At 40.7% G+C, this 226,836-nt stretch overlaps 2 protein-coding genes across 3 annotated transcripts; both read left to right on the top strand.

Moving 5' to 3' along the window:
- The first annotated feature begins 35,364 nt into the window (after positions 1-35,364).
- On the top strand, positions 35,365-147,671 carry mapk1 (mitogen-activated protein kinase 1). The gene is made up of 9 exons (XM_060843780.1): positions 35,365-35,526; positions 110,350-110,532; positions 114,958-115,147; positions 134,615-134,731; positions 138,134-138,248; positions 139,546-139,677; positions 141,407-141,516; positions 144,932-145,074; positions 146,839-147,671. Exons 1-8 carry the CDS (start codon positions 35,399-35,401, stop codon positions 145,049-145,051), a joined length of 1,095 nt encoding a protein of 364 aa, XP_060699763.1. The 5' UTR covers positions 35,365-35,398; the 3' UTR covers positions 145,052-145,074; positions 146,839-147,671.
- Positions 147,672-180,133: 32,462 nt separating this feature from the next.
- On the top strand, positions 180,134-224,654 carry ypel1 (yippee-like 1). Of its 2 annotated transcripts, none has more exons than XM_060843778.1 (5): positions 180,134-181,214; positions 201,945-202,230; positions 210,011-210,054; positions 220,450-220,558; positions 222,271-224,654. In XM_060843778.1, the coding sequence occupies exons 2-5, from the start codon at positions 202,114-202,116 to the stop codon at positions 222,358-222,360; spliced, it is 360 nt and encodes a 119-aa protein (XP_060699761.1). In that variant the 5' UTR covers positions 180,134-181,214; positions 201,945-202,113; the 3' UTR covers positions 222,361-224,654. The 2 variants fall into 2 exon arrangements, with proteins under 2 accessions (XP_060699761.1, XP_060699762.1); XM_060843779.1 differs by lacking the exon at positions 180,134-181,214 and adding an exon at positions 182,361-183,062.
- Positions 224,655-226,836: the final 2,182 nt, after the last annotated feature.

Genomic DNA, 226,836 nt, shown 5'->3' with positions numbered 1-226,836 from the left:
GGATTATTGACAGAAAAGGTGGTAATATGTGGAATTCATGATGAGAAGAGTAATGTTCCATTATATAAGGTGAGATTGGAGAGTTCAGTGAAATGTGGTGGTGAGAGTAATAGAGAAATGCTCTGTTCTGGAGTCACAGTCTATCCTCAGGAATGATATAACTGGATTACAAGTAGGAGTGATGCCTACTGTGATAGAAAAGCCAGGGAAAAAGCAAACAATTGAGATGTTACTGGAAGTATATTCTGGGATTTTTCTTAACTGTGTGGTAATACAGTCTCAAAGCCAAAGATTAAAACAGGAGGAGAAATCAAAGAATAAAGATAAGAAAGTTTAAGTTCAATTATCATAAACTATGTTTGATCAAATGATTTAGTCAATATTGAACAGATAGAGGACAAAGTGAATATTTTTAGCTCAGAGACATTAGCTGAATTACAACAGAAAGATGGAAGATAAGGCAGTTGTATCAAAAAGGATGCATGGAGGACAAATCTGAGTGCATCCCAGAAAGTTACTTTCATAAAAATTACATCTTGATGAGGAAATGGAGACCATCACATATTCTGGCAGATGAGAAATGGGCCAAGGTTCATCAAGTTATATTACCTGTGGATTATAAAAAGAAGGTATTGTGGGTAGCAATGAATTACTAGTTGGAAATCATTTGTGAATACGGAAAGTTCAAACCAAAATACAAAAACATTTTTATTGGCCTGGACTGCGTAAAGATGTGGTTGACTTTTGCCAGGCATGTCACATATGTCAGGTAATAGAAAAACCTCAGGCAGTGATAATACCCACTTCAGCATTTGAGGAACCTTTTACAAGAGTCTTAATCGATTGCAAAGAACCCACTCTAAAACAAAAAGTAGGAATCAATATTTGGTGACCATAATAGATTTGTCTACTAGATTTCCAAAGGCCATTCCATTATGCAGTATCACAGCTAAAAGGATTGTAGAAGAGCTACTCAAATTTTTACCAGATACGAGTTATCTACAGATATACAATCCATTCAGGATAAAATATTACATCAAAGTTATTTAAGTAAGTTATGGATAGTTTGGGAATAAAACAATTTAAATCAACTGTGTATCATCCAAAGTGGGCCAGCACTTATTGCCCATCCCGAGTTGCTCCTGAAAAGGTGGTAATGAACTCTCTTCTTGAACTGTTACAGTCCTGTAGTGCACACTACCGCTACTGTGCATTGTGGTGAACGGTCTGATTATTTAATGGAATGGAATGGGGTGCCAATCCAATGAGCTATCTTGTCTTGGGTGAATAGACATTGAGAGTCTGGGAGGTGAGTTAGTCACTGGAAAATTCCAAACTTCTGATCTGCTCTTGTAGCCACTGTGTTTATATGGTGGGATCAGTTCAATTTATGGATGTTGATGTGGGGGCTTTAGCAATGGTATTACCATTGCCAAGAGGTGATCATTAGATTCTCTTCTGGTTAGAGATGGCTGTTGCCTGTCACTTGAGTGGTGCAAATGGTACTCGTCAGCTCAGGCCTCACAGCGCCAGGAACCCGGGTTCAATTCCAGCCTTGGGTGACAGTCTGTATGGAAGACAGTCTACATAGTCACTTTGCATGTTCTCCCTGGGTCTGTGTGGGTTTCCTCTGGGTGCTCTGCTTTCCTCCCATAGTCCAAAGATGTAAAGGTTAGATGGTTTGTCCATGCTAATACAAAATATTGTCATGTAACGTGCAAATGTGTTTTGGTTTATGTCGAGTAGTCTGACCAGTCAAATTGTATCTGGAAAACAGTACTTTACTTTGCCTTTTAGATGAGAAAAAATCAAAGTCTAGGCTACCTTCTTAAAATATTTTGAGGAAGTCAGAAGTATTATGGGGCAGCACGGTGGCAGAGTGGTTGGCACTGTTGCCTCACAGTTCCAGGGACCCGGGTTCAATTCCCGCCTCAGGCAACTCTCTGTGTGGAGTTTACACATTCTCCCCGTGTCTGCTTGGGTTTCTTCCGGGTGCTCCAGTTTCCTCCCACAGTCCAAAGATATGCAGGTTAGGTGAATTGGCCATGCTAAATTGCCCGTAGTGTTAGGTGAAGGGGTACATGTAGGGGAATGAGTCTGGGTGGGTTGCTCTTCGGAGGGTTGGTGTGGACTTGTTAGGACGAAAGGCTTGTTTCCACACTGTAAGTAATTTAAATCTAAAAAAAATGTCTGCTCCAGACAAATTTGGAGCTCATCCAGGATCAAAATCTCTAACTCCAGGTTAGGTTAAGGATTACAGAGGAACCTCAATTATCCGAATATTGATCATCCAAATTTCGGATTATCCAAAGTAGATTTCAAGATCCCGCAAAAATGTTACATCAAAGAGTGTATTTGATTTACCTGTACTGAAGAACATGTGAAAACGCTGGCAAAAACAAAGAAACACAAGCAGCTCAAGCATCAGCGACTAGATATTTTTTAGGTAAGGGTTGTTACACAGGCCTTTACAAAAGTAAGTGTTTTAGAGAACTGTATTCCCCTCACTTTGCCGGGCTGTTCATTAAAAAAAAGGCCGAGAACGTGAACGCATGTGCAAGGCAGCCCTTCTGTCTTTCGATCATGAGACTGAGTCCCCAGAAACTGACAAATGCTCTTGCGATCATAGAAGCTGTTCGGGACCTTGTTTAAAGTTGGGATTTGATATAATTTGGTGGTAAGTCTTTCTCATTTTAACCTGTAATTTGCAGACTGCAAGGAATAATTTGTTTAAATGGCAGATTCATTAAAATTATAGATTAAAATAAATTCTCTGGTAGAACATATGACTTTCATTGTTTAAGGTAAAATCGATTATCTGAACAATTGATTATCCGAACAAAATAGTGCCCGCCCATCTTGTTCGGATAATGGAGGGTCCTCTGTACTAGGGAGAGACAACTGGGGAGATCCAAGATGGCAGTGTTCTGAGAGGACTGCTGTTCTGGGCTCTGCCATACCCTGGGCCAGATGGACCTTTAACACCACCCCCACCCCTCCCCACCCCCCCCAACCTCGCCAACCACCCCAGGAGAAAATTAATAATATAGAATTGTTGAATATCTAGAGCTTCTAAAACCATAAGATCTGAACGAAGTTGAATAAAGGAGCACAGCATGGCAGGGCACTCCCCTATAGTGTTTGGGGTTCCCACAGCCATTGCTCAACCTCTTGTGGCAGCCCCTTTGGATTCAATGGAGTAGCAGCATTTACTCTTGGAGTTTGCTAAACTCCTAGAAAAAAACTGAGGCAGTGCTGAAGCTGATCTCTGCCATGCTGAAGAAGCACGAGCAGGAGATCCAAACACTGGACTGACAAGTGAAAGTGGTCGAGCTGAGGACCGCAGCACGAAGACCGCAGTGGAGGATGGATCCGAACGTTGGAAGGCCACATTTGGGTCCTTCAAGAAAAAGTGGATGACTTTGAAAATAAAAGCAGAAGAAAAATCTTATGGCTCATTGGTCTCCTGGAGCGCAAGAAAGGTGAAGATCTCGTTTGGATACCTGGAGGAGTGGCTCCCGTGGTTCCTGGGACTGGATGTAGAGCTGAGGCTGGTGAGTGTAGAGTGGCCCATGGGATCACAATGCGCAGGTCAGGTTTGGATCTGTGTCCCCGCCCGGTCCGAGTGTGACTCCAACACGAAAAGAAAAACATTTAGTCATTGAAACAGCAAGAAGAATGGGAAGAGATTCACAGGCTTTACTATACAAAGGCTCAATAATAATGTTCTTTCAAGACTTGTCTGGAGCCATAATTAAGAAGAGAAAGTCATTTGATGAAGTCAAGAGGAAATTAAGGGCCTAAACATTTAATATTCCTTGAAGTAGCTAGCGGTGTGGTGTTTCTCTCATGGAGGGACGGTCTATAATTTCGATTCATCAGAAAAGGCAAAGGACTTTGTGAACTCTTTAAAATGAAGGATTCAGGTTCGGGTCGGGGGATGCAGGGGAGGGGTGAAAAGGGCAATGTTATGGACAATGGTATAGATTTTCTTTATTTTCTCTGTCCCTTTTTCTCCCACTCTCTGTTTTTATGGTTATCAGTCTTATAGATTCTGTACTGCCTTGGTGTAAAACCTGATTCATTTATCATTTCAGTCGGTTGGTTTTAATTGGGGGTTTATTTTGCTGTTCTATTCTGGATTGGGGGGGGGGTGCTATATCTGTGGTTAAGATGTATGGAGAAGAGGTGTGGAGGGAGGAGGGGGTTTACTGTCAGGAATGTAAATAACATGTTTTCTTTATCTGTGTATTGGCTGGGACTGGGGCGTGGCCTCTGCGAGAAGGAGCCAGAATGGTGGCAAGGATTGGGAGGATTGCCCCCAGTGGGCAAGGGGAATGATCTCTAGTGAATTGGGGTTTATTTGGGTGTTTATTTAAGTTAAATATAGTGGTTAATTTTTTTAGTTATAGCAGTTTTCATAGGAGCAGTTTTTAGATTTTATAGAGTTAATGTCCTTTTTGCTCTCTGCACCTCAGATAAGCTTCCTCCTCTTGGGAAACCATGGGCTGTCCTGGATGACCATGGCTAGAATCTATTTAGATGGTGCATCTGGAATGGAAAAAGGAGCCATTCCCCCATTAAAAGAAAGAAGGTGCTGTCAAGCCTTTGGAAGGAAAGGGTGGACATCACCCTATTGCAGGAGATGCATCCAACTGATAAAGAACATCTGAAACTGCAGCGGGAGGGATTATGTGGAGGGGAGTATTCTTCCCCTCCTTTAGCTCTAAGATAGAGGAGTGGCTATACTGGTAAGAAGGAACCTCCCATTCCAGGTAACTGAGCAAATTAAGAACGAACATGGACAGTTCATCATTCTTAAAGCTCTAACAGACAGAGAAGAGTATGACATCCTGAATGTTTATTGTCCCCCGGTGTACCCTCTTAAATTTGTAATTGATGCAGTTGCTAAATTAATGAAACTTGGAGTGTGCCATACGATCATAGGAGGGGATTTTAATCGCCTAATGGATCCCGGGGTAGACAGGATGCCAAGGGACCCAGCAGGTAGAATGGCCATACCTGTTTGGGGTCCTAGATCAATTTGGTCTTGGGGGAGCCTTTGCTAGGAGGATAGCAGTGTTGTATAATGATCCTAAGGCGGCAGTCATCATGAGCAGTATTATGTTGGATAACTTTAATATTGGGAGAGGCAGCTGACGGGGATGTCCTCTCTCACTGCTGTTCTTCACCTTGGTAATTAAGCTGTTAGCTGGGGCTATCAGGAAGGACCCTGAAATAGTGGCACCAAAGGTGAGACTGGGTGAGCATAAGATCACTCTATATGCTGATGATGTCCTTTTGGTTTTGGCCAATTCGGAGAAATCCATACCCCGAGTGAGACAAAATAATTAATTTATTTGGCAGGTTTTCGGGACACAGGAATAACTTCACAAAATCGGAAGCCACGCCAGTGGGGGAATTAGTGGAGGTGCCTGATCTGAAAGATGGAATGCAGTTTCTGTTCAGATGGTCGTCAAAAGTTTTTGTATTTTATTACCCTGCCTTTCATCAGCTGTGCAAGGCTAGCTATGTACAACTAATGGAGAGGATAAAACAGAATCTGCAGAGGTGGGAGGGGTTACTGTTATCATGGTTAGGCTGAGTAGCCCTGATTAAAATGGATGTTCTTCCTCACCTGTTGTACCCCATGAGAATGCTCCCGTTGCTGCTAACCCAGATGAGTGTTGTGGAAACTCAAAGTTGGCTTGGGTCCTTCATTTGGTGTTGCAGGCGGCCCCTAGTTACATTTACTAAATTGCAACTCCCGCAGGGTGAGGTTAGGGGTCGGAGTGGTTGGGGGGGAGGTGGTTGAACCTTCTGGCCTTGAAGAGATATCAAATAAGTGCCCTGTTAGTGTATGTCGGTGACTGGTTAAGGAGGGGGAGGGGAAGGAAGGATGTTGAAGCATTGGAGTCGAAATGTCCCCTAGTTAATCTATTGTTTATGGATAAGATGAAATCCGTGACCAAGCAGTGTAAGAGCCCAATCATTTTAAATACGATGAAAGCTTGGAAGACAATGAGGCAAGACGAGGGCAATTGGCTTAAGGCCTCGCCATTTTCCCCATTGGTGGGAGCCCCGGGATTAAAACCTAAGGCAATGGACTCCGTCTTTAAGGCATGGGAGAATAAGTGAATCACTTGTTTGGGAGATTTATTCGAGAGGGCGGTCTTGATGTCATTTAGCCAACTTAGTCAGAAATATGGATTGTCTAAGTGGGATCTTTTCTGGTATTTTCAGATAAGGGATTATATACAGAGGAGCTTTACAAGTCAGACAGGGAGAAAAGAGTGCTCTGGTGCTCAGGAGCTTTTTCAGTTAGTCCTTTGAATCATTTACAGTAAGGGCATGCCTTGAGAGATATGGAGAGACTCTGCGGGACCTGGAATCAGGAACTAAGAGAGGATATTTCATTAGAAACATGGGAAGTTATATGGGAAAATATAAAGAAAATTTCAATATGTAACAAAGCGCAGGCCATGCAATTGAAGGTTTTACACAGGGCTCATATGGTGCCAGAGAGGCTAGCTATGTTCAAGAGAGGAACGTCTCCAGGGTGTCCCAAATGTAAAATTAGTACGGGCACTCTCACACACTGCTACTGTTACAAGATCTGGAAATACCGGAGTGCCATAGTAAGGGAGCTGAAGAAATCCTGGGAATTGAAGTCAAGGTGGATCCAGTATTTCTTCTCCTGGGGTTGCCAAACTTGCCCCCTCTGGGGGAACACAGGAAGAGACTGTATAACATTCTTACGCACTGTGCGAGGAGGAACATTGCAATGAACTGGACTTCTTATGGGATGGTGCAGGGTGGTAATGGAGCATCTCCCCCAAGACTACCTCACAAATATGGTGCACCAAATAAGGAGAAGTTTTATAAGACGTGGTGGTCTTTTCTAAATTATATAGATGCAGACTTAGCAGCAATATTAACCAGGGCCGTGGTATAGCTGTGGGAGACGGATTGGGCTGCCCATGGGGCCCTGAGAGGGGGAGGCTGGGAAAATACGGGTGCAATAACTAGTGCTCCCAAGGATGGGAGCTTCAATGGAGTTGTGATGAGTGAAACAGAGTCAAGTAATGTGACGTAATTTAATTTAACTTGAATTCAACTTAATTTAGCTTTTATTTGATTGTATTCTGTTTTTTTTCATGTATATAGATGTTTTTATAAAAGAATTGAAGAAGATTTTAATAAAAATTATTTATAAAAGGATTATTGGACTCAAAGTTAGCGAGTGGTAAGTGTTAAGTCTATCTTGTTTTGGTTGTTGAATTCAGTTGGTTTAAACAGGGTGTGCTTTTCAGTAATGGCTCTTTCAGCCGCTAAGAGTTTCCTGGGGGTGGAAGAAGTCACCGGGAGTTTTACAAAACCTGATCAGGGCAAAGCTTTTGGACTTAGAAAAACAACTGAAGTTGGGGTTGCCTGTTTCTGTGAGAAAGTGGACAATAGTTGTGGCAATTGTGCAGCATTTACAATTATCAGGAATGCCTTCAGAACTTTTGGAAATGGCTAAAATCCAATTGCAAATGAAGCAGCTTGAATTAATGGCAGCGGTAGAGTTGTAAGGTAGGCTTAAGTGAGGAGGATCATGATGATGAGCAAACCCATTGTAGCCAAAGGTCAGGTGGGGATCTGTTTAAATATGTCTAAGCATTGCCTAAGTTCAACAAGAAGGATGTAGGGGTTTTTTTTTCATTTAATTTGAGGAAGTAGCTAAACAAACAAACTGACCACTAACCATGTGAGTATTGTTGATCCAAACAAAATTGGTTGGTAGAGCTGGTGAGGTAGTTGCATCACTATCAGAGGAGGTATCTGGGAAGTATAATGAGGTGAAAAATGCCATTTTATGCGCATATGAACTCATATCAGGAGCCTACAGAAGTTGTAGGAATCTAAGGAGGGTCACTGGTCAAATGTACATTGTGCTTGAAAGAATCAAACAAAATACTTCTGACAGGTGGATATGGGCTTTGGATAAAAAATATGACATTCTTAGATGGACAATTATTATGGAGGAATTTAAAAATTCATTTTCTGAAGTAGTGAGAACTCGTGGAAGAGCAGAGAGTTAAAACTGCAAGATTAGCAGTGTAAATGGCAGACTTAATAAAACAAAATAAATCAAATTTTGACTTCCGACATCAATTTTAGTCTGTGAGGAACAGAAATCGGGAAAAAAGAGTAATTCTCAGGTGGGAAGGGAAAAGGAGATCTTCACTGAAGCCAGTAAAGATAGTTTACCACATGGTTAAAAAAAAACCCATGCGGAGAAAGAGAAGTAAAAATGCTGAGATGCTTTTACTGCAATAAAGTAGGCCACATGATGTCGCAGTGTTAGAGAAAGTACTGGGAAGACAGATGTGGGAAATCAGGATGAGCTTGTGGGGTTTGTTAAAGTGGTAAAGGAAAGCACAGGTGAAGTTACAGAGCTGAAAAACAATGTACAGCCTGGTTGGGGATTGGTTGATAAGGAAGTGCCAGATTTACTTAAAGAGGTTACTTGTATCAATATGCTTTACTCATGTGTACCAGGAGAAGTAGGTTAAAAACGTTAAGATGTTAAGAGATATAGGAACGTTAATCTTTGATGGTTCGAGAGGATGAGCGATGTAATTCAGAAAGAGTACTGAGAAAAGGTGGCAGTATGTGGAATTCATGGTGAGAAGAGTAGTGTTCCATTATATGAAGCGAGATTGAAGAGTCCAGTGAAAAGTAGTGAAGAGGTGATGCGAGCAGTAGAGAAATTCTCTGTTCTGGAGAAACAGTTTATCCTCAGGAATAGTGTAGCTGGATCACAGATGGCAGTGATGCCCACAGAGATTGAAAAGTGGAAAATCAGGCATTGTAGGAAGTATATCCTGGGATTTTTCCTGACTGTGTGGTAACAAGGTCACAAAGGCACAGGTTGAAGCAGGAGGAGAAATCAATGAATAAAGTTAAGGAAGTTGAACTTCATTTGTCAGAGACTGTATTTGATCAGATAGTTGAGAAAAAAACAAGAACCTGTGGAGGACAAAGTGAATATCTTTAGTTCAGAGAAATTTATTGAATTACAACAGAAAAGAAGAATAACTAAAACAAACATCTCAAAACAGAATCTGAGTGTATTCCAGAATGTTGCTATCTTCCTTTCCCATCTTAAATATTATGTCTTGATGAGGAAATGGAGACCATCACACATTCAGGTAGATGAGAAATGGGCAGAAGTTCATCAAGTTATATTACCGGTTGGTTACAGAAAAATGGTAACACATGAATTACCAGTAGAAAGTCATTTTGGAACTAAGGAAAACTCAAGACAAAATACAAAAACATTTTAACTGGCCTGGACTGCATGATGATGTGAATTTTGCTGAATGTGTCATACTTGTCTAGTAATTGAAAAACCTCAGGCAGTGATAAAATCAGCACCCTTACTACCCATTCTTACATTTGAGAAATCTTTTACAATGGCCTTAATAGAATCTGTAGGCCCCTACCTAAAACAAAGTGGGAATCAGTATTTGCTGACCATAATGGATCTGTCTATTAGATTTCCAGAGACCATTCTATTGTGCAGTCATCACGGCTAAAAGGATTCTAGAAGAGTTACTCAAAGAGTTACTTTTACTAGATATGGACTACCCACAGTGATACAATCAGATCAATGGGCAAATTTTACATCAAAGTTATTCAAGGAAGTTATGGATAGCTGGTGAATAAAACAAATCAAATTCACTGTGTACCATCCAAAATCGCAGGAACCATTAGAGTGGCAGCATCAAACTTTAAAGACCATGTTGAGGGCTTATAATGAAGACTGCCTAGAGGATTGGGGCAAAATAATTCCATTTGTACGTTTTGCAATTAAGGATGCACCAAATGAATCTACTATATTCAGTCCATTTGGGCATGAGTTGAGAGGGCCACTGAAATTAATTAAGGAGAAATTGGTGAGTCAGAGGTCAGACACAATTTTGGACTATGGGTCAAATTTTAGGGAAAGCTTAAATAGAGCGGATAAATTGACTAAATAGCATTTAAAGGTAGCACAGCGTATGATGAATCAGGAGGCAGACAAGAAAGCAAACATTTGCAATTTTGTTACTGGAGATAAAGTGTTAATGTTATTTTCAGTGGTAGGTGAACCTTTAAAGGCAAGGTTTAATGGGCAATATCAAATCAAAAGGAAATTGAGTGAGGTGAATTATTTGATAAGAATGCCAGATAAAAAGAAGTCTCACAGAATGTGTCATGTGCATATGCCAAAAGGTATTTTGATAGGGAAGAAAAGAAAAAGGACAATGTGTTACTGTTACAACAGAAGGAAGAACCATGAGAAAGTTCTGAAAAATGGGATAAATTATTAAATTACCTTCCAGAGGAAAATTAAAATGACCTGAAAGAGTTATTACAATCACATGGGGAGATAGGTGGGAATAAGCTGGGAAATACAAATCTAATTGTATATGATGTAGATATAGGAAATGCTACTCAAATTATGGCACATGTTGAAAAGTAGATTGACCACATGCTCAAAGACAACACAATCAAAGTGAGTTGCAGCAACTCATCCTCACCCATAGTAATGGTGCCAAAACCAGATGGTACCCAACAGTTATGTGTGGATTATCACAAAATCAATGCAATTACAAAGTCTAATTCAAATTCTGTTCCATGTTTGGAAGATTGTATTGAGAAGGTGGGAAATGCAAGTTATATTTCGTAGTTGGATTTACAGAGAATACTGGAAGGTACCTTTATTCAAAAGAACGAAGACAATTTTGGCTTTTGTGACACTGAGTCGACTATACTAGGTTAAAGTCATGCCATTTGGTAGGAAAAATGTGCCAGCCACATTACAAAGACTAACTAATAAAGTCATTTCTGGATTATCCAATTATGCAGTGTACATCAACGACCTGGTGATTTTTAGTCACACATCGAAGGAACACTTCTGCATTTATCAGAATTGTTTGATTGAACTCAAAAGGCAGGCTTGGTGATATACCTGGCTAAGAATGAGTTTGCAAAGGCGTAAGTCATGTTCCTGGGCCATTTTATTTGACATGGATAGGTGGCCCCACAGGATATAAAAGCAAAGCTTATTGGGGACTTTCCCATACCATCAACAAAGAGAGAACTACAATTCCTGGGACTGAGTGGTTTTTATCATAAGTTTATACCGAGTTTTTTCAGTGTGGTTGCTCCACTGACTGACTTAGAGAAGAAATGCAGAAAATTTCAGTGAATGGAGAACTGTCAGAAGGCATTTGACAGCCTGAAAGCTGTTTTAATCATTACCTCAGCATTAGCCACATAAAGCCATTCAAGATGTCTATGGATGCAACTGATGTGGCTGTCGATGCTGTACTCTTGCAAAAAAATTACAAGAAGATAGAAAGGCCATTTGATTTTGATTTTATTGACATGTATATTTTGCAATGAGAATACAGTAAAACACAGTGAAAAGCTTTCATTTGTTGCCTTGATATAGCGCCATTTTGAATAATTTAAGAATAAGAAGAAACAAAAACTTGAATAGAATCCATCAGTATTGGGTATTTGTCCAGATAATTGAATATTATCAATGGAAATATTTCACAACTGAGATGCAAACCTTGAGCTTGGTGTTGGCATTACAACATTTCAACATTTATATTGTCAGTAATGTATCTGAGACAGTTGTATACACTGATCATGACTTATCAAAGTTTTTGGAGAGATTTGAGGACAATAATTCCAGACTGTTTAGATGGAGCTTATTATTGCAGCCATTCAATTTGAAAATTATTGGCAGGTTGAGAGAACTTCATTGCCAATGCGTTGTCGTGACTTTGATAAAGAAAGGTGGAGGCGTTCGGTGGCAGGAACAAAATAGACTGTAGTAGTGAATATTTACATGCTTAGAATTAATGTAATGTATATGTATTGTAGTGTACTAATAGCATAAGACTAACAGTTTTTAAACATTATATCATCTTTGTATACTGATGGCTTTTTTTTAAAAGGGTAGGTGGTGTGATGATGCTGTGGCTTTAAGAGGTGTGTTTATCCTGGTTTCTTTTAAAGAGAGATTGGGCACAGGCGCTGAGTAGTCTGTGAGAAGATAAACAACTTGTGAGGCCTTGTGGTTTTTTCCCTTTAGAATAGAAGCAGATGTGGCCCCTCCTCACAGATCAGGATTTCTAGTTTTAGCTTTAAGGTTCATCAGAAGCTGCTGGAGTCTTGAAGAAGTAGAAGCTTTTTCTCCCCTCTCTTGGCTACAGCTTGAAGCTGGAATTTCTGTTCCCATTGCAGTTGTTGCATGTGAGAAAATGTGTTTTCTGAATTTGCTTTTTTTTGCCGAGAGATGTGTTTAAGAGATGTTACTATATTGGAACAGTTAATTAGTAATAGTTACTGTATCTACTATTCTGTTAAGGTTTCCAATAGAGTTCAGTTATTCTAAGTTCTTCTTTCTTTTGTTGTATTTTAACTACAGTCTTTGAATAAATTGTGTTTTGCTTAAGGTTGAGTAATTTAACCAGTCCAATCGCATCTGGAACATAGCACTTTACATTTGGCTTTGAGATAAGAACGTATTAGGGGCTAGCCTATCTTCTTAAAATATTTTTTGAGGGGGTCTGGTCTGATCCATAACAGAGTTTACGGGAATGAGGTGGGATCCTCTTCGGAGGGTTGGTGCAGACTCAATTAGCCAAATGGCCTCTTCCTGCAGAGGGATTCTATGATTCTACATTGTCTAGGTCTTTCTGCATATCAGCGTGGACTGCTTCAGTTTTTGAGGTGTCGCGAATGTTGCTGAACATTGTTGCGATCACCAGCAAACATCCCCACTTTTGACCTTCTAATAGACTCGGGTCATTATGAGGCAATTAAAGATGATTGAATGAAAGAGATTATCCTGAAAACACTTGCAGTGATGTCCTGGGATGGGGATGATTGACCTCCAATAATGATTAACCATTTTCCTTTGTATGACTGTAACTGGTGGACAGTTTTCCCCTTGATTCCCATTTCGCTAGGGGTCCTTGATGCCATACCCAGATAAATACTTCATGTTAAGGGTTGTGACTCTCACCTCATCACTGGACTTCACTTCTTTTATCTGTGTATGTACCAAGGCTGCAATGAGGTCAGACGCTGAAGGATTCTGATGAATACAAACTAAGTGTCAGTGAGCAGGTCACTTCTATGTGAGTGCCACTGGATGGCACTGCCAACCGTCCCTTTCATCATTTTACTGATGATCAAGGGTAGACAAATTAGGCAGGTTGCTTTTGTCCTGATTTGTGTACAGACAATTTTCTACTTGCGTTTGTAGTTGTACTGAAACAGCTTGGCTAAGGATAAAGCAGGTTCTGGAATCAAGTACTATTGTCAGAACATTGTCAGGCCCCTTAATTTTTTTTAAAGTTTAAGCCATTTTTCTAATCAACCTGTTCAGAGATATTATCACACATCTCTGGAACAGGTGAGACTTAAACCCAGGCCTCTCAATTCAGGGGTAGGGATTCAACCATTGCACCAAGAGGAGGCCTTAATGCCTAATGCTCCTGGTATTCCCCTGCAGTCTCCCAAACGAGTGCTAACCAGATCTGAGTCTGCTTGGCTTCTGAGATTGGGCATTTTCAGACTAGTATGGCCATAGCCTCAGGGCCCTTAACCTTAGTCTAGTGCCTTCAGTTGTTTCGTGATATCATGTTGAGTGAACCAAATTGGCTGAAGACTGGCACCTGTGATGTTGGGGACCACTACAGGAGGCTGAGATGGATCATCCACATAGCACTTCTGCTGAACATGGATGTAAATATTTCAGTTTGGTCTTTTGCACTGATGTGCTGGGCTCATCCATCATTAAGTAAGGAGATATTTGTTGAGCCTCCTTATCCTGTTCCTTGTATTCTGTTATCATAGAATGGTGCTGAAAATGTGTTGCTGGTTAAAGCGCAGCAGGTCAGGCAGCATCCAAGGAACAGGAAATTCGACATTTCGGGCATAAGCCCTTCATCAGGCCTTCTTCAACTGTCAGAATGAGGATGTCAAGGCAACAATTTCACCTGTGAGGTCAAGGAGCCTCAGTAAGATACCATCTCAAGACCCACTCATAGACATTTACCCTCAATAATGATTGCTCAAGGGACTTTGATATGAGGATTCTGGCACTCCTGACCACAAAAATAGTTCAGCAACATTATTTCATCCTGTAGTGACTAGCTCTCTTGAAAAGAGTCACAAATTGAAATCACTAGCCACAGTTTTCTCATTTCCCTATTCATCCTGCACTCAGTAACTGCTTCTTTTGTGGGGACTACTTTGTAGAGTGAAACAGTTCCATTTCTGTTTTGATAAAGTCATGTAAAGGCTTCAACTAGTCAGCAATCCAATGATGTTATGATGATTATTGTGTTTCTGCATAAACATGCTTTGCAGATTTTTGGTCTTGAGACATGTAAACTTAAGGAAATAAAATTGAGCTAAAAACAACACCCCCGCTAACAAATACTGTAAAAGTAATAAAAATGCATCCTTTGCTTCCACTCAGAACCTAACATTTCAAACAATTACACATATGACTGTTACTACTACTTTCTTTTACAGATTTTGAGAATTTCCTTCTAATTGCCATGCATTCCTCAGCTTGAAACTGTCTATCTTTGATACTTCCTTCTCTTCAGTGCATCATAGAATCCCTACAGTGTGGATGTAGGCCATTCAGCCCATCGAGTCCATACTGACCCTCCAAAGACCTACCACCCCATCCTATCCCTGTATCCCTGCATTTCTTGTGGACACTATTGGCAATTTAGCATGGCCAATCCATCTAACCTGCACACCTGTAGACTGTGGGAGGAAACTGGAGCACCCGGAGGAAACCCATGCAGGAGCGGGAGAACTCGAAAATCCACATAGCCCAAGAGTAGAGTCAAACCTGGGTCCCTGGTGTTGTGGGGCACCAGTGCTAAGCACTGTGCCACCATGCCGCCCATTAGTTGACCTCATGGACTTGCCTTATCATTCACTATAAGCTCACTGCTTTCCAGAATGCTTCTCTTCAATGCATATCTCTCAGTTTCTTTGATCTTCCCTTCCTGGAGGTGGTGAGGAGGGAACAGTCAATAATTGGACCTACTTCTACCATGGATCTGGACTCTAATTAATCTTGAACATTTGTTTGGAATCTACACGAATATCATATCTTGTCACATCATTGCAAAGTTACAGAGGCACAATGTTTAAAAACTCAGGACAAGATTTTAAAAAGGAAGTTTGCCCCATGCAATTTGTTACTGTGGTTTCCAAACACCACACAATTTATTGCCCAACATCCTGTCCTTAAAAACAGCTTGGTGCTTGTACAGTGATGCAATCCACATACACTTCATTGCTGAGGTCTGGATGGGGAAGCCATTCCTTGCAATGCTGCAGAGAAAATAATATGTTTTTCTGTTCCTGCACCTGAAGTTATTGGATTGCCTGGGTACTGTATATAGAGGAACATCAGATGGGGAGCAATAAGCACCTCCAAAGGAACCTTCTATTTAAATAGGTGGGAAATTGTGGTTATGTTATTCAGTCAATGATGGGCTAGATAAGCTCAGTCTTCTTTCTTTGGAGCATAGGAGGTTGAAGGGTGATCTTATAGAAGTTTATAAAATCATGGCGCATTGATAAGGTCTTTTTCTTAGGGTAGGGGACTTCAAAACTATAGGGCATAGTTTTAAGGTGATGGGGAAAGATTTAAAAGATGCCTGAGGGGCAACCTTTTCACCCAGAGGGTGGTGCATATATGAAATGAACTGCCCAAGGAAGTGGTAGCAGGTACAACATTTAAAAGACATTTGGACAGGTACATGAATAGGAAATGTTTAGAGTGTTGTGGGCCAATTGCAGGCCAGCAAAGACAAGATGCCTTCTGCAAGGAAATGGGGGGAGAAAAAGCACTTCACATTGCTTTCACCTGTACTCTGTCAGTTGCCTCCTGTTCTCCCTTTCACTATTGGGATGTTGGTCCACAGTCAGTGAGAATATGATAAAAATCAGTCAAAATTATCAATGCTTACCTAAAAAAAACACTTTCATAATGATAGTAATGCACATTAAATATTAAACAACTATATGTATCAATTAAGCAGCATTTTCCCAAAGAGACAATGATTATAAGAAGGATTGATTGCTTAAATTGCACTCTTCCATGTGCTACAGCGAATTTCTACATGTTAACAAATTGCCTCTCCACTCTCCCACCCATAAGTAATCTACTCTCAACTCATTCTAAACAATAGAATTTACATTTCGGTGTGAAGACGACTTTGTAGCTGGGAAATCTTTCAAATTTCAACAATTAAAAAAAAATAACTTAGTAATGATTCAAAATAGAAAAACATAAAAGCTAAGTTTGTTTCACACTGTTATGGGAAGAAATACAAAGCACTAACTTCAAGGATAACTCAAAGACTTGGAGCAAAGTTAAGGGGTAGGGATCGAAGTCCTGGACCCTTGGTGTTGCTCCTAGCCCCAGCCCTGACTCAAGCACAGTGGTTCTTCTAGAGCCTGGGTTATTAAGCTTTCATGTACTCCACTGTCCCAGGCCCTGGTTACTTATAGTGCAGACAACAGTGGAAAAATTCAGTAGAAGATCTTAAGATATGTGGACAGCCAAATTCAGTCCATCAGAAGGAACCCAGAATATTTCTACTAAAACATTCAAAAGGATTCCAAGGTTTTTGTTTTCGTTACCACGTATGGAGATTGTTTCAATGTGTTAATTTCCCAGCTATTAAGCCTGAATTTTAATATTGTTTCTCCTACCCCTCTCCCCATAAATGTCATAGTATTCCGGAGGGGTTTTTTTTATACATTTACTCTCTTATATTCCCATTGAGGCCCCAGCTTTGTTTTAAGAATTTATTATTTTGCAATAAAAATAAAATAAGAATTTTGACATTTTGTAAAATTTACTTGCTTGGACATGTAATGACACACTTCCATAGCCATCACATCTTGAAGTGGCACTCAAACAAAGGAAGGGACACACAAAACTGCACCACAAAACACCAAGAGAACATCTCTATTACATACCAGCTTCTTTTTTTCGCAAGGTGTAGCTTACCAATCTTATGAGGTTCTTTTTGTAATGGTCTGCTGCACTTGTTCAATAAAGGTCTGGCTTTGTTTATCCGTGTTGGGAAAGTGGGGAATGTGTGAAGTTAATAATAATTCTTATGCATTCCTATTTTTGTCAATTGCCTGTAGGAATTCCCTATTAAAGCAAAGTAGTTTGATGAAGTTATCATTTTGTACCAAACCTTGTCAAAGAGAAACAACAAGTCTATTTAGTTGTTAGAAATAATTAATATTAATTACCAGGATGTAATACTACCAATTTTTGACTTATCACTAACCTAGTGGGGTGCTGAGACTGCAGTTTTGCAGAAGGACATAAGTTAATAATAAAATGGTTCATTGTTGACACAAAAGCTCATTCTCTTAAATACTTACTGAAATAAAAGGCTATAGTGTAACAGCTGTCTCTTTATCACCTGATTCAAGGAGGGATGGTCTAAGTTATCCAAGGCCTCCCTCATAATGCGTCCTAGGAATTGGTTTTGTTCAGTCATCTTTCAGAACTTTTGACCTTTCATGCAAGACTGTGTCAAAACCCTTCGAGATGGCATAGTAAACTATCTCAAGGGGCTAATGCTTGCAATAAATGCAATCCTTTTACCTTACATCACCTTGGAAGCTTTATGTATTTTTGTCCTTTTTTTCTAATAACCAGTGTTAAATATAATGCCTATACTAACCTTCAAGTTAGAAAATGGAAGTTGGTTTGGGAAAGCAAGCCAAATTAATTAATCTGGTAATTTGATAGATAATGCAGATTTTCTCCAGCAATTCAATATGTTTCAGGCATTGACAGGTTGAGACACAGATGGTATGTGTCAAATACCTCATCAGCATGCAATACAGTAGCTTTAGTTTTGTGTTTTGATCTCAGCTGATGGAGACAGTCGTTGGAAACCAGAAATTGTTCTGTGTTCAGCTCATTGTATTTTCTGAAACTGAGACATGGGCGCAATTTCAAATTGCAAGTGACTGGAGTTGAGGGTGTTAAAATCTTGTCTCTGAACTCTGTGGTCAGTGTGTCAGAGATAGTTCACAGAAAAGGATATTTAACCCTATGTGGACTAACTCTGGCTATTGTTTGACAACTTGTACTTAGGAGATAAAGCACAGCAAGTCAGGCAGCACCTGAGGAGCAAGACAGTTCATGTTGCAGACATAACTCTTCATCAGGACTAGGGAGGGAGAAGGGGGCTGAGAAATAAATAGGAAGGTACTGGGGCTTGAGGAAAGGTAGGTGAGATGGCAATAGGTGGGCAAAGGTAGGAGGTGATTGTGATAGGTTGGTGGGAAGTGTGGAGTGGATAGGTGGGAAGGAAAGCAGACAAGTAGGTAGTCACAAGGGCAGAATTGAGTCAGAGGGTTGGATCTGGGATGGTGTGGGGAGTGGGGGATATTTGGAAACTGGTGAATTCAATGTTGAGGCCTATCCATCTTCCTTCCCACCGATCTACGCCACACTTGCCACCAACCTATCACAATTACCTCCTACCTTCACCCACCTATTGCCATTCCACCTACCTTCCCCTGAGGCCCAGCCCCACCATTTATTTCTCAGCCACCATCCCTTTACCCAGTACTGATGAAGGGTTATGCTTGAAACGTCGATTCTCTTGCTCCTCAGATACTTCCTGACCTGCTGTGCTTTTTGCAGCACTGCACCTTATCGACATCAACGTACACTTACATAGGGAATTTAGCAAAAAAAAATAAGGTATTTCATGGGAGAATTTTAAAACGATATCTGATGCCTCACTGAATAAGGAGCTGTTACGGATGAACAAAAGCTTGGTGAAAGCTGTCGGTCTTAAGAAGCGTTTTATAGAAGGTGAAGAAGCTTAGAGAAGGAATTTCAGGTTTAAGGCCCTAGGTAGCTGTAGGCATATCTGCCAGTGATGAAGCCATTTAAAGTGATCAAAGTACATGTTCAACTTGCTGCATGAGATGAACATTGCCATTATGGAATGGGTCTTAATATAGAAATGAGTGGGTTGTCTGGAATAATAGAACTATACAGCACAAAACGGCAGCCATTTGACCCATTGGAAATGCACCAGCTCTTTCCCTGGCCTTTTCGAACAGTAAATTATGTTGATTTTAATCTTATTGGTCACATTTTCCTCAATAATCACTGCTGCCTTATAAATCTGCTCTTTAATCCTGTTCAGTTTCTAAGGAAAATAGAATCTATTCTTTGGAAATTTATATGGCTGGAGATCAGTTTGCCATCCCACATATGAAGACAATTAGGTGAATGGCAAAGCAAATAGTGCCGGGTATAAAGTTTACACTTATGTAGTTTTCTGTCTTGCACATTTAATGTTACAGTTGCTACTCAGCAGCACTGAGACCAAATTTTTGGTAGCTCCTTCCTCTGTCTTCACAAACAACTTGCATATATTCGCTATCAAGACTACTGGAAACATCTATTCAAATGAGATAGGTAACTTTTTCTTTGACAGACCAGAGGAAATTGTTGAAGCAGGTAGAATTACAACAGTTGAAAGACATTTGTATGGGCACATGAATAGGAAAGCTTTAAAGGGATATGGTCCAAAAGCTGGCAAATGAGACTAGTCAGTTTAGGATAGCTGGTCGGCATGGGCCATAGGGTCTGTTTCCATGCTGTATGACTCAATAATCTACTGATGTTTAATTTCTGGAAATCAGATCCCTCTATTTTGATCCTAGCTGCTGTCAATTACAAAATGACCTCAAATCTGAGCGCACTTTAGTTGCTTGATCTGAAAGGTCAATACCATTATAGATGCCATCCTCACTGTAGACTGGGTGCCTGTTTTTTGTTTGCCATCAGTTTGCACACCCACATTAATCATTCCTACTGATTCTAAGGTGGAATTTCTATGCAGCCAGCAAGTCTATGAAAGTAGCTACATAATCCATGCAACTAATTGCTGACTTCATAAGCGCATACAGGTCATAAGGCTGATGTAGACAGATTTTGAATCAATAAAGAAAACAGCGATTAAAGCAGGAAAGTGGAGGTGAGTATTTAGACAAGTTGTGATCTTATTGAATGGCAGAGCCGACTTGATGGACTGAATGGCCTTCTTCTGTGCCCACGTCTTATTATCTATCCTGTATAAAATTGAATTCTGCAAACTTTTGTTTTAACCCGCATGTTATCAACCAGGACTCGTGATAAGCCAACAAAAATTATATACCTCAAATACCGTGATGTCTGAGTATTTACACAAGTATAATAGTGATGCATATACCTCCTGCAATACATTCCTATTACTTACTGTGTTTTTACATTGATTTTAGGAGATATGTTGATTTTTTGAGGGATGTTAATGTCTTGAAGCTTTACCTGGTCAGGGTTTACTGCAGTTATATGTACCTCTTGATTATCCAGAATATTTGAACAACTGGCAAACTCCTGGTTCTATAGGTATCGGTTACTAAAAAGTTTGCTGTACTATATTACAGCTGAGGCAATTTATAATGGTTTTGGCATAAGCTCCTTGGTTTTGTATGTTGTGCCTCTTGCTATAAAGCCAAGCACCCCACCGCTCTTTTTTGCAATAACAGTTCTATCAACTAGTTGCGAATAGGAATGGTTGAGGAAATTGGCAAAGAACGTTAATAAAACCAGAAGAAACAGAAATAGGAATAGGCTGTTTAGCCCCTTGAACCAGCTCCACTTTTCAATAGCTGACCCAACATTTCTCACATCCAATTTCCTGCATTTTTCCCATAACCCCTGAATCTCCCACTGATCAAATATCTATCTATCTCAGCCTTAAATATACACAAGGATGTTGCCCATACAGCTCACTGAGGCAAGGAGTTCCAAAGATGCTCAACCTTTGGAAGAAGAAATTTCTCCTTATTTCAGCCTTAAGCTGATGTGTCTTTATTCTGAGACTGCACCCTCTGGTCTTAGACTCCCCCATGACGAGAAAAATTCTCTCAGCTTTTACCCTATCAAGTCCCTTAATAATCCTACATGTTTCAATGAAACTACCTCTCATTCTTCTAAAATCCAGAGTCCCAACCTGTTTATCTTTGCTCAAGAGACATTACTAGTCTTTTAGTTTTTAATCTTTAACATATTTCTATTTATCTTTAATATGAAAAGAACTTAGAAATAGGTAGTCAAATTGGCAGCTATTACCAACCAATAAAAGTATGGTTTTCCTGTGATGTTACTCTTTGCTTTGTACTGAACCCTTCATTCTGGGCTTCAATTTAGCCTGGTAAAAAAAATTACCAAATTATGAATTAAAAAAGCTAGCAAAAAGCACATCTTCCACTCTACACAAACTCCCACGTTGCTCCAAAATCTTAGAAATATAAATTTACTCAAGACACTGACCCATTCTGTATGTGATTTCTCCTTCCTGATTGTGCAAACATTACTGATCACAGAAGTGAATATTTCAGGAGCAGCTACATAAACACAGGAGAGGGGAAAAAAAAGAATTTTTTTGAAGGTTAGATGAAGAAAGATATGAGGAGGTTCACGTGGAACATAAACCCGTTCAGCTAAATGACTAAATACTGTAAATGTTTTCCAAATATTATGTGTAAATAGCTGCAATTAGGTTCTGAAAAGTTTTCTGAGGAGGTAAAGCCAAACTTTAATAGATTCCTTTCTGGACCATACACTTTGATCTCAATTTTACAGATAAGGAATATTGAATATTGACCAAGTGGAGAAAGTTGCATTTTTGTCACCAGAATTGAGAGAATGAAACTATCAGGAAAATAGAGAAGAGTACAACAATCTGCTTAAAGATGACACCCTATAGCACCCTTTAAATTTTTGAAGGGAACAAGATCATAAACATGTTGACATTGGTTATGTTCATGAGTGATTGCAGAGCACTGGGGTACTGGAATTCAATAACCACGAAATTTAGGAGGAACCATTATCTTCAGGGAGCATTAAGGATGTGGAACTCTGCCACATGGAGTGGCTAAACTAGATAACTGATGCATTTAACCACAATTGCTTGCAAAAGGTAATATTGGGCACGTGAAGGATCATTAGAGTGAGAGGAAGCTCATGTGGAGTATAAACTTCTGCATGACCAGTTAAATGAATGACCTCTTTTAGTCTGGAAATTCTTTTCATTTGAGCCACTCAAATTATATGTCAAATCTTGCATCGATGGTCACCTCTTGCCTCTTAGAAGGTTGACAATTCAATTCCTGCCCCAGAGACTAGAACATGTAATCTAGAGTGACACTTCTGTATAAATAACACTGTGGATTCTGCATTGGAGAGGGTATCTTTCACTCAAGACATTAAACTTTATCTGTCCTCTCAGGTGGACATGAAAAAAATACCATAGCCCTATTCAGAGAGAAGCAATAAGTTCTCCAGTATCCAATCATTATTTTTTTCTCCCAAACAACATTAGTAAAATGTATTTCAGAAGAATATGTCTTAAACTCAATTTTACTTCCTGTATTCTGTAATCATTTACATCCTTGCCTAACAGGAATATATTAATCTTAGCTTTAACACTTTTAATTTCTCTCCCACCTCAATTTTTTTTTGGGGGACAGGATTCCAGATTTCTTCTACCCTTCACATGAATAACTGCTTACTCACATCTCTGCTAATCCTGAGTCTAAATTGGGGGACAAAAAAAAGGAAGCATAGAGGATGGCTGATGTGCTGGATGAGTATTTTGAATCTATCTTTACCAAGATGAAACTACCAAAGTCACAAGAAAAGTAGTAGTCGTTGGGAAACTGGAAATCTGGCTATACATAATATATATGAATCTCTAGATGGGATGCAGATCTGAAATTAATCAGAAATACTGGAAATACTCAGCAGGTTTTGCAACTGTGGACAGAGAAACAGAATTAACATTTCAGTTGACAGACTTGTAAGGTTAATCCTGGATGAGGTGCATCCTAGGTTGTGAGGGAAGTAAGGATGAGGTTCTGGCTTTGAGCTTCTAATCCTTCTTAGACACAGGTGATGCACGAGGACTGGAGAACTGCAAATGTTACACCCTTATTTACAATCCAGCAACAATAGATTAATCAGTTTAACCTTGATGGTGAGCAAACGTTTGATAATGATAATCTGAAACAAAATTAATGGTTATTCAATGAAAGTCAGAACAGCATTGATGAGGGCAAACTAACTATGTTTAACTAACTTGCTTAAGTTTTTGATAAGATAACAGAGAGGTGGGGGTGTGGTGTAGCATAAATTATGTTTAATCAACCTATTTGATAATGTTTTAATATACCTTGGAGGCAAGTGGAACTTGAAACCAGACATTCTAGCCCAGAGGTAGAGGCACAGCATGCATAAAACGATTGAATGGTGTGGCATACATAGATATCCAAAAATTGAAAAAGTGTCTCATAACAGGCTTGTCAGCAAAAGTGAAGCCAATGGAGCCAAAATTGGTTGAGTAATAGAAAACAGAGAATAGTGTGGACAATTGTATAATGAATGAGGAACAATGAGGTTCCCCAGGGTTCGTACAAGGCCAAATTTTTTTTGTGATATATATGTGTTAGTAGTTAAGATTTCGGTGCAGAGGCCACTATTTTAAAATATGCAGATAATTCAGAAATTGAAAGAGAGGGCAACAGTGAGGAGGCTAGTGACAAAATTTAAAGGATAAAGACAGTCTTCCAGAAATGGCAATATGGTAGATGAAATTTTACAGTGAAAAGTGCAAAATTATTAATTTTGATGGGCAAGGGAGGCAATACTGTAATATACGTTACAATACTAGCTGGGCAGCAAAAACAGAGTGACCTGGAAATTTTGGCACATAAATAGTTGCAGCTTGAGAAATGATTAAAAAGCATAGGGGATTCTGAACTTTAATGATAGCATCTAACCTTCTTGTTCCCAGCCTGAAGACAGTTTCAACCCAATGCACCATCTTCACCATTGGTAGGGGAAGTAAGCAGGTTAAAAACCATGTAAGCTGGAATAGAAATTGAACACGAGATGAATCTGACCCATGCTAGCCCGCAGTTTACTGAGCCAACCAGCTCCCAAAGAAGTCTGAGTTGCTGTGGCAACATTGACTTTTATGTGCCTTTGGTATTCCCAAACTATGCATAGTGATGCTGAGGTTTCAATTTTTTTTGACCAGGTATTTTTCCAAATCTTACTGCCTGCCATTTCTGTATGTTGGAAGGATTTGTTGATTGTCTTTTGAACACAACTTCCTCTGCAACCAAGTCCTGAAATAGGACTTGAACCTAGAACTACTGCACGTATCTACTGCTCCACAAGATCTCCTTCAAGGCCAATATAAAAGTAAAATACAGCAGATTCTGGAAATATAATAAAAGGATAAAGTTCTTCAAGCCTGACTTCAAGTATCTGTGGAGAGACAAATGTGTCACCAAAGCCTTCTTAACCCCTTACCCGCAAAGACGAGTTAACTTGTCTCCACCCAATATGTCTTTTTCAGAGTGCGACGAGTAAACGCATCCAAAACATAAAATTTCAAAAACAGCCACAGATGAGTTGATACGTCAATTCTCGGCATTTCTGGGCCCTTCTCAGCTAGAAACAAGTGTACTTGGTAACTCATACATCTGTGTCTCTTCCACCTCAGGCATTGCAAGAAGCGTCGACGCACCGCTTTTGGGCACACACTGTCATTCGGTTTTTTCTGTTTATTTTACAAATTATGCCCAGACGTCAAGCTCAGAAAATGACAATGAGTATGAACCTTCTATTAGAAGCTTGGATACATCAGATGAGAGTACAAGCATTAAAAATACTATAAAATAAAGCAAAACAAAAATTCATCTGAAGATGAAACATTTTCTCCAAAAAACGTCGCCGGGGAAGGGGTTAATTTCCATTGGCAATCCAGATGCATTTCTTCTGGGGACCTGTGACTTATTACATTGCATACAACCAGCCTGAGAGAAGCAGATCTGCTTTCAATTTGCTTCTCCCTATACAGCCCAGAAATTTCCACTTTATCAAAGGAAATATAAAGGACGTTCTGATGAGTCTTTATAAAAAACTGATTATACCATAGCTGGTGTACAGTTTCCAATTCTAGGCACAACATTTTTAGAACGTTATGAGATCTTAGCGATGATGCAGAAAAGATTTATTAAATTGTCTCTCATCACATGGATAGACTGGAAAAGCCGGGGTTATTCTCAGAAGAGAGAAGATAGAGAGGAGTTTTTTTTTGTAGATATTTTTATTGAAATTTAACATTTTTGCAAATTTACAAAAATAAACAAAACTCTCAAATACAAACATTGATGTACAATTAAATCATATATACAATAGTCATAATTTAACAAAGAAAAGAGAAAGAAAGAAAACAAAAAAAGAAAAAAAAGAAACGAAAAAAGAAAGAAAAAAAAAACTCAACTTTCTACTAATCTAACCTATAACTAACCAGAGTGTATACCTAGGTCTCTTACATGCTCGGAATGTATAAACATCAAATATAATAAAACCCATATTCGCGCAGGATTCCTCTCCCAAGGGGCCCCGGAGCAGCCCGGTCTGAATTCTTCACTAAATAAAAGCCCTTGTTAGGATAGCCGAAATATCTGCATTTATATAATTCAAAAAGGGCTGCCATATTTTATAAAATAATTCAGTCTTTCGGTGCACCATATTTGTGAGGAAGTCAAGGGGGATATATTCCATAATTAATCTGTGCCAATTTGAAAGTCCAGGGGGGCCCTCAGCCACCCAGTTCACCAAAATATTTTTCCTTGCACAGAAAGAGAGAATAGAAAATAGTCTCTTCCCATGCATATCCAGAGATGAGAGGTTCGAAAAGCCCAAAAGTATACCTAGGTCTCTTACATGCTCGGAATGTATAAACATCAAATATAATAAAACCCGTATTCGCGCAGGATTCCTCTCCCAAGGGGCCCCGGAGCAGCCCGGTCTGAATTCTTCACTAAATAAAAGCCCTTGTTAGGATAGCCGAAATATCTGCATTTATATAATTCAAAAAGGGCTGCCATATTTTATAAAATAATGCAGTCTTTCGGTGCACCATATTTGTGAGGAAGTCAAGGGGGATATATTCCATAATTAATCTGTGCCAATTTGAAAGTCCAGGGGGGCCCTCAGCCACCCAGTTCACCAAAATATTTTTCCTTGCACAGAAAGAGAGAATAGAAAATAGTCTCTCCCCATGCATATCCAGAGATGAGAGGTTCGAAAAGCCCAAAAGGAGAGATACAGGGTCCACCCTAATTTCCGTTCCTAAAATTTCTGTCAGGGTATTTGCCACTTTAGTCCAGTATCTGCGGATTTTCTGACAAGTCCACAGACAATGTACAAGAGTACCCACCTCTATTTTGCATTTAGGACACATTGGAGATGCTCCTGCCTTAAATTTTGCCAGTCGAGCCGGAGCTATATGGGCCCTATGAAGTATCTTTAGTTGGATAGCCTGAGTTCTGTTACAGATAGCGATTCTTCTAGCATTTTCCCAAATGTCATTCCACATATCCTCAGAGATTTCTAGCCCCAAGTCCTGCTCCCATGTTTTAAGCAGGTCATCCATGTCTCCTGAGACTCCATCATGTAGCAAATGGTATATAGTACTAACGGAGGATGCCCCCGCTGGTCGTAAGACATTACGTTCTCTGTCTGATTTATAAAGACTATCTATTAATGTAGTCTTCCTCTGTATATAATCTCGAACTTGGAAGTATCGAAAGAGATCCCCATTAGGTATTCCGAATTTCAGACGCAGCTGCTCAAAGGACATCAGGATCCCATCTTTAAATAGGTCCCCTAAGCATGAGATGCCCCTGGATCTCCAGAGTTTAAAGGTGGCATCTGTAATCCCCGGTTGGAATCCCCATGCGCCTACTATTGGTGCATGGGGGGATGTTTTATGTGAGTTACCCTCATTTTGCCGCATTATATTCCAGGCCTTAATTGTGTTTAATATTATGGGATTTTTACAGTGGTCTGTAATGATTTTCCTCTTATCTGAAAATAAAAGGTTAATAAGTGGGTATTTTACTTGGGAGGCTTCGACATCCAGCCAAATTGATTGTGGATCAGATGAAATCCAATCAGCTATGTAACTTAGTAGGGAGCTTAACTGATATTTCCTAAAGTCTGGGAAGTCCAGTCCTCCCCTTGCCTGTGGAAGCTGTAGCTTCTTCAGCTTAATAAGGGGCCGTCTATGGTTCCAAATAAAGGAGCCCAACCAGCCATATAATTTACGTAGGGCTAGCCTTGGCAGCATCAGCGGGAGCATTCTCATAGGATATAAGAGACGGGGCAGAACATTCATTTTAATTAATGCTATTCTCCCTAGCCAGGAAATCGGAAGGTCTCTCCATTGCTGGAGGTCCTGCCTTATCCTTTCCATTAATTGTACAAAATTAGCCCTATACAGCTGATCAAATACTGGCGTGATAAAAATACCTAAATATAAGAAGCCCTCCAGGGACCAATGGAAGGGAAAAGGGGATCCGTCCATTAAGTGGGGTATCATAGCCAGACCACCCATTGGCATGGCTTCCGATTTTGAAAAATTAATTTTATAGCCTGAGAATGCACTAAATGTATTAATAACTTGAATTAGACGAGGCACTGACATTAAAGGATTACTGAGGAATAAGAGAACGTCATCTGCAAAGAGGGTAATTTTGTGTTTACCTGTACCAATCCTCGGGGCCGTTATATTAGGATCAGTCCGGATGGCTTCTGCTAATGGTTCGATTATCAGTGTAAACAACAATGGTGAGAGAGGACATCCTTGACGGCAGCCCCTACCCACACTGAAGCCATCCGATCTTAACCCATTAGTAATAACAGCTGCTTTGGGGTCATTATACAATGTTGAAACCCATTTGGTAAACACTTGTCCAACGCCAAACCTTTCCAATGTGTAAAATAAATATGACCATTCAACCCTATCAAATGCCTTTTCCGCATCCAATGAAATTACTACTCCTGGTATCTTTCCCTGATGACAGGCTTGGATCATATTCAAGACCCTTCTGATATTATTGGATGATCTGCGGCCCTTAATAAATCCCGTCTGGTCCTCCTTTATAATATATGGCAGTACCCTTTCTAGTCTTAGTGCTAACATTTTTGAGAGAATTTTAAAGTCTACATTTAGTAAGGATATTGGTCTGTAAGATGCACAATCTTCTGGGTCTTTTCCTTTTTTGAGGATAAGAGAAATATTTGCTTCTTTCAGCGTGGGCGGGAGACAGACCTGACTATGCGCAAAATTATACATATCCATAAGTGGGTCAACCAATATTCCTGTAAATTCTTTATAGAATTCAGCTTGAAAACCATCTGGGCCCGGTGCTTTTCCGCTCTGAAGTTGCCTAATTGCCTCAAGTATTTCTTGGACTGTTAAAGGGGTATTTAGGGCCGACACCTGTTCCGGAGTCAGGCCCGGGAAGGTCAAATTTTTTAAAAATGACTGCATCCTCCTAATCCTATCTTCACAATCCTGCGATCTATATAGTTCAGAATAAAATTCTTTAAAGGTCGCATTGATCTTTTTATGATCATGAGTCAGGGTACCTGTACTTTCCTTGATGGTCGGAATAGTTTGAGGGGCTTTCTTTTTCTTTGCAAGAAATGCTAAGTATCTACCCGGTTTGTCGCCATATTCATATAATCTTTGTTTCGCAAATAATATTTCCCTTTTAGCCGTTTGAGTAAGCGCGGTGTTTAAAGCTGTCCTAAGAGCTGTAATCCTCTGCAATTTTGTGATAGAAGGTCTATCAGCGTATGCTGTTTCGGCTGCTTTTAAGCGAGCTTCGAGCAGACGCTGTTGCTCTCCCTTCATTTTCCTCTGGGTCGCTGAATAGGAGATGATCAAACCTCGTGCATAAGCTTTGATGGTCTCCCACATCATTGACGGATTGCTAGCCGTACCAGTATTAATTTCTAAAAAGGTTTTAAGTTCTTGGGAGAAGTACTTTAAAAATTTGCTATCTTTTATCAGGAAGGGGTCCATACGCCAATGCAGAGCAGATGTCCCATTGTTCTTTACCTTAGTTTCCATGTATACAGCGGCATGGTCAGAGATTGCTATAGTACCTATTTTACAGGTTGCTATTGAGTTTAGAAAAATCGATGGGGCAAAAAACATATCAATTCTTGTATGACATTTATGTGGATTAGAGTAAAAAGAAAAATCTCTACCCTGTGGATGGAGACATCTCCATACATCTACCAATCCTAATTCTTTATTCAGGTCCGCCAGTTGTCTAGATCTGGGAGATACTCCAGCGGCACTCTTGGGAATCCTGTCTATTTCCGGATCCATAATACAATTAAAGTCTCCCCCTATAATTGTATGACGGGCACCAAAGGCCATCAGTTTTGAAAAAGCTTCCGTTATGAATTTAAAGGGGTGTGCCGGGGGGCAGTATACATTTAAGATCCCATATTCCTCTCCATTTATGAGGGCTTTAATCAAAATATATCGTCCAGATTCGTCTTTTATCTGATTTAGAATTTTCAAAGGGAAGTTCTTCCGGACAAGGATAACGACTCCCCTGCTTTTTGAATTAAAAGAGGAAAAAAAGGCCTGATCAAATCCGCCCTGTCGTAATTTTAAGTGTTCTTTATCCGACAGGTGTGTCTCCTGTAGGAGCTGCAAATGTGTTGCTGGTCAAAGCACAGCAGGCCAGGCAGCATCTCAGGAATAGAGAATTCGACGTTTCGAGCATAAGCCCTTCATCAGCCCTTCATTCCTGATGAAGGGCTTATGCTCGAAACGTCGAATTCTCTATTCCTGAGATGCTGCCTGGCCTGCTGTGCTTTGACCAGCAACACATTTGCAGCTGTGATCTCCAGCATCTGCAGACCTCATTTTTTACTCCTGTAGGAGAGCTATATCAACTCTCTCCTTCTTAAGATTTGATAATATTTTCTTCCTTTTAACTGGTGAATTACTCCCCCTGACATTCCAGGTGCACCACTTAACCGACTGTTCAGCCATAATCATCTGGACAGATCCGAGACCCCTCGGGAGGGGAAACCCTATCTAGAACATCCCGAGCATGGAGCATACAAGATTTACAAAAGTAAAGATTCTCTGATACACTCAAAACAATATAACAAAAAACTCTTTCTAAGTATAAAAAATATAAAACATTCCGAATTGGAGATTTTCTCCCTTGTTCCCAGGGAGCGTCACTTCCTCTCCCACAGTCCATCTTACCCTCTTCCAACCAGTGCCCCACCCTTGACCCAGGTGTTCCTCAATAAAATGAGGAGAATTCAAATATAATATAAAGCTAGAGTTAACAGTGAACACCCCATCCCCACCCACACCCACATCTAAATATATTTGGGAATATTAATACCATATATAACTATAAGATTACAATCTCAACATGTAATACTTAAATATAATACCACAAAATAACAGGGGAAAGAAAAACAACCCCGCTCCTAAAAACAGAAGTAAAATAGAATAAGGTAACCACCTCTCCCCATCAACATTAACCAAACGCCCCAACATATATATATATATATATACATACACACATAGGGGGAAAGATAAGAAAAGATGAAGGGATGTAAACCAAAATAATGGGAAAGGCAGACCAGCGTCCACAATCTCTTACAGTTTATTTAAGAGAGTCCAAGAATTCCTTAGCCTTCTCCGGTGATCCGAAGTTATATATGGATCCTTCGTGGCTAAGGCGTAGCGTCGCTGGATATCGTAAGGAGTACTGGATATTTAAGTCCCTTAAACGCTTCTTCGCCTCATCGAATGCCTTCCTCTTTCGGACCAAAGCTGGGGAGAAGTCCTGGAACAGCATGATCCTGGATCCTTTGTGGGTCATAGCTTGGGGATCTTTTCCCAGATTTCTTGAGGCTTCCAGGAGCATCTGCCTCTCCCTATAGCTCTGCAGCTGGAACAGGACCGGGCGTGGGCGCTGGGTTGAGCCGGGCCCACGTACTGTGACCTGGTAGGCCCATTCTACCCTTACCCGGCCTGATCCATTATGCAGATTTAAAAGTTGTGGCAGCCAATGCTCTAAGAATGCTGTTAGCTGACCTCCCTCTTCCTGTTCGGGCAGGCCCAACAACCGAATATTTTTTCTACGACATCGATTTTCGAGGTCATCAATGTGGTTTTCTAGGTTCTGGACTCGATTCTCGAGAAAACGGATGTGGTCAGCTGTTGATTTTATCCCAGTCTCTGAGGCTGCGGCCTTCGACTCCACCTCTCTGACTCGGCACTCCAATTCCTGAATGTCTCTGCCCTGCTTCTGCAGCTCGGCTGATAGTGCTTCTCTGCTCTGCCGAGACTCATCGATAAAAGCATCAATCTTCGCCTCCTACCTGGCAAACATCTCCTCAAAGCTCATCTTCATTGGTAAATCTCCTGAAGTAGCTGAAGACACCTTTGTTGCAGATGAAGAGGGAGAGGGTGGGGGAGGGGTCCCTGCTTTCTTAGAGCCGCCTGTTCCCTTCCCTTTACTCATTTTCCAGCTAGTATTAGACTATTTAAATGTACTAATAGGTAACTATTTAAGGTTAACAACTATTATAAATGGTTTAGTGAGTGTGGTGGGGGTGGATAGCCCACTTTTCCCAAGTTTTGGGTAGAGCACTGTGGACTCAGTCTTGCTGGGTCGCCGCCATCTTGGATCCCCAGAGAGGAGTTTTGATAGCTATTGAAAATCATGAGTGGCTTAGAAATAATAGATAGTGTTACAAAACGAGACAGACAGCCAAATCAAATCAGCCTCCCTATCCTCCTATTCACAACACAGTAAAATTAGAATACTCAATGACCATTAAAATTGCCCCAAAGATTCAATAACTAGAATAACTAATACCAGACTTTGTGAATAATCAGTAGAAGAGACCTAGTTCATAACTAAAACAAGAGAATTAAAAATTTATTAATAATACAATAACTTTAGCAGAGCAAAGCTATTCAAGGTAAAAGAATTATGATGTAAAATCAGTCTTCTTTGATTCTAGCCCCTACTCGCACAAAGGCAGACAGACATGGTTAAGGGATAAATTAAAAGAAAAACATAAATGAAACGTAACTGGCCAATTCACTTAAGCTGTTTTCACACTGAATCACAGGTACATTGGATTGTATATTGCTTTGTTTCTGAAGACATCAATCATCCACAAACTCCATCAACAGACACATCGACCTGGACCCAATATACCAATCACTAAAGTGGACAGCTGAAACTGACACCCGGAAGCGGCAAGGACAGACCACTATAAATGCCGGAAGAAACATCAAAGAAGCGCTTCTCAGGAGGCTCCAGAGCACTGATGATGTCTCCTAGCCAGGAGACGAAACGTTTGCAACAAAAACTTCCAGCTCGGCGAACAGAACCACTACAACAAGCACCCGAGCTACAAATCTTCGCACAAACTTTGAAGACATCAATCAATTGTAAACAGCTTCCTGTAGGCACCAAGGGATAGTCACTTAATTCTTATGACTGAAATTCTATTCTTTGAATAAGTTGATAACGGGAAAATCAAATAGCGATCAAACCTCCTTCTTGTAGTTTTGGGAGTCATAATCCTTCTGCCAAAAACACAGTTCAAAATCAGGGTTTCCCTTTCTGATTTTCTTAACATTATCTCTGTTAGCTTAATTGTCACATAACTCCATGAGGCCCCATTTTACACACAAACATCTACCATCTGTTTGAGAATAATGCATCTCCGGGACCAAAACGCCTCTACAGCACTTTGAACAAGAATCCAACTGCAATTATTTTCCAGGCCTAGCCTCAAACAAATATTTTTGTTCGAGCAAACGTTCAAATGTTTGTTATCTTTCTAATAAGAGCAGCTCAAAAGTCACCTTCGGCTCCGAATCAAAAATAATGAAGGTCTCAATAAGAAAGAGAAAATATTCCCTTTGGTGCAAGGATCTAGAACTGGAGATCACAGATTGTAGGCAATGGGCATAATAATTGAAGGCAACCTGAAGAGAAATCCTTTTCAGCAGTGAGTGGTTAGGGTCAGGACTAAACTGCGCGCAAAATTGGTATGGTAAAGTTGCCAAAGGACCATAGGGCTGCTCTTTCATTATAGAGAGATGACTGATGATGATTTAACTTGAGGGTCACCATACATAAGGTGAAAAGAAAGGTTGAGAAGGCAGGACCTTCATGGTAACCTCAACTGGTATGGGAATTGAACCTGCCCTGTTGGTTTCAATCCGCTTCACAATCCAACCAACTGAAATAGGGAGGCAATGGCTTAGTGGTATCACTGTCCTTCGTGGAGAAGTTTGCAAAGAAGAACAATTTTGACCACAAGTCTATCAGGAAGTGGTCAGCATATAGCATCCTCAAGACCCCGAAGGAAAAGGAAAGGGTGGGTCTTGTTGCATGGTTCTGTGAGCAGATTGTCAACATCATTTGGCAGAATGCCTTATCACCAGAACTTTTCAACCAGCACAAAGTCATCTCTTGGCTGCTGGTGAGAAAGGCTACCTATGAGATCCTTCATGTATCCCTGGTTAGTCTGACCACAGCACACTTACCTCAAAGCAGCTGCAGGGTGATTGAGACTGTCACACATCTCCTGCTGGAATGTGCAGTTGTAAGGAAGTCTGGAGAAAGATGCAGTGGTCAAGGTTTGCCTTAAGCAGCTTTGTGATGCAGGACACCATACTCTATGGTCCATTTCCTAGGACACACAAGACAATATCAACTGTATCTGGAGGATCATTAATTTGATGAAAGACGCTCCTTGGTCTGCCTGAAACTTGTTGGTCTTCCAGAACAAGAAGTTGACCTTGACCAAATGGTACAGATGGCACATTCCAAGGTCCAGAGCTACTTACTGGGATGCAAATTAAAGTTTGGGGATAAGTGTCGCTCGGGTAGTGAGAAAAGACCACAGTCTCAGGTCTTTCTGAAGTTAAATAGGGGCCCATTCTGTAATCAGACCCTCCTAGCACCTCAAATGCACGTAAATATAGTCTTATGTGTTATGATGTCTTTGGTTTACTTGGATAGAGCCAAACTCCAATATTTGTTTGTTTCCATGATATGCTACCGTACAGAACCAAACTGCTTTTAGGACTAAGTATATATAATTTTTTTTTGAATAAAGTATATTTTCAAAGTAAAGAAAAGGTGTTATCACTGGACTGTTAATCCAGAGAGGAGAAAGTGAGGACTGCAGATGCTGGAGATCAGGGCTGAAAATGTGTTGCTGGAAAAGCGCCGCAGGTCAGGCAGCATCCAGGGAGCAGGAGAATCGACGTTTCGGGCATGAGCCCTTCTTCAAGAATCTGAAGAAGGACTCTTCATTCCTGAAGAAGGGTTCATGCCCGAAACGTCGATTCTCCTGCTCCCTGGATGCTGCCTGACCTGCGGCGCTTTTCCAGCAACACATTTTCAGCTGTTAATCCAGAGACCCAGGTAATGTTTTGGGGACCTGGGTTGAAATTCTGCCGTAGCATGTGGTGGAAGTAAGAGTCCAATGATGATCACTGCTGATTACTGGAAACACCCATCTAGTTCAGTGGTGCTTTTTTAATGACGGAAACTGCCAATCTTTATCTGGTCTGGTCTACCTATAACTCCAGATTCACAAAAATGGAGTTGACTCTTAACTGCCCTCTGACAATTAGAAATAGGAAACAAATGCTGGTCTAACCAGCGACTCCCTCATCCTGTGAATGAAGTAAGAATGGACCTCTCTTGGTCAATATCCCAAAGATTTTTTATAGAATCGTGCTGTACATGAAAATCGCTGTTCTATTCAACATCACAATATTAAATTTACATCAAAAGTATTTCATTGGCTGCAAGATTTAGGGACTGTTTGAGGAGAGTTCCACAAACAGATGCTTTATTTCCAACCTTTAATTCTTCGAGTAAAAAGCTGGAAATTTGTTGCTGGTTAAAGCACAGCAGGTTAGGCAGCATCTCAGGAATAGGGAATTCGACGTTTCGAGCAATAAGCCCTTCATCAATAAACCCTTAAGTCTTCACCTGTAAATCCATCTGGCCGCCCTAACCGTCGTCCAGCTGCTTTGGATCACATGATCCACCACTGTCCAATCAATTCACATCAGGGCCGTTTAGTATCACGTGGCCACCTGTCGTCCGTTATGGGCACGTGGTTCACAACTGTCCAATCGAATCACTCCACACCGCCGTGCATCACGGGGTCCGGCACAGTCCAATCGAGTCGTGAGCTGCGTGTTCTGGATCAGGTGGTTCAGTGTGGTCCAATCATGCTCCTCCCTGTCACATGTGTCTGCCTGTCCAATAGGCACGATCCTTGGTCATTCCGGATGATCTGAGTAAGATGGCGGCTGCGCCTACTTTGCCTCAGTGCGCAAGCGGGCCTGAAGTGATTCGTGGGCAGGTGTTCGACACCGGGCCGCGATACACTAACCTCAGTTACATCGGGGAGGGAGCTTATGGCATGGTTTGGTGAGTGTGATATTTCAGAGTAGTGGTGACAGGAAAGTGTCCGAGTGCGCAGAGGGAGGGAGTGGGAGAGGAAGCAGAGATTTAGGGGCCGCTGGTGTGGACAGAGGGATAACGGGAGAAGGGAGTAACAGGAAAGGCGGCTGGGGATCCTCAGGGAAAAGGAGGGCGTGCTGATCGGGATAGGCGAGATGCTTCAGGGCCACTGGGCGAAAATTGGGAGATGAGGGTGGAGATTTGGAGGGAAAGAGAAAACGGTAGGAATTGGAGATGTCCAGACGAGAGGGAATGAGGACAAAATAGTCAAATATATGCGATGGTTTGAAAGAAATGCGTAAAGGTGGAGGCGTTCAGGGAAAGTGGGTTGTGGCTCCTGAAGGGAACGAAGTTCCAGTATTTTAGTGAACTGTAGAAGGACAGACTGGGCGAGGATAAAGGTAGGAGTCTCTGCATTGAGTGCAGCTGGAACTAGATGTATACGATAACGAATGAGGCAAGAGGCTGTGAATTTATTGAAAATTGGGAAAGTGGCGATCAAATAGATGACAATGTAGGGTTTAAGGCAACAAATACAATATTGAAATTTGGAACGGACCTAAAGCCTGTTCGTTGTACTTTCGATTAGATAATTGTAGTTTGTGTTCCTCATTGATTACTGGTATGCTTAAGTACAAATGACCTATAGAAAGGACTGGGCGCAAAACTGAGATCGAAATCTGGCGATACCAATTGTTCTTTCTCTTCGTTTAAACATAACTAATGCTTTTATAATTGTAATGGACTCTTTGAGGTCCTTTGCAGTACACGTTTGATGGCCACCGGGAGTGCTGTGCAGTGAATAAGTAGCATTGCTTCGAAAGTATAGAAAACAATCTGGAAATATGCTTTTTTCTGTATAGTTTTGGAACGTTCTGCCTGCTACAACAGGCCAGACTCATTGCCTGTACTTGCAAAATTGTTCCTGCAGCTGTGTAATATGCCCTAAAATGTAAAGGCAGGTACAGCAGCATTAGCTTTTGCAGCACTCAGGTGGGAAAAAAATTACTGAAAATATATGGAATAGGGGTAACCCTAATAAGTTTATTTTATATATAATTTTTTATCTCTTGAAAAACTGGGGCATTTTTTCAATGGCTATAGACAGACAATAGTTTTACATTAGCAATGCTTTACTCTCCACAGGCAGTTTTTGTTTTCAAGCCTAGTTGTAATTCCACAGCATTTGGCAGATGTCCATTCTTTTGCCAGAGTGGCTGTTTTTCATGCAAGTCTAGACATTGAGTCTTTTCAATCTGTTTGACTGTTGTGATCAATTTCAACCTGGCACAAACGATCAGTCCTCAGCAAAGGACTCACCTTCATCCCCCTCTGTCCACGCATCAATGAATTTAATACACGTCGTGACGTCGGACACTACTTCCGTTGTCGCCGCCTCCGAGCTTACTTTCACAATCAGGACTCCCGCCCGCCATCTGAGGACCCCTTTGCTCGCCTCCAACACTGCATCCACCTGGACACCCTGCGCTGACCTATTACCTGCCCTCGACCTCTTCATTTCCAACTGCCGCTGGGACATTAACTGCCTCAACCTGTCTACCCCCACTCCAACCTCTCACCCTCACAACGTGCAGCCCTTCAATCCCTCTGCTCCAATCCTGACCTCACCCTCAAGCCAGCAGATAAAGGGGGCGCAGTGGTAGTCTGGCGCACTGACATCTACACCGCTGAAGCCAAACGCCAACTTGAGGACGCCTCTTCCTGCTGCCCCCTCGACCATGACCCCACCCCCCATCACCAAACCATCATCTCCCAGACCATACAGAACCTCATGAGATCTCCCACCCACAGCTTTCAACCTCATAGTCCGGGAACCCCGCACTGCCCGGTTCTACCTCCTTCCCAAGATCCACAAGCCTGACCACCCTGGCCGACTCATTGTCTCAGCATGATCCTGCCCCACTGAACTCATCTCTACCTACCTCGACGCTGTCCTATCCTCCCTAGTCCAGGAATTCCCCACATACGTTCGAGAAACCACCCACGCCGTCCACCTCCTCCAAGACTTCCGTTTCCCTGGCTCCCAACGCCTCATCTTCACCATGGATATCCATTTCCTCTACACCTCCATCCGCCATGACCAGGGCCTCCAAGCCCTCCGTTTTTTCCTCTCCTGGCGTCCCCAACAATACCCTTCCACCGACATTTGTTTGGCCGAATTGGTCCTCACCTTTTAACAATTTCTCCTTCAAATCCTCCCACTTCCTCCAGACCAAAGGGGTAGCCGTGGGCACATGTGTGGGCCCCAGCTATGCCTGTCTCTTTGGCTACATAGAACAGTCGATCTTCCGTAATTACACCGGCACCACTCCCCACCTCTTCCTCCGTTACATTGATGACTGCATTGGCACCACTTCGTGCTCCCGAGAAGAGGTTGAGCAGTTCATCAACTTCACCAACACATTCCACCCTGACCTTAAATATACCTGGACCATCTCTGATACCTCCCTCCCCTTCCTGGACCTCTCCATCTCCATTAATGAGGACCGATTTGACACTGACATTTTTTACAAACCCACGACTCCCACAGCTACCTGGGTTACACTTCTTCCTACCTTACCTCTTGCAAAAATGCCATCCCGTATTCCCAATTCCTTCGCCTCTGCCGTTTCTGCTCCCAGGAGGACCAGTTCCACCACAGAACACACCAGATGGCCTCCTTCTTGAGAGACCACAATTTTCCTTCCCATGTGGTTAAAGATGCCCTCCAACGCATCTCGTCCACATCCTGCACCTCAGACCCCTACCCTCCAACCGTAACAAGGACAGAACGCCCCTGGTGCTTACCTTCCACCCTACCAACCTTCGCATAAACCAAATGATCTGCCGACATTTATGCCACCTCCAAAAAAGACCCCACCACCAAGGATATATTTCCCTCCCCACCCCTTTCCACCTTCCGCAAAGACCATGACTACCTGGTCAGGTCCATGCCCCCCCCCCCCCACAACCCACCCTCCCATCCTGGCACCTTCCCCTGCCACCCGCATGAACTGCAAAACCTGTGCCCACACCACCTCCCTCACCTCCATCCAAGGCCCTAAAGGAGCCTTCCACATCCATTAAAGTTTTACCTGCACATCCACTAATATCATTTATTGTATCCATTGCTCCCGATGCAGTCTCCTGTACATTGGGGAGACTGGACGCCTCCTAGCAGAGCGCTTTAGGGAATACCTCAGGGACACCCGTAACAACCAACCACACTGCCAACATTTTAACTCCCCCTCCCACTCTGCCGAGGACATGGAGGTCCTGGGCCTCCTTCACAGCCGCTCCCTCACCACCAGACGCCTGGAGCAAAAACTCCTCATCTTCTGCCTCGGAACACTTCAACCCCAGGGCATCAACGTGGGCTTCAACAGTTTCCTCATTTCCCCTTCCCCCACCTCACCCTAGTTCCAAACTTCCAGCACAGCACTGCCTCCATGACTTGTCCTACCTACCTATCATCTTTTCCACCTATCCACTCCACTCCCTGACCTATCACCTTCATCCCCTCCCCCACTCACCTATTGTACTCCATGCTACTTTCTCAGATGACTGCAGATGCTGGAAACCAGATTCTGGATCAGTGGTGCTGAAAGAGCACAGCAGTTCAGGCAGCATCCAACGAGCAGCTGCTCGTTGGATGTTGCCTGAACTGCTGTGCTCTTCCAGCACCACTGATCCAGAATACTTTCTCCCCACCCCCACCCTCCTGTAGCTTATCTCTCCACGCTTCAGACTCTCTGCCTTTATTCCTGATGAAGGGCTTTTGCCCGAAATGTCGGTTTTGCTGCTCCTCGGATGCTGCCTGAACTGCTGTGCTCTTCCAGTACCACTAATCCAAAATCTGGTTTCCAGCATCTGCAGTCATTGTTTTTACCTGGCTCAAACTGTTGCCTAGTAGCTGTTGTGTATTTTACAATAAGGCTTGTTGGGTGAAAATCAGGAGAAAATTACCTTCCTCAGTCTACAGATATTGAAATCAACTGTATCAAGGTAAAACGGGCTGATTTCTTAATTTAACAGGCTTTTGCCTCAGTAACAAATCCCACCTACTCTGGAGGTGTGTAATCATATCTTTAGAATAACTGGTTAGAAGGCATCTACAAGTACTATTTGCAATTTGCAGAAATACTCATACAAAGCATTCTATTTACTTTGTCTTCCATTGAAGGAGTCTCTTTTTACAAAAAAAAGTCATTTAATATGATGGTGTAAAGTGTGCATCTATTATCTCGGCAAACATTCCCACAAAAATCTTAAATGCTGGTTGTGGCTAGCTTCTAAATCCTAGAAATTGCATCTCATTTCCTGTAGTAGTCTTGCTACTAATAATGGTTAGATGTTAGCCTAAGTGAACATTACATCAGTTCTGTTTAAAAATTCACACAAGTAATAGCTTTTGTTTCACACATCATTATTTAAATTGCTTTCCAATTCTGCTGATAAGTTTGTTTTTCTGTTGACATACCAACTAATTATAGTTTTGTAATGAATTTTGACTAAAGATGAACAGGAAAGGCCCTCAACTGAAGTGCCTCTGCCAAGGCAAAAGTGCTTTGTAGAAAAATTTCTAGTTTATTTTGCTAAAACAGTACATGGTCAGGTAGAAGTTTTGACAATACCATATTTTTCTTTAAAAATTGTTTCCTTGTCATGGCTTGCTGTTGTTCTGAGGACCTGATTACTTGGGCAATTAGACCATTGTTCTAATAACCTAAGAAGCATTAGGTCATTGTGTGGTTAAATATGTGGCATAAGCCAATTCAAAATAATACTGTCCCACCAGTGTTCTTAGAAAGTACAGTTTGGAAAAGTGTTATTGTCTTTATACACTAACTGGCAAGATATGCCTCAATACAGTAAAACATCCTGACTGGTTTTTGTTTGGTTGTAAATTAAGGTGAAGATATACCAGCATAAATAATACTTATGCAATAGTGAAGCCTATGTAAAAAATGTTTGACCCACCCACTGACAGAGCTAGAATGCGCTTGTTGATAGTAAGTACTGGTGTGTAGTTTATTCAACAATTAATAGCTTCCTTTTTATTGAAGTACAGTATTTTGAATTGGTGTCACAGGTTCATACATTTTGGTATCTGTGGCATCACCTTGCATTTGTAAGGAAACATCCAGCAGTTAGGTTCCAGCACTTGCTCTCACCCTGAAGTGTGTTTATAAAAATATCAAATGCAGGCCATTTCTTTTCCTCTGGGGCGCAACCTTCTCCCACATGGTGCCTTTTAACTTAATGGATGCTATAGATTATTTGAATGGTTTTAGGCAGAGAAGTGTTTTGACATCTGATGAAATATATACAAACACATCCTCTAATTCCATGATGTTTGAATATGCTTGTTATCTTGTGATGCTTGCTTTTGAAACGTAAAATTCTCCGTAACAGCATGGTTTAATTTTCCTCTGGCTCCGTGTGACTCTGCAGCAGCGCTTTTGTAGTTTTCAATTATGTAAATACTGATATTCCTACGGTAGATGTGCTTTCTACTATTGCAGAACCCAGGTCCTACTCCACAGCCCTTTCTGCTTAAACATGGAGTCCAAACAACTTGTCATGTAGCTTTTTGTTTGGAAGCGTAGTTCATCTTATGTTTTTTTTGTCTGTGCTCCAATAAGTTTCGTATACTGAGGTAGTTCTGGATCTGGCTTTTAAATGTCCAAGTAGTTAGATTTGGCTTTTTCTTCAAAGTGTTGCAGATCATGACAACTGAGAATAAAGTTTCTTATCTCCGCAATCGCTGTTCCACCAGTGATTTTTAAATCTATGGCTTGTGGTAATTGACCCAATCGCCACAGGGAATAGTGTTTCTCTTCCTATTCGATCAAAGCCTCTCATCATCTTGAAAATCTTTATTGGTCACTTTTCACTAATATCCTGTCCAAAGGGAATTGTCCTAACAACATTTCTAAGATCTTAAAATTGCTGGAGCCCCTTGGTTCTATAAACTACTTTTGACTTTCTTTTATAAGGCTTTTGATGCATTCCTGAAATGTTGTGCTTAGCATCTTCTACAATACTCTAGCTGTGGTGATAATTGAATTGTTGTAGCATGGTGTTCATCCTTTTCTATTCTATTTCTCTATTTACAAACATGAGGTACCCATGCACTTTCATTACTGGCTTGTCAACTTGTCCTGCTTTTGTGGATTTCATTACATGCCCATGGCTTCGTCATGTTGATATTTTGAAATTGTGTAAAATGGTTTTAGGATTATTGCAACAGGCAAGAGGAGTTGAAGCTAATTTATTTTTTGAGAATTTTTTTTCTGAATTGGCATGCATTGTGGTTGAAATAAATGTCTTTAATACAAGTTAATGCCACTGTCCACTCAGGCAACATTACTGTATTAATAATGCTGCAATATTTCACTGATATGGAATATCATACTGTTCACTTAAATTTCGCTGATCCCTGTTTTAATTTCCTGCTTGTTGCTCTGGTACCTATTGTCTTGACCTTTCGTTATTTCTGTTAATCTGTAGAATTGGGTTTATTTTGGTTTGCTAACAACAATCTGTTTCCATTTTATGCCACACAGTTTCCTCGCAAGAATGCAAACATAATTGTTCTTTTGAAGATCTTTATTTTATGACACATCTGGCTCTTGAGGTTCAAAGACTGGAAACATAGTGCAGTGTCAGTGCTACCTTGCTGGTTTGTTTTTCTGACTTCATCTTATGATTTGTGATGGAATGAATTTCTGACTATTGCTAATTCTGAAATAATGATTTGGAGATACCGGTATTGGACTGGGATGTACAAAGTTTAAAAAAAATCGCAACACCAGATTATAGTTCAACAGGCTTGGACCTGTTGGACTGTAACCTAGTGTTGTGATTTTTAATTCTGAAAGAGCTTGCAATAACCAAAACCTTTCAACTTGGTAAAGTTCAGTGATATTTTCTATTGAATTATATGAACAGAACAATGAGTCCATTCAGCTTATCATGCTGTTGTAGGCTCTTTTGAGGTGTTATTAGTCCCACTTCCTTGCTCCTCTCCCATTGTGCTCACTTTTTTTTTTCTTGTGCAATATATCTAATTCACTTTTGAAAATGATCAGAGTCAACTTCCACTGACCTTTCAGACAGTATGTTAGTGATAATTGTGACTTCAGAAAAATTTGTATTTATTTTCTTTTTCTTTGTGTTAGTTATCCTAAATCTCTATAATCTGGTAACCAATCCTCCAAACAGCGAAGATTGAGTAAATAAGGAGAAACTCAGATCAGTATCTTTCATAATTAAGTCTATTCAAGGCTAGCACAGATAAAATTTATCTTATTTTGAACTTGACCAATGTGATTAATTAACTCACCTTCCATATTATTAGTTTTACACTTTGTGAAGTGGTGTCTGATAATTGGGGTTGAGGAGAGGACAAGAGCATAAAATTGGAATTGAATGTGTTGCCTTTGCTGTTAGTGTAAAATGTCTCCAATGCTGTGGTATGGAATGTGCATTCTCTTCTGTCATCGGGCAGAAGCTTATGGTTAAAGACTTTTTGCTTGCTAGAACAATTACAGTAGTTGCTCAAAATATTTTTGCAGTTTTTTTTCTAATCTCCCTGAAGAATAAAATCTCTTGTACCAACAATCATTTTCAGAGATTGTTATTCTAGATTTCTAAGTTATAAAACACCTTAGATTAGACTTACAGTGTGGAAACAGGCCCTTCGGCCCAACAAGTCCACACCGACCCGCCGAAGCGAAACCCATCCATACCCCTACATATACCCCTTACCTAACACTATGGGCAATTTAGCATGGCCAATTCACCTGACCCGCACATCTTTGGACTGTGGGAGGAAACCGGAGCACCCGGAGGAAACCCACGCTGACACGGGGAGAACATGCAAACTCCACACAGTCAGTCGCCTGAGTCGGGAATTGAACCCGGGTCTTCAGGCGCTGTGAGGCAGCAGTGCTAACCACTGTGCCACCGTGCCGCCCTTAAAACTTAATTTTTAAATAACCTTAGTGGTTTATCTAAACTGTATTTGTTGCTATTGTTTACATATGCCAGGTATTGCAAGCTGTTGTAATTAAAATATTGTGGGATATGGGCCACGTGCTGTCAAGTGGGACTAGATTAGGTTGGGATATCTGGTCGGCATGGACGAGTTGGACTGATGTTTCTGTGCTGGACATCTCTATGATTCTATTTTTTCAATCACTTCGAGTAAACTTACATAGGGAAATTCAGCTTTGTCCAGATATCCAAATTTTGGACATTGTTCAGATGATTGCATTAAATGTAGTTGTGATGTACATTTGTGTAATATTCGACACTCCACTCTTGCTTTGTCTTATTGCTGCTCCTGGCATGTGGGACCCTATGATCAATCTTAATGTGGAGCATAATATGTTTGCTACAGAATAGACACTGCAGGAAGTATGATTATATGATGCTATTTAGTTTTTAGTTTACTCACCTCTGACTTGTGATTTTTCTCCAAACTTAATTTTAAGACTGCTATCTTTTTGGCACCATTGTTGCTGCTATTTATGTTCAGGTCCTACTTCAATATAAAAATCATGACTTGCCAAATATGGCTCAAAAGTAGAAGACAAAGGATGGCGGTGGAGGGTGATTGTTCAGACTGGAGGCCAGTGACCAGTGGAGTGCTATAAGAATTGGTGCTGGGTCCACTACCTCTTGCCATTTATGTAAAGATTTGCATATGAATATAGGAGGTATAGTTAGTAAGTTTGCGGATGACACCAAAATTGGAGGCGTGGTGGACAGCAAAGAAGGTTACCTCTGATTACAACAGGGATCTTGATCAGATGGGCTAATGGGCTGAGGAGTGGTAGATAGAGTTTAATTTAGATAAATGCAAGGTGCTGCAATTTGGAAAAGTCAATCTTAGCAGGACTTGGACACTTAATGGTAAGGGCCTGGGCAATGTTGCTGAACAGAGACCTTGGAGTGCAGGTTCATAGCTCCCTGGAAGTAGTTGCAGGTAGATAGGATAATGAAGGCATTTGGTATGTTTAGTTGCTGTTGGTTGGTGAAAGTAGGATGCCTTTCCAACAGGAACAATATCAGGTTGGGAACACAGCTTAATAGGATACTTAAGTTGCAAATGATTTGGTTTAATCTCTGATAATGGCTGTAAGAGGAATGGAATTAGTGAAATAACATAGCTTGTGGGCAGAGGTGAAAGATAAGGCTTTGGTCTTTCCATTCTTTAGCTGCTCAATTTTGGGTCAAGCGCTTGATATTATATCTGTAAGCCAGTAGAGGAATATTGGAGTGTTATAAACATACATGGAATTTAATTTTGACAAATATTTTACATGGTGTTCTGCTTTTCTCTAATGCAGTTAAAGATTGTTTTTAATGCATGCTGCATTTTCATTGTGCAGTAATTCATTTTTAATGCAGAGGCCAGATCTTCATGCAGGCATTTTGATAGTTTTGAATTGAAACTTAGGATGTTCAAGTGTGATATGCTATGTCCTGCTATTGTGTCATTTCAATTAGCAGACATGGAATGTTAAGCAGTATGAAGGAAAGAAAATCTTGCTGCAGTGGAGTCTTATCAAAGCTCTCGAGTGTTTTCAAGCACTTAACTAGTGAGTTCATTGAATTGCAGTGATCTGAGTAGTGTCAGCCAACAACCATTTTGTGCAAAGATATTGTAGCAGCATTGAGATGAATAATTGGTTAGGGTTTAAACTTAATTTCAAAAGAATAGGAGCAAGCGATAGAATTAGTGGGACAAAAAAGCGAGGTAACAAAAAACTGGGAGAGACAGACAGCATGAGCATAATAAATAGTAAGATTTTCAGTGGAGTCAGACCGAAGGGGAATGCATAAAGGCCCAAATGAAGGCATGTATGTGAATGCACAGTTTGGTAAATCAAGTTGAATTGTAGGCATCCGATATGACTCCAATCGGTGGAGAGCTTTCCTCCTGATCCCCATTCTCCCTTGGCTGAGATATGGACAAGACGTGACAGCTCAATGTTCTGGGTTTTAGTTCCTATAGGAAGGATAGAAAAGGAGGCAAGAAAGGAGAGGGGATGGCATTTTTGATTTTTGTAATGCATTACTACTGTAACTAGAAGATATTTCTGAAATATCAATGAAAACATATGGGTGTATATTACAGAAAAAGGAAACTTCTCTTTGATAGGATTGTACTGTAGATCTCCGACAGAGCGAAATTCATAAACAAGTACCAGGAGATCTGATATATGTAAGCATAATGTTATAATAATGGGGATTTTAATTTTCCAATCCTGATGAAGGGCTTTTGCCTGAAACGTCGATTTTGCTGCTCCTTGGATGCTGCCTGAACTGCTGTGCTCTTCCAGCACCACTAATCCAAAATCTGGTTTCCAGCATCTGCAGTCATTGTTTTTACCTTAACATAGTGTTAAATTTGGGTAGTGAAGAATTTAAATGTTCAAGAAAGCTTTATCAATATGTAGGTGCTTTGACTAGAGAAGGAGCAAAATTAGACCACCTACCTTATGGGCAATAAGGCAGGGCAGGTGACAGAAGTAAAAGTTGGGGAACACTTCGGGTCTCACTACCATAATTCTATTACTTTCAGAATGGTTATGGAATATGATAAGCATTCCTGAAAGTTGAACTTTAGTTGGAGTAAGGCAAATTTTAATGGTATGAGACAATAACTTTCAAAAGTTGATTGGAGTAGACTTAGACGAGAAAGTGAGGTCTGCAGATGCTGGAGATCAGAGCTGAAAATGTGTTGCTGGAAAAGGGCAGCAGGTCAGGTAGCATCCAAGGAACAGGAGATTCGATGTTTCGGGCATAAGCCCTTCTTCACGAATGAGGAAAGTGTGTCCAGCAGGCTAAGATAAAAGGTAGGGAGGAGGGACTTGGAGGAGGAGCGATGGAGTAGACTTCGCAGGTAAAAGGACATCTGACAAGTGGAAGGTGTTCAAGATGTGATAGGTCAGATGCATTTTGTTCCTGTTAGAGTGAAGGTTAAGGCTAGTAGGACTAAGAAACAATGGATAAGTAAAACTATTGAGCTCTAGTCAAGGAAAGAGAATCTTATTTTAGATATTGACAGCTTGGTTCATTTGAATCTCTTAGGAATACCCCAACACTTTTATATTGATTAAGTGAAATTAGGACAAAGAGGGGATATGAGATGACATTGGCAGATAAGGTTAAGGATACTCTCCTAAGAGCAAGAGGGAAACTAGAGAGGGTAGGACCTCTTAAAGATCAAGGAGGTAATCGTTGTGTTGAACCCTAGGAGATGGTAGTGATACAAAATGATTTTTTTTACTGTGAAGAAAGAAATGGAGTCTCGAGAATGTAGAGAACTTTGTTTTAAAAATAGTTCACATCAGAAAGAGAAAGTTCAGGAGGCCTTGAATATAAACGTGGATAAATCTCCAGGGCCTGATCTAATATATCACAGAATGTTGTGGGAAGTAAGAGGAAATTGAGATACCCCTTGCAGAAATATTTGCATCATCCATAACTGCGGGTGAGGTGCTTGATGACTGGAGGGTGGCTAATGTTTTCTTTGAGAAGCTGCAAGGAGAAACTGGGGTGACGATAGACCTGAGCTCGTTGTGAGTAAGTTGTTGGAGATAAGAATTGCGAGTGTTTAGAGGGGCAAAAATTAAGGATTGTCAGTGTCATTTTGTGTGAGGAAAATAGTGTCTGTCAAACTCTATTGAGTTTTTGAGCAAGTTATCAAAAGATTGATGGCAGAGCAGTTGACATTTATTTAGATTTTAGTAAAGCCTTTGACAAGATTCTGCACGGTAGACTAATTAGTAAAGTTGTCACATGGGATTCAGGGTGAGCTCACCAATTGGACAGAATTGGCTGAAAAGCAGAAGACAAAGCAATGGTGATGGGTTGCTTTTTGGACTGGAGGTAATGTTCTATAGGGATTGGTTCTGGGTCCTCTTTAGTTTGTCATTTTTATAACTGATTTGGATGAGAATATGGAAGGCATGGTTTGTGGATGACACCAAAATTGGTGACATTGGAGGCAGTGAAAAGGGTTTTCTAAGACTACAAAGGGAGCTTGGTCAAAGAGTTCAGTTGGCTGAATAGTGGCAGATGAAGTTCAATTTGGATAAATGTGAGGTATTGCATTTTGATACATCAAACAAGAGTCGGGCTTCTACGATTAATGGTAGGGCTTTGGGTAGTGGTATAGAATACAGGGAGCTGGGGTGCAGGTACATACTACTTTTGAAGTTTGTATCACATGTAGGATGGTTAAAAAGGTGTTCGTTACGTATGCCTTCATTGCTTGACCTTTTGAGTGTGAATTGCGCAATTTTGAAGTTGTACAGACACTAGTGACGTCTCATCTGGAATGCTGTGTCCAATTCTGGTTGACCAGTTATAACTGGAAGAATATTATAAAGTTGGAGAATTTAGAAGAGATTTACCAGGATGTTGCTAAGGTATGAAAGGTTTGAATTATAAAGAAAGGCTGGAACTTTTTTTTCATTGGTGCATGGGAGGTTGAGGGCTGATCTTGTAAATTTTGTAAAATAAAGAAAGGTATAAATAGTTAATGGTGGTCTTTTCTCTAGGATGGGCAATTTCAAGACTAAAGGGCATGTTTTTTAAGGTGACGAGAGATATAAAAGGCAAGGCAAATGTTTTACACACAGGGTGGTTCACATGTGGAATGAATTTTCTGCAAAAATAGTAGATGTGGGTATAGTACAAGTTTAAAAGACATTTTGGATAGATACATGAATAGGAAAGGTTTGGAGCGATATGGGCCAGGAGCAGGCATGGTGGGACTAGTTTAGTTTAGGATTCTGTTCGACATGGACTGGTTGGATTAAAGAGCCTGTTTCCATGCGATAACACTGTATCACTCTGACTCCAGTTTTACTATGTCTGCTTGATATTGTAGATGTGAGCTTGAAGTGAACGACAGTCATGCTCTCCTCACCTCTACTGTTCTGTTTGAGAATGTGTATAGGGTATAAGTAGGCAGAGAAAGAGTTAAGTTCTGAATTGTGAAGGCAGGGAAACCGTTGATTTCAGTTTTGTAAAACAAGAGGCGTAGCTGAGCATGACTCGGGTCAGATAAAACTTAGTTAACAATGGGGTGTTGGCGGCAAGGATAATGAGTTAACAAGGTGGAAAAACAGTCATTATGTAGAGCCATTTAACAATATTGGAAGAATTCAGTATGTAACGTTAGTTAAGGTGAAAAGTATTCATTGTGAAGTCAGTTGTAAAGATGGTTTAATCTTTACAATCAGCGAGCATCAACAGTAACAGTCACCCAGTCAATATGTATGTTGCCATATCTGGATGCTCCTTCCTGTAAAATGGCTATAATTCATTGAAAAGCTGTTTGAGAGAAGACAGTGAGTTCCTATCTCTGTGCACATGGACAACAACTCTCTAGCCTGGAATAAAAGAAGGTAAAACACCTGTGTTTCAGGGTTTTGCTTTTACTGAAAGGGAAATGGGACAACAATGTTGGCAAATGGCAGGCTACCATTTTCATCTGGAAGGAGAAGGCCAGCAGATACATGGGAACAATACCAATTGCAAGTTTGCCTCCAGACCACTCACCATCCTTACTTGGAACTATATTGTCATTCCTTCAGTATCACTGGGTTGAAATATCCCTCTAATTCCCTCTCTAAAGATATGTGGACCAACCTACTGTGTGTGGACTGCAACAATTCAAGTCAGCAGCTCACCACCACCTTTCAAGGACAGCTAGAGATGTGCAATAAATGCTGGCCAGCCAGTGACGCCTACAGTGAGTGAAAAATAACAGCCGACATTGTATTTGCCTTCCTCATTATTGATGAATCTCAGATGCTAGCTTTGTGATTCATAGACCGGAATTCCCCAAATCCCTCTTCTGTGGCTTTTTCCAGACTTTTTTCCAATTAGATGATTGGTTACTTTATTTTTGCCAAAGCCCACAATTTGTCATTCCCACATTATATTTCATGTACCAAGTTTTGCTCCCTCAATCTACCTAAATCCCTCTGTAAATTGTCATCTTTACTTGCCTTAGCCCTTTTATTCATTAATTGTAATTGGTAAATCTTTTTCATGTTTGACAGATATGTGCAAAAAATTTGTTATGGGACCTTGCAAAATGTGTGCAGTCAGAAAAAGTGCAGTGAAGTTTTACGTTAACTTTGTAATTGTGAAGCTGTATTAAGACAAAGGCTCAAAGCACTGCTACTCTTGAGTTAACCTGTACTCAGTATTGTCTTTTAGCGGCCACAACCCACCAATAATGCTATCTCCAGGGAGTCCAACTTGTGTAAAAACAATCACTGCCCAAAGAATAAGTGCTTTCAGTGTAGAATTTGCCATTTTTAGTTCAAAATAACAAATTTAAGATTCTAGCAAACTTAAAAGCCTAGGTGCTCTGCTTAATGAAAGAAATCTGCAAAGTAATTGAAGAGAAATTCGCTAAATGTGCAAACTCTATCTTCCAATGTTTATATCTTTTTGTGTCCTAAGACAATAACACCTGTATTATCTTGGCTTAGAAAGAGTTGCAAAGATGATGTCACTCTGAAATCCAGCATTCTTTCTATTATTTGGGGAGTATCACTTAATCTCTAAATTGTCTTTTAACATTGGCTTTGGCTGGAAAAATAATAAATCAGATGAAGACTTCTAAATGTGGGCATCCAATAGATGTTTCAGTTGTGTGAACGGGAGGTGATGGTGTTGTGGCATCGTTGCTGGATTAGTAACAACACAAGTCCAGCACTGACCAGGAAACAACTCTGTTTAGGGAAAGAAAACTGCTTCTCTTCCTTAGTCTTGTCCAGTGTAACTCCAAACTGACAGCAAAGTGGTTGAGGAGGGATATGGGCCAGGTGCTGGCAGTGGGACTAGATTGGGTTGGGATATCTGGCCGCCATGGGCGGGTTGGACCGAAGAGTCTGTTTCCGTGCTCTACGTCTCTGAAACTATAAGTGCCCTCCTGATATGGCTGAGCAAGGCATTCAGTCGCATCAACTGCTTACAAAGTCTCAAAAGGAATGGAGCCAGATAGACCACCTGGCATCAACTTGGCAATCTGAAGGTGGCATTGCAAATGCATTACCATTTCTGCTCAACACTGTAATCATTTTGAAATTATGATTACATTATAATGCGTGTTGGGCTGGGTACAAAAGTAATGTCGGACTCCAGCCCAGTCTGTTTCATTCTCCACTATGCTCATGTTTGTTTGTTTGTTTGTTTGTTTGTTTGTACTCTTCAAATGAATTGCATGGTGATTTGAACATAGCCATGATGATCTTTAGTGTCATCCAATTGGCCTACTTCAATATTAGGGTATTGAATATTTATGTAAACAACTAATCATAAGCAGTACTGTTAGTGCAATAATTGGTGCATTAGTAACCCTGCAACCGAGATGTTTGAAGTACAAAACTAGGGGGTGTAGGTTTAAGGTGATTCTATTTTAATTGTATTTGACTGCCATCAGTGATCTGGACCCATCGCTTCTATTCACCTATGGAGTTTGCTGAGCTAGGCAAGTTGTCCACTCTGCTTGATTTGATGGGAGTATTCTGACACTTCAGGCTAACTCAGTGTTATGTGATCCATTGTTTCAAAGTGTTAGATTTCACTGATAATGCACAGTGACTGAAAACACAAGGGTTGACTAATCTTTTATTTGGCTCATTCTCTGTACCTGAATTACAAGTAAATCTTTGTGGACTGAATTGATGTGAAACTGAGACTCTCACCTTGAATTAGAATGAAAGCTACATAGAGCATTCAGTATCCTGGCTCAGAATTGGTGGGTGGGTTCAAGTGTATTTCTCAATCAGCGTGTAAATTTTTTCAGTTTGAATTTTAGAAGCTCAAATGTTTTCAGGGCTGCTCAGTAGGGAGTTACTGTAGGAGTTGGGAACACAAGTGCTGTCACTTTCTATGCAAACAGTAAGTAGATGTTTCACAATTTGCTTTGAGCTAAATATATCTTGAAATCCAGGATAGCAAAAGCTGTAACCAGTACTCAGCCTCCATACACCATTGGGACTCTGTTTTAGAAGTAATAATTCTGCTTAACATTCTTTTGTTTTCTACATGTTTAAGAAGTTATAGTCTATTGGAGAATTAGGTGGGAGATGTTAAGAATCTGACAGCTGAATTGACAAGGCCATGGAAGCACCCTGAGTTAATGACTGTGTTTTCTCAACTCTGCTCTATCACAGTTTGGCTCTGTAATGCCTCCTAACGCAGTTCTCCTGATGTCACTGGTACTTGCTGTTCAAACAAAAATATTCAATTAATTGCATAGCTACGTTTTTACTTTCTCAAACGAGACACATGACTGATTTCAAGCTCTATCATTAAAATACAACTCAAGAAATCTGGAGGGTTGGCTGTTAGTTCCTATTCCATTTCTGCTTACCAGCCTCCGTGTCAGTAATAAGTTTTACTCCAGTATGATTTTCTAATTATTGTAATGGCAGCCATGGCATTACTACACTGACTGCTTTGCCAAAAAATACTTAATTGGCTGCATTTTGTGATGTTCTCTTATTGTGAAAGGCAATAAATGAAGTATTTTAAGTGGCACCCTCGGTTGTGTTTGAAGATTTTTGCCTTACCAGCTATTCAGAATAACTGGACTGCATTCGATTCACCATTGTAACAAATAGTTGATGTGCCACTGATGGTGCTTTCTCAATGTAAGGATTGTAGGAGGTGTGGAGTTCTAGTTTGAGAGAAACTTTTTTTTTCTGGTTTTATGCTTTAAGAACTATGGAAAAGTAAATGTAACGGATTTTTAAGTAAATGGGAAGGACAACAAAAGGGAACTCTTACAATATTTAAGAAGTATCTGGATGATCTGCCAGGACATATCCGCCATGGACCATGTACAGTGTAGTTTGGTTTTTATTGGTCAGCATAGAAACGGGCTCTTTGACTTACCATACCTATGTTGTATGACTATGGAAGATGGTAATATGGTGAAAGGAAGGAGGGACTAAATTTGTGAAAGGACTTTTGATATAAAGGTCAAAAGAATGGGTTTAGCAATAGTTGCGTGGGTGTGGTGCTGGAAAAGCAAGGCAGGTCAGGCAGCATCCAAAGAGCAGGAGAATCGATATTTTGGCCATAAGCCCTTCATCGGGAATTCGTCTTGTTGAAGGAGGGATAGCTGAGAATGTAATAGGTAGCTGAAAGTGGGGGAGAAGGTGATAAGTCAGAGGAGGGTGGAGTGGATAGATGGGAAAGACAGTGTGACAGATGGCAGTGCTGACTTGGAGGCTTGGGATTGGGATAAGGTGGGGGGAGGGGAATGAGGAAACTGGTGAGATCCACGTTAATCCAGTGTGGTTGCAGGGTCCCAAGGTGGAAGGTGAGGTGTTCGGCTGGTTAGAGTTTGAAGATGGAGGAGGCCTAGGACCTGAATGTCCATGGTGGAGTGGGAGGGGGTGTTTGAAGTGTTCAGCCATGGTGGTGGTGGGGGAAGTAAACCAGACTAAAGATATGGAACAAAGTGAAGGCAACAAACAAATTGCTGGAAAAACTCAGCAGGTCTGGGAACATCTGTGGAGAGGAATAAAGAGTTTACATTTAGATTGCAGTGACCCTTCCATGGAACTTTATCTTTGTATTTACCTTGGGCTCTTTGTATGAACTCTTAGCTAAAGTCTGGCACCTCCAACAGTGCTGCGTTGACCCCTCAGATTGAAGAGACTGAGAGTCCATTGAGCTGTATCTGGGCATTTCTTTGGGCATACTGTGAATACAGGCATCATTTGCTGTCCAAGGCAAAACAAAATATGTTCCCAGCTTTAAATGACATGAAGTGGGGTGATGCACAAATAGCCATTCTAAATGGATAAATACACTTTCAATGAATAAGTACTTTCAAGCAGTGCTGTGTAACGGATGCTTTTGTAATTGTTTTTTTCATTGAAAAAGTTGAAACTTTGATATAGGAATACGTGAAAATTGGATTTCATTTCAATTTGCCCCTCCAAGAATGGATTGAGTTGAAATGGTGGTTTCAGTAGTGGGCCTGCCCACTGTGTTCCATTAGCACTATATGGTTTCTTAGTCAGCAAACAATGACTGTCAATAAGTGCTGCACATTAATTAAAGTAGCCAAGGCTGGGATCTGCAATATCCAAGCCAAAAATATCTTTGATCGGATACCTGAATGGTATGTATCTTAGAGCTGATTTGGTTTTTAATGCACAAATTATCAAAATTCTAACTATTTCTACAGGATCAGTTATGGAATGTGAAAAATAGCTGCTTAAGCCTACAAAAATAAGTTGATTTTAATAGTGTGCATACTTGGACAAAAGTCATCTGCAACTGAACTGATCAATCCTAAAGTTGCTGGAAGGTGTGGTGCTCTTGTGTTGCATCCTTATAAACTTTTGTGCAGAAGATGAATAAGCTATGCTTTTTCCATTCCTATCTTGCCCATTAATGTGGGTAGAGATGCTCCAGATTGCCCACATAGTTGGTAGGCATAAAAAAGTATGTGCAAATATGCTAGATGTGTAAAGTTTACATGTTTGCACATGCCTAACTGCATACTTTGTGATGTTTAAAGGCAATGTATTAATGTCATTTAAAAATATGAACTTTTTAAAAAAAAAATTCTTGAAAGTGAGCAGCTGTGTTCTTCAGTTTTTTTTTACTTGATTTTTCAGTTATTGAACCTTTTTTTACTTTTGGTATGAGAAAACTATCAAAAAAATGAGGGGAAGGGTTTTCCACTTTTTCCCATGACCCTTCAAAGGCAAGAATAGCTTGAATAAAGCATCCCTGCCTGTCATTGTGAATAGCCAGAATAGAGAGTGGGGTACTGGAAAAGCACAGCCCAAAATGTCAGTTCTCCTGCTCAGATGCTGCCTGACTTGCTGTGCTTTTCCAGCACTCTACTCTGATCTCCAGCATCTGCAGTCCTCACTTTCTCCATTGTGTATAGCCAGCCATTCATTTGATCTTGAATCAAAAGAGAATGTAGTAGTGCAGAGTTTCATTGGAGGAACATTTTGACATTCAGTATTATTGCTTTAGGTAAAATTTTAGGTTCATTCTATTTGACTTGATCCAACACCCCTACCATAGCTGGTCCAGTCCACCAACTTGTGATTGAGTAGTTTCTGGCGCACGAGGCTATTCAGCTAGTCAAGTGCATATAACTCTGTAGAGTAGTTTAGTTATTCCCATTCACTATTCTGTCTATAGCAGTGCAGATTTATTTCCTTTTGAAATAGTTAACTTTTTCCTACCTGCTTTGGAGATTCTCTTCCAGGTCATTAACACTTAAACACAGTGTGTTTAAAACAACTTCCTCCTCTTCTCTCATTTCTTCTGAAACCTCAACATATGCTTGAGGCCGTACACCATGAGCTAATAGAAACAGATATTCTTTGTCTAGCTTATTCAAACCTGCCCTTGTTCCCTTCTACCTCAAATAGAACGATGCTAGCTTCTCCAACCGAACGTTGTAGCAAAAATCCCATATTCCTGGAACCAGTCTCAAATCTCTGCACTCTGTGCCTCTTATCCTTGTCTAAAGTGTGACCAGAATTAAAATTACTATTCTAGTGGCTAAAACAGAGCTATATAAACGATCAGCTTTGTTTTTTCTCTTTGTCACTATGAAGTGCAAGATAGTGTATGCAAACTTGTCCTAGTACCTTCAAGAGTGCGTACGTATATGCAGTTCATTCCCTCCATCCCTACATAATTATAATGTGTTGCCATTCATCTGACTGTGGAGTTTGCACATTCTCCCCATGTCTGAGAGTTTAAAGATGTGTAGATTAGGTTGATTGGTCATGCTCAAAATTGCCTCATAGTATCCAGGATTGTGCAGGTTAGGTGGGTTAGCCATAGTAAAAACCCCATGCGGGGTGATGAGTTGGAGTGGGTGGGTCTGGGTTGGATGCTGCTTGGTGCAGTCTCAATGGGCTGAATAGACTCTTACAGCTCTGTAAGAATCCTATGATTCTCAGTCTTTATTGCCACTCCCAGCTCATTCTGTTAAAACTACTTGTAACAAAATTTTGTCTTAAATTCCATCCTGGTATTTGTCTGCCTATTCTGCTAACCTGTTGTTCTGGTGTGGCTGATTTGAATCATCCTCAATATTTGCCACTCTTCCTCCAAATTTCGTATCATTGGCAGATTTTGAAATTTTACATTGTTTTCCAATATCCAAGTAATTCACTTGTATCAAAGAAGCACAGGTCCTATTGATGAATATTCACACGATCACAGGTTAATATCCTCTGATCTAAAAAATAACTACCCGGGGTATTTCTGATTGTGCTTTTATCCACTAAACTCATACTGACTTTTCAGTTCTCCAAACCAGAATTTTATTAGCCAGCTTTTTGTCATAGTTCTGTTACTTCATCAAGAAATCCAGTTAAATTCATTAAACACTGTTTACAAATTTGTGTTGCATTTGAGCAACTCATCTGCTTCAAGTGCCAATTGATTCATTTCCCTATTTGTCTCAAAAACTGTTCGTGATTGTTAAATTGGTCTAGAGATTGTCCTTACCTGTCTTCAGTAAGGAAGATATGAAATAGAGGATTTCAAATTAAACTGCTGAAGCTCAATAAATCGACTAGGATTTCCAAAATTATCTAATTTCAATTTTCACTAGTTTGTTCGTCCTATGAGCATGCTATTTCAGTTTATGCACTGAAGCCTTTGCGTTTATAGGATTACTTCCTTTCAGAAGTTGATATTTTTGTAATTGGCCAGGCGTTTCTGCATTTGTAATGGTTTCCAGGGCTTCCGAGAATAGCTGCAGGAATTTCCAAGCAGCACCGCAGCATTATGGAAATGCTGCAATGGGAAATTAAGATCAGTCATTAACTGTATTTGTGCTTAATGTACGATGGAAAACAGTGTACTTCGTGATGTACTATTCACCATGAAGATTTTCCGGTTTTCAAATGTCACTGGTGTATCAATGTTGGGGGAGGGGAATTTTGAACACTTAAGGTCTGGAGGACTGCATTGCAGGTTATTTACTTTGCTCTCATTGCGAGAGCCTTGTTCCAAATGAGATCATGTGTCATATTACCTGGGGCAATGTTTTTTATATAAGCTTTGATTTTAACAGAGTCACACCCAGCAGGAGCTGGGATTGCTTTTAATGGGTATTTAAAATTTGGTAGTTTCTGATTTTAATATTATTGAAAAGATAAGTTTCTAGCTACTTAACGGTTTAAATTTGCTTGCTGAGATGGTAGATTTGTTCTCAGATGTTTCGTCACTATGATAGTTAACTTCATCAGTGAGCCTCCCACGAAGCGCTGGTGTTCTGTGCCGCTCACTATTTGTGTGTTGGTCTCTTGGTCACTTTGTTCTCTTTTCTGAGGTTGTTAAATGGAGTCCAAATCGAAATTTGTTAATGCAATTCCAGTTTGTATGCCAGGTGTCTAGGAGTTCCTAGGAGTGTCTTTTGTTCAGCCCGTCCCAGAATGGGTGTATTGTCTGTTGAACTGATGTCTGTTTTCCGTCTGTGTATCGATACTAGTGATAGTTGGTCATGTCTTCTGGTGGCTAGTTTCTTGGCCATCATTACAATGTAATATGCAGTCCTTGCAGGGTATTTTGCATGTTGCATTTGTTCTGCTGGTTGTTACAACAAATTTGTTACAACATGTATTGACAGAAGGAGCTGGGAGAGGCAATGAAGACTGAAAATCATAGAATCCTTACCGAGCCCCCCCCCCCCCCAATAACAACATGTTACTGCAAGTACAATGATAAGATGAGGTCATTCTGAGATGATGTAAATACACTAATCTTGGGAACTCGTTATGCAAACTATTTCCTGATTCCCCAAGACAATGCAGGTGTGATATGTCCTAGCTTTGGGGCATGACCATGAAAGCATTTCTGAATGGGCAGGACTGAATAAGAGTTTTAATTTGATAGCAGGGGAGAAGTGGTAAATGGCTGTCCTAATGAAGTGAGAGTCATCCACATTCCTGCATGAATGCCACCACCCCACACACACCCAAAGGCAGGGAGAAAGTGAGGACTGCAAACGCTTGAGATCAGTTGAGTGTGGAAAAGCACAGCAGGTCGGGCAGCATCCTAGGAGCAGGAGAAGTGACATTTCTGGCATAAACCCTTCATCCAGAATCATGAATTTCTTCCTGATGAAGGTCTTATGCCTGAAACGTTGATTTTTTTTTTCTCTCTAGGATGCTGCTTGACTTGTTTTTCTAGCACCACACGCTCAACCCCCCACCCAAAGACAGTACAGTTTAACCCTTAAATTTTACATTAATGTCCAGGGAGTACAATTTGATCCTAACATTTCAGTGGATGCTGCAGTGTGTTGAGACTTGTTTAAATCTGATGCAGCAATGTTTGTGAGATGTCTTGTCTCTCTCTCTCCCCTACTCCTCTCTCCTGTCCTCTTCTTTCTATCCCCCCCGTTGAAGCAAAATGCTCAGGCACAGGATAGTTTTACGTCTTTCATCTTTATTCTGGGCCCTGGAGGCAGAGAACGATCACCCATGTGCACAGACTCATGAGTTCAGTTTTCTCTGGAATACCAGTTTCTAAATGAATTATAGTCATTTTACATGGACAAGCATCCAGGTAAGGCAACATACATATTGCTTGCTGATTTGTAACGGTTACCCAATCATCAACAGTAAAGATTAAACATCTGCTGTTACACAGTTAATGTTCTTAACCTTGTTAACTGGCTTTACATAATGAATACTTTTCACCTTGTTAACTGACATTACATACTGAATGCTACCTCGTGTTAAATGGCTCTATATAATGAATACTTTTCCATCTTTGTAAACCCATTACCCCCTTGTTAACTGCAAGTTCTTATCTCAATCATGCTCAGCTGAACCTCCTGTTTCACAACACTCAACTTACATCTTTCCCTACCTGCTTATATCTTTATAAAGTTAAAAATCATATAACACCAGGTTATAGTCCAACAGGTTTAATTGGAAGCACACTAGCTTTCGGAGTGACGCTCCTTCATCAGGTGATTGTGGAGGGCTCGATTATAACACAGAATTTATAGCAAATTTGCAGTGTGATGTAACTGAAATTATACATTGAAAAATTGATTCTGTTAAGCCTTTCATCTGTTAGAATACAGTGATAGTTTCACTTCTTTCATTTGTAAATCACAAAACCCTTTTTTTAAAGTTGCATTCTCAGGTTAACTGCTAACAATTAGATTACTTAGTGTGGAAACAGGCCCTTCAGCCCAACAAGTCCACACTGACCCGCCGAAGTGCAACACACCCATTCCCCTACACTTGACCCTTTACCTAACACTACAGGCAATTTAGCATGGCCAATTCACCTGACCTGCACATCTTTGGACTGTGGGAGGAAACCGGAGGAAACCCACGCGCACACAGGGAGAATGTGCAAACTCCACACAGTAAGTCGCCTGAGTCGGGAACTGAACCCGGATCTCTGGCACTGTGAGGCAGCAGTGCTAACCACTGTGTCACCATGCCGCCCACAATGGTGATAGCTAGACAATATGTTGAAGGTGTTAGCCTTCTCTGTCTATGACCTGATGTTTAGATTGATTCTAATCTAAAAAGTGAGTTTTACATAAATTCGTGCAGTTTTTGACCTCCGAGTTCCAAATGAATGTATGCAGTTTTTGAGCAAAGTGCAATGTAACTCTGCAAGTACAAATTCACCCCACAGTCTGTGTGTCTGTATTCACACATGCACCCCCTCACAGACTTAAGACACTGCACTCGCCACACACGCGCACAGTGCTACATCAGAACATTATTAATGGATATTATCAACAGAACTCCATTAACAAACATAGATTTGGACCCCATTTACCAACCTCTCAAAAAGAACTGAAAGTGAGATCACCCACCACAAAAGACCGAGACACACGTATAGTAAGCAGGACAGAGCACCAGCACTTCATTGGAGGCTCACTGATGTTGCATAGCATGGTGATAATGTTTGACAACAAATCTGAGCTCATGAGCGAATTTACAACTTGATGCATAACCTGAGTTTCAAAATACCTCTAAGAAATTAGACGAGCTTGCAGGAGTTGATTGACTAGTTTGTTTGCAAGCAAAGGGACCTTTACATAGAACATAGCAAAATACAGTGCAGTACAGGCCCTTTGGCCCTCGATGTTGCGCCGACCCAAGCTCACCTAATCTACAGCTGCAAATGTGTTGCTGGTCAAAGCACAGCAGGTTAGGCAGCATCTCAGGAATAGAGAATTCGACGTTTTGAGCATAAGCCCTTCATCAGGAATAAGAGAGAGAGCCAAGCAGGCTGAGATAAAAGGTAGGGAGGAGGGACTAGGGGGAGGGGCGATGGAGGTGGGATAGGTGGAAGGAGGTCAAGGTGAGGGTGATAGGCCGGAGTGGGGTGGGGGCGGAGAGGTCAGGAAGAGGATTGCAGGTTAGGAGGGCGGTGCTGAGTTGAGGGAACCGACTGAGACAAGGTGGGGGGAGGGGAAATGAGCAAGCTGGAGAAATCTGAATTCATACCTTGTGGTTGGAGGGTTCCCAGGCGGAAGATGAGGCGCTCCTCCTCCAGCCGTCGTGTAGTTGTGTTCTGCCGGTGGAGGAGTCCAAGGACCTGCATGTCCTCGGTGGAGTGGGAGGGGGAGTTAAAGTGTTGAGCCACGGGGTGATTGGGTTGGTTGGTTCGGGCGGCCCAGAGGTGTTCTCTGAAGCGTTCCGCAAGTAAGCGGCCTGTCTCACCAATATAGAGGAGGCCACATCGGGTGCAGCGGATGCAATAGATGATGTGTGTGGAGGTACAGGTGAACTTGTGGCGGATATGGAAGGATCCCTTGGGGCCTTGGAGGGAAGTGAGTGTGGAGGTGTGGGCGCAAGTTTTACATTTCCTGCGGTTGCAGGGGAAGGTGCCGGGGGTGGAGGTTGGGTTGGTGGGGGGTGTGGATCTGACAAGGGAGTCACGAAGGGAGTGGTCCTTGCGGAACGCTGATAGGGGAGGGGAGGGAAATATATCCTTGGTGGTGGGGTCCGTTTGGAGGGGGCGGAAATGGCGGCGGATAATACGTTGTATGCGCAGGTTGGTGGGGTGGTAGGTGAGAACCAGTGGGGTTCTGTCTTGGTGGCGGTTGGAGGAGCGGGGCTCAAGGGCGGAGGAGCGGGAAGTGGAGGAGATGCGGTGGAGGGCATCGTCAATCACGTCTGGGGGGAATCTGCGGTCCTTGAAGAAGGAGGCCATCTGGGCTGTGCGGTGTTGGAATTGGTCCTCCTGGGAGCAGATGCGGCGGAGACGAAGGAATTGGGAATATGGGATGGCGTTTTTACAGGGGGCAGGGTGGGAGGAGGTGTAGTCCAGGTAGCTGTGGGAGTCAGTCGGTTTATAATAGACGTCTGTGTTGAGTCGGTCGCCCGAGATAGAAATGGAAAGGTCTAGGAAGGGGAGGGAGGAGTCTGAGACAGTCCAGGTGAATTTCAGGTCGGGATGGAAGGTGTTAGTAAAGTTGATGAACTGTTCAACCTCCTCGTGGGAGCACGAGGCAGCGCCGATACAGTCATCGATGTAGCGGAGGAAAAGGTGGGGGGTGGTGCCAGTGTAGTTGCGGAAGATGGACTGTTCCACATATCCTACGAAGAGGCAGGCATAGCTGGGGCCCATGCGGGTGCCCATGGCAACTCCTTTAGTTTGGAGGAAGTGGGAGGATTGAAAAGAGAAGTTATTAAGGGTGAGGACCAGTTCAGTCAGTCGAAGGAGGGTGTCAGTGGAAGGGTACTGGTTGGTGCGGCGGGAAAGGAAGAAGCGGAGGGCTTTGAGTCCTTCGTGATGGGGGATGGAGGTGTACAGGGACTGGATGTCCATAGTGAAAATAAGGCGTTGGGGACCGGGGAAGCGAAAATCCTGGAGGAGGTGGAGGGCGTGGGTGGTGTCCCGAACGTAGGTGGGGAGTTCTGGGACTAAAGGGGACAGGACCGTGTCGAGGTATTGGGAGATGAGTTCGGTGGGGCAGGAGCAGGCTGAGACAATGGGTCGGCCGGGGCAGGCAGGTTTGTGGATTTTGGGCAGGAGGTAGAAACGGGCGGTGCGGGGTTGTGGGACTATGAGGTTGGAGGCGGTGGATGGGAGATCCCCTGAGGTGATGAGGTCCTGGCCCACTATCCTCCATATGCCTATCCAATGCCCGTTTAAATGCCCATAAAGAGGGAGAGTCCATCATTGCTACTGACAGGGCATTCCATGGACTCACGACTTGCTGAGTAAAGAATCTACCCCTAACATCTGTCCTATACCTGCCTCCCCTTAATTTAAAGCTATGCCCCCTCGTAATAGCTGACTCCATATGTGGATAAAGGTTCTCATTGTCAAGGGCAAGGTTGGCAGGAATAGGAAACCCTCTCTGTTCGATATTAAGGCTTTGACCAGAAGAAAGGAGGTGGTATGGCTCAGGTATAGGCAGCTAGGATCAAGGGAATCCCTGGATAGGGGGTACAGGAGTTTACTGAAGGAAATCAGGAGGGCAATAAGGGGGCACAAGATAGCTTTGGCTGATAAGATTTAGGATAAGTTCAAATCCTTCAAGAATCTTAAAGGAAAAATGAATAACCAAAGAGAATAGGATGTGTTTGTGTAACTGCAGGAGATGGAAGAGATCATTATTGAGTATTTCTCATATTTACTATGGAGAAAAAAAGACAGACTTGGGAACTTGGGTAAGTTAGTGATATCTTAGACTGTCCATGTCACAGTAAAGGAGGTGTTGGCTCTACTAGAATGTATGAAGGTGGATAAATCTCCTGGTCCTGAACAGAGATATCCAAGAATGCTGCAGGAGGCTAGAGAAGAAACTGTATGGGCCCTGGCTGATATATTTGCATCATTGTTAGCCATGGTGTTAGCTTCCTTTTCTTGAGATTCTTAAACACTTGACGCAACTGCAATACACCAACTTCTGTGAATAGCCAAACTTAATTAAGCAAGTACAATCTTTGGAGCTTAACATGGTTTCAATGCTTGTGAAGCTTTATTAAGAGATGCTCTCTGAGCAAAGGAACAGTCCTTCCTTTGTACACCATTTTTAGTTAGTAATGCCCACAAGACAACCCCCAGCCACTCCCCCATAGACGCATGCCACTCAAAACAATGCAGTGACTTAACCATTTCCAAAAACAATGTAATTTAGATCATTCCTTAATGACAAGATCTGGTGTAAATTGTTTTGTAACTGCAGGGAGTAGTCAGAATTTTAATTGCAATGTTCTTACTGATTCTGAATAGGGGTGATGTAAATTTACTGAATAAGAAAAGACTTAAATTTTTTTACATTCTACCTGCAAAACAGAAACATGCCACTGTACCCCCGGGGCATCCAACTTCTTACAGGCCAGCAGAACAAATTAACCATTTAACATTTCAATGAGTGGGGTCCCAGAAGACTGGAGGGTAGTGAATGCTGTGCCCTGATTCAAGAACATTAGATTGCATTGAATCCAGAGAGAGCTGGAAATTTGAATATACAATTGGCTTGATGCCAGGAAGCAGAGGGTAGTAGTGGAAGGATGCTTGTTGGACTGGACGCTTGTGACTAGCATTGTGCCTTCGATCAATGCTGAGGCCCATTGCTGTTTGTTATCTATATCAGTGATTTTGGATGAGAATGTAGAACACATGATTAGTCAGTTTTCAGATGACACTAAAATAGGTGGCATCATGGACAGTGAGAAGAGTTATCGGAAATTGCAGCAGGATCTTGATCAGCGAAAGAAATGGACCAAGAAATGACAAACTGAGTTTAATATGGGTAAGTGTGAGATGTTGTATTTTGGATAGTCATATCAAGGGAGGAATTCCATCGTTAGGTAGTTAGGTTTCCTGATGAAGGGCTTTTGCCTGAAACGTCGATTTTACTGCTCCTCAGATGCTGCCTGAACTGCTGTGTTCTTCCAGCACCACTAATCAAGAAAGGAGTTCCATAGTGAATGGTAGGCCCTTGGGGAGTGTAGTGGAACAAGAGGACTTTGGAGTTGGTGCACTGTTCTCTGAAAGTGGAGTCACAAGTAGACAGGGCAGTGAAAAAGGCTTTGGCACACTATATTCAATGCACTGATTGAAGGCCAGAAGTTATGTTGCAGTTGTACATGGCATAGGTAAGGCTGCACTTGGGGTATTGTGTTCAGTTTTAGTCACCTTCCTTGAGGAAGGATGTTATTAAATTGGTTAGGGTGCAAAACAATTCACAAGGATGTTGTCAAGGGTATGAGTTATCGGGAGAGGTTAGACAAGCTAGGATTTTTTTCTTTAGAGCTTAGGAGATTGAGGGGGATCTTATCAAAGTATATAAGATCATATGGTATCAATAGGGTGAAAGCACTGTCTTTTTTTTTCCCCCAGGTTAGGGACAAGTGCTAAGAGGGGAAAGAATAAATGGGAACCTGAGAGGCAGCGTTTTTACATGGTACACATACGGAATGAGTCGCCAGAGGATGTGGCTGAGGCAGATACATTAACAACATTTTAAAAGGCATTTGGACAAATACATAGGAAAGGTTTAGAAGGATGTAGACCAAGTGCAGAGAAATGGGGTTAGTGTGGGGGCATTTTGGTCTGCATGGACCAGTTTGCGCCAAAGGGCCTGTATCTGCTGAGAGAGGAGTTTTGTTAGACTCAGTTCTCTGAGCAAAAAATGAGGTCTGCAGATGCTGGAGATCACAGCTGCAAATGTGTTGCTGGTCAAAGCACAGCAGGTTAGGCAGCATCTCAGGAATAGAGAATTCGACGTTTCGAGCATAAGCCCTTCATCAGGAATCTGAGCCCCAGTTACAAGAACAGGGCAGAGGCTTGTGAATGTGGTAACTAGCTTCCTGTCCACCATCTGCAGGCATAGGCCATTACTGCTGGAATATTCTCCACTTGTCTTGATCGGTGTCTCTCGAATAGCACTGAAGAATATCAACACTGCTCAGGCCAAAGCACCCTGCTAGATTGGCACTGCATATGCAAATACCGCCTCCATGGCCACTCAACAGCAGTGTGTACCATCCACAAGGTGCACTGCAATAACTCGCCACACTTCCCTGACAGCACTTTCTAAATCTGTGACCCCTCCCTCATTTAGTTTCAAAGGGAGCAGTTTCACATGAACACTTCCCTCTTTGCTGGGCTAAAATCCTTGAACTCCCTCCCACAGCATATGCCAATGAATGCAGCCAAGGAAATTGCAGGCAACATCAAATTTATGGCAATTTGGCCTGGACAATAAGTATTGACCTGACCAGCAACGCCAGCTTTCTGTGAATCAATTAACAAAAGTTCTGGGATAAGCTGATAGTATGCTAATCCACTTGCGTTGCCAATTTCCTTTCCTACAACCAGACACTAATTTTTCCATTTGGAAATTATGCAGACTTCATGTTTCCATTTCATAAACACTCTTTGCAGTGGTTTGATTATGCAGCTTTGAGGTAAAGTAAATAAATTGAAAATGGGAGGTGAAATTGACGTTCAAAGAATGAATGCACTTTTAAAAGAAAAATTGGCCACAAATCATGAGTAAGTCTTGCATTAAAGTGCTGCTATTTATTAGTACCAGTTTTCAGTAACATTGCCACTTTTGAGTAGTTCATAACCTATTCTAATAAAGTCATGATTTGGAGATGCTGGTGTTGGACTGGGGTGTACAAAGTTAAAAATCACAAACATCAGGTTTAATTGGAAGCACACTAGCTTTCGGAACGTCACTCCATCAGATAGTCACCTGATGAAGGAGCGATCACCTGATGAAGGAGCAACGTTCTGAAAGCTAATGTGCTTCCAATTAAACCTGTTGGACTATAACCTGGTATTGTTTGATTTTTAATTTTATTCTAATATAGGAAAGTGTGCTGCAGTCCCAAATGGCAGACTAACTGAGCTGCTTGATTTTTTTGCTTTACTTAGTATTAGGAGATTTTTGAAAGTTCACTTGACAATTTAGATTGACCATAAAATAGTTATATTTTGGGTGGCTTTTTAATATTTATTGGCCTGTTCATTTTGCAAGTATAATTAATTAAGATATCCAACTCCTATTGTGACCACTAGTGTGGGCTGCTGTTTTTCTATGTAAGTTTGAACCTCCAGTGTTATTGGCTTTTTCACTTTGCAATGGGAAACGTGATTCCCTGCTACATTATTGCAACACTCCTTAATTTGGCAAAGCTTTAGATAAGCTGTATTTGGAACATCTTAAAGTACGTTTTCAAAAGGATTTAGGACTTTTTTTGGAGGGTGATTGAGACTCATTGGGGTTGTTTTGACTGTTTTGCTGTAGTTACGATTTAGTCAGGATGTGATGTGAAACATGTTGAGTAATATGGTAACTTGCAATTCTATAGCACCATTGACATTGTAAAGATGTCCCATTGTAAAATATGTATTCCTTCAATATATAGAAACTCAAATTGTTACCTTAGCTCATGTCACAAAGGAAAAAAAATTGGGTCCTCTGTCCCACAGTGGCTCGGTTGTTTAAGGAATCAAGTTATACAGATCATAATGTTCCAAGCTCACTCACTGCTATGTTTGATTTAACAGCTAAGGTTGTTGGAGTGGCACAGTTGATCTTGATGCTTTGAGCTAAAGAATCAGTGATCGTTACTAAGATGTTTGCTTGAAATTGCAATGATCCCTAGTTGATTAGGTCCTGAGAATGCAGCTCTTTACGAATGTTTGGACAGGTTTTAGAAGAGAATGTTACTGAAGTTAAGGGGACCCCTCATTAAGTAACTTGACAAGCAAGGGAAGGTGAAGGTCTGGGAGAATGTGAAGTTGAGGCTGCATTCACCAGATTTCATGTTGCTGAATTACATCAGGCTCAAGGGGCTGAATGGCCTATGTTTGTATATAGGGGAAGGAAGAAATGGATAAATATGCTGGTTGAGTCCCCATAGAAAATTATCACTCTTTTGAAAGCAAAATTGAATTTCTAGTGACTGAAAAGGGTCACATGACATGGAATTTTGTCACGACTTTTGTGACAAAACAAGCACTGGATAACTTGCATCTAAGTTACAGATAGGTTACTGTGATTTTTAAGATCATCCCTTGAAACACATTTGCTTTACTCTGTCCCCTAAGGACACACCTTTTTTTTTGAGTCTGATTGAACCTATTCTTTCCTCTTGATTTGCTTGTTTTCTTTCCCAGCCAAGTATTTTCTAAACCCAGATCTGACTTTTACTAAGAGGGTCTTGTACTCAATTTATTTCTGTAGGTAAAAACAACGACTGCAGATGCTGGAAACCAGATTCTGGATTAGTGGTGCTGGAAGAGCACAGCAGTTCAGGCAGCATCCGAGGAGCAGTAAAATCGACGTTTTGGGCAAAAGCCCTTCAGGAATAAAGGCAGTGAGCCTGAAGCATGGCGAGATAAGCTAGAGAAGGGTGGGGATGGGGAGAAAGTAGCATGGAGTACAATAAGTGAGTGGGGGAGGGGATGAAGGTGATAGGTCAGGGAGGAGGGTGGAGTAGATAGGAGGAAAAGATAGGCAGGTAGGACAAGTCATGGAGGCAGTGTTGTACTGGAAGTTTGGAACTAGGATGAGGTGGGGGAAGGGGAAATGAGGAAACCGTTGAAGTCCACATTGATGCCCTGGGGTTGAAATGTTCCAAGGCAGAAGATGAGGCGTTCTTCCTCCAGGCGTGCGGTGGTGAGAGAGGCCCAGGACCTCCATGTCCTCGGCAGAGTGGGAGGGGGGAGTTGAAATGTTGGGCCACAGGTCGGTGTGGTTGACTGGTGTGGTGTCCTGGAGATTTTCCATAAAGCGCTCTGCTAGGAGGTGTCCAGTCTCCCCAATGTATAGGAGACCACATTGGGAGCAATGGATATTGGTGGATATGCAGGTAAAACTTTGGATATGGAAAGCTCCTTTAGGGCCTTAGATGGAGGTGAGGGAGGTGGTGTGGGCGCAAGCCAGGCAAATGTTCCAACCTCGTTTTATATCTGTGAACTCAGTTTTTCCCCAGACTGAGCATGAACTGTCAATTTGTACTGGACATGATTGACAATTGATTCAAATGTCAACACTGATTAAGGTGCAGAACTTCCTGCCTCTTTCCTGCTGTATGTCAGATTCTTCTCACTGGGGTCTGAAGTTTAGGTTTATTTTCAGAAACCCTGTAGCCAGATCTACAATGGCCTGCTATGGACTTGGCAGTTTGAATCACATGGACCTTTTATTCAGGTATAAATGCTAGTTGATACTTAGATCTTACTCTATTCTGTTTTGGAGTTAAATAGGTTACATTTAAACTATCATATTTCTGTTAGCCATGGCAAATAATGTACACAGTCAGAAAGGATTGTCTTGAAATTGTCAATATTGGAAGTGAACATTGGCACCTTCTTAACAACACTCATGCTTTAAGAGTATTTGTGTTCTCATACCACCCACTCAGGCACTGCCAAGCAAATTCAGAGCAGCTCACATAATCGAACAAGGCCAATAACAGCTTCATTTTGATCAGTATTTATATGGCAATCTTGCACAAAAAAATGCACAGCATGAATGGGATATGACTGATACCTCATGTCTTCAGCTGTGGCTGACACATCGTTCTTTTTAAAACATTTTTTATGTGTGAACCTTGTGTTTATAAAGCTGAGGATGTTGATGTGGAGAAACTAAATATTTATTTGGAGTGCAAAATGAGAACATTCAACAGTTTCTGGTTTTACCCATGACCCATTCCAACAGTTTGTACTCTTAGCCGGAAATGAAAGATCAGTCACAGGAGGATAATCCTTCAGCACCTGGCTTTCAAAATGTGAATGAGATGCAACACCGATCTGAACCTAATCACTGAGATTCCTGGTTGTTTAAAATCTCCTTTTTTTAATAAGATGCTGTTCCAACTGCCATCATTGCAAATTCATTTTGCTGCCTTTCTCCCTGCTGCTCCTTTCCTGAAACAATTAGGGAGAAATTACCAACACTCTCAACCTTTTTCTAAGGTCTTAAGGTTCTCTTTGGGCTGTGTTGCCACTACACCTGCAGCGGCCACACTTGCTATCCATGCAATTGTAATGGCAGTAATATGACCGCCAGAAGTAGCATCAAGGTGTGATTTACCTGTACTTTCACACATCATTTACTGTGACCGTTGTTCTCAATGTGATCTCCTCTACGTTGGGGAGACAGGACGCTGACTTGCAGAACTCTTCAAAGAACATTTCTGGGTCAGATGTACGAAACAAACTTGCTGTCCTGTGGCCGAACACTTTAACATCCCCCTCACTCCGCCAAAGGCATGCAAGCCCTGGACTGCCTCCACTGCCAAACTCTAGCCATCCAGCGCCTGGAGGAAGAGCCCTCATCTTCTGCCTTGGAACCCTCCAACCACATGGAATTAACACGGATTTCACTGGTTTCCTCAATTCTTACCCCCCCCCCTCCCATTCCCAATCTTATCTCAGATCCAACCTTCCAACTTGGCACTGTCCTACCTGCCCATCTTCCTTCCCACCTGTCCGGTCCATCTTCATCAACATATCGCATTCCCAGCCCCACCCCCTTCCCCTCCCCAGCCCCACTTGCCACTTTGCAAGGTAGCACTTCCTGATGAAGAGTTTGTGCTTGAGATGTCTACTTTCCTGCTCCTCCGTTACTGCCTGACTGGCTGTGCTTTTCCAACACCACGCTCTTTGACTTCGATCAAGGTGCGAGTGTCAAAAAGTAGGAGCAATAAAATTAGTGCTTTGCAAGCATGAGAATTAAATTCAAGTTCTGTGATCGTGGGCTTTCTGCCCAATCTGAATACTTGATAGCCCTTCTCCTCACCCCTCACTGGCCCCCTCCGGCTCATCCCTGTGCTACCTTGCAAAGTGGTAAGTGGGAGAGAGATGTTGAAGGATCAAGGAATTAGTAAGAAAGATGGTGTGTGGAGCGGAATGTGATGGTCACCCACTCAAGGCAAGAGTGGGGGAGGCAGATGAAGCAGGAAAGTGAGCAAAGGTTCCTTGGGTACTGGCTTCCAGTTCTAGGTGCAGATTGTTGACATCAGCTACGGCAGCATCTTCAAGTGTAAGTCAGAGATTACAGATTTTTAAATCAAACTAGTGAGAATTATAGTTGGCTTGATTGTTCTGAAGCAACATATTTATAAAAATATTAGTAAACCAAAGAGAGGGATGAGGAACAGAAGTCAGCCTATTGATCCCATCCCTCTGGTGTTCCATCACTTAGTACAGCTTTCAACTGCTTCATAAATGATTTGGATTCTTCTGCCTTACCTCTTGGTAATTTTGAATGTTTAGTACTCTGAGCATTTTTTTAAATGACTTGGTATTATAAGTACGTTTCCAATGGTGAGGGACTTCAATGGATTCCAGAGGAGTCTATAGACAAAGTCGATGGAGAGTAACTGTTCTTATTGGCAGATGGCTCAAGAGTCAGAGGATATGTTTCTTTTGCCAGTCACTTTAAATCAAAGCTAACATAAAAGAAACTTTTCAATGCACTAGATGTTTTGAGAGTCTGGATGCATACTCTACTTTTCTCCACTGCATCTCAGGCAAACTTTCAAAAGGGAATTGCATAAGCACCTGGAGAGAGTGAATATACTGGTTTATGGGAGAGAGGCAACAAAAAATAGCTAACATGCTCTTTTTTTCTAGGACAGAAACAGCAAACCAAATAACTGCCTTGTGTGCTACAGCAATTCTGTGATTCTGTAGGAAATCACTAATTTTGTTCCTTTGTCATGATTGACCTTGTAATAGAGTTCAGGATTTGTTGCTTTCATTCTGATAGAAGAAAGAGTTTTTGCTCAAGTGATGGCATTGAGATGGATTGTAGAGGCAATATTTAGAGGTGTATTAATTGCATTGCAGTAGAAGATACAAGTTGGCAACAAAGTACTCTTTTATCATAAACCATGTTTTCAAAATTGGAGTAATTGGCCACCAGAGATCAAGGGTGTGAGGTTGGAAAATGGAAATGCAAATTCGGAGTGAAATGTTAGGTAGTGGATAGAAGTGCAGACAGAAACTGGCTATTCAACCAAATTAGTCTGTGCTGGCCTCCTTTACACCACATAAATCTCACTGTTTACCTCACCTCTGCCTTCCGCAAATCTCTGCATTGCCTTTTCTCTAACACACTTGTCTAGTTTCCTTTTGGAATCAGCTAAGCTATTTATTTCAGTTGTTTCTCATGAGTGAGTTTCATGTTCTAAGCAATTCCTGAGGAAGCACATTTTTCCTAACTGGGTTTTAGCAATGTTGCCAGTTTTGCGTCTGTGTGTCTCTGTCTGTTTGTGTGTCTCTCCCGTCTCAACATTCCCATCTATCCTACCAATGCTTGCAACGTTTTAAAGGACTCTGGTTTCTCACAGCTATCAAGCTGGTTTAAAAAATAAATTGATACACTTCGTCTTAGAGAAGATGTGAGCTCTGTATCGGGCTCTTAATGTACTTTAGCATTTACATTGCTTACTGTGAGACTAGCTCAGCATGAATTTTTATCTTGTGTTCAGAAAACGCTATTTAAACATTTTAAATTTCATCCTGTCATGGGCAATCTGATCAATTTAGTGATGTTTTTGAAAAAAAAAATTGCTTAAGTACTCAGCAGGTTTGACAACATCTTTGGAAAATGAAAGATTTCCAAATGATCTTTCACTATCAACCTGAAGCAATAACTCTGTTTCTCCCTCCAGAGGTACTCTGACCAGGATATTTCAAGCATTTTGTTTTGAGATAGTTTCTTGCATTTGTTGCTCTGCAATCAATAAGACGTGCCCAATATTTTAGGACAAAACAGAATAAAGTAGGACTGATAAATTAAACAGCATTTATTTCAATGCAAGAGTCCTAACAGGGAAGGTAGATCAACTCTGGCCATGGTTACGAACATATTACAGTGATTACAGAAACGTGGCTCAGGTATGGACAGAACTGGCAGCTTAATGTTCCACAATATAAGTGCAACAGGAAGGACAAAGAGAGGTAGGAGATGAGGGGCAGTGGCCTTTTTGATAAGGGATAGCATTATAGCTGTACTGAAGAAGGATATTCCAGGAAATAAATCCAGAGAAGTTATTTGGGTGGAACTGAGAAATAAGAAAGGGATGATCACCTTATTGGGATTGTATTATAGAGACCTCCCCCCAATAGTCAGGAAATTTAGAAACAAATTTGTAAGGAGATCTGTTATCTGTAAGAATGATAGGGGAATTTTAACTTTGCAAATGTAGACTGGGACTGCCACCGTGTTAAGGGTTTAAATGGAGAGGAATTTAACTCTGTACATGAACATACTCTGATTAATTATGTGGATGTACTGAGAGTGTGTCCAAAATTTGACCTCCTCTTAGGAAGTAAGGTAGGGCAAAAGTGGTGTCAATGGGGCAGCACTTTGGGGCCAGTGACCATAATTCTATTCGTTTTAAAATGGTGATGGAAAAGATTAAAACGTTGAAGTTCTAAATTGGAGAAAGGCCAATTTCACAGTGTTAGGCATGAACTTTCAAAAGCTGATTGGGGGCAGATGTTCGCAGGCAAAGGGGCAGTTGGAATATGGGAACCATTCAGAAATGAGATAGAGAGTCCAGTGATAGTGTATATATTCCTGTTAGTGTGAAAGAAAAGGCTGGTAAGTATAGAGAATGCTGGATGACTAAAGAAGTTGAGGGTTAGGTTAAGAAAAAAAAACATGACAAGTATAGACAGGATAGATAAAGTGAATCCTTAAGCGTATAAAGGCAGTAGGAGTATACTTAAAAGGGAAATCAGGAGGCCAAAAAGGGGACATGAGATAGTGTTGGCAAACAGTTAAGGAGAATCCAAAAAGCTTTTACAAATACATTAAGGACAAGAAGGTAACTAGGCAAAGAATAGGGTCCCTCCAAAGATCTGCACGGCAGCCTTTGTGTGGTGCTGCAGGAGATAGGGGATACTAAACGAGTATTTTGTATCAGTGTTTACTGTGGAAAAGGACATGGAGGATATAGAATGTGGGGAAATAGATGGTGACATCTTGAAAAATCTCCATATTATAGAGGAAGGACTGGATGTCTTGAAATGCATAAAAGTGGATAAATCCCCAGGACCTGATCAGGTGTACCCTAAACTCCGTGGGAAGCTAGGGAAGTGATTGCTGGGCCTCTTACTGAGATGTTTGTATTGTCAATAATCACAGGTGAGGTGCCGGAAGACTTGGAGGTTGGCTAACGTGGTGCCACTGTTTAAGAATGGTGGTAAGGACAAGCCCGGGGACTATAGACCAGTGAGTCTGATGTCAGTTGTTGGAGGGAATCCTGAGGGACAGGATTAATGTGTATTTGGAAAGGCAAGGACTGATTAGGGATAATCAACATGGCTTTGTGCATGGGAAATCATGCCTACCAAACTTGATTGAGTTGTTTTGAGGAAGTAACAAAGAGGATTGATGAGGGCAGAGCGGTAGAAGTGATCTATATGGATTTCAGTAAGGTGTTTGACAAGGTTCCCCATGGGAGAGTGATTAGCAAGGTTAGATCTCATGGAATACAAGGGGAACTAGACATTTGGATACAGAACTAGCTCAAAGTAGAAAATGTGGTGGTGGAGGGTTGTCTTTCAGACTGGAGGCCTGTGACCAGTGGAGTGCCACACAAATCTTTGGGTCCACTACTTTTCTTCATTTATATAAATGATTTGGATGTGAGCATAAGAGGTATTTAGTAAGTTTGCAGCTGACACCAAAATTGGAGGTGTAATGGACAGCGAAGAAGGTTCTCCGATTGCAACAGGATCTTGATCAACTGGGCCAATGGGCTGAAAAGTGACAGATGGAGTTTAGTTCAGATAAATATGAGGTGCTGCATTCTTGGAAAGCAAATCTTAGCAGGACTTAATGGTAATGTCCTAGTGAGTGATGCTGAACAGAGAACTTGGAGTACAGATTCATAGCTCCTTGAAAGTAGAGTTGCAGCTACATTGGATAGTGGAGGTGGTGTTTAGTATGCTTTCCTTTATTGGTCAGAGTATTGAGTACAGGAGTTGAGGTCATGTTGTGGCTGTACAGCACATTGGTTACGTCACTGTTGGAATGTTGTGTACAGTTCTGGTCTCCTTCCTATTGGAAAGCTGTTGTGAAACTTGAAAGGGTTCAGAAAAGATTTGCAAGGATGTTGCGAGGGTTGGAGGATTTGCGATACAGAGAGGTTGAATAGGCTGGGGCTGTTTTCCCTGGTGCGTTGTAGGCTGAGGGGTGACCTTATAGAGGTTTATAAAATCATGAGGGGCATGGATAGGGTAAATAGACAAAGTCTTTTCCCTATGGTAAGGGAGTCCAGAACCTGAAGGCGTAGGTATAGGGTGAGAAGAGAAAGATATGAAAAGTAGACCGAAGGGCAACTTTTTCAGAGGGTGGTATGTATGGAATGAGCTGCCAGAAGTGGTGGAGGATGGTACAATTGCAATATTTGAGGTATCTGGATGGGTATATGAATAGGAAGGGTTTGGAGGGATATGGGCTGGGTGCTGGCAGGTGGGGCTAAATTGGGTTGGGATATCTGATTGGCATGGATGAGTTGAACCAAAGGGTCTGTTTCCATGCTGTACATCTGACTCATAAAATGGAATGTTGTTTGAGCATGACAGGACATTTCCAGAAGAAATCTTTTATTCAGTAGACCATCGTTTGATTCCACCTTCAAGATGAGACTGAGCAAGCAGAAGCATGTGAAACATCTGATGGTATGTTTCAGAACTGCTTTAATATTCACCTCAGGAGTCCTGTTGCTGTGGTTTTGCAGAATTGATCCTACTGCATCTGTTTGTTTTGCACAGTAAAGTTGACTGTTATAGTTTAGAACTATATTTGTAATTACTTATTGAGTTGAACCTCTCAGTCTGATTTCAATCATGAAACATTGTGGCACTTGGAGCTTCTGGAACTTGTTCACTTAGTTGTTCAGAAACTGCAGGTGGAGTAATGCGTAGTATGCTGCACTTTGTTTTGGGTAAATGCAAAGTATTTAATGAACTGAGCTTTTTACATGCAACTTAATTTCTGTTGGAAATTGCTTGGTGAAATGGGGTAAACATGGAGTATCATGTTAAGAAATGGGATAGAGTTTGAATGGAGATCCATCAGCTCTAAAATACGAAAGAAATTCTGGTAATTAAATTGCAAAACTCCAACTAGCTGCCTCCAATAGGTTGCAGAATAGGATGAGCCAAGGGCTGTGAAGTCTTAATTTGATAAATGAGCAAACCAGCTGTTGCTGTAACATTCGGCATGCAATTCTCTTTAATCCATGTCTGTTTTAAGCACATGGATTGTCACTGGCCTTTGAGAGTGAGGCAACTGAATTTTGTTGTGATGCACCCTTCATTGCAGTTCTGTTAATAGTAGGTAGAGGATTCAATGGGCACTTGGAAGGGCCTTGAAATGTTAACAATTGATCACAGTAATGATGTTACATAGTACCTCCCCACCTTGCACGATATAATGCCTCATTATGAATTTCATGTTGCTTCCTATCACATCTGTCCTACTGCATGAAATTCTTGACTAAGTCACAGCATGTTCTCTGTACGGTTGCCAGCAAAATTAGGAACACTGCTTTTGAAATGTTTTCTGTTCTGATTAATTCATTTATTAGTTTAGTGAAATAGATATGCCTGATATTGCAGATTATCACAGTGCAAGGTTTATCATATTGTACTTCTGCCCTCTTGTCTGCATCGTTTAGTGCAGGCACCATCCTCCGTCTTAAGGAAAAAATGTTACCTAGGAGATTTGCTCATTTGCACTTAACAGTGCTGTTTTGTAATTAACTACTCTGTGAAACAACATCTAATCACTGAGATCACGGAAAGAACCTGAAGTTATGCTTCATTCTTGAGTGCTTCCTAACAGTTTGGAAAATGGTTTTTTGAATTCATTAGAAAATGAAAATAGATTTTATCATTAAATGTTTGAAAATTTGACACTGTCCTTGGCTTCTAATTAAGTATTGTTATGGTTTTGATTAAGAAAGATTACACTACAGTGAGAGACTCATTGGAGTGTGTAAGGGTGGAGGGAGGCTGTTCACAGTACCAAGTTATAACACTTATTTAAAAAGCATTTGATAGATTAAGATTTTGGCTTTCGACTGTGGTGCTTAAGAGAACATTTTAAATGTTGTATTGTTTCAAGTGGAGTGTTTAGATTTTTCTTCCATCCTTGCACTTTCCTGTTCATTGCTGCCTTGGAATAATGGTGATGGATAAAGTTATGTTGTGAATGGAAAGAAACCTCCTCAGCTTCTGCATAACTGAAACTGCCAGTTAGCTGTAGTATGTCTGTGCAAGCAATTAGAAATTTTCTTTTGGAATGATTTATCAGTTGTTTGTGGTGCTATTTGATCTACAGTTGAAAGTAGCAGTTAGTCTGTTTCCTAATTGATATTCTAGCTAGAAACAAAAGGGTTTGCTAGTTGTAATGGGGACAAGAGTGTCACTGAGATAAGGGTTTAGGACATGGGATTGGTTCTCCAACAGTGGAATCTGTAATTAAAGTTTTTGATTTTCTCGGTGAAATCTTGTATTTTTGCCAGTGTTTCTGGAAGTGCACTTGCTTTAACAACTTTTATTATAATTAAGTGGCTGGAGTTGAATTTTTGAAATTGCTGGATTATGGCTGTTGCTGGCAGGAGTCACTGGCTGAGCTGGGTGCCCTGAGTAGAATGCAGTGTTCACCTTTAGATATTTACAAACCATCCTGTTCAGATACACTTCTGAAGCAGATGGGAATTGAACCTGGGCATCCTGACTGAGGTTAGGGACAGTGTTTGCCTTTTAGATAATTTCAAATCAGCCAGTTCAGAGTTTTGACACACCCATGGGACAGGTGGAACTTGAATCCAGGGCTTCTAGCTTAGAAGTAGGGACAGGTGTTGCTTTTTACTGTTGGAATTGTAATTTGTAAGAACTGAGTATCTTTAGACCAATTCAGAGGACAATTAAGGGTCCATTATGTTAGTGTTTAACTAAATTCATACACAGGCAGACACATTGAATTCAGGTTCCCTGTTCTAAAATTTGGTGGTTTTGAGTGACAGATTTTGAATCTCCTTTTCGTTTCAATTTAAAACTGAAATTTCCATGGAAGGGACAGACTTTGCAAATTTCTGCATCTTTATTAGGCGGGAATGTTAATGGTTGAAATTTTTACACTGAGTAAATGTTTTCCCATTTGTTTAATCCACTCTTGGATCCTGGCATCCAGTCTGCTTCAGTAACAGGGAGGTGATGGCCTGGTGGTATTGTCACTGGAGTGGTAATCAATAGACCCACGTTAATCCTATGGTGTGATGGGTTCAAATCTCACCATAGTAGATTTAAATAAAATGTTGTAGTAAATGTCAATTAAAATCTGGAGTTGGTCTAATCATGACCATGTAACCACAATTTTTTTAATTGTAAAAACCCACGTGTTTTGTTAGTGTCCTTCAAGGAAGGAAATCTGTCCATTTATGACCATATGACTCTGGAGCTATCAGACTGTGTAGCTGATTTTTTTTTAAACTGCCTTCAAGGTAATTCTATATGGCTGTAATAGACAATAAGTATCAAATTCCTTGTATGATATTGTAAAAATTCTATGCTTCGTGTCCTGTGATTGTTATGCCTGATAGGAAATTTGGGGCGGATGTGGTTGGTGGTTATATGTTCTGTCGAATTCAGCCTTCCAGCCCCAGTTAGATTATGGCACTGAAATTATAGGTGTACCTACAATTAGCCATAAGCTAAGCAGACTTCGGTCTGGTTTTTCACTTGGGTGATCATCAAGGAATATAAGGTTCAATAGTTTAGAGACAAAGATAATGCCCTATCTCTAGGCAAGAAGTCTGCTTTAAGACCCACCTGCCATGGCAGCTTTGGCCCATATCCCTCTAAACCGTTCTGATGTATGTACCTATCCAGATGCATTTTAAATGACATAATTCTACCTGCCTCCACTACTTGCTCTGGCAGTCCACTCTCGTACTCCACTCACTGTGTGAAAGTTGTCTATTCGATCCCTTTTTAAAATCTTTCCCCCTGCACCTTAAACACATGTCCTGTAGTTTTGGATTTCTTTCACCCCAGGGGAAAGAACATATTTATTTACCCTATCCATGTCCCTCTATATAAAGTCACCCCTCAGCCTACCATGCTCCAGGGAAAATATCCCCAGCCTCTTTGCATAGCTCAAATCCTCCAATCCTGGCAATATCCTTGTAAATCTTTTCTGAACCCTCTTTCTATGGCAGGAAAACTAGAATTGAACACTGTATTCAAAATGTTACCTCACCAATGTCCTGTCCATCCCAACTCTTATATTCAATGCACTGGCCAACAAAGGCAAGTGTGCCAAACAGTTTATCCACTTGTGACTCCATTTTCAAGTAAGAATGCACCTGCACCCCAAAGTCTCTTTGGCACCACTTCGCAGACCCTACCATTGTGTACAAGTCCTGCTCTGATTTGCCTTACCAAAATGTAACACGTCCCATTTATCTAAATTAAATTCCATCTGCCAGTCCTTGACTCATTGGGCAATCTAATCGAGTCCCATTGTACTGAGATAATTGTCTTTACTGTCCACTCCACCAATTTTGGTGTCCTCTACAAACTTCCTAACCATAACTCCTATATTCCTATCCAAATAACTTTTTAAAAAAAAAATGACAAAAAGCAGTGATCCTCGTGGCATGCTGCTGGTCACAGGCCTCCAGTCTGCAAAACAACTCTCCCACCACCAGCCTTCAAGTTGATTTTATATCCAAGTGGCTAACACCCCCGGGTTTCAACCTTGCTAAACTATCTATGTTGAACACCTTGAAGTCCACGTAGACAACATCTACTGCTCTGCCTTCATCCATAGTCTTTGTCACTATCTTTTGGCAGAGCTCATTTAGGTTTTCTGGAAATAGTTGTCTATAAAGTCTACACTTCATTGAATGTACTGTGAAAATTGTAAAGAGGGCAGTGAGGCAAATGCACAATGGGATCACTCACCAGCTGGGATCAGATACTTTGTCAAGAAGTACTAGCCATCATAGGTCTGATCCCAGCAACATCTTTGAGCAAACAACAGATTTTGACCTGAGTTGCTTTTGTTTGTGCTTGTTATGCCAATGATTTTAGACACCATTGCAAATAGGAAACAGTACAAGGGAAATAGAATACATCAAAAACATTTGCTTTTTTATATAGATTTTAAAAAGAAATTATACTACGGGAGGATGCATTTTTGAGATGTTCTGTGATGTCCTTGCTTGGCTTGAAAGGACAAATAGACTAGCAAGTTATTGCATTTTAAAGTAAATCATTGTGTGCAGAGTGCTTTGGGACATTTGAAGAGCTGTGATCAAAGAAATGCTGGTTCTTCTGTTAAGTAAGCTTTTAGCTGTTATGGGAGATGATGGAACTATTTATAGCAGATGAAGGTACGCTATTTATTCGAAGAAAACTGTCATTGAATTTGGTTAGTGCAGGGTATACATGCAGGGACCAGACATGGAGATTGGGTTTTTTTTTGAAAGGCACTTATTCTGACAATTCAGTGATGGTTAGTGAGCAAGCACTTAACCTCCTGAATGGTGAGGCCTGCTCTTTGCTTGAGCAAATTGTTGCCATTACCGAAACAAGGTATTAAAGTGAACGTTTTTTGGCATCTGGATCCATTTGGAAGGGAAAAAGCTGGAAAGAGTACAGTAATAAGATCTTGAAATGAATATTCATTTAAAGTGAAGTCTTGTACTAGCTTGCGCATGGAACTGTTGTATAGGAATGTGTTTATGGTTCAAATTGAGTGTTTACTTACAAACTGTATTTCAAAAGGGTTTAGGGTAATTTGGTTTGTATACAACACGAATTATCCGAGAGAATATGCATTAGCAGTATATAAAATGCTTTAAATATTTCACTAACTTGAGCTCCATTTCCGTTTTTCTATTTGAATGTGCGCTGTTATTCAGTGTCGTCCTTCAAACTGGCATCCCCTGGTTTAACTGTTCACCTTGTGGTGAGGAGCTGTATAAAGGTGAAGCTTTTTACATACCAAAATCAAAAAGGTCCAAACATTTGAAGCAGAAAATAAGAGATTTTTCAGTTATGTAATTTACACAAACACTACTACCCAAGATTAAGTATTTGCTCCCACCTTTTGAGCAGCCTTAATAGACACACTAATAACATTATGCAATGCAGTTCTTTACATTGATATTCTGCACTGACTAAATGTACAACTCAGTCTTTGAATGCATTGCATAACATCTAGCTTGATTGGCAATATTTTTGGCAATGCCTTCACTATTAAGTTTTATTCCTGAGGCAATCACTTACCCTTGCAGGTTCAACTCACTCACTTGTAGTGACACTTAGAATGCAAGGTCTAGCATTGTCATATTCTTGTTTGTTAATCCACATCTGGAAATTAGGGTGAAACCTCCAATCGTGACATGTACATAATCTTCAAAACAAATATGCTTATAAATGGATTCATCAAATGAGACCTTTGCTGTTGTTTTGGTACAAATAAAGATGGTCTTCTGTTTAAAGATCATTTAAACCCTGTTATCTTACAAAATCATCCATTAAACTCCCTTTTGCTCTAAGTGAAAGGTTTTACCCGCAGCATGCATTTATATAATACTTCGCAATTAATCAGGCACTTAAGCTTCATGGAGTATCTTTAAGGATGAAATTCTAGAGCTTAGGCCTAGAACTTAATGATTTGGTTATGTGACAGCCGTGACACTCAGTGGGCCAGAATTGGGAGAATATGAAGTTTGAAGGAGACTTAAGGCTTGAAAGAAGCAAGACCATGCTGGCATTTGAGAGCAGGCTTAAAAATTTTAAAACAGACCAAACTAGAGTATTTAGAGTCCCAAAATGACTATGCAGCCACAGAGTGATAAGGTTAATGGACTGTTATCCTTTATGGGCAGAATTGCACATAAAAATAAGGAACTGAAGCTTCAGTTATACAAGTCATTGGTTATGCTGCATCTCAAATTCTCAAAGTTTTGGACTCCTTTTATTAAAAGGTTGTAAACGTACTGGATGCAGTTGAGGAGGTGACTGACTCACTGGAATGAGTGAGTTGCTGTATGCGGATAGGTTGGACAGGCTGGACTTTTTCCACTGGAGTTTATAAGAGGGGTGACTTGAAGTCAATTGAATCCTAAACAGTTTGGACATGTTTTGTGTTGTGGATGTGTCCACAGCTAGGGGATATGCTATTAAAATGAGATTCCTCATTTAGGACAGTTGAAGAGAATTTTTTCTTTCTGAATGTTGTACAACTTCGTGCCTCAGGCAGTGGATGTTAAATGGAGATGTTCTCGTATGGCAAGAGAAGAAAATGTGGGTAGATGGGAAAGTTGAATGGGAATCTGAATCTTAAATCCATGATCTCAGAATTATGGTGATGCCCTACTTCTAATTTTGTATTTAGTTCCATCAATTGTTCCTTGAGGTTTGTTTCAAAGACTTTAGTACTTTCTAAGGAATGAAATTGTTTTCTTTTACGGGTTTCTATGGATTTAGTATAGACCAGCTGATACAAAGATTCCAGATACTGAGACCAAATGAAGGGAGAAAGTGTGTCCAGGACAAATTATCTCCACTCTGAGACTGAGGGGTGATGTTATAAAGATTTACAAAATCATGAGGAGAGGCATGGATAGGGTGACAGCTAAAGTCTCTTTCTCTGGGTGCGGGAGTCCAAAACCGGCAGAAGGGCCTGTTTCCCCACTGTAGGGAATCTAATTTAGAAGGCATAGGTTTAAGAGGAGGGGAAAGATTTAAAAGGGACCAATGGGCAACTTTTTCAAGCAGAAGTTGGTGTATGCATGGAATGAGCTGAGAGGGGTGGTGATGGTGGAGTTGTTGTACTATTACAACATTTAAAAGGCATCTGGAAGGGAACATGAATAGGAAGGGTTTGGAGGGATACTGGTCAAATCCTGGCAAATAGGACTAGATTAATTTAGGATATCTGGTTGGCATGGATGAGTTGGACTAAAGGGTCTGTTTCCATGCTGTGTAGCTCTGACTCCTAATTAACTGTATTGCCTGAGGGGACTAGATAGCAAAATAGTGTAACCATGCACGGATTTACTGCAGTGGTTACATGCACTCTGCTATATGCTGCCTGTATGATTTAAGTACATATTCTGGCTACATCAATATCTAGAGTACACTTACTTAATCAGGTGTGAGGAGTGTCTTATGACGTCATTGTGTTTTCTTTAGATTCTTACACACTTGATGCAACTGCAATATACTAACTTCTGTGAACAGCCAAAATTTATTATGTACAAGCTTTTGGAGGAACCCTTAACACTTTTCCCAATAGTTGCAAAGCCGTATCAAGAGATCTCTAAAGAAAGGAACAGTCCTTCCTTTCATACAGAATTTTATATCATCAGTAATACTCCTAAGACACCCCCAGCCTCGCTCCATAGCCACATGCCACTCGACATAATGTAGTGATTTGATTATTTCTGGAAGAAATGTGGTGTAGATTATTCCTTAGTGGCAAGATCTGGTGTAAATGTTTGTTTTTTTAAACTGCAGGGTGTGGTCAGAATTTTAACTAGTGTTCTTAATTCTGAATAGGTAATGCATGTTTACTGTGCATAGCAGATGACAATGTAAATTTTTTTACATTCTACCTGCAAGACATACCTGCCACTCTACTCGGGACATTCAATTTCTTACAAGTCAGCAGAACAAATTAACCCTTTAACATATCAATGATAAAAGAAACTATCCAACATAACTTGCAAAATACTTTAGCCTAACTAACTCCATTGGCGAGGAACTGGATTTGCCACATAAACACAGTATCAAGAAGTGCAGGCTAGAGGTTAGGAATTCTGAGGTGAGAACGCACCTCCTGACTCCCCAAACTTTCGATTTGAAGACTAGAAAGCGCCAGTTGTATAAATTGGAGAATGAATCTGATCATTGCAGATAGAGCCTTACATCCAGATAAAATTTCTGAATGTTTGAAAGATGCTTTTGCCTTTTCTTCTTCCATTGTGTCCTAACCTACAGTTGTCATAATTACTTTTCCTGTTGTTTGCTGTAAGCACCAAATTGTGTTTGTGTTCAAGTCATGATGCAAACTAACACTAAGGGTGCAAGAACCTAAAGTGTAGAAGCAGCTCAGTTACTATGGGCAAAAGCATCATGTTGAAGTGTTTCCAGACTTGCTCATGATCTAGTATTATAAAGAGCAAGCTGGTATAGGATATTTATGTGCATTTGAGATGAATTTTATTTGTGTGCAAAGCTAGTATTTATAGCTGCACAGTGTCTCTTGTAAACCCAATGTTAATGTTACTAATCTGATTTTGGAGGTGACTTTGCCACATCCTTGCATTTGCAATTGCTAAACAAGAGGTTTGAGATAGCAGTCAGAAAGTGCTTGTGTCAGACAGGATTGTTGAAATCCTTATTGTGGAATAAGTTCTTACAAATCTGAAGAGGTTGTGCGCTAAGTATATTCTAGAAATTGAGGTGCCCTTTGTTTTAATTGGGGGTGATCAGTACTGAGAGAAATAAATATGCAAATAGGACTTTGAGCAAACCAAACTGCTTCTGTTGTTTGGCTGATTTCATATGGATAGTGCAGGGGTTATTAGAAATTTTGTACTGCCATCTAAACATAATCCCAGTATAGTGTTAAATGCAAATTATCTAAAATTGGAATGATATACCAAAGATTCAAATGGCCCCTACGCACAATTGTGAAGTGTTTTAATCCGATCTTGTGGTTCGGCGGTAGCATTCCTACATCTTGGCCTAAAAATCCAGGTTCAATTCCATCTGCCACAGAACTACCCTAAAATGTCCCAACCAGTTGATTGAGAAATACTGCTCAGAGAAGTGGGAACTTGAGCATCTATTGGTAGAATGATAGTGTCCCTATCTGTGACCAAGAAAATAAAGGTTTACGTCACACCTGCCCTGTGCCACGTCCCAGCTATGTGCAAACAGATTGGTTAAAAATGATATAAAAGTGGAAGATTTCATTTTGAGCTGCTTCTATTAATTGCTCTTGCTCTGTTCGGGTGATACTGGGAGACTGGGCAGTTTGAACTGTCGTTGGCTGAGTGCCTTTTCAAGGACTGAATGTTCCCTGTTTAGCATCATCTATCTGTGCTGATATTGGCTGTCTACACTCCATATGTTCCACTCCAAATGTGGGGAGCAGAAAGCTACGCGATTTTGCCCTTCTCTTAAATGTCCTGATTTTCTTTTGATAGATTTGTTCTCCGATACAATACTCAAGTGATCATTGTTCATACATGATCCTTAGAATGTGTTCTTGGAATAAATTTAAAGTCTTTCCTGTGTTCAGTGGCATGTGGAAGCAGTCGGTCTTAGCGATGATTAAATTCTTTGAGAAGATTACTAGGTTGAATTACTTCAGAAGGGAGTAGACTTTAGGATTGCTTGATTAACATAAGATAAAATAGAACTAAGCTATCTATTTTTTGATTTTGATAGGAGACTAAGGAATTGTGAATCAATGTTATGTAAATATTATGCTGAAGTGGAGTAGCTTGGTTCAGTGAATAAAGAAAAAGTAAAAATGGCGAAGCAGGAATTGGTCATGTTTCTGAAGGAAGTTAATAATCCCATGGAGAAAAGGATAGGTGAGATGCTGTATAATGTACCCTGTCATTTCATCTCCTGGAATTGCTGATTTCTTTCAAAGGACCAGAAGATAATCATGGAATTAGCATTGCCAGTTTTTATAAATGTTTTATGCTCCTAGGATATTTCATTGCTAGTGTTTGGGAAGCTCAGTCATGATCAGAAATATTTTTTCTCTCATTCGTGGGAAGTGGGCATCATTGGCTTCTGGAATTGTTGCATTCCACATGATGTAGGTTGACCCACAATGCTCTTAGGAAGAGAATTCCAGCATTTGGACCCAACCGTAGTAACATTTGTAAGTTAGGATGATGAGTGACTTAAGGGCGAACTTGCAGGTAGTGGTGTTCCGATTTATCTGCTCCTTTTGTCCTTCTAAATTGAATGGGTTGTGAGTTTGAAAGGTGCTGTCTGAGGATCTTTGAATTCCTTCAATGCATCTTGTAGATAGTGTGCTCTGCTGCTACTGAGTGTCAGTAGAATCAGATGTACAGCATGGGAACAGACTCTTGGGTCCAACTTGTCTGTGCCGACCAGATACCCCAACTCGATCTAGTCCCACCTGCCAGCACCTGGCCCATATCCCTCCAAACCCTTCCTATTCAGAAACCCAGCCTTTTAAATGTTGCAATTGTACCAGCCTCCACTTCCTCTGGCAACTCATTCCATACATGTACCACTGTCTGAGTGAAAAAGTTGCCCCGTAGGTCTTTATTTTTTAATATATCTTAATTAGATTCCCTACAGTGTGGAAACAGGCCCTTCGGCCCACCAAGTCCACTCCAACCCTCCGAAGAGTAACCCAACCAGACCCATTTCTTTCCCTTGCCCTAAACCTATGCCCTCTAGTTCTGGACTTCCCCCACCCCAGGGAAAAGACTTTGTCTACTTAACCTGTCCATGCCCCTCGCGATTTTATAAGCCTCTAAGCTCGCCCCTCAGCCTCCGACGTTCCAGGCAAAACAGCCCTGGCCTATTCAACCTCTCCCTATAGCTCAAATCCTCCAACCCAGGCAACATGCTTGTAAATCATCTCTGAACCCTTTCAACATTCTTCTGATAGGAAGGAGACCAGAATTGCATGAAATATCCCAATGTCCTGTACAGCCACAACATGACCTCCCAACTCCTGTACTCTGACCTGTAAAGGAAAGCATATCAAACACCTTCACTATCATATTTACCTGCGACCCCATTTTCAAGGATCTTTGTTCAGCAGCACTCTCGAGGACCTTGCCATTAAGTGTATAAGCCCTCCTAAGATTTGCTTTCCCAAAATGTAGCACCTCATTTATCTAAACTTCAGTCCATTGGCCCATTTAATCAAGATCCTGTTGTAATCTGAAGTAACCTTCTTTGCTGAACACTACACCTCCAATTTTGGTGTCATCTGCAAACTTGCTAACTATACTTATGCTCACATCCAAAACATTTTATATAAATGATGAAAAGTAGTGGGTGTGGCACTGCACTGGTCACAGGCATCCAGTCTGAAAAACAACCCTCCACAACCATCCTCTATAGTGGAGGGATTGGAAGCTTGTGGGTGTGGTGCCAGTTGAGTGCTATGACTTGGATGGTGTTGAGCTGCAGGCATGTGGTGAACCTGTTCTATCACGTTACTGACTTTGCATTGTAGGTTGTAGACAAACTTTGGGGAGTAAGGACGTGAGTTATTTGCTGTGGTATTCCTAGCCTTTGACTTGCTCTTGTAGCCATTGTGTTTTGTGGTGAGTCCAGTTGAATTTTTGGTAATGGTAATGCTCAATGTTGATGGGGGATTTGGTGATGGTGCAACCACTGAATATCTATCAAAGGACTGTGGTTAGATTGTCTCTTATTGGTGATGGTCATTACTTGGCATTTGTGTAGTGCAAATGTTACTTCCCACATTTCAGCCTGAGCCTGTATATTGCCCAGATCTTGAACATTGCATTTGTACATCAATTAAGCATCTGAGGAGTTGCCAGTGGTGCTGAACATTGGCAAAATCCTCTCATTTGGCCTTATGATGGAAGGAAGATCATTGAAGCAGCTGAAGATAGTTGGGCTAAGGACACTCCCCTGAGGACCACTGAGAGCTGAGATGGCTGACCACCAACTACAACCGTCTTCCAACCAGAGAAGTGTTTTCCCTGATACCCATGATTCCAGTTTTGCTTGGGCTCCTCGATGCAGCACTCCGTCAAATGTGGTCTTGATGTCAAGGGCTGTCATCTGTCCTCAACTGTGGAATTCGGTTCTTTTTATTCAGGTTTCAATGAAGGCTGTCATGTCAGGAAATGAGAGGCCCAGCACAGCTTAAGCTGGGCGTCACTGAGCAGGTGCTGTTTGATAACCCTTCCATCACTTATGATCTGAGCCTAGACTGATGGGGTAGTAATTGGCTGGATTGGATTTGTCCTACTTTTTGTGTCCAGGACATACCTGGACAATTTTCCACTTTGTCAGTTAGATGCCAGTGTTGTAACTGTATTGGAAGTGCGTTGTTAGAGGATCTGCAAGGTCTGGAGGACAAGTCTTCAATACTTTTACCTGAATGTTGTCAGGACCCATAGCCTTGACAGTGGCATCCACACTTATGAATGGATATTTAAGAAATTGGTCAGTGCTAAGTTCATTTGTTTAAGCTTTGCTTTAAATTCCCACCAGCTAACTCAAAGAAAAAACATTTTTGTCTATTTCCCTTTGCTAACCTTATAGGTTTACAGTATGTATTTTTCAAAACTGTAAAGTATCTACAATGTAGTACGAAGAGGCAGGTTTAATTTCATTTTTAATCTTTTCAAAACATATATCTACTTTCATAGAACCCCTACAGTGTGGAAGCTGGCCAGTTGGCCCATCGAGTCCACACCAACCCTCTGAAGAGCATTCTATCCAGACCCATCTCCCTCTCTTGTGCTCACCCCTCATTTCCCATGGCTAGTGCACCTAATCTGCATAGCCCTGGACACTGGGCAATTTGGCATAGCCAATCCACCTAACTTGCATATCCTTGGGCTGTAGGAGGAAACTGGAACACCCAAAGGAAACCCATGCAGACACAGGAGACTGTGTGGAATTGAACCCTGGCACTCAGGCAGCAGTGCTAACCACTGTGGTTGTATAGTGTGAAATTTTCTGTAATGAATGGGCAGTCTTATCAAATGTTTGAGACCACTTTTTGCAAAGATATTTAGCTGACTGGAAATGCCATATGAATCTGGTTTTGGACTGCTGTGTTTAGAAATGCTGAATGAGGTTTGGGATCAGTGCCCTGAATAATGCTGGCTGAGATGTTTAGAGTTCTGCTGACTTGCAAGAAATTGGATACCCCAGAGGATAGCGTGATACGTTTCTCTGTCTTACAGGTAGAATGTAAAATAAATTTACATTACCATCTACTATTGAGTAAGTTTACATTATCATATTCAGAATCAATGAGAGCATTGCAGTTAAAATTCTGACCACTCCCTGCAGTTAAAACCAATTTACACCAGACCATGCCATTAAGGAATGGATCTAAATTACATTGTTTCTGGAAATGGTCAAGTTGCTGCATTGTCGAGTGGCATGTGACTAAGAGGGAGTGGCTGGGGGTTGTCTTGTATTACTGACTGTAAACATTTGTACAAAGGAAGAACTGGTCCCTCTGTTCAGAGCTTCTCTTGAGCAAACACAGCGGAGTGTTAAGCAGTCCTCCAAAGCTTTACTTAATAAATATTTTGGCTGTTCACAGAAGTTGCCATATTGCAGTTGCATCGTGTGTCAGAATCTCAAGGAAAAGAACATAACTCTGGTCTTTGGGAGAGATTCCAGAAGTTTATCTAAACTTAAACTATTAAGGTTTTGGTTTCTTTGAGATATGGGATATGATGGCAGATTGAAACCAAACCCATTAAGAGACCTGAATAATTTACCAAGATCTTAGATTCTGGTCAGAAGATTGTACAGAGCTAAAATTACATTTAAGCAATAATTGACAGATCTAACCAGTTAGCAGTATCAGAAAGCCAATGACGTGCCAAAAGCAAATATTTAATATTAGTCTTCGCAATACTGGGGAGTGATTCAACTTGGGTCTGTAGTTCAGTTCCGATTCCATACTCAATAAAATTAATGTTTGGATTGAGTTGTGCACAGCGGTGGTTTTGTGTGTAAAATAAGCAATGAAAATGTTTTGTCATCCCTGCCTGCCTTTTAAATAATGTAGATATGGATATGCAATGAACTCCAACTTCAACTTCTAGAGTCAGGAATGCTTGGGACAGGTGTGTGAACCAAAAAGTGCAGTAGACATAAACATTCAATTGATACATAAAATTATGGTAAAGCATCATAAAATAGTAATTGTTTTACATGTCCAAATACTGTGACTTCAGTGTTTCACTTCCAATGCCTGTACTGAAATGCTGATTGAGGAAAACAGGTGATTGTGTACATTTTTGTTTTATCAGTTCGTGGAAGAGGTGACAGTGGGATAATATCAACACGAAAACAGCACATTCTGAATTTTCTGTTTTGTGCAGCGTGCTGGTAGGTGACAGAGACCAAAAGAGACAGGTGAAGACATTGTTGGTGAGAGAGATCTACAGGGGCAGGGTTAGAGAAATGCAGAAATAGACTGACAGAAACTGAGGTTCTGTAAACTTGCACGGTTTTTTCAGCACAGCACAATCGGGGAGCCCCTTCCAGTATTGCCCTGCCCTTTTCTACCCTCTGTTCAACGATCAGATGAATTCTTGCCTTCATTTATTGCAGCAAATGAATAGTTGAGCAAGTTAGAGTTGCTTGGGTTAGCTTAAATGATTCCAGGCAGGTGTTGTTTCTGGACTTTGGATTTCTGGACTGGGTGGACTGGTGAGGTTAGTGAATAGCATTTGCATATTATTTACATGCTGATGATCTTTGGGATCATGAGAGATAAATCTGCCAAACTAAATTTGATGAGATTTTGAACTTTTTTGTTTGGGCTGCTTCTGTGTTAGCAATATTTTTAGGTATTTTCTAATCTTTTGTATTCAGTGGTGTTATTACACACTATTGAATTAAGTGGTATTTGAACCAGGATTTCTTGGCTTAACTTACCACAGCACCACAACCCAAACCACAATTTTTATTCTGTTTTCAATGCTCCGTCTTATTTTGTCTGTAAAGTAGGGCATTTTGTAAAGTTGCTGACACCTCAAATATGGAAGATATGAATGGACCTTGGTGTGCAAGTACAGAGGAACCTTGATTATCCAAACGAGATGGGTAGGACTATATCGTTCAGAATTATTCGATGATCAATTTTACCTTAAACAAAGGAAGCCATGCTTACCTAACGCTGTGTGCTTTACCAGAGAATTTATTTAAATCTATACAACTTTAATGCATTGAGCGCAATGGGACACAGATTTCATATGATGAACAAAATAAAGCAATGATAACACGAAAACCTTTTAAAACTGCAGCAGTAGGTGAAGACAGCATTAAACAAAGTCCTCAACAGCTTCTATGATTGCAACAGCATTTGTCAGTTTCTGGGAACCTGGTCTTTTGGAAACACCGCCTCACGCATGCGTTTACGTTCTTGGCCATTTTTAAATGAACAGCCCAGTAATGTACAGTACTGTAAAAACTTTTTTGCAAAGGGCTGTGTAACAACCTTACATTTTTTTTAAAAATCCAGTCGCTGATGCTTGAGCTGCTTGCTTGTTTTTGCCAGCGTTTTCGCATGTTCTTACGAGAATGAGTATAAGGTATGGGCAGGTAGGTAAAGTTAAGTTTTGGGTTGTGTAACAAAGGCTCGGCTAGCATGACTTTTTACCAGATAAGAACTTGCAGTAATCAGAGGTGTTGCAGGCAAGGGTAGTGGGTTAACGAGGTGAAAAAGCATTCCTTATGTAAAGCCATTTGACAAGATGAAAAAATACTCCTTGTGAAGTCAGTTAACAAGGTTAAGAACATTCTCTGTATAATGCCAGATGGCTTAATCTTTAATGTTGATGCTCACTGGGTAACTGTTACGATCAGTATAGATGTCGCCTTATTTGGAGGCTGCTCCCTGTAAGTGACTATATAATTCATTTAAGAATCTGCTTTTCAAGAGAAGACTGAGAACTCGTGTCTCTGTGCACATGGGCGATCGTTCCCTCTCCCTCCAGGAATAAAGATGAGGTAAAGCCATACTGTGTCTGAGTGTTTGCTTCGACTGATACGGGGATAGGGAAATGGGGCAACACTTAAGCACAGTTAAGTCGAATACACTTACCTCTTTGTAACGTTTTTATAGGACCTTGAAATAATCTTTGGAGAATCTGAAATGTGGAAATCGATATTCGGATAATCATGGTCCCTTAAGGTACAGGTTGATGAAGTGGTTAAGAAAGCATTTGGGATACTTTTTTTTTAGTCACAGCATAGAGTTTGAGAGGAGGGAGGTTGTGCTGGAATTTATATGATTAGCTGGGGTAATATGTGCAGCCCTGGACTCCACATTATGGGAAGGATGCGATAATACTGGAGAGGATGCAGAGGAGGTTTACCAGGATGTTGCCTGCGCTGGAGAGTTTATGAAGAGGTTTTGTATAGACTGGAGATTGAGGGGAGCATGATTGAGATGTATAAAATTGGCTACAGACAGGTAGTTAGAAACTTTTCCCTTGATGGAAGGAGCAGTATTTGGAGCCATTGTTTTAAAGTAAGGGCAGAAGATGTCAGGATTTTGAAAATCTTCTCAGTCTGTTTTAGAGACAGAAATCTTCATAACATCTAACAAGTATTTAGATGTGCACTTGCAATGCAAAGTGTTGGAAGTTGGAATAGTTTGTTCTTGACTGGCACAGCTTCGATGGACAAAAGGGCCTGATTCTGTGCTGTAGATCATTGACCTTACAAATGTAATTGTGCCTCATGACCATTGTCAATGAATATGGCAAATCCATTGCTGAGGTAGCTATCTCCTTAGATCTAGTCAGGTCATCCATGGAAACTTTCTGGATTTCTGTCAAGGACTGATTTTGTTTAACATACCTGTGCCTGTAAAGTTTGAGCTTGCATTCAGCTGGTCGACTGTTTGATGTACCTTGTGGGGATCCAGGTTTGTAAGTGGGGGAGGACAGTAAGACACTTAATGCAGAGGGAAAACCTTCAGCTTCCCTAATCTCTGTAATTTCAAGAGAATTAAACTGAGTTTTTGACTTGATGTTATCCTGATCCATGAACAGTATTGATGGCTGAACTCTGCAACCTTGATTTATAGGGTAGTATTTTTGTTTTTTATACTTCTGATGTAAGCTGTTTGATGCACTTCATCTTGATATAAAAATGGAGTAGGAAATCCTTAGAACTCTTTTATTCTCCCCCCATGCCACATCAAAAGTCTGTTTGTAGCTACTACAGCTTTGAGAGTTTGGCTGATGTTTGAAGTTCAGAGAGAGTTCAGTTTCTGAGCCTATTGCAGAATTGTCCTCTTTAAAAGTTCAGAAGGCATTTCAAATAATGGGATTGTAAGATTTGCCAATTTGTAGTATAATCCATAACACAATTTCAGTTGAAATTCAGAATTATCTTGCACCCCAAATATTAACTTTCGTCCTTTGTAACATTTGTTCCTTCGTGACTCTCTCAATGTGGGCTGCAATCCAAGCTGTGGTGTGGGTCTGGTGTCCATGGCAACCTGCACATAACTAGCAATATAATAACACACAAAAGTAAACTGTTAATTCTAAAAATAGTCTGTTGAAAATTCAGTGAATAAATCTTAAGGTTAAAATGGGTCTCTCTTTAACAACTCTGACCCTGGCTTGGTATATATTTCCCTGTTCTGTTGCTGATGTGCACAGCATTTTAATCATGTGGAAAATGTTTTGAATAAACAAACCACTATGACTGACATTTATTTGCACAGAAATTAATGCTGGCATGTGTAAAATCTGGTGTGTTCCCAGTAATGATCGAAAGAGACTGGTGGCAGTAGGTGGTACGGCTTTGACCCTGGATCCAAGGGGATGCGATTCAGCAACTTTTCTAGCTATTCTGTGCTATACTTTTGCAGCAGCATGTGAATGAAAGGAAACCCGGGCTGTCCTGTTTGTTCCTGCATTGGGGTTAGTGAATGCAGGTTTACTTCACTGTTCCACTTGTAAGAGCTCTTTTTCTACTGAGACCTGATGTTATAATTTGTTACTCAGTATTTACATACACTGGTAAACTGTTCCCAGGTGTCCTTTCATCATGTCAAATACATACATGTAATTTAGTCCCATAGTAGCAAAGAGAAGATGAGTAGAATGGAGAATGTGGTCACCTCAAGGTATGATGTGAAATCACGTTGTCTTTAATACGCATGCTTTATGATGACTTCAGAATATTTCATATCTCAGAAGGCATTGGAGTCACTGTAAAGCTAAGATTAATAGTCCTCCTCAACTTAACAGGAATCTGGTTTCTGCATTTGGCCAAGGAGGGAACGTGTCAGCCTTGTTGGCAAGATCATTAGTGTGGACATTAGATATGAGCAGACGCAGTTGCCATGTCCCAACTATTGAAAATCAGCTTACACTTATGAAAACACCATGCTGGATCAAATCCCTGATGACAAGTAGCTGTCCCTCAAGTCTACAAATATCTGAACTTCTATTATGATAGTGTATACACTGAGCATGGTAACTTGGACAGCAGTTTAACTGTTCATGTGTGGATTAGATTTATCACTTAAATACAGTGGCTATCAGACCAGATCAGAGTATTGGGTTCTTTTCCATATGTTAGGTTCTTTTCCTGAGAATTCACACACCAACTTCTGCAAACAGAAAATTTAATCAAGCTTGTACAAGCTAGGTGACACCTCTGACAAGGTGTGCGAAGTCGAGTCAGAAGAGAGACTCTGAACAAAGAAAAAACATCCCCTTTATACAGGTCAGTTGGTAATGCTTGCAGATATTCTGACCAACCCCCCCAATAATCATGTTGCCCCAGGTACAATCATTTTGATAATGCGAATGTAAATTTCCTAATTCTGGAGAATCGTTATGCAGACTATTTCCTGATTGGGTGATTTCCCCAAGACCATGTAGGTGTGATAGGTCTTCGCTTCGGGGTGGCCCTGCAAATGAGTTCTGGCTCCGCTAATTTCCTAGACAATGGAGGTGTGATAGGTTCGCTTGCAGGATCATTCCAGATGTTGAAACCTGATTGGCTGGGGGATGGCTATGAGAAGTATTTCTGAATGGAAGAGGCTAGATAGTTTAATTAGATCATAGTAAGGGGAGTAGTAGCAAATGATTGTCTAAATGGAGTGAGAGTATCTGTATTCCTGTATGAATGTCCCCACCCACTTCCAGAAAGTTCAGTCAGTGCAGTTTAACCATTTAATATTATGTTAATGTCCAGAGAGATTCCAATTTAATCTTTTTAACATTACAAGAGGCTAGGAATGTGAGTAACTCGCCACCTGTCTTCCCAAGTCTGTCCACCATCTAAAGGCACATGTCAAGAGTGTGATGGGATCTTCCATGCTTGCCTGGATGAATGCATATCCAAAAATTCTCAAGAAGCTTGACACCATCTAGGACAGCCCACTTGATAAGCACCACATTCAGTCCCTCCACTACTGAAACTCAGCTGCAGTGTTTACTGTCTATAACGTACACTGCAGAAATTCACCAGAGATCCTTGGACAGCTATCAACCACATCCACTTGAAGAATAAAAGCAGTAAATACATGAGACCAGCGTCACTGCTGGTTGAAAATCCTGAAAAAAATGGTGTGGGCCTCCCTACAACAAGTAGACTGCAGTGGTTCAAGAAGACAGCTTACTTCAAGGCCACTTCATGGGCAACTAGGAATGAGGCAATAAATACTGGCCAGCTAACAATATCCACATCTCTCCAGTGAATCAAAATCTTGAAGTTCCATAATAGGGGTGAGTCCTGGCTTCACTATTGTTCAGTGCAAAATCCCGGTGGTTATTTCACTTGGTATACTTTTCTAGCCACGTTTTTGCCTCTTTGTTCCTACGTTTGCTTTTTCTTTTGGCAACCATTTATGCTGCTTTTCCACTGATCACTCCTTTGCATGTGGCTGGAGTTATTGACATTCTGGAAGAAGTTAACTTTTTGAAAGTTTAAGCTCGGCTGTTTAACCGTTGCACCTGAATTGCTTTCGGGTCAGGAATTTCAACCTTGTGTTTGAAGGCTGTGAAGAGCATCTCAACATTGCAAATCCACGCAGATAATATGCAGCAGGAATGATGGATATCAACCTGTAAAAGTGTCATAGACGTAGTACACAGACCCAAGTCGAAGAGGATCAGATTTGCTGCTTGAGCTGATCTCAGCAGGACAGCAGTCAAAGAAACATTGCACGCTTCAGTGCTACGGTTCTGCAAGCACAATTCAGCCAGCGTTCCTGATCCCATTTGCCATCGAAGGATTGTGGATAATGTGTGCCTTTTGAGTTTGAGTTTAGTTTTGAGTTACTTGCTGCTTAGGTAGCCTTCTGACACGAACTAGCTATTAAAGCAACAATATCCATTTATGTGGTGTCAAATTTAAAATCCTTTTGAGCTCTAGATTGAGCATGTGGAAGCATCCAGAAGAAATTTAAAATCTTGTTCAAAAGCTTGAGCCTCTGGGTAGTTGTGCTCTAAAGCTGAGGTAATTTTCAGCTTGTGAAACCCACAGACTAAAAGTCTTGCCATCAGTAGTGAAGGCAGAGTGTACAGGAGCCATAAGGACTGAAATATTAAGGAGTCGGTCATTAGTCTAAAACAGGTTAGTGCTTGTGTTGAGCAAGGCATCAAAAAGTTTTAAAACCTGGAGTGAGGATTTTAATATTGTGTACTTTTTTGAATTATTGTGATAACCTTTGGTAGTGTCATTTTTTCCAGTAATGTTTAGGTTCTGTCCTAACAAATGAATATTTTTAATGTCATTTCTGTTATAACATGTGTTTCTTCAATGTGAATTAGCAGTAACATGACTGAAGGGCTTAAACATTATTTGTGTACTTGTATTGGTTATAACGCGATTCCATCCCCATTAGTTTGAATGGTAAAGCTATTACACTATTTTTGCACGTGAATGGAACTATCGCATTATAGAGAACCAACTACGTTGTGGTTAGTGTTGATTATGTTCAGATCAGGGTGGATCTCGTGTTAATTTTGACAAATTGGGAGTTTGAGCGTGGAAGATGGAATAACGGGGAAAAACATTCAAAGCAGTTGAAGTCAGCGTTTACAGTAATGTGATTCAACTGGATGACTGTGGATGCTACTGTAGTGTTTGTGACCAAGACCAAAGTAATTGTTGTTTCCATTGTTCATTCAGAGTTGCAGGTTTAAATGACGAAATGCCATACTGTGTAACAATAGGCAGCTGGTGCCTGCGGGTTGGTACCCCAGGGTGAATCAGCAATTTATGCAGAGCTCTTTAGTAATGTTCTTAAATGTTGGATTTGACGTCAGCAGTGTTGACTAATTCAACCTGGAATTATGAGATCTACATCTTTTGAGCAATTGCATGTAATATAGTTCTGTCCTGGACACACACATTGATGTAAATGAGTAGTCTGCACATATACTCATCTCAAATCTTTGTTGAATTAATGTTTGTGGTGAAGCTGTAAGGTCATTGAGGTTTGAGTTTGACTTTGTTACAAAGATATAAAGAGCTTTACAAAAAGTGTGATACCAGATCGATGTACTAATGTGATATGGCTGAGATCAGCATGCAAAATCTGCAGCAAACTGCTTTTTTTTTGTGTGATGGTCTCGTATTTCAGAGCTTGCATGTTGTGCACCATTTTCTAGCCATAGCTCTTTGTAATTGCATGCATCATGAATGAATGATTAGTGGCCTCTAACATTTGGATCTCTGCATACAACAGTCACAAGCTATGGTTAATCTTCCTATTCCAGGAAGAGGTTCTGACATTTGCTCAATACTTTACATTGAGAATTCAGCAAATGTCAAACTTATAGAATAACAGGGTTTATCACAGATCAGTTTTAAATATTAATATGCAGTTGCAGAGAACACCTGATTTAACGATCAAATAAAATCAACACTTTGCATATCCGTGGTGACATTAAATTCCTGACATGCATGGTACTTTTTTTTAGATTAGATTACTTAGTGTGGAAACAGGCCCTTCGGCCCAACAAGTCCACACCGACCCGCCGAAGCGCAACCCACCCATACCCCTACATTTACCCCTTACCTAACACTACGGGCAATTTAGCATGGCCAATTCACCTAGCCTGCACATCTTTGGACTGTGGGAGGAAACCGGAGCACCCGGAGGAAACCCACACAGACACGGGGAGAACGTGCAAACTCCACACAGTCAGTCGCCTGAGTCGGGAATTAAACCCGGGTCTCGGGCGCTGTGTGGTAGCAGTGCTAACCACTGTGCCACCGTGCTTTTGAATGATTTAATACGCTATCACTGTTTTTTCTAATATAGTGAAGGAAATATGTAATGCAGACTGTGGTAACGTCCTGTGACAAACCTTGATAGTAATATTCGTACACTTGCAGGTACTGTAGTACCTGTAAAGTCCAAGACACAGTCAGAATTGAGGCAGTTTATTGGACTGATGTCAAATCACAGTTGGAGCTGCAGAATGTGCAGTTTCAACCTGACTGAGGAGAGTGTCTGAGTGCCACTTGTGCTGTGTTCTGATGTAGAAAGTTGAATGCTAATTTTAGGAGTACTGCAAGCAAGGATCTGGCTAGGGACAGGTAAACTACACAATTGAGTCTAACTGTAGAGTTTGCCTAAAATTGTTCTGCATCTACAGATAAATTTATGATTTGACATTTTTAATGTATTCTTTTCAATTTTAATCTGTATGTGCCCTTTGTGGCAAATAACTCTTTGGCAGTTTTTTGTGTTGGGCGATTTGACAGTTTGCTTATTTCTTGACTGGTTAAATGAGTAGATTCTTCATTAATTATCAGTGCTGTTTCTCCTTGACTACAATTGAATGCAGGACTTCTGCTCTCCTTATGTAACTCATTAAATTCTGTCAAACCTCATGTCTCCCTCAATTTTTATTTTCAAACAAGCATTTAAAATCTAAACTTACTGTCATCTAATGATTTGTTGATTTTAACCATGTACCATGTTTTGTTCAGCCTTGATTTGTATGAGTTTTTGGGTGGATGTAAATTTTCATTCAACTTGATTTGTAGGTTTCTTAATATTTGCTTTTGGACATTGGTTATATTGCTGTCTAAAAGCTTGAAACTGCATAACATTTTTTGCTCACTACTCAGAGATTTAATTTTCAGCCTTATTTTCTAAATAATGGTAATTTAATGTATTTATCAACTGGTAATGGCGCTCAAAGAAGTTCGAGATTGCTTATCTCCCAAAGAAGGGAGATGATTGCAGAGATCTGTTTACAAATATGCAAGTATCCTGTCACTACTTGAGTAGATTGTGTATATATTAGGAATTCTTTCCTTGCTGCAGTGCGATCCTTCTGTACCAGATTATTGAATTGTGGATACAACTGAAACCATCCTGCAGCAATAAGCTGGTGCATTGCAGAGAGTGTACATTTAAAGGAATGAGATCTCTGCTTCAGTGGCTCATCTTGTCAGCAGTTGAATGGTGATCCTAGATTTGGTCTGATTTTATTTTGAGTTGATAGCTGGAGGCAGAATGAACAATGAATTGGGAGGGTAGGATATCATAGTTAAATTTGTTGACCCTGGGTTGAAAGGAAAATCATGGTTATCCATATTTCATTGTTACTCACCAATAGTGAAAGTGCAATGTGTGGATGCATGGTGAGGAGAGGATTTGGTACTTCTGTGACTCATTTTCTGGCTTGCTCATTCTTTTCAAGAGCTCAGTTCTTTCATGACAGCATTTTCACTGAGTAGCATACGAAATTTAAGAATCTGGATGCTATAAATTTGTAAATGCTGTTATCCAAGTGCAACATAATATTGCTTGATCAGGGATGAGAGAGAGCCTGTTGTTCCTGTGTTTAGTTGATGTATATGTTTAAAATGTCTCAATGAAACCTAACCAATGAAGATGGTACAACACTATTAGCAGACAATGGCTTCGAATGCAAGCTATTGAGTGGGCTTATTCAAAAGCAGATGCTTATTATAGCTAGTACAGCAAAATTAAGATTGTAGAATTGAAGACAAAATGTCTGCAAATATCAAAAAGTGAAGTGCTAATAGATTCCATCTGCAGCAGTTTATATTAAATCTTTAATATCAAAGCCCCAAGATGCTTTACAGCAAATTGACGTTGTCATAGGTTTTATGCAGAATCTGAAAGGAAGGTGGGTAAACAGCTTTACCGAGGAAGTTTGAGGTTATGGTCTAGATAGCTGATGTCATAGTGTTGAGTTTTTTTTTCCCCTGAGAATCTTATACATTTGGTGCAACTGCAATACACCAACTTCTGTGAATAACAACCAAATTTTATTAAGCGAATCCAGTACAAACATTTTAGAGGAACCTTTAACACTTTGCAGGGATTGTGGAGCCTTGTCAAAGATCTCTCCCTGAACAAAGGAAACAGTCCTTCCTTTATACATAATTTTTACATCAGCCAGTGATACCCACAAGCCAACCCCACAGTCACATTCCCCTCAAGACAATGCAGTGACCACATCATTTCCAGAAACAGTATAATGTCAATCATTCCTTAGTGGTCAAATCTGTTGAGAATTGCTGTTTTAACAGGGAGTAGTCAAAATTCCAACTTGAGTGGTGTTATTGACTTTGTCACGATCTCCCCTATTCAATGTTAATTATCTCTGAATAATAGGAGATGGCTATGTAAATGACTCTGGCAAGGGGTGACCATGTAAATTCCTTAAGTCTACTGTAAGTCAGAAGCATTCCACTCTAGCCTTGGGGCATCAAATTTCCTGCAGGTCAATAGAGCAAATTAACCGTTTAATATCACAATAGCCGCGAATGAAAAGGAGTGGGGGCACACAGAGCTGGACAAGTATAGAAGTTTTTAATAGTTACATGGGTAGAAAAGGGAACAAACAGGGTTATTTCATTTAAGGCAATGACTGTTTATTGGAGTGGCCAACCCCTAACTTGAGTGCTGTATGTTCTGTTTGTTCTGAACTGCCGATCTTGGCATCAGATGTTGAATTGTGCTACTGCAGCCTTGCATAGTTGTCAGAACAATAAGATATAAACTCCAGTGATCTATGCTGAACGAATTTGTCCATTTTTTAATTTGATAAATTTAATTTAAACACTTTTTTTGACAGGAATAATGTAAATTTTATTACATAAAAGTTCAAATGTAGAAGAGCAAAGGAATCTCCAAATACAAATAGACAAGTTACTGAAAGTGATGCAGGTTAATAAAGCCATAAAAGCACGCAATGCTAAAATTGCATTGATCTTGGTCAAATTGTGCTTGAAGTATTGTGCAGTTTAAGTTTCGTTACTTTAAAAAAAAATTATGGAGGCACTGCAGTGGGTGCAAAATACAATTTGCAAGAATGATACCAGAAATAGAAAGTTTTATATCGGTATGCAGAGGCTGAATAAGCTGGTTCTCCTATCTTCTGAAAGGAGCAGAGGGTTAACCTAGGGCAGCAAGGTGGCTGTAGTTAGCACTGCTGCCTCACCGAACCACGGACCTGGGTTCGATTCCTGCCTGTCTGTGTGGAGTTTGTACATTCTCCCAGTGTCTGCTTGGGTTTCCTCCCACAAGCCAAAGTTGTTCAGGCCAGGCGAATTGACCATGCTAAATTGTCCACTGTTAGGTGCGTTAGTTGGGGTAAATATAGAATTGGGGAATGGGTTTGGGTGGGTTACTCTTTGGAGGGGCAGTGTGGACTTGGGCTGAAGGACCTGTTTCCACACTGTAGAGAATCTAACCTAATCTAAGAGGTCTTCAAAGCTCAAAGGCTTGGATAAAGCAGACAGTATTTCCACTTGTGGGTAAGAACAAAATCTGCAGTATAAAGATTGTCCCCAAGAAATTGAGGAATTCTGAAGTTACCTACCCAGAGAGTGGATGCCATGAATACTATAGATTTATGGGAAGGTTAGCTCGAGATTTCAGAGGGATAGAGGGTTCTGCTGAGAGCAAAGTTAGGAGTTGATTTCAGTCGAACAGTGCAGGCAGGGACTTACTGAACTGACTTTCTATGCTGCATGTTTTAATTGACTAAGTGCAAATGCTTGTAGCTAGCATTTTTTTTCATCGATGTAATTCAAATGCAGAACAGTTTATGACTTTAATTTATATAGCTCCTTTAATGTAGTAAGCATTTCAAGAAGCTTTGCAACAAACGGAAGAAAATTTTTCACCAAGTCTTATGAAATATCAGAACAGATGATCAAAAGCTTAGAGGTTGGTCTCGAGAAAATGAGCATTTTTATATCTTATAGGAGACTTTGGCGTCTCCTGCCAGGAAATGAGATCTTGGTTAAAATAGCACCACTTTGCGGTGGGATAATGGAAAATTATACATAACAAGCATGATAAAAGGTCAGCACAACATCGAGGGCTGAAGGGCATGTACTGTGCTGTACTGTTGTATGTTCTAATCAGTAACTGAGCAATTGTGACTGCAAATGTTACCTTGAAAGTGAGACAAAAGGATTTCTAAAAGTTTCTCCAGAGAGAGAGTATTGTCCTTAGTCACAGGAATGAGAGCAGGATATTCAGGCTCTGGAGCTCTGTCCCACGTGCCTAATCCATTTTAATCATCTGGTTTCTGTATTGCTTGGCACTCTTACCTTTTTAAAAAAAAAGCCAGTCGCAGTTTTGACACTTTGTCACCAATACTGATTTTTATGGGGGAATCAAGTTCAAATTTCTACTAGTCTTCTAAAAATATGCTGCCTTACCTCACATCCCTGAATATCCTAGCTCTACTTTTAAAGGTTTTTTTTTCTTTCCATGGTAAACTCTCAACATCCTGTCCTTCCATGCCGATTTGATGCCTTGCGTGAAAAGGAGTTTAGTAGCAGGTTGACATTAAAGGAATACTTGTGCTGATCCCTCAAATTTGATTTTTTTAATAAAATTCATAAGATTTCCGTGTTGATCATTTGGTCTCCTATGTTGTTAGCTGCAGTTACTCTGGCAAAATGTCTTGATCACAGCACGGGGTGGCATGGCTCAGTGATTAGCACTGCTGCCTCATAGTGCCAGGGACCTGGGTTCGATTCCAGCCTCAGGTGCCTGTGAAGTTTGCACATTCTGTGCGTGGGTTTCCTCCGAGTGCTCCGGTTTCCTCCCACAATCCAAAGATATGCAGGTTAGGTGAATTGGCCATGCTAAATGGCCCACAGTGTTAGGCAAGTTAGTCAGGGGTAAATATAGGATAGGGGGATGGGTCTTCGGAGGGTTGGTGTGGACTTGTTGGGCTGAAGGACCTGTTTCCATACTATAGGGAATCTAATCGAAAATGTTGCTGATCTGAAGAAGTCATAATAGAGTTGAAATGCTAACACTGTTTCTGTCCACAGACGCTGTTGAGCTTTACCAGTGCTTTTGTTTTACTAATGGCTGATCTGAATGTATCCAATGTTACGATTTGATTGGAGAACTCTTTGGAATCCTGTCCCTCCCTCAGATGTGCATTAAATATTTTTATTAAAAATTAAATTATATGCAGCAGCTATAATTAAATGCTATATGAATGTGCATGTCAGGCCTTTTAATTGCTGACCAGAACTTTAGCAATGTGGTGTTCCAGTGATGAATCACTGTGCTTCTCTTTCTGTCTAATAATGAAATGAATGTATTATTACAAACTATCTTGCGCTCATTGAAGGTGTCCTTTTTTTTCATCTTGAAGCCACATAGGTATGAATGGACAAAGCAGTTCCAATAGACTTGGATAATCTCAGCATCACTAGCCTGGCACAGACTGGTTTCTGTTTTGTTGCTGCTTGAGTGATCTGTGAAAAGAATGGAGATGGACAGACAAGTTAAAATGTTTTTAAGGCTATGGATAGAGTTAAAGTATTTTTTCAATCCCATCATAAGCTGTATGTCTTAAATAGCATGAAGGTGGATAAATTCCCAAAAGCTGATCAGGTGTACCCTAGAACTCAGTGGGAAGCTAGGGAAGTGATTACCGAATCCCTTGCTGAGATATTTGTATAATCAACAGTCATAGGTGAGGTGCCAGAAAACTGGAGGTTGGCTAACATCTTGCCACTATTTAAGAAAGGTGGTAAAGAAAAGCCTGGGTATTATAGACTGATAAGCCTGTCATTGGTGGACAAGTTGTTGGAGAGAATCCTGAGGGACAAGGTTTACGTGTATTTGGAAAAGCAAGAACTGATTAGGGATAGTCAAATGGCTTTGTGTGGGGAAAATCTGGTCTCACTAACTTGATTGAGTTGTTCGAAGAAATAAGAGGATAGATGGAGGGTAGAGTGCTGGATGTGATCTTTCTGGATGTGATCTTTTAGGCATTCAACAAGGTTCCTCATGGTAGACTGGTTAGCAAGGTTAGATCACAAAATACAGTGAGAACTAGTCATATGGATCCAGAACTGTGTCTCAGGTGGAAGGCAGAGCGTGGTGGAGGGTTGTTTTTCAGACTGGAGGCCTGTGACCAGTGGTGTGCCATAAGGATCGTTGCTGTGTCTGTTGTTTTTTGTCATTTATGCAAATGATTTGGACTTGAACATAGGTGGTATAGTTAATAAGTTTTCAAGTGACACCAAAATTGAAGTTGTAGTGGACAGTGAAGGTTATTTGCAGAGTGCAACAGATCTTGATGAGATGGGCCAATGGGCTGAGGAGTGGCAAATGCAGTTTAATTTAGATAAATGTGAGGTGCTACATTTTGGAAAGGCAAATCAGGGCAGAAGTTATACACTTAATGGGAAGGCTGGGGAGTAGTGCTGAACATAAGAGATCTTGGGAGTGCAGGTTCTTGTTCCTTGAAGGTAGAGTTGCAGGCAGATAGGATAGTTAAGGCATTTGGAATGCTTTCCTTTATTGGTCAGAGCATTGAGTATAATAGTTGGGAGATCATTCTGCAGATGAACAGGACTGGTGTGGGCAAAGTTTAAAAAATCACAGCACCAGGTTATAGTCAAACAGGCTACTTGGATGTGCTAGCTTTCAGCCCGCTGCTATTTCACGTAGCTAGTGGGGTAGAATCATAAGACCGTATTTATAGCACAAGATCAGTGTAATGCAACTGATGTTGTATTGAACATCTAACAGGTCAGTTCTAAGTACAGTAGTAATTTCACATCTTTCAGTTCTGCATTTGAGCTGAAACAAGGTTTTGCCAAGTATAACTGACCTGTCAACATGGTGCATTTTGTGAAGAGTTCTTTTCTAAAACCCTTCCATGCTTGCTGCTGAGCCTGAGATTAAATAGTTCAACACCAGCTATAAATTTGCCCACTAGCTCTTTGGCGAAGCTTTTTAATTTTCTTGAGTGCTTCAACTAGATTTCTGTGCACTGCTCTACGCATTGATCTCCCTTGGTGAAGCCAACCTCTCTGGTAACTTCTTTAAGAACTTTGGTATCTGTCCAGAGTGATTATGTAATTAGTGCCTGCTTAAAAGGTATGCACAACTTAAGAATTAAGTGGCTTGTTGGTTAATCTTCACATTTTTATAACATCCTGATGTGTAGCTAATACCAGTTGGACACCGCCACTTTAGAGAAGCCCACCTACCGACTTCAAATGTAAGCCTGATTTAAGAATAGACTTGATAATGTGACAGTGAATTTGCTATTTTTTGTATTCATTCATGTGATGTGGGCTTCATTTGCTGAGTCAGAATTTAAGATATTAGTGAGCCACTAAGCTGAACTGCAGTCCATTTGATATTGATAGCCCTACAATGCTGTTCAGGAGTGTTTACACAATAGACTGACACAGTAGCCACATGTTCCGATCTGACAACTGATGCTTGGTTGTCAATCTTAACTATACCAGAGCAGTGGGAAGGAACAAGGGAGAGCACAGTGACAACGTAGTCCAATAATGACAAAAGGTGGGACCAACCTATCCAGTGAACTCTGGATATCAAGGGATACAAAGGATTTGATTTGTCTCTTTTAAAAAAGCTCATGAGAGATCCCGAGGAGTCAAAATCCTGTCAGCCTTGGAACAGTACAGAAAGTGCCACAGGAATTTCTTCGGACATAGAGTGATTAATATGTAGAACCCATTGCAGAAGGGTTTGGAAGCCAAGTCATTGAGTTTATTTAAGACAGGTTCTTGATTAGTAAGGGGATAAAGATTTTTGGGAAGAAGGCAGGAGAATGAGATTGAGAAATATAACAGCTGTGATTAAATGGCAGAGCAGAGTCGATGGGCCAACTGGCCTAATTCTGCTCCTACATGTTATGGTCTTCTGAAAAAATTATAAATTAGAGCAAAAAGCTGACTTCAAAGAATAATGGCAGTTAAGATAAAGGTAAACTAAGTTATTTTGAGTACATTATGAATTAAAGGGTAACATGACTTCTAGGCTTTTGATAAGGTCCTGTGTGGGTGGGTGGGTGGGTGATGGCGAATTTAGCAAATGGGGTCCAGAATAGTCTGAGTGGTAGGAAGCAGAGCATGACCATCGAGAGCTGTTTTCATAACTGGCAGCCTGTCACCAGTGGATTTCCGCACGGATCAGTGGGCCCCTTTGCGGCATATATAAACTCTTTTAGACTTGAACTTAGGAGAATTGATCAGTTGATAGTATAACAACTGGTTGAGTGGTAAATGGTGAGGAGGATATAGACTGGCTGGTCAAATGGGTTGATTTGTGGCGAATGAATTCAGTCCTGATAAGGGATCATGCACTTGGGCAGAATAAACAAAGCAAAGACATAAGTGAATGGTCGGACCCCGGGAAACACCAAAGGTCAGCTGGATTGTGATGTTCATGTCCACCTAAGCTTGTGGCGCAAGTAGATGAAGTGGTCAAAAAGACCCCATGGGATACTTGCCGTTATTAGTCGAGGCACAGTTAACTAAAGAAGTGATGGTACCATATAAAACATTGGCTAGGCTACAGCTAGAGTGTTATGTGCAGTTCTGGAATCCATGTTATTGGAGGAATGTGATTGCACTTGAGAAGGAAGTTTTACCAGGATGTTTCCTGGACTGGAGAGTTTTGAGAGTATGTTGGAAAGACTGGGGTTATTTTCATTGGAGCAGAGGAGGCTGTGGGGGTTAAGGAGCATAAAATTGAGGGGCAGAAGGCAAATGAGACAAACATTTCCCCTTGGACTGATCAACGATGGGGGGGGGGGGGGGGGAAGGGGAAGCAAGGGCATAGATTTAAGTTATGGCACGAGGTTTAGAGGGGATAAGAAGAATATTTTTCACCAAGTGGATGGTGGGAATCTGGAATGCCCTTCCTGAATGGTAAAGGCACCTAACATTGTACAAGAATTTAGATGTACACTTGCGAAGGCAAGGCAATGGACTAAATGCTGGAAAATGGGATTAAAACAGTTCATTGATTGTTCATGATCAACGCAGCCTCGGCTGGCCTCTCTTGTGCTGTAGAACACTGACTTGGCTTAGGTTATCTTCCAGATTAACTTGGGCAGTTAATTTCTCACTCGTCTACTCAATAAAACCATAGTGTGTTGCTGAGGTCTACCATTACCAGACATGTGCAGTCTACCAGATGGCAGTGTGATCTTTGCATTGATAACATTGTCCAGGGCAAAAATCTAATTGTACTTGTGATTTTCATAAGGGTTTGAAGCAATTTTTTTTACCCTAAACTAATGAAATTGTTAAAGCATGATTTAATTTTTCAATTACTTAGTTGGGGGGGGGAGGGGAAGCATTCAATGCTTTCCTCAATGTGGATAATTTTAATGGATCATTATAATCCCACTTGTTCATGAAGTTAAATAATTTTATTCTTAGAAATTGTTCTCTCTGCCCTACTTATCATGTAACTTTAAAATGACTACTTTGGTAAGGGGTAATTGCACTTGGAATGTGAAGCAACTGTGCCAGGGTAATAGAAATCCACTGAGTATGACATGCCTTTTAGGCTATAAATTAGCCTTTGGCAATCTGTACATGAGTCTGGATTTTGTGCAAGTGATCACCATCTTGTATATTATTTAAGACTCCAAAGACCTTTTAATAGACAAGGTTGTAGTTGCCTTTGCCTTTCAATCTGCAGTTGGATATCGACACTCCAAGGCACAAGTATATATTCAATTTCCACAATTGGTTTATGCAAGTGATAAAATTTAAAAATATAGACCTAACATTGAAAGTCTGTATAGCTGCAAGTCTTTATCTTCAATTTTATGAAGATAAAGGAGCAGGCTGAATACTTGAGCAAATGGCCTGTTTTAAATAGTGTTTGTGTACAGAATCTTATAGTTGGCTTCATAGTAAACATATAGCTAAGGACACTTTTCCTCTGTCTCAGACTCTGAGCACTTTACGTGTGAACTGGTTTTTATCTGAAAGGCCATGTTTAATTCAAACACGTTATCATTCTGTGAGCAAAATAGTTAATTTTGGGGTTAAGTTTTGTAGGAAATCTGAATTTGAACTGAATGAGTGCAGAGGTTGTGTTGTAACTGCACAAGAATGAAATTTAATATTTTAAGTGATGTTCTTCAGAATTGGTAAAATCAGTAAGGGCTTTTTTCCAGATGTTGTTTGACCTGTTAAATAGTTCCAATGTTTTGTGTCCAACACAATCAATGGCTGATATTTTGCAGAAGGCACAACTGATGCTATCATCACTCCCATTATTAGGGAGTAGCTGCGCTACCACTTACGGAGTTTGACCATATAAATTTAACAAGTGAAGTTATCCAATTTGCCCTGCTACCCAATGAGCTACGATGCATTCATTCCTTATTGAGCCTCGGCCTTAATGTAAGGGTTGAATACCTACCCACTTAAGCCTGCCACATTTAGATGTAAGTCAATGTTTTATGCCTTAAGCCTTCATTACTGCAGCACAATTCCAGCATACCACATTTGATTTAGAGTATGGAGTCTGATTCCAGCAGAATTTAATTATTGGAAATACTTTAAAGCTTTTTTTCTTGTCTCATCTCTCCAAATGCAATCTATCTTTGCCTTCCTCAGTGGATAATTTTATGATGAATTGAATATTCTAATTTGTTACTTGGTTAGACTGCATATCTAAATGGATTCTGCCGTCTGGTTGAAGAAACATATTATGGTCCTGCTCTTATGTCATAGCCCTATTATAAAGGGCACCTTACTTGGAATGATCTCTAGAATCTGTAAACTGCCTCTGTCTCAAAATATCTGTTGGCAATTATAAGGGTAATGAACACCAGCTGTTTTTCTTCACTCCCAGCATTTTTGGTCCCTTGAACCATTCGTTCTTGCTGGGCTGCCTAGAGCTTTTGAACTCTTCAGTAATCTTAGTACTGTGACCAAAGGCCACTCAGACTATTGAATGATGGGAAGGCAGCTGAGTGACCAGGCATATTTAATCTGTTAATACCTGTGCACTTTCATTTTGGTCATAACAGTACTTAAAATTAATATTCCTTTTGATTCTAATTTGTTGCTTTGGATTGGTATTGCTGCTGTCAACATAACTTTGCAAGTCAGAATTACTAGTACTGTGGCCTGGTTACACAATGCAAAATGCTCCCTCCAGATTCAGCTCAATTTCTGGCTAATCTACAGTTGTAGTGTACTAGATTTATTGCAATTCAGTTGAGTGCAAGAACATTATCCACTGTGCTTTCTTTACTACTGTGTTTTAACACTGTCTAAGTAAAAGCTACACCAAAAGATATGCCTTAAGGTGGATGTATGCACTTCCTCCTTGCATCATGACTGGATTACCACCTAAAAGGTTTTAATTAATTCGGATGTTGGACTTTAATTGCGAACCTGCAAATTATGCGGAGAAATTTAATATTGGCTTGTGCAGTGGCATTCCAAATAGTATGACTTCCCGACAAACGAGGTTACTCATCTACCCATCTCTTGTTTGCCATTCGTGATCAATGAAATTAGACCAGTACCCAAGTCAATTTCTTCCACCGGTATTAGTGGCCATGTGCCATTTAGTCCAATGAGTTTAAAGCTGAAGTCCAATTGTATCATTTATTGCATGTGCAGTGGCACTTAGCTCACAAGGCATTCCTGGATTTCTCTTGCTTGAAAGTGCAAATTAATTAGAACATGACCACTCTAAAATACTGTGGCATGCATTCAGACTCAACCCTCTCTGAGAAGCTGGGACATCAGAGGAATGTCCATGGAGTGTTTGGTCATTCAGGGTGTTGCATGCGGGTATGATCTAAAGATGTATGCGCACGTGTACACATGGAGAGAAACACAAAGTTATTGTAAGTACAGTAAATCTATCTGCAAAATTAGGAATCGCATATTCATCTATCTGCACCAAAAAAATCTCAAATCAACATCTGCAGGCAAAAATTGCATACCTGTGACTTGTAACCTTTTTTTAAATGAGCTTTGCACTCATGAATTTCATTTGTTTGGGGGGGGGGGGGGGTCTCAGGAACAGGTACACAAAAACAGAGGAATGACTGTAAAAAGCTGAAATGCACAGCAGGTAATCAGCTATTCAGAAAATATTCTCACGGGGTTTAATTTTCTGGTGTGAAATGATTTAAAGGTGCTGTTTTAAATTGTATGCCTAGCACAAACTAGTTGATATTGATATTTTTGAAAATGACATTTTAATTTTAGGCAATTTAAACTCAGTTGCCCCAGAGGGCTGTGGATGCTTGGTCTTTAAGTATATTTAGGATGGAGATTGAAAAAGTGGAAGGCGTTTGAAGTGTTTGGCCATGATCTTGTTGAATAGTTGGGCAGGTGTGTAAGGCTGATTTTGCCTACTCCAGTTCCCGTGATTCTAAATGCAAAGATAAGACGACAGTGAACTAAAGCATGCTGGGTTGGGGGGGGGGGGGGGGGGAGAAAACATTTAAAAGACCAGCCATTAGAAAAGCAATGATATATTTATGTAACTCTTAAAGATTATTCCATTGAGCAGGAAAGACTCCTTTTTTGGAAGAGGCGCAGTCCTACAGTTAACTAAGAAATTTGAGGTTGCCGTTATATTGAAATAAAAGGCATACAGTGCTGCAAAGGTTACTGGTAGGTCAGAAACTGGGAAAATATTTTAAAACTGACAAAAATGAAAGGGTAAAATTAGACCAAATAACAAATGAAGAAATGGCAAACATTGAACAAGCAATTTGTATCTGTCAACATAGATGCAAAAAGTATTCCATGAGTGGTATAAAATTAAGTAGGAAAAGGGAAAGAAACTTTTTTAAAAAAACTGATAAATCTTTGGGAAGAAAACCCATCAATTCTCTTGGATCTGATGGCTTGCATTCTCCGTTTTAAAGAAGTTGCTGCAAAGATACTGGATGCTGTAGATATTCTCAACCAATCTATTGGGCCATTTTATGACACCTTTCTGGGGCAGATGGATCCTGAACCTGGACCTCCTGGCCCAGAAGTAGGGGTGCTACAATAATGCCACAGGACCTTCCCCTGCTGAAGGTTGTAATCTTCCAAAATTATTTAGATTCTGGAAAGAACTCAGCAGTTTGGAAAACCATAAATGTAACACCCCTATTTAAGAAAAGAGGGAACGACCAGTCATAAATTTCTGTTAGAAAAATGCTGGAATTTTTTCTTGAAAATAGCAAGTGGACATTTTAAAAATGATAGTACAATTAGGCAGAGCCAACATTTTATGAAAAGAACATTTTGTCTAAATATAGACAACTTTGACAAATCACACGCGTTCTTCATACATTTTCTGAGTAAACATTAGCTTTGTTCATTTGTTTTATATTGCCTTTTTTTGCTGCAGTTCCCATTCTAACCCTCCCATTTTTGTCTGAAAGATCTGTTAAAACAACTTGAAGGTGCAATTAATTTGTGATATATCTTACACAACGCATCATTTTTGGGGTACCTGATTAGTTAAACTGTCACTCAGCTGCTATATTTTGTCCTGGTATTTTATTTGAAGATTTAATCATTGATCTTCTCTTGTATATTGTCTATTTAAAAGCAAGTATTTTTGTTTCTATTCTAATCCTGTGAATTTATGCTGATATATTGCTGAGTGGTATTAGTTTTGGATTCTATGAATTTGTCCTATGCAGTGAAATATTGTTTTTACAGCTCTGCCCATGACAATGTGAATAAAGTTCGAGTGGCCATCAAAAAGATCAGCCCTTTTGAACACCAGACATACTGCCAGCGAACTCTGCGTGAGATTAAAATCCTGCTGCGCTTCAAACATGAGAATATCATCGGCATCAATGACATCATCAGAGCCCCCACCATTGACCAGATGAAAGATGTGTATCCTGCTTAAAAAGCATTTGTAAAAAAAAAAAGTCTTATTGATGTTCAGGGTTAGTATATTGCCCTTTCACCCCTTGAGCATGATTTTGAATCCATCCTAAGCTAATTGTGTAAACTCATTTTTGTGTTAGGGAAAGGAAGTGAGCTGTATCAAGTCTCTTCCTGGTATTTGGCTGAAAAACAGTCGCATGAATATATAATAGAATAGTCATTTTCAACATTGTTGAAAGCCTGTAATGGTGTGGGATTTGGAAGAACTGTGCCAAGCATATACTCTGTAGTTGTCAAGGTATTTTGTGAGGCCGAATGGATGAAGCTTTACTGAGTAAATGCTCATGCCAAATCTAATCCTAGAACACAATTGTTCAGACATAATGCTCAATTTCCCTTCCCTTGAATGTGTATTACACGAGTTTGTGGAACGTTTTTGCAATAATCTCTAAAAGAGCACCTGCTGAATTCAACCACAGCAAGGGCTACATGAGAGAGAATTAGTTGCCAGCCTCATAATTGAAGGTACTCCAATGTAGCAGGGATCATTTGATTAAACTTCAGGCTCAATTTGAGGGAGGGTTCAAATTTTAAACCTAAGGGCAATTATGAGGGCATGAAAGCAGACCTAACTAAAGTGAACTGGCTAATTAAGGGATAAGTCAATAGAGAATGAAGTTGCTGACATTCAAAGGGATATTTCAGATACACTCTGACAAAGAAAAATCTAAGCCAGGACCTATCGACTACGGTTAACAAAAAGTTTTTAAAAATGCTATCAAACTTTAAAATCATGTGATTGTGCAGAGACAAGTGGCAGGTCAAAAGATTAGACTTTTTTTTAGAAATGCAAAGAATGACAAAACTAAAGAAAAGTTGAGTCCAAAAACTAGAAATAGAAAAGCAATAAGAGATTCTGTAGTTTTTTTGAGTTAGTGAATGTTGAACCAATAAATAGAAAATGAGTTTGGGAAATCAATAATAGGAAATAACCAGTTAATTGAACAGGTATTTTGCCTAGGTTTTTAGCTCGAGAGGCCAGACGTAAATCCCAAAAAGGCTATAAATCAGAAAATGGAATGGAGGAAAGGAACGCAAAAGAGAAAAAATTCAATTATCATGGAAGTGATATTGAGCAAATCTTTGAAGCTTGGAATGACAAGCCATAATTTAGACTTTATCTAGATAGAATCTTAAATGAAGTGGTTAGTTAAGCAGTTGATGCATTCATTAAGTTTCCAAACTTGCTGAAAGTTAGGAAGGTTCCATTAGATTGTGAACTAGTCAATCCAAAAAGGGAGGGAGACTAAAGTTAAAGCCTGTTGACTTAGCTTTGACATTCACTATGAAAATTAACTGTGCAGAGTCAACATGGTTTTTTTGTGCAAGGGAAAGTGTATAACCAATTTATTAGAATTCCTAAAAGTAAGTGGATAACGGGGAAATGGAGGTATATTGTATTTTGATTTGATTTCCAGAAGACATTTCATAAAGTGCTATACCAAACACTTTTGTGAAAAACGTAAGCTTAACATGTAGGCGGTAAATATTTGGGATGATTTGAAGATTGGCTGGTTTTGCTTTGTTTGGTCACAAATAGGTCACTTTGTGGTTGGCACAGATGTAACCAGATGCCACAGGAATCCGTGCAGGAGCCTCTATTTTTTACAATGTATATAAACTTAGTTGAATCAAAAATTTGCTGAGGACAAGCAGAAAAATAAATTATGAAGAGACTGCAAAGAGATAGGTTAAGTGAGTGGGCATTGATCTGGCAGATGGAGTGTAATGTGGGAAAATGCCCATTTTGGAAGGAATAATAAAGCATATTAGATAAATGGTACAGCTGAGATTTTGAGGAATCTTGATTTCAGTGTTTGGATTGAGGAAGGTTAATAGGTAAATGTAGTAATTAGGAAAGCTCATAGAATGTATCGTATGGGAGTAATTCAATACAAAAACTGAGGTAATGTTTCAGTTCGGATGTTGGTAATACTACATCTGGCATATTTTGTACAGTCCAGGTTTCCTGATGTAAAGAAGGAACTAAATGCATTAGAAGCAACTCTGAGAAGGATTACTAGATTAATACCAGAAATGGCCAGATTGTTTTATGAGGGAAAGTTGGTCAGATTAAATTTCTATGTACTGGAGTTGAGAAGAATTAAGGGGTAATTTGAACTGAAAAATGTAAGATCCTGAGGGGTCTTAACAGAGTTGGTTTGAAAAGCATATTTCATGTTTGGGGAGTTTTAGAATGAGGAGTGACCACTGAAATATAATGAGTCACTCAGTTGAGAGATGAATAGAATTTCTTTTGTACACTTCATGAAAATGTAATGCAGGAATAAGAGTCTTTTAAACGTTTTTACTTTGGAAGTAGATAGACTTTTTATTTTAAATTAGGGATAAAGGTGAAGCAGGAATGTGGAGTTATGAGCTTAACTACGATTTTGTTGAACTGTAGAGAAGACTCAGGTTGGAGGTCAAGTGATATACTCCCATTAATTTGTATACTGGTTTATACACCCTCAAAAGATTAAATAAAATCAGTCCTGCAAGTCATCTGACTATAAATCACTACAATATCTGGATGCAGTTGCAGAGGACTGTGTATATTTGTGACCCACTTAAGGGAAAGACAACCTGAGAAATAGGATTTACATATGTTTGGAAAAATCAAGGACTGATTGGGTAGTGTGGGGACTGATTTTGTGTGGAAAATTGTGTCCCACATTTCCTGCTTGAGCCAACTGTCTGTGTGGTGTTTGCACATTCTCCCTGTGTCTGCGTGGGTTTCCTCCAGGTGCTCAAGTTTCCTCCCACTGTCCAAAGATGCGCAGATCAGGTGAATTGGTCATGCTAAATTGCCCATGGTGTTGCGCATTAGTTGGAGGGAGATGGGTCTGGCTGGGTTGCACTTCAGAGGGTCGGTGTGGACTTGTTGGGCCGAAGGGCCTGTTTCCACACTGTAGGGAATCTAATCTAACTTGAGTTTTTTTAAGCAATGCAGAGGATTGAGGGCAGAGTGGTGGATGTGATCTATATGGATTTCAGTAAGGATTTGACAAAGTTCCACACGGTAAACTGGTTAGCAAGGTAAGTTCACATTGAATACAGAGAGAACTAGATATGTGGATATGGAACTGGCGTGAAGGTAGAAGGCAGATGGCAGTGGAGGGTTGTTTTTCAGTCTGCAGGCTTGTGACTACTGGTGTGCATCAAGGATTGATGCTGGGTCCACTGCTTTTCATCATTTATATAAATGATGTGAATTTGAACATAAGTATGGTTAGTAGGTTTGCAGATAACACTAAAATTGGTGTAGTGGACGGTGAAGGTTATCTCAGTACAAGGGGACCTTGATTAAATGGGTCAAGGAGTGGCAGATGGAGTTTAACGTAGATAAATGTGAGGGGCTGCACTTTGGAATGGCAAATCAGGGCAGGGCTTAAACACTTAATGGCAAGGTCCTGGGGAATGTTGCTGAACAAAGAGGCCTTGGAGGGAAAGTTCATAGCTCCTTGACAGTGGAGTCTCAGGTAGATAGGATAGTGAAGAAGGTGTTTGATAGGATTGCTGTTATTGGTTAGTGCATTGAGTGTAGGAGTTAGGTCATGTTATGGCTATATAGGATGTTGGTTAGGTTACTTTTGGTATACTGCATTTGGTTCTGGTTGCCCTGCTACAGAAAGAATATTGTGAAACTTGAAAGGGTTCAGAAAAGATTTAAAAGGATATTGCCAGAGTTAGAGCTATAAAGAGAGGCTGAATAGACTGGGTCCATTTTTCTCTGGAGCATCGGAAGATGAGGGTGACCTTAGATTTAGAAAATTGAGGTCCATTTACCCTATTCATATGCAAGTTATTTTCCCTGAGGTGGGGGAGGTCGTATGCTTAGGGTGAGAAGGGAAAGATTTAAAAGGGACCTAAGGGGCAACTTTTTCAAGCAGAGGGTGGTGCATATATGGAATGAGCTGCTGGGGAGGTGGGTGGAGGCTGCTACATTTACAGCATTTTAAAAGGCATCTGGATGGGTATATGAATAGGAAGGGTTTAGAGGGATATGGACCAAACGCTGGCAAATGGAACTAGATTAATTTGGGATATCTGATCAGCATGGGTAAATTGGGCTGAAGGCTCCGTTTCCATGCTGTACAGCTCTGACATCTGAGGGATTGAGGTTTCATTCTGTGGTTTCAATACTGTAGATTTGCAGTCTGATTTTCAAAAAGAGGTTGATTGAAGTAAATGGGAAGAGTTTTCCATTTGACATGTTTTACCAAGTCACATTGAAAAGATCAATAGTGTCACTGCAAACAGTTTTACAGAAAAATAATCAATTTTATAGTTAAAACCATTTTAGTTTTCTTCAAAAGACTGCATAGGCTGTGTTGGAATACTTGTGGTTTCCTTGACTTTTGTTCTCAGATACATTGTACAGGACCTGATGGAAACAGACCTGTATAAATTGCTGAAGACTCAGAATCTTAGCAATGATCATATCTGTTACTTCCTGTATCAGATCCTGCGAGGGTTAAAGTACATCCACTCTGCCAATGTCCTTCATCGGGATCTCAAACCATCCAACCTACTGCTGAATACCACCTGTGACCTGAAGGTTAGTGACTTGCATATCCTTTTTTGCACTGAGATTGACAAATGTAGAAAGAAGATTGGACAAACAATGGCTGTTCTGAAAGTACTGCAGGCATGAGCAGTTATCTTCTCAGACTTTTAGACAGTGTACTTAGCCCATGGTTGGGGAAATGTAGAAAAAGTCAGATATTTGCAGCAAAAGCAATTTAAAAAAAAAATTCATTCATAGGATGTGTGAAAGTCACTGTCAAGGCTGCATATATTTCTCATTCCTAATTGCTCTATGCCTGGCAATCTTTGTAATGAAGATGCACTTTTATTGCGTTATGAAGGTTCTGGGATTTGACCTACTGACACTGAAGGAACAGTGTGTCTGATGGATTGCAATAAAAATGGACCTTACCTCAACAATTTCATGTCAGTGCTGTGGCAGGGAGATTAATGAGGTGGTTCAACTAATTTAGCAGAATGAGAGCATCTGATGAACTGTTGAGTGATACAAGGTGCAGATGGGGCTAGGGAGATGGAAAACACTAGAGTAATGGGACCACAAATGGGACGAGTCAGATGGAGAAATGAGGCAGCTGATGAGTTTGAGTGCATGTAATAAAAATAAGGTTAATGAACTGCAGGCATTAGTAGACATGTAATTTAAATATAGGGGTAGGGGTAGGGTCCTGGCTCCCAAGGTAATAGAATGTTCTTGTCAACTATGTATTCAATGAAAATGGGGAAGGCAGCAAAGGAGTTGATTGTATTGATCAATGATACTGTTATGCACTAGAAAGAGCTGATGCTTTTGCAGGTTCAAAGATCACAATCTATTTAGCTAAAATCTAGGAACAAACGGGAACCTATGTTACTGGGTGTGTATGGTAGAGCACCAAATTATGGCAGGAAGTTGTAAGAGGTTTATAGGTACTTCTACATTTGTAGAAAGTGTCGTGGTGGTAGCGACTTAGGTATCCTAATATTGACTGAAAGGAAGAGGGAAATGTAGTAATTTGTGATGTGTCCAAATCAGTGCAGAAGAAATGAACAAAGAAATCTAGTCCTGGGCTATGAAGAAAATGTTTCAGCAGGAAACAATGCAAAGATCACACTGCCATCTGGTAGACTGCACATGTCTGGTAATGGTAGACCTCAGCAACACACTATGGTTTTATTGAGTAGACGAGTGAGAAATTAACTGCCCAAGTTAATCTGGAAGATAACCTAAGCCAATTCAGTGATCTACAGCACAAGAGGCGCCAGCCGAGGCTGCGTTGATCATGAACAATCAATGAACTGTTTTAATCCCATTTTCCAGCATTTAGTCCATTGCCTTGCCTTCGCAAGTGTACATCTAAATTCTTGTACAATGTTAGGTGCCTTTACCATTCAGGAAGGGCATTCCAGATTCCCACCATCCACTTGGTGAAAAATATTCTTCTTATCCCCTCTAAACCTCGTGCCCATAACTTAAATCTATGCCCTTGCTTCCCCTTCCACATACAAATCACTGCAGCTGAAGCTGACACCCGGAAGCGGCAAGAACAAACCAATATAAATACCGGAAGAAACATCAAAGCAGCGTTTCACACGAGGCTCCAACAGCACTGATGTTCCCTAGCCAGGGAACGAAACGTTTGCAGCAAAAACTTCCAGCTCGGCGAGCAGAACCACAACAAAGGCTGAGGGCCTTGAGGCTGCTCTCGTTCAAGAGAAGGAGGTTGAGAGGTGACTTAATAGAGACATACAAGATAATCAGAGGGTTAGATAGGGTGGACAGGGAGAGCCTTTTTCCAAGTATGGGGACGGCAAACACGAGAGGACACAACTTTAAAGTGAGTGGAGATAGGTATAGACAGATGTCAGAGGTAGTTTCTTGACTCAGAGTAGTAAGGGTATGGAATGTTTTGCCTGCAACAGTAGTAGGTTCGCCAAGTTTAAGTGCATTTAAGTCGTCATTGGACAGACATATGGACGTACATGGGATAGTGTAATGTAAGTGGGATGGGCTTCAGATTGTTATGACAGGGCGGCGCAACATCGAGGGCTGAAGGGCCTGTACTGCGCTGTTATGTTCTATAATACTCCAAATGTGGCTGATTAAAGTTTTATAAAGCTGCAACATGACTTACCAACTTCTGTACTCAATACCCTGACCAATGAGGGCAAACATATGGTTTGTCGCCTTTTATCTGATGATCCACTTGCAGCTTTCAGACTTCCACCCTAAATCCGTCTGTTTCAATGCTCCCAAAGGTCGTGCCATTTACAATATACTTTCCTCTTGCATTCTTTGTATGCCTGTATTAAACTCCATATGCTATTTCTCCACCCAGCGTTTCAACTGATCTATATCTTGCTGTATCCTTTGACAACCTTCCCCACTATTTGCAATTCCACCAATGTTTGTCCTCTGCAAATATAATCAGACTACTTACATTTTCAACCATACATATTAACAAATAACCGGTCCTGACAGTGATCCTTGTGGCCACAGGCCTCCAGTTGGAAACACATTTCTCCCCACGCTCTTCACCTCTCTTTCTCTACCACCACCCCCCCCCCCCCCCCCTCAAAAAAAACTATCCTCTTGACTTCTATGATCATGGCAATTGAGTCCACCTTGCCAACTTTCCTTGGTCTCCTGCAACTTAATCTTCTAGACTGGCCTACCATATAGAACCTTGTCAATATTTTAGTAAAGTTCATGTAGACTTCATTTACTGTGCTACCCTCATCAATCATAGAACAGGACATCATAAAGACAGGTCTAAGCTGACAATGTTGTTATGAACTAATCTCATCGGCCTAGAAATGGTCTGTATCCCTCTATTCCCTGCCTGTTCATGTCTGTTAAATTTTGCAATTGTATCTGCATCCACCTCCCCTGGTGGTGCATTTCAAGGACCTACAGCCCTATGCTTTTTTTGAAAAAAAAAGCTTTTATCATGTTCATTACTTAAAATTCAAATCAGATTTGAAACCAGACAAAGCCATGCTGCCTATCTTTCAAGTCCACTCTTTTCCAAATGCAAGTAAATCCTGTCTCCACTAAGTTCCCTACTACTGATATCGGGCTTACCAGCCTATAATTTCCTGGATTATCTCATATGCCCTCCTTTTAAATGAAATAATAACTTTGGCTACTTAGTCTTCTGGGACCTCAGCTATGCTAAAGATTTTGCAAACATTTCTATCAAGGCCCCAGCAAGCTCCTCCTTTTCCTCTCAGTATCCTGGGTTAGATCCCATCAGGCCCTGGGGTCTTAACTACCATAATGTTTTTAAAGACACCTAACACCACCACCACCTTTAATGTCAACATGCCCTAGAATTTCAACATATCGATGTCCTTGATAATGAGTACTTTGCATTGATAATTAAGAACTTCCTCCACTTCCTCTGCCTCCATACACACCATTTCTTTTTTGTCCTTGAGTGGACCTACCCTTTCCCAAGCTACCCTATTGCTCCTAAGATACACAGACTGTGTCTTGGGAATCTCCTTATCCTGATTTCCACGGATGTTTTATGGCCCCTTTTAGCCCTCCTGATGTCCTAAGTTCTTTGCTTCCTTTGTTCCTCAAGGGCCTTGTCTGATTTCAGTTCCAAATCTGACATTCTTCTTTTCTTTTTCACTAAACTTTCACTATCTCTTATCTCCCAATGTTCTCTAATCTTGCCATCCTTATCTATCTTCACAGAAGCATGCAAGTCCTAAACTCTGATAACTGGCCTATAAAAGACTGTTTGTTTATGTCAGATGTGGGTTTACCCTCAAATAGTCAACCTCGATCTAATTTCTCCAATTCCTACCTAATACTGTTGTAATTAGCCTTCAATTTAGCACCTTTTACGCGAGGTCCAGCCTTTCCTTAACCGTAACTGTTTTAAAAATTTAAAATTGTGATGACTGTTGTATGTCATGATGATCAATGTCCTTGACAAGTAGGTTAAAGGAGAATCCCAAGGCATTCTATACACTCATTGAGCAAGAGGGTAGCTAGGAAATGGGTACATCCACTCAAGGACAAGGGGAATTTATGCAAGGAACCAGAGAAAATGGTTGAGGTCCTCATGAGTACTCTGCATTGGTATTCGCCAAGGGCTGATATTATAAGTAGAGATTTGAACTAAAAGTGGAGGTCGGGTGGTGGTGGATGGATGAGTAGAAGAAATCTCGAAAGGGAGCATTTATAACTGAGTGGGAAGGAAGCTATCAACCAAAATCAGAATGATTATCAGTAAATCTGCATTCCGTTGAAAATTTTTTTTAAAAGCCCCTCACAGATTGTTTCTCAATTCTTTTGTGAAACGCCTTAGTATGTTGCATGAACTTAAGTGCTAACAAATAGTTGCTTCAAAAGGCATTGACCATGAGCAATTGTTATTTAGAGGTCATGGATAATAGCATAAATGAGGATTGGTTAACAGTTGGGAGGAATGGGCTTTTATTAATGGCATGCTGCAAGAATTTGAGTGCCTGGGCCTCAGTTGTGGCACATTTTTAGCAACCAGTACAAACAGATTTAATGTTTGCTCATAATGCAAAACAAGGTAGTCAAGTAAGCTTTGAGGAAGATGCATGCAAATGGATTTAGACAAGTGAATGGCAGCTGTAGTATTACATGGAGAAGTTTGAGGATTTTCACTTTGATAGGAAATTTAGAAAGGAGAATCTTTTTAAATGGTGCAAAACTCCTAAATGTGTGTCCGAGGTTTTGGGTATCATTGTTCAAGTAACATATTTCCGATGATTGCAAGCTAACTGTTTGGAATGTAAATACCATTTTAACCTTTTTATTGCCATGTGTTCAGAGTACAATAATTTCTGGGGCAGTTGTACAGGCCTTTTGGAGCCAAACCTAAAGTAGTGCATGCAATTTTGTCTCTATATGTAATGAAAAATACAGCTTGCCTTGGGAGATGGGTGCAGAAAAAAAAATCACTGTACTGATTCCTGGTATTAGATGCTCCTAATGAGGAAGGACTGCATAGAAAGGACTTGTATTTTGGGGATTTTAGAATACTGAGAGGTGAAATCATTGAAACAAATGAGATTCTGAAGAGTTTTGATAGGAGATGCTGAGGTGAGCTATTTTGCCCTTGCTGGATTCTCGAGAGATGGAGCAAGGGAATGCATTTTTCAGCGTCGTAACTGATCAAATGGCTTCCGTCTGTGTGTTACCATTATTATTGTGGTTGCATGGCACTAAAATGTGTACACATCATGCTGACTTTATGAAATTTGATCTTGAAGTAGTAACAAAGCTTAGTGTGCCCAACAGAAAAGGTTTCCTGCCATTTTGGGCCAGAGTTTGGTCAATTCTGACCCATTTTAACCAAGGCACTTAAAATTCTTTTATTATCTCATGGTAATTTGGTTTGCAATTTCAGGCCACAAGGTTCAGTTTTCAGTTCATCAGTTTTGAACAGATTGAGACTAATTCACACCTTAACACAAACAAATCATTAATATTCTGATTTAACCCTAACCCTTAGCGTAAAACCATTTTCTAGCTCCCACTTGGAGTTGTTATTTATCTTAAAGAAGTTTAATACACAAATTAATATCTTAGATAGAAGGAACTTTTAATTAGATGCAATCATTAGAGAATGATCCAATCTGATTAAGAGGGATTTATTTTATTAAACTGGTTTTGCATCCAGTTAAGATTTCCAATTAAGTATGCAATCAATTTTTCCCTGATTTGTCAAAGGTAAGCTTCACATATGTGCAATTTCAAAGGACTTGCAGTTGAACAGGGTAAGTACTATAGATAGCTGTTTTTCCAATTACAAATGCTACATTAGCCCAGACACTCTTCAGAATGCACCTTCAGCTCAGGCATTCTCATTGTATTTGCATTCAGATTTCATTAACTGTGTGCATTCTGTTTGTTCCTATGAATTTGAGACAGAGTCACTAAGAGGTTTAGCTGTTTTACTAAGAAATGTTTAATGAAAAACTTCAATCTCTGGTGCCAGTAATTGAGGTGGGATAGATGGGATGTTTCAAATGTTACTGGCTTCCTTTGTCTGATCTGTCAGTGGTTTCTGCAGTGCTTTATCTGCTTCGTTAGAGCTAAACACCAAATGCAAATCTGTTTCTATAAACATTACTAGTTTAAAAACCACCAAAATATTTTTGCTTCTGAGTTTCTCCCTTTTTAACATGCTTAAGCTTCACTTTTTAATAAAATGCAATAAAATCCAAAATAGACTGAAGATCAGAATATTATTCCATGGATCAGAGCTTATTTTCTAAACCTTGAATTTGATTACACCCTCTTTCAAGCTTCAAGTACTTTCTTAATCATTAGGAGAGCATTACAAATAGCTATAAAGAATATATAGCATCAGCAAGAGGGTTTTTCAAAAAATCAGATTTTTGATACGTATAATTTTGGAGATACTTTCGATTTTTTTGAATTCACTCATCAGAAGCTACCTATTCTGCATATTTAATGAAAGCTAGTCTGTTCCTGCTTCCTGTTTAATGCTATATTCTGCATGATTAACCACATGAGCTCTGCTCTTGGTATCATCAAGTGGCAGAGTGTAGTGGTATCAAGCAGTTGTGAATGCTACATAATACTTGTATAAGTAGAGAAGTTGTTGGCCCTAGGGCTGTAATTTGAGGCCATCTGTCATTGTTGAAGGTGAACTTGACTGCTTTTGGCTGGACTTACCTTAATTAAGATGATTCATTTGTTGACTTTGAAAAATGCAAATTCTTTACAAGCATTCCTTCCCTCCTTTAATTTAATGAAAAAAGTATGCAGGTGTACAGTCGTATTATTGCAGTGCAGCTTTCAGTTTGACATTGGACTTCTCAGCATTACTGTACTGTTGTCAAGTTGTTTTCCTTGACTGGAGAGTCCAGAACTATAGTCTAAGATTAGGAGCAAGCCATTTAGACCGGACAAAGTATGGTCAAGGCCAAGTTGAATTGAATTTTGGGAAAGTCAAAGGATGCAAGTTAGGTGGAGAGGAAAATGAAGTTGAGGGGGACAATTGATCATAGTTTTGTGACCAAGCATGATTGTGCACTTAACGTGGCCTTATCTTGTATATTCTTGTATATGATCCAGTTAGAACAAGTGCAGAAGGATTTCTTAAGCTATGATTCAAACTTGCAACATTATAATTGGATAATTTGCTTTACATAAAATCTCCTTTGACAGAAAGAGAGCATTTTTATTGAATTGTTTAATTCCATTTTAATGGTTCTTGGTGCACTTGTACTATAACAAATTTCTAATATTTTCTAGCTTCAGTGACAAAATATTATGGTATGCTCAAGCCGTTGGAATGCATCTGCTGTTGAACAAAGGGGAGTTCAGTACTTACGTCTAACTGTAGAGTCATTCATTCATTCCCTCCCTGTTTCTATTAACTAATTTTGCAAATTATTAATTTCTCATTTGAATTGGGCAAGCACCCTATGTAGTTGACATACTGTTAAATTGCAAAAGCAATGGGTTTATTTGGCTTTTATGAATTGGAGAATACAGTTTTTAATATTTTATTCCTTTGAAGATAAGTCTTTGGCACTGGACAAAATTCAAGGAGCAATGGAGAAGTTGAACTTGGTCTTGGAATAACAGCTTGCTATTTACCTCTTTCAAGAATCATTTTGCTTGTTGTTCAACATTTGTTACTTTGACATTGGTAAAAATATTCCTTACTGCAGATGTACTGTCCACTTAGCTATTTAAGTTGATTAGTTTTTAATGTGAGCCACAATTAAACTTTTTATTAATGCTATCGTCTCTAAGACTGTAGGGGGCATATTGAAGCACCTATCTTTACAATATATTAATGACTTATATTAATGGAGGAAGGAAGTAATTATACTGTGTAACCATAATTACAGATGACCCAAATAGTTGGAAAGGCAAGTTGAGAGGGGGATGCAAACAGTTTAGAGCGATACTGATAAGTGAGTGGGGGGGAGAAAGTTGGCATAATCAAAATGTGAAGTAGTTCATTTTGAAACTGAAAAATTTGTAGAAAATTAAAGCACAGACTTGAGGTGGGGGGAGGTGTGTGGTACCTGTGCACAATTCAAAGCTGGCATACAGGTGCAGAAGGCAATCAGAAAAGCTCATGGAATGTTGATCTTTATTTCAAGGGGGTTGAAGTAAGAATAAAAGTCTTCATGTGAAGTGCTGGTGAAGCCACATCTGCAATACTGAGTTTTGATCCCATTGTTTTAAGGCAAATATATAGTTCCATTGGAGATAGTTCAGGAAAGGTTCACCAGGATGATCCTTGGTATGGAGAGATTTCTTATGAGCAAATGTTAAACAGTGGGACTCTACCTTTTTTCTTTCTTTTTAAACTTCAGTGAGTAATCTCACTGGATCATATGGGCTTTACCTCATGGCAGAATCTAAAGCCAAAGGACATACAATAAAGATGTCTCAGAATTAAGAGATGCCAATTTAAGACTGAGATGAGGAATTTCTTCTCTGAAGATTGTGTTTGGAGGTCTGTGCTACAGAGCTGTAGGGATAGAGTCCATGTGTATGTTTAAGACTGAGAGATTCCTGACCAGTAAAGGTAATGAGTAAGCAAGTGGCTATGAGGAATATCTGATCAGCCATGATTCTATTAAATAGCACAGCAGACTCAAGAAGTTGAACAGCCTACTCCTTTTCCTATAATTATGGCCTTCTGGATCTACCATGGAGCTGGAGCATAGAAGGAAGAATGTTCCTTGAGTTGTCTTAGAGGGTGATGGTGGGCTGCCTTTTTGAAATACTGCAGACTACTCAGTGTAGGTAGAATCCAAAATGCTATTAGGAAGAAGTTCCTGAATTTTGATTCTGCAATACTGGAGGAACAGTGATCTACTTCTAACTCCGATGTGTGGCTTTGAGGGAAACTTGCATCGGGCTCCCATTGTATCATCCTTCCAGATGGTAGATAAGGGTCTGGAAGTTCTCTCTTTAGGAGCCTTGCTGAATTTTTGTGATTCATCTTGTAAATAGTATTTAGTGCTGATACTGAGTGTTGATGGAGGGTGTGATTGGCACCACACTCCCAATCCATCAATTGGCCTGCTTTGTTTTGGGTTGTATCATGCTACACTCACCCAGGCAAGTGGACAATATCCCCTCATGGTCCTGACTTGTGCCTTGTGGATGGTGGACAGACTTTGGGCAGAGGGTAGGTAAGTTACTCATGCAGAATGTGTCGCCTTTGATTTGCCCCTGCAGTCACAGTATTGATATTTTTCAGCCAGCTCAGTTTATGGTCAATGGTAACTCCCAAGGGAATTCAGCCATGGTGGTAATACCATCAACTGTCATGGGTGATAGTTAGAATCGGTCTTGTTGGAAATAGTCATTACCTGGAAATGTAGTGCAAACGTTACTTGCCACTTGTCAGCTCAAACATGGGTTTTGTTCAGATCTTGCCTATTTGGACACTGCTTCAGAATCTGAATTGTTGTGAATGGTGCTGAACATGGTGTGATTATTAGTGAATGTCCCCACTTTTGACCTGATCGTGGAGGGTAGGTTGAAGTAGCTGACGATGGTTAGGCCAGGGGCAAGACTCAACGGATTTCTCATTAAAGGCATTCTAACGAGCATACAAATGCGATATGCAAATGTTATGGTCTGTGATATGCCACATACATGGGTCAAACCTCCCAATGATTGGTGCACTATATTCACATGGCATATCTCTTTCTGTTTCCAACAAGAGCATACTGACTAAAGTTAATTAGTATGTGCTTGCAGAATTCGTGTCCAACATTAATGATCTGAGATTGGACAGCATTTAGTCATCAATCCAGAATGTATCAAGAATATGCTAGCAACCAGTTTTAAGCTTGTACTGTGCCTCATTTAAAGGCTGCATATACTTACGTAGAGCCCAGTCCTCTGCAGGAGAAAGGAATTTGTTGAAGCAATGCACTTTTTTTTTCAATTAAATAAAAGGTTGGGGTCACTGTTCCTCTTCAGTATGCAATGTTTCAACCAGACGACTTGCCTTTTTAAAATTTAAACAAAAGATTGTGGGTACATATTCCCAGATGCATTCTCCATGACAGTACCTGGACCAATCAGTAATGTGCTTTTCATGCAGTATGAATCATACCTTTTATAAAGTTGGTCTTCTGTCTTAAGTGCAAGATGAAATCTTCAGTAGCATGTCTCCTTTTCGGCAGTTTCCAAGATTTTGACTACCAAATGAGTAGAAGATGTTTAATAACAAGTGAAAGAGGCAGAACCAGCAAAAGTTAAACCATTGGGGAACAAACAGCACAGAAGAGTTTTAGGAAGCAAGCTGAAGCAGGGCAAAAAGGCAATATTACAGATTAGTACAGACATAATAACAATCAACTGAGTCTGCTTCACCACCGATGAGATGATGGATGTTTTGATAATCTTCACCTCTACTTTCTTGCCTGTTCTCAAAATCCTTGATATCTTCATTGGTTAAAAATCTGTCTCAGCTTTGAATATGCTTAATGACTCTGCCTCAATAGTCTTCTGCAATAAAGAATTCCACAGATTCACCATCCTCAGAAAATTCTGACTTAAAACCTCTTGTTCTGAGATAAAGCCCTCTTGGCCCTAGATTCTCTAAGGGAAAATAACCTTTCTGTATGTATTGTATAAAGTCCCCTAAGAATCTTGTTTGTCTCAATAAAGCTGCCCCTCATTTTTTTTTGTAATTCTAATAGGCCTGACCTATTGAATCTCTGTATAGGAGAGTCCATCTTTATCTGGTATCAACCTCTTTCTCCAATGTCCGTATATCTTTCTAGTAACTACTAGAGTGCCTCTGGGCCTATTACTGTTTGTTATCTATATCCAATGATTTGGATGAGAATGTACAGATGATGAGTAAGTTTGCTGATGACAGGCAGTATCATGGACAGTGAGGAAGGTTATCAGAAATTGTCGCAGGACCTTGATCAGCTGGGGGAGTGGGTTGACAAATGGAGTTTAAAACCGAGGAGCCTCAATTATCTGGCATCGATTATCCGAATTTTGGATTACCCGTACAAGATCACAAGGTCCCACTGCTTGGCTAATGGGTATCTGGCATTCGGTTATTTTAATGAAATACTCCCTGACCATATCTTGCGGATAATTGAGGTTCCTCTGGGCAAGAATGAGGTCTTGCATTTTGGAAAGTCAAATCAAGGTAGGAGTTTCATGGTGAATGGTAGGGCCTTAAGGAGTGTAGTAGAAAAGAGGCACCTTGCAGTTCAGGTTCACAGTTCTCTGAAAGTGGAGTTACAGGTAGACAGGCCAGTGAAGAAGGCTTTTGGCGCGGTAAGATTTTTATTTCACCGTTAAATTATCACTTATTCTGAAATCTGAAAAACTCCAAAAATCAGCTGGCCCTGAGTTTCAGGCAAAGGATTGTGTACCTGTTTGTTTATTAATGCTAATTAACTGTTGTAATATAATAACCTCCCATAAGTACACCCTTGGCAAAGGCAAATTTGGCAAACTAGATTGTCTCACGCCATTCTAGCAGTAGGAAGAGAACCCTAGATTTTTGCTGTAACAGAGGAATAAAAGTTTCCACATCCAGTTTCAAGATTCCAGCAACTGAAGAAAGCTAAAGATAAAAATCCTGGTTCTGTGGTTTGATCCAACCCATTTAGGCTTTCTATTATTCCAACCTTTTTTTTAAAAAGAGCCCCGTCTTCTCGAGCTGTTTTTTGGCTTTGAGCCGACTGTTTGACCCCTCATCTTGATCTTTTCTTAATTTTAAAAAAAAATAAAATGCACGTCTTAAAGCCATAGTATTGTCACACCTTCCTCCCTTTTTTTAAAAAAAAACCATGAATCTACAAAGATGGCTTCGTTTTTCAAACCTTTAATTTTACGCTGTTCATTCACTACAGTACCTATACATTACATTGACTCTAAGTATGCAAACATTTACTACTACAGGCCATTTGTCTGTTCTTTTTTCCCCCACTACTGTCTTCCTCTTCCAAAGTTGAGTTGCGTTTTGGCAATTGTTTTCTCACCCTACCACGTGTATAATTTTCAAATTTAATGTTTGTAGTAATCTCCATCTAAACAGTCTGGAATTTTTATCCTTAAATTTTTCCATAAAGTTAATGGGTCATGATCAGAATTTACTGTTGTCTGTCACTTTAATGGCAATATAAATATTGCAACAATACCAAACTCCAGGTCACCTCAATTGTGGAATATTTATGTTGATGACTACTCAGTTTTCTGGGGGAAAAAACCTAATAGGTCTTTGTCTTTTTGTTGTCGTCTTGCAAGAGTACAGCACCAATACCCACATCACTTGCATAGATAGTCACCTTGAATGGCTTTGTGTAATTAGGTATGTCTGACACTGGGACAGTGGTTAACAGTTTTCAGCCTTCTGACAATCCTCTACACTGAAATATTCTGCACTTGGAGTATTAGAGATGTACAGCATTGAAACAGACCCTTTAATTTGTCTGTGCCAACCAGATATCCTAACCTAATCTACTCCCATTTGCCAGCACTAGGCCCTTTCCTTCTAAATCCTTGCTATTCATGTACCCATTCAGATGCCTTTTAAATGTTGTAATTGTAACAGCCTCTCCACTTTCTCTGGTAGCTCATTCCATACATGCACAAGCCTCTGTGTGAAAATGTTGCCTCCAGTTTGCTTTAAATTTTTCCCCTCTCACCCTAAGTCTATGCCTTCTATTGTTCTGGACCAATGGCATGACTTTGACCTGATATCGTCCACTGAATGTAATGAAAACAGGAATTTCCTTTTCTCTTTGGGATAAAGGTACCTTCCAGTATCCTTTGGGAAAGACCAACTGTGAAATAGAGTTGCTTGTCCCACCACCTCAGTACAGTCTTCCAAACGTGGAATAGAATATGAATCAGATTTTGTAACTGCATTCACTTTGCACTAGTCCACACGCAGTTATTGGCATCATTACTATGGGTGAGCTGTATTTGCTGCAACTCATTTTGATTAAATTACCTTTTAAGCATGCAATCACTCCTAGTGAATCTGTGCCAACTTGAGGGTTAAGTTAATTAGGATGTTGCTTAGTTGGACCATATATCTGCAACATATGTAATTAGATGACTTCCCAGCTTTTTCCTGTATATCTCCCCATGTGATTGTAATAATTCTTTCAGGATGGTTTGATTTTCCTCTGGAAGGTAACTCAATTTATCCCAATTTGAGAACTTCCTCATTGTCCAACTTAATTTGAGAAATGTCCAATTCAGAATCATCTGAGCTTGGTTCTTCCCTCTGTATTGTAACCAGTAAGACATTCTCCCCTCTTTCCCTATCAAATACCTTGAGCATATTCACATCTCACTTTCTGTGAGATTTCTTTCTATCTGGCATTCTTATCAAATAATTAACCTCACTCTTTTCTTTTGATTTTAAGGCCCGCTAATCTTTGTCTTTTAAAGATTCACCTGTCACTGGGGCTAATGCTAACTCTTTATCACTACTAGCAAAATTACAAATTTTTGACTTGTCTGTTTCGACACTTGCTATGCTACTTTCAAATGCTATGTATCCAACTCACCCGCTCTATTTAATCTTTGTCTAAAATTTTACATAGTCCAAATGTGTGGTTTCTGAACTCTGACATATTGATTTCTCTAATTTCAGAGGTCCTGTCACCTCATAGCCAAAATGTAATCCAAATAGCTGAGTTATTTTGGATAGTGGACTGGCTTTGAGGAGTTGAATTACTCGGTACAGGCACAGTATTTGTTGGGGCAGCTCAGTTTCTGATCAGTGGTGCCCTCCAGGATGTTGATAGTGTCAGATTCTGGTAATGCCATTGAATATCATTGGGCAGTGGTTAAATCATTATCATTGGAGTTGTCATTGTCTGGCACTTGTGACATGAATGTTATTTGCTATTATCAACTCAAACCTGGGTATTGTCTAGCTGTTGTGCATTAACATCATGGACTGAGGAATTGCAAGTGACACTTTCCTGACCTTATGTTGGAAAGGAGACCATTGATAAAGTAGCTAAAGAATGTCGGGCATTACCTTGAAGAATGTCTGCAGTGATATCCTGGGACTGAAATGATTAACCTCCAACGTCCACCACCACCTTCTATTGTGTTAATCACACTCTAACCATCAGATTTTCTTCTTTAATTCTCCTTGACTGGTTTTGCTAGGGCTTTTTCATGTCTCAATCTGTCAGATGTTGTCTCATACACTCCCTCTCTGAAGTTCAGCGTTTTGGTATATGTTTGGTCCAAGTCTGTAGTGAAAGGTTTGGAAATCAGTTGGCAAACATTGTTCATCTGCTGCAGCTTATGTTTGCCAAATTCAGATTAATATTGATGCAAATCCAGGATTAAATTTACAATAGTACAATGATATGCAAATCCTTATTGCCACATGACTACTTTTTCGACTTGTGGAATATCTGGTGTCAGTTTCATGTGAGGATGACCCTGTCACCTTTGTTGCCAGCATAGTGCCAATAGTGTCCCACATCACAAGCGTAGCAACTAGTCTGTTAAGCAACGTGGTCATTTTCAAGTCATCTTGTACTGAATGGCATTTGAGAATCATAGTCATAAATGTATAGCATGGAAACAGACCCTTCAGTCCAACCCGTCCATGCCGACCAGATATCCCAACCCCATCTAGTTCTACCTGCCAGCACCTGGCCCATATCCCTCCAAACCATTCCTATTTATATACCTATCCAAATGCCTCTTAAATGTTGCAATTGTACCAGCCTCCACCACATCCTCTGGCAGCTCATTCCATACACGTACCACCCTCTGCGTGAAAACATTGCCCCTTAGGTCTCTTTTATATCTTTCCCCTCTCACCCTAAACCTATGCCCTCTAGTTCTGGATTCCCTGACCCCAGGGAAAAGACTTTGCCCCTCGTAATTTTGTAAACCTCTAAGAGGTCACCCTACAGCCCCAGCTGGTTTAACCTCTCCTATAGCTCTCATCCTCCAACCCTGGCAACATCCTTGTAAATCTTTTCTGAACCCTTTCAAGTTTCACAACATCTTTCCAATAGGAAGGAGATCAGAATTGCACGCAATATTCCAACAGTGGCTTAACCAATGTCTTGTACAGCTGCAACATGACCCCCCCCCCCCCCCCCCCCCCCCCCCCCACATCTCCTGTACTACATATTCTGACCAATAAAGGAAAGCATACCAAACGCTGCCTTTGCTATCCTATCTACCTGTGACTCCACTTTCAAGGAGCAATGAAACTGCACTCCAAGGTCTCTTTGTTCAGCAACACTCCCTAGGACCTTACCATTAAGTGGATAAGTCCTGCTAAAATTTGTTTTCCCAAAATGCAGCACCTCGCATTTATCTGAATTAAACTCCCCATTGGCCTATCTGGTCAAAATCCTGTTGTAATCTGAAGTAACCTCCTTCGCTGTCCACTACACCTCCAATTTTAGTGTCATCTGCAAACTTACTAACAGTACCTCTTATGCTCGCATCCAAATCATTTATGTAAATGATAAAAAGTAGAGGACCTAGCACCGATCCTTGTGGCACTCCACTGGTCACAGGCCTCCAGTATGAAAAACAACCCTCCACCACCACCCTCTGCCTTCTACCTTTGAGCCAGTTCTGTATCCAAATGGCTAGTTCTCCCTGTATGCCATGAGATCTAACCTTGCTAACCAGTCTCCCACTGATCACGTCTGCCCCTCTGCCCTCATCAATCTTCTTTGTTACTTCCTCAAAAATCTCAATCAAGTTTGTGAGACATGATTTCCCATGCACAAAACCATGTTGACTATCCCTAACCAGTCCTTGCCTTTCCAAATACATGTACATCCTGGCCCTCAGGATTCCCTCCAACAACTTGCCCACCACCCACGTCAGGTTCACTGATCTATAGTTCCCTGGCTTGTCCTCACAACCCTCCTTAAACAGTGGCACCACGTTAGCCAACCTCCAGTCTTCCGGCACCTCACCTTTGACTATTGATGATACAAATGTCTCAGCAAGAGGCCCAGCAATCACTTCTCTAGCTTCCCACAGAGTTCTAGAGTACACCTGATTAGGTCCTGGGGATTTATCCACCTTTACCCATTTCAAGACATCCAGCACTTCCTTCTCTGTAATCTGGACATTTTGCAAGATGTCACCATCTATTTCACTACAGTCGGTATCTTCCATAATCCTCTTCCACAGTAAATACTGATGCAAGATACTCCTTTAGTATCTCCCCCATTTTCTGCGGCTCCTCACAAAGGCCACCTTGCTGATCTTTGAGGGGCTTTGTTCTCTCCCTCGTTACCCTTTTGTCCTTAATGTATTTGTAAAAACTCTTTGGATTCTTCTTTAATTGTACTTGCCAAAGCTATCTCATGTTCCATTTTTGCCCTCCTGATTTCCCTCTTAAGTATACTCCTTCCTTTATACTCTTCTAAGGATTCACTCGATCTATCCTGTCTATACCTTACATATGCTTTCTCCTTTTTCTTAACCAAATCCTCAGGTTCTTTCGTCAACCAGCATTCCCTAAACCTACCAGCCTTTCCTTTCATCCTAACAGGAGTATACTTTCTCAGCATTGTCTCATTTTCTGAAGGCTTCCCATTTTCCAGCCATCCGTTTACCTGCGAACATCTGCCCCCAATCAGCTTTCAAATGTTCTTGCGTAATACCATAAAAATTGGCTTTTCAATTTAGAACTTCACCTTTTAAATCTGGTCCTTCCTTTTCCATCATAACTTTAAATCAAATAGAATTTGCTCGCTGGCCCCAAAGTGCTCCCCCACTGACACCTCAGTCACCTGCCCTGCCTTATTTCCCAAGAGTAGGTCAAGTTTTGCACCTTCTCCAGTAGGTACATCCACATACTGAATCAGAAAATTTTCTTCTATGCACTTAACAAATTGCTCCCCATCTGAACCTTTAACACTATAGCAATCCCAGTCTGTTTGGAAAGTTAAAATCCCCTACCATAACCACCCTATTATTCTTACAGATAGTTGAGATCTCCTTACAAGTTTGTTTCTCAATTTCTCTCTGACTATTAGGGGCTCTATAATACATTCCCAATAAGGTGATCATCCCTTTCTTCAGTTCCACCCAAATAACTTCCCTGGATGTATTTCCAGGAATATCCTCCCTCAGCACAGCTGTAATGCTATCCCTTCTCAAAAATGTCACTCCCCTCCTCTCTTGCCTCCCTTTCTATCCTTTCTGTAGCATTTGTATCCTGGAACATTAAGCTGCCAGTCTGGCCCATCCCTGAGCCATGTTCCTGTAATTGCTATGATATCCTAGTCCCATGTTCCTAACCGCGAGAGCCTGGTATTTTGTGACCAAATTTGATACTTGAACCAAAATAAAACCAAATTAATATGCTGTTTTTCCTTCTGGCTGGAATATGGCAAAGTAGCAAAAAACTAAATGTTGTGAAAATGTAAATGCACTGGTGTGGAGTGGGAGAATGTGGGGAAGTGTGATCTGTTTCTCTAATGCATGGTGACGTAGCATAAATGCTCATCAAGCCTCCTTCTCACCACATGGTTTGGACCAATCTAATTTTATTCTTTATTATCAAATAATGGATATCTGTAGCCTTCTAAAAATAAATCTACATTTTTGATTGTTGATTCACTAAGCCAGAATTCTCCTGGCTGGTTCCTGTTAAATGAGGACTGATATGGAGTTGCTGCTGCAGTCAGTAACTTAATTGCTAAGTTGATATAAAGAGGTTTTCTAAAAGATTGCTGTGGCTGGGTTTAAGACTTCAAATTTCTTTGTTTTGTCTGTGGTTGAACATTGCCAGCTACAGCAGCTAATTAAGTGCAGTCCTGAGGGTGACCATTTAGTTCAATTTTCACTATATTTGGGCAACTGCACCTCCACTTACCATCTGTCTGGGAGTAATTTTCCAATTAGTGAGCAAAGTCTGTGATATTAGTTAAGACCAAAACCCCCTCTATGCCTCCTGAGTTTCTTGGCTCTATTTTAACACATTGATCAACACACAATTATGCAATTGAAGAAGGTTAATGTTCTTTGTGGTTGCATTTATTTTCAATATAGCCGTCACGCATAGTCTTCCAGTGCCATGTCACAGCAGCTGCTGAGAAGAATAGTGCTGCTGTGATGTGGTATGTTTGTTTAGAAGCCCAAAGGTGCAAGGTTTTTCAAATGACGCATTTTATATTACTTAAGATTCCTAGGATTGTAACATTTGTTTTTGATTTATGCTTTTCAAAAAAAGTGACAGATTTTTAGCAGGTAAGTATTACATCAGGTGACACTTGTTCTAACAGTAAGAATCTCCATCTGGTAGAGTCAGAGTCACTGTTTCCCACGTGCTCTGTCTGTTTTTAACTTCCCGCTGTCTTTCTTAAATACCTGTGCTAGGTAAAATTCCCTGCACAGTTTGTGGCCAATGATTATTAAACAGTCTAGTCAATGTAAACTGCCCGTTATTTAACATGGCTGCTGAAAACAAAACGAGAGATCTGATGAAGGACTCTGGTCAAATTTTTCACAATGCACAGCACTCGTGACAAATTAAAAATGGAATAACCTGATAGTTTATCATAAATGCAAATCCAACCCATGCTTGCTGATGGAACTCAATCCCCCCCCGCCTCATACTCTGCCTTCCCCTTCCTCACACTCTCTCCCCTGTCCTCCTCCTCCTCTTCTACCCCCTCCTTCCCCTTTTATCCAGAGATGTGAATCTGTGGGGGCCAGGTCATTGAGTATATTTAAACTAGAGGTAAGTTCTTGAATATCAAGTGGATCAAAGGTTATGGGGGAGAAAGTGGGAAAATGAGATTGAGAAACTTACCAGCCATATTTGAATGACAGGGCAAATTCAACGGCCCAAATGGCCTCATTTCTACTCCGATGTCTTGTGGTCTAAATGGTTCAAGGTCTTATTACTTCATTTGTAGTAATTGCTAGAAAGTGGACCTGCAGTCTACAGAGCAGACTTATGAAGAGATCAACTTGTTGACCTCATCGGTGTACTCTGCATGTGCAGGCCTCTGCCATCCTGTTGGTTGCCATACATCCTTTTTTAGTTGTCAGGCCAGATAGCGTTGTCCCACATCAAACCAGTGTGCTCATTAACCACTTAGTCAAATATCTGTTGTTTTCATGGGCAAAGATGGAGCATGAGTTTTATGCAATTTCTTTTGAAAGTCCATTGTTTTAAGTCTGAAAAGTGGAAAGTTTGATTCTATTTGGACCTGTCAGTCAGACATCAAATATGGTAATGGATAGGTTGAAACCCAGAAGTGTGATTTTAGGAGTTTTAGGGTGATGTGTTCATTGATGACAAAGTTTTTTTTTAATTTTCCAACTTAGGTGGCAGTAACCACAATATCAACTGCCATAGAATGAGAGGCCAGAGTGTGGCTATGGATGTGTCCTCCAATTTAGAACTAATTTTCAGATTTTGACACCACTACATTTGAGTGGGAAGTGCTGTAGCCCCTGGATAGAAACTAATGCTTCATTTTTCCTCCCTTACAGATCTGTGATTTTGGACTGGCTCGTGTGGCTGACCCAGACCATGATCATACTGGGTTTCTGACAGAATATGTTGCTACCCGTTGGTATCGAGCACCTGAGATTATGCTCAACTCCAAGGTGAGCTTTCTGACTGCTTTCCCTTTGATCCTAACCCAGAGCTGACCACCTGCACTTGAGTAATAAGTAACAATATCTTGTGTACATGAGTTGGCAGAATATTTGAAATTGTGCAGAAACAGGGTTTGAGGAATTATTCAGTATCCTCAATTTTCAGCCCTTCATTAAAATTAAAGCTACAACACGTGTAAAGCATCAACTTCAAGACACCACAGTACTTAAATTGGCATAAGCTAGCAACAAACATTTCTCAAAAAAAACATTTACATGCATTCCTGCACACAAGGCTATCACCAAATCTGAGGTTTTTTAAACCACCTTATTCCTTCAGATACTCAAAACCTAGTTTCACCAGTTTTTTGTTTGATAACACTTACGAAGTGTGCTATACAAGTGCACGGCACAAGTTAATGAGCTCCCAGTCTCTGGTCAGTTTTGTTTTTTTTTGTAAGCCCCACGTCCAACTCATGGCAACATGTGCAGCAATTGTGGTCTAGCAGCATCTGTAGGGAGGAAGCAGTGTTGATGTTATGAATCCACTGACCTTCACAACTGATGATCAACGATAACCAATCACCAGATACTAATAGTGAATCTGGTGGATTCTCTCGGCAGTGAAGGTGGAGGAACTGCAACCCCTCAAAGAGCTGATTTAACTAATGAAGCACACAGTGGAGAAACACCTGATGCCTTGCTTTTCCCTGGTCAAATATAACACCATAAGATATAGGAGCAGAAGCAGCCCATAGAGTCTGCTGTATCATTCAGGCAGACCATGGCTGATCTGATCTCCCACACCACTCTCTTGCCTTTATGGTCAGCACAAACTATTTCTATCAAGAAAGCAATACAGATGGAGTTGACGACAAAGTCATGCACAGTTGCTACAATCAAAGGTCTGATCACCATGACAGCATTTGGGTGAGAATAATAAATGTAAATTGCCGCCAGAAGTTTTGAGAGAGCAATCAGTAATGATTACTGAACATGAAGATTACTATTTTTACGGAAGCCATATATTGAGGTTATATTAAATATTTGATGCACATAGATTTGCAATCTGTCCCATATTAATACTTTGATTTATTTCAAACCTTATTTTAAAGAGTTGGTAACTGATTTCTTATGACATTCCCCTCTAGCATGCAAGCCTGGATTTTTTAATGCTTGTAAAGGTAATGTCATAATCAATTAACTTCCAGCACACTTAGCAATGGAAATGCAGATAAACGTCTCTGTAGAGAACTTTTTAGGCAATACATAACATTAAGGGCAGGTGCTGGTATTCACCTGGCCTGAGTGCCTTGTAACAGATGGGACTGAAACTGAAAGCAGTTGGACTGATTACTTGCTGACAAGTTAACGATATATTGCAATTGAGTTGAATTGTTTTTCGGTCACAGCCGTTCAACCATGCGATTTTGCCCTGGATGTAATTATTCCGTTGTAATTTATAAACTTCTGCAGTCCTATTGTTCATTTCCACAGTCGTAATGTCTGGTTGCAGAGAAGACAAAGTCTCCACAGTTTTAAAATGCTGCTTTTTGTACACTTTTTGGAGCATCAACTGTCAGTGAAAGCACAACCTAATCATTTATGTGCCTCAGTGGTTGCTGAGAATTACTGTAATTAATTCTGAATACTGAGGGCATTTTTGTTTTGTTACAAATGATCTGTCTGCTCTCAATACTTGTGAAAGTCTGCACAGCCTTGAGGGTTCCTGGCCTGTTCCTGCTGCAGGTCTTACCATTTGCATGGGTCAAACCTGACCCCCTCCGAACACAAATTGTAAGAAATGATTGCTGTCAGTGAAGGAAAGCAGTGCGAATACTTGATTTAATAGTACGTAATTCAGACACCAGAAATCAAACAACAATGACAAATGCAAGAAATGCATGACTTAGTTGCTGATAGACGAGCAAAGAAGGATAAATTGTGCTTCCAAGTATCACCTTGACAACTGACCTCTGCTGAATGTTTGTCTTCCTGCATATTTGTTATCTTAAATATGTGAGCAAAAAAGTGTACAACAGGTTTGTTCTTAGTTGCTGCCTTCTGAGGAGCTGGCACCTGAGGAGAAGAATTGTTCATGTATTTGTTCTCAATGAGGAATTGTATCCTCAGTGAGTCCTAGGAGCTTGACTTCATGACATACATTAATCATATCAGAAAATTAGAATATTATGCTCAGTTCCCAATTAGTGCTGAGTGCCTGGGTATTGCTGGTTGAGCTATGTTCTCAACAGCCATCACTTCTGCACGTTGACCATTGACACACCTACAGTTTGAATGTCAAATTGGAGTTCAGTATGAAAGTTGCAACTTTTGACATCTGGCACTTAAATTTGATGGAAAGTCTTTCATTTAATTTCTTTTATCTCTCTAAAATTTAGGGAATAAATTCTGTATTTATAGTTTTCAAATCAGCTCTTTCCATATTTACTTGTCCTGCAATACACTTGCTAAAATGAGAAATGTTTGTTAACTCTCTACGTAGCAGAGTCTTGCCCAGTGCCATTCTCTCTCTCAAAATGGCAATCGTCTCAAGACCTGGAATGAGCTGTCTGAGAGTGGTGGAGGTGGATTCAGTTGAGGCTTTCAATGGGGAATTATAAATATTATTTGTGATGAAAGAATATACAGGGTTGCAGGGGGGAACAAACCCAAACGTGACATGGAAGCATTGTTCATTTGGAGAGTGGCCGAGAACATCGAGCTGAATGCTGCCTCCTGTGATTTCTAAAAGAGACACTGCAGACTGGCAGATCTACTTTTTTAAAGCTCAAGCTGATTACTTGACAAGCTTCAGAATTAGATTACGACCTTTTTGTTTCCCCTCTGTGTACAGTTCTGACTTCTGTGATGGTGGTGCCAATAGCCACCATCTAAATGGCTATTTTCATTCAAGTCTACCCATAGTCAGGTTCTTTGACTATATGGGTGCCCCCACTAAATCCAACCACATCCTCCATTTTTATACATTCACATCAATTGGCAGGGCAGAGAGCACTATTTAATCTTTGAAAAACAATTTGTTCCCTTTTATACAGGTAAGTTTCAGCACAACTGCCCCAGGTAAAAAGATTAAACAGCACAGATTGGGAACAAGTTGCTCACTCATTTAATCATGCTCAAAAGTGAGTAGTTTGTAAATTTGTAGAGCTCAAGTTTCAAATGTATTTTTTTACACATATGGCATTTAACTGTGCTTATTGCGGCCATTGTTTGATTTACTTATCACTGAACTTTAGCAAGGTTGGTGTGAGATTATTGCAATCACAAATGGAAAATACTTAGTTTAAGGATTTGGGTGTTAGTGCAAAGTTACTACTTTCAGCTCATCTGTTCATATTTAGTTTGTGAATAAACCTGAATGTGTACTGCAGTTCTGTCTTCTTGCAGGGGTATACCAAGTCGATTGATATTTGGTCAGTAGGCTGCATCCTGGCAGAGATGCTGTCTGGTAGACCCACCTTCCCAGGAAAACACTATTTGGATCAGCTCAACCATATCCTTGGTAAGAAATATCATCTTTATGTCTTTTGTTTGACTGCTTTGAGTCCATTCATCTCCCCAATTAACTTGCAACTGTAAATCTTAGTGATTGTGGATAGGCAGAGTACAGTTTGATCAGCATTTTTCCTTTTACCCTGACATCTGACTTCTCTAAAATCAAATCTTTCATGTGGATCAATGATGTCATCCCATTTTGTTTAAAATCAAGTGGTCTTCCTTTGTGTCAACCTTTGGAAATATTGGACCTGAAGTGACAGGGGAAAGTGAGTAACCTAGCTCTTGCCTGTCCCTTTCTGATGTCCACACGTTTCTAGCAGTTGTTCAACCATGATTAGGATTGAGGAAATCTAACAGAATAATTTACCTGAGCCGTTATGTTTTCAAGTCTATTCTGCCATTAGCATATGTGCTGCTTGTAATATTTTAATGATAGGTGTAGTGATGTGGAAAAGTGTTACCCATCTATAAGCGCACAATGTATTTAAGGGCGGTGTGTCCTGAATGCTTTTTCAAAGCTGTCAAAGTATCCAGATGCTTAGATCTGATTTATAAACTATTTTAATATGCTGAACTTTTACAAATGACTAATTAGCCCTCAGATGGAGCACTTTGTCCAATTTGCAGCATTATAGTAGAGGGCAGATGTTAGTTCCTGGATTGAGAATTGATATTTACAAGAATGTAGCTAGAGGAACTGGGATTCACGTTTAACCAGTGAGATTTAATTGAAATGTTCAAAATCATGGTAGGGATAGAGTAAATAAGATGAAACTGTTTCAGCTAGCAGGAGGGTCAGTAATCGGAGCAAAGCACATTTCAACAAAAGAACTAAAAATGAAATTAACTTCATTTTTAGATAGTAATGCATATCTTGTAAAGGTGGTGTAACCTAGTACAGATATAGCTTTCAGAATTGTATTAGGTATGTACTTGGATAGAAATCCTTATTAATGTGCTGAGGGAAGAGCAGGGGAGTGGGACTTGATTGGATAATTCTTTCAAGGAGCTGACTTAAGTAGAATACAAGAAGTGGTTGCCTCCTGTGCTGGAAAATTGTTTGTAGGGGGTATCTCATTTCTTAATCCTGTTTCCCATAGTTCATAATACCCATAGTTAGTCTAGCTGAAATAAGATAACATAAGGTTATTGATTAAATATGGAATCTTGGCTGTGTTTCATGACAACATCTGGTATATCTATTGGCTGTTATCAGTGAACTGTCCTTTTGAATTATTGATGGGCAATCTGTCAAAATTTTAACCTAGTAAAGAATTCAAGTATAACTACCTGTCTTTTAGGTATTCTTGGTTCACCCAGTCCAGATGACTTGAACTGTATAATCAATGTCAAAGCTAGAAATTACCTGCAATCTCTGCCTCACAAGAACAAAGTTCCTTGGAACAGACTGTTCCCCAAAGCTGATGGGAAAGGTAAGAGTGAATACAAAAGGCTCAGTTGTGCGCGCTGCAGACTTGCCTGCATTTAAAAGTTGAAGTGCTGAAAATGAGTCAGACGACTCCTCTAGATTGGATTCACTTTATGGTTTATGTAGATTTCTTCAATCAAAGGAATGAAGAGTGTGATAAGTATTTCTCACCTCGAATGATGGATAGGAAAGAATATCCACTTCCAGTAGAACTATTATAGGTCCACAATTATGAACAGATAAGCCACTGTTTCTGGTTTATTCAGCTCACAAATATAGTGTTGTCACTTCTTACTGCTATCCATATAAAGTGAGACATGTTGATCCAGCTGAAATTAAATTGAAGGCAATAGAGGTCAAAATCTGGGAACTACTTGTATGCCTTTGCCCGAAAGACCTTGGTCAGTTGGCCCATCAGAGGTGTAGAATCTCTTCTTGAACCAGTAGCCTGTATAATAAAATTTATTAATATCTACATTTGTGATTAATGCCACGTCCGAAACAGGCAGGTATACATAAAGCTTACTCAACTAGACTGTAATAATGCATAACACGGATCCACCTCTTCAGACCATGCAACTACTTGGAAAGAGGTAAGGATGTTGAAAAACTCTGCTAATTCAGAAATATATCCAAAATATCTGCTGACCCCAAAGATAATCAAACAAATCTTAAAGAAGTTGTAGTAACAGTTCTAGAAAAACAAAACTCAACTAATTGGCAAGTTATCATCTGTAACTGAATTTCCTTGAATAGGAATGTTATGTTCCTAAAAGGACTGTGGTAATCGAGTTGTATATCCTATTGCTGCAAGATATTTTCTAGCCATCCTATTCAGATGTTATTACACATCTCTGGAGCAGGTGAGACTTGAACCTGGGTGTCTCAGTTGAGGGATAGGGGCACTACCACTATGCCATGCTGCTAGTCTGAAAAAGATCCAGCTGCTCAAAAAAATCATAGTCATATATGTATTTGTAACCAGGTTATCTCCTTGGATTTTGCACCTGATAATTCAGACACCATAGCCTTTTCTTTAATTGTTTTTCTCTGCTGTTATATATCTCTCTCCTTGATTGTTTCTTCTTGTCTAACCTTTTCAATTGGCAGTCGGTAACTCACTTAGTGTGTTGAGAAAATGAGGTGCACAGGCTGCATTTCATGTGGAATAATCAGAAAATGACATAATTCTGGTCTACAATCATTGTTTAGAAGATAGTTGTCTGGTTCTTTTGCACTATTTATCTTTATCAACTATTTTCAGTGCTGCAAACAAGCTGCAACAGGTGCAAGTCTGTGGGTGCAAAATCCTCACGTGCAGCATCAACTGCATTGAGACTTTGGAAAATTGTCCTCCCCAAAGTTATTTGAGGAAGTACACAACTGACCTGCAATGTTCAAATTATACAGGCCATTTGGCTGATAGGCAGCCACCTAAGCAAAATATGAAAGCTAAATTCAGTTTTTTGAACAGCGTTATCGTAGATGTCACAACCTTGTTGAGGAAAATTGGCATGAAAAATTTTAGAAGGTATGCAAGTAACCTTCCAGAACTCCAAGGCCCAATTGCATGTCAAGTAATATATTTACAACAGTTCCATTGGAACTTAATAGACATAAGAATTTGTAGTGAGAAAACATTGACACTATAATGTGTGAACCCAGGAGTTGTGCAAATGGGAAATGTGTAGAGATGTAGGATTTTTAATGTAGATATTTCTACTTCACTGCAGCTCTGGATTTATTGGATAAAATGTTGACATTTAATCCACATAAGCGGATTGAAGTGGAAGCAGCTCTTGCTCATCCTTACCTGGAGCAGTACTATGACCCCAGTGATGAGGTAGGACAGCATTCATTTTTGTTGAGTTTCAGCTTCTAATGAATAACCTAGGCTTTATTGTGTGCACTTGGGAATTGCTGCTGTATATGACAAGGTTATGATATTTTTAAGGGGGCAATTAGCTCAGTTGGTTGAGTGGCTGGTTACAATGCAGTGTGTTGCCAATAGCATGGGTTCAATTCTCACAGAAGGTTATTAGGAAAATCACTCTTCTCAAACTCTCCCCTTGCCTAAGGTGTAGTGGCCCTCAGATTAAACCACCACCAGTTGTTTCTCTCTCATGAGAGAGCAAGCCCTATGGCCCAGTAGGATGATGGCAACTTCATTTTACATATGGTGGTTTTCCTTTGTGACACAATCTGTTGCCATGTACTTGACTAATTCAAGAGTTATTTAAGGCAAAGGTGTAACTTTTCTATGAAGCAATGTGTTTATGGAGGGCTTTTAATGTATTAATGTTCCAAGGCACTTCACAGGTGCATTTTAAGCCAAGATTTATCACCAAGCCATATGAAGAAGTATCACGGCAGAGAACCAAAATCTTGGCCAAAGAGGTTTTAAATAAGAGTAAAACAAAAGACCTTTTAGGGAAGGAATTTGAGTTGAGGACTGAGCTTGCCATCTGAAGACATGACTCAGTGGTGCTGTTTAAATTGGGGTAGTCAGACTACCAGCATCGAGACGAACAGGTACCTTAACATTATACAGCTCAGACTAGAAATGGGAAGAGGTGAGACCATGGATGGATTTGAGATCAAGGATGTGAATTTTAAAATCCAGGCATTGCTTGACCAGGGGCATAACGTAAGAACTAGGAGCAAGAATACACAATGCAGCCTATTGAGCCTGCTCTGCTATTTAATATAATCGTAGTTGATCTCACTCCTGACTCAACTCCCCTTTCCTGCCTGCACTCCATAATAGTTTCATCCACTATTAATTTAAAAATAAACCCATCTCAAAATTACTCCATGTCCCGGCATCCACCACTCTGAAGTAGTGACTTCCATGGAATCCTACCCTTTAAGAGAAGTAATTTCTCCCCATCTCTCTCTTAAATCTGCTATCCTTTATCTGAAAACTGTGACCTCTTAGTCTAGATTGTCACATCAGAAAATATCCTCTCCACATCCAATTTGCCAATTCCCTTTCGCATCTTGTGTACGTCGGTTAGATTTCCTGTCATTCTTCTCCAAAGCGCGCATGTCTCAAATGCACAATCTCTCAAAACAAAGCCCTCATTTCTGGAATCGATTTAGTGAGCCTTCTGTTAAATGTTTCCAATACAACTACATACCTCCACACCCTCAAAGTAAGGAACTAAAATTGTTTAATACTTCAAGTGGGGCTTCACGAATGCCTTGTACAGTTGCAGCAACACTTTTTCCTTTTATACTTCATTCCTTTCACGATAAATGCCAAAATTCCACTTGCTGTTCTTATTTCCCTGCTGCACCTGTGTCGCCCCCATTTCCCGATCCCTATATCAGTAGGAGCAAACATTGAGACCCAGTATGGCTTTACCTCCTTTGTCCTTATTCTGGACCATGGAGAGAGAGAGAACGATCGCCCATATGTGCCGAGACAGGAGTTCTTGGTCTTCTCTTGAACAGCAGATTCTTAATTAAATGGTCACTTACAGGGAGCAACCTCCAAATAAGATAACATCTATATTGATTGGGTGACTGTTACAGTCAGCGAGCATTAACAGTAAAGATTAAGCCATTTGGTGTTATGCAGTGAATATTCTTAGCCTTGTTAACTGGCTTCACATAATGAATGCTTTTTGCCTTGATAACTGACTTTACATAACAAGATGAAAAATCATTCTTTATATAAAGCCATCTAATTAATGCTTTTTCACCTAGTCAATCCACTACCCTTGCCTCCAGCACCTCATTGTTTACTGCAAGTTCTTATCTGATCCAAGTCATGCTAACTGAGCCTTTCTCTCACAACCAAAAACTTTCCCTACCTGCTCTACCTTATACGCTTTCTCACCTGCGAAGTAATTTTCTGTGATTTATGCATGAAGCTACTCAGATCCCTCTGCGCCAAAGTACTCTGAAATTTCTCTTTAACATCTTTTCTATTCCCTGACCAAAGTGGATAACCCCTCTTATTCATATTAAAAATTATCTGCCAAATTTTAGCCAATTCATCTAAATTATCCATATCCATTTGTAAATTTCTTCATTGCAGTTTACTTTCCCCCCTGTGAGTGTTATCACTAGGTAAGTCGGTAAACGCAGGGATGGTGCATACACAGGAATTGTATGAACTTTATTTTTGAACTGTAGAGCATGGGGTCGAGCTATTTTGAAGTTCTCCTCTGAAGTACCTCCATGTGTTTCAAGTCCTCAGGGTAATCAAGGTATGGATGGGGACTTCAACAAATGAGCTTGAGGCAGCGGTGATGGTGCAGAAATTTGGTCAGAAGTCCATCTATGGATTAAGGTGTGCTCTAAGTTTGAGCTGGAGGATAGGGGAAAGTCAGTGTTTGGACAGAGTGAGACAGAATCAAGAAAGATGTTATGGTAGAACTGGATGTCATCAAATATGTGGATACTCTTGTTCTATTTTCAGATTACACCACAATGTGGATGCCATGTAGATGAGAAACTGAAAGTTATGTACAAGTCCAAGTATATATAGTTTTTCAAGACACTTTTTAATAAGGAAAGGCTTGTCTTTTGAAATGGAGTGCAGTGCCATGGAGAATCAGGAGTTAATGGTTAAAATGAAAAAGTGCTGGAAACAGCAAGTTGAACAACTGTAGATAGGGAGACTGTTAACGTTACAAATAAATTAGCACCACACTATGGAAATGAGGGACAAAGGAAACAGCAGGAGGGAAAGAATGCTGGTGCAGGGTTAAAGGAGTTGATAGGAGTCAGTGAGAAGGAAATTATGAAAAATACAAGAGATGGCTTTTATATTTTGTGTGAATGTGACAGCAAAAGGTGGAAGGGTAATAACATTTCAGGACTTCGGACAGAGTCAACGAATGACAAAAGTGGTAGCTGTTTTGAGAAGTAGGTGACATTTTGAAAACAGGAAGCAAAATCCATTTGGCTTTTTAGTATTTAATGTGTAAAAACATATATGTGGGGAAATATCCTGTGTAGGATGAAGTGGATAATTCTTTGTCAGAACATGGTCTTCCAAGTTGCTTCCTCCTGTGCTGAAAGATTCCGTAATGTATTGATTCATGTTACGTCTTTATCTGTGTGGGACAATTTCCTGATAAGTTTGGGAGCAGATGAAATGCAGTGCTAGCTACATTCCCACAGTTGGATTGACTGCTTTGGGAGAATGAGAAGCAGAGGAGTATTGAAAAAGTAAGTGGGATATAATAAATAAATTGATTTTAATTTTCCTTCTGGTAGCTTATCAATCTGTAATCAAATTTCAGCCTATTGCCGAAGCACCCTTTAAATTTGATATGGAGCTGGATGACCTACCCAAGGAGAAGCTGAAGGAGCTGATCTTTGAGGAGACAGCCAGGTTTCAGCCCCTCTATCAGCATTCCTAAACTACAGGCGCCCTTGCATACAGGTAATCTTTCACCGACAACTCTTGATACAATGTAGTAATGGAACAGTTGGCTAGAAAAGGTATAATATCTGTATTCGATTAAGAAGATACAGGTAATCCTGTGCAGAAATGCAAATTATTCTTTGCAATTATCCTCCAACATTTTATGCTTCAGCTGAAAGTTGACCAACTTCCAGCCTCTGCACAGGTAGGATTTCATGGAATTTTCATGAGGCCCCAATTATTCATGTCCTGAAAGATTTAGCCCACTGCTTAAAAAGCCATTTGTAATCACCATTATGAGCAATGCCAATTATGGGGAACAGACTTGATTCGACAGAAAACATCCTTGCTGGCATCAAGTACCCTGACAGAACAAAATGCAGAAATTATTCTCTCTGTAACAAATAGACAAGGATTTTGTTAATGCTAGGGAAAGTCCATCAATCTCTAGAACCACTTTGCTCTATATTCAGCATTTATTTTGAGTCTGTCACTTGGATGACTATGGATGTATGCAATTGGTTTTGTAGACTTCGAATTTCCTCTGAAGACAGAATCTTTGTGCTATGGCATCACAAGTGATTCCTCAGCACCACTATGGATCTTAGGGTCATTCTTCACAAACCAGTAACTTTATACAACACGCTTGCAATTAAAGACCATTGCTGTTTCTGAAAGCTGATAAAAGGGAAATTCATATTCCACTATTTTGATAGTTCATCATGCCCATTTTATTTAAATTTTTTTTTTGTTTGAGTGGTTCAATCTTCCCAGTGTTCTGTTTGACCATTTGTGTGGCTAACCTAAACCCCTTGATTTGAGATGACATTGAGCAGGTTTCAAAAACCAGAAAGATAAAGTCTTCAGACGAATGCAAAGGTGGGTGTTCGGAAGAAAGATTTAGCCCAGAATAAAGGATTATGAGCTTACTGAGTTCCTCCACTATTAAAGTTAGGGTTTGATTAGATTGGATTCCCCACGTTATGGAAACAGGCTCTTTGGCCCAACAAGTTCACACCAACCCTCTGAAGCGTAACCCACCCAGACCCATTCCCCTATCCTATATTTACCGCTGACTAATACACCAGACACTGGGCAATTCAGCATGGCCAATTCACCTAGCCTGCACATCTTTGGATTGTCAGAGGAAACCCACACAGATACTGAGAATGTGCAAACTCCACACACAGTTGCCTGAGACAGGAATTGAACGCAGATCCCTGGCGCTGAGAGGCAGCAATGCTCACCACTGAGCCACCGTGCCTCCAGGTTGTGGGTTTCATTTCAGATTAAATTATATCAAAGCATTAATTGGAAGTATTCAGTAATTTCCAACCATAGATTTATTGACTGTGTAATCTGAAGTGGTCTAAATTGAAACATACAAATATCGAGGATAAGAGCAGGACTAGGCTGTTTGACTTCTCAAGCCTGCGCTGCCATTTATTATGGTGGTTGCATCATTTGACTCCATATCCAAATCTCACCCTCCCCTCTAACCTTTGATCCCTTTAGCTATGAGCTATATCTATTTCCTTGAAAATGCAAAATGCTTTGGCCTCAACCACTTTGTGGTAGTGAATTCCACAGGCTGAGCAGACTGAGTTCTAGAGTAATTTTGAAATGGAGTTAGAATTTAACAGTGCAAATTAACAAATTATTTCTCAGAAAACTTTTGGAATCTAAAACAACATAATGCTAACAAAACTGGTCTGCATCTATTTTTCTCTACTTCAACAGGAGTGTACATATAATCTAATTTTCAGTATGTTGCCTTTCTAGGGCCAGGACTGCAGGACTGGACATGCTCAGAGTTCATTTGTTTCTAACTCCTCCTGAATCCTGTCTCATGCATCTCAGCTTATTCATTGTACTCTCTCTAAAAACTCTGCCGTGGCACCTGTAACTGTGGAGATTGTCCATTCTGGAAGCCATGGCGATTGTTTGCTTGCTGTGGACTCTTTCTCAACTGGGGACGAGATTTCACACTCCGGCTGTATTTGTGTTTGAAAGATGTACAGCCAGTGTGCGCACGCTTAGTAATCTACATCCTATGTAACTTAGCGATGGTGTTTGAAAGAACGCAGGACTGGTGTTTTGAGCTTTTACACAAATTTATGGCAGACACATCTGATTTCAATAAGCACTTCAGTTTAGTTTTTTTAATGCACTTTGAGAAATATCAAAGTATAACTGATCATTCAGTATTACACCTGCTCAGTGTCTGGGAACATCAGTGACTGGTCTGTAATTTCAGATCTTTAAATGCATTGTGTGGGATTTCTAAACCTTGTTTCAGTGAGATCCCCTCGGCTTAATGAAGTGTTTAGATTTCTGATGAAAGGAACAATGAGACTGTAACCTGCATTCTTTTAAACCAGTTTTGCTCTGTTGGTTGGTTGTATAGATTGTGTACTTGTACACTTCAAAGAAGGCTGCCCAGCCAAGGTGGTTCCCTCACTAAGTCTTTTATAGATTGAAAGTAAATTACTGGTGTATATCCCTGAAATATTAGCTATGTAATGTTGATGTATATCAAAGACACTATTGTGTTTTACTCTGGTTTTGTTTTAATAACATTCCATTCAATATATTAAAAAAAACTAACTATTCCATTTCAGAAGCTTCAACTTGCTAACGTACATTCAAGTTTAAAGTCTTACCTGGTCTGTAAGTGGGTTCTGCTCACGTTGTCCTGCAACAGTTTTCTGTATTACACAGTAATAACTGGCTCTATCAGAGGAAGTACAAATGAAAGATGCTTTAGCTTGAGAATGTTTGATCAGTTTTGAAGAAGCCTCTGTGAGTGGGTCTCCTTGAGAGCAGCTTAGATTTCTAAGACCCTGTGTGCTTTTGCCATTGAGAATGAAGGGTGCCGTAAAGATTCCTATCCCTTTTCTGTGTTCGCAGAGTGTTTGTGGATGAAGCCTGTACAATGTGGAGCTTTCTTAGCTATATTTGAATTCAAAGTGCAGTGCCTGATCCTTAGTCTCGAAACCTATTGTGGTGACAATTGCCTTGTACAATTTACCGTGTCCAAGCATGACTGTTAAGCTTTGTATACAAAGACTGTCCAAGTGCCACACACGCACGCGCACGCGCACGCGCACACACACACACACACACACGCACACTCCCTCTCATGCACACACACGTGTGCACACAGTCGCTCTTCAGCGCATGCACATGTGCGCACGCACACTCATGCACTTACACACAAACTCAGATGAGTAAATCTTATTGCTTCTCAAAGCTTCATCCTAATCCCCTCATTGGTTTCCTCTCTGGTTTGCTTCCTGTAAAAAAAAAATCATGTAACAACTAGATTTGTTTCTTCTTTAAAAACAAAATGCCGCCTTTTGCAGACTTTGTGATGTAACTGTATAGAGCACTCTGTTTCTATCATGTAACTTGTTCAGTTGGCTTTTTTGTTCTGATTGGTCTAAATACCTGATATAATAAATGGAAAAGCGGTTATGGTTAATTTTAAAAGGAAAAACATTTGCAACAATAGGTGTCAAAATGTGATGTAACCGCATAGACATACCTGATTGTATTGTGACTGGTATTGGATTAAGCATATTATATATATGGACAAACTTGTAGGTACAAAGATTTATTTTGCCTTAAGTTTTTTTCAATGTTATATATGTAAACAAATTTTAACCTGTTAATGAATGTTCATTTTGTTTCTGGCACATACAGCTCTTGTAAAATTCTTTAAATTGGTGTCTCCCTGCATCTTTTAAATACAGTATGTTCTATACACAACATCCCAGTGCGTGCACAACTAATCTCTTCTGTTAACTTCTATGCTGCACATACATGTGTCCATCAGACCTGACTTAAACTTTTTCTAATGAAAATTTAGGATAAATGCAGTCGTTGCTGTTTTGTTTGCTCTTGGCTGAATGGAACCAAGGTTACTAAAACGTAAGCTATGTGCAATTAGTATTGACCCCAGTCAGGTTTTGCAATGATGTAATGCAGTAGCTAGTAACCAAGCAATGAAACAAGTTGCATGTGCCAGAGGGTTAACTGAAAAAGCAAGGTGTGACCAAAGCACAGTTTGACAAATTGGTGGGTATATAGATATTTCTCCAACTTGGTCATGCTGGGGAGGCGATAGCCTAATGGTATTATCACTGGACTGTTAATCCAGAGGCCCAGGTAATGTCCCGTCATGGTAGATGGTGGAATTTGAATTCAGTAAACATCTGGAATTAAGAATCTACTGACCACTGATCTGTTACCAATTGTCAGAAAAACACATCATGTTCACTAGTGTCCCTTAGGGAAGGAAACTGCCAACCTTAACTAATCTGACCTACATTTGACTCCAGACCTACAGCAATGGTTGACTCTTAACTGCCCTCTGGGTAATTAGAGATGAGCAATACAGGCTGACTTAGCCAGCTGTGCCCTCAATCCATGAATGGGAAAAAAATATAAACTCAATTATTTGGTATATTGGGCATAGTGTCAAGTTACAATTTGTCAGTTTAATAAGTAGCAAATTGCATACAAGTGAAATATTTCTATTTCTTGTCCAGAACTAATTATATAATTTGATCTTGTTACATTCCATTGGAGTAGGATGGTGGGGAATCAGGAGGTTGCACTTGTACACTAAACAGGAAGATTTCTATTAGTTATATTGAAGCTTCTATTTAAAAAGGAGTTTTGTTCCATTTTGGATGATGTAAAGCTGCTGTGGGCAGCACGGTGGCACAGTGGTTAGCACTGCTGCCTCACAGCTCCAGAGACCCAGGTTCAATTCCTGTCTCAGGCGACTGACTGTGTGGAGTTTGCACGTTCTCCCCATGTCTGCGTAGGTTTCCTCCCACAGTCCAAAGATGTGCGAGTCAGGTGAATTGGCCATGCTAAATTGCCCGTAGTGTTAGGTAAGGTGTAAATGTAGGGGTATGGGTGGGTTGCGCTTCGGCAAGTCAGTGTGGACTTGTTGGGCCGAAGGGCCTGTTTCCACACTAAGTAATGTAATCTAATCTAAATAATTCTACCACCAACTGGAAGTTGCTTCCATATTTTCCAGCCAGCTAATCAATAGGTTATTTGGTATGTTGAAGAGCATCCCATCCTAACCTACCCCACTACCCTATCCCTGTTACCCTGCATTTAGCATGGCCAATCCACCTCACCTGCACATTGGACTGTGGAAAGAAACCAGAGCACCTGGAGAAAACCCACACAGACACAGGAAGAATGTGTTAGCTCCAGATGCAGTCAACCGAAACTGGAATTGAACCTGGGTCCTTGGTACTGTAAGGCAGCAATGCTAAGCAAAATGGAGGATTAGAAGATAATTCACTTTCCTCTCAGGAATCCATGGATTAAAATAGTTTACACATGGCAAAGATATTCAAGCACTTTTCAATATTCAAGTGTTTAGTGTTACAATGCAATTAAAACCTATTTAATAGGATTTCATTTTTACAAAACTATACTTTTTTGATTTGTTCCTTTTTATATTTCAATGTTCATCTGGCTGGTATGATTACCGTATGCTTGTTGCTTTGCCTGAGTGACCATTTCTCAAATGAGCTGAATTGGTCAATATAATTTAGCTGAAGGATGGTATCAAGTATAACCTGGCAAACTATTTAGTTGGGTTTTTTCTGATCCTCATTCTCCAGAGGCACTGAAGCCAAATATTGCTTATCTTCTAGTACCGCTGAATATAAGTGTCGTCATTGAATGAAAATGTTGATTTAAAGGGTTAACGACCAAACTATGATTTTACCAATTTTGTTGCAGCTGCTTACAGTACATATCTTTCCTGGTTTATTCATCTAACATTTATAGTTTGCTGCTGAGGCCAAGAATTTGTTGGCTTTGTTTGCAGTAATGGTTGGGAAATGATGGCATATTGGTAATTTCACTGGACTAATAATCCGGGGACTCGGGCTCATGCTCTAGAAATGTGGATTTGAATCCCACCATGGCAAGTGGTGAAATTTGCATTCAGTAAAAATCCTGGAATTAAAAGCTAGTCTGATGGTGACTGTAACCATTGCCGATTCTTGCAAAAGAATTCTGTTTCACTAGGGAATCTTTCCTGGTTTGGTTTAGAAGTTATTCCAGATGCATAGCAATGTGGGTGACTCTTAACTGCCCTCTGAAATAATCCTAGCAAACCACTATGTTTAAGGAGCTATCAGGGATGGGTAGTAAATGCTAACCCATGAAGTGATGTCCACGTCCCACAAACAACTAAAGAAATAGAATGCAGCAGTTCAACAAGCTATTCTCTACTGCCATTCTCAATGGGAATTAGGGGTAAGTAATGAATCTGGCTAGCCACCAAAGCCAAATTTCTCAATTAATTTGACAAAAAAAGATTGACGTATGAGCCCATTTTGCTGCTAGTGGATTTTGCAGAGAGTGGTCCAAGTGAACAATAGTGGGTACCTCAATTTTTGTTCAGTATAACTAGGAATAATTTTACATTGACTGCTATCATTGAGCTGTTTACACTCTCTCACATTAAAAAAGAAAGCCACCTTCTTCTACTGGCATTATGAACAATGTAAATTGGGGTGGGTGAGTTGGTGACTTTTCCAATTACCTCTTGCAATAGCTGGTGAGAAGCAGCTTGGCTGGAAAATAATCTAACAAATACAAATGTCTAAATTTTAGTCAGTGAACATGTCCTCCATCAATTACCTTTGAATTTCTGGTCAGTTTGCCTAAATTATTCAGCCCACCAACCCAAGAACAATCCGGGTAATGGGCAACACTCGAGTGAAGTTTTTGCGAATTGCTGGATAGGCTGCTGTCAACCTAGAAATGGGAATCCACTGCTACTCATTTTGGAGTGTCAAATAAATACAGGGATATTGTTTCAGGTGACCACCAGGGTTGTCTAAGTGGAATGTTGAGTATTAACATCATGATCTGGCAATGCAAAGAGGGGGCTAAAAATTCAAGCCATCTATTTGTCTCTAATGTCTTTCAGTGACCTGAAGCACTCACAGGTCATGTCCAAAATTGCTGTAGAACTTATTGTATTTTGCTGGAGAAATAATCTTTCTTCCAATCAGTAAGTGGAGAGAAGTTGTATATATGTTAATTCAGTGCAGGCTCTAGGTTTCACTGTCTCTGTTCTATAGGACACTTGGGGTCATAAAATGATACCACCACCCCAAAATTCTAAAAGGAATTGTTTCAAACTGTTTAGTAAGGGCACAGAACTCTGTGCTGCTAAATTATTATTTAACTAGTTTTAGGCTGGCAAAATACTGCAGCAATGTTAAACTTTTAATGTTCCAGTGTAGAATGTCATACTTCTCATTTGTGAATGAATAAATCGCTTAAACATTTGGATCTTTTGAGTCAGATGTACTTGAGAAAAATACAAACTATGTCTGGTTTAGGCAGAAGATCAACTTAGAGTGCACAAAGCATGTGATTAGATCAAAACATCCATGCGTCACATTCTCTACGCATTGTCACAGATATAAAGCTCTCTGAAAGTTGACCTTCAAGTGCTAAGAGGATTTTATTTTAAGCTTTGATCACATTTGGTGATTCCAAACTCCACTTCTTGCAGCAGAAGCCTCTTTTTGCTGTGATGGGCAACTTTAAATATAAAGACTTATTCAATGAAATAAAAATTACCTGGTCTTGAGTTGCATTGTCCTGCTATTTTGCTCAAATTATGCCTCAAAGTTGGATGAGAAAATTTCAAAGTAGATTACTTTTTGGGGTGGCTGTGCTGTGTGTGCCAGTTGCGCAGTTTTCTGGCTGTGGCTGGCTGGATTGTACAGGTGCAAGTTATTAATTGCCCATTCCATCCCCTGGCATGATGGTATAAACATCCAAGTTGACATTCCAGTGAACTAAGGGAATGCTGGACCATCATGGGTGTTGACTTCTGAATGAGATGTGAAACCTGGAGTCTGCCATCTTCCTAAATATTCCATGGTATGGTTTTGAGGAGATATGGAAATGATCTGCCAGTTTTTTTGACCGACATTTATCCTGTAGTCACCACCGCTAAAATTGGTCTGGCAACATCAGTAGAGAAAAATTACTGTTTTTGTCAGAACTAATGCTGTCAGACCAGAGTTTCTCCTCCATTTTGTTCTAGATCTCCAGGGTAGGAATGGCACTAAGGAGCAAGATCCACATCCCTCAGCCACTGCCAAACCTTGGAATGTGCCTGTCTGCTACTGCCATTTGTGTAAAAAAATGAGGTCTGCAGATGCTGGAGATCACAGCTGAAAATGTGTTGCTGGTCAAAGCACAGCAGGCCAGGCAGCATCTCGGGAATAGGGAATTCGATGTTTCGAGCATAAGCCCTTCGAGGGCTTATGCTCGAAATGTCGAATTCCCTATTCCTGAGATGCTGCCTGGCCTGCTGTGCTTTGACCAGCAACACATTTTCAGCTGCTACTGCCATTTGGACTAAAAGCCAAGATCAGAGTTCTTTCATTGTGCAGATGGTACTTGATGCTTATTGGGTGTTGGGGCCTGGAGACAGTCCTTCAGCCACAGGGAATTGTTCTAGGAACTGCTCAAGATAAACCTCGATCAAAAAGCAGTGCATCTCCTTCCAGCTGTTCATTGCAAAGACGTATAGTAAGGAGGGTATGGGATTTAGCATTTCCTTCAGTGGTATGGAGGGGATCAGTGGGAGAGCCTCTCAGGATCAGCCATGTACATGTTTGAAAGTGGGTTGATAAATGTTAAAATACCAATATTTCCGAAATTCATTTTAACGCTACTTTAGTTCTGTCAGAAACAAAAATAAAACCTGCATCTACAATGAGTAATGTCAACATTACAACTTAATGGGAATAATGGTAAATCGCTTTAACAATCCTAAATATTAACAGCGAATCCCGAGAGGAGGAAGTGATGATTGTAGAAAGGAAATATGCCTATGCAAAATAGATGCTAGCATAAATACAAATCAGTGATCGGATTACAAATTCACAGTTTATTTGCTATCTGTCAAAATACTCTTATGCTTTTAACCAGATTTTCCCATTGGATTACTGATATCTTCTCGAGCTTCAAGTAGACATATTACCTCCCAAAAAGATCTCTGGCACAGTGGAATTTTTATAGAGCGGTGTTTGTGCTGGATTGATTTGGTACATTTTGTGCTTATTGAACGAAGACTTGTGCGAATGTTCTTGTTGGTGACAGTGAGTACGGGGGATGAGTGCCGCAGCCTGGAGCCATCTGTCTGCTTGCAGTGGCATTGATTTTGACATCTGCTTTCATCTCCCTTTTCAAAACACTGTGTGCAGTGTTCTCTCTTCCCCCTCTTTGTAATGAAGATCAGCGCTCTATGTAACAGCAGTACTGATCGGGAAACGCAATCGTGCAGAAAATGCGACCCTAGGCAACTCCGCCTCCGTTTTTCAATCCGATGACAATTTAATGCCAATTCTATTTTTTCATGTCTTTCCCAATAATAACCGCGCATCCCCATCCTCACACTGAGGTGAGTACACTGATGCTAAACTAACCGCAATGACCAGCAAATGACATAAGCAAAATTCCACATTCGCTGAATTTTGTGGATTGTTAGCTTGTGTTCTGGGGCACTTGATATCTCCTGCTTTTTGATTCATTTTCCATAAAGTTGGACACTAGTATCCTCGTCATCTGTCCATATGTATTAAAACTATGCATGCATTCTCAGACTCCTATTTCTCCTACACACTCAGACGTAATTACAGGCAACTGTAGGTTTTTTTTTAAAAACAAAAATTTGTCGAAGCCAGCTGCAATTTTTTAATGAGGTGACTTGATCCAGAGTTGGATATTAGTAATAATATCTCAATATGTAAACTCCCCTTATCAGACAGTAATTAATTTGAGCTGATCTTCATCAGTTGGATTTTATGCCTTTATACCTAAAGGCCATCTTGCACAGAGTTTCACCTTGGGGACCATTTAATACGTTTTGCATTAAATAAAACAAAAACACAGCTGCCATCGTACAACAACGTAACAGCTGAACACTCCATGGGCAAAGACACACTGGTAAAAATCTTGAAGACCCTGGCACTGTAGCAGACGTTATTTCATCCTATTTCTCTGGGTTGCTCAACAGCTTTTTACCCACATCCAACTTACCTTTCCACTGCAAATTCCTATATTTTTTTAAAGTTAAATCATGGACATTAATTTTTGGAAAATATTTACCATCCGAATTTGTTTAATGTAGGAGTGGAAGTGGGCTATTCAGCCCATCACGCCTGCCCTGCCCTTCAATGAGATCATGGCTGATCTAAATCCTTAACTTGACTACCTTTTCCCCCACACAGGCCTTGATTCTCTTCCTGATTTTAAAAAAACTCAACTCTGAACATAATGACCAGCCTCTATAGCAGTCTGGTAAAGAAATCCATAGATTCACAACCCTCCCAAGATGAAATTGCTTTTCGTCCATCTTAAAATGTGTAACCTCTGATTGAGGTTGTGCCTCTGGTCATAGACTCTGCCGCAAGGGGAAATAAATTTTCCGCATCTACCGTCAAAACACTTAATCTTGAATATTTCAATAAGATTGTCTCTCATTCGTCCCAAACTCCAAGCAGTACAGTCTCAACCTCTTCTCAGAAGGTAATTCTGTCCAAATCCATTATCAACCTTTGTGAAACTTCTCTGAACTACCTCTAATACCAGTATATCTCATCTTAGGATAACAATTCAATCCCTTACCTAAGATTCAAGTTCAGATAATCCAGGTATCCAATGATGAAGTCAGTCATTCCTGTTGACAGAATAGGAAATCCAAGAGGATTAGTAATGCCTGTGGTAAATTGAAGTTCCCCACCGGTAATTCTGGATTACCCCAATCATAGACCACACCAACCACTCAAAGTGGAGTTAGATCAAACTAAAATGTGAAATCACAGGTACATATCATTCAATCTGAGATCTAGTTTTGAAAAGATGTTCAAACCATGTAAATCTGATTAAACTGGTAAGAAAATAAAGAGTGCAGTTTGTTGTGGGCAAAGTGACATTGATGTAATGAGTGGAAAACTACGGAATGAAAAGGAGGCATTGCTAAGGAGTGGGAGATCCTATTACCTGATCTGTTCAACCAGCCAAAGAGGCATTCTCTCCAGGAAGGAAAGGCTGCCTATCCTGACATTTAAAAAAAGCTATTTAGATTGGTGCAAGTCAGCCTGAGCAGAGAACAGCCTGTTTCTGGCAGGAAAGGGGAATAATCCTGTTGAAGAGGCTGAGCCACAGGGAGTTCACCTTCAGCAATGGCTTCCACTGCTGCTCTGGGTTTGGGTCCTACCCAGTTATTGGACCTCAATGTACCCACCTCTCCTGGCCACTGGTTGGACTTGCCTTCAGGTAGTAAATTCAAGAAGGATACTGTGCATAGTTCTGGTCTCAATATTACAAAAGGGATGATATACCATTGAAAAAAAAGTGTAGAAAATATTTGCCAGGACTATGGTGGAATAGCAGGGACACAGAACTAACTGGATCATCTTTCAAAAAGCCATCAGAGCTTAGGTGAAAGGAATAGAAAGATGTGCTGATGTGTTAGATTAATGAGGATGTAAAATTGTTCCTGTGGAACAGAACATCAGTTTATCCAGTTGGGCAGGAGGGCTTGTTTCTGTATCATAAATTTTGTGTAAAGTATGATGGAAAAAAGCATGGACTATGAATCCATTTACTATCCTTCAACACCGCATTTGGGATGTTATTTCAGGACTATTTCATTCCTCTAGCTAAGCTGTTCCAGTACAGCAATAACTAGTATCTCCCTAGCAATTTGCTCAGGGATAAATTGCCCATGCAATCCAGAACAAATCTAAGCTGACCAATTATTGCGCACTCAATCATGAGCAAATTGAGAAGTATAAGTGGAAGGTGCTGTCAACAGTGTAATCAATTTGCATATCAATAACCTGTAAATGAATGACCAGTTTGGGTTCCAAGGCCACTGAGCTCCTGCCCTTATCACAGGCTTTGGCCAGATATTCATGTAAGTGCAAAACTCTGGAGGTGAAAGTGATGAATTGTGATATTAAGGAAATAGTTGTCTGCATGTGGCATCAAGGAACTAGAGCTTAATTGAAATCAAAGGGAAACAAATTAATTTCCACGGGCCCACACCTAACACAAAGCTTACAGCATTTGTTGCAGGAGCTCCTTTGGGTAGTGTCTGAGGCCGAATCATTATCTAATTAATGATCTACCTTCAAACCTAACATAAGTGAATATATTCACTGATTATTGCATAGTTTTAACATAATACCGAAATAGCCTATGAGCATATGCACCAAGACAACATTCAAGCTTGGGATGAAAAATTGAGAGACATTTATAATACACAAGTGCAAGGCAATGACAATCTCCAACAAGAGAGAATCCAATCATCTATTCACCACAATCAACAGCATGACTATTGCTGAACCCCCCCAGTGTCAACATTCTGAGGTTTGCAAGGTTTGTAGCTCAGGTTGAGGTTTAGGGTGTAGGTTTGCTCGCTGAGCTGTAGGTTTGATATCCAGACGTTTCATTACCTGGCTAGGTAACATCATCAGTGACGACCTCCAAGTGAAGTGAAGCTGTTGTCTCCTGCTTTCTATTTATATCTTTCTCCTGGATGCGGTTCCTGGGGTTTGTGGTGATTTCATTTCCTGTTTGTTTTCTGAGGGGTTGATAGATAGCATCTAGGCCTGTGTGTTTGTTTAAGGCATTGTGGTTGGAGTGCCAGGCCTCTAGGAATTCTCTGGCATGCCTTTGCTTAGCCTGACCCAGGATAGGTATGTTGTCCCAGTTGAAATGGTGTTTTTTTTTCATCCATGTGTAGGGCTACGAGGGAGAGAGGGTCATGTCTTTTTGTGGCTAGCTGGTGTTCGTGTATCCTCGTGGCTAACTTTCTTCCTGTTTGTCCTACGTAATGTTTGTGGTAGTCCTTGCATGGAATTGTGTAGATGACGTTAGTTTTGTCCATGGGTTGTACTGGGTCTTTTACATTTTAGTTTTTGTTTGAGAGTGTTGGTGGGTTTGTGTGCTACTCGGATTCCGAGGGGTCTTAGTAGTCTGGCTATCATTTCTGAAACTTCTTCGATGTATGGTAAGGTGGTTAGGGTTTTTGGCTGTGTTTGGTCTGCTTGTTGTGGTTTGCTCTTGAGGAATCTGCGCACATAGATCTAGATGCCATCTATCAACCCCTCAGAAAAGCGAACAGGAAATGACATCACCACGAACCCCATCCAGGAGAAAGATATAAATAGAAAGCAGGAGACAACAGCTTTGCTTCACGTGGAGGTCGCCACTGATGATGTTACCTAGCCAGGGAATGAAACATCTGGATATCAAACCTACAGCTCAGCGAGCAAATGTACACCCTAAATTCTGGGGTTTGTTATTGACCAGAAACTGAGTTGGTCCAACCATATAAATACTTTGGCCTCAACAGTAGGTCTCAGGCTAGGCATTTTACAGTGTAATTCAATGCCTGTCTCCCTAACACCTGTCCATAATCTACAAGGCACAAGTCAGGCATATGATGGAATATTCTCCACTAGCCTGGATGAGTGGGATTCCAACATACCTGGAAGCTTAACACCATAGTGGAAACTGGGCTTACTTTATCAGCATCCCATCCACTACCTTAAACATTTACCCACTCCATAACCAGTTCCTGGGGACAGCAGTTGCTCTGCAGTAACTCACCAAGGCTCCTTCACAGCATTTCCCAAATCCGTGGCCTTTACCAGGACAAGCAGCAGTTCCATGGGAATACCACCACCTGCAATTCCCTTCTAAGCCACTCACCATTCTGACTGCGAAATAGATCGTTGTTTTCTTACTGTTGCTGGGTCAAAATCCTGGAACTTCCCTCCCTATCGGTATTGTAGGGGACCTGTACCCCACGGACAGTCCATAGTTCAAGAAAGTGACTCACCACCACCTTCTCACAGGCAATTAGCGATAGATAATAAATACTGGCCCAGTCAGAGATGCTTACATCCCATAAGAGTATAAAATGTTTAGATATCTACTTATGTTGAATTATTATATAAGGACACAGGGCCTATTTCTGCTCCTCTTTCCCAAGACATGGCTACTATTGTACCTCAACTCGTTTTCTGCCTTATCCCCATATACAGGCATAGACATGTACAGCACAGAAACTGACTCTGCAGTCCAACTCATCCATGCTGACCAGATATCCTAAACTAATCTAGTCCCATTTGCCAGCACTTGGCCCATATCCCTCTAAACCCTTCCTATTCATATATCCAACCAGATGCCTTTTAAATGCTGTAATTGTGCCAGCCTCCACCACTTCTTCTGGCAGCTCATTCCACACACACACACCACCCTCTGTTTGAAAAAGTTGGCCCAAAAGGTCCCTTTTATTTCTTTCCCCCCTCACCCTAAACCCATACGCTCTAGTTCTTTTCCCACTCCAGGGAAAAGACTTTGTCTATTTGAGCTATAGGGAGAGGTTGAATAGGCTGGGGCTGTTTTCCCTGGAGCCTCAGAAGTTGAGGGGTGACCTTATAGAGGTTTATAAAATCATGGGGGACATGGATAAGTTAAATAAACAAAGTCTTTTCCCTGAGGTAGGGGGAGTCCAGAACTAGAGGGCATAGGTTTAAGGTGAGAGGGGAAAATATAAGAGACCCAAGGGGTAACATTTTCACTCAGGGTGGTACGCGTATGGAATGAGCTGCCAGAGGAAATTGTGGAGGCTGGTACAATTGCAACATTTAAAAGGCATCTGCATGGGTAAATGAATAGGAAGGGTTTAAGAGGGCTAGGTGCTGGCAGGTGGGACTAGATTGGGTTGGGATATCTGGTCGGCATAGATGGGTTGAACCGAAGGGTCTGTTTCCATGCTGTACATCTCTATGACTCTATTTATCCTATCCATGCCCCTCATGATTTTATAAACCTCTTTAAGGTCAGCCCTCAGCCCCTGACGCTCCAGCAAAAACAGCCTCAGTCTATTTAGCATCTTCCTATAGTTCAAATCCTCCAACCCTAGTAACATCCTTGTAAACCTTTTCTGAACCCTTTCAAGTTTCACAACATCCTTCTGATAACAGGAAGACCAGAATTGTGTCGTGAAAATTGTTCCAACTTTTCTTCCATTTGGTCCTGATGAGTGCAAGGCAAAATGTTTGACTTTGTCTCTTTTCAGGCAAGTTAAAATTCTGTACCACCAAACACTTACCCCTAACATTCTTCTGGCAATGTATTATCTTTACTGTTAATTGAAATGTATGAACTGTCTCCGGTAGATTAATGACAACCAAATCAAGCAACAACTTTTTTTTTAAAAAATCAATCTGTTCAGAAATGTTATGACACACCTCTGGTGCAGGTGGGACTTTAGGCTAGGTCTCCTGGCCCAGAAGTGGGGGACACTACCATGACACACGAAGAACACTCCAAAGCCACCTCCTTTATGTTAATCAATTAGGATGTCAATGGTCACCAAATAATTAACAAGAGTCTCCTTTGAAAGCAAAAATGGTTATAAGTTATGAAAAAAGAAATGAAGAAAACTTCTTAAATGAAATCATAAGGAGGTCCTGGAAGGAGACGAGCATAGATCAGGGGTAAGTGACTCTAAGCATTCCTCTTCAGAGGATGTGCTGGGAGAAAGTGAGTGACTCTGATTTCCAGCATCTGCAGTCCTAAGTGTGGCATTGGTAAAGTATAGCATTCCTGATGAAGAGTTTATGCTTGAAATGTTGACTCTCCTGTTCCTTGGATCCTGCCTGACTGGCTGTACTTTTCCAGCATCACACCTTTTGACTCACCTTTGATGCACACCAGTCTCACGACCATTTCACAGTGGTGATGACGGCCTCAAACATAAAATATGAGAAATTACCTTGTCCATATCAACTCTCCCTTATGGTGACTTTGGGCCATATACATCCTTAGACCTGGGGAGGAATGGATAGAGTCACTGACCACTGATCTACGCTGGTCTCCCTCCAAGGACACAATGTCTTTCCTAAGGTATTGTGCTTAGAACTGTGTTGTGACTCTAGGAGTGATGTAATGTAACTAATCCCTTGGAGTCCAGTCATCTAAATACAACGATCAGAATTCCAATTAGTCTGTTAAATTATCTTCATTGATTACTGGATGTACCTGGAATCCCAGGTCTCTTTAGATCTTCATTAGGGAACGGTTTGTTGAGCATTAGAGCCAGGCATGCAGGGACTGACCGGACCTCCCAATCACCACCCATTTTAATTCTCCTTCCCACTCCCTTTCTGACATAGCCATCCTTGGCTTCCTCCATTGCCACAACTAAGTACACCGCAAATTGGAGGATTAACACCATATCTTCCACCTGGGCAGCCTACAGCCCAAAGGACTCAACATGGAGTTCTCCAATTTCAAATAACCTCCTTTCCAATCCCCTCTCCCTCCCCACAACCAACTGGATTCATTCCTGTCATTGACCAACTAGGTTGTACCCTCTACCTGTCTTCACCTATCCCCACTTCACCACCCTGCCCCCACCACCTCCTCTTTCTGCAGCTCCCCCCACATTCCTTCCCCACCCCACCCAGTCCTGAAGATGGATTACACCAAAATGTTAACTTCTCCACCTCCTGATGCTGTCTGGCGTCTTGTATCTTTCCAGCCTCCTGCCTGTCAAATTTGGATTTGACTTTTTATTGCAACTTCAAAGTCATTAGTAAGCTGTGAATAGTTGCATTTTCCAACACCAATCTTTGCAGTACTCCAATAATCATATTCTGCCAATGAAAGCACTTTCCATTATTCCCATTCCAAATCTTCCCCTATTCAACTAGTTTCCTAACCAGGTTCATAGCCTGCCTACCATTCCACAAGCTCCAACTCCAGCTAACAGTTTCTTTTGACAGTTGTATTATGAAGCCTTTGGTGATTCCACCTTTCCTGCTCTCCACTGACCTTCGCCTTTGTTCTTCCTACACCCAGCCCATCTTCTGAAGGCTTCACTTCAGCTCTGATCAAAGACCATCAGTTAAAACATCGATGATGCGTCTCTCCAGAGATACTGCCAGATCTGCTGAGGTCAACCAACTTTCATTCATGTTTCTTAAGGACTTTATGAAATGCCTTCTAAAGGGCATATAGGTCACATCCATAAACATATACTACTTTAGTCACATCTTCAAAACATCTAACCAGATTTTGACAGAAATGGCCGATCCTTCACAGATTCATGCTGGCTGTCTCTGAACAGCTAAAACATTTTAAGATAAAGTGATTGACCACCCCTTGAAATGTAGACTCACATAATTTCACAATAATTGATGATAGGGTCACAAAGTTTAACTTTGGTTTTCCTCGTACACCTTTCTTAAACTGCGAATAACAGGTATCATTTCTGAATCAAATTGACTAGAACTTTGGATGATTAAATGACATCTACAATATTCTCACTGACCTCAGGAATTCTCCTGGTTATTATTTCATTCTTTACTGTTTCATTTATGATCATTTTGTTGAATCCCTTGCCCCAATTCAATGTTATTTTCTTTGGGATGTCAGTATGTGGACTCTTTCCTCTGCTGTTACTGAAGAAAAGTAATTATTCTACATGCCTGCCGTGTCCTTGCTGTTATCATTATCAGTTTAAGGGTTCCATATTGCCTCTGACCACCCTCTTTGTTCCTAATATAATTGTAAACAACTCTTGTGTATCAATTTTGATATTATTCGCAAGTTTCTTTTACAACTCCCTTTTTGTAGCTTCTATCTGCTTTGTCAACCTTTGCTGTTCTTTGTATCTTTTCTCATTTACAGGGATCTATGCTATTGGTTTGTGTTCTTTGTTTTTTTGCATTTAGTTTTATGTCATCTCTTGCTTAGCTGGTTAGCCAGTCTCCACTCCAATAGTTTCTCCCCATCAAGATCCCTCAGGATTGAGCACCTATCAAACCACACGTCAACTTTACCATTTGTAAGGAGAACCACTCCAGCCTCTCCGATCCATCATCATAACTGAAATTCCTCATGCACAGAATCATAATCACAAATCTTTTGTTTCCTCTTTAAATCCTTTCTAAATTGACAGTCCAGATCTCTACACAACATTCCAGTTGAGGCTAAACCATTATTTGATTTGATTTATTGTGGTCACTTACAAAGTACAGTGAAAAGCTTTGTTTTGTGAGCAGTACAGGCAGATGAGAGGAAACAAGGGCATATAGGATGCTTAGACAGAGCAAGGCATATAGCTGCACAGGAGGTGCATAAAGCAAGATCAACATTAATTGAAGTTAGAGAGGTCCATTCAGGAGTCTAATAACAGTAGGGAAGAAGTGGTTTTGAACCAGTTGGGGCACGTGTTCAAGTTTCTGAATCTTCTGTCTGATGGGAGAGGTTAGAAGAGAGTATACTGGATGGGAGGGGTCTTTGACAACATAGACTCCATCTACACTTCTTGTCAATGGATAGGAGGTTGGCCTCTATGGTAGTCTATGCTCTGCAGCTTTAATGAAAGAGAGCAAATCATCAGTTTGTAAAGCACAACTTGAAAACAATGAAACAAACCCTAACCACTTTGTTCAACCATTTTACCTCTTGCATTTAGGACCAATGTTTTTAAACAGCATCAGAGACTGCCCTCTGGTGGCTGAAAGCTTTTAAGCAGCCTCCGTCGCTTCCCTCTCCTGTCTGCACACAGTAGTACAGTCTGGGTGGCCATTGGCTCTCTCTCTCTTATTCCTGATGAAGGGCTTATGCTCGAAACGTCGAATTCTCTATTCCCGAGATGCTGCCTGGCCTGCTGTGCTTTGACCAGCAACACATTTGCAGCTGTGATCTCCAGCATCTGCAGACCTAATTTTTTACTGGGTGGCCAAGGGGTCTGGCCACGTCAAAAAAACAGTTCACTTGACAATCATGATGGATTGACTGCAGTGTTATTTGGATTTGAGAATGGTCCATAAAATCACTGGCAATTGACCTTAGTTTGAACAAAAATTAAAACAGTGCTTAAAACGTATCACAGTAACAGATTTTGCTTGTTTTTATACTTCAAACAAGACTTCCACCATTATCCATCCTACCTTTTCAATATAACCTTACGTTCTTTTCGGATTGATCTACCTTCCCTGAATAGGCATCTGTGCTATTCATCCCAAGTATGGTGAATAGTGACAAGTTCCACATTCTCATCTTTCTCAGATTAAGGAAGATTCTTGTGAATTCCCTGTTGAATTTGAGTTTATATTTAATGGTTCTTAGTTTTGGTCTCCTTCAAGTGGAAAGATCTTCTCTGTTAAGTTACTCCTGTGAAGCACCTTCAAACTTTTCCTTACATGAAAGTGCCATATAAATACAGATTTGCTGTATTGCATACAGTCTTAAAGGATATCTTCAACAGAAATTGCTGGACAAACTTAGCAGGTCTGACAGCATCTAGGGAGAAAACAGTTAACATTTTGAGTCTGGTGACACTTTGAACATTAACTTGGCTTTCTTCTTATAGATGGCTGCCAGACCTGCTGGGTTTCTCGAGCAATTTCTGGGATTTTCTTTTTTCAGATTTCGAACAGCCACAGTTCTTTGTTTTACCTCAGTCTTAAATCCTTGAAAATCAGAAATAGACCTGAATCAAGTGAATAACTCTCTAGCTTGTTTGTTTCAATGTTTGGAGGATAACATAAGCCATCTAAAATCTATATAAATTTACAGAAAATAAGTTTAACCTTTTGAATATGGTCCACAAGGCTCTGTGCTTTGCCGCTTACAAAGACAAGTTGACAATTTCTTAGATTAGTAACAGACATAGAAGACCTCTACTTCCCCAAAGCTGGACTTGGACCCGGACTCCTTGGATTTTAGAGGAATTCCCGATGCTGTCTGAACTGACAAACCTGCACAACTTGACTGTACACATGACTGGAAAAGGAACCAGGGCTGATTGTATCTACATCCTCAGGTTGGAGAAAGAAACAAAGTGTGGCAGCTGCTACTGTGAAAGCAACTGGAATGACTTAGTGTGACACACACTGCAAGCAGTGACAGGACCTTGATCTACTGGGCAATGGGGCATTCACAAACATCTATTTGATAAAATGTATTTGTTCTTTTTAGATAAATGTACACCACAGCAGGTGATCATTCAACCCATTGAAGCTATACTGCCTCTCAGTGTAAAACTTCAGTCAGTTCCACCACTCACTCTATCCCTGGGGCCCGGAAAAGGTTTATTTCCTTTAAATACCCATCCAATTTCCTTCTGAAATCACTGATCACCTCTGTTTCCACACTGTAATGTTCTATGACTGACTATCAGGTTCAAAATTCTCAAATTCTTACAAATTCCTTGCTGGAACCTCTTTCTTCATTTTTTCACTTGACATCTGCACCAATGATTTAACCTTGATTGTTTTAACCTCCTTCTAAACTCTATCTTTCTCAAGTCTGATCTCTCTCTCTCTCACACACACACAGACATGCACATACACACGTTCTAATCTGATTATTTCATTTTCTTGCTTATTCCAAGTCCTTGTTGCCCAGTCCCCAACCCAAGCTTCTATCTCATGTGGCCCTGCATACATCTCCCACCATCTTGATTTAAATCACTGCAGCCATTTAAAAACAAAGATCAACTCTTGAGATATGGGCATTTCTGATAGGACCTACATTTACTATCTAGTTTTAGTTGTTCTGGATACAACAGGGTAGCTAGGCTTGTGTTACATCTTTCCTAGATTAGGGAAGGATTTTTGCCTACCTTGAATGTTTGCCTACCTAGAGACCAGTTGGGATTTTACAATAATCTGACTGCTTTATTGTCACTTTTAGTAATTCCATTTTTTTTTTCCCCTCAAACGGAATTCAAATTCCCAAAGCTTGATGGGATTTTCATTACCCTTAACTTTTAGCCCAGGCCCCTGAATGACTTAGTCATATAGTCATGCAACACGGAAACAGACTCTTGGTCCAACCAGTCCACGCTGAGCATGTTCCCAACCTGAACTAGCCCCACCTACCTGTATTTGGACCATATCCCTTCAAACCTTTATTATTCATGTACCTATCCAAATGTCTTTTAAACATCCAGCACTTCCTCTGGCAGTTCATTCCACACACTAACCACCTTCTGTGTAAAATGTTTCCCCTCATGTTTCTCCTCTCACCTTAAAAATATGTCCCCTAGTTTTGCGCTCCCCCACCCTGGAGAAAAGACCCTTGCCATTCACCTTATCTATGCCCCTCGTGATTTTATAAATCTCAATAAATTCCCTCCTCAACCTACGCTCAAATGAAAGAAGTCCCAATCTATCCAGCGTCTCCTTATAACCGAAACCCTCCATCCCCAGAAACATTCTGGTAAATCTTTTCTGAACCCTCTCCAGTTTAATCGTTTCCTTCCTGTAGCAGGGCAGACAGAACTGCTCACAATACTCCAGAAAAGGCCTCATCAATCCCCTGTACAACCTCAACGTGACTTCCTGATTCCTATTCTTAAAGATCTGAGCAACAAATGCAAATGTGTTAAACACCTTATTAACCACCTTATCTACTTGTGATGCAAATTTCAATGAATCATCCCTGAAACCCTCGGTCTCCCTGTTCTACAATACCCATAGCCCTACCATTAATTGTGTAAGCCCTGCCCTTGCTTGTTTTACCAAAATGCAATACCCTGCGTTTGTTAAACTCCATCTGCCACTCCTCAGCCCATTGATCAAGATCTCTTTGTAATCGTACATAACCTTCTTCACTGTCTACTGTGCCATCAAGTGTCATCTGCAGACTTACTAACCATGCTTCCCATATTCTTATCCACATTTATATAAATGACAAAGTTGACCCAGTACCGTACATCATGAGGCACAAGCCTCCAGTCTGAAAAACAACCCTTCACCACCACCTTCTGTCTCCTACTGGAAAGCTAATTTTGTATCCAATTAGTAAGCTCACCCTGAATCCCATGTTTACTAATTAGTCCATCATACAGGACCCAAGCAAAGGCTTCACAAAGTCAAAGTAAATAACATCTACTTCCCTGCCCTGCCTTTCACTGTTTGATCACACAGCATTGCCCTTTGACGTGAATGGTACTGCTTGTCACTGGCCACCCGAGTGTTTTCCTGTCTTCCTGGTGGTGGAAATTGAATAAAGATTTGTGCACTTTGTGTCTCTCACTGAAAAAAAAATAAAAAAAATAAACAGGAGTTCACACAGCATTGCCCTTTGATGTGAAGGGCACAGCTTGTCACTGGACCACTCAGGTGTTTTCCCTTATAAAAAATAACATCTACTTAAGCACTACCACAGTTAGGTGGTAGTGTGGGGGTTAATTAAAAAAAAAGGAATGTTTCACAAAAGAAAAAAAAATTAAAAATAAGAACAGGAATGTTGCGAAAAAAAAACAAGAGTAAAAAAGATTAAGTAACATCTACTGCTCTGCCTTCATTCTTTTTGAGTTTGAGGAAGTAACCAATCAAGTTTGAGAGACATGATTTCCCTCACACAAAACCATGTTGACTATCCTTACTTCTTCAAACACACGTAAATCCTATCTTTCAGAAGCACCTCCGACAACTTGACCACCAGTGATGTTGAACTATGTCCTATTGTTCCCAGTCCTCTCCTGACAGCCTTTCTTAAATAAAGGCACATTAGCCACCCTTCAGACCTCCAGCACCTCACCCATGGTTACAGACGATGTGAATATTCCCGTATCGGCCCTGCAATTTCCTCCTTAACACCTGACAATTTCCTGGAGTGTACTTGACTTGCCTCGTCATGTAATCTCTACTACAACCCTGTAGTTTGAGCCCATAGCATCAAAACCAGTGATGGTTATGACCATGGCACATGATCTTTCTTTGTGCTTGACTGGACATGCAACTAAACAAGTAGTAAAAAGTGAGGTCTGCAGATGCTGGAGATCAGAGCTGAAAACGTGGTGCTGGTTAAAGCACAGCAGGTTAGGCAACATCCAAGGAACAGGAAATTCGGGCCAGAGCCCTTCATCAGGAATCTGGCCCGAAACGTCGAATTTCCTGTTCTTTGGATGCTGCCTAATCTGTTGTGCTTTAACCAGCAACACATTTTCAGATGCAAGTAAACAAGTTTGACCATTCCAATGTCCTCATGCATTCTTTCCAATACAAATTACCCTTATATTCAGTAGTTTGTCAGGGTAATTCAGACTGCAGATAAGAGCTGAAAATGTGTTGCTGGAAAAGCGCAGCAGGTCAGGCAGCATCCAAGGAGCAGGAGAATCGACATTTCGGGCATGAGCCTACTCCTTGGATGCTGCCTGACCTGCTGCGCTTTTCCAGCAACACATTTTCAGGATAATTCAGAGGGCAGTTAAGTTTCAACTAAATTTCTGTGCACCTGGAGTTACATGTAGACCAGACAAGGAAGGCACATTTCTTTCCTTTAAAGGGGATTATTGAATGGACTTTACAACCACGCCGCCCACAGTTAATGATTAAATTGGGGTTAGTGCAAGTTAGAATTCAAGCAACAGAGATCAGAGAAATTCAAGTTTATGAAGAGGGGAAGGTGAGGCAGGCCACATGAAAAAAAATTCCTAGTTTGGAGATAATGAGATCATGGACAAAAGTTTCAAGAGCATGTGGAGTGTAACAGGTAAAGAGTAGGATGGAGCATTATAACATGAAACTAGAAGTAGGTGATTTTAATGATGGAAGGAGTATATGGATAGAAGGATTAATGGACAGAATAGTACACGAGATTAAGTTTTCATAATTCAAATTTTATTTTATATCCTTTTGCTATTTTATAGCAAAGTAAGCAATATTAACAATTTGAATGATGCTATAAACACAACTCTACGTTTCACCCACTCAGCCCCTGCCATCCCATTCCCAGAAGTTCCTTTATCTTTGAAATCTCCAATCTTATACACCTTTCTTTGGGACCAAGCCAGGATATATCACACCTCTCTGGAAATTACCCTAATTTCTCTTCAATGTTTCAGCTTTTATCCAAGATACACAATTTCATAAGAGTCCTCTCATTAGCCTAAGTGATAGTCCAATGTCTGTAAAAATCTCACAATTTTAAATCCACAGCTCAAACATAAAGCTCTCTGTCACTCCTGTGCAGTGGTGTAAAACTTTAGAAAACACCTTGGTTTCCAAAAGCCCACAAATATAGTTGCAATCTGGAATTCTGGAAGTAATCAGCCTGGTTCCAACTGCAACTTTTTTTAAATTCAGGGATTAATGTAGATATCTTAGTTTAGTTAAAATTTTCCATTAGTTGTTCTCAATTCTGACTTTATCATAACAGTGTCAAACTGCAGGCTGCAACATTGATGACAGATCTAGCATTTACTCCATGTATAGATCTGGTTTACTCTCTCTACTTCTAAGGAGCCACAAAAAACACATGCTCTTAGCTGTTTTTCCAACCAAGTCTTGCACCTGTTCTGTTCTCACTGTATTGAAAGGGATAGCTCTAAACAAAAGATAAGGATTTCAAAGACAAACACCAGCTCCGTGGCAATGGCAATATGACATACAGAGAATTGCATTTCTACCTGGGCAGAGGCTAAAGAAACCATAGGATTAACTTGCACCTTTACTGGAATGACTTCAAACATATCTCCAATTCTTCAGTTAAGTAAGCCAAAGCCCCATTTTATGTTTCCAGTAAGCATAAAAGTTATCTTTTGGATTAATTATCTTAAGTCTGTGTGGTTTGCCAGCCATGAGGTGTTTACTAGGGTTCTTTTTTAAAGATTTAAAATTAAAATTCTAAAATTGTGAAACTATACCCTTAAAACACATGAACTGTTCATTGTGTGCAACTAGTGATTTACAGTATTTGCCCACAGGGGGGCAGCAAAGTCTTAAACTACCAAAGATGTCACACATGAACAATCTAAATGACAGGATCAGTCCAATTGTGGTAATGTTATTTTTAGAACTCAAGTAATTTACTTTTTCTTGTCATTATTATTCACATTTTGTCAGTCTATTATGTAATTATAAAATTATAAAACTATAAGACATAGGAGCAGAAATTAGGCCATTCGAGTTTGCTCTGCCGTTCAATCATAGCTGTTAAGTTTCTCAACCCCATCCTCCTGGTAACCCTCGATCCCCCTAGTATTCAAGAACCAACCTACCTATCTATCTCAGTCTTAAATATACTCAATGTTCTAGCCCCCACAGCCTGGTGTGGCAATGGATTCATTGATTCACCGATTCACCACAATCTGGCTGAAGAAGTTTATCCTTATCTCCATTCTAAAAGATCTCCCTTTTACTCTAAGGTCATGTCCTTGGGTCCTGTCTTTCCTACCAATGAAAACATCTTCCCAACATCCACGCTGTCCAGGCCATTCATAATTCTGTAAGTTCCAATTAAATCTCCCTTCATCCTCCTAACCTCCATTGAGTATAGACCCAGAGTACTCAAACATTCCTCATGAGTTAAGCTTTTCATTCCTGGGACCATGCTAGTGAACCTCCTCTGAGCATGCTCCAGTGGTGCCTAAACCATACGACATACTCCAAATGTGATCTGACCAGATCCTTTCAGAGCCTCACAAGTACATCCCTGCTTTTATATCAAGTCCTCTCAAAATATATACCATCATTGCATTTGCCTTCCTAACTGCTGACTTGACCTGCAAGTTTATCTTGAGAGAATCCTGGGCTGGAATACCCAAGTCACTTTGCACTTCTGAATTTTATCCTCACTTAGAAAATAATCCATGACCCTATTCTTCCCACCAAAGTGTACAACCTCACATTTTCCCATGTTGCACTCCATCTGCCACTTCTTTGCCCATTCTCCTAACCTGTCCAATCCTTCTGCAGCCTCCCCACCTCCTCAATGCTACTTTACCTTCTACTTATCTTTGTATCTCTGCAAACTTAGCCAGAATGCCCTCAGTTCCTTCATTTAGATCAGTAATGTATTAAGTGAAAAGTTGTCATCCCAACACTGAGCCTTGTGGACCACAGTGGTCACTGGCTGCTATCCTGAGAAGGACCCTTTTATCCCCACGCTCTGCTTTCAGCCAGACTTCTATCCATGTTAGTACCTTGCTTCTCACAGCATGGGCCCTTGCCTTACTCAGTAGCCTCTGGGTGGTACCTTGCCACAGGCCTTGTTGAAGTCCAGATAGATAACATACATTGGCTTTTCTTGGTCTAGCCATGCTCATTACTTCTTCAAAGAATTCTAGCAGATTTGTCACACATCACCTCACCTTGAAACCATGCTGACTTTGCCCTATTTTGCCATATCCTTTCAAGTATTCAGAAATCTCATCCTTCACAATGGATTCCAGGATCTCACCCATGACCAAGGTTAGGCTAAGCTCATCGCTCTGCAATTTTCCATATTTTGCCGTACTCCCTTTTTAAATAGGGGTGTCACATTAGTGATTTTCCAGTTCTCTGGGAACCCTGCCTGATTCTAGCGATTCCTGAAAGATCACTAACGTCTTCACTATCTCTTCAACTATCACCCTCCGAACTCTGTGGAGTAGTCCATCCGGTAGGTGATTTATCCTCGGGCCATTCGGTTTTTCTAACACCTTCTCCTTGGTGGTGGTCACCATACTCGGCCCTGCCCCCTCACACTCTTGAATCTTTGGGGAGTTATTCCTGTCTTCCACCATGAAGACTGAAACAAAGTGATTATTCAGTTTCTCAGCTATTTCCTTGTTCCCCACTACTTTCTCTCCAGTGCCATTTTCCAGCAGCCCAATGTCTACTTTTGCCTCTCTTTTGCCCTTTATATATCAAAAGAAATTCATATTACTGACTAGCTTCCCCATATATTTAATCTTCTCCCAGCTTATTTTTTTTTGGTTGCCCTCTGTTGGTCTTTGTAAGCTTTCCAATCCTCTGGTTTCCCACTGCCCTTCATCACATTATATACATTCTCTTTTGTTTTTATGCTATCCCTGACTTCCCTGGTCAGCCATGGTTGCATCCTCCCTGTACCATGCTTCTTTTTCCTCAGGATGAATATCTGCTGTGTCTCCTGAATTACTCCCAGAAACACCTGCCATTACTGTTCCACTGTCTTTCCTGCTAGGCTCCTCTCCCAGTCTATTCTACCCAGCTCCTCCCTCATGCGTCTGTAGTTGCCTTATTCAGCTACAATACCATTACCTCTTATTCTATCCTTTCTCTCTCAAATTGCAGAGTTATTTCAATTATATTATGATCACTGCCTCCTAAGGGTTGCTTCACCTTAAGTGGCCTTATCAAGTCTGCCTCAGGGAACATGATTTGGAGGAGGCAGTGTTGGACTGGGGTGGATAAAATTAAAAATCACATAACACCAGATTATAGTCCAACAGGTTTATTTGGAAGCACTAGCTTTCAGAGCACTGCTTCTTCATCAGTGGTTGTGAGGTAGGTCCATAGGACACAGAAGGTATAGCAAAAAATTACAGTGATACAACGCTACATTGAACAAACCTAGATTGTTAAGTCTTTCATCTTTTAGAATTTGCTGGTTTTGGTTCTTTAATACGTAAATCCTAGAACTTCTTAAGTCACATTCTCAAGATAATTTAATGTTTTATAACAAAAGGTGACATCTCAGCTCAGACAATGCCTTAAAAGGTGTGAGCCAGACCGGTCTATTTCTCAAGTGAAACTTACAAATATTACATGGATTCACTGCCTGCGTTGACTATTTCCAGTGTTGCCTGTCCCCTCGTGGGGTCCACTACAAACTGCTCCAAAAGGTCATCTCAAAGACATTCTACAAATTCCTTTTCTTACAATCCACTGCCACCTGCGTATTAAACTCCACTATGATTATTATCTTGGATAAGATGCATTGGAGATAAATCATTGTTTGCTATACAGTATTTTATTATTAATTTGATTTATTATTGTCACATGTACCTAGGCAGAGTGAGAAGTTTGGTTTTGCATGCAGCACAGGTAGATCATACCGTACAAAGTGCATTAGGGCAATAGAACAGAGCAAAGAATATAAAGTTATGGCTGCAGAGAAGGTACACAGACAGTGAGACCAACATTAAAATTAAAATTTAAGAGGTCCGTCAAGAAGCCTAATAACAGTGGGGGAAGAATCTGTTCTTGAATCTATTGGTAGGTGTGTTTAAGCTTTTCTATGTTCTGCCTGATGGAAGAAGTTGGAAGAGATTATAACCATGGTGAGTAGTCTTTGATTATGTTGCCTGCCTTCGCAAGGCAGTGAAAAATGTAGATGGAGTCAATGGAAGGAAGGCTGGCTTGTGTATTGCTCCAAAATGCTTTGTTAAGTAGTGATGGCAGACAAGCAGGAGGCTGGATGAACGCAGCAGGCCAGGCAGCATCAGGAGGTGGAGAAATCAAACGTTTTGGGTGTAACCCTTCTTCAAGGCTGAGGGTGGGTGTAAGGGGAACTGCAAATAAAGTGGGGAGGTGGGATGGTGAGGTTATGAAGTAGGGATAGGTGAACACAGGTAGAGGGTATGGCCTGGTTGATCGATGGGAGGAATGAATCCGGTTGGTAGCTGGAAGGAAGGGGAAGGGCCTAGGAAGGGAGTCAGGCGATTGGAAGGGAGGTTATTTGGAATTAGAGAACTCAATGTTGAGTCCTCCGGATGTCGGCTGCACTGGCAGAAGGTAAGGTTTTGTTCCCCCAATTTGCGGTCTGATTCACTGTAACAATGGAGCAGGCCTAGGATGGTCATGTTGGAAAGGGAGTTGGAAGGGGAATTAACGTGGGTGGTGACTGAGAGGTAAGGTCGGCCACTGCGGGCCTAGCTGAGATGCTCAGTGAAACATGTCCCTTATTTAAGTTTGGTCTCATCAATATAGAGAAGACCACATCAAGAGCACCATGTACAGTAAACTAGGTGGGGAGAGGCAGGTGAACCTCTGTCTCACCTGAAAGGACTATTTGGGGCCTGGATGGGGGTGGGTGGGGTGGCGTGCCAGCAGGTTTTGCATCTTTTATGGTTGCAGGGGAATCTACCAGGGGTCGGGGAGGCGGGGGGGGGGGGGGCTTGGTGGGGAAAGTGATACAACCAATCAGATTCATTCCTCCCATCAACCATCCAGGTCATATCCTCTACCTGTGTTCACCTATCACTACCTCATAATCCTGCCACCTCCCTTTATCTGCAGCTCCCCAACCCTAGTCCTGAAGAGTTACACTCGAAACATTGATTTCTCCACCTCCTGATGTTGCTGGCTTGCTGTGTTCTTCCAGCCTCCTGCTTGTCTATCTTGGATTCCAGCATCTGCAGTATTTTTTGTCTCTAACCGTGTTATATAGCGATAGGAGAGAGATTTGGAGCAGTGGACAGAAGGGAGGTGGGGTGTTGGGGAGTCAGTGGAGATGGGGGAGGTTGAGGTGAACAATGTCAGATTCCAAGAGGAATGACTTTGAGCCAGTCCACGTTCCTACGCTGCTCCTGGCAGAGGGTTAAGAGCGGGCTTAAATTTGGTTGGGTGAATTATGACTGAAATGAGAGAACAAATCACAAAATGACTGACAATAGCAGGATCTCAGAGTGAGCAACTTGGAACTTGTTGAGGATTTCCAATGGTGTCTGAATTGTAATGGTGGATACCTGTGAGTGAGTTATAAGCTAGAATGTAATTATACAGTTTATATAAAAATAAAACTCATGCTCTGAGGTTGCTCCAGCATAATTAATGGCCAGATACCAGGGATGGCCTCACTGCTCTTCTTTCAAATAGTCATGGCTTCTTTTCCATTCACCCAAGATAGAAAGACCTTCAACTTAACATCTCATTTGAAGACTATCACCTCCAACAACCCTCCACTGCCTCAGTAGTGCAGCAGTGCATTAGCCTAGACCTTGAGGATTGGGTTTCTGCAGCTGACTTGTATCTGCAACAAGTCTATTAGCATCTGAAGAGAAACTGCTAACAAACATAAAATTTTGAAAATAGTCTATAACTCACAAATCTGTTCAGCAGCAAGATTGCTCACAGCTGAGCTTCAGCAGATGCACAGAAAATATAGAAACCTGGGACTGAGTTACAGGCTAAATTCCAATTGAGGGTCATTTGTTTATTTTTAGAATAATGGGTACAAGGCTGAGCTGGAAAATAATTGAATAGTTTGGATATATAAATAATAATTCAAAGATGGCAATACATTACCGATTAGGATATAATTGAATGGGCTAAGTGTATTATCAACTGGGAACTTTGCAAGGTATTTGATTCCGTTTTCAGCCCTATGCTAAAAATAATTTCTTGGCAGGAGACCAGCAGACTTCCTCCACCGCGGTATGTGTACTTTGTTCAAAGTAGGAATTTGCAGTTTGCCAGATACTTTACTGCCAAGATTCCTTTTAATGTCTAAAACGGCTTCTGGGAAAGTATAAATGATCTGATGACACCATTTTAGAGATGGTGTAAAAAATGTGCAATAGAAACAAGAGCAAAGAATCTGAGGAATATCCACATCTTTGCATGCATGATCTTAACAGTTGGGATTTAATTGATCTTCCTCCCAGAGACACCTCCAAATTCTCTGACAACATTTGCACTTGCAAGCTTTCACCGATCGATTTGCAGAGATTTCATTGGTTCTTCAGTGGTTCTCTCTGTGCTACAGTTTCTGATTCTCTTAGTTTACCAACAAGTTTCCAAGAACTGTTCTTCCTTCACAATACCGGCCTTGTCTAATCATCCTCTAACGCAGTCTACTCTTTGGCTAAAAGCTACTTAAGATTGCATTCAACCTCCATTCCTCACACTGAACAGTGACTGAATTATTACATCTACTAATTTCCCATATCTTCTGCATTATGCTCAGCGGTATCATTCGTCACACTAAGTCAAAAGAATTTTTTTTAAATTACAAAAATATACTTTTATTCATAAAAATATTTTGTATATACCATATACATAGTCACAAATGCAGTTCAGCTCTGTTCAGTAGCATATCAAAGAAACATTGGAGTTTAACTCTAACCAAACAAACCAAAGGCATCTATTACTTGAACACGACAACATTTACTTGCATTTGAGGCACTGGGAATATGCAATAACTGAACGCATCCACATTTTACTTTAGTAGAAAGAGCTCAGACAGTGGTCTTTCTCCACTGAATCTTGGCGGCAGCTGTCCCAAGCTTTAGTGCATCCCTCAGCATGTAGCCCTGGACCTTGGAATGTGCCAGTCTGTGACATTCAGTCAGGGCCAACTCCTTGTTCTGGAAGACCAACAAGTTTTGGGCAGACCAATTCACCAAACTGAGGGTCTTCCAGGTGCAGTCATTCTTTGCCTCAGTGTCTGTCCCAGGGAACAGACCACAGAGCAGAGAATCCTGCATCACAGAGCTGCTTGGGATGAACATCAACAAAAACCAGTGCATCTCTCTCCAGACTTCCTTTTCAAAGGGACATTTCAGAAGGAGATGTGTGACAGTCTCTACTCTCCCCTGCTGCAGCCATTTGAGGGAGCATGCGATGGCATACAAGAAGAATCTCACAGGTAGTGCCTTTCTCATCACTATCCAAGCAACGTGTTGCTACTTGGAAAGTTCTGGTGATGAGGCACTCTGCCAAAAGCCATTTGATATTCTAGTCTCCACCCGCTCCTTTTCCCTCAGGGTTTCGAGGACACTACTTGCTGACCACTTCCAGATGGACTTATGGGTAAAGGTGCTTTTCTTCGCAAATTTCTCCATGAAGGACAGGTTGGAAGGATGAGTAATCAGGTTTTACTGCAGCAGTAATCCAGTCTGCTATTCAAACCAATGGTGAGAGCATGCTACATGGTCAGAGATACTTCCTTTCAGTGGAGATGTAAAGCCAATATCCTACTAAATTATTCAACTGGAGAAAACACACTGTCCGGTTGCACACTGAAGATACCAACCCTACCTCATTACCATTTCACCCAACGCACCCCCTACCTCCAAGTGTCACTCAATAATCAGGCAGTTTATCCAACATCAGCACTGGAAGAACAGAAATTTTCTCCATCTAAATTTGGGAAGAGTGAAGCCATTTCTTTGATCCCAGCCATAAACTCTGTTCCCTGACCACTGACTCTCCTTTTTACTGACCACTGTCTGAGGCTGGACTAGGCTGTTTGCAACCTTGCTGGTCAATGTGACCCTGAGGTCAACTTTCAACTTCTCACTCAGGCTGTCTATTTTCACCTCTGTAACATTGGTCAAGTCTGCCTTGCTTCAGATCCTCTGCTGTTGGAAATCATCCTGCATTTCTTTATTATCTCCAGACTTGACAATTCCAGTTCATCCCTGGCTGGCCTCCCATCTTTCATCCTCCACTATCTTGAGGTCATCTATAACTACTTAACAACTTGAAACCAAGTCTGTTTGACAATTAACTTGTACTTTCTGACTTGTATTGTCTCTAGATTAAGCAATGCCTCGATACTGAGGTTTTTATTCTTGTTCCCAAAGCCCTGGATGGCCTCATCCTACTCCACCAGCACTATATCATTGCAAGATATTAATACTTCCCTCAATTCTGGCCTCTTGTGTACTTCAAATTCTACTGGTGGCTGTAACCTCAGCTCAAAGATCCTAAGGAATTTGCATAATAAACCATTCTATCAGTCTACCTCATTTCCTGCTTTAAAGGGTCCTGAAAAAAATCTCTTCAACCAAACATTTGGTCATCTGGCCTAATATTTTATGTAACAGCGTCACATTTTGATAATGTTCCCACAAAATACATTGAAATAGATGTTTTAGGAATAATAAGTGTGATAAAATGCAAGTTATTCCAATTGAAAAAGATCCGTGTTGCTCTATTTGATACAGAGTGGGTTCTGCTGGTCAACATTTATGACTTAACCAGCATCAGGACTGGTTGCCTGGCCAGCATCCTATTGTTGTTTGTGGCATTTTCCCATGCACAAATTTATCACTGTGTTGTCTATGTGACAATAGTTCTAAAGTAAATGATCAGTTCTACAGCGTGCTTGCATATTCCGTGGACAGTTATGTTTCTTTTCTGCAACCAAATTGAGAGTTATTGAACTATATGCATAATGGTACAGAAGGAGGCCACTTGATCCATTGAGTTCATGCTGGGTTTCCTATTCAGTCCAAATTCCCTGCACTCTTTCCCGGTGACCTTGCCAGCTCAATTCCTTCAATTTTCCCATCCAATTTCCTTTTTGAAATAATTCATTGTCTCTGCTTCCAACTCTCTTGTAGGCAATAAGGTTCACATCTTTGTGTAAACCTGCTCTTCCCTGTACCTCTTTTTCAAAACCTTTGCCCTTGAACCAGGAGTTTGCAGATGACACCAAAATCAATGGTGTATTGGAGATTGGGTGCAACTGGACCTTGGGCAGATGAGCAGAGGAATGGCAGATGGAGTTTAATTTAAGTAAATGAGAGGTTTGGTCAGGCAAATCAGGGCAGGACTTATACACTTAATGGAGAGTTGTCAAACAAAGAGACCTTGGAGTGCAGATTCAGAGTTCCTTCAAAGTGGAGTCACAGGCAGACAGGGTAGTGAAAGAGGTGTTTGGTACACTTGCCTTTATTGGTCAGTGCATCGAGTATAAAAGTTGGAATGTCATGTTGTAGCTGTACAAGACTCCACTTTTGGAATATTGCATTCAATTCTGGTCTCCCTGCTAGAGGAAGGATATCATTAAGCTTGAGAGATGCTGAAAAAGATTTCCAAGGAGGTTGAAGGATTTGAGATATAGTGAGAGGCTGAATAGACTGGGACTATTTTCCCCGGAGTGTTCGAGATTGAGGGATGACCTTTTCAAAGTTTATAAAATCATGAGGAGCATGGATAGGGTGAAAGGCCAAGGTCTTTTTCCAAGGACAGGGGAGTCCAAAATGAGACAATCTAGGTTTAAGATGAAAGGGAAAAGAATATAAAAGGGACCTAAGGGGTAATTTTTTTCATGCAGAGGGTGGTGCATGTATGGAATGAACTGGTAGAGGTGGTGGTGGTGGTGAAGGCTGGTGCAATTACAACATTTAAAAGGCATCTGTATGGGTACATGAATAGGAAGGGTTTAGAAGGTTACGGGCAAAATGCAGGCAAATGATACCAGATTAATTTAGAATTACTTGTCAGCATGTACCAGTAGGACTGAGGGTCAGTTTCAGTCCAGTATATCTGATTCAGTGGTGAGAAGAATATTCACACATTGATTACCCCCTTCTCATTTTCATTTCATAATTTGCTCCTGGCAATCTCGAGACTTTTGAAATGCAGGTTCGAGTAAAAAGTGAGGTCTGCAGATGCTGGAGATCAGAGCTGAAAATGTGATGCTGGTTAAAGCACAGCAGGTTAGGCAGCATCCAAGCAACAGGAAATTCGATGTTTCGGGCCAGAGCCCTTCATCAGGAATGAAAGAAGTGCAGGTTCGACCCTTTCCTCACTTCGCCAATACAGCCCATTTAATTTGCTGTGTCTCTTATCATTTACTTACCAAATGTGATGACGTGCTGCGCTAAAGTTCACTTGGGTCGCTTCGTAATGAATAAAAATGTGCCAGCTGTGGCTCAATGACAGCAATCCCGCTGAAGTCTCACTGCAGGGATTTGAGTATATAATCTTGGCTGCCACTCCAGCACAGTTGCGTGGAAGTGCTGCTATCTTATGAATAAGACATAAAATGAGGCCCTGTCAATCTTCTCGGATGAGTGTAATCGATCCCGTGGTACTATTGCAAATTAGAGCTCTTCGTCATACCCTCAACTAAAACCTTAAACGGATTATCTAGCTATTTATCACCTTGTTGCTGGTGGCAGCTTCAGGTGTGTTATTGCATTGCTGTGTTTCCTGCATTATAACAATGACTGCACTTCGAAAGTACTTCATTGATGGTGAAACTACTTGACAACCGTGTTAAAAGGTGCTACATAAATGTAAGTTTATTTCATTCCTTAAGGGAATACTCAATGCATGGAGACAAGTGAATATGGGAGGCTTTGGGGGTATTTCCAGTCAGAGGGCACACGTCTGACGCACGTGACCTGTCCATGTCACGTGATCTCGGTGCCACGTGGGTGCGCGCGGCCTTATTATTGTTTGTATCCAAACGTGTGGCGCGTGCGCAGATGGCCCGCGCGACCCCGGCCCATCTTTATGAATCAAAGCCGCTAACGGCCGCGCGTGCCCGGGGTTGGCGCGCGCCCCCTCCCCACGTGGTCGCGCTCCCGCTTCAAACACAAACATTCGGCGCCGCTTATTGGCTGCGCGCGGGCGGAAAACCGGCCACCGGAGACCGAACTGTAACAGATACCGACATCACACCCGGACCCGGACCGGGTCACACCGGGACTGAACCGCGTTACACCCGGATTGGGATTGAGACCGAGACCGGGACTGGGATTGGGAACGGGGCCGAACCGGGTCACACCGGGACTGAGACTGGGAACGGGACCGCACCGCGTTACACCCGGATTGGGATTGAGACCGAGACCGGGACTGAACCGGGTTATACCGGGATTGGGATTGGGAACGGGAACGGGAACGGGGCCGCACCGGGATTGGGACTGGGACCGAACCGGGTCGCACCGGGATTGGGATTGGGACCGAACCGGGTCGCACCGGGATTGGGACCGAACCGGGTCGCACCGGGATTGTAACCCGCACCGGGATTGGGAACTGGACTGGGACCGAACCGGGTTAAAACCGGGATTGTAACCCGCACCGGGAGAGGGACTGGGGCAGGGACCCCGTTGGGACAGGGATCTGGGCCGCATCAGGATTATATCGGGAAAGGAACCTGGATCGGGATTGCACCAGGATTACACCGGGAGAGGGGCCCGAGACGAGACGAGGGTAATACCGGACTGAACCCGGACCAAATTGACCCCGGACAGCACCTAAATCGGTACAAATACCGGACTGAACCGGGACTGCTCAGTTCCGGGAAAACCGGACCAGTCTGACCCAGGACATTACCGGCAGGGAGCGAGACTGAGAGCGGGACCGGACACCGCGGATCCGGGGTCCGGACAATAAACTGGAGGAACGGGCGAGCACCGAGAGCGCCAGCGGTAACACCCCGGGGGAGAAGCTGGCTCCGGGGACCTTAACTCGCAGCCAGGACAGCCGGCAAAGCCGGGCACAGCCGAGCTGAACCCGGGGGAGGGTGAGAGAGAAAAGACAGGCAACAGAGCGACACAGCCATCGGGGGAGAGCGGCTGGTAACAGCCGCCGCCAGGAACCGAGAAAACGGTAGGCTTCAGGAGAACGAGTTCCGGGTAGCTCGCACCACTTAAAATACTAAATATCTTGCAAGTATTTTATCTTTTGGATATAAAAAGGAAAATGAGTTGGGGGTGTTCTCTGATGTCCCCTTGTCCTTTGTATTTCCCCCCTCGGTACATTGTAACACTGGTTTGTTACCAGTGTTTTGCTACCGCGGTGCGGGATACTTTGTATCGCTTGGCTGCTGCACGTACACGTTCCCACCACAAGACAAAAGCGTTGGCGTTTGTAAACACGCAGATTGATTTAAACTTTTGCAACACATCAACCGTTTTGTTTTCTGCCTCAAAACAGGGCCTGTAGGTCTCGACCGTGCGTCTGGGGGCCACTTTTTTTTTGAATACACTCCTCCGGCGCATTTCGAGTTAACAGTTCTACATTTTGGTACTATTCGGGCAGATGTTTTCGCGATTGGGTGAAAGCTGCTTTGGCAGACTTACTGTCACGGGCAAAAATAAAGTGGTTCCGCATATGTTATGCTTTTGTGGGGAATATCGTGACAGTTGGGGCATATATCTGGAGTGTGCGCCCAATGGATGCGTTAGGTTAGGTCAACGCATCCTAATCAAAGAAAGATGTCGAGTCGTCGGTTTTACGAGGTGGATTTTATACATGCGCAGAACACTTATGCAAGAAATATGTGGCAGGGTACACCATGGTGCACATGGGGTGAATATAATCTCATCCCTGATATAATGTGATTGCAGAGGGTACAATATAGCTTAGGGTCTGTGGTGTGTGTGTGTGTGTGTATATATATATATATATATATATATAAACACTCGGGCTCATGGGTACATGGATGGAGTTGGTTTATGTCTGCACGAAGTCTAAATATTATGAAACGTGGTTGTGCAGGCTAGACTCTTGCATTGGGCTGTGCAATTCGCCCCCTCCGTTGTTTACACGGAAGTGATGTCCTGCCCTCGCACTGCTGCTGTAACGATGGTTGACACTGCGCCCACTGTGTTGATTGGTTGCAGTGCTTTGATTGATGTAGGGGGTTAGACGTGTCTGGGAGCTGATTGGCCGTTGTCCGGTGTCCCGCCTCCACCGGGGAGCGCAGCTCCGGCAGCAGCTGATGCGGGCGCTCAGTCCTCAGGCTGGCGGCCAATCGGGAGGTCTGCAGCGGGCGAGAGGCGGCGGCGGCGGCTCGGTCGGGAGGTGCAGTCGCAGTGCGCTCCCCTGCTGCTTACCCGCGGCTTCCCAGAGTCCGAATCCCTGGGCTCCCCAGCTGTCCATCACGCTCCAACCTGACGTCATTGGCTTCCTGGTTGGACAGTCCAAATTTGGGGGACGCTGCGTGAGAGTCAGTACCAGCCAGTGGGACACTTCTGTCCGCGTATTGTTTGTGTACAGCAATGTAAATTTGCATTTTATGGAACTATTTACCTTCTATTTGCGGTGGGAGGAGGCAACGTTTATTTCTTCAACGCGAGGAAGCTGCTGTTTAATTGGGAATGTACCAAGGGACCCGAGCCTTGCTTGCGGCAGCAGTCGTCATCGATGCCATCTGGGTCTCGATTTGCACAGTGGACGTTGTTGCTGCAATTAAATTCACTCAAGTGATCATTTATCCCACTGCGGACAGTGTCGGTGGCATTTCAAGTTGATCGAAGATCCCTTTGTTTGCATTTCACGGTGCCTTTTGGATTAGGAGGCCAGAGACGACTCCGGAAAGACTTTCCCCAGTCTCCTGCCTCCGTTTGACTTGTTTGATTCTGTGGACCCCATAGAAAATTGAATTTCTTTACACATGTCATTTGGAGCTGGAGGAAACTAAGTTGGATGGATGTTGCTGACGTATAACACTGGGTACAAATGGAAAATTAGTATTGTATTTGTATTTTTGTGGGTTAAATATTTTGGTTTTCATCTTTTTGAGATCCCGATTCTGCCAGGAATTTGAAATGATTGCTGCATAATTTAACAAGATTATGACTGGGACAATATTTAACAACATTTTACATTTGTTATCATTTGAAAAATGATTTGCGACTATATTGATTATCACTTGTTGGTAAATTGTTTCTTCATCAAAACCTCGAGTTAGGTTTGTTTGGCATTGTAAATGCTTACATCACTTCCAAACAACAAATGACCCAGAACATTTTACGTAACTCAGCTAACATCGAGTTGGAAAAAATAGTTAGGAAAATAATTTGTGGATGAGCCAATTTGTCTGTGCCCAAACATCATACCATGTTTTTCCAATGTTTGCGTAACCCAATTATTTCTAACTAGAGGATTACAAAGATCAGACATTTTTTTTATAAACATCTTTCTTTTGTTTAGAACCTGTGGTAGGATTTTGTTTCTTTTTTACATCTAAATATATATCTTGTTCCATGTGACTTAAGATTAATTTACCTTTTTAGGACCTGATGGTTTACACATTGGGGTGTAAAAATTAAGAAAGAACATCAGTTACACAAAAATCATTTCCAATAGTTGTTCTAGGTTCATAATTTTTGCATTTTAGTTGGATAGTAGCAATATTAATGATTTTGAGAGGGAGAGTAAAATCTGGTTATACAAACCTACCAGTTCAACATTAAAGGTAAACTTTTATTTTTAACATGGATTTTTGTCATGTGGCAAAACCTCAAAGGAGGAATCTGGGGTAGGGAGAGTTGTAGGGACGTGGCAGCTGAAAGCAGAGCAGACATTCGTGTTTTTGAAATCTGGGATAGTCAGGAAGATGAACAGGACAAGCTTGTATCTGAGGACTCTAGGACTCATGAGAAGTGAGATGGTAATGTGGAGACAGGAGGTCAAAGAAGTTTGTGAACTTTATTTCCCATTTAAGCAACTTCTTGATTTTTTTTCTTCTAAGTAGAAGATTCCATTACTAGGTAAACAGAACATTGTACAAGCTGAGAATGGGCCACTGAGCATTTGAATGGCTGCCTTTACAAAAGGTAGAAATTTGGAGGCTAACAAAGTGTGCACTTAATTTGTCAATTCTGGAGGAGACAAAGGCATTTCAGAGTTTCGCAAACAGGTGAATCAAGACTGGGTGAAGTTACATTATTTTATGGAGTTTGGGATATGATCACGAGCAACTTTTGAAGGTTGAAACCTCATCTTGTGGTTATTTCAAAAAGTCTGATTCAAACTTTTGACAGAGGTGGATTTGATGGGTAGGGACATGTGTTGTGGCTGAAAGACAATGGGTTTGGACCTCCAATATTGAATTGACAGTTCAAGGACTGGATATTGGTCATGCAGTGTAACAGTTTGAGGACTGGAAGGTTTGTGACGAAATATACTGTAAAGTACAGGTGTTAGTATTCATGCCAAATCTGACTCTTTGGGTGAGAATTTGGATGAGAAATCAAACAGGGACAATACTTTGGATGATCGCTTACCAGAGATCAGCTGCAGAAGCGGGAAGAGAAAGAATAGAACTAGGCAAGTGCAGTCCAACCCAACTGGATCACAATTTCAGAGGATGTTGTAGCCAGCCCAGTCAAAAGTTGCAAACTGGTTTAAATGAACAAGGGATATTCACACAGGCTGCCATTTGCAAAGTCTACTTTTAATTCCAAAGTTGGAGGCTCCGTAGAGGGACCAAGTATTTGAAAATGTTTAAGTATGGACTAGTGAAGGGTTAATCATGTCTGATGAATCCATTAGAATTTGAGGTCACTGGCTTAGTGCTTTGGTTGTTAGGCAGTAGATGTTAGCTCTGAACTTGGCATATTTGATAAAATTCCAAATTAAATTGAGAAAAGTAAACACATGTGAAAATGGTGATGAACCTTTGACATGATTGGTAGAAGAGAGTGAGGTTGAAGGCTTAGTTTTCTCATTGGGAATTTGATTTTGTGAGTGCGTGACCAAAATCTGTTTGTCTGCCTGAATAGAGTGGTCGAAATCAACTAGGAAGAAGTGAGGGTTGGAGATCAACGTAGATAATGTGGTGCTGGAAAAGCACAGCAGGTCAGGCAGCATCTGAGGTGCAAAAGAATCGACGTTTTGGGCACAAGTCCTTCCATCAGGAATCAGGATAGAGTTGTTGAATGGCTAAGAATGAGTTTTTAAGACCTCCTTGGAATCATAGGCAGATTGTATAAGGACAGTATTCTATATTTTCTGGTTACTTTTGGTGTGATCGGCCGCCACCTTTTTTCTAGAGAATGTACTGTGGACCTAAGCTTAAGAAGACTTGTTTAAGAATATTTAGTAAAGTAAATGGAAAACAAGGGCAACATTCTTTAAAATTAATACCAAACTGTCTGAGTGAAATCAGTAAGCAGCTCTTTCTCATGAAAGGGTAGTAGAACTCATGTTCTTCAAAGGTTGTAATGCCAGTTAAAATGTGGCAAACTAAAATACTGCAATAAAACAAAGTTCTGCAGATGCTAGAGAACTGAGATAAAACCAGGAAGAGGTGGAGAAATTCAGCAGGTCTCTCAATAACTGGGGTGTGCTTAATTTAATACTGATTTTGCTGTGTCTTATTATTGCTACACTGATTTAGTTAATATTGTAATCTTTGGAATTTATGGCATTCTTCAAATGGGATGCCTTCTACCTACTTGATGAGCTATACTCACTAAAGTCTGGCAGCTACAAGGACTTTTTTTTTGCACTTGATGACATTTTTAGGTCAAAGGAATTTAATTACAAACCTCAAACATCTGTCCAATCCAGCTGACCAGTTGAAGGCAAACCATTTTCATACCTGCCTTTTTATTCAGACCAAGGAGCAAAGTACCTTTTACTTGGGACTATATACTGAATGACCTGGAAATGTCAACAAGCATTCAGTTCTGTGTAAAATGGGCCTAATTTAGAGAAGATCTTTCCCTTGTTATTCTGTTAGCTTTTTGTCACATCAATCTCCTGGGTTATTACAGGATAGTTTGTCATGCGCTTCTGCCTGTTTGTATGGGCCTTAGAGACTGTCTTTTTGTCACTTTAAACTAGGTGTTGAAACAAACCAAATAGCTGGAGCCATAAAGTTGATGCTGGCTGTATAAATGTCTCCTGAACATACCCTACCCACATACAATGTGTATTGGAGGTACTGGTGTTGAACTGGGGTGGACAGAGTTAAAAATCACAACACCAGGTTATAGTGCCAACAGGTTTATTTGGAAGCACTAGCTTTGAGTGCTGTTCCTTCATCAGGTTGTTGTGGAGTGTAAGTTTGTATGGCACTGAATTTGTAGCAAAAGTTTACAGTGTGATGCAACTGAAATCATATATGCACTTCTGTTATAAACTGACTACACACAATGTGTGTATTCTGCTTTTGAAGGTGCAGTTTTTTAGTGGTCAGGATATTGGGAGATAGCAGTGTTCCAGTGGGCTTTTACTCCTCTGAAAGAGAATATGCTTATGTATCAATGTATATTTATACAGTGCTACCATTTACTCCAAGCCCAAACCCTTGGGATATGAATGCTTTAGGTGCTGGAACTTGTGGTGTTAACAATTTCAGTAGTTAGTGAAGTTTACAGGTAGGCACGGTTCTGTGATTTAATATTAATTTTACTTGATTGTTTTGTGAATTCAGTGCTTAATGTTCTGTGATCAGGGTTTTCTTGTGTTTTTCTTTGTTTTCCTAAGAACCCTTTTCAATGGAAAAAAAATGTCCAGGACCAGAGTTGCTGTGATTTAATTTTTTTAAAAAAGTTTTTGAAACCAGTTTAAGGTCATGTTTCAGTTGCATTGTTAAGGTGAAAATGTGCTACCAAATTTTAATATAGCCCTTTGTAGTTATAACAATGTCATGGTGGTTGGAAGAATGGGCTCTTGGTCAGTGGTGGATTCTGTGTGCAGGATGTGGGCTGTATAGTTGGTTGGAAATGGAGTCTGTGTGTGTGTGCTAACTGATTGTGGGTTTTGTACTTTATAATCCAAATTCTAAAGTTTTTACACCCACGTCTGAACTAGTACTCAAGATGAAATATTCTCTCTTCACATCAGTGAAGACAGCTCGCCTGTTATCTGTGGGCCACTTACTTTTCCTGGACAATTGAGTCTTGTGCTTTCTGCACATGTGCTGTGGTGTGGTTCTATATACCACATTTTGACATTTCACAAAAATGATTTCCGGTGTCCTAGGTAAAATTCTAAGACTTAAAATGAGGGGAAAAAATGGAATATCAGTATTACTATGGTCTAGTGGTAAATATCATGATAGGCACAGTCAAATCTGTTATTACTCAAGTCAAATGTAGTCTCTAATGATTGTCATGGTGCCAAGCAATGTGGCTGCACTTGGAGTGAGGTACTGATATTCACTTAAGTTACAGAAAATCCCTATTCTCTAGACTGATTAAAACCTATGCAGATTCTTGATCTTGTTTTCAGGCACAGTGTTTCCCCTCTTGTTGACATTTTAAAAATAAACTAGTAATCTCCCTTGCTGTCCTCATTTAAGCGCTGCTGTTGTTGCCATTGTCTGTTTCTAGTCAAAAGCCATTGAATAAAGGCTGCCAAGTAATGATTAGGAGTCTTTGTTGGTTGTGCCTTTTTTTTAATGCCTTTTTTCCACTTTTTTTTTGAATGTGTGCAAGCATGCACACACATGGGTATATGTAAGTCTAAGCGCTGTGTGTTGCCTGTAATGGAAAGGAATGTAGAAGTAAGGAAAATGCTGATGATTTACTGTGTACACCATCTCCTGGAGCAGAAAACCATTCCAGTCATCATCATCGAGATGTACAACGTGGGAACAGACCCCTTTGGTCCAACTCGTCCATGCCAACCAGATATCCCCACCCAATCTAGTTCCATCTGCCGGCACCCAGCCCATATACCTCCAAACCCCTCCTCTTCATATACCCATTTTAAATATTGCAATTGTGTTAGCCTCCACCACTTCCTCTGGCAGCTCATTCCATACATGTACCACCCTCTGCGTGAAAAGGTTTCCCCTTCGGTCTCTTTTATATCTTTCCCCTCACCCTAAACCTATGCCCTTTAGTTCTGGACTCCCCCACCCAGGGAAGTGTCTATTTATCCTATCCATGCCCCTCATGATTTTATACAGCATTGTGGCTGTTTTGAATAACTTTTCAGCCAGCAATGAGATTTGACCCTTCATTAATAGCGCAGTTACTATTATAGCTTTGAGCTAATTTCCATGAGACATTTGCTTTTCATAGTGGGTTATTTACCATAGGTGGTGGTGCCAAATTAATAAAAACATTTAAATAGTATATCCTTGATATGAGCAGTTTTTGGTTTGTGCTAAATGGTTCAGCTCTGAACTTGAATTCTCTAATTTCCTCCCAAACGCGCACACTGCAGTTCATCTTCCTCTTCTCAAATTTCCTCCTTGATACAACTTTTACTCACCTATCCACATTGTTCAGTGTCATTTTTAATGCTTTGGAGCATGTTTACAATTTATTTTAAGTGCTAAATAAATGCAAGCTCTTTACAAAATAGTTGAGTAGTGATTGATTTTTATTGCTCTTTAAAATCTTCATCAGGATGGTCCTGGCAAGGTAGCATTGACTACTCTATATCCTGAAAAGACTGTAGTGGACCTTTTTGTGATTTTGATCTTAAGGTGCTCCTGCAAGATGAATTTGGGAGGATGTTGGGAATTGGCTGAATAATTACCCTTTGACGCCTTCAGATATTAGTTGTGGCTTCCACCAATAGTATGACTATCTTTCTGCTAATCGCCCCCAATACTATGTGCCTCTCACCCCATACAGTTTCTTTTCAGGGGAGACCAGTAGGAACGTATCTAGTCATGATGCTTTGGTAATTTGCTCAAGGATTGTAGGCATTTGGAATGCTCTGAAAATTGCAATTGATGCTACACCTGTTGCTAATCTCATTTTTTAAGATTAAAAGTGTATAGTGACATGAGGAATTAAATTGCAATCAGTTGGGTCTAAATGGTAGAACATCATTGGGATACTAAATACAGAATAACCTGTTACCCGAATGTCAAATTATCCAAACAAAATCAAGGTCCCATTTTTTAAAAAAAAAATCAATTATCCGAACAGGGCGGCACGGTGGCTCAGTGGTTAACACTGCTGCCTCATAGCACCAGGGTCCCAGGTTTGATTCCAGCCTCGGGCGACTGTCTGTGTGGAGTTTGCATGTTCTCCCCATGTCTGTGTGGGTTTGTTCTGGTTTCCTCCCACAGTCCAAAGTTGTGCAAGTCAGGTAAATTGGTTATGCTAAATTGCCCATATTGTTAGGTGCATTAGTCAGAGGGGAAATGGGTCTGGGTGGGTTACTTTCGGAGGGTCAGTGTGGACTGGTTGGGCCGAAGGGCCTGTTTCCTCACTGTAGGGAATCCAATCTAATCTTAAAAAAAATACTCCCCACCTGTCTTGTTCAGATAATCAAGGTTGTTCTGTAGTCTGCTCCTGTTCCTATGTTGAATGGGCTGGACTGTATCAGCTGATCTTTGTCTGCCTGTCATGTTTGTGTGCTTAAGCACTTGCTGTGGGTTTGCAGGCCAAACTGGGAAGATAAACATCCCTTTCCCCAAAGTACATTGATAAAGTAGTTAGTTTTTGAACTGTCGCAATTACCATAGTCAAAAAGTGTGGTACTGGAAAAGTACAGCCAATCAGGCAGCATCCAAGGAGCAGGCGAGTTGTCGTTTTTGAGCATAAGGTCTTCATTCATGATGAAGAACTTACGCTCGAAGTGTCGACTCTCCTGTTCCTCTGCTTCTGCCTGACTGGTTGTGGTGCTGGAAAAGCACACCTTTTACTACTCTGATATCCAATACCTGCAGTTCTCACTTTCTCCTGTCACAATTGCCACTTCTGGTAAATTTGCATAAAGTTTGGAACTTTGTGCTCCGCTATCCATCCCAACTGATTTGCAGTTATGGTTGATCTAACCCTATCAGTATACTTTTTTCTTCCTGTTCTCATACCTCCCATTTTAATGCATTAGTGTTGTTTGCTTTATCACCAGTAAAAAGTACAGCCCATATAGTCTGACAAGGCCATGGGGCTGCTGTCTCATTAGAGAGAGAAGATTCGTGGTCAGCACACCTTAGGTGAGGGCTAAGGTTGGGAAAGACAAGCCTTCATGGTAACCTCAGTCAGTGCAAGAATTTGAATCCAAACTATTGCTGTCACTCTTCTTCACAAACAAAATGTCCAACCAACTGAGTTAAACCATGTAGTAATGGGTTTCATTTAAGGTAATCTTGACTTTTTTTTTGGAAAAAGAGCTAGTTAACAAATTCTGTAGGATTTATTTTATCCCACTGTTATTCAATTGTTCCTCTGACTGCATGCAAGATGTGAATTGTGATGCAATGTGTCATGTCATAATGTGGCTTTTGTGCAGTCTCTGAATATCCATGGTTTATGTAGTGCTGCATTATGTTTGGTCTGAGCTTGTACTGTGCAGTGCAATTGATCAACTCATCATGGAGATAATTTGTAGAGGCATACTATTGTATTGTGGAGAAGAGTTGTTTTAAACTGTCAGCATTATTTACATCATAGAGGGTTCTGTACCCTCCAAGAATGTGGTATTTCATGGTCACCTTTCTCTTCCATGATTAACCTTCTTGTGGAGTCTCACCTTCCTTTTCGTGATATATCGGATGGGAGAGAAAATGAACATGTTTATACACTCCCTTTTTGGTAAGGGCTCAGTTGTCCTCTGGCTCTGGTGACGCTTTAGTTTGGGATTATGGTTGTTCTCCTTGGGTGTGGGTGTTCAGTAAGGGATGAAGGCTGTCTTTTTTTTTTGTCTGTCACCTTAATCAGTGTATTCCCTGATTTGTCTTTAATATATTTCTCCCTTGCTCAAATTGACTGGGCTTTGAAACTGCATCTACTTCTATTAAGTTCCTGTCCACAGTCCAGTCATATCCTCCTTTTTTATTAGTATTGTTGGGTACCTCTCCCAATAACCTCTCCTTTTGGCTTCATTTGCTTTTCCTTTTTTTTAATTGACTGGTTGAGGGTGACTGGTGTCCTTACCAACGTATAAGTCGGGAGTAGGCCATTCAGCCCCTCAAGCATGTTCTACCATTTGGTACGATCATTGCTGATCTGATTTACCTCAAGGTAATCCAATCTAAACTAGGGGGAGGTGATGGCCTACTGGTATTATGCTGGACTGTTAATCCAAAGGGGTCCTGGGTTCAAATCCTCCCACACCAGATGGAGTTTGAATTCAATAAAAATCTGGGATTAAGACTCTAATGCAGACCGTGATTCCATTGCCAATTGTTGGGGAAGAGAAACAATCTGGTTCATTAATGTCCTTTTATAGACATTGCTATGGTATTGTGGTTGACTCTCTACTGCCCTTTGGGATGAGCAATAAATGCAGGCCTAGCCAGTGACAGCCTCACCCTGTGAGTGAGTTTTTTTAAAAAATCACATTCTTGCCTATGTTTGAACATTGAACAAGAATCTATTTGCCTATTTAAAAATATTCAAGAGTCTGCATCCACCACTTTTTTTTTGTTTTTCTTTTGAAAGAGTTTCCAAAGAGACTCAACCTTCAGAATAATTCACTTCATCTATTTTTAAATTACAGCTTTTGATTTTTAAACAGTTACCCCTAGTTTTGTATTTTGCCATAGGAAAAAACATCCTTGCCACATCTGTCCTGCCAAGAGCCCGGATGATCTTGTATGTTTCAATGAAGTTACCATTTGCTTTTCTTAACTGATGGGTACAAGCCTAATCTGTCCAATCTTTCATCGAAAGACGTCATACCCATTCTAGGTATTAGTCTAATTAACATTCTCTAAACTGTCTCAAGTGCAATTGTGTATTCTTCCTTTAAGGTGACTAATACAGATGTGTTCAGGCTGTATAACTGATGCATTTGTATTCAATTCCCCTCAACATTAATACTAATAACTTTTAAAATTACTTAATACATAAGTACACCATTTCTTTTTGTGATTCATAGACAAGGACACACAGATCCTTCTGTATCTTAGCTCTGCAATCTCTTAGCATTTCGATTATTTGTTCCTTTGTTCTTCCAGCCAAAATATACATTTTCCCATATATTTATTTTACATATCCTTGCCCACTCCCTTAATCTATCTGCAGAAAATCCTCTATTTGCCAGTTCATGATTTGCGAATTGGCCTATCTGTGCCAAAAAGTAAGCAGCGACAAAATTCAGCATTTACAGGAAACTTGTGCGATTTTTAACATGTTCTTTACTCATGAGCTGCTTCATTCGTGGGGTTTCTCAGAAATGGTACTCGCATGTGCACTTTGTTTTTGGTAGCCTCCTCATTGTCTACACAACTTACTTTCTGGCATATCTTTGTGTCATCACATTTGGCAGCCATATGTTCTGTCCCTTCATCCAAGTCATTTTATGTAGCTTAGATGAAGTGTCATAGTCTCACTGAACCATAGACTGCTCTCTAATCAGAGATATGAATGGTGGTGGTGGTTTAACCTGAGTTGCCATGTCTCAGGCAAGGGGACAAGTTGAGAAGGAGAGTCCTTTGTAATCCCTAGTTGAGAAGGAGAGTCCTTTGTAACTTGCTTTCTTGGGTTCTTGTGCATTTATGTCCTTATCTCTGGGTTAAGTGGCCTGGGTTCAAATCCTACCTGCTTTCGGAAGGGCATAATAACATCTTCTAACAGACTAGTTAGAAAATACCTATATCCTGCTCTCACGGTCAGCTCCAGCACATCTTATTCTAAGGAACTTGCCCTAAAGTATTTTATGAACACTTTTTTCATTTTTTTTGATTTTACAGTCCGTATGTAGATCAATCATGGTTATCACTGTCTTTCTGAGCTCTCGATTCTTCTTTTTCATGTTTCGCCCTGCTGTGTTGATATTATTAGGGACCTGTACACCACTCCCACAAGTGACGGCTTTTTTATTCATTCATCGATATTCATTGGCTAGGCCAGCATCTATTGCTATCTGTACTTGTCCAGAGGACAGTTAAGTCAACCACACTGCTGTGGATCTGGAGTCGCATGTAGGCCAGATCAGGTAAGGATGGCACCTTCCTTCCCTAAAGGACATTAATGAACCAGATGGGTTTTTCCTGACAGTCAATAATGAATTTGTGGTCATCATTTGACTCTTGATTCCAGATATTTATTGAATTCAAATCCCACCATCTGCTATTTCAGGACTCAAACCTGGCTTCCCAGCACGTTTTGGTCCCCTGTTATCATTTTTCATTTTTGACTAAACTATTTCCATATCCACCCCTTGTGCTAATGCCATCATTAGCAAGTGGAGTCACCCCTCCATCTCTTTCCTAGTTATGTCATTTTTACAAATCATATACCCTTCAAAGTTCAGGTCCCCAATCCATGTCATCCTGTTGCCATGTATCTGTAATGACTACAAATTAAGTGAAAATTAAAATTAAAATCTGATTATCCATTTTGATTTGAATGTTATGCCTATTCAGTTGCAGAGACTTTAGTTCTTATCACTTTTTGTAAATTCTAATCTTGCGTGTTAGTTGACTCTCTGATTCATGCTCTCTATCCTTTCCTGTCACTATTTATCATTTCCTGTATTAATATTTTTTGGTCTTCACTCTTGAGTTACCATGTCTTTTCAAATTTGATCCCTTACCTCTACTATTCAGTTTAAAGTTCTGTTTTTTTCTTGGTATGCAGTCAACAAGAATATTCACTCTATTCCAGTTTCAGTGGAGACCATCCCATTGTACAGATCCCCAGTATGGCTTCCAATGCTCCACAATGGAAATCTAATTCCCCTCCCACATCAATCTTAACCATGCAATCATCTCTCTAATTTGCAATGATTTTGTTTTCAGTATATGTTTATCTTTGTGTCCATCATCCACTTTGGGAAACTGTTTACAAACAAACAGATAAGTTACATCTTTTATTATAGCTCAGTGGACATGTGGAGAAATCCTGGCATGACTATCAATTCTTCACCCTATTGTTTTTAAGCCTTTACACTTGTTTGTCTTGCTCTGTGCAACAACTCTGAGGCATCTCCATAGCTTCATTACAAATTTTGACTATTCTGTATTTACCATTTCATCTGTACCTGCTTGTAACCTACGACTTAAGCCTCCATCTGTTCTCCAATTATTTTTGATATCTGCTTTATGCAGATGTACACCGTGAAATCATTGTTCTCTAACATGTAACACTAAACCCTCTATTCCATTTAAAAAGCAACCACACAAAGCCTGTTCTATTCTTGTAAACCCAACCACTCTTGCTCTCATAATATCCTCTGCATAACAACAATGGCATTTTACGGAGTACCTTTTTCTCCTGAGAATTTTTGAATTACATTAATCAGGCTAAAATTGAGACTGATTCAACATTTAGGACAGATTGCTGAAATCTTTGGCTAAAAAGGAGTTTGAAAAATGTATATTTTATGACTTCAATGTCCCAAGTATTTTACAGTCCAAAAAGTGCTTTTGAAATGTAACCACTTGTGTAATTAGTGTAGGGAACATGGCAGCAAATTTCTGCACAAGGAACTCCCAAAGGCAGTCATGTTATTCAATGTAGCACATCCTGAGTGTAGTACGGTATGCAGCATATTAAAATGCAAGGAAGGGATATGCAGAGAATCCCAAAACTTGGAGTCCAGGCAGTAATGAATGAAAGCTGAACCAAGATGGCTGCCCTTGTGGTCTGTAAATTTCTTACAAGCTATCAATATCTTTTCTGATTTTCTTATTGTTGGTAATGAATGGGAGATACTCAATTGTGAATGGTTTGGAGGCATGGTAAAGTCTGTTGTCTGGATTTCTGAGCATCCACTGCTTCTACATAATATGCCAAACAATGCAAATTTATATGGAACAATTTAAAATATGCTTCAGGTAGGTAGAGAGGGTTCATGTTATCTTTTAAACCTCTTTTACAATCAGTAAATACTGTTTGAGGTTAATGAACAGTTATGGAGACACAGCCTCTTTGAACCTTGATTGTCAGCTGAAAATTTTTGGATAGGGAGGTTGTGCTTCTGCGTTTTTGAAACTAAATGTCTAATTGCATTTGATCAGAAATAAGGTGTTGCCTTCAAAAGTATGAAATGTCAGAACCTGTAACAATCTCCTTTTTTCCTTTTAAAAGGAGGATGATTTTCCACCATTACTAGGTTTTGCTTCTTTAAAATACTAGGATGTTTCTGGGAGTGGAGCGTTTGAAACAAAAATAGCCTGTGACGGCTACACTGGAGCGTAAGAGGTTGTGAGGTGATCTTATTGATGTTTATGTAATCATGAGGGACATAGATAAGGTGACAGATCAAGGTCTTTTCCCTAGGGTGGAGGGAGTTCAAAACTAGGGGCCATATTTTTGAAATGAGAAGAGAAAGCTTTAAAAAGCTCATAAGGGGCAACCTTTATTTCCCAACACAGTGATTTTTGTGTGGAATGATCTGCAAGTGAAAGTGGTGGATCCAGATAGTTATGATACTTAAAAGACATTCAGATAGGTTCATGAATAGAAAAAGTTTGTAGGGGTATGAAGGAAGTGCAGGCAGGTGGGACTTTAGTTTGGGAACGTGGTCTGCATGGACTAGATGGACTGAAAAGCCTGCTTCTATGCTGTATGACTGACTCTAAATGTTTTAATGGGTCCTGCCTAGCCTGGTTGCCACCAGGTGGAGTTGTGCAGAAATTGCGACAAATTAGTTGAATTTAGTTGATATTGAAAAAAGTAAGATCCACCTGATCAGTTCCTTTTCCTCTTCAAAACTGCAGCATGAAGCTTTTTTTTTGAAACTATTCTATTCCATAATGGCCCAGTGGAGTTGATCCAACTGCTTGGTGATGCTTTAAGGCCTGGGTCCAATATAAGTATTTCCAAGCACTTTATTGAATTGTTTTGGTTTTATTTCCACTTATGATTTTATTTCAAATCACTCTTCCTTTCTGATTGGGGAGTGTATTTAGAGTGTTTTTAAATGCAAAATTTAGTGAGCATTCAGAATATTTAAAGTGAGTTTCTATAGCAGTCAGCTCTCTGTTAGTGGCTTGTTTGTTTCCAGTTTTAATCTCTTGGTTCTACACTTTGAATTAGAGATGGCTGTTTGTGTTTAACCTGGGAGGGGTGATCACCACATGTGACGGGAGGGGTCAAGAAGGCAGGGTTTTCACTGTGACCTCATTTCCTTTGCATTGCAAGCCAGCTACAAGCCGACTGAGCTAACCTTTTCCCAAGATGGGGTAATGTGTATATTGAATGGAAATTGCAGTGGTGGCAATCCCATGCACCTGTTATCATCTCCAGATGGTAGAGGTTGCAGAATTGAAGAGTTCAGTTGAAGGAGTGTCAGTGATGGGCTACTTTAAAAGTGTTACTGATTGGCCAGGTTGGATTTCTCCTACTTTGTGTACAACGTATACTAAGACAAATTTACACTGCCAAATAAATACCAATCTTGTAACTGTGCTGGACTAGCTTGGCTAGGAGCATAGATAGCTTGCTCTCTAGGAAAGGGCAGTGAGCAATAATGTGCTGACTAACCAACAAATGCCCACATCCTGTGAATGTGTATCTTCTGAGCAATCACTTGTGAGCAATACTTTGGTTTGGGTTTTGCCAGAACCACACCTATTTACTACCTTCTTCACAGCCTTGATGTAAACATGATCAAAAGTGTTGAACTCCAGATATGATTAGAGAATGACAATCCTTAACATCAAAACAGCATGTGACGATGAAGCATCTAGGAGCCTTAGGAAAACTGCATGTGACAGGATTAAGGGGTTAAAGTGCCTGCTGATTATTGTGGTATCCCAACACAGTCAGTCAGCTTTATCCCAGGACTTCACTACAGGAGTCCTAGACCCAGCCATGATCGGCTGCTTTGTCAATGACCTTTCCTTGTCGTAAGATCTGAAGTGAGGATGTTCACTGTTGACTGCACAATTTTAAAATTTTTTTTAGATTAGATTTATGACCACTTGGATACTGAAGTAGTGTCCATGTCCAACAAAACAAACATGGACAATATTTGGACTTGAGCTGATTAAGTGACCAAGTAATTTCTGCCACATCCAGAGCTAGGCAATTATCATGAACAAGCAGGAATTTCCTCATCACCCCTTTGTCGTTCAATGGGATTGCTATTGCTGAATCTCCCACTGTTAACTCCCTGGTATGCACCATTGACCAGAAACTCAACTGGACTAACCATTCAAATACTGTGGTACAAGAGCAGTTTTTTTAAAATTCATTCATAGAGCAAGAGCATTCCCAGAAGACAGTTGAGTAAGTCACATTGCTATGGGTCTGGAGTCACATGTATAGATTAGATTAGATTACTTACAGTGTGGAAACAGGCCCTTCGGCCCAACAAGTCCACACCGACCCGCCGAAGCGCAACCCACCCATACCCCTACATTTACACCTTACCTAACACTATGGGCAATTTAGAATAGCCAATTCATCTGACCCGCACATCTTTGGACTGTGGGAGGAAACCGGAGCACCCGGAGGAAACCCACGCAGACACGGGGAGAACGTGCAAACTCCACACAGTCAGTCGCCTGAGTCGGGAATTGAACCCGGGTCTCCAGGCGCTGTGAGGCAGCAGTGCTAACCACTGTGCCACCGTGCCGCCCACATCTATGCCAGATTAGGCAAGGATGGCAGTTTCCTATCATCTTAAAGGAAATTAGTGAACCAGATGGGTTTTTCCTGACAATAGACACTGGTTTCCTGGTCATCATCAGGCTCTTAATTCCAGATTTTTTTTTTAATGGAATTCAAATTCCACCATCTGCACTTTTGAACCCAGGTCCCCAGAACATTACCTAGGTCTCTGGATTAACAATCTGTTGACAATACCACCAAGCCATTACCTCCAACAGAGGTCAGAGGCAGGTAGTTCTTTCCTGGTTTCCCAAAGCCTGTCCATCTATAAGCCACAAGTCTGGAATATGATCAAAGACTCTGGATCAGTGCAGCTCCAACAACACTTCAATGTCCAGAACAAAGCAGCCCATGAAATTGGCACCCTATTTACTACCTTCCATATTCACTTCCTCCGTGATTGCATAATGACAGCATTGTGCCATCTCTCTCATTCTGCTGTGAGACCCCAAATACCATATACAGTAATGTTACCAGATAATTGCCCAACCTGGGAGGGAGTTGGTGAGAATGAAGGGACACAGATTGATAGAATAGAAATTGGCCAGATTGGGTTTGTCTGTCCTTATTGATCAGGATAAAGGTAATTTTCTACCTAACTGGCTCAATGCTCGTGCTTTATCCATGCTTGGACAGCTTAGAAAGAGCAATGCTAGTTCTGAAGCACCAGATCTTCAGAGCTCTGGTATGCACATAGCAGGGATGGCAATATAAATTGAAGAAATGCTATGTTTAAACAATAGAAGTGGAAATATAAATTTGCTATAGTTCTTGGTTTCTCTGAAAGATGATAAATCATTCTGGAAAAATATCGGATGTAGTTTGCAGTCATTGAGCTTTGAGGCAAGTCCCCACAGATGTTGATGGAAGTTGGCAGTTAGATGGAAGCTGTGCCCACAAAGTTTACATTGCTGAGAAGGATTGAAAAATGTGCTGGATATTGAGTGGCTAACGTAGAAGAGGGGAATAAATTGAATTGGTCTAATAGCCATTGTCAGTCATTGGATGTAAAGCCCAATGAGTAACTTAATAAGAATAACTGAGGGCAGTCAGTTTAATGTGTGTTGAAGGCAAGTCACATTTTTGACTTTATCTAAAGCAAATAAATATAATGTATGTAAAGTTTGAGGAAGTTTATTGAGAAAAGGTTAATATGTAGTAAGAGGATGTTTGGGTGAACAGCAAATTGGTAGTGATGCTCTGATTGCAAGAATGCTTAAGAGATGTAACCTCGGTGAACAGTGCTTGGCCCACTTGAATACTTGCAGATAATCTAGACAATCTTAATGTCAAAGGTAACAGGGAAGTGGCAGTGAGAGGAAACTGAAAAAGACTTCATGAAGGATTATAGTAGAATGGATGTAGAATATTTTCTCTAATACAGATGTGCTAGCAACTGCACTTTGGAAGGCGGATGGGAGCCTACTGCTACCATGTGTGTATGCATTAGCATACCCAGATGTTCTAACACATTACCTACCGCAATCAACATTTTTGATTGAAAATTTATAACATCAAATTTGAAGTGTAAAGGTTAGTGCTTTATAGCATTCACTACAAAAGTACAAGTTGCTGGAAAAGTTCATGTCTGGCAGCATTTGTGAAAAGAAATTGAAGTGAACATTCCAGACCCTTTTGATTTCCCTCCATACCTGCTGAGCTTTTCCAGGAACTTCTGCTTTTGTTGTGTTGTTTTTGGTTTATAGCATCCAGTTATTTCAGTTTTGAAATAAAATTCGCTAGACTTTGTACAGTACAATTTTGACACACTCTGCTTTGGAAAGGGTAATAAAGCCTTAGAATGGATAGTATGGATTTACTAGAACATGTAAACAGTAGGAGTCTCTAGTTATGAGAGGCTTGAGATAGCAATTGAACATTAAGCTGAGATGATGAAGAGATTTGAGATTTCTAAATTATGAAATCATATTGGTAATTACATGGGAAAAGACCACTTTCATTGGTTGAGAAGTCAGTGATCAGATCTTAACAATTTTAAGATTCTAATTCCATGAGATGTTGGAAGAAATGTCTTTCCAGTGGCATCTTTTGGAATATGGTAGATGGGGAGAATGGGAGGATGTGATGTGGGGAGAGAGGAGTAGGGGTAAAGTTGGCCTCTAAGTTAAACTGTCTGGCAATTCTGCATCGAAGAATGTGGTGCTGGAAAAGCGCAGCAGGTCGGGCAGCATCCAAGAAGCAGGGGAGAGTCCATGTTTTGGGCATAAACCCTTCATCAGGATTGAGGCTTGTGGGTCAAGGGGGCTGAGATAAATTTCGTGGTGGGGGCAGTGAAGGTAGCTGAGAATGCAATAGGTAGATGAAGGTGGGGGAGAAGGTAAGAGGTAGGAGAGGAGGCTGGAGCAAATGGGTGGGAAGGAAGATGGACAGATAGGACCCAAGAGGGAGGTGCTGAGTTTGGAACTGGGATAAGGTGAGGGTGGTGGGGAAAGGAAATGGGGAAGCTGGTGAAATCCATACTGATTCAGTGAGGTTGAAGTGTCCCAAGATGGAAGATGAGGTGTTCTTCCTCCAAGCATCAGTTGGTTGGGGTTTGGCGATGGAGGAAGCCCAGGGCCTGCATGTTCTTGACGGAGGGGAGGGATGGAGGAGGCCCAAGACCTCTGCCAAGGATATGCAGGTTCTGGGTCGCCTCCATTGCCTTATCCCAGTCCCAACCTCCCAAATTGGCGCCACCCTCTTTTAATGGTCATACCTGTCCATTTTCCTTCCCACCTACCTGCTCCACCCTCTCTGATTAGATTAGATTCGGCCCAATTTGTCCCCACTGAAGCGCAACCCACCCATACCCCTACATTTACCCCTTACCTAACACTACGGGCAATTTAGCATGGCCAATTCACCTGACCCGCACATCTTTGGACTGTGGGAGGAAACCGGAGCACCCGGAGGAAACCCACGCAGACACGGGGAGAACGTGCAAACTCCACACAAGTCAGTCGCCTGAAGCGGGAACTGAACCCGGGTCTCTGGCGCTGTGAGGCAGCAGTGCTAACCACTGTGCCACCGTGTATCACTTTCACTGTCGCCTTCATCTGCCTATTGCATTCCGGGTACCTTCTCTCCCCCACCCTCCTCCCATTTTTCTCTCAGCCCCCTTGACCCACAAACCTTTTTCCCTTCTAAAAGGCTTATGATTGAAATATTGACTGTCCTGCTCCTCGGCTGTTGCCTCACCGGCTGTGCTTTCCCAGCACCACACTCTTCAACTCTTATCTCCAGCATCCGCAGTCTTCACTTTCTCCTGGCAATTCTGTATCCCTGTTTGTAAAACTACACCACTTATTTTACTACAGGGGCAGCCTGAAGCAGGGACTTGAGAGAACAAATAAATACATATTTTGAAATAGTGGAAGATGTAAGGCTGAGGCAAGAATGGAACAGTTAAAATTGGTAATGGATTTCTCTTGCAAAGAGAGCATAGGCATGACCATTTATTCTGCTGTAAATTCCTGTAGCAACAGTAGTAGATCCTGAAAAGAGATGAACAGCTCAGTGTTGAAATGGAGAAAGAATGGAACAAAAGAACTTGCAGTTAAATGGTGATTTATTACACTGTTGGAGTATCTGACGGTACTTCACAGCCAATGAATTGCTTTCTTGAAATACATTGACTTATGTAGGTGAATGCTACAGCCAATTTGAGCTTAGCAAGGTTCCACAAACACAATAAGTTGAGTTGGCGCTGACTCGTTGCTCAATTCTTAGAAGCTGAATTACGTGAACGCTATAAAAGCAGCTGAAGACATTCACACCCCAAGCTGTGATTAGTGGCACAGAAATTTAGTTGATGTTTAAACAAGGGTGCAAAAGATCACTCTCACCTTGTGGATGCATGTCTATAACATTTTGCCTTTTAAATACATTTGCACAAGGCCCAAACCTATTTACTTCAAATAGCAGCATGTTTTTGATATTTGATAACTATTTGAAATGTAGCAATGTTTGAATTCCACTCAGCTATTCAAAACAACCCATAATAATTTGCTTAACATAAAAGCTTAAATACATGTGCACTCTGCAGTTGGCAGCCTAGATCCAAGTTAGCACGTTTGCCCCCGTTGTTTCCCTTTCTATGCTAATGTGACTCTGTTCATCGTTGCAGGTTCTGACAGTTTCCCTTGTGGTGTCTGTGTGGAGAAGGCCACACACACTCCATCACAACGACGGCTTTTGCTTGCGTTTTCCAGTGTTTCTTCTGTCAGAGAGTGCATCAGGCCTGTAACTCTTCGACTGCCAGCCCTGAGCTCAGCAGTGAAGAACACCCGTTGGAAATGGTAAAGATGACTAAATCAAAAACCTTCCAGGCATACCTGCCAAACTGTCATCGGACGTACAGCTGCATCCATTGTCGAGCTCACCTGGCCAATCACGACGAACTGATTTCCAAGGTAAGGCCTTTGTGGTAGAGGAACTATTGGAGTTCTAATTTGAAATGGTTTATTGCAGACTGGTAACTTTGGAGATGCCATTCAGTCTTGGTTGTTCAGGTATCCTGGTTGGTAAATGAAAAAAGTTCAGTGTGTGGTGAGTTGGCCTTGGCTGGCGCCAGTGGTGCAGAGATCCATTTTGGGCTGGTATTCAACTGGGCGAACTAGTTGGTGGTGGTGTTCTAGATTGTGGACCTGAGAGATGATTTGGAGAATGTGTTTAAATTTTGGCGTTAGAACTGAAGTTGTCAAGAGTCCTTAATGATCCAGTGCATTTAATCTAATTTTCCAAAGGAAATTGAAAAGGAATTTCAGGCTGTACAGGATTGAGTTAGTTGGATACTCTTCCAGTACATGGACAGAATAACAAATGGCCACCTCATATACCATATGCCTTCATCGGACTGCTGCAGTGTCTCTTGTTATCAGCTGGCTGTTCAATTACACCTACCAAGGCTTAACATGTGAGCTTAGATGTTGAACCCAACATGCACAAATTTTTCTTGCCAGGAGTTAACGTTTTCTGACAGATGTTAGGGCCAAATAATGAAGCGAAACTTAAAAGCAGTATAATTTTGCTCTTGTATTTTGTTCCCAGCTTCTATGCCATTCCTGCCTGATGAAAAGCTTTTATTTTTTTAACTGTTGGGCTTTTCCTTTTGCCTACGTGCCTTTCTGTGCAGCTTCTGTTTACCGGTGCACTCCGCTCTGTACATGGAAGCTGGAGGAGCACAAGAGTGAGCATCTGGAGAGCCAGCTCCGGCTCGCATTTGGATGGTAGTGATGAATGCCTTTTTTTTTGTAACGGCTCTCTTGAGAGGGGAGGCGAAGGTGATCGCTCGTGGAGAGGCAGCATACAGTGTTAGTACAGGGAGTGGAACTTGGGTGGTACCAGGAAGAAGAGGTCTTTCCTTTCCTTTCAGCTATAACTTTTCCTGCTGCGCCACTCCCTCTGTTTTTGTGGGATTACAGAATGATGGCCAATCCAAATAACAGCCTTTTGCTGCCCAGAAGTGTTTCTATTTTTATCCCAGTACTTAATAGCAATGATCAGGTTTGTTTGTATCCTGCTTCATCAGTTATAAATTGAAACTTGTGTTTTGAGGAGGAAGAATTCCCAAGTGAAGGCAGAAGGTTAGATACCTTTTTTGTTTTTTTGCATAAGCCGAGAGCGACCTGCACACTTTTCCTTGATGTCTAGTCAGTTGGCTCGATTTTGCAAATTCTGACACTGTACTTTTGTTCCCATTCTCTCATTTTAATTATTAACCCATCCTCTGGTTAAAGAATGTGAGTGGCTGAGGGTGATAACTGTTTCAAATTTCTGCGATTTCTCTTTTGATGGATTTCCTATTGTCTAACTGGTGGTTTTTTTTGCCGGCCTTTCTTTATAACATTTTGCAAAATTCCCAAAAAATGTTATTTCCTGTACATTTTTGTTCTCCTCTTGCCTTTTGTATTAGGATTCAACTGTGTGTGTATACACCATTTTTCCCCTCAATCTCTCACCCTTCTCTCATATGTTGTCTGTACGTGTGGGAGTGTCCTTTCCTCTCGGGCTAATTTATACATTTTTTTTTCCTCTTTTCTGGTATTAATGCAACAGAATTGATAGCAACAAAGATGCCTGCCATTCCTAGGTAAACCAGGCTTTCCAAACCTGAGACTGAGACCTCTAATAGCGTGGCAAGGGGCTGGCAGTGAACTTGAAGAAATTTTGGGGAACCTGTTCCCCAAAAGGATGTGTTTAATGTACTTTATTAACCCTAAAAACTTAATCATTCTGACTGGAGTCACTTGGTTTGTATACCTGGCTTTGGAATACAAAACATATTGGCCAGTGCAATATCCGTCTGCCTGTGGTTGGCCTGTTTTCCTTACATTGCTGGGGTACACAGATTTCCTGCTGCATCTGTTTTTCCTGGTCATTGTTCCTTTGCTTATAGACGAACCTTTTGGGGAAAAAAAAAGCATGAACCTAATGAGTGTATGTTTGTTGCCTGACTTTCACTGGTCATGGCTTGTGTGTTCTTCATCACTCATGCAGGTGGGCAATGTTGTAGGAGTGAGCACTTACAATTTCACGAAGTTGTGGAAGGTTTATCAGTGAAATCTAACTTCAGGCAAGAGACAAAATTTGCCATGATCAGTATGGGTGAATAGTGCCTGGCAATTCTGATGGCTTGTCGATATTTTGGTATCTCTGTGGCTTGAGGCAGTGGTGGTGGAAAGTGGCAATGCAGTGGGGTTCCATTGTTTGACCTGAGGAGCAATAGTACTTGCTGGCAATTTACATCACTAACCTTTTGGGCCACTTATTGTTTCTTGCATCTCCCAGATGCAAGTGATACTTTTTGTTTGCCCCTGTGAATATCTTTAATTTTGCTCATCTGCACCACTAGGGGCTGTGTTCATGCAGCAGGCCAACTCCATGTCACCATTTGCCTCTGCTTCATAATTGAAAGCTAATCCTTTATTCACTGTTCTCAGAACTTCTAATGCATAATTTTCTTTTGTGATCTGTCTCTTTAAGTCTTTTGGGATTAATTTTTTTCCCCAACAATCATGCTTTTAGTTCTTCCTGTATTTAATGATTTTTTGTTTCCCACTCATGATCACCTATCGTTTGTTTGCAAAGTTTTTCATAAGGGATCTGGTTTGAGTTGTGCATTTACATACTCAAAGGAGGTTTAGAACAACACGGGGCAAATTAAAGGATTGTGACAATTAAAACCAAATGTTTTGCTTCCCCCTGATGTGTTGTAATCTAGTGAGATGGTTATGAGCCTTTAGAAAACTTTGTTCATTTCCAGTGCCTCTAGAGTCCTGTCAACCAAAGCAGCTATTGAAGAGATCCAGCCTGCTAGCACAGCCCTCTGCCACCTGAGGAAAGAGTATTAGAGGACAACCTCATCAGATCTGATACCAAGCTCATGGTTTATAGAGCTGTGGTGGTTCCTGCCATCCTATATGGATGGTTTATATAGCTGTGGCTCTAAGATGTGGACTGTCAACAGCAGACATCTCAAGGTGCTGGAAAAGTAGAGCTCTTGCTGTCTGCACAAAATGCTACAAATCTGACGGGAAAAAGATGCGCCAATACCAACATCATCGACCAGGCCAACATCCCCAGCATCAAAGCACTAACCACACTTGCTGTCGGGGGAAAAGCAGAAGCCAGGCAAAAGCGACATAAGGAGCATGCTGCCACGTCTGTGCCACATCAATCCCTTCCCATGACTGCCTTTTGCCCCAAGTATGATAGATTGCAGAAGTTGCGTTGGACTGGGCAGCCACCTATGTACTCCGCCTGAGTGTGGAAAGAGTCATCCTTGTTTGCAAGGAACCACCGATGATGAATCTCTGCTGTATTTAAGAGAGATTTGTGTTTCTGGAAGTTACTAAGATGTCATCAGTTGCTTTGGTGTTTCATTGGAATAACAGAAACATTGAGCTGTTGGGCTGCTCAAGTCTGTTTTATTAAATCAATTTGCTTTTCAAGGGAAGCTCGCCTCATAGGCCTGGACTTGATTGTCTCTTACCTCTCTGGCTAAGTTCACACATGCATGTTGGGTATGTTCAGCCTGTACAGAGAACCAATAGGGGACAGTCTAGGCACTTGGATCTTTACCAACATCTGTTTATGCTACTGATTGATGGCAAATATAGGCCACATTGCAGGTAAAGTGGAATGGGCCTAAGATTGTAGTTTGTGTTCTCTACCTGTGTGCATCCGTCACTGAGCAAGTGGAGTGGATTGCTCTCTCCAGCGTAACTGGTGGGTGATTCTTGTAATTGGTTATGGGTTGACCTCTAACATTGGCTTTTGTCCTCGGTGACCTAACTATGGATCTACAGTACCAGTCACTACAATTTCCAAATTTTAGCTGCTTTAAAAAGTGTTTTTATTAATTTTGTTTCCTGTTTGCATTCAGCCACATTCTTTTGTTATAATTTGAAATAGTTCTCTGTCATGAACATTGCCATCCTGAAGAACAGGATGATGAAGCAGTATAGAACCACTGAAAAGCTGCAGTATCTCTCTAGGTTAGCTGACACTGATGGTACAGGAGAGAAACTCTGGACTCTCCCAGCTGTAACCTTGTACTGCCAGGAGAGGTGTGGGTTTCCTGTTGGTAATGGAAAGATTATGTAATGTGGGGCCAATCAGAAATGCTTGCTGCACACAGTTGATTTTGTTCCTGACTAATGTCTGCCTCACTCTCCCTCATCAACTTTGGCACATTTTCAGCAACAAATGAGTACTTGTGCCAACTTATTAATGGAATGTACAGTGTGCTGTCCATAACAAAGTGAGTTCAAAATCTGATCATTCTGGAGGTGGTTCCATAATACAGGCCACTGTGTTTCTGATTGCTCATGCTTGTTAGAATTATTTAATATTGCAAGATCTAATTCGTTTCAAATGTCTCGCACTTTGGAGGACCTGCATGTGATGAATCTAGTGGCCAAATATTCAGTGACAGCCATCTTAAAAGAAAAAAATGATCGAGTGCTCTCCCAAAAGTAATAGGAAGTAAGTACAAATTAGGAGAAATCAATTATTTTGTTGCCTGTGGATTTCAATGCAGGCTTTTTAAGCAACCTGTCCTCATCCTTGTCCTCTGTTGTGTGTTGGACCTTTGAAGTACGGTGAACCAAATTAGAAATTTTGTTTTTGCTTCAGATTTTCAGCATCCATACTAAGTGCTGGCGGGGGGAGAGAAAGGAGATAAACAGGCAAGCCATGACATTATCCTTCAATTAAGAAGGAGATAAATGTTAGGCAGTGTGCTTCATGAGAAGCTGGGAGAAGGTGAGGACTGTAGATGCTGGAGATGAGAGTCGAGAGTGTGGTGCTGGAAAAGCACAGTGGGTCAGGCAGCATCGAGGAGCAGGAGAATCAACATTTTGGGCAAAAGCCCTTCATCAGGAATGAAGGGCTTTTGCTTGAAATGACTATTCTCCTCTGTTAATGAGAAGCTGTCACTGGTGGGAAATGGGTTGGCAGTGTTGGGAGCAGTTCATACAAGATAGGATCCTGGAGCATGTTTGTTACCTATCCCCACAGAAGTGAAATTGTTAAACTCAATGTTGAGTCCTGAAGCCTGCAAGGTAGCTAGGTAGAAGATGAGGTGATGTTGCTTCAGATTGTGTTGAGCTTTGCAGGAGCATTGCAGCAGGCTTGAGAGCGAGACGCATTGGCAAAGGCAGGCTGGAAGCTGGGGTCATTTTACAGGCAGAGGGTAGGTGTTCCTTAAAGTGGTTGCCCAGCCTCTCATCTTCTCACCACTGCAGAGGGGATCATGTTGTGAGCACCGAATACAGTAAACTAGACTGAAGTACTGGTAAATTGCTGCTTCACCTAGAAGGCATGTTTGTAGTCTTGAATAGTGAAGAGGGAGATGTTAAACATGCACAGTTGCAGAAGATGCAATGTTTGAATGAGTAAGTGACATGGGATGTGGGGAGCGAAGGAGGAGTAGATCAGGGACTGTTCTCTCGGGATACCTTGCAGAATGCTGACAGGACCGTCTGATGCTGGTATCCTAGTGGAAGGGGGTGGGGGGGGTGGAAATGTGGTGGTTTATGATCCTTTGGGGTGAAAAGTGCGAACTGGTGCACCATAACATTGTTGGAAGGGAAGGGATGAAGGCAGAAGTGTAGGAAATGAGTTTGATCTGAACACTGCTTGGGAATCCTTGACTTTTTTGAGGGGAAAATAGTGGATGTTTTTGAGATTATAAGTCTCTCTCTTCCTGTGACCAACTGGCATAATATCCTCCTCTCTCCTGTTCCTTGTTGGAGTTCTGCAGGGACCATTCCCTCTGAGACATCCTGATCCCATCCTCATCCCTAAAATATAATCTTGAGTTTCCAGTTGCTGTCACTTTAGCACACCAGGTTTCCATGCTAGCTTTCTGTCTCAGGCTGACTGCAGCGCTCATCTGGCTGGATATCAAAGAACATTGAACTGAACAGTACAGGGCAGGAACAGGCCCTTCAGCACATCAACACTGCACTGACAGTTTCTAAATCTTCTGCCTCCATACAGTCCATATCCCCTCCCCTGCCTATTCATGTAGCTATTGAGTTGCCTCCTAAAACATTGCTATTGTCTCTACTACCTCCTGTGGCAGTGTATTCCCACCACTTAGCACCCACTTTTTGAAAAAAAACCTTGCCTTTAAACATCTCCTTTTAAACTTATCCCTTCTTAACCTTAAACCAATGTCCCCTAGTAATTGTCTTTTTCCAGGGTAGAAATGTCTGCAACTATCAATTCAATCGATGCCTCTCATAATTTTGTAAACTTCCATCACATTGCCCTCATCCTTTTGACACACAAGTGAAAACAAACCAAGTTTGTCCAATATCCTCCAAACCAGGCAACATCTTAGTAAATCTGATTCTGTACTCTCTCCAAAGCCTCCGCATTGTTCCTGGTAGTTTGGAGATCAGAACTGTACACACACTCTTCCAAACGAAGACTAAGTAAAGTTCTATACATTTCCAACATAATTTGCCAATTTTTATGCTCTGTGCCCCAACTGAGAGCAAGCATGTCATATGCTGCCTTAACCACCTTACTCATTTGTGTTGTCACTTTCAGGAATCTATGGACATGCATGCCTAGGTGCTTCTGTATTTGGATGCAGCTAAAGATCGTCGTTTACTGTATACGTCTCCAAAATGCATTTGTCCCTCTTAAACTCAATATGCCATTTCTCCACCCAAGTCTCCAGCCAGTCTATATTCTGTTGTATTGGCTGACAATCTTCCAATCTTTATGTTGTCTACAAACTTACTAATCGAGCCACTCCATTCTTCTTCAAATCACCGATCTGGTGAACCCTCCCACTGCAAATTTAATGATCTCAGACCGTGAGTATCCTCCTCCATGTTTGCTACCTCCTCCTCCAGTTCTGTGGCTCTGCTGAGCGCAATCAATACAACCTGTTTTCCACCACACACCCTTCTTGTTAACGCCCTGCCCAGCATTTATCCCCCTACCCCTCAGCTTATCAGCCATCCCTATTGTTTGCCTCAGGGTTTTTTTTTTAGTTTTTGCTCTGTCTTCCTGTTGCTCATGCTTTAAACTTTTATTTGTGACTATTTTGCAGCTATTACTGTGGAATACTGTGCGCTCAGCTTCGGTCAGACATCACTGTCAAACCATACCGGGTGTGTTTGTGCTCTCATCTAGAGAGGTCAAAAGATTCTAAGTGCACTTCTCACTGGGTATCCTGAGGCAGAGGTAATAACTCCTGAAATGTTATCTGCCTTCTCTTCCAGAAACTGAGTTTCTAATATTGACTGGTTTCCAGTGCTTAGTTGCTTGACTATACATAAGCCATACTCCCCGGTTTCCCCGTTCTATAATCCTAATGGTGGTCAGGTATGAAGGATCATTGAGGTTAAGATGGTCAGGACTTTTAAATCTGAACAGGACATATTTTTTAAAAAAATCAAACTGAAACCAAGTTCCTTTTTTAAAGTATCGTTTTTGTAGTAAATAGATGGTTTCTCTTTTGCTGACCAACTTCTGAGTTTGTATGTCTGAACACATACTTAGTTAGGGTTTTTGGTTTAAAGTAGGCCTTTTTGGGTGGAACCCACATGCTAACCAATGTGGAAATTAGAGCTCGGCTATTTTTATACAGGAGGAATTCAGCTTGAATTCTTTAGTTCCTTCTAGTCCCAAACCTGTTAATCTTTACCTTTTTTTTTTCTTTTTCAGTCGTTCCAAGGTAGCCAGGGACGTGCATACCTGTTCAACTCCGTGTAAGTGTGGCTCTGTTTACTGATTTTTTTTTTTAAAAAAAATGTTTCAAATATGAAAGTTCTTAGATGACGGGCAGTTTTTTTTGTGTGTGTGTGTGTGAGAGTGAGTGATGAACTTCTGGAGAAAGTGATGGGGGGGGGGTGTAAGTAGAGTTATAATGTTTAATAGACATTTGGAAAAGTAAATGAAAAAGAACTTCAGAAAGATATGGTCTTTAAAGTGATATTTTTATATTTTTAATATAAGTGCTGACAGGTGGAACTGGTTTAGTATGGGATTATACTTTGTGTGGACTGGTTGGACCGAAGGGTGTATTTCTGTGCTGTATGACTGTTTCTGTCTTTGGGTACCTGTGTGCCGCAGTTTTGCAAAGATTTAGTTTTTCTCCCAGTCGTCTCTGCAATTGAGCATGCAATCATGCCTTTTTGGACTTTGGGTTATAAGCCCAGAAGCAGCAAGTACCTGGGTGCTTTACTGGTTTGAATTACTTTTTTGCAATGGAGGTTTTAATTGATGGGACTTAAATTTAAGCAGGGAATGTTGTTTTATGCCCCTCAATGTCACATGACATAAAATTGCATTACACAAGTTATGAAATGGTTGGAGTGCCTGTTGATATGTCGAAACAGAAATCCCTTCAATGATGTCACATTAAAAGACCTTTTAAAGCTTTGTGCTTGAACCCAACTTGTTGCTTTAATTTTTTAAAGTTTACTGGGAGTGGTGCTGTTGTATGTGCAATGGGTAGGACTCTATCATTATGTATCAGGACTTGCTTGTGCAAAGGGCACCAGTTTCTGGTTGTCTGGTTTGCTGAATAAGAAATTGTATTGGGGAGAGGCCATACCGGAGTGTGTGGTTTGGAGGGTAGTTTCTGCTGGGTTACAGAATCTTTGGGTGTCAGGTAAGAGAATTATGGGTGAGACATTTGATGAATATGTCATAGGTAGGGTTGGAGTTCCTCTTGCCATTATAAAGGCCTATGCCTTTTGGATATGGAAGAATATTTGGTGATGCTGCATTATGGGTGCTTGCAATTTATTCCGCAGTGTTTGAGGAACTCTACTATGATTTTTGCTTATTTTTCCTTCAAATGTTGAGCAATGTATTAAGAACAGTGTAAACAAATTTCAGGATTAAATGGCAACTTACTGGTCTGTGGGTTGATGGTATGGGTGATTGTCAGTCATTTGGAGGTGCTTGTGAATCTTACAACATTTTTTTTTGTTTTTTTTTAAGTGAGGAGACTCTGGTTTTGTTTTTTTCCGTTGGGTTTTGCAGTAGTGCTTTAATATTTCCTCAAATCATCTGTGGCTGTGCTAAAACTTTATTCTTTGTTTGCATCACCAGGAAAGCACCCATGTGGCTAGTGAAACATTAACGAGCAAAGTCTGATTAGAGCAATGCTTACGTGAGGAAAAAGTGAAGGCAGATGTAGGGAGAGAAGGAGGGGACTAAATCAAAATAGATCATTAATTTTCTACCTTGATGTATATTGCTTGGACCAGCGCTGTTCTACGCTTTTGTATTTTAACTTTGGAGGTTCTAATTCTCATGGATATTTCCAGTTTCTCACATTTGTCTATTCAAGAAAAGAATAAATATTTCAAAAGTAGAATAAGCTCCTCCAATAGTTTGAATACAATGTGGCTTTGGGAAGCTTTTCTCTGGTGTAAAATTGCTGCAAGCAAAGTAATCTGTTTCTGTAAAATGTGTTTTTGTGTGGTTTTGTTAGTACGTCACAAGTGTTGAAATACAAGATAACATTGTACACAGCTGTAAACAAATGAGAGAATATACGGTACATTGAATTATAAGATTGTTGATTTTCCGAAGTGATTGTGGAGCTAATGAGGTCACTTCTGGTTTGTTTTTTACTTTGGGAATGATCAAGGAAGAACGTGGAATTATTGCAGATAGAAAAGTCTATTATGTAATCTGCCATGGACCTTGGATAGAGCAGTCTCACTAAGGTGAAGAGGCTTCACACTTCTTTACATACTGAACTGAAGAAATATAAGGGCTGGTCTCTCTTTTGGATGACCAAGTGCTTTCAAGCTCCCTGTGGTTCTTGTCTACTTTCTCAGTCTAGCAGTTGTCTTGAAATTTCTCTCTTGTACAGGGGGAGAGTAGTTGGAAGTTGACCTATTTTTCTTTATCAAGAACCATGAAAATGAGATTGGCTGCCTTTTGATTTCAAAAATGTACTTTGTGTAACAGTTTGGCTTCAGTGTCAGCAGGATGTTTGGCTATAGAAGGTATCATGGTCAGCTTTGCACTCCTCTTGCCGATGGGTGTCACTACATAATGGTGATGGTGTCCGTCTCAACTCGAGTCGAGGTAATTGATCCCATGCTTTGATTTGGTTAACCTCTTGTGGAATTGGAATGCCATCTGTTCTTTCAACTTTTTGTCATTCCAGTGATTTCAGTTTCAAGCCAGTTGTTTTGAATATCAGAGTGTGATTTGTTGACTTCCTAAGTATGCAGTTATGGTTATATACAGTAAGGTCGAGTGGCTTTGAGCAACGTATTTCCTTTTGGCAAGCTAAAGGAACTTGAAAGGGAGGGTACTTTCCTTCCGCGCTTCTTTTGAATAAAATAACAATGCTTTTTTTTTTGCACTTGCTAGCTTTGGATTAGTTTGTTCTTCCAATTCTGCAGGCGATTTTTTTTTTTAAAAAGGCTTTTTTAAAATCACTGGAGACTAGATGGGCTGGGGTAGTTTTCTTTGGAGCAGAGAAGTTTGAAGGGGGTGTGAGATTGCTATCAGATTGAGGGCTATTGAGGGTTGGTGGGAAGGAGGGAGGGGGCATAGAGGAGAAGGGGACCTTTCCCCTTTTGATAGAGAGATCAGTGACCATGGGCATAGTTTGAAGGGGAGGAGCAAAAGGTTTCAAAGCGCTTTGAAGACCTGTTTTTTTCCCACCCAAAGGTTGTGTGTCTGGAATTCACTGCCTCAAAATATGGTACAGATTGGATCCCGCAAGATGTTTAAGTAGTGTGCAAGTGCTTATCTGAATATGAAGCCACAGGTCCAATGCTTAAGGAATGATTAGAATAATACAGTTGTGGACCCAGCAGGATGAAGGGCCTCTTCCATGCTGTTAAAATCTCTTTAATCTGTCAGTAAGTTTTTTCTCTGATGGAGAGGAATAATGTGACTCAGTGCTGGACTGTTTTAAATCAGGGAGATCTTGATTACTGAGCAAGTTTAAAGCTCACCTAGAGGGAGAAGTATTTTGGCAACTATTGATGCCTGTGGGCTGGGGATTTGAAATGGAGGATGGGTAAATGGGCCAAGTGCCCCTCAATGTTTGCTCCCCAGTGGTTATGCTGAGATGTGTGTGGATATCTGATGAGAATAAGATTGAGTTTGACTGTAATGCCATTCTTGCGTGAATACGGACATTGAGACAGAATCTTACGCTTCATTTCACCAACTCTCCCTTTTCTTCCTCCCCCATCCTTCTTTTAAAATTTCACATTCTTGCAATCTTGTATCCTTTTAGTAACTTGCTCAGTCATCTCACAGTCCAGGACAATTAGGAATAGGTGTTAAATGTTGACCTTAGTCTGCAATGCACTATCTTGAGTTTCTTCCCCCTTGTAGATTTTTCCCCCACCCCACCCAATCTGACACCCTTCCAGAAGCGCTGACACCAACTCCGTACCCATGACCATTTCATTGTAATCATCAAGAGTTCCAGAAAGGTTTTGATTTTTAACTGGGCTTCCACCATCTTTCAAACTGATAACAATACATATTTAGTTAAGTTGCTGAGACAGGACCGTCCTGTCCTATCCTTTCCATCTGTACCAGTCTCCAGCAGCTCTAAAGAACAGCCTTTTTTAAAACTTAAAAATCTCAACACTAGGTTATAGTCCAACAGGTTTATTTGGAAGCACTAGCTTTCAGAGCGTTGCTCCTTCATCAGGTGATTGTGGAATATAAGATCGTAAGACACAAAATTTATAGTAAAAGTTTAGTGTGATGCAACTGAAATTATATATTGAAAAAGACCTGGATTGTTTTAAGTTTTTAAAAACAGCTGAATGCAAGAACTTCATGATGCGAAATTGCTGTAATTTTAGCATTTACATAGTTATGTACATAAATATGGCTTATGATGTACTTTTATGGCTCGTATACACATTCCCTGTCCCTCCCTATCTGTCTTCATATAGCCTAGTCAGTATAACCTTCCATTTCTTTGTCTGTATATTTATCTCACTTCTACTTCAGTCTATGCATGTGTATTATTTACCTTGACCATTCCTTGTGCAAGCAAGCTCCACATTCTATTCGTTCTGGGGTAATGTACTTATGTTAAATATAGAATCAAATGCTGTTTCCTTCTTATTTCTTCTTTCCCTCTGCCCACCCCTCAACACATTTGAACTAGTTTGCATTCTCAAATCCGACATAATCCAGCAGAGTGTTTTTCTGCTTTCTCTTTATATATTTTATTTTTTGACATATCACTTTTTAAATCCGTTCCACAACAAAACTTGTGCTGCATGTTAAGTAACTGTAACACAGATTACTTAATGACTACTTGGATTTGTAGAGCGTCTCTTTAAATGTAGTAAAACAGTCTGTTACCAAACAATTGGGCGGCACAGTGGTTAGCACTGCTGCCTCACAGCGCCTGAGACCCGGGTTCAATTTCCGCCTCAGGTGACTGACTGACTGTGTGGAGTTTGCACGTTTTCCCCGTGTCTGCATGGGTTTCCTCCCGGGTGCTCCGGTTTCCTCCCACAGTCCAAAGATGCGCGGGTCAGGTGAATTGGCCATGCTAAATTGCCCGTAGTGTTAGGTAAGGGGTAAATGCAGGGGTATGGGTGGGTTGCGCTTCGGCGGGTCGGTGTGGACTTATTGGGCTGAAGGGCCTGTTTCCACACTGTAAGTAATCTAATCTAATCAATTTTTAAGGAACATCTTAAAGGAGGTAGACTTTGGCAGTTGAGAGATTACTGATATGGTGGAGCAATTAAAATTGGGGATGCAGAGGAACCAGCATTGAAAGGAGCACCAATAAGTTGAAAGGGTCAACATTAGAGCTGTTGACTTGGATTAAAAGATGTAACCTCAAAGCAAGATGTTTCTTGAGTGGCATCCACTGCAGACCGGTAAATACAGGAATAATGGGTGAATAGAACTTAATATAGGCTTCATAAGTATGTGGAGGGTGGAACATTGGAGTCCAGCTAGTGCACGTCAGCCTGAATAGAACAAAGGCATGAGTGATGATTGAGGCAGGAGCGCTGGGGAATCGAAAATATTGGTCTTTTGACAGCACAGATATGGGGTTGGAATCTTGACTCTTCATAATTTGTCACATACAACCACAAGTTATAAACTGTCCGGTTCAACCTTGGTTTCTGGGGATTGGGTGTGTTTGGTCTCGGTGGAGCGAAGTTGATGACTTTCCTCTTCCCAATATTTAGAGGAAATTTCTGCTCATCCTGTGCTCGGTGTCCCAACAAGCAGTATGATAATTTAAAGGTTTTTTTGGATATTGTTGATGAGGGGCAGTATGGAAGTGTAAAGTAGAGGGGGCCAAGGATGTGTACTTAGGAGGTGATAGCCTGGAGGTATCTTACTGATGTTCACAAATATACACATTACGTGTGCCCAAAGCAACTGGCTTGATGCACTAATTTAGTGGATTGGGTGTGGTCGTGGGAAGAAAGAACAGAACAGTATGATGCTACCCTCGTATCAGTTTGCATTCTCCAACTTTACCAGTATCACAGCTATCTACCATGACACCCTTCCTGTCACCTCAACTTCACCAGAACCCCCCCCGGACTTAAAAGATGTTTTGAACTGAACCTTTTGCACCTGTCACAATTGCAACCACATCTCCCCTCCCCCACTGGATGTTTTAATCCCTCAAATCCTACTTCCATGTATGTCATGTTCTGAAACAATTTAATGTAACAAATGACGTCCCACATGTGACAGTGATTGTAGTAAACAAACCCTTCCTTCTCCACCTGTCTGTTGTTGACCACACTATTCTCCTGAACACCTCATACACTCATCCAGCTGGGTGCAAGTGTACTTGCCTCGTTGTATTCTTTGATTACGTGGTCACAGACAGATAATCCTGCAATGACTTTTCTCTTCCAGCTCTGTAGATTTATTTTTAAAAATTCATTCATGGGATGTGGATATTGCTGGCTAGGTCATTCGCGATGACCCAGTGGGCAAATAAGAGTCAGCCACATTGCTGTCTGTCTAGAGTCACCGTTAGGACAGACCAGGTAGAATGACAGTTTCTTTCCCTAATGGCCATAGCTTTTCTCAATGTCCATTAGGGAAAGAAACTGTCATCCTTACCTGGTCTGTCCTAAATGTGACTCCAGACCTGCAGCAACGTGGCTGACTCATCATTATGGTCTTAATTTAATTTTATTTTAAAATGTGAAATTAAATTTCACCACTTACCATGTTGGGACTTTACCTGGGTCTCTGGATTTATGGTCTAGTCTATCGGTATTACCTCCAGGTCATCACCACCTAAGGATGCATCCTTGGCCCCCCTCTATTTCATACTTACACGCTGCCCCTCATCAACAATACCCAAAAGAAAATGGGTTAGTTTCCACACACCCAATAGTATCCAATCTTCTTCACTACCACTTCTCCCAGCCTCTAAATTATCATACTGCTTGTTGGACATCTAGTACGCGATGAGCAGAAATTTCCTCTAAATATTGGGAAGACTGAAGTCATCAACTTCACTCCGCCTAGACCAAAGACATCCCACTCCCCAGACTGTTCATAACTTGTGGTTGTGTGTGGCAGGAAATAAAACAAGACCCTGTGTTTTGGGTAAATTGCAATCGTTCTAGTCACCATTCTCTACATTTTCAGTCTGCAGTTGGCTTGGGACTGCTATTCCTGGTTTTCATCCTTTATTTTCCTGTGCCTCTGTTTATTAAAATGTTTTTATTCCATTTGTTTGTTAACACTTCCTATCTTCCCCCTGCTTTACAGGTTTTTCTTTTTGAAATTGTAACATGTCCACACAGATTCACTTATTTCATATTGGAAGAGGTTCTAATTTCTAGAAGCTTTCTCTTTTTTAGATTTTATGGCCTTTTGTCTGAGACCAACAATGCTTTCATCCTTTTTTTTGTGGCATGTTTGCCTTTGGAAGGGGCATTGAGTATAAGGATAGACAAGTTAGTTACGCTGCAGCTTTATAGAGCTTTAGTTGGCCAGACTTGGAATATTGCATACAGTTCTGGTCACCACACTACCAGAAGGATGTGGATGTTTTGGAGAGAGTACCGAAAAGGTTAACCAGGATGTTGCCTAGTATGGAAGATTTTAGCTATGAAGAAAGGTTGGATGGACCAGGTTCATTTTCAATGAATGTAGGAGGGTTAGGCAATGACCTGATAGTTTATAAGATTGTGAATGGCATGGATAGAATGGAAAGTGTGAGGGTTTTTCCCAGGGTGGTGGGGTCAATTACTAGAGGACAGGGTTCATGGTGCAAGGGGGGATGGAGGTTTGAGATGTGCAAGGCAAGTTTTTCTCACAAAGGGCAGTGAATGCCTGGAACGTGTTGCCAGAGAATGTGGTGCAAACAGACACAATAGCAACATTCAAGAAGCACCTGAACAAACACATGAATAGGAAGGGAATAGAGGGATATTGATCCTGTAAGTGAAGAGTTTTGGTATAGAAGGGCAAAATGTGGCGGCACAAGCTTGGAGGACTGAGAACGGCTTGTTCCTGTGCTGTTTTGTTCTTGCCCTCGATGCCTTTTCACTGGCTCACTCACTGCCTCTTCAACCATTTGCCTTTCTGTAAAGGTGAGACTGTCTCCTCGTGTGACATCAAATGTAGTTAGGAGGAAAAGTGATTTAACTGTATAAAAAGAGGGTACAACAAATTGTAATCTAGCTGTTGGCTACTAAATTCTGCATCATAAATTCATTACACACGCAAACTTGTACTTACCAAGGCCTTATATTCCACCCCTCCATTATTTGTGTTGCCGTGTTTAAACTTGCTGCTTTTGCCACGCCAACCCTCCCTTTTCCCCCATCCCAATATCTAGTGGCTTTGTGTTAAATATAGTTTAATAATGCTTTTGTGACTGTGTTTTGTTTGTCTGTGTCTTTGGGGCATTTTTAAGTGTGTCAGAATTATGAATCAGCGGTTTTTAAAAAAAAACTCCCTGTAATCTATGCAAAGTTGCTGATGTGTGCAGATGGTTTGGCATAGAATGTTAGAGTTCACACTGGTCACAGTTGGACATTTAAATATCACTTGTGACTTTTGATTAGGGTTGTTTTAGCGCACTGAAATCCTATTTTTATATTAGATTAGTTTCCCTACAATGTGGGAACAGGTCCTTCTGCCCAACCAGTCCACACCGACCCTCCGAAGAGTAACCTACCCAGATCCATTTCCCTCTGACTAATTGACCTAACACTGGGCAATTTAGCATGGCCAATTCACTTGACTTGCACATCTTTGGACTCTGGGAAGAAACCAGCGTACCCGAAGGAAACCCACCCAGACACTGGGAGAGCGTGCAAACGCCACAAAGCCAGTTACCCAAGACTGGAATCAAACCTGGGACCCTGGTGTGGTGAGGCAGCAGTGCTAACCACTGAGCCACCGTGCCTGAGTGTAAAGTGAATTTCCAAAGAGTTGGGTACAGCCATGAGCCTTTGAAATGATAACATCGCCAAGAACTTAGAAGGAAAGAAGAGTTTGGTGCAAAGAAAGGGAAATAAAGGGTTCGTTAAGATGGTTGATTGGCAGCTTTGTAACCAAAGACTGCATTGAAGGAAAGGGGGAGCTATTGCACACTATCCATAATTCATTACAAAAAAGTGATAGTGAAACTGTTTGTTTTTAAATTTTTGATGGGTTGTGGATTTGGCTGGTTGGTCCAGCACTTATTGCCCATCCCTAAATGTCATGGAGAAACTGATGATCTGCCCCCTTCAATCTGTGCAATCTATGTGGTGTAGGGTTGCACATAATGTTAGAGTTTCAGAATTTTAGCTCTGTGACTGTGAAGGAATGGTGATTTGTTCCAACTCAGAATGGCAAGGTGGCTTGGAAGGAAACTTCCAGGTGGTGGTGTCGCAATGCATTTGCTGCTCTTGCCCTTTCAGGTAGTAGAAGTCACTGTTTTGGAGGTGCATTGGTGAGTTACTGCAGCACATTTTCTGGATGGCACACAGTGTGGTGCAAATACTACAGACCAGCTTTCTGAGAATGTGCTATTTTGTACATTTTCTTTAAAATATTGGGGAGAGCAGTGGAGAAGTAGGATTTTCCAAGGTGTAGTTAGTACTTTGGGATGCAAGATGAGCTGGTTTAGATTCCACACTCCCATCTCACATCTTCCCATAAATTTCAGGAGAACCATGTAACATGCCGCTGGAAACTCTGCACAGCACGAAGATGGGGACGAGCTGAAAATCTGTAAGGCAATGAATGGCGACAAATCTCCCTTGCTGTATATTTGGAGCAAGAGTATTACGATTGCCTCTCCTTGTTCCTCTCCAGAATGCTGTTTATTTTTGTTTAAAACATTACACCTGGCAATTTGTGTGGGTCTCTTAACCTGAAGTAAGACACAGATTTCCTGTATCCTCTTTTGGGTTAGGGTGCACAAAGTTCTATAATGTCCAGTTTTGTTTACCCCATCTCTTCTTCCATTAAAGCTGAGATTGCTGTTTCATGATTGTTTTTGAATCTTTAATTAGGTTTTGTTGTCACGTGTGCTCAAGTTCAAAAGGACAGGAGTACAGTGCAAAATGGAAAATGCCACCACACATTGTGCCATCTTGGGTACAAAGTACAAATCTTAGGTGCTGAAATATAGAAATAAAGTTAAAAGTTCTATATTAGCTCTTCATGGTATAAGTTAGCAAAATAAAGTTAAAAGATAAACATTGCTGTCTTTCTTTCTCTTGCCTACGGTTGCTCCATACTGGGAAGTTACTACCACCTTCACTTTCAGTTAAACTTATCCAGCTGTATTTGTATCATGTTAGTCTTCACCAAACCATCCCAGTTCCCCTCTTTAATTTGAAACCTTTTTTCTTCTCAATCTGTCCCGATTCACTTCCCATGTGTCTCTCCAAACCTAATGTTTCTAGAAATTCTAACAGACTTGTACTAGTTCTCCAAATCACCCATTATTGTTTGCTCCTTTAATCTCTCTGCTTCAAAATCTGTAAATATGAGCCTTGCCTTTAATCATTTTGCCATCCTCCAAAATAATTTGCTTCTCATCAATATAATGCAACATGAAGTCAATGGGTATGTTTTGGCTCTATTAAAGTATTTATGGTCTGTTATGTGAAAAGCAGTAGACTGACTACTCCTAATCTTTCTCTGTGCAGGGTGAATGTGGGCTGTGGCCCTGCTGAGGAGAGAGTGCTACTGACAGGATTGCATGCTGTAGCGGATATCTACTGTGAAAACTGCAAAACCACTCTGGGATGGAAATACGTATGTCTCCTTGTAGCTCTTATTCTGCATTGGTGTTGGGGAATGCGCATGGGGGACAGTGGAGATGAAATCTTTGGCTCCTTTTATTCTCCCTCCTCTCATGTCTGACTGATCACATTCCTTCAAATTTGATGCGGGAGATGTTCAGTATGCACTAAAACTTAAAATGTTCAGAGCAGGTTATTAGGCCACTGAATCATATAAACAGTGTTGTCACCTGGTTGTCTAACATGATCAATTTTTCCTATGCCTAGTGCCATTCTGGAGTGTACTGTCCTTCTAGGTGGCCATTTTTAGAATGGCCCTTGGTTGGGCTGTTGGAATAGTGACTAATTGCACCCTCTTGTTAAGAAGTGGATTGCATTGAGAGAGCAGCAGGATGGAGCTTGTTACTTCCCTGCAGTGGTGGACCAATTTTAGCTGTGTAAAGAGTTGACTACTTCCTCTTCAGATATGTCTCGGAACAGTCTCTTTCTGGGTATGCTTACTCGGAAATGTTCATTCCCTGCCACTTTTTTGGCTCACTTTGTTTTTGATTACTGCCCAGTGATTGTTGAATAAAGGCAGGATCAGGTTTCCCACTTGTTTGCTTTCCCATCCTGGGGGAACACAGTTGACCTGGTGATGTTTGTCTAAACAAATGCTGGAAATACTCAACAGGTCAGGCAGCATTTGTAGGTAAGAGCAAAAATAGTTAATGTGACTCTTTCATGTAAGCTGTCTGATCTGTTGAGTATTTCCAGCATTTCCTATCCAGTTTCTTTTTTAAATGATCAAACAGCAATTTCAGTTTTGTGTGTTGCAGCTATAGTAACTTTCAAAAGGCTGCTCAGCCTAGACACAGGGATTATTGAATTCCTCATAAACAGCAATGAAGTGGCAGTCAGCTGGGGTTCACTTTGCCTGAGGGCAAGGCCATAATTGCATACATGGTGTGGACCCTTTATATTGGGAATTAAGGCATTGTTGTCCACTATCTGCAAGTGCAATGTCTTTACAGAAGTGCACTTGATCCAGTTACCTGAAGGTGTTTTCTGGTCAAGTTACTGTGTAACATGTACTATCGGGGATCCTTTTCTGCCTCCACCCTCCCAGTGGCCAGGGAGAATGGCTGTTTGTTTATTTTTCAAGTGGTTGATTTAGAAATCTAGTTATCAGAGTACATTCACCAGTCTGTTTTTGAGACTGGTATCAAGAGTCCTTAGTTCTGTAGGACATCATGTTAGGTAACCTTTTCGATCCCAGCACTGGCCAATCCCAAGAGAGATTGGTGTGCAGTGCACGTCAGAAGCATAGACTTCATGAAAAAGTTGAGGACCAGATGACTAATTATGGATCTGGACTGACTCCAAAATGTCCTAGTAAGGAGCCACTTGTTCTTTGATAAATCTGGACACAGTGAAATCAGGAGTGATAGAACCCAGGAACTGCACTTGTAGAATGAGGAACATTCTGAACCAGAGAAAGTGATACATGTGCATGCAGTGACCAGTTTTGCATGGGCTGAGCCAAAATGTTAGGTTATTTATTTCACCATACTCCTCGGTGGACCTCTTAGGATCTCTTGATCACTCTGACATTGTCTATCTTGCTAATATTTTATTGTTCAGTCTTTTTTTGGTCATTTCAGATGTTTGGATATATAAGCTGTTATGCATTTATTTTACCACATCTTCCTTGCTGACACTTTCTCTTTTTTTCTCTCTCTTCAGGAACATGCCTTTGAGAGCAGTCAGAAATATAAAGAAGGAAAATTCATTATTGAATTGGCCCACATGATTAAAGACAATGGGTGGGAATGACCAGCGTGCTGCAGACCCCTGCTGCTATTTTAAGACTGTATGAGGCTGATCTAATGGACAGAAAATGCTCTGCTATGGGACAGCTTAATAACATTTGACTTTTTTTAAAAAAAACCTTACAGCTGAACCATTGATGTCGCCTTCTTGTCGGCCCTTTTTGCTTTTTTTAATCTCTCTGTCTAGGTTTGGTGTTCTCTCCTGTGAAACACTGTGTAGACATCTATAGAGGAATTGTTGTTTCCTGCGCTCTTTACAGTTTGAGTGAAAGAAGAATAATTGAAGTTTTATTTTTGGGAAGTGTAGCTTTATAAGTGACTTCTGAACTTGGCTGTCCTCCCTTCCCTTTCTTTAAACTCCACTGTGTATCTCTTCTATAGCTGTGCATGCTTTTACACTAGACAACTGGATGAGCTGAGCAGCATAGAGGGTTGAGGAGGGAGTTATGTATGTATATACATGTATATTAATGGATATGTGTATATATCATACACCATAAATGTAGCAATTTTATTTTTTAAAAACTTGTTTTGGGATTGGAATAATGGTCACAATGTTGTGGCGTTGAGATAGTTGAATCCCATTATTTGCAATTGATTTCTTCTGTTACTTCCAAACTGTGGCTGATGTCCAGAAGGCAAGAATCTAGTGTTCAACAGCTGCAGTGTTGATGGGGAACAGTTGGGGGAGAAAGAGGAACCACTGAAATTGATTTTTGAAGAACAGACATGTGGCTGGTTCCATGTATTGCCGTACACTAATGCACTGGATAAAACCGGGCACAAAAGAGAAGTCTTCTGGATGTGATATCCGTTTTCTAAGTGTAGAGCTGAGCTCCCCGGTCTTTGGACCGTTATGACTTTAAATGAACGCAGGAAGTTCCTTTGCACATGCCTGGGAAATGGGGATTCATAACTAGACACATTACCAGAACTTTGTTTTTGTTCCTTTTAAAATAATTATATATTTTTACCTTTATTGCATTCTCCTGTTATGATCCTTTTTTTTTTGGCAGATGGCCATTCCCTGTTGGAGTGTGGATAGTTTTTTTGGGTGCAATGGTTTGCTGGTTAAATCATTTTCTTTTGTCGTGTGGGCTCACTACATGCAACGGTGCACTCTGCTGCTAAAAGTCTCTTGTGCAGTGTTAACAGGAAGGTCTAGAAAAGAAAAAAATTCCTGCTTTTGTGATGTTTTTCCTTTTTTTAAATTTTAAAAGGTGTCACAAGTGAGATTGCTCTCATTTCCTATCAAATAAATAGTGTTTCTATCACTGCTTAAATGTAACTTTTTGTTTGCCTGCACTCTTGCTGTCAGAATTCTGTTTCCCTGGTGCGGTGCAATGATTTTGGAACTCTTCGCGGATGGGTCCCAGTTACATGAGCGCCGCTGAAGGAGGGGAAAAAATGGGGCCAGTCTGGTTACTGAGCCAATTTCCAGCAGGGTCACACTACAGAAATTATATACTTGAAGCAGACTACAGATGGAAAATCTTGTTAAATCAGTTTCCCTATATATAAAAAACATTTTTTGTACATTTAGAAAAAGAAAAAGCATATTTAAGGTTTTATACATATTTTTACTGGGTAAGTTAATTTTGCTTCCCCTGCCTGAGCACTTTTGTTCTCTGGAACATGTCTTTTGTTTCCATAACACACACTGTCTCTTTGTAAGCTGATTTAAAAGTTTGTTTCCTTTATTTTTGAGAAATTCTCTCCATTTTTAACTTTTATTTTTAATAAAATTGATTTATGGGGCTGGGGTGGTGGGGAGTGGAGGCAGCTCTTCCTGGTTCAATCTGGGAGACCCATGAGCTGGCCGATCCCAAGTAAAATCTGTTGGTTTAGCCTTCAGAGACTGGGTAACACTTTTTAAACTTTTGTATTTTTCTTTCCCAAAATCAAAACAATAGTTCTCTGATTTTTGTTCTGTATAGATTTGAGGCTTTAGAGTTGTTAATATATGTCCAGAATGTGTGCAGTGCTCTGAAGAGCAATGTTTGGTAGTGACTGATTAGTGCAAGGGCGACGTGACAGTCTGAAGTGTGCTTTCTACAAGAATGGTTGATGATATTACAAGTTCTAAAGCTTGTTCTGCATTAGAAATGTAATGATTTTTATGCCTGAATTCTTTTAATTTTTGAGAAATAAACATTTGAATGCTTTCTTTCCCCCCCCACCCCCTCCTTCCCCTATAGCTATTGGGACTATACATTGCTTTGCTGATCTGTCTTGAAACTACATCAACTTTGTGCAGCAACTCACTGTATTGTACTGGAGTTAAAATAAAGACTTTCACCAGGACACAACCTGTCTGTCAATGGTGGTTGAGACATTAGCAAGAGTGTGAGGCACACCGATAGGCATCTCTGGTATTCATGCCACGGCAGCACTGTCCTACATAACAGAAACATATGAAGTTGTAGTTAAAACATTCCTGGCAATTTTGTTTGCTAATTTGTGATTGTTCTTAAGTGCGAAGTATATTCCACCCTGCAGTGAAAGATGATTCTGCTAACATTAGTGAATTTTCCTGTTTTTATTTTACCAGAGGATGGCATGGGATGCTGAGACAGATATGTAGGTTTAAAGGCAGTGTGCTGTTTTTGGACCTTGCTTTGAAATGGAGCTTCCCCATCTCTAAAATGTCCCAAATGTTTCTCTCTCAATTGGGTTTAAGTGGAATTGTTGGCCATTACCAGGTGGAATGGTTAGATTTGAAACATTAACCTAATCTTTCTCCTCCCTAGATCTTGCATTCAGTCCTTTGGGAATATAAACCTTGATGACTGAAAAGGCGTTTTGTCTTCTACTTATCAGGACAATTCATTTTCAAATAAAAGATAATCAGTTAAAAGGGAAAACCATATTGTTTGATTGTTGATTGATTAGTAAGTGGATTCTGATTGGCAGGAGTGTTGGCTTGGAGAATGGATGTTCACTGACTTCAATTTAAATACTTGCACAGTTTTAAAACCTGATTGGCTCTGCTTGGTCAAGACATTGCTCTGTGGAATGCACCAGCAATGGCTGTTGCCTATTTTATAGAGATAAAGTAGGTGCAATATGTACATGTTCTTTCTGCCTGCCAAGAACAGGGTCTGTGTATTAATTAGCTTCCAGTACGCAGACAGAATGAACATGTACACATATTGTGTCTATTCCAACATATTCTTGCTGCCTGCATTCTAGAAGCCATGTATGTTAAAACACAGGGCTCTGTTCTTTGCAGATAGAGCGTGTGTCAACTGATTATGCCTGCTTCAACGTTTGGTGAATGTTTGTTGCCTATTTGGTTCATTCCTCATAGCAACAAATGTCTTCACCAATCAGTCAACCTGCTTGTCTCAAAATTCAACTGTCATCCTCAAACTGCTGCATTGTTTCTGGCAACATCTTTGGCAAGTTAACTTGCCAAAATCAGTCAGCACTCCCTAATGCAGGAAAGTATTGTTTCCTCTTACACTTTCTGCCAAAATCAAGAAATTCCAAGACTTGGGGCACACAACTTTTGACAAAATGTCTCTTTCCAGTGATAGTCAATGTCTTCTATTTTTAGTTGCAAGGAATCTCTGCTTGGCTCAATTAAATTGACTGTTGAGTAACCCAGATTAACAGTTTTTAAGTTTTGCATTCTTGATCTATATCTTGTTTTGACTATTTCTGAAGACTGCCTCCACCTCCATAAAGGTCTTAGTGTTAGTGCAGAGTTATTCACTGCTTGTATTGATGTAATATTTAATGTTCCAAAGCACTTAGAGTCTTAGAGATGTACACCATGGAAACAGACCCTTCGGTCCAACTCGTCCATGCTGACCAGATATCCCAACCCAATCTAGTCCCTCCTGCCAGCACCTGGCCCATATCCATCCAAACCCTTCCTATTCATATACCCATCCAAGTGCCTTTTTAAATGTTACAATTGTACCAGCCTCCATCACTTCCTCTGGCAGCTCATTCCATACACCTACCACTCTGTGAAAATGTTGCCCCGTAGATCTCTTTTATATCTTTCCCCACTTGCCCTAAACCTATGCCCTCTAGTTCTGGACTCACCCACCCCGGAAAAGACTTTGTCTATTTATCCTATAGACAGCATTAGGATAGGTGACACAAAGCTTGGTTGAAGAGGTAGATTTACAAAAGAGAAGGGAAGAGGATAAATTTCAGGAATAAAATATACGTGAAATGTGATTAATTTGAGTCAATTTACTAAGCAGTCCCCTAAGCAGGTGTTAAAATTGAGAATCTTTCGGAGCATTTATATTCTTGTGCAATGAGCCATTTCTCATTAGGCAGAGGCTGTCCAACACCTAGTATGTTCACCAAATGTTTTGTAGTCCTCTGAACATGTATTCAAAACAGGAAAATTCACGAGTTTTATCTAGGTGCTGCAGTATAAAATGGAGTGAACTTTATTTCATGTATAATTCCATAAGACCAAAACAAATAGGAGTGAAACTAAGGCCATTCAGCCCAT

The sequence above is a fragment of the Hemiscyllium ocellatum genome, chromosome 24 (genome assembly GCF_020745735.1).
Source record: "Hemiscyllium ocellatum isolate sHemOce1 chromosome 24, sHemOce1.pat.X.cur, whole genome shotgun sequence".
Classification (NCBI taxonomy): domain Eukaryota; kingdom Metazoa; phylum Chordata; class Chondrichthyes; order Orectolobiformes; family Hemiscylliidae; genus Hemiscyllium; species Hemiscyllium ocellatum.
The sequence above is the reverse complement of the archived record's forward strand: the minus strand, read 5'-3'. Positions and strand labels throughout refer to the sequence as shown.

Bases quoted from the DNA above. Each gene is read 5' to 3' on its own strand.
- ypel1 (XM_060843778.1), top strand. From the start codon at position 202,114: ATGGTAAAGATGACTAAATCAAAAACCTTCCAGGCATACCTGCCAAAC. The intron at 202,231-210,010 runs GTAAGGCCTTTG...TTTCTTTTTCAG, and splicing joins ACGACGAACTGATTTCCAAG to TCGTTCCAAGGTAGCCAGGG. The intron at 220,559-222,270 runs GTATGTCTCCTT...CTCTCTCTTCAG, and splicing joins CCACTCTGGGATGGAAATAC to GAACATGCCTTTGAGAGCAG.
- mapk1 (XM_060843780.1), top strand. From the start codon at position 35,399: ATGGCGGCTGCGCCTACTTTGCCTCAGTGCGCAAGCGGGCCTGAAGTG. The intron at 35,527-110,349 runs GTGAGTGTGATA...TTGTTTTTACAG, and splicing joins GGAGCTTATGGCATGGTTTG to CTCTGCCCATGACAATGTGA. The intron at 134,732-138,133 runs GTGAGCTTTCTG...GTCTTCTTGCAG, and splicing joins AGATTATGCTCAACTCCAAG to GGGTATACCAAGTCGATTGA.